Below are 245,718 nucleotides of genomic sequence, written 5' to 3' on the forward strand. Positions count from 1 at the left end.
GCGAAGGGATCCTGAATTCAGTCTGGTTGTCAGTTTCATTAAGAAGGAAGTAGTTCATCTTGGTATAAATATTCTTGAACAAGGCTCTGTGGTGCTTAACGGTAAAGCTGGCCAGGAGCACCCGGATGGGGGAACCTTTCTAACTACAGCTGGGAATATTCTAAGAATAATTAATTTAGTTTAGAATTCGTGGTGGTAGGTTTTTAAGAAAAGACGTCTTTGTGGGCTCGTGACTTTTCTTGGGTAGCAAAGTGAAATCTGCAAACCTTGGGGCTCTGTGACGGTGACAGTGCAGTGGACCCTCCCACTGCTCCCTGAATCCCCACGTCACACTCTACTTTTTCCTACATAACCTCCTGATCAGTAACACTACATTTACAGATTGAAGAAACAGGCATTTACAGTTCCTTATGGTTTAGCAGCAATTTCTTTCTCTCAGAAGTAAGATATTTTTGAAATGATGTATTGACAAGAAAGTCAGGGGTCAGGGATGTGTCTAGGACCAGGTGGTTCAGGTAAAAAGGGAGAAAGAATGTTTTGAAGATGTTAGAAACTGTCGTTGACATTCCGGGCTATCAACTTGACTAACTGGTAAAAGGAAGGCAGATAGTTTCATTCTCCAATAGAAATGTGATGTGGGCTAGAAGAATATTTAAGAATTAGGTGATCAAGACTTTGAAATGGACAGGTAAAGTGCAGCAGACGGTTGTTTGTATGAAAATCTGAATCATCAATGAATTCTAAGTGAATGGCATACTTCTTAGTTTACCAAAATTATGAAATTGATAGTAAAATGATGTGATCTGAGCATCAGGTAATGAGGCTGACTGTGGAAGGCCGGTCTGGTCATGGAACGGGGAGGGCTAGGACAGTCACACTATTTTGGGATGCTCTGTGTCAGACAGGAGTCATGGGAACTTGCCTGCCCTGTTTGTTATGTCTGAGTTTGAATTTGGCTATATGTGGGTTCTGTGTAAGATTTTAATGTCCTTCTTGGTTGGAAAGAATCTTTGTATGAGAGTGCTCTTGAGGAACATTGGTTATGAAGCTGGGAGCCATTTAGGGAGCTGGCATAGAAATTCTTGCAATTTGTATATTTAGTTTATTCTTAAAAAGAAAAGGTCAAATTTTCTTTTCCAGAAGACACATGGACAAAGGTGATCTACTACAGGAAAGGGATTAGCAAAAGGAACAGCCCAGGAAGTGGGGAAATGAATTGGTCCCACTTACCACCGTGTGGCTGGCGAGGCAAATTCCAAGTTGTACGTGCCAGGGAGCATTTTTAGGAAGAGGAGATGACCACACCACTTTCATTCCTGGCAAAGTATACGAAATGCAGATTTCCAAATCAATGCCAAGCTTCCCTCTGGATAATTAAGGCCCTAAAGATGAAGGAAGAGAGATGGTGGATAGGATAAAAGTGGAAAGATTATTGCAGTGCTTCCCAACATTTTATCCACTGTGGCACACAGAAAAAATAGTATTTTTATAGCAACTGGGCAGCTCTTGGCAGGAGATGACCAGCTTGGAAGCTCCAGCCATTCCTGGCCCTGTCCAGCCACCCAAGGGTTGGGGAGATCAGAGGCTCAGACACACACCCAAAACCCATTCTTCCATATTGACTGGGGAAATTCTGGTCTAGTGACATTCATGCTTGCAGAGTGGCAAGATGGGGGTCATGGAGCCCTTTGAGAATCTGATTAAATTTATGGGCTCTCTCCCCAGAAAGACCATTATGTACATACACATCAAGTTTTGCTCACAATTTCAAGGGATTCATGGAAATGCTCAAGTCTACTTCTGGACCTCAGGATAAGAACTCTTGCTTTAGGTAACTGATCAAAGAAAGGGTGTTGATGGAGCAATGAAGGCAAAGTCATGTGGGTTAAAAAAAAATCCATCTAAAGAAGGATAGAATCACAGACTCTATCTAAAGGGGTTTCCAAAGACCCTTCCTATAAAACTCTGGCTTTGGAAATGGTTCAAAGGCTGGGGACACCAAGCAGAAAATATCCAGGGCAGGTAATTAGATCCAAACAATTGAGCAAATTGCAATGGTTGAGCAGATTGCTGAGCTCCATGTTGTCTACTTTTTTAAAGTATTAGTGCTAACTTGGTCAGGGTAATTATTTGGTAAATGGTCAGTTTAGGGGCACAAGTTTAATTTCTGAATCCTTTTCTTCCAAACTGTTTTCCAAAGGAAGCTTCTCTAATTCCTTCAATGGGCGTGGCAGAATGGGCAGGCCCTGGTGAAGCAGGCTCTTGTAAGTTTCACAGGGGTTACTTGGGCATTTCTTGCCCCAAGGGCTCCGCTGCTTTGTTCGTAATCAGTTATTCTGATTGACTGTGCCTCACTTGCCCAACTAAGCCCATATGCATCCTCAAAGCACCTAAGAGTCCCACGATGATGGGTACTCAAAACAAGCTATTCAGGGCTAAATGCCTTACCAGTTATTTCTGAAACAAAATAAAAACCAGATCTCAAAAGACTAAGCGGTGAGGAAGGGATGGAGTGTCAGCTTTACCTTGAATAATGTATGACTTCTGTTAGTTTAATCTCAGGTCTCACATCACGTGAAAGTTGTCTCTTTGCAAAATACAGCCTGGAGGGAAATTTTGCCAATGTCGTGCTCTGGTGAGTTAATATGCATTGAAACAGTTTTATAACAGATTATTTACCAACGGGAACAGAATGCCTTGGCACGAGATGCCTTTGAGAGAGCAGTTCTACTGCAGTAGCTAATTCCATATTTCAAAATCATTCCCACATACCTCCTAGTTCTTGTAGGTTCTCTCAAACTCTTCCCTCTGCTGGTGAAATGAAAGAACTCACTAGTAGGTGAGATTATGTTGCCCTCTGGTGTCTGCCAACCCAAAAGAAAGAGCTAGAACTCAGGATGGGACAAGAAGCATAAGGACAATGAAGGGAGCTATTCCATACCAAGAGAAAGCCAGTGATGGGGAGGTAAGGGGATGGAGCCGGAAGAAGGGAGGTGAGCCTAACATGGGTCCTCTTCTTGCTGGTGAATGACAGGATTTCAACTCCCCTTCCTGGCTGAAGAAGAGTGTGATTGCCAGGGCTGTTGGCCTGATCAACCTGGAGCCTTTGTGATCTGCGATGGAAGAGTAGGTTCAGAGAGGGGAGGGGCTTGGCCTTTCTCCTTGGGGAACCAACGTGGAAGACAACTGGGTGATAGCCATCCATCAGAACTGCAGATTCGTACATGAGGACCCACCCCTTCCTCCATCCCTTTTAGGGATCTCCACCAATACCTCCAAAGGGGAACAGGGCTTCACTGTCTGGTTCTTCAGTACATGCCTCGGCATGAGGGCCTTGGTGGTGGGGATGGTGATGGCAGTACCAGTGGTCCCTGAAGCTCCTTCTTATCCCTGCTAGTCCCCTCTTGCCCCACTGTCTGGCTTTGCCCACTCTGTCCGTGCTTGCAAGGGCACACAAGCAGGGTTTGGTTGGCTCAGCCAGCCTATTGAAACTTGAATGACTTTTGGAGGCATCTGTCCTGTCACTGACTTTTGATGCCCTATACAGAGACAGGCATTATGTCTTCTGGCTGCAAACTGTGGAGAGTCACGGGAATATTGCTGATGATTTTTCTTATAAAAACAAACAACTGATGACTATTCAAAGAAATCAATGGAAGCCTGGAGCAAAAAATGTGGGCATAGTTTGGGCAGAGGCATGAGGAGGTCAAGCATTCATCAGCCAAGACTAGAGGAGATATTGGGGCCATGGAAAGGAATCCTTTGGGCAGCAGAGCCCTGTGGAGAACAGGCAGAGGACCAAGGATGCTTGGTTACTTGCAAAGAAGCAGGAAGTGAGGCAAAGGAGGGAGTGAAGCTGGGAGAAGGAGGCACCATCAGGTGCAAGTTCCTTTTGAAGAGTCTCTCAGGATCTTTAAATACTAGTTTAAAAGACAGTAAGTAGCGCTGGGATTTCTGATGTATTCCTCAGGCTGGCAGAACTCTAGTGAGAGAGGGGTAACAGGCTCGTAGCACCTAGTTAATTATTGAGTGAGTGAATGAAATATTATAATTCATTTTATTATTGGTTTTCAAATAGAGGGCATATACGGAAGGTAAGAAGAGAAAAAGTGAAAACAGATTTCCTTTTTTCCCTGTTCTGTGACCAAGTAAGAAGCTCAAGCTGGGGCTAATTAGAGTCATGGAAACTAGGAAAGACTAGAAAATACAAGAGGTTTAGAGGGAGAAAAGAAAGCCAAAGGAATACTTTTCAAAGATAGCTAATTCATAGATTTGTAAATTATTTTAATTTATTGAGTCATTATGCAATTGAAACAGAGGTAGGCATAATAATAGTAGTTTCCCCAAACTCTTACCTGTAGGCGGGGCAGTACACTGGGGACTGGGTCAGGAACCCCACTGAGCACTTCCTGTTTCTACCCGCAGGTATTTTCCCCACAGGTGGGACAGCTTAGATGAATGCATATGAATACCTAGGGCTGAATTTCGGGGCAAAGAAGCTACAAGAGGGAAACAGTGAGCCCTATGTGGGGTGTGGGGAAGAGCCCACCCATTTTACCTCGGTGCCTTCCAGGTGGTCTGTGCCTTGAACTATGGGTCTGTGAGTACCCATCCTCCTCAACCCACTTCCCCTGCATTGGATCCCACAGAGGAAGTGGCTTGGTTTATTCCACTCTGGCAATGTTTTTGCCTGTAACCTTCACGCTCTTTTCTAGAAAAAGATTTGGTGAGATTCAGAGACTAAGTTGTTTTTTAAGAAATGGGTTTTGGCATTATTTTGTCAAAATACGAGCTACACCGAGTTGGATCAATCACTTTGCTAAATCCTCCCCGCCCCTCCACCCTTTCTTCCTTTGTAAGTCAAAGCTATTTTGCATTACCCAAGCAACAAAATGATTTACAAAATGAGAGTGACAATCTATTCTAATGGTTGGAAGGCTATAAAAAATATTTATGTGCTCGCGGCCGATGTTGACTTTTGGAGAGTGTTCACTTGTGGACTGAAAGCTGGGGAAACAAAAGATGAAAATCAGCCCTGGGGGTTCTAATTCCGAGAGCACACCTTCTTAGGAAAAAAAAAGTCCTCATTTTTTTCGGTTTCAGATTCTGCATTTGTCAGACAAAGTTATTAGCCTGGACCCCTCTATCAGTGATGCTGTGCAGAATCATAGTTGCCTTCTATGAGGCTGATTCTCCGAACGGGGTCTCGGAGGTTGGCGGTGAAGGGAGAGGGAGAGGGACTGGGACTGGGGGTGGGGGTGGGGTGGGGTGGGGGCGGGGGAGAGTAAATCCTTACAAGGCAATCCTGTAGGTTTCCTGGGCTAAGGGGGGTGGGGGGGATGAGCTCTTAAATTTGAACTCTTCCCAGGCCCTTTCTTTTCCTTTATCTTCCTTCCGCTCTCAAATAATAATGCCCTTGTGAAGAAAAATATTTTTTTAATTAAAACACAGCAGACGGTTATATAGGCGCTCATCCTGCCGGCAGCTTCCCCTCGCAGAGCCCCGACTGCAGCCCGGGGCTGGATGCGCACGAGATTTAGGGCGCTTGGGGTCGGGATGTAAACCCGCTTGCACCCCGCCTGACCAACCCGCAGTAAAGCTTCGCTCTGTAATATTTGTACGGAAAATGCAATGTTTGCACAATAAAGCTCTCCAGATTTTTAAGCCGTAGGAGTGAAGCCAGTTTACAATCAATGATAACAGGTTTCCCTCGCTGCCATTACCACAAATAGTATCTTATTTCAGCAAAATGGTGGCAGCCGGCAGGAGGTCCAACAATGCAGATTTTAATCAGAAAATTTAATTTTATATACAGTTCACAGTTTGTGCACGGTGCGAAATGTTTCTCACTGCAGGAACTTTCAGGACTCGGCTCGGAGCAAAAGGAGTTTCAATTTATGTAGCGCCTTTCTCAGCGCACAATACCCCAAAGCACTTCCTGGTAATAGAGGCTCGCGCTGCTGCTGAAGTCTTTCTTAAAATTACCCAGGATATTTATTGGGAGCAATTAAAAGAAGCGGCTACATTCCACACAAATCCATGTTTGATGCGGATATTAAACTGGCCAAGATTTCAACGCCCAGTGGCTGCACTGGGCTCCGTCTGCTCGGATGTGCTCCCTCGTAAGGCACTTTCCTGCCGGGGCTCATTTTGTTTCCCAGTTGACTTGTAAACTCTGGGAAGGGAAGCCTGCATTGAAAATGTTGACAGAGCCTTTATGAGAAGGCCCTGGAGGACTCACTCGCAGGCTGGGCCCATAAAGAGTGAAGAGGACCAGGGGAGAGGCTGTCTGGTGGATGACCAAGGGATGCCAGCCTTTGACTCATTTGCTGGACTTGAGCATGGGCTGGGTCCAAAGGGTGCAAAGCCACTTTTTTGGGGCACGGGGCAGGAGCAGGACCTGTTCCTCTGTGTGATGGAGGTGGGCATATCACACACACTTACTTGGTAAGACAAGGTGGAGACAGTCAAAGGGAGGAGGCAGAGGGGAAAGGCTATGGCTAAGCTTCTCAGGGAACAACCCTCCCAGTGCAAGAGGGGACAGGAACTCATAACTGAGTTATCCATACCGAGCTTCAGTTGGGAGGCAGAAACGAGAGGGCTCTATAAAGAGTTTTAGATAAGTCAGCACCCCCCCCCCCCTTTTAAGAGTTTTTGGTTTTAAACCACAGGCTTAGGTATTTATTTGCAGGTGAACAGGAATAAATTTTATTTGAGATAGATCATCTTTTTCTTCAGGGTGGGGTAATTAGGTTTACTTATTTATTTTTGGAGGAGGTACTGGGGATTGAACCCAGGACCTCATGCATGCTAAACATGCACTCTACCACTTGTGCTATACCTTCCTCCTAGATAAGTCAGCCCTTGATTTGGAAGAGATGGAGAAGGCAAATAGGAGGGACTGTCTCTGTGGTGTCAACCCTGGTCCATGCAGAAGGCCCCCTCTCTGCATATGGGAGTAGTAGAAACCCTCCTGGGCCCCCTCCCATCATTTCCTAAGAGAGTCTGTGATGGAGCTCCTGTGTGCACCTCCGGATACCCTCACTCCCCATCCCTCACCCTTCCTCCCTCTGCTGCTCTTCACCCCTTCCCAGGCATCTCAGCCCATATGACCTTGGGTTCAGTGACAGTTATGCTGAGTGGGGGCAACAGTGGCTTAGACAGGAGCTTTCCAGCCCTGTTTTATGTTATGTTTTGCACCCTGGGGGTGAAGTCATGAAGGCGCTGTGCCTAGCTGGTTGGTGGGAAGACAGGGCTGGGCTTAGCAATAATGACACCTACCTTTTATTGAGAGCCCACTCCAGCCAGGGCCACTTACATACATGGCCACATTTAAGCCTCACAACGATCCCGAGGGAGGTTCTATTTACCCAGAAGGAATTAGTGGCTCAGAGGTTAAGAAACTTGCTTAGCTGAGGTCACAGAGTTAGCCAGTGGCTGTGGACCCACCAGGGAGGGCAAAGTAGAACTGGCTTCATTGGTGATCTCTCAGGAATGGGGGCTGGCAGGCCACACTGGGAGCGGGGCTGGTCACACTGTGGCTCTGGCAGCAGGGGGACAGGAAGGCAGCCCAGTGTGTCCAATGGGAAAAATGACCCTGAGGCTGACCCTAAGGTAGGGTTTAGGCCAGACACAGGGAGACACAGAGGCAGGCCCTGGTTAGCAGTAACTGCCTGGGGCCCTGCTTGGAAACAATTCTGAGCCTGAATCTAGACTCGGTTGGAAAGGATACTGAGGTTGTATAGCCATGTCTGCCCTGGACCAGGGAGAAGGGAAGAGTTTAGAATGAATCTGCAGTCCTGGTTTAGGTGTCATGGCTTTGAGAATTTTTTTTTTCTTTTGGCTAAATGTTCATTATATTCCCCAAACGGACAGGAGTCTTACCTTTCCTTCCCCGATTAACCCGAGTCCACAGTTTTGGAATTGCGTTCGGTCACAAGTCCTATCAGGAGAGAATCATCAGGCATGCACAAAAAGAAAGCCAAACAGAGAGTTCTTAATGAGTTTGAAATTCAGAGAACACAGGAAAGATTTATTTCACATTTATTTATATCTGGTACTTAGTATAAGCTTGGCACTATCCTGAATTTTACAGATATTAACAAATTTACTCCTCATAACAACCCTATAAGGTAGGTCCTAGTATTAACCTCATTTTATAGATGCGACAGTTGAAGCCCAGAGAGGCTAAGCAATTCATCCAAAGTCACACAGCTTTATGAACTCAAGCATCTGATGCCAGAATCTACAAGATTAAATTACACTGTGCTGCCTCTCTATCGAGTCCATTCTCTCCGTTTTGCTTTCCTTGTGGTACTGTGCCTTCCTTGCTTTGCGTTTCTTTTCTAGATTAGACTGTGAACTTTGAAGGAAGGGACTACATTTTACTGTGTATAAGTACCTGCATGATAGGAGGAGCTGAAACACGACTGATGACTATTAGTGGTATGAGTTTAGGAACCAATCATATTGTATTTGAGCCATTTTCTGTTTGAATGTATGGTTCCATCACTAGAGTGAGTGTCTGGGAGTGGGACTCTGAGTTATTTATTCCTATAGCCCTATCCTCTAACACAACAGAGAAGAGACCCTCTCTCATTCATTCATCAATTCATTAACTGATTCATTCAATGGAAATTTATTAAGAGCAAGCACCATGCTAGGTGCAAGGAATGAACAAAGTAGGTAAACTTTTTGTCTCTGTGGTTTAATTCCAACCTCACAAGAATAGATATAGAAAAATGATGCTGACATTCTTAAAATTTGACATATTTTGTCTGTTTTGCTAAAAATAATACTAGATTATTTGTCATTGCAACTTACGAGTTCCCTTCTTTCCCTACTGTGATGAAGTTGCAAACACTTATTTTATTCCTGCTTTACTTACCAAGAGCATTGGTTGCCCATGTCAGTCAGATCTAATATTTAAAGGTAAGAGAAAGCCCCTTTGGTGTAGAGCCGATGGAAGAATGATTGGGTTCCCACAATGCGAGGTAGGGCTGTTTCATCCCCTTTTGTTATATGAAAAGCTTCAAGCATTATTAAGTGATGACAGATAGTGCACTTGGCTTCTGGCATTTCTTTGAAGGCCTGCCTGTAGCATACTGCTTGGAAGCAGGAATGATTCCACAAATGGTCAGGGAGCCACCCTCCAAACCGCCCTTTGCACCAGGTCCAGGTGTGTAAACAGAGCAGACAGGCCCTCCGCCCTGGGAGAAAGAATTCTGAGGTTGGACAGCTGGAGTGGAGTATCACAGAGTTCAGGATCTCTTTTCCTACCACCGAGGCAGTATCTCAGAAATTCCCTCGACTGCTTTTCTAATTCTCTGAGGCTGCTAATTGCATCAAGACCCCTCCTTGTAGAGAAGGACCAGGCTCTTCCCCAGCACCCACAGGCAGTGAGTGGGTGGCAGAGGGGTACCAGAAATCAGGTTATGTTCCTGCCAATCCTGGATGCATTCCATGACCCAACGTAGCCGGGCCTGTCCTCCCTGTGGCAGATGAGAAGTGATTGTGGTGCCCAAGGCAGAGAAGTCCTTGGAAGCCTGGACCCTGAGTCCTGGCAGCAGGATGTTTCAGATCATATGGAAACTTCCTGCCAGGGCCTCTCTACTCTACTCAGGGCCTTCTAGGTGTAACCACAGAGCAAGCAAAAGCAGTGTTTCAACTACAGATTGTATTTGTAATTAGCTCCAACTTGGCTTTAAAAATTTGATATATATTTAATGAAAGATTTGGAAACACAAAAATATAAAAAGAAGACAAAAGAAAAATCACTGGTAGTCTCGTCATCCAAACATTGTAATTGCTAACATTTTGGTGTATTTTCTTCCGATGTGATTTATTTTTAACATTGTAATAAGAATATAATCACATTATAATAATAGCAGCTAACATTTGTTGTGGGCCTACTATGTGTCAGGTACTCTTTTTTATATGTATTAATCCATTTAAATCTCGTAACAATCTTATAAGATAGGTACTATTATTACCCCCATTTCACAGATAATAAAACTGAGGCACAGAGAGGCTAGTTCCTTGCCCAAGGTTACTCAGCAGTAAGCAGGAGAGCCCAGGCAGTCCAGCTCTAGACTCTGCATATACAACTTGGTATCTGTTTTTGGACTTCACTTTATTTTAAAAGCTTTTTCTTACTTTCTAAATACCAGCTTTAGTGGCTGCTCTAAATATTCCAGCAGGTTTCCATACCTCTGTAATTTAAATAATGCAGCTATGAATTGTGTCTGTGAATGAGGCTTTTTCTATATTTAGTATCATAGAATTTCCTAGATCCAGATGTCAAAGGAACCAGTAAATGACAATCAGTCTGTTGATACACATTGCCAAATATTTTCCAGGAGGATTGCACAAGTCACACTCCCATCAGCCTTGTGAGTGCTGGGCCTTGGAGGTTATCACTCAAAAATGATTTAGTTTGATAGTCAAGAAACATATTATTGCTTTAAATTTTCTCTGGTCCAGCTTCTGACTACTATTTCTTGTAATGGTAATGAACTTAAGCTCTCATCCAAATGCTGATCCTTGCCCAGACTTATTTTCCTCATCTTCAGTTATTCTTATTTAAAACAACAACAAAATTAAATTAAGTGGTTAACACACATTTTTCTGATTACAAAACTTACAAATGTCCATCTTAGAAAATTTGGAAAATCCAAAATCCCATAAATAGTGACATTTACTTATTTTACCGTTCATCATATTTCTTGGGTATCACAGTGATACACGCTCACTGTAGCCAATTTGGAATGTACAGAAAAGTACAAAGGAACAGAAAGTGAAAAAAACCAAGCAGGGGCAAAATTTCCAATAGTTCTCCTTGACATTAAATTTTTTTTCCTTACTACAGTCTCTTTTTTTGGCTGCATGAGAGTCTACCTCTAAGATACTTCCAGATTTCTTCCTTTTTATTCCTTTTTTATTTGGTCTCAGACCTGGAGCTATGATCTTGGTTAATCTGCATGTTTGTTGTAAAGGATAAGAAAGAGTAATTAGAACAGAATAAGGATATGGGGACCAGAATAAGAAAGGCCTTAACTGCCCACTTGCTTTTACTTCTGACGGGACTAGTGGACCCTGGGGCCTTATGGCCACCCCCGGGATTACCTTTTAGCCTAGCACAAACACAGTCATGTCACCTACCACAGGCACACAATAGAAGCTCAATTAAAGTCTGCTGGAGGAGTGAATTAATGAACACATTCTATATAGGCATGCCATATATTAATGTATCCTCTAGTAGGAACTCTATACTTTTAATCATTGCATTTCAGCATTCCTTTCATTTAAAAAAAAAGAGAAAAAGAAAAAAGGTTTGCATCTGTGATCCCAGGTCCTGGCCTTATTAGGATCCTAGAGGAGTGGTCAACCAGAGGTCTTTCAGCCCAAGGCAAATAATTGAGATCAAAGCCTCCTGGATCTCTCCTGGGAGGTCCTTGGCCCTCCAGTCAAAATGACTTGGGGGGGGGTACAGCTCAGAGTGTGTGCTTAGCATGCACAAGGTTCTGGGTTCAATCCCCAGTACCTCCACTAAAAAATAAAATTAAAAATTAATTTAAAAAATACATAAAGAAACGTAATTACCTCCACCACAAAACAAAAACAAATGACCGGAGCTCTCCCATTCCCTTCCTGACCTGCAAGCACGCCTGTCCCCAAGAAAGGGAGGTGGAGGCAGATGAGGAATGAGGAAGAGTGGGAAAGGTGAGGGAGGTGCTGTTCACGGGGGAGGCACGGTGAGGACGGCCTGCGGAGTCCCGGGCTAAGGCTTCTTACCAGAAGGAGCCCTTGAGGCCACCAGAGATGAGGGCTGAGCTCACTTCTGCCTTCGTGTGACTGTAGGGCTCACTTGGATGAGTTGTTATCTGACGTCTCTTTGCTTCTGTTTTTATAAAAACTATGCAATGTAAAATGGCTCAAAGGTTTTGAGATTGTCAGATGATACTTGGACAAATATTGCTTTTTGCCTATATGTAAGAAGAATAAATTCACAGAGTATTAGTCATGAAGCATGACTGAAGAGGGCAAACTTTTAAGTGAAATTAACAGGAAGGGCAGCCATCCACACAAGTGTGCCTTATTTTAAAAATTAAGTGTGAGACATTTCAAAGCTGTGACTACTCAAAACTCTTCTGTGATCAGTCAGGGATGTGAGTGTTTATAAAATTAGAAAGTGTATCATGAGGAAAGAATAAGTCAACTATTGTACAATTTGTGTGGCCCAAAACATAATTATGGAAACTGAAGTTTGCTTCTTAAAGTTTAGTACGGCCGTGAGTTCCCAAATCATGCTATAGGATTATACCTTAGACTTCTAATGTAAAAGCCTTATTGCATCTTTCAGAGACTTGTTTGGTTGTTTCCCTTTTTAATCTGCAAATTGGTGATTCAGACAAGAGTATTTACTAAACGTCCACCAGGTAATTCTAATATGCAGCCAGGTGCCAGATCTTTGGCCTAGATGATCTCCAAAGTCCTTCTTTGGCACCAAAATTTTGTGTTTTCTGTAATTTTAAATTTTAAATCAAAATAAGTAAGAAAATCAGATTCACCTGGCAGATAATTCTGCTCAAATACACCTTCATAAATTCAGAGGTCTCAGAAGTCCTCAAATGAAATTTACTACATAAGTGACCCAACCCTCATGAAATATTTTGGGCAGAACTTATGAATTCGCATAATTTATGTTTGTCCCACATTCCAATATTCCTAAATGAGTTTTAAGTCAATAGCAAAAAAATTTATTTTTCACCCTTGAGAGTCAAGATGTGGTCAAAGTTTTGATTTCCAGGTGGAACTCAGAAGGCTCAAATGAAAATGTTTATGGATAAAGAGAGATGAGAAATAAAGACATTGAATCTTTGCCATCAGCTTAGGATGACAACTCTGTGTGTGTGTTCACACATGAGCCTCTGCTGGGATCAGGAGGAGCAGCTGATGTTGGGGGAAGTATCTCACAGAAACTATAGGGACAGATGGTGGCAGATGAAGCCATGGGACCAGCATGCTACTGATTTCAACCTAGGAATCCTTCTTATTGAAGACTATGTCCCCAGAACCATCTAGTTTTAAATTGCGCTTCAACTGGAGATGGTTTTCATTTTCTTGTTATGAAACCTGGGCTCCCACACTCAGGACTCAAATGACTATATCCCGTGTCTACCAGCGAAGAGTATCTGTGACAAAGAGAAGGGAGGTTGAAGCCTCTCCAGGAATAAGTCAGGAAACAGAATAATCCAAGTTTGGTATTTAGATTAGAAATACAAGTGAAAGAAGTAAAGTTACCATCAGAAATGTGCATTTCAAAAGATATTCATTTGAAAGTTTTGAAAAAAGTAAAGCTCATGCCCTGGGGCTTCTGGGAGTATGTACAAAATACAATAATTAAATTAAGCCCAGCAGTTAAAATTCCTCATAAAAAGAAAAAGCTGGAGCGCTTCCCAATGGGGAATGCTTGACTTAAAAGAAAGGTTTTACTCTGTGGCCTGAAGGTCAACAAACTGTGGGAATGTATAAAATTTCTTAAAGGGGTTCTTGGGTCTTTGTTTTGCTGAAAGAAAATAAAAGAGCAAAAAGGGACAAGTTTTGAAAATTCAAAAAATGAAGGTGCAGTCCTAAAAATCATCATGATTTTTATAAATGCAGCACTGGAGGCTATGAAAACACGCTCTGAGTACTAATGTAACACATATGCTCTTTGAGAAGGAAGGAAAAAGGCCAATGGCGCCTTTTGAACAAACCGTTTTCAAATATGCTCATTTTCAGAGGCAGTGCATGCAAATTGATGACCCATTCATTTGCTACTTATTTGGAAAATATTCACCTTAAATATTCTCATAAATATATGTCACAATTTAAAATGCCTTAGATGATATTAAGACTGATCAGTTTTTTAAAAGGTGTTTATGAAGCAAAGTTGTAAAGAATGATTTTGGGGGGGTCACATCCTCAGTAATCTAAAATGGAATGTTTATCAATTTGAAAATCTCTGTTTTATAAATAATCATTTATTGTTACCTTTCTGGTAATATTTTCCCCCTAAAAGAATAAAGAACAAGATAGGAATCAAGATTTATATCCTTAAACTTTGTTATTTATAAGCATCATTCTGGGTTCCCACGTGAATTTCAAGATGCATACTCAAATAACTTGTACTAAAACATAAAGAACTAGTAACTGGTTTGCCAGATCCACATATTCTTTATTGCTTAAATAGAATCTGAATGTTGGTTCTGCATTAAGACAGCATGATCAAATGTAGGACATGAGAAATAGCAGCTTTGGCAGCAATATTTAATTTACTGATTAATTAGCAGCCTCACTGACATTTCTACTTTGATTTCCAAAGTACAATATTAGCTGTCCTCTGCACTCAGGCTCTCTGCAGTAAAATGGGCCAATAAACTTCCTGTGCCAAGTTCACAGTAAATGAAGGACTACAGAGGGTCCTGCAAGCAGCTCATGACTTAAGATGATAGATTTACTTCCAAAACATGGACATGTCATTAGAGACATAAATTTTTACCCACTTCTGTTGTTTTCTTTCCTACATTTGTTAATTTTGGTTTGGGAATTGCAAAGAGAGGAAGAAAGGTAAAATTATAAGAAAAAGGAGAAGGGAAGTGGAAAGAGGACAGTAGACCGAGTAGATGGAGGGACTAGATGGAATGAGAGATGATACACACGATGAGGGCCCCAGAGGATGGGGCCGCAGGAGTGGGGAGGGGCCAAGAGGAGGCTTGGAGAGCCAACACAACTCGGTCCTTGTGCCTACATCCTGTTCCTTCATCCCTCTTCTGGAACTCCTTTCCTAACACCACCCACGACCTTCTCCAGCCATTAGACCAGTCCCCGCAGTGGGCAATCCTACAAAATGTGTGAGGGACTGTTCAGTCTGGGAGGGGCTCAGGGACCACCAGGGTGCAGAGAGAGGGGCACGAAGGCCTACCTGGAGGTGGGACTTGCCTGGTAGCTGAGCTTTCTGGCTGCACTGGGTGCTGGTTGTCTGAGTTGTGATGAGCTCACCTACCTTTGCCAGGGTCAGGCACTGTCTGTGAGGGAGGTAGCTGTTGAAGAAGAGGCTTCAGCTGTGTTCTCATTGCTTCAGAAAACTCATCTGGAGCTTCCTTCTGGGGAACTCAAAGTGAAAGTGTAAATCTGGGGAGTTCTCAGGTATGCAACTGTGTGGTTTAGTGGTTTCATTTTGAGACTTTAGTTGAAGTCTTGGTTTTGCCAGCTGTGTGACCTTGAGCAAGTCCACTCAAAGGACCAGTATTTGCACAAATCCAGGAGGCAAGATGTCTGATGGAGGAAATGATGGCTCTGGGCCTAATTTTAATGAACACATCTTTAGCGAGCTGGTCCAGGGGAGGGGTGTGAGATGAGAGATGAGCAGGAGAGGAATCTGGAGATGCATGCCAATATCCACTGTTTAGGGCCTCCACACCATTTTGGGGAAACACACACACACATATGCACATACAAAGTACTACCACAGAAATCTGATCCAATACAATGGAAGGGCTGGGGGAGGGCCAGCAAGCTGGGGAGACCTCACAGAAGTAGCCTTCAAGTTGTGTCTTGAAGAATAATTAGGAGTTTGTTGGGTAGACAGAGAGGGAAGGGTTACAGCTTGTACAACGGCTTTGCACACGAGTGTCACGCGCTGCAGCCAGGCATAGCCCAGCGGCAGTCCACAATGGCCAGGGCCCCTTGAGGGAGACGACGTGTCGCTGGTGTGGAAATGGTGGTGGGGCTCCCTCCCCGCTACCCTGGAAGAAGCAGCACAGAGCTCCCCTGGAAGCTGCTGTGTGAATTTCAGTCCCTGGAAATCCCATGGAGGAAATAGACATACTCCTTTGCTCATTTGGGAGTTTGGGTTATTAACACAGTTTTCCCAGAGACTCTAAGCCAGAAGTTCATGTTGGTTTTTATGTTCTTCCTTCCATGGAACTCAAAAGAGCCCATTAAAAGAAAGAAAATTAAGTCAGATGCCTATAGTGGATAGGCTTCTGAAGGAATTCTCCACCACAAAGCTATCTGAAATGGAATGTTCATTTTTCTCTTGATTCTTTTACTGTGTCTGAATAACCAAGGCAATTTGATTCATTGTTTTAAAACAAAACCCAGCCAAGCCAGCTATGTGGCATTACGTAGCCCAAACCCCTCCCCACCTTCCCCAGTTTCTTTTCACTGAATTTCTCCCCTTTAGCTAGGTATTTGAACATCACAGTAAAGTCAGTTGGTGTTTGGTCTCCTTTGTTTTTCATAAGATGGAGTTTTCAGTATATCAGCTGTCTTATTTATGTAATGAAGGGAATCTGGAAAGTTCCTTCCAGGGCTTAGACCAATCTCTGGGACCATGTCCAGTTTTCTGTATGTCTACGTGCTGCACACATAGTGTGAGAGAGAAATTGATTTTGACCAACTGAGAAGTCTGACATTGTTGCAGGATCCCCCCTCCGTCAATAGGAAGGCGATTGATTCAAGAATGAGTCGTTTTCTACTCTTCCTGTCGATAGAAAGCTTTGTCTTTGATTTAGGGTTCGGCAGTTATACCCCGGGAAATGTGGTCCCCTCTGCTCTTCCTGAATGCCATCCTGATTCCTGAACAAGTGCTCATATTGGAGAAAAACACTTCGAGTTGGCCAAATTCTGTCCTAAGACTGAGCACAGCTTTCCAATTCCCTGCGTCCGGCCAAGGGCAGAATGAGGCCAGGGCCCAGTGTGTTTGATCCCTTAGCCAATATGACAGGCTATTTACAAACACGCAGAAGGGTTGACTTCGTTCCTCAGACCTCAGGCAGAACTCTGGTTTCAGGACTGCATCCTGGTGGAACTCCTAGGGACCAAAAGAAGAAGGAGATGAAATAGGTGAAAAAAGTGGCTGGTTTTCAAGGCATATGGCATGTAGTTTTTCAGAGGCTTTAAATTCTTAATTTGCACCTCTCTTGTTACTGTCGCTATAGTAGCCAGTGGCACTTCTTTTTGTTTTGACATCTGACATTATTTTACGCCTTTGCTCTTCCTTTCATTTCACACAACGGCATTTTAATTTTAAAAGAAAAGTGCATCCGGAACCAGTCCTACGGCTTTCAGACTAGCTGTCTGGCGTCCAATCGCGCTCAACAGATGTTTGTTGAATGAATAAATGAATGAGTGAAATGATTCTCTTGAAAAAGTTCCAAGAATCTTTACTTTCAGCAAAGTTTTCGGCACCCTCACCCGCCCCCACCCCGCCCAAGTATCCTTAATGGATTTCAGAGATAAACTGGCAAAGTTAGACTTTTTGGAGAAACTCCACCAAAAACCTGTCTGAAAGAGAATGTTCATTTTCCTTTTGATTCTAATATTGGGCTTGAATAACAAGTGCAATTCCACTCAAAGACTGAAAAGCAAAGGGACCCGGATCCTCCGCAGGTCCCCCGGCCAGGGATCGGCTCTGAGCTGGACAGGTTAAGGGTGCAGGGCTCGGGTCAGGGAGACCAGGACCGGGAGATGGGCCTGGCGCTTGTGTCCCGCCCTGGGTCTCGTGCCGGCGCCTGAACGCGGCGCCGACTCAGGGTGGGAGGGACACAGGGGCCGGCGGGTCCCCAGGGCGGGCGCGAGGGCCCCGCGCAGGTGTCGGGCCTCGCGCGGGGTGCGACGGGGGTGCGCGGGGCCTGGGAGACCCGAGAGAGACGTTATTGTTACACTGTAACGAGTCTGATTAACATGCTCCTGACACTTTCTCTTAGTTTCTCGGGCTCCTAGCAACAGCGCACAAAGGCGCGGGATTGTCCCGGGCTCCGCGGGGACACGGGGCAGCCTTTGATCTGCTACCATTACAGCGGGGCTGCGCGACAGGCTCGCAGGCTCCGGGCGGCCCGCGGTCCCGGCGCACTGGGCGCCCCAGCCCCGTCTGCCCGACGGCCGCAGCTCCGGGAGCGGCCAACGCGCGGGACGGGGCCGCGGGGCACAGCAGCCGGGCCCCGCGGGTCTCCGCGTGGGTGCGCCCTCGACCTCGGGCCTCGGGCAGCTCGGGCGGCCGGGCGCGGACCTGGCAGGTCCCGGCCCCGCGCGCGCACATCCTTCCGACGGGGCGCGCGGTTCCCGAGCTCGCCCGCCCTTACCGTCGCAAGAAACAAACAGTAAAACCGAGCGGGTCGCTTACAATTCCAGAAAACAAAAATTAAAAAAAAAAAAAAAACAGAAGCAAGCGATAAACAAATCCCAAAAGATTTTATAAAACACTAAAAAAATTTAAAAATTCTTCAGGCTTCAGCCCGTTTTGCTGTTAACTGGGCTCGATCAGCAGCAAACCACCAAAAGGCACTAACGATGATTTCGGTTCCTTCTTACACATCACTTTCTTTACGTTGTGGGCAATTCTTACTGAATCGGAAGGATATATGCTGCCAAATAATTGATGAAATTTAAACAAACCACCACCACCATAACCCGTCACAGAAGAGCATAAAGCCGCCGGTCCCACCGCGCAAGCTTCCAGGTACTAAGCTAGGTATTTGAAAGTAATGTATTTTCCATTTTGTTCGTTCTCTTAACCCCCTACCCTACCCCGATTTACAATAAAGCGCGGAAAGAAAGACTAAGGTTTTAACATTTAAATTTTGAGCTCTGCTAATTACTTTCGCCCTACGTAGCAATGTGAAAACCTTGCGGGGGGAGGGTCTCCGGGCCGGGAGGGCAGCGTCCCCGAGCCTGGGGCACAAGCTTTACCGTTACAGACCAGTTCGGTGACCCTCGGCAGCATTAATATGCACAAGATCCTGCTGTTAATCTCAGAACCCGTTTTGTATCATTCATTGCCCACCAAGTACTAGAGGTAAAAATAAAAATCAAAACGGAAGACATTAAGCTTTCCAAGAGAAACAGAAACCATAAAAGCAGAATGCCCTTCAAATAAAGAAGCAAATATTATCTCCTCCTCTTAAGACATCATTAGAAAATTCACCATCCCTACTGAAGGTCAGTTGCCCGACCTCCCGCAGAACTATTAGGGGCTGGGGTGTTCATGATAGTAACACGCATTATTTTAGAAGAGGGGAGAAAAAAAAAAAAAAAACAACCATATGGTTAGTTCCGTTAACCCAGCAAAATATGCCAGGCAACGAGTTACTTTCAAATTCAAATTGGAGGAACCAGGTCTTCATTCTTGAAGTTACTTTTCCCAGTCAGTCCTTGGAGGAGAGGGCAGCCAGCGGTTCAAAGGTTGTAAACCTGAAAGGAACTGCACTCAGATGCCGGGGGACTTCCCAACTTGTGCTCAGGGACAGTGCCTGACTGGAGTTCCCCCTCATCATTTCAATAAAACATGATTGTATTGATATAATCCTCTATACATTAAAATGAGGTTGTCACAGATTGTCATTAAGACCTCAGTAAAACAATGAAGACATTATTGGGCACCCCCCCTCAGGCAAGGTATTAGGGAATAAAACAATCTACACCACGCGGGTCCTATTGAGATTAATGAAAAAATTATGCAAAAAAATCTCAATTTCATTTTCCCATGACGGGGCTTTGCATACATACAGTCAGTCTTGCCTTACACCTGATGATTTATTAAACTAATCTACAGTGATCACCACTGATGTTCTCAACTCAATCTTGTCCTGCCTCATTTTCTAAGTAATTGTTTCTCATTAGTTCTGATAATGTTTTAATAGTGTTACCCATAATTTAGCCCCCAAGAATTAATAACAGGGGGGTAATATGGCAAAGCAGCTTGTGATGAGCTGCACAAAATATAAACAGGTATGGTTTTTAATTAATCAGATTACTGCAAGTTTCTCTTCTTGTAGCCAGTCCATTCCTAGCTCGGAGGAATCCCCAGGTTGGGCATTGTCACATACTAAGTGGTCTCAGCTAACCGAGCCCTCCCTCCCTCCCATCCTCCCTGTATTACCTTCAACCACCTGGGGCACCAAAGAGATGTGGGTGGGAAAACAGTGAGGAAACCTCTGACCTCCCAGTATCTCCTTGTCTTGGGGTTTTGTTCTTCAAGGAATGAGGCACAACACATTTCTGACCCTGACTAAAGCCTCTCTAGGTCCCTCATTTGGATCTGTGCTCAGAGAGCTGGACCTTGGTCTAGATTTTGGCTCCAGTGGGGCCCAGTGTCATGATCCTACCATAACTGGGACTACAGGGTTATAAGGAAGATGATAAATCTGGCACTTAGGGAGACTTAAACAGCAAGGTGGTATTGTTGGAACAAAGTGCGGTTTGAGATAAAGGGTGTGGTGACCAGTCCAACATGGTTGGGGACCTAGGAACCCAGGTCCCGCCAGCCCATTGGTGATGGGGGAGGGGGAGAAACAGCCAGGCCCGGGCTCTCAGGGCCATTTGGAGACCTTGCTGAGAGGACTGCTTTTCCCGAGACCACATGTCTTTGTCGTGGCATCTGGGGTCCCTCAGAGGGGATGCCTGGCTCTCAGTGAGCCCCAGGCTCTAGGAGGTCCACCGGTAGGGTTTGGGGGTTGCCTAGGTAATTCGGGGGAGACTAGAATGTCTCCCTTTCATGCTGTCAAAGCCTGAGGGAATTATCTGGATCGACACGTGAGGACGGGTGGGAGCGGCTGAGTTGAAGTGGGGGCTGCCTGTAGGGAAGTATGAAGAAAGGCTTTTATTACCTTCTTTTAAGACAGGCCGTGCCTACGCTAACACCCTGAGGGTGTTATATTACTGGTCAAAATGAGAGGGTGCCTCCCTCTGCCTTCTGAGTAGTCCTCCTGTGTCTGTGTTCCGAGCAGCAGGGTCCTGCTGCGTGGGCACCTGTGGTCCCGGTTTACCCTGTGCACACCGACTACCAGCCTAGGCGGGCACAGCTGCATAATGGGTTGGGGGATGGCTTTTCCTGTAACTGCTGCCCACTGCCACTGTCCGCAGTCCTGAAGCCCAGTTTGGCTGGAGGCCAGTCATCTCCCAAGTCGGTCGAGATACCATCTTCCTCCTTCCAGCCGCTGAGTGAGGATGAGGCTGGCTCCTACCTTCCTTTCCAGCTAACTCTGGAGCAGCACCGGGTGACAGTGCTCTCGAGGGGTTGGAGAGGGTTGCACCGAGGAGGGAGGTGTGCTGCCCAGGGTAGACAGGACTCCAGCCAAGTACATCCTATCTTTGGTTAAGAGCTGTCTCCTCAGATCCCATGTTTGGGAAGTTGAGTTGGTGTCTCAAGCACGTGTCTCCCAGAACCACCCAGCCTGGGTCAGGTTTCTTTGTGTGCCCCCTTCTTGCCCTGCACTGGGTGGCGGAAGCTGCATGACGGTGTGCGGGCCTCTCCCACTTTGCTTGGTTCCATGGTGCCTTTCCTTGTATATAACCTTCAGCCCTACTCCCCTCACAGACTTCCTGGAGGAACTGGAAGAAGTAGGGGAAAGCTGACCCCTGGTTGGGGCGCACGGTAGGGGCCACGTAGGAAATAAACCAAAAGGACATAGGAGGAGGTAAAAAGTGAAAATAAAAAACAACTGTTTTCTATTTACAAATTTAAATAAACAGAACAGCCTTCCCCGCGGTGTTTGTCTAAGAGCAGCAGCCTTGCTGCTGTGTAGGTCATGGAAAGGCTGGTGTAGAGTTTAAAACTTCCCATTCTGTTAATTTCTTAAAGAACAGTCATCCAGAGTCTCCACACAAAAGCTCATGATTTAATGAGGAGCAGAAACAAAATCTCTGATTGTTGGTGTTTCAAATTTCATTGGCGTCCTCTGGCAAACACAAGTTGATCCTTCGCAGCTTCAATACCCTTTAGCCTTCAATATAAGAGCACATGCTGAATAGGGAAGAATGGCTGGTTGTTATGTTTATTTACCCTTACTACAAGCTGGGTTAACCTCTTCAAAACAGCTTTACTAAGCCCGTTAACCACACCACCCATATGACCTGTAGCAGCATCTCTAATGTGATGCAAATCTCGCAGGGGACCATATGCAGCAGCTCTGAGGCATTGTGTCCTCTTAGAGGCTACACGTTTATTGCTGAGGGGGCCCTGTCCTGGCCATACATTTACAGGGGGAAATGGCCTCAATGGCAAACAGTTAAACAGGGAAATAAAGGGAGAGAATGGATGGCCTTGTGTTTCTGCACATTTATTTTTTAATTGCTGGTAACTGTTGACCCAAAGCATTCGCCTAGAATGAGGGCTTTCATAGTCATCATTTGGCAGTTCAAGGATAGAGATGACTCATTTTGAGGGGTGGAGGTTAACAGTAATCAGTTTTGAAGATTTATTTTTAGAAGATATGTATATAAAACAGTAAGGTACTTAAGTCAACTTTTCTGCCATCTCTGTTGTTTTATCAGATTACTAGTGAAATAAACACCAACACTTTATTTAGTTATTATTTTTTAAAGGGTTAGCCTTTCTTAAAGGTATTTATGCTGTCAAGTGAACAAATGAACAATGTGGGTAACATCTAACATGAATGGGGTGAAGGGAGTACACATATTCAGGAAAGATCTGTTACATCAAAGACCTAACTTCCCCTCACAGCCCATCTCTTCCCACTATTTTATATCCTTGCGAAATTAAAAGTCCATACTTATAACATTCATGAACAATAAAATCATAAGCTTGGAACCAAAAAGAAGAAAGTTCATTTTTAAAGGAATAACTGAGCAGTGAGATAACCCACCCCCGCCCCCGCCAAAAAAAATTGTGATTACCATGAACTATAAATGGAGAAAAGCTCCAATCTGGCATACTAACAAGTTGCCTTGAGTATTATGGTTTGTCTTTAACAAACCCACTGTATATGTTCGGCCCACCTGATGAGAGCTTCATTTAACAGATCATTTTTCCTTGATGGATGTGGCAAGCGTAACAATGTTCTGGGCCTGCTTCAGTAATGGCATGTCGATCATACTCCCTCGGAAAGTAAAGGCTCCCTGGAAGACAGAGAACACAAACTTCCTGAAAGAATGCTCGGAAATTACAGGCTTCCTTTCTGCACACACTTGTACAACAAGAACATTTTAGATTCCACCTGAATTGTACTGACTTTCCTACCCAACTTTCGAGAAAAGCCAAAGTAAATTACAGGGGAAAGATTTCTTTTTAGCTCCTAAGGAGGGGGAAAAAACCTTCAGCATTTTAATGGAGAGGAAAAACATCAGACACAAAGTACTGGAAACTGTTCATTTAATACTTGAAATCAAGCAGAAAACAACAGTGGAAGGAAAATGTAAATATTTCCTTATATAGCTTTTGAAATATTGCATAGAATTGTGAAAACAGTAATATGCTCTGGAAACTGACTATTGTTTGAAAAAATAATTGTATAATCCAGTTAATGGAAAAGTGCTTCCTTCTTGGTGTAACATAATTGAGGGTAACACCATCATGTGATGAGAAAATGTGAGGTAGGATTATACTGAGTAAAAAGAGATCCCTCTGTTGGTACACACTTGCAGAAGAGGATTAAAATGACAGGGAACATGACTAACAAAGAAATCATAAGTTTGTTGAATGGTGAGACTGGAAAGAACCTGAAATCTCCTGGTTTATTCCCATTTTACAGATTCACTTTTTTCTAACCTTCTGCAAATACTTACGGAATGTGTCATGTGATCTCAGTCCTGTTTTAGATGAGGAAACTGAGGCCCAGAGTGGTGAAGGGATTTTTCTAAGACCACTTCACTAGAAAAAGTTATAGCTGGGGTTAATACTTTGGTCTCAGAACCTCAAGCCTTCATTAGAGAACCCCCATTAAGATGACAAGGTAGTTTCTTTAGTGCCTCAGAAAAAGAAGAATTAAACGGACAGAGGAAGTATGCCCAGAATCTGAAGTTAATGTCTGGTTATTCATGTTCTTTTAATCACTTCTTTTTGCTGTTTGCAATCAAAGCTCTTCTTAATTCTCCTTCTTTCTACCTGTTGGTAAGGATGCTGGTGTGAGTGCAGAGCAGGTGGTCTTCTGAGACCTGCAGGTGGACTGGAGCAATCATAATCCCTGCTGACAGTCGAGCTGTACATATTGCTGCCCCTTTCTGGGTTGCACAAGTACCACCTTCTCAACAGTCAATGCTGTCTTTATTCAGGACTTCTTTCCTGGGCTCTCTGGAAACCCTCATCTCTTACAGTAATGTAGAGCTATACATAGGATAGAGGTTAAAAAACTGGCAAGGAATCCTTCACAGTGACTTTGAAATTTATTTTTTAATTAAGAGAGATTTAAAAGTCATTCGGATTAGAGTCCTCACCAGTCCCTAACCTTCTCAGCCTTAGAGTGATATCTGATTCGTGTGAATACCTGCATGGCCTAAAATCCTGTATCATTATGTCATTTTCCAACCCTCCCATTTTTACTATTTATACTCCCAGACTCGTCTTTGCCTAATTTCATTCAGCCTAGAGCTAATTTTGGTCATCTCTGTGACCATGATGAATTTTATGAATTTGGTTAGAAGTTCTAAGGATATTCTGTGGGTTAGCATGACACGTGACATCAGGGCGTGGGGCTCACGCTGTTTTACAAGGCAATAGTCTAGTTTTCTTATTGGAGTAAATGATGAAGACCAAAGGCCTCCTGGTTATCTGCTCACCAAGTGGATTACGGCCCTGTAAACCAGCACATCTGTCCTGCTAAAGCCTGAATAATAGGCTGGAGAGATGAAATTAGCATAGATGCACATGAAATCAAAACGATGCACAGAGAATCAGGATGACGGCTCTGGGTCTACTCCATGTTTCCTGAATCTGCTTTGGATTCTACACGCACATCTAAAATGCAAAATATTTTATGTAGTTTTTCAACACAGGGAGATCATTCCCTTCGTTTAAGGTGGCAGATTTTGCTTGACTGCGTGAGGCTTAAACTGGAAAACAAAAGTTTAACATTTTTGTTCTTTGTTTCCTTCATCTCTGCAGATTGAAGAGTTTAGTGTTAAACAGACTTCCTAATACGAATATCCTCCTGCTCTCACATATCAACCTAGAATACGGTTGGTTTTTTTTAACATCTGGATCTACATGTGAAATGTGAACAGTCTGCTGGTCAGGATTTGGAAAGATCCAAATTGTCAAAAGCTACTTGGATTTGCAGGGAGGGTTTGAAACATTCCGTAATGGATGATCATAGATAAGTTTCAGTTTTCACAGCTCAGTGCATTCCTGAGAAATTGGTGTACTATTTTGAAGAGGGAACTTCCATCAGCTTGAAGATTCAGACTATTATTTGGTTTAAAATGCCTTCAAACAGTGACTCATTCATGGTTAAAAACCTTAACAACCATGATTACAACAATAATAATAGCTATAATTTCTTGAGCAGTTGCTAGCCCCAGGGCTGTGCCTGGCTCTTGACATGATTTATTTCATGTAATGCTCATAACAACACTGTGAGGTAGATACTATGACCTAACCCCATTAGCAAATTGTTTTTCTTTTTCTTTTCAATTATGGTAAAAACACATAACATAAATCCACATTCTTAATCATTTTGCAGTGTATAGGTCTGTTATGTTAAGTAGATTCACACTGTTGTGCAACAGATCTCCAGAACTTTTTCATCTTGCAAAAGTGAAACTTGGTACCCATTAGACAACTGCTCCCCCTTCCCCCTCCTCCACCCCCTGGCAGCCACCCTTCTGCTTTCTGTTTCTATGGGTATGTATCCATCTCCATTTTATAACTGAGGAAACTGAGGCACAACGAAACTAGTATGAATCTGCCCTATAGCTAGTAAGTACAGAACTGGACTGACTGACTGACTGACTGACTGACTGACTGACTGAATCAATCAAACACCTGTCCCCCAACCCCACTACCCTCACCAAAAAAAAAAAAAAAAAAGAAAAAAAGAACTGGGGTTAAAACCTAGCTCTGTTTGATCCAAAGAGTGTGCTCCAGGCTTAGGCTCCAGGCTTTTTTTTGTTGTTGTTATCAATTGTTCTCTGAGTGGGCTGCTTGGCCACCTGAATCAGACTCATATGATGGGGAGGTGGCTTGTTAAAATTCACATTCTTGGGCTCCATCATATAAGGTTTCACGCAGAAGGCCTAGGGGTTGGCCAGGAACCCACTGATGTTTCTAATGCACATTCAAATTTGAGAAGCTCTGTGTTTTAGCTCTCCTGGGTAGAAACGGTTAGGCCAGCTTTGATATGGGTACTCTATCCCTGCCCTCAAGGAGCCTACAGTTTGCTGATAGAGACAGGGAAGAAAAGAAACTGGCACCATAAAAAGCAACAAGAATTAGAGGAAGAGCCAGTGTGATGAGCATGGAGATGTCCAAGGCCTGAAAAGTTTGCTCTTCTTGCCAATTAGGACCATGTTTGCCAGTTTCCACTGTTCACTCAGAAGTGATGCTGTGTACCTACTGCATGTCATACACTTCCTGCGAGAGCTGTCATGGAGCTCTGTACACATGGGCTTTTATTCAGCAATTACCTATTGAGTTATTTGTTGTAATAAATCACTAGTCAGCCACTTTGGCACATTACAATACACACCTATGGCTTCAGCCTCCTGGAAGTGAAGAGGAATATCACCTTACCATAGGTGTTATCTGCATAGGAAGGAAAACAACATTGGGCTGTAGTTTTTCTAACATCTGGGTCATTGCCAGGTGGTAAGATAGGCATTGAGATAACATGAACTTTATCAGACCGTGAAGTTCTTCGTGGGGGAGAATCTTATGATCTGATGTCGAGAGTATTGGTGATGATGACAATAATAATCACATTTATGGGAAATATTCATATATTTTGCATTTCTGGCACTTTTTTTCCCCTCTAGAGTACTAAAAGAGTAATTTCCTAGAATCCATAAATCGATCTAATTCTTTCCCTACTCATTATGTTTTCAAATAACTTCTTTGGGCGTTCAGGGAGTTCTCTCTAGCACATTCCCATGATGGCGTTGCTTTGTCAGAATTAATGATATCTGAGCACAGCTGTTATAGTCCTTCTTTTTCAGAGTGACACTCTCTTCCTTTATGATGCTGAAGTCCTATGCCCATAAGTTATTTACCTCACTACAGTTCCCAGGGAATTCCTAAAACTTTTAGTCAGTTTTGGCCACTATGAAATTTGTCTTCAAGACCTTGGTGTGCCCTCTTCTTGCTAAGATCTCTCAGGCCCAGCCATTACCTCCTGTGAAACAGCTCTTCCTTACTCACAAAGTTAGTTGCTCCTTAATGCCCCTCAAAGTGGGGGAAATGCTGCTCTCACAGAGACACTCTGATAGGCACCATTTCATTTTTCTTTCTCTCCCATTTTTCAACCTATCACACTTGGAGAATCCTTGGACAGGACCTAGGTCCCCTCACAATTCAGTTAAGGGGTAAGGATGCAAGTTTGGTTGCCAGGCATCCAAAGCCCAATGGGGAGGCTGCCCAGCTCCCAGGCTGGCTAGCAGAGAGGTCTCACTGAGAGAGTGCTGGGACACCTGCAGGGGAGTTGCATCTTCTTAATTGGGACCATGATGTTATTTTTCTAAAATACTAGATAAGATCATCCATTTGCTTAAAACTAGTCAGTTGGCCAACACTTGTTGAGCCTCCAGTAGGACACAGTGACTGACCTCAACAAATGTGATGTTGGGTTGGGGTCAGGTTAACTCATGCAAAGACTTAGTTAAATGCAAGCGAGTCTATCTGTAAGTGGTGCTTAAGGAATGAGGAGCCACAGAGAGAGCCATCAAAATGGGGTGGTTTAGCCAGGGAAGGGCTCTGAGGAACACGTACTTTTAAAGACAGCTTTAGGTCAGAGATGCCAAATGAAGGTGAAGAGAGGGGCAAGGGAAATGAAGCAGCACATTGACATGTTAGAGTGGCGTTGGCCTTCTGTGTTCTGCAAGAGCCCCCTGTGCCTCTGGTCACCAGTGACTCAGCAGGTCAAGTAAAATGAAGGACCACAGTATGAGACAGTGGGTTTGTCTATTGACAAAGGGGTTTCTCTAGCGCCTGAAGAAAGGGAACCTAATCTAACCTCAGTTAAAGCAATCTGGAAGAGAGACAACAGACTTCCCTTATGACAAAGCACACAAGACTTAGTTTCTGCTTGATGCAGCCAGCCTGGAACCCATAGGACCCTCTGTTCTTGCTGCCTGCCCTGGTGGACCTGAGACTCACTCATTCTTGGACCCTGAAGGGAGGAAGTTGAACCACCTGTTTCCTTTTCTTTATTCTGGGTAATTTTCCTCTATCCTGGGATCCAACAGTCTGATTTACAGATAAAAAAACTGTGGTTCAGTATTAATTCATCTTTTCAGAGGAACTTATGAGTAGGACAGGACTAGAATTTAAGGTTTTTCACCTCAAATCTCAAACTCTTCCCACTAATCAGTGTACCCCAAAGTATGGCTGGTAACCATGGTAACTAAGATTATAGAAAAAACTTAACATAAAAATTTTAGTATACTTTATATTTAAACTTTTTATTTTGGTATCATTTATAAAAATAACTATCATGTCTAAATTTTTATTTCAGATATAATATTACTTAAAAATAAGACTGAAAAAATTAATGATATATAGGTAAGGTCCAGATAAGCAATATGTGAAAATGCGTTTTTAATAATTGACTTGGAAACAACTGAAATATAACGTGCTTCCATCCTGAGTATCCACCTGAAAGCTCTTACTATAATTATTATTATGGCAGAAATACCAAAAGATATTTTCAGTGAGAAAAAAATTCAGTAATAATTATGTGAATGACATTTTAAGTCCTTAAAAAACCCAAAGCATTTGTAAGAAGGATTAAAGGAGGTGACATTTGATCCTTGTATGAGCTTCTGAATATCAGTAACCCTTTGTTTTACGAATAAACATTTAAAAAACTGCCATTGAGAGTAAAAGAATATTACCGAGGACTTGGGAAATAGAAACATGTTTTCCTAACACTAAATTGTAGTGATAACTTGATAGGTGTTTTAATAATACTTTGAATTAAAATTCAACAGTCATTTACTCCTCTGGCCAGAGAATTTACAGATGCTAATGTATCTCTATTTGAAATTTCTAAAAGTTCAACTGAATTCATGCAACACGGACAAAAATCTACATTGGGCTCATCTGTCGTGACTGCTAGCACTGAAATTCTGACAGGTGACATTCCACGGCTTTTGATGGGGAAGCCCTTTAAATGATTCATAAGAATTTAACAGTTGGAGTGTGTGAAAGGGGTTTGTGCCCGATTGGGGAATGCAGTGACAAGCTGGGCTGCTGCCTCAGAGGGGTGTCGGGTGCTGGGGATTCTGCATCCTAGGCAGCCTGTCATACTGATTTTCCAAGTTCTGGAAGGTGGGAAAGCCTGGAGAAGCTCCCTCTTTGCCCCTCCCATTCCCACTTTCCTCTGTAGCTTTCTGGCTTTAAACGAGAGCACAGAAGCACACACGGAGAATGCGATGGAGGGCCCGGCGTGCCCCCAGTGCAGTCACACCTGCCAGGTCCGTGCTGCTTGGCAGGATGTGGGGATCATCTGTCCAAGTGGCTCCCTGTGACTTTCCACCGAACAGAAACAGGCAACTCCCTGGGACGAGCACATTCTGAGATCAAATTCAGGCGCTTGCGGCCAAAACAAACGGTGCACAAAGATGCACAGAGAGAAAGGGGCTTGCTTCTCTGGGTTCTCCCGCTTGAGGCACTTTCATGCAGCGGTTAGGGATATGGGCTTTCGGGTCAGCTCGACTTGAATTTGAATCTAGGCTCTGCCTTTGCCTGGCTGTGTGTGATCCAGGACAAAGAGCGTTACTTTTCCAAGCCTCAGTGTCTTCATCTGTAAAATGGGGATGACAATACCACCCTTGTAGAGTTGTTTGTAAGGATTAAGTAAAATAACGTATGTCACGTAACAGGCTCTCAGTGCATGGGAGCTACAACTGCTACCAGCACTACCATTACTGTCACCACTGCTGTGACCATGTCCCCAGCGAGGCTGCTGCCACTACCATTACCAGGGTGATCACCTCTATCTGATGGCTGTTACCAGCACCACCACGACCAATGCCGCATGGCTGCTATCACAGAAAGGGCCAGTGAGAAGCAGAGCGTTTGGATTACAACAGGATTCTAGGATTCCAGAGAAGCTTTAAGGGGTCTGCGAAACATCAGCATTCGTGAAGATGTAATGAGCAGAGGCTGATTCACACCTAAAGCTGCCTGTCCCCTCTAAATAAACCCTTGTAAATCACAGACTGAATCGTCCCTTTAAGAAGTAAGTCTCAGGTGCTATGTATATATGACACAGCATCAGTATTTGAAGACAAATACATTTAAAAGAATTAAAAAACTCAGAATATCAGCTGGAGGAGATGCTAATCACATGCAGGTAGCCTGAAGTTAGGAGCATGGCTTATGCTGGAGGCAGTTGTGAAACAGGATAGTTTTTAGCAGACGGTGAGCAGGAAGAGTATAAGCAAAGACAAATGGCCAGATGAGTTAGTGAAAAGGAGGAAGTTCTTTGGAATGTGGAAAGTGAGTGGGTGTAAAATGAAGAGACATCATTAACATTCTGCTTTTTAAGAAGGAAGCATGCAGTCATTTAGCTTTAGCTCTACACAGAAAATAGAACCTGTTAGACACTAGGAGGATTAATCTGGGACCTTACCAACAGTTTTAGGAAGCCAGAGGAGCAAAGAAGGAGCAGTGGAAGGTTTGGAAGATGAATTTGGCAGGGAAGGTGGAGGTGGCTGAACAGTAGGGAGGAGAGCTGAGGTGAATGTTTGGGTCAATTATCTTAATATGTGACCAGTCCTGAGATGTCTACTTGCCCAGATGGAGGGTCTCAGTGGACCAGAGCCATCCTTACTTCACAAACGGATAGAGGAAACCAAAGGTGCCTTCTGTTTTTAAAATTCTTCTCAGAGCCCACTAAATGTAGGCAACAAGATTCACCTTTTGAAATATTCAGGCAAAATAACCAGACAGGAATAGACAAGTTTTTATTTTAACTATCTTTTGATAAGGAAATCTGGAAAAATCAGGCCAAGTATGCCAAACAGGAAGCTAGCTACCTACTGAGGTGAAACAATTGGATTGAGAAGCATATTGTAATCCAACAGAGTTTCCACATTTGCTAGCAAATTAGACATTGTGCTTAATTTTCTGTTTTTAAATAGCTTTACTGATGTATAATTTTCATACCATAACATTCACCCATTGTTAAATGTATATAATTCGTTGACTTTACTAATTACATGGAATTCTGCAACTATCACCTCACGCTCAGATTTTTTTGAGACTGGAAATCTTATTTGAAAATATTTTATTTTTAACACCGAGATAAATGTGTAAAATCTGTATCTAATTTAGAACGCTTTATGTCAAATTTAAGCTGATACTGCTTATGAGAACAGCAGAGAATGAAGGCCATTTTATAGCAGCTTAACAGCTAAGATCAATAATGGTAAACTTCTATTTTATAAGCTATCGGCTAATTCTTTCTTTGGAAAATACATCTAAATGAAGGCACTTTAAACTTTAAAACATTTACTAAGATACAACTGATGAACAACAATTGATGAAATAATTGGTGAAATTTTTTTCTTTCAACTATTCTAGAAGGGAACAAAAGGCCAGTAGCATATATATTGTTCAAAAGTAAAACGAATAATTTCTTTTTAGCACTGTCAGAAATTTAGAAACTAGGTAGTTAAATAGTATTTACTAAATGTACCCTGTGTACCTATTTCCGTCCAAGATGCTGCAGGGAGATATGTGATGGAGAGTGAGAAATTCTCCCACTTTTTTTTTTTTTTATGGAGGTCCACTAACCTAAAATGGAACGAATAAAGAATTCTAGAAACTCTTGATTTTTTTCAGTAAAGTAAAACTGAATTTGCCTGCTTTTAATATAAAAAAGAATTACAAAATTCTTTAATAAGTACCAGAGAAAAATTAGAATGTTCTGAACTTCTCCATTATAATCAGCTAAAGGACAGAAGGCAAGGGATAGTGGTGGGGTGTGGAGATGATGTGGTGAGAAAGGAAGAGAGATGTAAAGAAAAAGAGGAAACAGAAAAGAATCCATGGAAAGGAGAATGGGGAAGGAACACACATGCAGACCCACACCTCCTAAGACAGAGAAATACCGGAAGAGAAAAAGAGGGAGGAAGATGTCCAAAGAGTAAAACCATTCTTTCATGGCCCTTATTTGGCTCTTGCTATTAAAGGCACTGAAAGGCATTGTGTTTTTGTGCAACCACCGGTGTAACTGAGAACAGGACTTCAGGAAGCTTCCTTTGAGTGAGATGAAACCGAGCTCGGAGCCAGATATGGCCTCTGTGGCAAAGGCTCCCACTCCGGCTCTGAGAGTTTCCAACCTACCTTGGGAGACTGAATTACTAATAAAGCAGAATGGGGTTTGCAGTGATCAGAGCCAAGAAGTCTTTCTGGGGCAGTATGGTGGACAAGCACAGGACAGAACTGAGAAGGAGGGAGTGACATGGGGAATAATAGCTTGGAAGGTTGGGAAGGTACAAGGATACTCTGTGCTCTTTCCTTCCTTGTCAGTTTCTGCTCATGCTAAAAAAAAAAAAAAGTATATTAATAAGAAAAAGATACTAATCTGAACTAAACAAATTCACATTTTTGTTTGAATAATTTCAAGGCTCTACCTAGTTTTTTTTTTTTTTTTTTTTTTTGGTCATTAGCATGGAGATTCTTGTGACCGAAATGAAACCACATTGCAACTAACTATGTTCATATCTTTCTTTACAAAGTGAGCTCTGAATTCTGGTTGGGGTCTATCTCCATCTTGGCTGTGAGTGACCTTGAGTAACTTCCAAACTCTTGTTGGGTCTCAGTGTATTTTTTTAAGTTGTAAACTGAAGGAATGTAACTAGAACATTTCTGAGATTTCATCCAACTAACAGAATTACATTTTTTAAACTGAAATTGAGCAAAAAAAAATTGAAAAATATAAATCAGAATAGAACTTTGATTAAAATATACTTAAAATGTTATAAATTAAAGAAGCAAACAATTTTTAAAATTCTCAGATTTAACCTACATATGAAATCTCTTCTCTAATACTAAACTAGCCACTTGCCACTAAAACTATGTGAAATAAGATACCATCAACACTAAAATTATACTGCCTTGCTCTAAATGTTTAGGAATCTGCAATTTGTTATTGATCAAACCAACCTTAAAATCATCATTGGCTGACTCAACTTTTCTAAGAATTTGACTTTTTAAAGTCAAAATTAAGGCCTATAGTTCTAAAAATTTTTAATGAACAAGAACATAAAGGGAGAATGCAAGAACTAAGCATCTCAAAAGTAGATAGATGTCCCTTTATCTTTCATTTTCACTGACAATCATTCGGTTTTGATTTTAGTATTTCTGCTTACAAAAATAAAGGGGCAAGGCTGTGGGTGGTGGGATGCATGAGTGTGGGAGGGGACACTGTTGTCTATTAGTGGAATCAACCCTTTCCTGTGACAAAGACAACAACCAAATCTTTCGATGGTTTATTTGATCTGCGTGAAAGAGTGGCAGTGGGATTTCTGGCACTTGAATAAGTGGAAACAATATTTTTGGCTAGAAAGACTTCTGAGTTCTCTAGGGGAGCCTTCTAGAAGGCCATCTGGACCAAACAGTATTTCTTTTGTAAATCCCTGCATTTGGAAACACAAACGAAAATGTGTGTGAGCCACAATCACATACCTGTGAAAATAATTTGCTTTCAATATTGGAGAGGGGCTATTATTCTCTGTAGTTTTCTAGATGAAAAGACTTACATGAGTAAAAAACTTTTTACTTCCTTTTTTCTTTCTTTATTAAGATGTAAGTTCCCAATTTATATTCCTGTAGAGGACTTGCTTATTAATGTAACATGTTAATCTGCACTATTGCTCTCACTTGAGTGGCGTCAGAATGCTTTGGTTGTGTGTTGTTTACAGCTGTTACGCCAGCAGTGACTGCGTTTTTGACCTTTGTAATTACTATCTGAACCTGGATTTTAAAGGTGGACGCTTTCCCTTCCTTGGTTTTTAACCAGTTTGTGAAGCTATAATGAACAAAATATATTGAAGAAGTTAAGTAAAATCTTTCTACAACCAAATAAAGTATTTACAGATTTAATATGAATAAAATAGAGTGCCTGGAATGCTGAAAACAAAGCCAAGACATAGCTGTAGCCAGACATTGCAGAAATATGAATATTCCAGCAAAGTACCTTTAAAAATCCAGCTCATATAATGTGCATGTTGCCACTTGTAATATATTTTACTATTCTTTCATATTTTTCTGTTAGAGCCTCTATTTGAGAAAAAATGGTAAATTCTTAAATTAGTATTTCCTGGGATTATCAACCATTTTAAAAAAGCACCTATTTCCTTTAGCTGTCATTTTTGCCCAAAAGGTAATGCATCTGGCACTGAGTTTATAGTATAGACTTGAAAAAATACAGTTATCATACCTATATCAATGTATACATAGTATGTGTTATATATTTATTTATATACAAATTATAGTTTCTGTTGATATCAACTAATATTAACTAATTATTTGCTTGAGATGGTTTCATTTCAATTATCTAATTTTCATATTGTATACCCCTCTTAGTTGATTAAAAAAAGAACTGTTAAAATCATATTTTAAAATGAGCAATACTAAATTCAGTTCTAAATGGAAAATTTTCAAATATCAGAATCACCATTATTATGAAAAAAATGAAATCAAAAATGAAATTAGCTTTTAAGAAAACCCTTTACAAATTTAAAACAAATCATATGGAAGTGATTTATCCTGGCTAAAGTATCTTACCAAACAATTTAAAGCTAAAATAATTAATGACATGCAGGTTATATCTCAAAATATATTTTTCTGGAAGGATGGAAGAAGGAATCAAGTTTGATTAATATTGCAGATATATACCTAACAACTGATGTCAGTTAAATTAGAAATATATTACCTTATGGGAATTAAAATAGGAGCATAGAGAATGTAGAATGTTTAATTTTTTTCTAACAGATTTTAATGAGGCCCTAATATCAATCTGTAGCCCTAATTTCTTATTGTGGGCATTTCTGTACCAGATAAAATTCTTTAGCCTGAGAAAAACTGGTTTCTTGAAGCAAAGCAGTCACAAATATCATTGCCTGCCAAACAGTGACAGATTATATGAGCAGGTTATCATTTTAAAATGTAAAGTAATTTTCACCCAACATTAGACTAAGGGCATCAAACTTTATTTCCTTAGAACTACTAATTAATACAAGACAAAACAATTTCCTGTGATACTAAATACTGAACCCCAATAATTTATCTACTCGTGATCCGCATATTCTCATGAATTTTGTTATTTGGAGGGGACAGAAAAAAGGCAGAACTTTTATTTTTGAATAATAATAATAATTATTATTACTACTATAGAAAATACAAGTGACCCAGCATTAACTGTGAACTTCAGCTATACCTTTTTGTCTTAGGGCAGAATATAATTTAAGATGGGAGCAGGAAGTAGAGAAAAGCAAGGATACATAATTTTGCCTTCTTAGGTCATTTCTACTTAAAAGCATCACTTGCATGAAATTTTCATCAGAGGGGGAGAAAAGGTCTTTGAGAAATTTATAAGTATTATCTCACTAGGACACAAACCATCAGTTTCCCATCATTGAGAAAGTCACCTGTGCTTTGGACAAAGTATCCGAGGGTTTATGTTTTCATCAGTGATTCACATTTAAAATAAAACAGATTAGATGTTTGTTGGAGGCAATACTTTATACAACTGAGCAACCTATTTATACTAAATCTTTACAAACAGAACCTACATTATTTAAACCCCAAGACCCCTCAAGACCCAGAGTCACCTACCTGCAGACCCAATTTTTGTGACCAGCCAATTTATAGGCAGAGTGAAAGAAACATGCGAACTGGATAAAATAACCATATGTCCCCACTGGAAGCCCCATTACTTGAATCATTTAAACCTTGCTGGACAAAGCACCAGGAGAATTTGCTGTAGGAAACAAACCTACACGAACGGGGCAGGGAAGAAATGACCTAATAGTCTCCCTTCTGCTCTAATTTCTATGGTTCTGTGTTAAGAAAAGCTGTTCTTCCACATTGTTGTGAAAGCTTATGCCCAACAAGAGGGTTTTTCTTATTTAAAAAAAAAAAAAACCAGTTCAGAATTTAACATTTAAGTTGCCATCATCAAAGGCAAGGACACTTTAGAGCAATTTTCCCTGGGAATAATACTTTCGAGATACAACGGAAAAGTGCTGTTTTCCCTCATTCAAGAACTTAAATGACAGTAAAAGACTATGCTTCTAGTTCGAATTTTGTTTGCTGGCTACTGAAACTTAGGGTAACCTCTTCCATACCCCAACCTGCTTATGATGCCAGTGGCATCCTTTGATTTTATCCAATGTGAAACCCAGTGTAGACAGCTAATGGAGGCAGTACTGGCCCAGAATGGAACTCTACTCGGTCTGCTGTTCTGATGGTCCCATCCTGCTTCAGTTTAGTTCAGTAGGAAGTATTTATCACATGCGTATCCTCAGCTAGCATAACGTACACACAGAGGTATAGAACATTTAGTGAGTGTGTGCACAGGCAAGCATGTGGTACAGAGGAGTGGACAGAGTTATTTGCATGTGTAAGTGTAAAAGTACATGGCTTTCTCTCTAGATAAATGTCTGTTTATTCATGCAGGATCTGGATTTTGGGGTCAAGACATAGAAATGGACATAAAACAGAATGTCAACTGAAAAAAATTTTTATGAACTGCAGTTTTTTTTTGGATAGTCACTACTGATTTGAAATGAAAGGATGCTATTTATCCTGAAATTGGTGTAAGTCCAAAAGGGGTGTTTCCAATGTCACATATTCTGCCTTTCGATTTTAAGTTCAAGTTTGTGCAAAGATGGGCCTGCAAATGTGTGAGGGTGAGCATGCGTGCACGGTTGGAGTTGAAGGCAGGTAATGAGAGGGAGGGAGTGACCCATTTAATATTGCTACCCACTTCCAAAAGTCCTGGGATTTTTAGGTGTTTTTTACTGCCAGGGGAAAGTGTAAGCCACACTTCTCACATTGATGTCAGTGGTTCACCACTGAAAACCAGTTTTGTTCTTTTTTTTTTTTTTTTGGAGGGAGGACTGTTTAACATTTAGAAACTTAATGTTTCAACATTTTTTTCTCCCCCAAGGACTTCTGCATTACAGGTATTAAAACTTCACTCCTTATTGTAAGCAACAATGCTGAGTTTAGATATAACCTCTGGGATAGATTTATAAATGTAACTTTCCCCCCATCCTCTTAAAAAGAGGCAAACAGTATTATTGCAAATAACCTTTAAGATAATTAACTGACAATGCTGCAACTAGCATAAAATCTTCCTTCAGGCGACACCTAATTTAAGTGTTACTGGCACAAAGTGGAGACAGATTGTGCATCACCACTGCAATATTTACATAGCAGAAACCCACAGAGCAGGAAACGCGAGGCTCAATGATGCACTAAATTAGGAACAACCATACTCCAGTGTTAATTTGCTTTCCATTCTATCCAAATCTCAGGTCCAGAAATTGGTACTAACACATATACAACCTCCCACTCTTAAATGACTAAACCGGAGGAGATTTTTATACTTTTTCCTCCCAAATTAAAATAACTTGAAATTTATTTCTTCTCTCTGCAAGAACCATTTGATCAAACTGTGTTTATTTCATTACAACTTGCTCTCATTTTGATCTAAAATTATTTTCATATGAATGCTGCATCAGGGTCTACAGAGTAAAACTAAACAGACTTCTATTTTCCCAAAGGCTGCTAATATAGTTTATGAAAAGAATAAAATGAGAAACTTGAGAGCCAGTTAGTGAAATATTTAGGAATATGGAAGGGCAAATTCACCTTAAGTGAATTACTCACTGATGAATATTATTCCTCCTAACCCCACATACAAACTTCTCCCCAAAATACTATGAGTTTTTTTAAAACCACTCAAATATACATAGATATTTTTCATTCTTCCCCACAGTATTTTAAACACCAGTTTCACCCAAGGCATTAACAAAACATTTACCTTTCCTAATTGTTGACGTTCTTTAAAGGCGGCAATCAGTTCTTCAGCCCACTTAATTTTTTCAGGGGAAGGAGAAAACTGCTCCTGGACCACTGCAATTTGGTTAGGGTGGATCACCTGCTTACCTACAAGAAGATTAATAACACCGGAAACACAAAATAACAAACAGATGTTCAAACAAAATGTCTCAACCATGCCAGGCTACTGAATGCCTCACAAGACTGTATGTAAAATAACTAATTATTTTTTAGAACTTTTAAAAAAGAAAATAACAGCAATTGGGCAGGCTTTTCCAGAATACCACATAAGAACAAACCCAACAATGGGAGTAATTGTGTTTCCGATCCTATAGAAATGCCACCTTAGTGTAGATAATCTCTCATTTTTAGTTACAGGTGGATTCACCAGGCAGCCCGTTGAGTAACTGCTTTGGCTGGAACTTTAAAGGCTAATGTCTGCAAATTAGGGTGATTATTTTGAATTAAAGTAGAAAAAAATTACATGTTAATTCTTTCAAATTGTGTAAGGTCTCTCTTGCTTATTTTGTACCATTATTCCACCTTCAATAATTTCCTTTAAAAGTGGTCTGTTGGTGTCCATAAAGCTTACAGAAGCAGACATTACACCCATATTAAAATCAAATAGTGTATAACAAGAATATATTTAATTTTCTTTCTTTCAGATTAATATAGTGTATCCCTCCTAACCATTAACAGAAAGTTGGATTTCAATGAAAAAAATTTTATTTACCATAGTAAAGTGGAAGGCAGATTTGAACACTGTGGTCTCTAGATTACTCATTTAAAAATATTTAAATAAAAAAATTACAGAAAGTTTCTCTATCAAAAAAACCACCCCAAATTTTCCCTTTTTGCTTATGGAATGAAGATTAGATATTTCTCCCTATACAGATTCTTAGACACCCCAGAAGAAATCTTATTTCTGTAGTAATAACTTTAAAAAAGCTGTATTTAAGGATCTTAAGTAAAAGCATTATACAAGATAAGAGTCACAGGATTCTATGAAATCATGCAGTCATTAAAAAAATAATTTAAAAATCAAGGAAGAGTGGAATCTAATAAGGCCATTAATAAAATGCAAACATAATTTAATGTTATAATGATGATATTATATTTTATTACATGATAAAATTATGGACATACTTGGTTCTTTAAAAATGAATGTATTCTTCATGGTAATTTACTCTGCTAAGTATATTTGTTGGTATATCAGTTTGCTTTGCTTCTGAAATAGCTGTTTTAACATTTAGCCAGTACAAATTATATCTGTGATATATTATAAAAGATCCATTCCTGTTACTGTCATTATTCTGTCAAAATAGAAAAAAGAATAATGTTTCTAAAATTTTTTTAGTATTTTATGAAAAAGAGTTTAAGTGAATAAATATAATATCTTTTCTTTATAGTGGCATAATTAAAACATCCTCACATTGCTATTTTATTCTTATCTGTTAGCATACTAATAAAACATTAAAATCCTGTATAAATAAAGATGCTTTAAGTTATTTGAGGAATAATTTCTGGGAAAAAAATAACATCAGTGATGACAAATGAGAGTTTTTTTTCAATAATAGACACTGAAATTATATCTAAGTAATCTAATAGTTGTTACAGTATTATTAATAAAGGATGTCAGTTATGGTAGTCATTTTGTACTAATTGTTAGTCCTGAATTTTATAATTTATGTACATAATTTACACTGATGTGTAAAAAGCCAGGTTTCATGGGAACTTCTTGGTACAGACACTATAAATTGAGAAGCAAAACTAAACTATTTACAATGCTGTGAAATTAATGATGGCTTTCAAGTACCCATATTTTGGTAATGAGGCTAATTTTAAGATATATGTTAGGTTTTAGAAATTTATGAACCTCCATATGTGAAGTTATCTCCTTTGAATCTTATATATCCCAACAACTGAACATCAGATTTTAATGCTATGTGGGAACGAAGCAAATATTTTATACAGAAGAGTTGTTATTGACAAGTTACTGAGAGGGTGCAAAATTGAAGACATTAAAATTTATGACCATGAAATCCTTTTTACAGTACCACTTGATATATCGTGCTTTAAATCAATACCTGTCAAGTCTTTTAGGTAACTGTATGATGGTGTCATTTTTGTCTTCTACAAAAGACTGCAAAAAAGAAGAAAACCCATAGTGCTTCGTATTTATAATCTTTCTTCTCAGCATGTAGTACTGGAATAACTGTGATGACTAAGTCAGCTGTTAAAGCTTTATCCCAAGATTTATTTTGGGTTTCTTTTTATAAAAATAATTCCTAAAGTTAATAGTCACTTACACAGCCAATGCATTGGTTTAAAATCAATCTACATGAACTGTGGCTCAGTGAAACAATGACTACAGAAAAGAAACTATAACCTGCTGTTTGATGCATGGCTAACTTTCAAAAACCTACAACTTGTTAAAAAAATCTAATTTTTAAAAATACAGAAAATTCTTATAGCACAGATCCTTATCAGTGTTATGGATAACATAATACTCCATTGAATTTTAAAACTTTCAACCAAAGAACTAGGGTAGGGTATGTATCTCTCCTTTCCTTTCTCCCTTCTTTCCTTCATTACCTCCTTTCTTGTACAAAGCCAAAAATATGGCAATTAAATGACAAATAATTAGGACAAGCAGATTATGAGTGGCCTAAAATACTCATTAAAGTATTTATTGTTTAAAAATACTACAAATAATCTCATACCTTATTATCAGATTAATTACCTTTTATTGGTATGTAGAAATACAATTGGGACAACAAAGACCTACTTTCTAAAAATTGCAAAATGGCTACAAAGTTTAGCTTCCTACTTTACTGATTTGTTCACTTGAATACATAATGGGCACTGTACCCTCTGTGTTCTTCATTCTCTCTTCCTCCCTCCAGCTTCCATTTTTTTTTTTTTTTTTTTTGGTGACTTAATACTCCCTGTTGTTGAGAAACAATAGTGCCAAGTCCATAAGCTCCTCATGCTGAGTTAGGCACAGTCTAGAAATTTAAATTTGATTTGAAATAACTTGTCTTCTACGATTGCATTAGGGACCAATTTAATTCAGTCCTGTCTCTTGGAGAAACTCTCAAACTCCCTTATAAGTTCTGGAGCAAACATTTGCCCCAGAGGAGGCAGAGGACACCCAGGTTATCCTGAGTGATGGTGAGAGAGGCCCCCATCAATCCAGCGTTTTCTATTTTTTATTGTATTAGTGCCCATTTCAGAGCAACATCTGGCTGCTTGGCAGCCAGTGCCACATTTTCAGACCAACAACATCAGAGTCTATTAGATAGATTTCACGGAGTTTTTCTCCAACTTTTCCATTTGGGCCACATCCTAATGGGTCATTGGAAGGAGGCAGGTGTCACAGGCCACAGAGACAAGGACAATGCCAGGGATTCAGTAGAGGGACTTTTTCTTTCTCAGTCACTATTAAATGTAGGGAGGATTAATAGTTCAGATGATTGAGAAATAGTTCTAATAGAGATCATATTTATTTATTTATTTATTTAACAAATTTGAGGAATCACATTTTATTTTAACTCTCTATGTTAAAAACACAAACACAAAGGTCAGAGCTTTAATTCTAATATAACACTAAAATTCTTCCTTTAGTCTCTCAGTTTCACTTTGACTTCAAACATCATCTATTAAGGTATCTTTTCCATTGAAGGTCACTCTAACATCAGTAACCTCTAACAGAACACATTTCAAAAATATTTACAAAAGGAATAGCATGGATGCTTGTCTCTTTTCCTTATTTTTCAGGTGTATTTCTGATCATGACATTCTTAGGACTTGCTGGAGAAGAACAAATAAGAATAAAAGAGCTTATGGTTTGTGTGTGTGTGTGTGTGAGAAACTGCAGACATGTTTGAGTATAGAATCCTAGTGTAGTTTTTCAAAAAATAGATTTCTGTTGCAAAAATACAATTTTCGGTTGCTCCCTGGGCTGCTGGGTATCTGAGTGATCAGGCACACCAATCAACAGATATGAGCCTGTGCTCCAGGACCAGATTTCCAGGGACCCGCTGATCTTAGTGGTAGCCAATGCCCGTAGGTGTCGCCAGGTGCACAGACACTTACTGGGAGGTGGGAGAGTAAGGAGGGGCTTGAAGTGGCAGAAGAATAAAAAACTAGTTATGACTTTTAAAAAAGATATCACCAAAATTTTTTTCAGAAATAAATTAATATTTTGAGTATCTGAGGAATTTTTTATTACCCATTATATTCTTATAGTTCACGTCTTGAGTTCACTCAAAAACACTTCTATAATGGCCTCATCCCTCCCCACGTGTCAGCAAAAATTTCAACAAAATAAATACTTAAGGGGACAGAAAAAAACTGGTAAGTAATATTAGGAGAAACTAAAACAAGTGCTTTTTTAAAAAAAAATGTATATAAACTTCAGCTTTTAAAAAAAAACTTTAATTTATTTTGGGGGGGGAGATAATTAGATTTAATTTTTAGAAGAGGTGCTGGGGATTGAACCCAGGACCTTATGCATGCTAAGCATGCAGTCTACCACTTGAGCTACACCTTTCCATAAGTGCTTTGTTTTTTGACTTGTGGAGCAAAAGACAGACATGACAATTTGGTTGGCAGGTTCTTGTTATGAATAACTTTTTCATGTTTCAAACAGTGAAATAAGTGTATGAGACCTGGCTACATTAGATACACCAGTTCCTGGTTAAATTTCTATTTTTCTGGAATGTTTGCTTAATCTAAATACTAAGATTATCATCTAAGACATCATCAAGAATCATACCGGTAAATCCCATTGCAGCTCCTTCTCTCGACTGCCTGAGAAGCCCCTCTCCATCCCGGAAGTCGATGAAAACCAGATCTATGGCCTGTAGACCGAAGGCCTTGGCTACAACAATAATCTTTTGTCGGGCGTAGAGAATATCTTGGGTTTCCTTACTACTTGTTGCACCTGAAAATGGAATGTTGACAGAGAAAGGAGATGTTAACTTTGGAAACTGGACCTAAACATTTATTATAAAAACTCAGTTTGTAAAGACATCTGTCTCTTCCTGTGGACTGCTCCCCAGCGAAATGATGACTCAGATATAAATGAAGAGAGGGATATGTGGAGACAGAGTTAAATCTCATGTGTCTCTTGATCATACAAGGCATCTTTCTGTACAATTACGTGCACGTGCATTAAGAAAAGGCCCCTCCCCCATCTCAGGAGACAGATACAAATGACATGACAGGTCACAAAAGACTCCTGGTATATTTCTTCCTTCTTGCCATCGCTCAGAAAGTGTCAGTTCAAAGACAGCATCAAAAAAGGTGGTCAAACAGCTGTGCACGGAAATAGTTAACTTCCCTCACTGAGCACAGAATTCATGTGCTGTGGTTGCAATACTGTGTCATAACTGAGGTTCTGAGCCAGATACTTCAGCTTCAGTGTGGACGGAGAACATGGGGAAGCGAAACGACACTCATTTTGAGAGAAGCAGAGAGTGTCCCCTGTGCTGTTGGATACACAAGTCTCCTGGAAAGACTGGTATTAAAATATGTTCCTTTTTCCCCCGGGGGCAGGGAGGGCGAGAGTGTCACTATTTATATTTGGACCATGACACTGCTCAGGGAAAGCTCCTGTATTCAGGTCACTGGGGCTGTGGTCCTGAAAACGCTTTGTGGCCTTGGCCTCTTTTCTAGATGCACTCAGCAGCCTCTAGTTATACATGGGCCCAGACCAAAGACATAGTGCCCCAGGGATGGGGAAGATCAGTGAAAACAAGCATACTATCTCAATAAATATTTAATAATAAAGGCGGTCTGAAATACATTTTATGGGGAATTTAATACCTGTTTTAAATAATATTTACATACTACATTTACTGTAGAAAATAATTCATTAAAGCAATGTGAAATTGCCTTAAGTTTGTGTTAGAACCCTGGACAGCCCTCAGACCAATGGGCAAACAAAATATTTAAGCAACAGAGAGGCTGTTCACATAATGCAGTTATTATGAACAAAGTCTACATTGTATATACCTGAACATGTCTGGGGCTACAACAGGCTTTTTATTAGTTATTTTATACATGAACAGAAGTGATGACATAGTCTTCTGGAAGCAAGACAGTTATGAGGGGCCCTAAATTATCAGGAAGTGTTGCCCATTCAGCTGAAAAACCACTGTCCTGGTTGGCAAATATACACTGTCATGTAAACGTCCATTCTTGAAGGGGCAAAGAAGAAACATATACACAGAATGAGAAGAGAAACGTGTCTTTGACACCTATGCTGGCTCGAAAGTCTTCTCCTCCAAAAACGACTGCATCTAGAAAAAGACCCACTGGAGGCCCGGTCTTTAGTGCTTCTTCACACACTGCCTGTAAAAGAGCAGAACAGAGCCAGATCTCACAGAAACGCACGCATCAGAGAGAAGCAGCACGGTACGCTTCAGTCACAGAAAGCTGCAACTCTTAACACAGTCTGGCTGAAAGCAGTCTTAAAAATGCACCCCAATTCACCCCTTTTGATAGGTATTGAATCTTGTCCAAGATAAGTATGTTGCATCTATTTGTTTTGCTTAATGAATTACATATAGTTTCATTATTAATATAGTTACAATCTGATCACTAGAGAAACCTTCAAGTTAACTCATTCTGACTGTACTATAAGTTATTTCTATTTTTCGAAAATTTGGTTTTGCTTTCAGAGACCCTCCAATAATATACATAAAACCACAGGAGAAAATGAAAGAATTTTTAAATCAGACTAATTCAATTATTTGCACTGGGATCAAGATTTCTTAGTAACTGGTCTCAGGATTAAAGGCATACAATACAAAAATCAACTACTCCAGAGGGGAAAATAAAAATGCAACAAGTCAGCTAAGACGTATTAATAAGCACCTAGGACATTTCTATGTGAAAATAAAGATGAATAACAGCCATCTTAGACATGACTGTGACTCTACAAAGGTGGAGATTCAGCATGCTAATATATGTGGGTGGGGAAGACATGAGGAACCGGTGAGGATACTGTTGTTTAATTTCGGGGGCGGTAAGTGCTTCTAAGTATGTTACGGAATAGAATGGCGAATCAGCACTTAAAATGAAATTACTGTATGAATCTAGTTGCATCTAAGAAATATGCCTTGATTATATTCTTGGAGTTCTGGGGCAGGCTGGAAGAATTTGTGGTTAGTGGTATAAACATGCTGATCATGAGGCCTGAAGCAGCCCCCCAAACATTTGCACTCTGCCCCTCCTGCACGGTCCAGTGGGTCTTAAAGTTTCCTCTCGGAGCGTTTGCCCATGTACTCTCTCTTCAGCACAGTTCAACTATCTTTCTCTGTTTTTGTTTTAGGGATTTCTTCTCTCCTGCCCTTTGAGATGGGGCGCTACAGTGATGTTTACAGCTCAGGTAGAATATGAGGCATGCTGTTTTGGAAAACAATTTAAATGACCACTGATAAATTGGAAAAACAAGCTAGCTAAGAACTTAAGGCAAATAGTTTAATGCAACCATATAACAGTGAAAATGCTTGGCTCAGCTAATCCTCCTGAATGTATCTTAGGAAACATTTTATGTTCTAATGTGGCAAGTTGCAATAACATACTACAAATTATTGTGTATACTAACTCAAAAATAGTAACCTTATCTATTAGACATTATGTCGCTACAAAGAGGCCTGAAAATTTCCCAATAAAAGGCAATTGTTACAAGAGAATAACTGAAAGTTAATTCATAAGAGTGACAAATTTTCATGTATATTTATTCTATAAATGTAATAACTCACAGCAAGAATTTACACAATGATTATTTAATTAAAATTATTACTAGGACTATTTCATTTAAATATTTAGGACTGGGAAGTTTTTCCTTGCTATTTAGCCAATTTCTTTGTTTTCTAAGATGCTCACAACATGGTTTTGGATTATTATAGATAACAAATGGTGCCCAAGGTTTACTTTGCTTATAAATCTTTCTAGAAAAATATTTTAAGATGTTAAAATTGAAAACAAAATTTCACTTTAGGTAATAAATAAAATACTAACCTATTAGCCACATTATGGTTTTCTTACCTTAAAATTGAGCAAACCCATAGCAGTTTCCACAAAAGGGATTAAATTCATAGGTTGTTCAAGTTTTCGGCCTTTCAAGTAGAACGAAAACTTGTCTGAAAACTAAAATAAAAAGTGTCATAGGTGATTAGTGGGGGGAAGATGTACAATCACTGAACTGTAGACACAGAAGTAGTATTGAAGTCTTTGACCTGAGGAAGTAATATCCCAGACCCTTTCGTCCACACAAAAGAATTAAAAAAAAAAAAAAAAGAAAACAAGGAGGAAAGACCAAAGAAAAAAGGTAACAAAGTTCCCACCAAGCTAAATAGCAAAACACCAACCACTGTAATTTTTTTTTCCTGAGGGAGCAATTTGAGGCCTAGGACTTAGAGGTGGAAGGAGAGACTCTCCAGTTTAAACGTTTTCCTTGGAAACAGACTTCCTTAAGCCCTCTCGCCATCACTTGGTCCAGTGCCAGTGGCAGGCCTCTGAAACAACGCAGGCTTGCTCTACCTGCCATTCTGTTTTTGTTTCGGACCCAGCACGGACATCAGTGTAACTGTGCAGCAGCCCTCTACGTGGAATCCATATTATTCATTATAGCAACACTACCCTTTGTTCAGAGGTTTTTCTTCGTAATTTTTTAGCTTACCTAGGAAGACCTTAAAAAGGAAGTTTAATTCTTTGAAGACCAAAGCTCGCCAATTTTTTCCATGAGACCAGTTCACAGCTAGCTCTGTGCTGCCAGTGGGGTAGCCCAAATTCCAAAATCTATCATCTGGAAACATACAAAAGCTCTTGCACAGATCTCCCCCCACCCCTTTCAAAGGGGGAAAAAAAAACCCCACCACACTCTAAATTGTAAATCTATTATGTCTATCTAGATCTAATAAGATGTGGGGAGATAAAACACACACACACACACAGGTATGATAAAGATAATTTTGTAAATAAAGATGAAAACATATATATCCATTTTAAATTTAAGGAATATTCAGCCATTAATGGATATCAAAGGAAAAGGGAATTTTAATCATCTCTCCATTCAGTCTCAGTTGGGTAAATCATATCTAAGAGATTTGCATAAATATAAACCATCAAAGACTTTTCATCTTCAAAGGGGGTTTCAAGACCCTATAAGCTTTGTACTGTAATCATCGCAGGTCACCACCCTGCAGGAATAGGGCTGCTATGGCAACATAAAAAAACTAATGCTTAAGGCTTAGCATAATATTCTGACTAATAGAAAGGAAACTCATTTTAAAAGCTGGCAGCCTATTTACCAGAAGCAGGATTAGAGGTGTTATTTCCCCTTTTAGCTGCCCCCTCCTTGCCTGTGCAGCCCCCTCCCCACAAAAATCTAATCACTGGGATCTTTAAAAAGCTTTTGAGCAATTTGCAGTAACTTTACAATTAGGCTAAAATAAATCACAGCTTTCAGTAATGAAGAATTATTCCCAGTTGCTCCCACTGCCCCCTCCCTTACTCCGACACCATCACCATCACCTCCTTAGTAACTTTGCAAGGGAAGGAATAACTCAACCAAAATAGCAAGAATGAAGAGAAGGCTACAATTTAAGGGGACAAAATGTATAGCACTCCATGAAAATGAAAATAAAACATAATTTATGTCATATTTAAGCTAGAAAATGGGTAGTAAAATATTAGTGGTTTTGGTTAGTGTTACCTATGCAGTGGAGGAATTTTTTTTCTCATTAAAAAAAAAAAATTTGCAACATTACTTGCCCCATTCTTTGTGATAATAGTTATAACCAGAAAACCTGTAAAGTTGAAAACTAGGTAAACCCTTTACAACATCTATCCTGTTCCTAGTGAGAAAAGTCTCTGATGCCTTTTGTTTTTAAGCCAACAGGGGTATTTAAAAATTAAATATTCTAGCCCATCCTCCTTCTCCTCCTCCCCTTCTTTCTTAAAAAATTGCACTAAGTACTACACAAAAGGTAACTAGTGGAGAAGTTTCAATTAATTTTTTCAAAAGGAGACAATTAAATGTTTCCGGCCTGGTAAAGTGTTCATTTCAGCGAGGTGGAGGGGACTGGGGGGGGCGGGGGGAGGAAAAGAAGGGGGAAAATCACAAAGAGATTGGGGAGGAGATGAAGTAGCAGGGCTCAGCAATTCTTTCAATTCCAGTGCACACCCAATAGTGTGTTGGAAGAATGCACCCTGTTCGGGATTTGTGGGAGAATTGTCCCACGACAAAGGAGGCAGAGTCACGCTTGTTATAGTCCAATAAGCCGTGCCAGTCAAACAAGAACCCACACTAGCGACAAACGGCCAGCAAGAGATTCTCACACAAAAGAAAACAAGGAAGCCACTCTTTCAGTTGTGCATCAGGCCCTGGGTTTTATGCTTCACATAAATACAAACGGAGAGGAAAAAATAAACAGCCCCAAAGACTTCTGTTAACTAGAAATCCTATTTAGATTTCGGTACGTTCCTCACATCCAAGGATTTAAAACAGCGAACAGAAGCCGTAGCTGAAGGCTGGGGTGAGTCCTCCCCTCTTAAATGAGGGGTAATAACGGTGATAAATAGGCATTAGCTATGAAACCAAAAGGGAACAGTGACTTCAGATTCCAGTTCAATCAACTGAAGACACATTCGAACGGGGCAGGAACCCTTGAGGACATTAACCTACTATCACCAGGATCTCCCAGCTTCTGAGGGGCGACCTTGATGAGGAGAACTCCAGTTTAGAAAGTAAATAAGGGCCCTTGAACTCTGGTCTTTAAGAAGACGCCAACGCGGAGCTGTCCAACAGAAAAATAATGGCTGCTCCATATGTAATTCTAAACTTTCTAGTAGCTACATTAAAAGGAGTAAGATGAAACAGGTGAATTCAATTTTAATAATAGGTTTATTTAACCCAATAGATCTGAAATATTATCATTTCAGCATGTAACCAACATAAAAATTGTGGAGATAATTTACATCCTTTTTTTAGGGGTGGAGGTGCTATGAAGTCTTCGAAGCTCCATGTGTATCTTACACTTACAACACATCTCAATTTGGACTTGCCACATCTCAAGTGCTCAGTAGCCAAATGTGTTAGGAAGCCAGGCACTGGAGAGCACAGATCTAACATATCTACATGCATGAAAAAAGTGAGCAGTTTCCTTGGGTACCACAACTAGTACTCAGTGTATCACTTCAGTTGAAGCCACAGCCTTAGACATCACCCCAGATGTGGCATCAAAATCACCACCTTTCCCAGCCTTCCAGCACCTGGGTGTCCTGGGCCCCCTGCCCTGGAGTGGCACAATGGAACTGTATTTTATTCAGCCGAGATCTGCAGAATCATAGTAACCCCTAAATAAAACCTAGCCTCCCGTCGGGTCCACAACCCCCCTTTAACAATTAAAATAATCATAGTAGAATTAGGCCCATTTCAAAGTTTTCTTAAGTAATTTGACATGCCAGGGTTTTATTGGCTGAAAAGTCTGTCATGAAACAAACACACCTGTCAGCAATTTAAAAAGGACGAACTAGAAAACTGTTCAGGAAATAATACCTGCGCTAATTAAAACCACTAGTTAAAAGCTTCCTGTCTCTTCCTCTAGTTGCCCTAAGGAGTGACCTTTTCCTCTCCTCTTCTAGGTTCATTTTTCCCTTTGTGGCTAATGCGTTTTTGCTGTCTGTGATGACTTCAAATGAATCTGCTTAAGAGCCAAGCACATCGCTGCTCTTCCAGGTGGAGGGTTAGGGCCTGGCCAGTGTAGTCTCGGGTAAGCTGGTTTCCAGAGGTTGCTCTGGAGGAGGCTGTTCTGTCTAAACCACAGATCTGTTTGGGCAACAGAAGCATCATTTCAGTAAAGAGCTGTTCCACTGAACACTGAGGGCAACACCAGGTTCTCCTTGTGTGAAGGAAATGTTCTTTGGGGCCCACTTCTTTTGCTCAGTTCCCTTCCTCTCTGCTCTGTGTATGCATTTTCAAAACCTGCAGCATCCAAAGCCTTTGTTTCTGCTACTCCTTCTTAGCCATCCCCAAGTCTTTAATGAAAGCAAAGCACGAGCTACTCACCCACTGGATTTCTTCAGGACCTTCCACCTTCGGGAGCATGAGGCTGGAAGGCAGGACCCGGGACTGCAGGAGGGCCTCCAGATCTTTTTCGGCCAGACCACTGGACACTGAGTTGATTCTCACACATTTTTCAGTTGCGCCCAGATCAAAGTCTTCGAGAGTTTTTACTATTCTCAATCGAGCTTCATTCTATAAGTGTAGATAAAACATATCTCCTAAGTTTTTTTTTATCATTGATAGAAAACACAATCAAACCATCCATGAAACTGCTCTGTGGATTCAGAGTCTGAGCACCATTACTGTATCTATTATGTCCACCAAATGAGTGGCATTTGAAATGAGTCATCCAATCTGATGGGCAAGTAATTGATTTCTAGACTTGATTCAAGGTGACGACAGTGAGATGAACACCACTATAATGCATGTTGGTGAATCTCGGTCATTAGCATTACTTCCTAATTGAAAGGGTAAAATAAAGAATAGGTGACATTTACTGAGCATTTACTAAGCACCAGACATGGTGCCAAGTGCTTTACCTTTATTTTCTCATTTAATAAATACAGGAAACCAGATAACATACGGATAATGGTGGTCTTGACTGCCAGCATATTCACATTAGGGAAAAAATACAAGGATTTGTTTTTCTCTTTCCACATGCTTCTTGCTTTTTTATTCACTTAAAAAATTCTTTTTGCAACTGAGTTGAATCTTGACATTCAATTAAGAATGCGCTCACAGGAAATGACACTCCACACTACAACAAAGCTCTGACTTATTCAGATGGAAGGCAATAATACCACCAAGAAATCCCTTCATGAAGTGGTAGACAAATACATTTTTTTCTTTGATTTGACAGTCTTTGCTCCACAGTTAAGAAAAGCTGAAATGCTGAAAGTCTGCTTTAGTATTTGAATTATCCCCAGAGAAACTGTATGAAACCAAACATGTAATTTATTGGCTCTGAGCTGGGGATGAAGGTAGGGCAGGGGGTGGGGAGCGGGGAGTGCACTGAGGGGGCGGGGGGCTGGAATTGGGAGAAAGAAAGCGCTTGGGGTCATTACTTCCTGCCAATTTCAGTTTCAAAAACAAATTCCTCCAACTTGCCAATAGCCCTCAACAAATTCTCATTGTCAGAATGAACACTTATCAAAAGTAGTTTCATTTGGGAAGGGTTTTTATGATACTAATAAAACTTTAAAGCTTCTCACTGCTGATGAAGTGGTTTGGAAAAAAAAAAAAAAAGTCCTAACAATGTACAGCCATTTGAACAGCAATACTTACTTAGGAAAATAGCAAACCAAAGCAGGGAGGAAAAAGAATCATTTAAGCCAATATTGAGACTAAGTCCAATCAAGGAGACGAGCCAGGACAGTAGATTTAAACCAGACGGATGTAGGTCTATGACCGGGTGGAAGCAGGGAAGGCCTCCAAATGTGGTCTGAGTTAGACGGTGTGAGGAAACCAGCTTAGAGCTGTCAGGTCAGATGGAAGCAGAGTACCGGTGTAGGAGCAGTTTAAGACAGCTCTGCGGAATCCTAACTCACTGAGTTCTGACTGCCAATAATTAGGCCAGGCTTAGACAACAGCAAGAGAGGGCTCACACTAGCTCAACGGAGGGAGGATGCAGCAGCCAGTGGCTTGGTCCTACACCGTGCTGTGGGCCGTTCCACTGCGATAAAACGCATCCACTTGCTCTATCATGCCCTCTTGCTATGATCACTAAATAGGAAAATCCGGAAGGTGAAGAGCAGAAGCCAGCTCAATAGCATGATTCCAAGGATGCTTCCTATGTAAATTTAGATCCACGGCCTCAGAGAACCTAGGATGCGCTATGCTCCGTGTAGTGAAGCACAGCCACAAACTCGGGATGGCTCCACCTTGGAAATGTTGCGACTTCCAGGGTCGCTTTCAAGAGCAGGTCGGGCTTGTAAAGGGGTCTACTGGGACAAAGTGAATGGAAAACGGAAGGGAACTAACTAGATCGTTTAGGAGGAAGTACATTTTAAAACTTGAGTTATTTGAACCATCATTTCCACCCTGCAGTTTAATCTGCATGTGCGCTCAAGGACACAGGATCCCTGGCAACATCAACTTCCTAAACTGTTAATGTTGGTGTCAAACAAAATCTGACCTCTAAGCTGTTTTGCTGTTTCACTTGGATTTGGAGGGGACTGTTTGTTCAAAGCTCATGTTCTAAACCTGTTTGTGATTTTTATCTGAAGTCAGATTACCATGGTTTCAGCACATTCTGGTTTACTTAGTAAAATTTAGCCCTTGTGAAATTGGCTGCAAATGAAGGACCCCATTCCAACTTCAGGCATAATCTGATTAGTACTTTTAATGTTATAATAATGAGCAGTGAATACTCAGCATTTTATTAGACTTTTTTTTTTTCTCTTTCTGGCTCAGAATTAAAACCAAGCTCTTTCCACTTCATCATTCTGTACCTTTCCAAAAAAAGATGACGGCTTTGGAAGTATATTGCCATACAACACTCTTACTAACAGGCTGTTGCTTGTGGCAATTTACACAAACCAAGTGTGCATCCCTCTGCTCTGTCTCCCCAAATATCCAACAACTTCACTGAATTTACACCAACCAACAAGAATGTTGATTTTTTTTTTTCTTTTTGATATTTTAATGGTGAAATATGTTACTGTGCTAGCACACACACCCATACCATCTGTTGGGTGAGAGGAAGGCAGTTTCTAAGAACAATTAAGTTTAGTTCTGAGTGTTCAGCTAGAGAGAGCCACAGTCCACCAGTTGTGAGAAGAAAGAAATTCTGTTCATGCTGTTCTGTCTCCCTCTCTCTAACACGTACCTTATTTCTTGCTACCGTCTCTCTTACATCGCTCTCATCTCCATCACCTCACTCCCTTCACTCTTTCAATCTCTTTTTCTCTGGCTGCTGTTTGGTCCTGACCATCCCTCCAATTTCCATCTCATTAGGGGGATTAGTGAGACTCAGCCTGGCAGACACCACCTTCTCAGAAGGGCTACCCAGGTGATCTGCTGAGATTATTGGGAGGTAAGTAATCCCTGGAGAAAGAAGGAAAAGGAAATGAAAGCAAAAAGAGGCCACTGAAAAACGACTCTTTTTGGGGGGGGGGGTCTCTTACATTCTGGTCGCAAAATGGGTTGTTTAAAATGAGGTTTAGAGAAACTGCATTCTAGACGCATTAACACTACAGGATGGCCTTGGTAAGCATTTCTCAGTACAGAATGAACTTGTCCTCCTAAGATCTGACAACCTGAAAGAGGGAACAATGAAATTAAAGAGCTTCATCGACAGTTACATTAGATTTTTTGCGGAGACTAAATACCATCGTGTGTTCTAATGTTTGATTCCAGAGGCGGGTTTTGCAGAGGTCACAAAGAAAGTTGGCACGAATTGGAATCTTCCCAGGCCCTGGTTTAAATGGTGGTGTTACCAAAGTTCCCACATTCAATCGATATTTCGTGCCATGGGCGGCTCAGTGCAGTGGACCAGTGGCTAATAAACTTGTCCTTATACATAAGCCACCGTATTATGTGACTCTGTCTGGGCCAGGAACCAAGGCGTGCTATGATTTCAGAGATGGGGTTCTTATCACCTGGGGAAGGGACACGCTCTGCTGACGTAAGAAAGCGGATAAATCAACCATCACCAAGACCTGCAGACTCCGAAATTAAAGGAGAAAATATGCGTGCAGTTGGTTCAATTGGCACCCATTAAAGCTAATAACTAATCATCCTCACAAGTTTCTAGCTCAGAATGATCAAATCTGCAAAGAAAACAACATCCGTCCGCTTTTACACTCCACTGGAAGAGGTGGTCCCTCGCGGCGGGGCGGCACAGTCTCGCCATCTGGAGAATAAATCGAGTGTGAAGTACAGTATAGTTTGGGACCAAGCTCCGTGGCGGCAGCTCAGCAGTCAGTTCATTAGTTCCAAACTTCCAGGGATTAGAGCAGCATCAATTCTACTGTCGGATAGGAAGAGACAGACAGGACACGAGATTCAAGGAGGATTGTGACAACCAGGAGGAGCCCCTTGGGCTTATTTATGAAACTACAAAGTATAAACATACCCAAATAAGTGCCTTAAATAATAGCATTATTACAGTTTCATAATATCTGAATTAACACCTTTCTCTTCCTCCACCCCCGCCCCCCAAACTTTGTATGTTAATATACAGTTGTTTTCAGAGGAAATTGCAAAGACGACCCTGGATGCAACAGGAGCAGTGAGAAAGCCATGCCGCCGAAAAGAGACTTGGTAATTAAGAAATACGAAAGACTTTCTAGGCTCTAGGGAGATGCATAACTTCTGTGATTTTTAAAAGTGAGCAATTAATAGTTTCATCCTACAAAAGGCAAATCGCCATGCCACATATTCAAAAACACTAGTGAATTCTGTCATTTCTGAATCTGTCCATCTCATTTCCCTTCCATTTTATGTAATTATGTAATCATTTTATGTAAAATGTCATAGGCATGGAGTGGATCAAATCTGGGGCATAAGTCTTTGATACGAACACCTATACGAAAAGTGTTTTTTGAAAATTTTGGGATCATTTGGTTTAAGATAAAAAATTCTGATGAATTGTTCCATTTAAGGATCTCCTTTTTCATATAACTTCTCTTTATACATTTCTATTAAAAAACAGAAGTGCCTGTGTCATAAACATGTTATCACTAGTATATTAGTATATTCTTCTTACAAATGTATAAAAATGTATTCTAATCACAGAGACTGTTGTAGTGACTGCATTAGAAAAGAAGACAAATTCTCATTGATTATTACAATCTGATAGTGTTTCTTTAGGTAAGGTGATAGTGTTAAGTTTTGTATCCCATTGTTTTTCCCACATTAAAAAAGATTAAGGCTTGCCTATTTTTGAAAAAAGAAAATCTATAGCAATATTGAACATACCATGAGTTAACTGGTTTAAAATTTCATTCACTGATAATACCAAAAGCACAGGTAACAACAATAACAAAAATAAATAAATTTGATTTCATGAAAAATTTTAAATGTTGTGCATCAAAAAGCACTATCAAGAGAGTAAGAAGGCAAACCACAGGATGGGAGAGAATATTTGCAAATCATATACCTGACAAAGGAACATATATTCTGAATATATACAGAACTCCTAAACCTCAACAACAACAAAACAAACAACACAATTCAAAAATGGGCAAAGGACTTGAACAGACATTTTTCCAAAGAAGATGTACAAATGGCCAATAAGCACATGAAAAGATGCTCAATATTATTGATCACTAGAGAAATGCAAATTAAAACCTCAACGAGATAACACTTCACACCCATTAGGATGGCTACCATCAAACAAACAAACAAACAAACAAAAAAACACGCACAAAAAAAAACTTTTGTGCACTATTGGTAGAAATGTAAAATGGTATAGGCACTATAGAAAATAGTATGGTGGTTTCTCAAAAAATTAAAAATAGAATTAGCATGTGATACTGCAATTCCACTTCCGGATATGTACCCAAAAGCAGCGAAAGCAGGTCTTGAAGAGATTATTTGTACACCCATGTTTACAGCAGCACTTTTCACAATAGCTAAAACCTGGAAGCAATCCAAGTGTCCACTGACAGAAGAATGGATAAACAAGATGTGTTAAATACGTACAATGGAATATTATTCAACTTTAAAAAGGAAATCCTGACACATGCTTCAACATGGATAAACTCTGAAGACATTATGCTAAGTGAAATAAGCCAGTCACAAAAAGACAAGTACTGTTTGATTCCACTTAATACGAGGTGCTTAAGAGTAGCCAAAATCATAGAGATAGAAAGTGTAGTGGTGGTGGCCAGGGGCTGGGGGGAGGAGGGTGGGAGTTATTGTTTAATGGGTATAGGATTTCAGTTTTACAAAATGAAAAGAGTTATGGGAATAGATAATGGTTGGACAACAGTGTGAATGTATTCAATAACCACTTAATGATATACTTAAAATGGTTAAGACAGTGAATTTTCTGTTATATGTATTTGATTACAATAAACAAAGAGAAAGAAAATTCATTTATTGATTTCACTCAACAAAGGATTATATCCCCGGCACTCCGTTTGCTCTGAAACTGTAGACTCGGTAGAGCAAGTTTCTGATGTGTTAATCATGGAAGATCCTTTAAAACACAGGTTTATTAAAATGCCAAATCAACTTTCATTCAAAGGACTAAGAAGGCTCAGGATGTGCTGGTGTACAAGCAGCTCTTTGAGTTTCTGTTTTCAATTTTGGGAGGTATATACCCAGCAGAAAGAATTGCTGGGCATATAGTAACTCTATGTTCAGCTTTTTAAGGATCTGCCAAACTGTTTTCCACAATGGTTGCACCATTTTACAGTCCCATCAGCAATGTATCAGAGTTTCAAATTTCTCCACACTCTTGCCAACACATTACTTTTTCCTTCGTTTGTTTTTGACAGTAGCCATCCCAGTGGGTGTGATATGGTATGTCATTGGGATTTTGCTTTGCATTTCTCCTAGACTTACGATGGAGTCACGTCCTGATAAACGCGTCATAAGCTGAAAAATATCGTAAGTTGAGAATGCGTTTAATACACCTAACCTACTGAACATCATAACTCAGTCTAACCTACTTTAAATGTGCTCTGAACACTTAAATTAGCTTATAATCGGGCAAAATCATCTAAACATGAATATATCATGTAATTTGCTAAGTATTGTACTGAAAGTGAAAAACTTTCAGTCAGTGAATGTTTGAGCAGAGAGAGTTTGCAACTGAATCAACTGTTGACCCTTGTGATCATGTTGCTGACTGGGAACTATGGCTCACTGTCACTGCCCAGCATCATGAGAGAGGATGGGATCACATATCACTAGACCAGGAAAAAATCAAAATTCAAATTATGCAGCAATCCCACTCCTGGGCATATATCTCAAGGAAATTATAATTCAAAAAGATACATGCACCCCAGTGTTCACAGCAGCACTATTTACAATAGCCAAGACATAGAAGCAACCTAAATGTACATCAACAGATGACTGGATAAAAAAGTTGTGGTATATTTATACAACGGAATACTACTCAGCCATAAAAAAGAATAAAATACTGCCATTTGCAGCAACATGGATGGACCTAGAGATCATCATACTAAGTGAAGTAAGCCAGAAAGAGAAAGAAAAATACCATATGATATCACTTACATATGGAATCTAAAAAAAAGGACACAAATGAACTTATTTACAAAATAGAGAGACTCACAGACATAGAAAACAAATTTATGTTTACGGGGTGATAAGGAAGGATAAATTGGGAGTTCAGGATTTGCAGATACTAACTACTATATTTAAATAGATAAATAATAAGGTTCTACTGTATAGCACAGGAAACTATATTTAATATCTTGTAACAGCCTATAATGAAAAGGAATATATATATATATATGTGTGTGTGTGTGTGTGTGTGTATAACTGAATTACTATGCTATATACCAGAAATTAACAAATTGTAAATTGATACACTTCAATAGAAAAAAAAAAAAACCCAAAATTCAAAGTACAGTTTCTACTGAATGTGTATTGCTTTTGTACTGTCATAAAGTTGAACCACTATAAGTCAGGGACCATCTATACTGTCTTTGGAGAAATGTCTATTCTAGTCCTCTGCCCGTTGGAAAAAAATGGGCTGTTTGTCTTTTTGTTGTTGGATTATGAGTGTTCTTTATATATTCTACATATTAAATCCTTATCAGATATGATTCACAAGTACCTTCTATTCTGCAGGTTGTCATTTCACTTTCTTAAGAGATGTCATTTCACTTTCTATGATACACAAAAGTTATAATTTTGCTGAAGTCCAATTTATCTATTTTTTCTTTTATAGTTTGTGCTTTTGTTATCATTTTGAGATTCCTGCCTAATCCAAAGGCACGAAGATTTACACCCATGTCTTCCTCTAATAGTTCTACAGTTTTAACTCTAACATTTAGGTCCTTGATATATTTTGGGTCTACACATTTGTATACGGTGTGAAGTCAGGAGGCTTGTGATATTTTTATTTTGTGGTTTCAGTCTTCATCTCTCAACAAAATACAGTGAAAATTCCCTGGGAAGAGAAAAGTCAAGAGAAAAGAATGGGCTTACTGCCATCAGCCTCTTCACGCGGCTCTGCCCTAGCCCCCGCTGGGGAGTGGCTGGTGTTGGGCTCTCCTGTTGCCACAGTCCCATCTACCACCTTCCTCTTTCACCCGTTTCCCCACCTGCTACTGCTGGATTTTCCTCAACTGTACGTGACAGGCCTTATGTATGCTTTTGTTTGTTTGTTTGTTTTTAGGACCTTGCAAGACTTCCCCATGAGCCTCTGAGGGACCTCAAACCCAAACCTATAGGAAAACGTGGAGCTAGTCCTGAGAAGATTTCCTGTGTGGGCATAGCTACATGTGGTTTTTGCATTTCTTGTTAATTTTATGACTTCATAGTGGGGCTTTGAGGTACACTTTGCACACAACTCTTTAAAAAGACAAAGTATTTGCTTACTAAAGCTTGTGTAGCCTTTCTCAATGCCAATAGCCACCACCAGGCTCAGATTTGACTGGACCTCTGGAGTCTGCAAGTTCATGGCTCTTTCTGCTCATTATTTCCTTTGTTCTCACTCATTGCTTGTTCTCAGCCTCAGAAGGGCAAAGTTATTTCTGTTTTCTAGCAGGGTGCCAGAGGCACAGGCATGAGATTTGCTCCAAGTGAGACAATCTGAGTGAGGAATGGGGTGTTCTGGCATGCTCTCTTCTGAGGGGGCCGTTAGCCATGTCTACATAATGGGGAGGATCCAGAGGAAAACTGAACAATGTCATCACTCATTAGCTGTTCTATGTACTTGAGGCCAAACCACCAGGTACTTGAAAACATTTAGATACCTGATAGGATTTGTCCTTTAAAAAAAAAAGTGTTTGTGATTATGAAAAGAAAATTTCCTGAATACTATTCTTACATTCTGCCTGATGTCCCTGGTCTGGTGTAATTAAAATTTTTTAATGAGAAGGAGAGAGATCAATCACATGCTATCCACTGAGCTCAGTGCCAGGGACAGGTATGGGGGGTAGGGAAAGATACATAAATCACCCTGTACTGATACATGCATCAACAGAGGAAAGTATCATCTAGTTGCGGCACTGAAAGGCCCACAGAATGAGAAGTGAAATAACAGGTCCAGGCAGTGGAACAGACAATAGGGCCATGGGACTCAGAGGCAGGAGGGAGCACCTCAGGATGAGACTGGAGGCAGAAGAGGTGAGGGTTTCAATAGGTGCACTGAGGAGGGGGGAGCACCCAGCAGAGAGCGGGTAAAGGGCAGGGGCAGGAACAGTGAGTGAATGAAAAGGCAGATGATCATATGAGGTTAGGGAGGGAAGGTGCTGGCGTGAGGAGATGGAAAGAAAGACAGGAGATTCCCAAGCAAGCAGGGATGAGCCCATGGTTTAGGAATACGAGGGCTGAGGCCCTGTTCCTTTGGGGAAGGACAGGGTGATGGGGGAGGTGGGACAAGGATCACAGTTCAGATGAGGAAGTAGCTTCCACAGTGGAAGCTGCCTGGTGCTCAGGCCTGGAAAGGGGGAAGGTCCACCCCACAGCCCCTCGAGCACTAAGTGGAGAAGGTCCCTGCTTGGGCCCGTCCTGGCCACGGGCAACTTCCCCATCCCTGGAGCACAAGCTTTTATCGCAAGAGGGCCTCCAGTCTCAGAGTTACTCTTTTTGTCTTTGGAGCGGGTGTTTGTACGCAAGTGTCAGACCTGTGGGATTCATAGCACCGTACCCTGAAAGCGAAACAGAAAGTCCACGCAGAATGGGACGGCCGGCCCACCTAGGTCCCTGCGCCCTGGCCCTCTGACAGGGTGAAGGTGGCTCCCTTCCCACCTGGTGCAAAGCACAGCCCCAAGCAAAGCTGCCCTCTCCCCCTTGGCTTGCTCTATTTGTGTCTGGCGACTTCTCCGGAGTTCGAGGAGTAATTAACTGTTTTGGTTTAAAAGCCCTCCCGCTGGGTTGCAGTCTGCGTGGGAGAATAAAAGTAAACAAGCAAAAGGGAACTGTGTCATCAAAGAACTCTGCACTTACCTTTCTTCATTATAAGGATAAAAACGCTGCCATGTGCCACAGGCGTCATGGATTCACCCACGCAGGCAGGGCCACGGGCCTTTCATGCTTTTTTAACAGTAAATCAGGAGTGACTGGTTCATAATGTAATGAGGCAGCCTTGCCACGGTTCCAGATACCCATCAGGTATCAGCCGTGTCACCTGTCCTGGCCTGAGACGTTTTACTGGGAAGCTCTCAACATATTTTGGCTGATGATTTACTTCCGTTACCTCTCACACCAGTGGTGAGATATACTGCCAGAAACGGATTCAGATGGTCCCCTTACTGTATCAAGAACCAGTTTTTCTTTTTTTTAAAAAAGCCCAAAGCTTCTTTGCTTCTATGGAGGAAAACATTTGTTTCCCTGCCCATCACCAAATTTTGGAGGCAAGTCGGGTTGCTTCTCTCCGAGGCTGCGCTAAGGTAGGTTATGAAGGAGTTGGGCCGCGCCCACGGTGCTGCTGGGAAGTTCCTGTCTGTGTGCCAAGTGCTTCAACAACACTTCGTTAAGGTGATGACACAAAGAATCTTGTCTCCATAAGTAGGAGGTTATAAAAGCTTACAGACAGAGTATACATGTCTAATGATAAGGCACAAACAGCCCTGCAATTAAGCAAACCAAGCTGACAGGGACCTGAGCTAGCGGATGGCTCAAGGCCTTGACTTCTACTCTGGGCAGGAAGCTTTTACCCATGGCAGAGAGCATCCCAAACAGGATTCTTTCTATTCCTTAATGTTAATTAGTCTTCCCAGCAGCCATGAATGAAGAAATCAGGTCACTGAATAAGCTCTGGGATGGCACAAACAGAACATAAAAAAGTAGTCCTTACGGGACACTAAACTGGATCATTTTTTCGCACAAAATGCTTTTTTAAGGTAGGTGAGGCTTTCAAACTCAAAGGAATTTTAAAACTGCCCACACAACATTACCAGTTGGTTCCACTTTTGTGTATTTTGATTTATCGCTCAAATATACATTCATAGCCTCATTTTATAGGAGCTAATTTATTTTTCATGCCTTGTTTGTCTTGCTTCCTAATTATTTCTCAAAGAAAGCGGTAATTAAAAGAAGACCTCATTTCTTTTAGGTGGCAAATGTACAGGTATTTTAAAGGGTAGAACTTTCCCACCTTATTCCTTATCCATTTTTAGTGTAAAATCAACAAGGAAGAGAAAAGAAAAATATAATGTGTAAAATGGAAGAGTGGAGGATAATGATGGCCATCAGAATATTCTATTTTTAAAAAGGCAGATTCTGCGCTTTGAGAACTAAGGTTTAGGTACAGAGAAGGGCCCTTCTCAAGGACCCGGCCACCTGGAGGCTCCTCTCTGCTGACTGCCACAGCATAGGCCACAATTCCTCTGAAAACAGGTCCTGGGGAGACACTGGCAGAGCCCAGAGTCCTCTTCCCTAGCTCACGGACACAGATCTTCTGTAATTAAATGTTTTCCTCGAGAAAATGCTAGCAAAACAATGCAATGGCAGGCACCACACTCAGTCTTCATTGCGTTTTACACCTTTTCCTCTTGCCAGCTCTTCACACAGACTTTTTCCGCGGCTTCGTTCCTTCGCCCGTGCCAGGCAGGCTCACTGTGGAACCACTTGGGTTTTCTTCCCTCTTTTTGTGCCCAGTAAATTTTCATAAAGCATTTAACGTGAGAGCAAGCAGGTTAATTTGCCGTGCCGGTGAGCCAGGCTCTCGGAAGGCTCCCCGCAACACTGTCATGTTTTGGCGCCAGAGTCAGAGGCCTCAGTCCCAGTGGCGAGGATGCTTGCCAGAGCCTTCTCTGTGCAGACACCAGGTGTGATTTAACATAACAGACTGTGTGGACGCTCAGCAGCTTCTCTAATCCATGCGTCAGAACCAAATCACAGTCTTTGTGTGAGAGGAAGATGAAAAGTCTCATGGGCTAGAAGTTCTGCCAGGAAAGGCTTCTGGACAGAGAAGAAATGGAAAATCATCCTATCTTGCAACAAACACCTGGTTTCAGGAACACTGAGGTTCTTCTTCACGGTATCTGTACCTTGTTAAAATCCCCTGTCATATCATACTGCTCTTTTCCTCTAACAACAGGTAGGCAATGAAAACCAAAGCTTTTTTTTTTTCATATGTGAACAGAATATACAAAAAATAGAATTACAAGGAAATTAAAAAACTCACTGAATTCAGTCTTGGATCTATACCTCGTCAGCTGCTGAACCAGGCATGAAGCCCTGGTGGACACTGACTTTGCATGCTGATGCTGTAGGTATCAGCCTTCACAGCAATGATGAAGGTGGCGGAGGAAGGCCCAGAGGGAAGAAGCCAAGCTTGGTGGCCAGCACAGTGCAGTCCCGGGGGTGAGAACAGCAAGCTCCCCACAGACGGCAAGCTTAGTCAAAAGGACGGGCCCAAAGCAGACGTACAGATCGCCCTACAGGGAGAGGGGCTGAGGTCACATGAATATGATTTTAGGACAAGCTTAGCAAACACAACTGCTGGAATTAGCAGCCTTTTTGTCCAGATCACTACCACAGGGCAATTTAATGCTCAGTATGTAGAGTTAGTTAATAGAGAGGACCAGTGGTGTTTGAATGCCGAGCGATATAGCTTTGGAATGAAGTCTGTGTGCGCAGACATTCAAAATCACCCGAAAACGATGACGTACGTGTACACACAGTTCAAAGGGCTTATGTCTCATTTGTCCTCACAGCAGTGCTGAGGTGTAGACAGGGCAGGTATTATCCACGTTTGCCTGAAGAACATGGGGGTTATAAGACTGAACTTATCCCACAGCTAGTCAGCAGTCAAGATGAGGAAGAACTTACATGTCAGGCTCCCAGTCTTGTGCGCTGTCTGCAGAACTCCTCTTTGTATCTTATAGAGTCTATGATTTACCCAATAGCCTATAATGAACTATTTGTTTCCTGCTTACACTCAGTAGAGGAGATTCTGTGGATGGCTACCCGGAACCCTGGCTGGTAAGGGGATCATAGACATGTGCCTCATACCATCTGTCCTTTTCATACAATAGGCAGGAAACATTTTATGTAGGGGATAATCTATATAACCATTTGCAATGAATGCAGAGTATTCTATTGCATGGACATATCATAGTTTATCTAATCAATCCTCTAATGATTAAGATGTAAATTTTCCCTGATTTTTTTTGCTATTAATTAATTTTATTCAACAGATATTTACTGAATACTCGTCACGTGCCAGGTACTACTTTAGGTGATGGAGATAACAACTCCCTGCCTACACAGAACTTATGCTCCTGTCAGGAAAACAACTAATAAGCAAGTAAACCAATAAATAAATGCAGGCTGTGAAAAGATCTAGTAAGAGAACAGAACTTAGTAATGAGGGGAAGATGCTTGAGATGAGGTGGCAAAGCAGCTTCTCTGAGGATGTGACATTTGCCCTGATACCTAAAAGACTATACACAAAGCTGTAATGAATATCCCCAAACATGCAGCTTACAGCACTTGTCTGGATATTCCCTCAGGATAAATCCTAGAAGTGCAAATGCAAAGTCAAATCACATGCTCATTTAGGCACCAAAAGAATGGCTGTGAAATTCCAACTCTCAGAGCCTCCTTCTAAACCGGTTCTGAATCCAGCAAGTCTAGGTTTCAGTCCCAACTGGGCTAATGATTGGCTAAGAGACTGGACAGTCTCTGAAAAATGGGGACAATAAAAGTGCCTGACTCAGGAATTAGTGAGAATTAAAAAAGGTATAACATAAGTGGTTAATAAATGTTAGATTAAAAAAATACATGCTCATTCAAACACATATACTAAAATAAATTGCTGTTTTTAAAAGGGCTGTACAAATTTAAATCCCATATCCTGGTGCCCACCTACTTGGGGTTGGTTCTGAGCTCATACTAACTTCAGCTGTTTTCAATAACCCGGCGTCCGCACTCCAGGACTGTAGCCACGTGAGGACAGGGATGGTATCTCATGCCTCTTGTGTCCCTAGTGCCCAAATGAAAGGAAGACACAGGGGGCTCGTCTCCTTGCACTGAGGACAGTCCTCAAAGAAGCCAATACACTCACAGACAATGGGAACTAGCTTGTCCACTGAATTGTAGACCTTTCATTTGTATGAAATCAGATCTTGAGATATCTGAAGTCTACTTTCTTATGGGCGCCACGGGCTTCAGTTTGCTGGATTCTTCAGGGGGGCAGGTAAGTCTAGTGTGCTCACCATTACTTGATAAAAAAACCCCACAAATAGTAACCTGCTGAGTGTTTTGTTTCAATTTAGAAACCCCAAACCTGGAATCTTGAATCAGTGCCTTGGCAGGAATGGAAGGCCATAGGTTGCAGATGGCAAATGACTCACTGCAATCTGAAAGGATTGATACTGTTGGTATAAAAACATGACCACGTTCCCTTTCTTCCTTTGTCCATCTGCTGCTGTTGTGGTTTAGGACTGAGGATGATTTTAAAGATTTAAATTTGGACTGCACGTAAGCTGTTTCTCAAGCCACATGGAATATGTTTTGGCAACAAGCACTACTTTTGGTGCTGTCTAAGAAGGCAGTAAAGAACAAAAATTTTTTAATCTTTTTTCGGGTTATATGCATATGTCAACTTTTTGAATGGAGGTAGTTGTGAGTAAGAGTAAGGTAGTGAATTATATACAGTGAGTTAATTTCTTCTTCTTTTTTTTTTTTTTTTTTTTTTAAAAGAAGGGAGAGCAAGGGTTAGGGAGGAGAATGAAGGAATGATGACTGTAAGGAAAAGTGCCAGAATATCTCCTGGTTTCTCTGATCATCTTAGGTATGTTAGTCTTGTCTCCATAACCAGACAGATGAGATAAGCTCGTTGGGGTCAGACCGTGATTTGAAGCCCTCAGAGTTCCTAGCATAGCATGGGGCACAGAGTAGCTGTCCTAACTGGGAACTAAAACTGGTATGATTAACTTGAGAGTCAGATGGGGGGTCTAGTCTCCCCGGCTTCCTGCCCCTGCCACACATGCATGCACACACGAAGCATTGTTTCCTCCACATCTGTGAGGGTCCTGCAGCAAGAAGCGTGCCCCATCCTTAGGTCTGGTGGATTCTTTCTTATATTTTGTGAACATGATCAGTTACAGGTCCTGGAGTAAGAAACACAGAGACTCAGTCTAAGAGTTGGGAGGGGTCTTTAAAGATATCCCCAGGAAGCTCTGTCTAGGCAGGACCCCCTTTTGTCCTCTTGGTTGGTTATTATTCTGCTTCTGTGTGAACATGGCCACTGGGCAGCTCTTCAGATACCTGAGGATGGTTATTATGTTTCCTGAGTCTTGTGTCTTCAAACACTCTTAGGTCTAATAATTGTCTCTCTGGAAGCGCATGATGCAGATTCAACATCCTCTCACTTCTGAGTTGCCCTCCTCTGGACATACCCAGATTTGGGGATGACACGCCCTCCCACTGTTTTTCGTCTGGGTGTTGTGCCCAGCCTGTGACGGCATTATGTTCCAACTGGCTGGCCACACAGGAGACTCATAAGAAGGCTGATAAAAAGTTTTGGCTGATTATAATGTTAGACTAACTCTTCAGCCACTCAGTGTGCTTAACAACATGGCTTCCATTGCAGCCTTCTTAAATCCAGCCATTCTTGATACCAGTTTTTCAGTTTTTCAAAAAGGTTTTGAGAATGCTAAATGTTTAATAACACAGTAATGTGGAAGATTACTGGATTTCATAAAAGCTTAGCTTTCTTCCTAGGATAAGCAACACATGTATTAAGGATTATTATTTTTATTATTATTTTGCAACTCACTTGTCTCTGCCAGGGAAAATATGCCACAAATGGCAGCATTCCCAAGATAAAAATCTGAGGTGTCTGGGGGCCTCGGTTTCTAAACCTGCAAGATGAGCCCTGAATTTTTTTCTGGCTTTGACATTCTGTCTTCTCTGTATAGCCTGCTATGGTCAGTTGTCTCAAGAGAACCCCTTCCTTACAATAGTAGAAATATGTGCCTTTATTACTTCCTTTTTGGGTAGAAATAATAACATTCTGCTGGCCTAATATTTTAATGGTAGAAAAGTGCAAAATAGCTAATGTTTTGAGTGTTCTTTTGTTTTAAACATAAAAGCTTTCAAAATTTGTCATTTTAGATGGAATAAGGTTTTTAAAAGTTAGCTGAAACGTATTATTTAGCTTTATAAGTACACTAATACATAATTATTTATCCATAATCAAAGAACAGATAATGCCTACCAATCTTTAAACTGCGTAAAAGAAGCATTAATGGATATAAAAACACTGGGATTTTGAGAACTTAAAACTAGTTGGTTTGGAGGAGGGCAAATCAGTAAATAAACCAAAGTTTGTAGTTTTTAAGATCCATTTTTCATTTATAGTTAAGAAGCTATATGATGAACCTTTCAAAGTATTTAGCATTGTATTTCTCTGCTCCTCTTGGTATTTGGCTTCCTTGATTGGTTTGGGTGGGGCTTAGGTATTTTTCAAGGCTCCTCTGGTGATTCTGACGGACAGTCATGGTTGAGGACCCTCCCCCTAAAGGCACACGCAAATGCCTTGCCTGCTGGCAAGCAGCCCTCAAGGCACAGGTGAAGAAAAGCCTACTTGGGGAGAGGAACCCAGCAGCCTCTTAGCATTTGCCAGAAGCCTTCAAGGGCAGGCATCACATGGTGGTTGCACAGGAGTGTGGCAGAGACTGCTAATGGCCCCAGCATTCATCCTCCCCTTTTCCTTTGACTTTTAGCAGAGCACATGTTCTCCCTTTAAAAGCCTGCATTTCCCAGCCGTACTTGCAGTTAGGATGTGAATGGAACATAACTATGTGCGCAACGCAGAATCTCTTAAAAGGAAGCCACTTGCCCTCCACTCTCTCTTCTCCCATCTCACAGGCTGGAACTCAAAACATGGTATGAAGTCAGTCTCAGCCATGCATATCAGGGTGTCAGAGCAACAAGGCAGAAGCAAGATGGGTCTCTGGATGACCTCAAGGAGGAGGGCTGCTTCCCTGCTTGGACCACCCACCTGCCTCTGAACTGCTAGGTGAGAGAGAAGTAAACTTCATTCAGTTTGAGTCATGGAAGCTTTGGGGATTTTTGTTGTGGTGGTGGTAGCTGAGCCTGTGCACTAACACAGAAGGAGAGAATAATCAACCGCATGTGCAGGACGGGGTGATGGTGAGAGTAGGGTACACAGCAGGAGCAAGAAGACTGTCGGGGGAGATGTAACATATAAAGATAGGCTCTGCTACAAAGTCCTGTTTTCCAGCCTCTGAGCCCTGAGCATTGACTGGCGATCCTCTTCCTGGCCCTGGATAATTCCCCTCCTCCCGTCTCTGTGTGTCCGCTGGGAGCTGGCGGGCTGTGTTCTAACAGTGGAAGGAGAAGACGCAGGAGGAACCACAGGCGGAATTTTGGCGGGGGAGTGTGTGTGTGTAGATGATTAATTTGGTTTTGGATGTGTTTGTTTAGGGCCTCAATGAATAATACCTTTTGACCATCAAAGTTCTGAACCAACAGAATAATAAGAGAAGAGAGTCAGCAGGGGGAGGATTAAAACATCTTCTTTATTTCTCATAAAAGCTAGGTTAGGGACACAGTTTAGTGAAAGAGTCACGCTGGCTTCCGAATACTGAACCCTGGAGTTGGACTGGCCATTATACAGCTATGGCAGTAGCTCAAAGATTTTGCTATAATGTAACATTTTGGCCTTACTTAATCCTTCTGTCCCTTTAAATGATAAGAACTGATAGAATAAAGAAGTATAAACTAATTAAATATATACGACAATATTTCAAGATATGTTAAACTTTTATATTAACATATAATGCTTACATAATGCATTTTCATTTTAAAACTTCCCACCCTTCCTCCCCTATGTCCTTCCTTTCTTTTTCCTTTTCTTTGTTTTTTGCTTTAAGAGCTCTGATATGACATATCCCACATGCTGGCTGTTGGCTTCCATTGGTGGTCAAATGGAGCCATTATTGGGTGTTTTGCTCCTACTCTGTAACTACCGGAAACCAAAAGTTATCATGAAACGCACACTCCTCATTCTGATTGTGACCAGTAGTAAATGACCAGCTTGCCTGTCCATGTAGGGGATGGGTTCTTGAGCTCCCTTGAAGATAACTTCAGGACTAGAAAAATCTGTCTGACAGTAAACTTCCTTTCCAGGGTATTTCTCAGTTTTAATATAAAACTGAACAGAATGACTCAAATCCAATCTAAGTACGCATTCTCTATGCACTTGCCCCATCAGTCCTTGCCGCCATCTAGTGAAATGACCTATCTATATGTTGGTTTCCTCTACCTGGCTAGCATACCATACCTATTTAATAAATGTTTGTTGAACTGAATTGAATAATAAGAAAGAGAAGTAGAAGTAAGGTAACAGTGGGGTCAGGTCTAAGGTGAGTTCTTTCAAGAGATCATCTTAAGGTATGGAAAAGGAGAAACCAGTTGTACATCCTAGTGGTTGGCACCATGGTAATAGAGAAATGTCAGGAAGAAAAAAGACGAGAACAAGGTAAATCCTTTCATAGCTTTCCTACTGGAAATCAACCATCAAAGCTAAGTTGCTTAGATACTGAAACTGGATTATGAAAAATAAACAAGCACACAATGTACCGTCATTTAAAAATCACTTGTTTGGAAATAAATAAATCCAATATTGTCACCAACACTGTAAGCTGTTCACCCTTAATTGTGAGTTAGTAAGTTGATAAACATCATATTCTAGATTTGAAATGAAAATTGTTGGAAAAGTTATTAAAAGATGTACTGAGACAGAACTCTGAGAATAGGCCAACAAATTTGGGCCAAAAGACCAGATAGTTGACTACTTGATAAATGTACAATAAAACAGCAGAATTTTATTGATTTTGTCTCTATGAAGCTAAAATACCCTAAAACAGAGAGGTTACTAAAGAGTGTGGATCTGGTACAGAAATGAAGATACCAAAACAAAGCTGGAGATAGAGAAATGAAGTCCTTTTCTCTGATAGTGGGGTGTTTCCTTCTACCAAAAACTTAAGAAAATGATGGTTCATTCAGAAGGTGGTCTTTATAGACAGTCATGAGAGCAAAAAAAGAAAGTTTATTTCAAAAAGTTCTAATATTCCTATTTAATAATATTATTAATATGTTTTAAGTCAGCATTCTTCGATCTGTATTATTAGTAAGACTGACCATGTTGTTAATAGAAAAAGAGATATTGGAGTTCCCAATTAATTCTGTCCATCCTTTGAAACATACTCCTCTGAAGTGTATTAGTTTCTTAAGGCTGCCATAATCAATTATCACAAACTTGCTGTTTAAAACAGCAGAGATTTACTCTCTCACAGCTCTGAAGACTAGAAATGTGAAATCAAAGTGTCAACAGGGCTGCGCTCCCTCCCTGGAGAATCCCTCCTTGCCTGTCCCAGCTTCTGAGGGCTGTCAGCATCCTCTGTGGCAGCACTGCTCTAATCTCTGTCTCCACGTGGACTTCTCCTCTGTGTCTCTTATAAGGATGCCTGTCACTGGGCTCCGGACACACTCAGGTGAGCTAGGATGATCTCACCTTGACATCCTAACTATACCTACACGGACTCTTCTTCCAAATAAGGTTGCATTTACAGGTTCCAGGAATTAGGACATGGACTCATCTTTTGAGAAGCCACCAATCAATCCACTACAGGAAGGGTATTGCATGAACAGTGAAATGAAGGGTTCTTTAGAAGAGCTGCTACAAAACAGTGTGTTAATGATGGTGAGGTCTCCCTTTGCCACCTTTCCCCCTCTAGATCCTATATTAAAGATCATAGCGCTGTCCTCAGCCACATTCAGCCTCCCCGTTCGTTCTGTGCGTCAGTGCCTGTTCTTGCCACTTTAGCTTCTCTCCTCCACTGAAAGAGCACCTGTGAAAGGGGAGGGAAGGATGGTACTTCGGAATCGCTGTCTTTAGGATGTGTGTTTGGACTAATTATTTCCACCAAGGACACTGGCTTTTCCATTTAGTCCTAGCAGGTATCTTTCATCATCCAAAGAATGCATTTTTAGATAATTGGCTATGGTTTGGAATCATAAAAACATACAATTTTAGGGCTGAAGAAAGCTCAGCAATTATCTAGTCATTTTAGAAATAAGGAGAAAAGTCCCAGAGAGATCAACAAATCACTGAAAGTCATCAATGCAACGGGGACGGAGCCAGGCTGTAACTCAAGCCTCCTGATGCCTATTTAAGCACTTTTTCCCTCAGTCACACATAATACAGAATGTGGTGCAAAGCTCTCTCCTCCGTGGATTACTCAAGATGTTGGCTCACTGGTGCTACCCAATGAGACAATCAACCTTCTATGGACTGAATGTTTTGCTTCCCTAAAATTCATATGTTGAAGCCCTAACCCCCAAATGTGATGGTATTTGGAGGAGGGGGCTTTGGGAGGTAATTAGGTCATGAGGGTAGAGCCCCTGAATTGGATGAGTGCCCTTATAAGGAGAGACACCAAAGAGATGATCTTTCTCTCCACCACGTGCAGGCATGGCAAGAAGGCAGCCATCTACGAACCAGGAAGAGGGATCTCACCAGGAACCAAATCGTCCTGCACCTTGATTTTGGACTTCCCAGCCTCCAGACTGTGAGAAAGAAATGTCTGTTGTTTAAGCAACGCAGTCTACGACATTTGTTATAGCAGCTTGAACTGACAATCACAATCCAATGAATATATTTAACAATATTTACTGAGTGTGTGCTATGGGTGGACAAGGTCTCTGCTCTCACAGAGCTTCCACACTCATCTGAGTGATGGACTGATGGTACTCGAAAGGCTGCAAGGCTCTGATCCAGCTTTCACAGTAGATTGTTGTTTGGGCTAAGGTCACCTAGTTCTACTCCTGATTCTTCACTACACCCTCAGAAGAAAAGAAAAATACCTGGAGTTAATGTCCTCACTTAGAAGTGTTTCTTAACTTGTCAGATGTCATATTTGAGTCAAAAGCATCTCTTGGCCTGGAAAACAAGTCTCCTCAATTCCTCTCTAGTGCTTAACTCTAAAATGAAGCAGGAATCCAAGGTCAACAACCCAAGTTGTTTTTTTTTTTTTAAAGACTCATCATTGTCCATAAAATAAAGTATATTATCTCTTGGGAACTGTAAAGTCATCAACTAGCTACTTATAAATGAGAGGTATTTTCTGGTTGACACAGTGAGCAAAAAAGACCCAGATGGTGGATCCTTTTGGCATAGACTTATCTGCTCTAGCTGTCTAATACATTTCTTCACTGTGTTAATTCTTGCATCAGAACCATCATGGCAGTTTGCTTATTTCCAAAAAATACAAAAAAGGAAAGATTCTTGTCTGTAGGATTCTTGCCTTCCTCCTTCAACAATGGGGTGGCCTATTCTCTGCAGGGAGCAACTGAAACGACCTGGATCCTTTGATGGAAAAAAATCTCAAAAGTTCTGGCCCATGCAAGATTCAACATAATCCCTTCCTCATGAAACAGAAAAGGGGACCGAACTTTTGGCGGGCATGACCTGATGTCTGGTGAAGATTCAGAATTTATTTTAAAATGGGTTTTGGCTTGTTGGATAGAGCATGTTGCATTACTGCTGGCTGGAGAGTGAGTCCCACGGGCTTGTGGCTCTGTCTTCTTTCATGAGGAATCCCTGCCAATCCAGGATCTGTGAACTGCTTCTGCCAGCCAATCTCTAATTTAGCATATGTACAAAGCCAATTTTTGGACACCATAATGGAGCCTGGCACCTCTGCAGCCCACCATGTTTGCAATGCTCACAGTGAAATAAGTAGTTAGCAAGATAGAGAAAAATATGCCATGAAAAGGCTTTTTAAATTCACAGATAAATCGTCTATGTATTATATATGTGTATGTTTCTCTCTCCTGCTTTTCCAACATAAACTTCCCCCATGCCTTTCCTTGTGGTTATTTCATTTAGATTTTCAATCTGGATGCACTTAGCAATAGCCAACACTGACAAAGATAAAATCCTGTTGCCCACTGAGAACATCTGATTTTTAAAATGTAGAAATGCTGCTCTTTACAAAATAGGACATTTCTCTTTTAATTAGCTTCAAAATACACCCAAATAATTTGCAACTAGGAAATGATACCATTTTAGAGTACTTAAAAGTAATTTCCATGCACGCAAAACCAATTTAAGGAGAGGCACAAGCTAGTGAGACCTTCCGTTTTAAGATAAATTGAGCTGCTTCTTTGGGGACAGCTGTCATAACCATGGGAAAATTCACCTAGCCCTCTGGCTTTGATCATTGTTTTCTCTCAGAAAACCCATGTCTAAGGTGTACTAGCTGAAATATTTGGGAACAAGTGCTACTGAGGCTCGAGTACACCCATCCATCTGTGCTGAAAATGTGGGTCTTCCTGCCTTCCTCCCTTCTAGAGATTTTCGGCCAGTCATCTAGTTTTCTAACAGTTGTTCAAAAGAGACTAGGTAGCCACAAAAGCTCTATGGTGTCATGTCTATCTTTGATAAATAAATACATGTATTGTGCTCATTCACCCTGCAATGTGCTGGCCCTGAGTCCTGAGAAGGGCATCTATCAGAAGAGGCATTTTGACTTTTCCCTGTGCATGAATGAAATCAAACCTCTGAATAAAAGGGAGAGGGAAACTATGTGATTTTCTGATGTGTATTTCTTCCAATGCTTAGATTGTGACAATGGTCAACTTTCTAGCTCTTTTGGTAATAAATAAGATCCCTGCTCTCCCAGCCAGGTGAGCCATTGCTGATCGGTTTGCTAGCATGGGATGAACAAACCCTCCCAAACCATACCCAGACCTCACCTGCTATGGCTTCTGTTGGTGGAAAAAGAGTCTGAACCCTGCCTGTAAAAATATAAATATTTTAGGAGCTTGGCTGATGGCAAGCTTTGCACGGCTACGCAGAAGCCAGGCTTGATTGCCCTGGCCTGGTGTGGGGCTCCCCAGGTGGCAGGGGCTGAGAGCGGGCCATGCAGTTGGTGGGGGGTGGACGTGAGTGCCTCCAGTCATTCTGAGTAGCCCCTGGGCTCATTAGTGACGAGGGCTGACAGGCTCCTAAGGGGAGGTCCTGTCCAGTTTCTTTCTGCAGCAGGAATGATGGGCCATGCATGGGGTCCTGAGGCAGAGACTGGGGACTTTTTTGTGTAACCGTGACTACATTCCTCATCAACAAGGCCACACTCATGGTCTCTTTGGAGGCCGTTGACTCGCTAGAGGATTACCATTAAGAGACGTCTGCTCAGTGGCGCCAAGTTCTTTCCCGACCCCTCAGGGGCCAGCATGGTGCCTCCATGCGGCTTCACCCAAGCCAGACAGAAGGGCAGGGCACCAGGTCTGGGAATTAGAGAGGGCGATCGATATGTGTATACGGAACACAGTCACGGACAATTGAAAAGGCTTACACGTAACCCCACTGGGAACAGCTTAAAACTGAAGTCTGTGATAAATGACTCACGGAACCCAGGCCCTGACTGGTATGCCTGGGAATGGCCAGAAGTGAGGTTCCTAACATTTGTGATTCACAGAGTTCAAGTGACTGGAATGTAGTAAAGGATTCTAGGACTGGTCCTGCAAATATAAATAACTACTTAAACAGGGAAGAATTTTTCACTCCTGAGTGATCCTGAAACCTTGAATTATGAGATCATCACCTTTCAAATTTAGTTTCAAAAGAAAGACTACTTCAGGGAAACATAAAGCTTACACCTTCAGTCCCAGTCTCAGCGCCCAGAGACAACTGCCACCTCGTCTGTATACTGAGGTTCTTTACTGATGGGCATGCGTGCAAGTCTGGAGGCCATCTAGGGGAAAAATCAGAGACTGTACAGTTATCAGAACCAAGGCACATCTGGGATTCAAATGCAGATGTTCTGAACTTCTAACTTTTGATGAGGTAAAATCAATAAGGATTTTTTAAAAATGGAGTTCAGGTATATAAAAGTTTAGTAGATTTTAAAACCAGAGTTGGATTATAACTTGGAATTAATTTATGTGGTCTGTTGTTCCAGTAATGCGGCTGATTTTCCAAGTGAAAAGAAAACATTCTGTACTCTGGACTGCTTAGAGTTGGGTTTATAATAGAGACAAAAAAAAAAAAAAAAAAAAAAAGATAAACTCTGGATAGAAAGAAGCTGTATTAGTCAGGGCTCTCTAGAGAAACAGAACCAAAAGGACATATACATAGATAGATAGATAGATAGATAGATAGATAGATAGATAGATAGATAGATAGATTTTTTTTGATAGATTGATTTTAAAGAATTAACTTGTAAGATGGCAAGTTCAAAATCCATTAGGCAAGCTGGGGGAAACTTGGGCAGAAGTTGATGGTATAATTCTGGGGCTGAATTTCTTCTCCGAGAAACCTCAGATTTTGCTCTTAAGGCCTGCAACTGATTAGGTGAGGCCCACCCACATTATCCAGGGTAATCTAATTTATATAAAGTTACCTGATTGTAGGTGTTAACCACATCTACAAAACATCTTCCCAGCAACATCTCAATTAGTATTTAATAAATAACTGGGTACTATAGTTGACACATTAAGCAGATCAACCCAGTAGCTTTCTTCAAAACTGAAATAATAAGAAATGCTTCAGTCCATGAAGATTCAGCCTTCTCCCTTTTGGAAGGGTCCATGCCATCACATGAGGCATGACACACCAATGATCTGCAGCTCTACAGTCTTCCTCACCAGAGGCCCACTGGAAGAGGGTTGCAGATCCTGGGCCTTGTACAGGTGGTGTGCAGAAAGGGGACTGCCAAATAAGCCAAGGTGGAAGGAAGACCGAGCTATTTCATGGTTTCCATCCTGGTTCTACCTGTGTCTCTGAAGCAGTTATTCCAACTACAGCCAATACATGACCGGTTGTCTGTGCTTCCTGCCTGACCAGTTCCTGGTATGTGCCTCCATTACCATCATTCTCAATAGTCACTCAATATGCCCTTTGAGCATGAGGTGCTCCCAACATGTGGGTGAACCTCATATGAATGTCCTGTATTGGGCCAACAAGTCATGGCTATTCTCATCCCAGAGAAACATAAGCTTCCTTCCCTGCTAATTATACTCTAAGTCTTTCCTTCATAATTTTTTATATTTATAAAATACTTTAAACACAAAACAGCCTTCATCTAAAGAGGACTAAATTAAAAGGAAAAAAACACTTGGAACAAGATGCATCATTTTGATCTCTGAGGTTAGATAATAATAAGTAACATTTACATGGTTCTTTATCATTTACAAAGTGCTTCCACATACACTTATTTTATTTTTATCCTTGCAGGAACCCTGGGAGGTAGATGGTATTATCCCCATTTTACAGATGATGGCACTAAGGCTGGGAGAGGTTAACAGACTTTCCTGATATCATACGGCCATCAGGCTGCTAAGCAGGGACAGGAACTACAGTCTTCTGCCCCTAGCTCCATGTTGGGCTGGCTGCCTAGACTACTTTAGGACTTGTCGTGGGTGATTAGCTCAACTCTCAAACCTTATTTCATAGAATTACATAAATGTGGCCAGAATCTGACTGTCCAATAATCCTGAAGCAACTATCTACATATGGAAAACCTTCGCCGGAGGCAGTGTTCCCACGTATGGCCAGGTACCTTCCCTCCATGTGTCTTACTTGCAGAGAGCTCTATGGGAAATCAGTGGGAGGTCTGCACAATGAAGAGCAGGGAATGAGAAGCAACAGGATGTGAATCTATTTCATAAAGTGAAAACTTACATCCTAACAAATAATTAAGAAAAAATCTGAGGTCATTTCCTCAGCTGATCATCACGGGCAGAGCCAACTTTGGATTAAACACTTCTGCTCAGTGGTTTTGACATTCTCAGTCAGGCATATCTTGATGAAATTAGAGATGCAGAAAATATTTTTTGATGGAGTGCAGGGACAAAACAGTTAGAAGGGAAGCCAATTCTGTGTACAAACTTGTGCAGACTGAGATAAAGACGAAAAGAGGAAGCAAGAGAGTAAGAAGTGTGGGCTCCTGTGAGTGTGTATAAATGAAAAGAGATGAAAGCAAGTGACAAAGAGGGAAGGGGAAGCTGAGGTGATGCTAATTAATTAGATTTTGAGATCTTGGCAGCAAGAGGTGTGTTTATAAACGATTTTCACTAAAACATACCTTTCCAACAAGTAACTGTTTTATTTGCCAGAAATAGTCTCCATCTAATTATTCTGTACTTGTTTCAATCCAAAAGTGGAGAAAGAAATATTAATAAATGAACATAGTTATTCTTATAACATATATGTCTGCAGAGTTTAACATTTTGAATGCTCAATTAATAAAGTGTGGCTAATTCAAGCTATTTTACACAAAAGATTAAGTGGGGAGCTATTAGTCAGAAGGCTTTCAAAGCAGTGGAAAATAAAAATTAGACCAAAGATATAAGAAATAATAAAATGTTAACCATTTAGGAATCTCTTAATAACATGTTTATACTAAGCCACCAGCAAGCCAACTAGTTTTCCTCTTGGGATTTAAGTCTAGAAAAGTCTGATCCGTGAGGATAGAATAAAGACTTGCAGACATGCCAAATCTTAAAAAAAAACCAAAAACACTCCCATGTATCCTCTCTGAGGCAGTCAATAAAGGATATACTCCATTAAAATGAGAGAATAAACCAAGAAAGAAAGAGACATGAAACCCAATAAACAGAGTATCCAACCCAGAAATCAGGGCAAAGGACTTCCCAGGACGGCAGGAAGGGAAGTTCCCACATAACAATTATGGAATATTATTCAGCAATAAAAAGAAGAGCTATCAAGCCACAAAAAGACACAAACGAAACTTAAATACATATTGATAAGTGAAAGGAGCCAGTCTGATTCCAACTATATGACATTCTGGAAAAGGCAAAACTATGGAGACAGTAGAAAGATCAGTGGTTACCAGGGGTTCACTGGGAGCAGGGTGAATAAAGCAGGGGGGATTTTTAGGGTAATGAAACTATTCTGTATAATACTGTAATGGTGGATACATGACATTATGCAGTTGTCAAAACCCACAAACTGTACAACACAAAGGGTGAATCCTAGTATAACCTATGGACTTTAGTTAATAAATTTAGAAACTAAATAAATAATACCAGGGCAATCATTACTTTCACAAAAAACAAGAAAGCAAATATAATCACAGTAAATCAAATGGCTCAGTTGTGAAAATACAGACACATTAAATAAACACTGAAAATTGATATAATCCTAAAATATTTTATATTTACATTGGGAAAATGGGGATAAGGGAGAGGGATGAGGGAGCACAATCCTCATCTTACATAAAAAAGAAGTCAATAGATAATATATAAAATTGAAAATTCAAGAAATAACAGTATATACATGCTATTTAGAAAAAGGAAAAAAAAATGAGAAAAGTTGAAAGTAATTTATTCTAGGGATCAAGACTTGGGGAGGGACACGGAAGTCAGAATTTCTCTATGAGCTTTATTGCAACAAAAAGGAAATGCATAAGTCAGCTATGTTTCCCTGATTCCTCGGCATTTTGAGGCACAGTTACGTAGTAGGTAGGGCACCATATTAAATCAGAGCTATGATCTCTCTCTCCGAGCACACAGACCATATTTTACTCCTCATCTCATTGCAGATGTGTGCCATTTGTCTGAATGGAAACTGGGCTAGAGCACTTGGACAGATCAGCACAAATCCATGATCACCGCTCACTAAGGCTCTTCGGTTTGATTTGTCAGTGTGTTGCACTTGATCTTGTTGAGAATGGCTCTTTGCTCTCAGCAAAATCACCAAGTTTGCTGCTGCTAAGGCACCAACACAGACTAAGGAATTCAGCTTTCATGAGTTAGTCTCAGCCTTACTTCTGAATCATTTTTTTGACTTCTTTCATGACCCTGCTCCTGTCCCAGTTTTAAGCCTTCCAGCCACCAGTCCTGCTGTTTTGCTCTCCTGTCTACATTCTTACCTACTCATTTGGACTTGATGGTGTGGGTCCGGTATTTGGGTAATAAACCATCCCAAAACCTAACAGCTTACAACCACAACCATTTTACTTGCTCAAGATTCTGTGGGTCAGAATTTGCACTGGCCCACCAGGTGGTTCTTCTGCTGGTCCCACTGGGGGTCACTTATGTGCATCCAGTTATCTGGTGGCTTGACTGGGGATGGATGATCTAAGATGGCCCCACTCACATGTCTGATTATTAGTGCAAACTGTCATGAGGGCCATATGTCTCCAGCGGGGGAGCCAGGGACCCATCATGGGGTGGCAGAGTTGCAGAAGGGCGAGCCCCAATATGTTCCCCTGGCGAAGGCAAGCCACATGGGCCAAACCAGGATCAATGCAGGAGGGAACTACACAACAGTGAGGATATGGGAGGTATGAATCATGGAGTCTACCCCAGACACTTTCCCTAGTTGTGCTCTGGATTTCTGCTTGATCTCTGGCCAGTAGCCCTCAAATGGAAAATCTCCAGGAAATGGATGTGCCATTTTTTTCTCTCCAAGAAGAATGTAAGCTCACTGGGGATTTATTTTTTATCTTTTATCACCCACCCATGGAAGAAGACAAAAGCAGTGTGCTTTCTGTGAGGGAGTCAGGTCCCTCCGCCACTAGGCTAGGAGGAGAGTAGGGGGAGAGGAAGGGTCCCCACACATGCAGTGCCTTGGTGCTGCCTCGCAATGCACACCAAAACTCCTTGGCTATGCCCTTCATGGAACAAAACAAGCCTGATTTTTCCATAGAAGAATAACATGAATTAAACCAATTAAGAGCCAGGTACTGGGTTAAGATGCTGGGCATCCAAAGACAAATACATTATAGCTTCTGTCTTTAAAGTGCTCAGTCTAGTAAGGGATATGAATAAATACAGACATCTTTCAACATCCAAAATCTAATCCATCCCTTGAAAATGGCCGGAGAGCAAGTTTTCGGATAGCAAGAGCCTGTATTCTAACATTATGAATGGAGTTGAAAATATTATGCTCTCAGCCCACCCAAAAACCTTCAGAACACATTTTTAAAAGTTTAACTGCCCACAAAACAACCAACCAAGTATTTTCTACATAATGTAAAGGATTTAAAACTCTATTTAATTAGCTAACAATGAATGAGCACCCATGAGTGTGCTTTTTCCAGTACATTATACTATATAGTAGCAGATACAACTTATGTCTGCCTTCTATGCCACATTGAACATGCACGTAATGTATATAAACAATGTAACAACATGCTAAGGAACCTTTCTTAGAAGACAACAACATGAGATGGACTGGCTGTTAGTGATAACGCACACACATTGAGGTGACATGCAGTGCGATCCCAGCGGGGATACACTGAACACCCTCTGCTCTGAATCCATACTAAACCTAAATGTTTTTGCCTGTACACACACGCAAACCCATGTCGGAATTTTGATCCAGATAGTGAATGCTGGGTTGAAACTTTCTGCAAGTTGTTATAGTGACGTTAATCATGAGAGTTTGGATAGTGCCAGAGTTTTCTTTAACGTTGAGACTGTGAAGCAATGTGACAAAGTAGAGGGTTATATGATGGAAGAAGAAAATAAAACTGAACACAGATGAATATGATTAGGTAGACATTCTGTGTGCATATGTGCAAAGTAAACAGTATATTGAAACAGCACATCTACTGTTACTGTGATATACTTCTGAGTGATTTTTTCCATTTCTATTATTCTATTATTGTTATAGTGTTGTTTTTGCAGTTAAGACAAGATTTTTAAAATATGGGCACAGTGCAAAAATAATGGATACAAACATAAGAGTGAGCGCCCGTGAATGCAAACCCCCATTCCTCCCTATGTAGGAACTTCAGCGCCTGCTTAGACCACTGCAGGTGGAGAAGGTCGGACCCTCAGGAAAGATCACCTGGATCAGGTCTGCTTTAGGGAAGCTGGGATTCTCGGCAACCAGCAGCCACTGAACACACATGTCAAAATGTATATAGATTAAATACAAGTATCTAGCTTTGTAGAGTAGGTGGCTGAGGCTGTATTACATTTTTGTAATTTAAATTATACTAAAGATACACAAGGGGAACTCCGTATTCAAAAGTCCCTTGCAGAGAATTCTTTTGATGAGTAAAAATTCCTTTAACTGTAGTAGTCACCCCCCTGATTTAATTATTTTGATAAGTTGGATTTTCTCAAAGCAAGGTGTAACAGCAGCATCTCACACTGGTTTTAGACAATTAGGGTACATCAGCTTGATGGAATATTAAGCAGTCATTAACATTTATAATTATGAAGACTGTGGCAATGTGGGAAAGTGCTTGTGGTGTGTTAAGTGAAAAGGAGCTAAATATAAAATTATATTTAAACGATTACTGCAACTAAGTAAAAATGCACAGGGAAAGGCTGGGAAAGAACTTGGAATAATGAAAGTATTTTTACACACATCACATATCAATCTCAAAAGGATTAAGTGGAGCTTTGCACAATGCAAATCCTACCTCACAGCTAAAGGAGCTGAAGAGGGTAGACCTCATGTTTTAGCTACAGCAGTGTGAGCTGCCATAAGACATTCACAATCACAGGGACTTAACACACTGGTAGCTCCTTTCTTATTCATGTCAGCTTTAATCTGTGGTGGGGTGGAGTTGGGGGGCTATGCTTTCTGTTCCACGCAATCTTCAGGGATCCAGGCTGCCAGTGGCTCTGTCATCTTAACCCATAACGTCCAAGGTCTCTCTCTGGTTATCAACAATCAACAAGGAGAAAGAACATAGAGGGTAGCGAAAAGAAAAGGTTTTGCGGGCAATAGCTGGATGTGTACAACACTTCTACCCACATTCTGTGGGTCAACATTTAATCACATGGCAATATGTAACTGCAAAGGAGGCTGGGAAATATCATTTGTGCACCAGAAGGAAGTAGAAGCCAGTTTTCGTGAATAACGGGCTGATCTCTACCACACAAATTCCCACGTCTAACCAGAGGTAGAGCAAAAACTGGAACCTAGGTCTTCCTATCTTAGCTCAGTGCTTACAATTTCACCTCTCATTCATATTCTCTCTCTCTCTCTCTCTCTCTCACACACACACACACACACAAACACTAAAGATAAAGACTTACATGTTGAAATATAAATGAGGACAGTCAGTCCATTTAAGGACTCTCAATATACAATCTAATTCTTTTTAGGAAACACGTTACATTCTCAATGAAAATCATCCCAGGGAAGGAGATACCAAGGATAAACCCAGGTTCTTGAGTAAGAGAATCCAGGGCTAAGAGCTGACTTGACCGAGAAAGAATGAGCAGATGCCTACATAATTACATGACCCTTATATTCCCGGTGTCACTGACACCTTTGCTTAAGCATTATCTCATTATCGATGGGTGGGAGGAAAGTCAAATTCTACCCTCTTACCACTTCCCATGAAGTCCTAGCCAGAAGGCACTAGAAGAGCTGACATATTTATCTTCTTTGGGGTCTGTTTTACTTGGCTCTTGCCCACCTTTTCAGGTCTATTCCACTGCGGCTGTGATGAACACAAGGAAGGACACAGTTGCTGGGAGCTATTTCCAAGCAAAAACATCTTAAACAGCACATTGAAATATTATTTTGGGGTTGCATCCTAGAAAACAGGAAAACAGAAAACCTGTCCCGAATTTGGCTTTTTTTATGTTAAAATGTCTTCATGTAGTGAAAAATCAGTTCAAATCAGGACAAATCATCAAATCTTATCGGAACCTGGTGGGGTTTGGTGAGTGCTATTTGTGCCAAAGATCTAAGTTACGGCCAGAGCTTACATTGGACAACGAGAAAAGTAAAACTGCTATTTTACATTTTTCTGTCCCTTGCCATGACTAACCAGTGCAACGCTTTGAACATTTAGGCACTTGGTAAATACTGAGCTAATCATTATGAACATAATTATTGTGTTGTTGGACTGTAGTTCAGAAGCTACTGAAGTACGTATGGTAATTGTACCTGGAGTAAATGCTGCCAGGCTGCTCTGCTTATACGCATGCTCCGAACTTTTTAAGGTTCACCCCTTCCCTCATCCGCACACACACACACCATTCCCCCAGAGACACAACACACACATCTACATACGCCATCCACACAAACACACACACATCTATACATCCATCCACACATACAAATTGTGATCTGCTGCTTGCAGAGTTTCAGGTCTCTTCTGGAATTGTGACTTCTAACGTTTATTCTTGGGAATGCTGCTCCTCATAGTCGTCCCATGGGGTGATCCCAAGTGAGCAATTGGGTCTGAAGTGCCTCCCCAAGAGGCAGAGTGGGACGACCCCAAGGCAGCACCAGAAACTTGTGCTTCTGGAACCCTATCGTGGTCACGCTCTCCCTACTTTTTATTTCAGTGTTTGAAAGAAGAAACCTTGCCTTTGGGATACAGGAATGTCTAGGAGGCTCAATTCCTGGGCTCTGAATTTAGTCTCTTGTTTCTGACTATAAGATCTGGGTCAGTTCCTTATTTTTCCAATGAGTTTGTCAGCTCTCAAATCAGGGCTTGTAGTAACCCACAATATCTACATGATGAGGAGGGAGGAAATGGTAACCTTCTTAAGTTGTGTCAGAATTCTTCAGGGAGAAAACTGTTCTTTTAAATTCTTTTATTTTAATAATTTTAAATTTTTATTTTAATAATTACCTTTAGTAAAGTTAGTATAGAAAGGCTAAGGGTGGAAAGAACTATTTCTGTTTGGTTAAAAAAAACAAATAGGTTGGGCCATCTGCTAGTGGAGTCTTTAGGGCAAGGCTGTGATGGACAAGGAGTGAGACAAAGAAAATCAGATTTCTCTGCAAAATAAAGTAATAAGAATGGAGAGTTCTAGCAGTTTGAGAAGGAAGCGGGGAGGGAGTAGGGAAGGTGGTGGGACTTTGGTCCATGACAATGGCCTATGGATTTTCTGTTTTAGGGAGTTTTGTGCTATGATGTGACTGCCAGGGGCTAGAGGACTTGGGGACAGCAATGTGGCCATCACCTACTTTCAGGTAAGATATATTGAGCACTTACTATTTGCCAGGCATTAGATTAGAGCGTTGACATGCACATTCTGATTTAATCCTCATACCCACTCTGTGATAAGGCTGCCACTATCCCCATTTTACAGATGAGGACACAGAGGCTTGCTGAGGGGCAGGCACCCAGTAAGTCAGAGCCCAAATCTGAGTCTGATTCCAAAATGCATCCTATTAGTCACTAGAGCATATTGTCCTTATGAACACTCAAGAGTATACTACTAAGCCGTGGAGCAGAAATGATTTGTGGCTTACTAATTAAGGGTGCTAGAAGCACCCCAGAAATGCAAAGCACTAAATAAATACTAGTATTACTGTCCTTGCACTTGACCACTGACATCCGAAGGAAGTACTGTCATCTAAAATGGTAACATGACAAGCCAGCAAGAGCTTATTAATGTCACATGAAAATGATATAGTTACATACTCACTGGATATTTATATTCTGAAGACCATGCTCTCAGGCACTGGACTCCCATTAAAGTCAGGATTGCCTACAAATCCAGTAGAAAATAACAGCCATATCACTTCATTTTTTTTTTCCAAGACAATGAAAAGAAAAGTGGTTCACCATTTCGGTGCAGGACTGTAAAGCAGAAATCATGGTGTCTCCACCACTCCTGCTTCAAAAAGAAGAAATTATACCCTTTCATTCTCCTATCAGCATGTAACTAAGGTTTAGATGAGTGAACAGATGCATGCAAAAATCAGCCACGCGCATAGAAAACATTCATTTTCACAATCTGGTAAATCTGCTAGGTACGCATGTAACGGAGCCAAATTGATTTCAGCAGAATGCAATGTCACAGCCTTGGCACGACAGGGATCCTCCTCAGCCTCACACATTGCCAGACCTTTACCATCCAGGGTGCTGGGTATACTGATCACCCAGCACTGATGGTCTGTAAATAGTCCCATAAATGGTGGCATAATTTGTCCAACTCTAGTTGACTGTTATTGTTATGTTATTTCCATCCCTAGTAAAGGACTAGAACATGCAACTGTGTTCTTGCTTTTCCCACTTCAAGGCCTTCTTGCCACCCGGCCCCTTACCCTTCCCAAAGGTAGTTCATAGAATTATGGAGTATGAAAACACAAAGTGTCCTTAGGGATCATCTTGTCCAAGTCTTTCATTTTATGGATGAGATCCAGGGAGGAGGAAAGTCTTGCCCAAGGCCACATGGGTCATTAATAATGGCCCAGGCACCTTCTGACTCCAAAACCCATGCTTTTTTCACCACATGCTGTCTCCATTGAAATTTGGACTCAGACTATGTAAGAGGGAATTTCTGCAGTTCCATCAACCCCAAACATCTCTATGGCTATTAAATATTTATAGCGTAAAGGGCTCTATTTCGTCTGCTCTTGTACTTTCTGATTATCTACTAGACCACAACTCCTCAAATCCATAATAATACTAGTTTACAGTCCCTCGTTAGAAAAGCTAGGAGACAAAGGTATTTTGGAATGAAGAATTTTTTGGATTTTAGAAAGGTAAAATGTTACCCAGGGAGTCTATCTTATGTCACCTCACCTGGAAGCCTGGAGCAAAATGCAGGACTAGTCACACTGATGGGATGGAGTCTATAAATCGCCCCACGTCAGTTTAGGGCAGGTTTTGCTGCCAAGTGAGCTGAAAACTTATGATACAATTTTTGGTTTTCAGAACTCTTTGGATTTTGAAAATGTGGATAAAGGATTGTGGATTCATACCTTTCTCTCCACACAAGTGGCATGTGTAAGTGTCATAGACCAGTTGGATAGTATCATTCTGTCAATAAAAGGATGGTTTGTCACTAGAATTTTCTTGGCCAGACTTGTTTCTCTGTAGATTTCCGTGATTCCAGTTGCCTCTCAGTTATATCCCACATAGAAAATGGAATGGCCCCACACTGGCCAGACCTCAGGGAGCCTGGGTTTAGAAGCTGACTGCCCTGTTTGTTTCTTGGATCTTTTATGAAACAAATCCAGCTGGGATCACTGGAGGGGCAGGCATGTTATGAGGCAGCTGGGGAGGTCGTGGTGGGGACTGGTAGCAGCACCTGTCCTCTTGGGCTTCGGTAAAAGCAGAGCAGAGTGGGCTTGCCACCAGGTCCCCAACGGGCAACTGGTCACGCCTGCATCTCTGGGCTTTCTTGGGCTCCGACTGCTTCTCAGCTTCCTCCTTCTCATCAGATGGGCAGGTTTCCAGAGCTGTCAGATTTTCTTCTGCCCAAGTTAACAGGGACATTGATTTTGGAGGAAGGGAGGCCCTTCCTCCCCCAGCCCGTCCTTCCCTCACTCCTGGCTTAGCCACGCCAGCTCCATGGCATTGTCCGGTTTTATTAGTACTGCCTGGCTGAGGCCTCCTTCCCCAGGCGGCCCCTGTGATTTCCAGCCCCTCTCCACTTGGCATGTCAACGTGCGCTTCTGGTCTCCCATGGAGAGCCTGCTTACCTGGGTAATGGGCACTTGACCCCCTGGTTTCCAAAGTGGGCTTCTGCACCACAGCAGGACTTGCAACTGTTTTCATTGTTTCCTGGACTGTCGCCGGGAGGGAGTCCTATAAACGTGACCTTGCTTGGCTGGCTCTGGGATTGACGGAAATCAGATCACTTTGGGGGTTCTAATGGATGGAGGGCTTTCGGAGTGGCACAGGAGGGTCTACTGCGTTCGAGAGGAGGCTCCTGGCTCGCTCCTTCAGAAGTGAACATGGCTTTCCTAAAATCTTTCATTTAGCATAGAATTGTGGGCACCTGTTTTTTTGAAGAATTTCCCTACAGACACAGGAGGATGGAATTTTACTTAGAAAACTATAAAGATCTTCTAAGAAAAAGAGCCCATTTCTGTCTGTCTTTTGGAACAGAGAGGGTGAAGAAGGAAGGAAGGAAGGGAGGGCGGGAGAAAGGGAAGGAAGCAAAGGGAATTCTTCCCTCATGTCCTCTGTATCCCTCACCACCTCATTTCTTCCCACCGATCATTGTGACAGCATGCGGACACAGTCTCCCCACCCACCCTTGCCCAGCTCTGATCCATTCTGCTGCATCCAGAATAATAATTCTGTAAGACATCCATCTCTGCTGCTTAAAATCCTCAGTGGCCTTCTGCTGTCCTTGGAATACATGTCTAGTTCTGACTGTGGTCCCTGGCCCTGCATCACCCGGCCCCTGCTGCCCCTCAAGCCTCATCCTGCATGACTCTTGGGCACTGGGCACTGCAGCCACACTGGCCTCCCCACAGGCTTCTTGCTGCTCCTGGGCCTTTGCCTGTCCCTCTCCTCCTGCCCACAAGGCTTTCTGCTCCATTTCCCCCTGTATCCCACCCTTAGTCTAGTTATCTCCTTTGGATCCTAGTTCAAACATCATTATCATAAGCCTTCCTTCTCTCCAGCCTGCAGTCCTGTTTTATACTTTCATAGCACGTGTACTTTGCCTCCCCATCACTTATCACAACTCACAGCTACACATTAACTGCAGGGACCATGGGACTGATGTCTGTCTCTCTCACCAGCAGGTAAGCTCTGAGACAGGAGGGACTGCATTTTCTTTGCTCACCTTCAGCACTAGCCTTTTGTTGCCGGATAGCAGTTTCTCAGTAATTACTTGATGAGTTATTGTGCAAATTATTTTTCTAGCTGCATGTCAACTTCAACAACGCCACCCCACGTAAGAAAAAAGCGCCTATGTTACTCCCGCATACGATGGGAATTTCCACTTGTCGGCTATGGGTTATTCCTGAGAGTTCGAATGAGTGAGCCTGTGTCTCTACTCCATGGGGGGACGTCTGCTGCGGTGGTTACATTCAGCTTCACGTTTCTCTCCTGAAGCTCTGAGGGCCCTCTCTCATGGCAGACTGGCATGTCTTCCCTGAGTTTTTGTGTTGGCCAAGAGGAACATGTCACATTGGTGATAATGTCAGTGAACTCTGAAGCTGCCAAGGATAGGAGCAAGCAAAGGCCAAGAGGAAGCCAGCAGAGCCTTAAACATGCCTGCCCTGGAAATCATCTCATTACCAGAGGTGCCAGGCGTCACACCCTAGATGGAAGGGCATAATTGCTGAAAACAGCTAATCACTAACAGCACGACAGTGAAGGGCCTACAGTCATCCCTTTCTTCACTTCACGGTATGTCCCACCACAAGGGGAAAGGTGCCAAAAGAGGAAACCATGCATGAAGACCTGGTTCCTGACTCAGAGCAAGGACACTTCTTCCCCCAACTTTCACAAGATGCTTTGGGAGGCTTCTCTTAGTTTGTTACCAAGCTTGAAACCTTAATGCGTTTATCCAAACGCAGTGCCTCTGGACTCCCAGCATGGCAGAGGACGGTCTTCTGTGTGACACTGGCCATTCAAGGAAGGGAGTCTCACAAAAGTAACATCTTGCTTTCAGGAGAGTACCTGGGCAAATGTGGATTGGGTACCCATTGTGTAGACACTACTGTATAAGGTCCTTAGGGGGAGAAATAATAAATAATGATTCTTATAATTTCTTTGTTCAATTGTATTTATTATAATGTATTTATGATAATTTATTAAAATAAGTGGGTGGCTTCATCTAGCAAATGTCCACATAGATGTCAAAACAGAAATCATTGCAGTTATCTGGGAGGTATGTGTGTACAAAATTAACTAGCATAGCACCTGGATAAATTCAAGTATATCTTTTCCATGTAAGCCACCTTCCTCAACCATCTGTTGAGTGTCTTTCGTGTGCCTGGAGCTGTACTAGGTGCTTAGGACACAAACACGGTTGTTGCCTCAAGGAGTTTATGTACTAACAGAAGAAATACACAGATAAATCAGCAACTATGCTGTGGACTAGAAAGTTCTAGAATTGGACCTATCAATATGAGTTTTTTTAAATGTCTGAGGGCAGTTTTTATGCACAGAAAAGACCATGTAGATTACTTTGGTTTAAAAAATTACCAGTTCAAAATATCTATCTTCCATAGGCCTTTGTGTTCAGCCTACAATCTTGTTAGTCTATTTATAAAGAAAATGGATTAATTCAAGTTGAATAGATTTAAATAAGTTCAAATCTCAACTGGCACCATTTACAGCTTTATTAAATTCCCTTAAACTTTAATAACTGTATTTATGAATTTAATACATTCATTTTCTTTCTAAATGCTTCAAATGATTGACCTAACAAGCAAAACCTTCCCAAATACTTCAACAGTGCTCATAAATCTATAAATTACTGACACAATCAGTGGCGACTAAGGTTGCTTATAGGCCAAAGACAATCCCCAGACACACATAGGCCCAGGTGATTCTTCCTTTGCCAGGAGGATCCTGAGCCCTCTTATGGTTGTTATGACAATGGGGAAATTTCAAGTTCATACCCTTCAGACAGAGTTAATTTTCTCAAGTCTATATTACAATCCAATCTAATTGTTTCCTCTCCTTTGAGTTGTAACCTTCTCACCTAAGTTGTGGCTAACTTTTTCCACTAACCTCTTTTTATCTTCTTCATATTCTTGGTTGAGTCCCAGTTTTTTTTCTTTAAAAAAATATTTTGGGGGGGAGGATAGAGCTCAGTGGTAGAGTGCATGCTTAGCATGCATGAGGTCTGGGTTCAATCCCAACCTCCATTAAAAAATAAATAAATCTAATTACCTCACTTGCCAAAAACAAAACAAAACAATATTTTAAGTAGTAAAATAAACCTAACATAAAGTTTATCATATTAACCATTTTTAAGTGTATATTTTAGGGGTATTAAGTAAATTCATATGGTTGCGCAACTATCACCACCATCCATCTCCAGAACTTTTCTCATCTTCCCAAACTGAAACTGTGTACCCATTAAATAGTATTCTGTCCTCCCCCCAGCCCCTGGCACCCACCATTCTACTTACTGCCTCTATGAATGTGACTACTCTAGGTGTCTCATCTAAGTGGAATCATATTGTCATTTGTCCTTCTGTGACTGGCCCATTTCAGTTAGCATAGTATCTTTAAAATTCATACATGCTATAGCATGTGTCAGAATTTCCTTACTTTGTAAAGGCTGAACACTATTCCATTGTATAGATATACCACATTTTATCTATCCATCTGTCACGGACACTTGGGTTATTGCTACAATGTGGCTGTTGTGAACCATGCTGCTATCAACATGGGTGTGCTGGGTTCCAATTCTTTAATGCCACCCAATTGGATTTTGCATCAAATCAGAACTTTGTGGCTTAGTCATACTCATGCTGGGGGCAGGAGCCTGATTCTTGGGAGCCCAGAGGAGAAGCACCTAAATCAGAGTGAAGGCCTGCAGCTACTAAGAGTCAGAGTCTTTATGAAAATAATGGGTCTGGACTCAAGGTGAACATATGGAAAATTAAAAACAAAACCCAAAGGATGGGTCGGGAGGCACACATACTAAGTATGCACGAGCTCCTGGGTTAAATCCCTAGTACCTCCACTAACCAAAAAAATAAAAAGTAAGGAGACAAAAAGAAAGAATGAGAAGTATGCAAGAAAAGGAATTTCTCTCTACTATAAAAATATACTCTATCTTCAAATACATGAATAATGACTAACATGCAGATGAGTTATGTAGTGGATAGCACAGGCCTTGGGTCACTCAGTGGTCCTGGGGCATGGTGTCAAACTTTGCCAACTCCCAGTAAGACATACATAAAGTGCCTGCTGAGAACTAGGCACCAAAGAGCCAAGGACCGGACCTTCTGCCCGCCTTGCTCTCTCTGAGGAGAAACAGCGAGACCCAGTTGCAGCTGCAGCGGTGGAGCCTACACTGGCTGGAGGTGAGGAGGCTACATTTTCCCTCGAACATCCTTGCAAATGGGGTAAATCTACCTCAACAATCCCAGGCAAACGCCAGCTCTAATGGGGAGCACAGGGGCAGCTAAAATAGGGTCTCTCTACACCCTTCCAACTCTGCAATTCCACTGTCAACCATCCATCCACTTAACATAAGAATGCGGACACACTGTGAGCGAAGATGCTGGTTAGTCAGACCAAACCATGCCTGAGTGTGAACACAGTGGTAAGGCTGGTCCCACACAACCCCACCCCCTCACCTGCGACCCCCAGCAGCTTAACCATCCAAGGGTAAGAGGTAATGGAAAAAACGAAATAGAAGATAATAAAGAAGAAGAGGGAAGGAAATCAGGTAGAAGGATGACTTAAAGTAGTAACCGCTAAGACGTTTAATATTTACTGAGCATATTCCACGTGCCAAGCACTGTACTAACGTGGTTCATGTACATTATCTCATTTAATCTTTGCAATAATCTAGGCAGGTATATTATTATTATTTTTTTAAATTAGAAACCTGAGGCTTAATGAAATTAAATATAACTTGCCCAAGATTAAGAAATAACAAAGGTAAGAACTGAATCCATCTTTGCTTCTGGTACCAAAGCTCTTCATTTTAACACTAAACTGCTAAAGTTGCCCAATAGATAACTGGACAAAGAGTGTAAAGAAACAAAATATATGTGGAAATACTAAACATATGAAATCCATGCAAGTAATTTTTTAAAAAGCAACAATAAAGTATTATTTTAATGTACTAAATAGTAAAACGAAGTTAAAAGTAATAATGTGGAGACACTGGTACATACTGCTGCTGAAAATGTGCTATCGATCTTTGAAAAATAATTTTTCATATATCCTCCGGTAAAAAATTTTGACAATGTATAACGAAAGCCATAAAATATTTCTACCCATTGATCTGGTAATCCTAGTCCTACAAACATTTCTTAAAGAAGTAAGTCTATGAAGGAAAAAATTACATAGATGAAGCTCTTTATTGCTAAAATGATAAAATTTTAAGTTATATAAGAATTAAAATTATACATAAATTATATAATAACTATATTATAAAATTGCAGTGAAAAACTGGAGACAATCTAAATTTTCAGCAGGAGGGGAATGGTTAACTGAATTATGTGTGTGTGTATATATATAATCTGTTAAAATAATAAACACAAAGATTTTGTAGCAATAAAAAAGCAGAATATAAAATTATAACTACATAATCATGTAAAAATTATGGCTTCAAATGGGCAAAGCCTGAAAAAGAACACAGAAGTATTGGAGTAAATTTTGTGTGAGACTGGTGGATTCAAAATGATTTTTTCCCTTTTAAAAATATTCTTTATGGCTGTTAAAAGCAATAAAAATTAAAAATTTGAAGTAGCTAAGACTTGTCCACAAAAAGTAAGGGCACCTGCTGGGTTGTTTTGATGATTAAATAAGTTAATGAATGCAAAAGCTCCTAGAAATAGTTCCTGCAGGTACTCAACAGGGTCTCCCTCCCAGCCCTCTCTGCCTCACCCTTCCTTCCTCTCGGCTTAGCATCCTGAGGGTGCAGGATCAACAGTGGTCTCCCACTACCTCTGTGTTCTCTCTTTCTCGGTATGAGAGCTTCTTTCACTTTTTATTGTTTTCATTTCTGACTTTCAGAGCTCAAGAGGATTTGGACACTTACGCTTTCTGATTCTCTCATCAAAAAAATACGCTTTTTAAAGCGTATAGTATTAATAATTGTCTGGCAGTCCTCCAAAAAATTAAAAGAGCTACCATACGATCCAGGATATCCACTTCTGGATATATATCCAAAAAAAGTGAAAGCAGGGGGACTCAAACAGATATTTGTATACCCATGTTCATACCAGGATTATTCACAACAGCCAAAAGGTAGGACATCCCATGTCCAATGATGAATAGATAAGCAGAATGTGCTGAATACAAACAATGGGATGTCCTTCCAGCCTGAAAAAGGAAGGAAATTATGATACATGCTACAACATGGATGAACCTTGAAGATGTTACACTAAGTGAAATAAGCCAGTCACAAAAGGACAAATACTGTATGAATCCACTTATACGAGATCCCTAGAACAGACAAATTCAGAAACACAAGGCAGAACTGTGGATAGCAATGGCTGGGGGGAAAGGAGAATAGTGGGCTAGTGTTTAATGAGCAGAGTTTTAGGCTGGGCTGATGAAAAGTTCTGAAGATGGACGGTGGTGATGGTTGCACAACACTGTGAATGAACTTAATGCCACTGAATGTACACTTAAAATGGTTAAAATGGTAAATTTTATGTTATGCATATTTTACAAAAATTCTAAAAAAGCATATGATATTAATATCCCTCCTAGGTAATGTATTAATAACTTACCAAGCACTATATGCGTTGACATCTTACCAAGTACACTCTGGAGCAATGCCTTGGGTGAAAGATGAGGAAAATGGGAAATTTTCAGGTATTATGGTAGGCAGGACAGAAAGATTTACAGGGCAGGTAGGTCTTTAAGTTCCTTAAAAACTGCAGTGCAGCTGCACAAATCTCTTTACCCTGCCTGCATGTACAGAATCACTCTAGTTGTCAAGGGAGCACGAAAAAAAACCTTCAAGGTAAGAGGTGAGTTCGAAGGATGGGGGTGGGGGTGGTCATGGTGCCAGCAGAGGAGGAAATCAGAAAAAGGCTGGAGGGAAATCAGAAAAGCAACAGCAATAGCAAAACAAATAGAGAAGCTTGCTGAATTCACCTGCCAGAGTCCAAGCAAGAGTCTGATTAAATAGTTCAATGTCAAATCCAGATCTCTGCTAGAGCCCTGGGGGGCCAAGTGGCCCAAGCTCCTGCCAGGGGCTCCTGATGAGTGGGTGCTCAGGCAGGCACTCGCTCTCTCCCATTTACACACTATTCACTCCTTCACAGTTCTTCCTCCCATTGAATGAAAACCCATATCCAAGTCATTCGCTGCTGAGGCCTGTCCTCGTTCTGCCCTCTGAAGCAGTGCAGAACAATTCCATTCCCTCTGCTCTCTCTGAAGTATTTTCTGGTTTTCAGTCTTCTTTTTGTCAGAATTAACAACATCCTCAGCATTTTCGACTGTTCCTTGTCCTCTTGACTATGACTTCAAGACCTGAACTCCAGCCTTCAGATGTGGTCTGATTCGTACTTTTACCGTCCTTTAGCAGGACATGTTCTCCAATTACGGCTGCTGTCAAACCCACTGTAATTATGACTACAAATGTCTGACTCCCATGTTAGACTGTAAACTACTTAATGGTTCATGTGCAAAGGACATGGGGGATTATTCATTTCATTGCTCGTTAGTTCAACCCATTGGATCCCAAGATCAACACATGAAACATATCCTAAGTGGAAGATAAATAACATTTGTTAAGTACTTAATCTGTTTTAGGCACTTTGGGAGATGTTTTACATACATAATTTCATTTAGTCCACACATTAACCTCATGTTAGATGTATTACTTTCTCCACCACATTTATTAAGAAAGTCAGCCTGAAGTTCACACCAATAAGAGGAATCAAGTCCAATGCATCTGACACCAAAGCCTGCAGGCTTTCCACAACGGTTCCAATTCAGTTGGGATACATTAGGCTTCAGAGGAAAGAAAACCCAATTCAGACTGGCTCAAGTAAACACTAAAAACAGTTAAGTGACAACATCCAAAGGTGAAGGAGCTTCTGGGTTGGCAAGGCCAACAGCTCAACATTGTCAAGGATGCTGTTTCTTCTGTATCTCCTTTGCCACACACAATGTTGTCTCTTTTCCATTGCAGACTACCCTTAACAGTAACAGCTGTGACATGCCCCTTTGTCATGGTCAGCAAGAAAGACTGGTTCTCTTTTAAGAGGAGGGAAAACTTTACTAGAAACCTTTAGCAAGCCATTCCACATATCCCATTGGCTAAGAACAGTGGTTGCTGGCAAGGGGGGTTGAATTACCCTTCCCTGGCCTAGTCATACTTAGCCCTTGAGTTGGGATGGGTTCCACGAACTCATGTCCTGATGCTCAGTGTCCCAGGACGGGGAGTCCACCACAGTTGTGCCACTCTCACTTCCACTGAGAGCAATAAAGTGGCACGTGCAGACATAGTGTGAGTGGTGGGGATCCAGACTCAATTCCTGTCCTCGTGGGGCTTCCAGTCTAGTGCAAAAGATAAGCACTGCACAAGTATTACAGGAGCGATGCACATTACAGAAGAGAAAGTACACATAGCATAGGGAAAACACAGGGCCAGCGAAATCGCTAAGTCTCAGTGGTCCTGGGAGGCCTCTGAGGAATGATGGTTCCAGAAAGACTTGGAGGACGCTGGGCAGAGGGAAGAGCACATGTGAAAACCAGAGTGGAGAATAAATTGTACAACATTAACACTAGACCTTTAAGTCCTTGGGACACCTCCCAACCAGAGACCAATCATTTTATCAGGCATTTATTTATGCATGTATTTGTTTTACAAATATCTACCCACAGCAGATGAGAACATGTATGTATCACTGGCAGAAAGGACTTACCTAAGAGATGATTAATCTGTGAATCAACTAAGCCTTACACTTTCCCCCTCTTTCTCATTTGCCATCCAACTATTTATTTGAACTTCCACTGGAGTCTGCCCCCTGCCAAAAAAGGTGAATTTCAAACCACAGGTAGTACATTTTGCTATCTCTACTGTTTGTGGAGAGGAGGAGGGGGGAGGAGGAGAGGAGAAAGAAAGACAAAGAAAGGAAAGGAGGAAGGAAGGGAAGAAGGAAGGAAGGAAGAAAGGAAGGAAAATTTTGGAATTATTAACTTAAAATGAGGTTTTCAGACTGTAAGTAAATTTCAGTGATTTTTGTTCTTTTATTATGTGTTTCCATGGATAGGTCCAACAGCTTCTGATTTCAGTCTCAGCACACACACAAGCTGACTGCATCAGGAGGAACTCACACTGAAGGAGAAAAGGCACAAGCCGCTTGACAACAGAATTTGGGAAACAAAGCATACAAATTCCATTCAGCTTTTCTAAAAAACATTCTATCCAGGATAGCAATAAATTTTACTTCAAGGAGAATTATTTCTTTTTATTACTTTCTTTTCCAAAACTTTTGGCTCTTTTCAAATCAATCAATAATCATCAGATGGAGCATTCAGTCTGATAAAAAAAAAAAAAATCGAACTGCCTACTGAACTGTCAATAAAAGAAGGCCTGAGAACAGTACGGCTCTTGCCATCAGGACACCTATATATTTTTTCATTTATTTTGGCAGTAGAAACTCCACCTGGACAATGATGCATAACTTGCACACTGTGAGTATTTGATAAATATCAAAGCAATAAGAATAGGCAGGGGGAAAAGGGAAAGCATTCAGGCTGCACTTAAATGTTGTTAATCAGCCCTCCTCATGGCTTGAGCTCAGGTGCTTCGAGGCCAGGAGACTGGGTTGCTCCAACAGGGCCAAGTGCATGCAGCTCTAGGCCCCGGCCGAGGGTGATGGTGATTAGTCTGCAACCAAGCCCAGCCTGCCCTCTGCCCTCACTTGCTTCCTCACAGCTAGCTACTCCTTCTCCTACAGGGCCTGCTCCGATGAAGCCTTGTTCTCAGGATGGGATCTGATAAACTTATTCTATTGGTCAGGACTTTCTGAAGCAAGCGGCAAAAAAAAATGCCTCCAATACTGGCTTCTAACACCAAAAGGGACTTTAATGGCTCAGGCGGGTGCTTTCAGGTCAGGGATTTTGCTTCAGAGCTTGCTGGAATTAAGCCCAAGGAACACCCTCAAGGCAGCTTCCTCTCCACCTCTCAGTCTCGAGGACTTCACTTTTGGCCCTATGTGGTAAACCCTGGACACACTGGGCTCCCCAGGCAGGACGGCTGCAGCAGCGCTGGCCTCACCTCCACTCAAGTGAGCACAAAAGAGCCTTTCTCTCACAGAAGTCCGGAGATTCACTCTGATTGAACTGGCTAATGTCATGTGTCCTGGCCTGAGCCAATCACTGTGGCCAGCGGAATGCAACTCACTGATTGCTGGGCCTTGAACCCCAGACTCCTGGGGGCTGAAACCACACCTAGATGATGTGGGCTGGAACAGAAATCAGGAACTGACCTCTGAAGAAGAAAAAAACAGATGCTTTGTGGTAAACCACAAATGTCCTTTATACCCATTCACATTCCTCCCAGGATTATTTCCATTCTTGCAGGAGACAAAGCTGTAATACAAAAGAGGCTCAAAATGTTCTCTAATTGTGGCATTTCCAGTGCTCTGCTGAGGAAGGCCTTGGGTGGTACTGCTTCCTTCCCTTGCCAAGCCACCTGCCCTAGTGTGTACCCAGGCACACCGGGCCTCTTTCCTAACATAAGCAAACATATGACATGACTGCTTCACATGTAAACCTCTACCAGAAAACCAGCGTGTTGATGTGATTGCTATCCACACAATTATCCCCATTAGTATATGAGATGGATATGCACAGGATTATCTACCTCGATACTTAAAGTGATTGATACCCATGTGATTATCTGCCATGAAGACACGCCCTTCCCTGCTTCTAATGCAATTACCATCTTCCATATTGATGGAACTGATGCCCTCGTGATGACTTGCTTCAGATACACATGTGATTGATGCCCGGGCAATTACCTAACACAATGATATGCCAGTGATTGATGCCCATGTGATTATCTGCTAGGAAGATACCCGTGCAAATGAAAACTGGCAAGGCTTGTAAGCTCTAATAATTACCCTTACCAGCAAGCCAAAACCAATGGCTAAGACTTAAGGCTCTTCTTTAAAAATAAAAAAGCCACCCATACACTGTTAAGTGAGTATGTGTGTATGAGTGTAAATGAGAGAGATCCATCATTTTGTGGTATTTAAAGTAAACATGGAAAAGGACTATAAAAAATGAAATAAAATAAATGTCAAAGTCCTTTTCAGCTCTAAAATTCTCAGATTCTGGAGTCTAATGATAACTGAAAAAGTGTTACTGATTTCACAAAAAATAGCAAAATATTTACTCCACCACCAATTTGTGTTTTAATTCATGAACTTCAGTTCACAGTGACTTTTTTGCCCTTTGGTGACCCTATAAGGAAACCAGGAGAAGGGAATTATTGATGCAAAAAACTACGTACAACCAACGCTGGGGCGCTGACACGTAAATCAGCAAGGCCACATTTCTAATTCCAGAGCGTGTGCCGGTATTACAGACAAGGCCACACTCAGCTTTACCTCCCAGCCTCCATTACTCTTCTTAAAAAGAAACAGTGTAAGTAATAGCGTGTTTGGTCATTTATCTTGCTCCCTTTTCCCAATTCACTATTCTGACTTTTGAAAAAGCATGTAATATCCCCATAGAATTTGATGATTTTCTTTGTTATTGTCAAAAAATGCTAATCCATGAAGAGAACCTTCCTGGGTAATGTTAATTCAGCTGCCTGTTTTATAATAGGATTATGTTTTCCAGGATTTAAAAATCCCACTTGTTAGCTACCAAATAGACTTCTACAACAGCTATAAAATCTAATTTAATCCCTACTGGCATTAACGAAATAGCTGAGGTACAATTTATGTCTAACTACACTTAACACCCTACAACCTCCAATAAATATGTAACATTTCTTTTGAAGTTACAAAAAAGGAAACTGTTCAGTGGGGTTACTGGAGTCTCGTGGGTCCAATCATGCAATATCTCCAAGGCAGAACAAATGTTGTTTACATACGGTAAGGATTATGGGGAAAGTTTATTTAAACAGATTAATCCATGTTTACATGTATTAATGCTCCCTTTCCATCATGCAAATGCAAGTTAAAATGATCTTCATTTCTTTCATTTGAAAATAATTACAGGGGGTAGTCAACTACTTGGTCTCTTACCATTTAGTTTAAGAACCTAATTAGGTTAGAATAAATTTCAGAATAGAACGCTACACCAACCTCGAGGTAGAAGGCTAATACTATTTCACTTTACAAAGGGGGAGGTCATTTTTTTGGAGGGCAGGTGAAGATAAGGGAAAGGGAGGGGGCCCCAAAATGATCATGTGGGTCAGAGAGAGTGGTAAGCAGATTCCCTTTTGTCTTTGGCTGTTCATTCCTGTATCATCCTCTTTTCACAAATGGAGCTGAGTCGGCGTTAAAGGGCCTTCTGGGAATGTAAAATTTAAGCGCGGTGAAATAGAGACATATTTCTTCTCCCACCCCTACCCACCCCTCCTCCTTCAGACAGGTGACTATCAGGAAGCTTATGGTAGGCCAGATGGGAACAGAGATATGCCGGCAAATATTGTTTCAAGATGAAGGAGAGGAAAACAAGGAGGCTGACATGTAACATATCAAAGACTATCCAGGCACTGGGAAGTTGAACATGAATCTCAGGGCAGCCCAATCTCTTTAAAGATGCAAATTGCAGTCAAACACAGAAAACAGTAGGGTTCTGTTTATCCTTTCACAAAGGGTGCAAACTGCTAATCAGGCTCCATTGCTGGGCTGGCCACTTTGTTTATCAATAAACAGGAAGACACTTAGACTATAATTTTCCTGCCTAGTACTGGTAGCCAAAAGGAAATGCTGGCAGCTTGGTAGTACTGAGTTCCAGTTGCATCAAAACCCAATTATTATTGTAATAATGTATGGGTGTTTGCAAGTTGCACAGGCGTGCTACACATGTCCCAAGAATCATGTGAAATATATTGGCAGAGAACAAGCTTGGTGATACACGGACTAAGGGGAGCTGTCAAAATAGGCTGGTCCTCCAAGGGCTCAGCTGTGGAGTGTTGTTTAAAAACACACACACTGGAGTTAACATGGCAGATACAGACGTCTTCTACATGTTAATACAACACAACAAGAATATGGTTTGACTAAAATCAAACAACCCATAGGCTCTGAAATGGGAAATTTGACTGGAATATGCTGTAATGGCCACTGCAAGCTCTGTTACCCCAGAACACTGGTACACCCTTTAAAAGAGATGTTCAGAGTTATTTTCACGTCAGTGGAGCTCCCTTCCTAAGAAACTATAAGATCCCAAATCTAACATGTAATAAAAATTTAATCATACATGTGTTTAAGCATTCAAATTGTTCAAATCATGACCTTAGTTCTTTGTTTCATTTTGTCTGTACAGATGCATCATAAGAGATTAAAATACACTCCAAGCTTCAGACAGCTCCCAAGATAGGGCATGGCAAATATAAAATACAAAGGGACTATAATTTCCACAACACGGTGCTTCTACTAATGTTGAAATAATACATGGGTTAATAACAGTTTTCATTATATTGATCACATGTAACTCACTTATTCATCAAATGTTTGCTGAGCATCTACTACGTACCAGGCACTACAGTAAGCGGTGGGATACAATGGAACCCTCTTCACAAAGCTGACAGTCTAGCAGGGACGCAGACGTGGGACAAGTTATTACGCTAAGGTGTGATGACTGTTACAACAGGGTAGGTGAGCCGCTCACTTTTATGTGTACTGAAGCAGTCTTCACTGCTCTGTCTGGCTCTCCAAGGTGCCAACCCACAGCAACCTACCCTAGCAACTTGAGGTAGGGAACTGTGACTCAATTCTGCTAGAATTGAAAATTCAGCATTTGCTGAAAATGAAAGATCAGCGGCTTCTGTATGGCTCTCCTGATAATTCTCATTAGCAAGTGTGGTGACCAAAGTGCAGCATAGGGTATGAACTGCGTGGCTTTCCCACTTGTGAGTTGTGTGCCTTGAGCAAGTTGGTTAACCTCTCTGTACTCCACTCTCCATATCTGAAAATGGGGATAATAATAGAACCTCTCTTACAGAGCTGCTAAGAGTATGCAATAAATTAATCCACGCAAAGCAGTTAGAAATAGTGCTGGCACTCAGAAAGTACTACATACTCATTAAATGTTGTCTAGTTATCAGTCTTAGACCACCTTCAGCACCATGGTCAGCTCCAAGGCCTGGTCCTCTTTGGAAAGGCAGAGGCAGAAAGAACCGATTGTGAGAAAGTGCCTTCCACCCAGGAATGAGTCAAAATTCGTGGAGGCCATTGTCATCCCAACAACTCAGGAGGAGGTGTGATAATGCCCATCCCCCCATCTGACCCTCAAAGATGAAGACGTATATGTGCAGTATGTCTCCAGAGGAAATACAGAAAAACCCAGTCAGTCGTGGCTCTTGGTCCAAAGAACTATGACTGCCCCTACCACTGGGAGTTCTTAATCTGGTTCTCCCTAACTCTGCTATGTCTTGACTCCAAACTTGGGGTCTTCAGACCCACTTCAAGCTCCCTTTGCTCTCACAGCCTATTTAGAATAGGTTTTTAATTTACTGGCCATAACTGCCTACGTTGCCTTCCCCCATGCATCTATTTATCCACAGCTCTAGGAAAAACAAGCTATTGACACCCCTGTGCCCTGAAGAACTGCACCAGTTGGGCCAGACTTTCAGCCTTCCCCTGCTTCTAGGAAGGGGGATTAGATGGTGTGGGTGAAAGGCTTAGTGGAATGCCCTTTTGCTGCTCCACCTAGCTTTGTTCTTCTATGCTGGGAGGCTCCACGAATTCACCCTGCCCTGGAAAAACTTGAGGAGTCTCTGGGGAGCCCACGTTTATCTCAGTTTAGCCTCCTAGCTCATCTTTCTCTCTTGACTTTTGCTCTTCTGACAGATGCCTAGGGAGGTCTTTTTGGTCTAGTTATCCAGAGCTAATCAATATTTTGCCAAGAATATGCTACTGCTTAGACTAGACCTGGATGGGAATTCACAGCACAAGTGCTAACTTTTGAGGGCAAATTTCTGATCAGTGAATGGCTAGCACAGTTGTATCAAATGGAAGAAAAATTGCAAAAACGTTAGAAACAGAGAGCATATCTTTAGTAGAAGGCAGGCTACGCCTTGGGTTAATTCTTGACTTTACATTTGCTTTTGACTAAGCCACACTTTTCTTTTCCCTTTAAAACACCATCTTTCTCAACTTACATAACAGGTATAGAATAAGCATTAAATATTATCACCCTGAGAAGCTCTGATGTACTTGAAAATATATGGCAAAAGTAGGATATTATTTCTTAACTGTCTCTCTAAATCAGAATTTTAAATTCTGCCTTAAAATATATCCACTAACCTGTTATTGAAAACACGGGGACATTTAATACTTTGGTATGAACTGTGGCCACTAAATAAGAAAATTTGAAAAAATACTATTATTTGATATCAAGCATGTTGCACTGCAAGATTTCATGCCAGTATCCCCTTTATTTTAGAGGTGGCTACAGGTTCTTGGTTCTTTAGTCACAGAGACTGAGCACACTGAAACCTCTTAGGCTTCTTTTATGAAAATTACCTGTGGTTCTCTGATTTGAAAAGACAGATTTTAATTGGTAGCCAAACTTGGAATAAGAAAGTTTAATGGTTTTCACTATAGTCTCCAAGCTATTTCTTACTTCATTTCAGAGGAAATGGCTACAGTTCCCACTTTTATAAAGTCTCAGTTCATTTAAGCTGAGTTCCTTTCTTTCCATTTTAATTTTGAACTTGGGCTCAAAGATCTGCTTTATTTCCTAGGCCTGGGCTTTCCATAGTCAGGTGTATCATGTTATAGATAATACTGTCTTACTTAATTGGATTTCTAGAAATTGCTGGAAAAGACAGAACTGGCAATTTCAAGCTTGCATCTTTTTGTAAAGAGATTTTGCTGAGCTCATTAAATGGAAATTGCTGACTATTATGACCCTAATAGAGATATTTGAATCCTTGCTCTAAGAAGATGCCAGGTTTGAAGAAAAGAACAATGAGGGGGAAAAAAGATGGGCTTTTTGTTTTTTACCAATTACTCCACAAAAGGGAAAGGTTTATTTAAGGGTGTGAAGGGTATAAAGAGATTAATAAAAGACTAAAAGTACTTTACTACTTTGATGAAAACTTGGGTAGGTTTTTATATCAGAACCTTTAAGGATCAAAAAGACCTTGCAGAGTTCCTAAGCACAGTTCAGCTCTCCATACTGTTCCCAAAAGACTCACAGACACCCCAATTTCTATTGAAGAAATATCCTAAGCTCTCAAGTCTTTTAATAAAAGCAAGGTCCCTGGGAGAGGAGCCTTCCCATCCTAATTTCACACCTCTATTGAAGTGGAGTTAGCTCCCCATGCCCTGTATACATTTAATCATTCATTGCACGTCAGTCAGCTTTTTTCCTGTGGGGAGAATACACCTCCTAGCTACTCTACTAACTAATTTTAACCAAAGTGACAGCACTAGGGCATTTAAATTTTAACCAAGTGGATTTGCAGATGCATATGGTAAGTATAAATGGGGGTTTAATGTCTACATACTTTGTGTGTGTGTGTGCACACGCATGCACAAAAGAAAGTCAAATGAGAGAGCACATATTCAAGAGAATAAATATGCTCAGGGTAGAAAAAGAGCTTCTATCTGTGTGGCAATAAAAGGCATTATAGAGGAAGTCAAAAGTTAACTGGTTTAAAGTAACAAGTGTCAGGAAATCATATTTATATTAATCAAAGATTAATAACAAGTCAATAATCTTGATTGAAATTTGGTGTTTCTTAATGAGCAACTCACACTTGCAAATGCAGTAACTCCCAGGTTCTGCAGAGTCTGACAGGTAACTAGAGGAGTCCTGGGATGAACTGCTGTTTGTGAAGAGTGCTTAGAAAGTGGCTCACTGTGGGTGCACAGTCGCATTCCCTTCGTCTCTGCAGTGTTGCCTCCAATTGTCTCTCTATAATCACTATCCTTTAGGCCTCACATGTGTCCTGATATCCAAGATGGATGGAGGGAGCAGAAGCAGTTAAAGAACATGGCCCAGTGGGGGTTATCCTGTGGAGTTTCTGAAGCACTGACTGTTGCTCAGAAGGCAAATGGCTTCCCCTTGCTTTTCGTGGTCAAGAGCAGCTTCGACAGGACAACACTCCTGGCAGCCCTAGGTCCTCTGCATGCAAAGCAGGTGGTGGTGAAGGGAGCTGCTGCACCAACCCCCACTGACCAGAGCTCCCCTCCAGTGCCCAGGGTGGCTCTCAGACACCTCAGCTCTAGGCAGTCCTCCTTCCTCTGTTCACCATACCTGAGAACATCACTGTACATGGAGTTGCTCAGGACCCAGATCCCAGCCCAGTTCTTCCTTGCTCTGAACTGTTAGGGGGAGGGGAGTGCCTTCACAGATTTGCCCACCTTCCTCCATCCGTTTCTTACTCTTTTTCTGCCAAGTACTCAGCACAGAAATGCAAAGTATCCTTCTTTATCTTTCTTTATGGCTTTTGTTTTAAAGCCTGTTTTGTCTGATGAAATGCAAAGTAAAAATCTATTGCTTAGCTGCTTAAGAAGGATAATTTTCTCTTCAGTTTCCTGAGGGAAAAAATAAGTAAGATCTTTCTAGGATAGCTGTTTCCAGCCCCCTAGTGTTAAGAAATCTCTGAGGGAGCTTGAAAGAAAACATGGTATTTTGCTGTGTCTAGGGTCTCTTCTTTGTCTACCATAGTTGAGGAAGAAGGCTAAAAAAAAAAAAAAAAAAAAGAAGCAAAATTGGCAAACTCCATGACATTTAGAGCAAAAACCTATCTGTGTGAACATATTACCCTAGGAGAGTCAGAAATCTAAGGTTTGAATCAATATTGGTAAACCCTGGCATTCTAAGCAATCATCAGTGACTTGAATTGATACATCAGACTCCTGGCCAGGAGTACAGCTAAGACCACTGCTATTTAGACATCTGTCAAATACTCATATAGCACTTACTATGTGCCAGCAACTGTTCTAAGCACTTAACAGATACCCACCCATTTAATATAATTCTGTAGAGGTAGATACTATTATTACCATTATTACCTTTATTTGACAGAAGATGAAACTGAGTCATAGAGAGGTGGGGTAATCTGTGCAAGGTTCTACTGTTAGGACAAGATGATATCAGAATCCAGACAAAGACAGTTTGGCACCAAAATCTATGTTCTTGACCATCAAATTATGTTCCTCTGTATGAACATGCCAAATATCCATTCTCCAAAACTCTATTCCTTTAAACATGACCCCACTGCTTTCTTTTTTTAAAGAACAATATTTACGTAGCACATGCAAGTTTACAAAGTGCTTTTCTACTTGAGCCGCACATCTGGCCCTGTGGTGGGTAGTGCAGGTTTCACTATCACCAATCTCATGGGACAGATAAGGACACAGAGGCTCATGAGATCATAGGACTCAAGTTCCCTGGATAGTTAGTGTTAAAATTGGGCAATTTAAATGGATCTTCTGTTGTCAAGCCCTCTATCCCTCTCACTGAACCGGGTTCCTGGTCTCAAATCAAGTTGCCCACGAGTTACATCCCAGATTTTATTAGCTTAGGTTCGTATAGAAAAGCTTTCCTTGAATCATAATTCAGAGTTTCTCCTTTTACTTCCTGAGGATCAATGTAAAATCTTCATATATCCCTGCTCTTTACAAATCAAATTAGGAAAAAAAAAATCAGAGTATGTTTGTGTATGTTGCTTCTGTCCTTTAGAGGGGAACCTTCTCTCAGGAGCTATGAGAAGGTGTGCTCACCCAAATAAGGAAACATATCAAGATATTAAAAATCAGAGAATATGGACAACAGGACATCCAATGCAAGAGAGAGGTGAAGTGAGTTCCCCGGTGAAAGGGAGAGTCCAGGATTCCAACTGTGCTGCAGGCCTGAAGGCAAGTAATTCAGACATGAGGGGATCAGAAGAGTCAAGGAGAGGTTTCCCCAAGAAGATGAAACTGATAAAATACCAGCTGCTTCTAAACATATTAAGAGGAGACAATTAGGAAAGAGGTGGGTGTTAATTAGTGACAAATGAATAGAAAAATAAGCCATGGGGAAAAAACATAATTACGAACTCCAGGGGAAACAACAGGTTGGCAGAAAAGGAAAGGTGATCAGTTTACTAGCACATGACTCAACTCTAATCGTTTTCACACTGAACACCAATCTCATCAAAGTTACATATAATTGTACTGGGACAGCTGAAGGATGGGAAATGTCCACAGGTAATGGGGATAGAGTGGTAGTGGGAGGAGAGATAAATCCCATAGCAGGGAGGCAATATCATGCTTGAAATTGAGAAAATAATTCAAAAAGAGCATTATTTAGATATGGGAGTAAATACTATAAGAATAAGGTAGAAGAGATAGAAGGGATTATCTCTGGAGAGGGGAAGTGGAATAATGATTAAGAGCTCCATTATTTCATAACTATTTGACTCTTTATGTGTAAAAATAAATTTTAGACCAATTTTTTAAAGTTCATAAAACAAAGATTTAAAGGATGGGTACTTTACTTTTGGCAATATGGCAGACCACATTCTCTGAAGGGCCATCAACTATAAGACGGATACATTTCAACAAAAGTACTTTTTAATGCATTACTGGGCTCATAAGAATGTAAGGGAATCTTCCACAGGTCAATGTAAAGCAACAGCAACAAAAAATGAGTTGCGTTCTGATTTATGAGTGAGAAAAATAAGAAAGCTAGAAACCAAATACCTATAACAGAACTGGTATTAGGATACTAGCCTGAGACCACAGCGAAGTTGAGGAGAATAAACCAAGACTCCAGATTAGGAATGCCCCTGACTCCCAGCAGAAGCAAATACGAATTCTCTTTAGAAGAAAATCTTCCTACTCTACGCCCTTGGGATCCCCAAGAAATAATTCCAATTAATATGGGTTCATACCATGAGTTTGAGTCATTGAACAACAAGCAATTTAGATGCAAAAATACTAAAATTAACAGATTCAGAATGTCCTAAGCAGTTACGAAAAATAATCAAATAGAATTTCTAGATATGAAAAATGTAATCATTAGAATTAAAAACTCAGAGGATGGATTAAATAGATTAGACACAACTGAAGAGAGAATTTAAAAAGTGTTGATTAGTTACGAAGAACTAACCCAGGATGTGGCACAGAGAGACAAAGAGATGGAAAATATGAAAAGATAGTAAGAGACAAGGAGGATACAACGAAAACTTCCTAATACGTCTACTTGGCATCTCTGAAGGAAAGACTAGAAATAATGCACTAGAAGTGATATTTGAAGGCTAATAGTAGAAATTTTATAGAACTGATAAAAGACATGAATACACAAATACATGAAAAACAACTTACACCAAACAAAAGGAAAGAAGGGGAGAAAGGAGGGGAGGAGGCACACATCAATGCCTAGGTGGTATTTTAGTAAAACTTCAGTACACCAAAGACAAAAAGATCTTAAGAATAGCCAAAGAAGAAAAGGCAAGTCACCTTGTTTTTAGACTAACAGTGGAGTTCTCAATAGCACTAATAGCAATCAGAAGGCAATGAAATAATATCTCCAAAGTTCTGATAGCAAATAAGTATCAATCTAGATTTGTCTACCCAGCCAAACAATGAAGACATTTCAAATAAACAGAAACTATGAGTTTTCTATCAACAAACCTTTACTATAGGGAAATTCTGAAGGAAGAACATCAGCAAAAAGAGAAGACATCCCAGAAAGTCTGAGATGCAAGAAGGATAAATGACCAGTGGGAGTGAAAAAATATGTAGGTTAATCTAAATAAATACTATGTATATAAAATAATGATAGTAACAATATAAGATTCATGGGGTTAAAAAGATATAATTTGTGCTGAAATATGGGGCAAAAATAACATAAATTGCAAGGAAGATGATTGGATTTAAAGCTTTCTAAAATTCTTGTTTTGTCCAGGAAGAAGTACAGGTTAGTTTTAGGCTTTGTTAGGTACACTTGGTAAAACTTCAGAAGTAATCAATAAAAATTAGAAATACAGTCATAACTTCTAAACTAAGAAAGGAAAAAATGGACTAAGAAAATAAATTTTTTAAAAATCAATTAATTTTTAAAAGGCAAGAAAAATGAGAAAAAGACACATAAAATGGGTGAGGAAAATAGGACAAAATATAATGGTATATTTAAATCTAAATTTATCAGTAACTATATTAAAAGTGGGTGGATTAATGTTCCAGTTAAAAGACACAGAATGTCCACAGGAATATAAAAATTTTTTAAAAATTTTAATAGTACGAGATATAAGTATATGGAAAAGTTGAAAGCAAAAGGCTGAAAACAATACACTGGGCAAATACTAACCAAAAGAAAGTTAGCATATTCATATTAGACCACATAACTTTAAAGCAAAAAGCATTATAGGGGATAAAGAGGATCAGTGCATAATAATAAGTGATTCAATATACCAGGAGGATATAATAATTCTAAATTTGTATACACCTAGTAACACAGGCTCAAACTGTCAGCAGCGAAAATTGATAGAACTACAGGGAGAAATTGGCAAATCTAAAACTTGTTAAGTTCTTCCTACTCAAACTGCGGTGGGTGGACCAACTCTTAACCCACAAACTCTCACCATGACCATGCCATTAGGAGGTTAGTACAAAGTGGGGAACATGAGTTTAGAAACTTCTATAGCACTTGACATTGCTGCAACACCCAAGCAGTGTTTAATTTTTAGAGCAATTCATTTTGTATTTTATACAAGTATTGGTCCACAACAGTTTTGAAAAAATTTTTTTAAAATGGAACAAAGTAACAACAGTAAGTAAAAATAACCAAGCTCGTCTTCACCATAGAGAGTTTGAGAAGCACTCTTTTGTATCTCACGGATCAAGCAAGAGATCAAAATGGAAATTAAAAAATCCTTAGAACCAAATGATAATAAAAAGTATGTGTTCTTGTAGACTTATCTTGTTAGATTACAATTTACTTTTTTTACCTGTCTAACCACCAGCCTTTGACTCCTCTGGTTGGGAACCATGTAACCATCCTTGTTCCCCTTCTGCTTATCACAGTGTCTGGCTGAGCAGGTACCCAATATTTAGTCAAATAGTATTTACATTTACATATTTAAACTTAAACACTAAATACATTTAAATATTTACTCAACTGAAGTAGCAGCCCTGGAACATGCCTCTACCTATTCCACTCCTACCTTCTTGGCCTCACCCAGTGTCCTGGAGACTCACCAGAAATCTGTGCACTACTTGGCTTCTTTTCGCTGTGTCCCAGCAGGCAGTGGCTTAGACAGCCCTGCACCTCCTCATGCATTTTAACAGTGAAAAGGAGAAGATAAGACGGGAGTGGAAAAGGTCTTTTCATCATCCATGCTTGGGAAGGTGAGCTACTAGTGCCATCCTTGACATGAAGGAGCTACTTAAACACAAATTGGATTAACAGGACAGGATTAGAGCCTGCTGGAAGGCATTACATACTTACAAACTGCTCTGTGGAAGCGCCTCTTGTTTTCATTACAGGCCTATACTCTACAGAATCACTCAAATGAAATATGGAATTAGTTAATTACTAAAAAAAAGAAATAAAATGAAATGAGATATAAAGTGAAGTGACTAAGTTTTAATAATACCAAGGAAGTTGAATTAGGCACTAATAGTTCAGTTTAGCAAAACTATAACTATGTCATCTGAAACAAGTTTTAATATGGTAAGAAATAAAATCACTAAAATGGTCTCTATCCCCTCCCATCAAGAGGAATAATATTCAAACAAGAAATATGATTAAAAGTTGACTTCAAGAAAGAAAAAGAGAGTATGAGCTATGTGAGAAGTTTCAGAATTATCTGAATATTTCAAATGAACTAAAGTCCCTAGTTTAAATATATTAAAATCCCAAGGCACTGAAAGAATTTGTAGATGTGAACACGGAACTCCTGTTGGTAATCTTTGAGAAACCATGGAGTATACAAAGGTGACAAAAAACAAAAAGAAGCCAAGGAAGGGGGAAAAGGTGAATTATGGACTACGCCAACAGGTAAGGCTGATTCCTGGGAAAAATTCTAGGAGATTCAAACTGTGGTTCTGTCATTTGATGGCACTGTGACCTTAGATGTATTTCAAAACTTTGCTGTAAGGAGGAAATGAGATAATTAAAGCAGTTACTATAGCACCTCTTACAAAGAAAACTCTCAGTAAATGGTAGCTACTCAGTAAACGGTACCATTTTTGTATCTCCAGCACTTCAAAGCAAAGGTGGTAACAACTAGACAGAGTGCTATCAGTAGACAGGGGTTCTTCAAAATCCAGTCTCATCTACTTAACCTCATTTTTTCTGGCGAGGTAGAGATGGGGGAGAGAGAAGCTACTGCTAGAGATGTAGATCAGGAAGGTATCCTCTTTTTGAAATGGCATTAGATAAAAATCTGTTACACTATCCTTGTAAAAAGACTTGGGTTTTAGGAGAGCTGGGTGACTGAATAATCATATTCACAGAATTGACTCATGAACTTGACCTCTCCATGCTTCAGTTTCCTTATCTGTAGGAGTATAATAATAGTAATTCACTGGGCTGTTATACAAATTATAGTCCTCAGAACAGTGCCTGGCATTTAGTCACCACTACATAATGTTTGTTAAATAAACTTGAACAGAAGTTTCTAGTGGCATGCTTGTGCAGCACTTGGCTCCAACCTCTTCAGAAACTTGTTAAATTTGCATACAGTGTGCTGGTCAAATTCTCAGTTGGTATAAATTGGATGATGAAATCAAAATCCAAAAGGACCCTGACAGGCTAGGGCTATGATATGAAAAATACAAGATAAAACTAAGTCCTGGGTAGAAATTTTAAGGGAAAAAATTGTTTTACAAGTACTAGCCTGGCTTGCCAGAATTCTCTTTGAATAAGGAAGAGAAATTTAGTTGACTGCAAGTTCAGCATGCATAAAACAGTATGCCTGGCAATTAATTCAAATTTTAGCTGCATTAAGAGAACTGGAATGTCCTGACTATCTGGACAAGGGCACTGTCTGGACAGAGATGCCAAGATGGCGGGCACAACCTGCCATCATAAATTCTTTTCTCCCTTTCCCCTCGTTAGGTTCTCCCTAAGTAGTGGCTCTGGGTATAAGGATGGGCTTCAGAACACAGATACACGGTAAGGAAACATGAGGTAGGAATGGACCATGTTTCCAACTCATCTGGGTAGCAGGAAATATCCTCAGGTGGGTATGGGAAGATGGCCTCAAGATTTGTAAAGAAATATAATTAGAAGTTTATCAGGGCATGTAATGGCTCACTGTGCTACACGCTAAAATAAATTCCCCTCTAATCATGATTACTACAGGATTTATCTAATCTATTTCCTATAGGAAATCAAGCTACTACCAGGCATCTTATCAAACTTATTCCTCGCAATAATCCCAGTACCTGACAAAAGTAGATTTTGTCACCCCACAGTATAGATAAGAAATTGAAGCAAAGAAGTAAAGTGAATTGCCCAGGGCCACGTAGAGCTGGAATTACAATTCGGTATCTAATCTCAGAGTGCCGTACATGAGTTTTGGAAGGGAGCATACTGGATTCACATAATGTCCTTCAAGAAAAGCCCTATTTACCTTAATCTCTGGGAGAAAGAAGCTTAATTGTATTTAATTTAGTGCATGTCAAAGATGTTGAGTAGACGCTTTAGATTCCACATGTTTATTCTAATCCTTTTCCAAATACTTGTAAAGCCTTGGTTTGACCGTTAGAAAGATGCTGAAAATTAACTTTAAAAAAAAAATTAAGGCAAATATTTGTTTGCTAGAATCTTCAAGGAAAGCAATTAATCAAGAAAGTTGTACAGTTACAACCACACCATTTCAGATCACCTAGGAAAACTATCCAAATAGGTACAAATCCAGACGGCCAGCAGCCCCTGTCCCCTCAGCCCCACAATCCATTCCCAGCCCAACCTCATTGTCTTAGGGACTGGATAGATAAAGGTCGAGTGAAAGCATGTTTTTAACTAAAAAAGTTCCATGCAAACATCAGTTATTGCTATAATGAATTATGTGTTTCACCTAATTATTGAACAAATATGTGTTCACTATAAAAACCTAAAAAGCAAAGTTAAGCAAACCAAAATGAAACAAAAAGCACCCACTATGTCACTACCCAGTAAGAAGCCTTTGTACCTGTTTACCAATTGGGTATTTTCTAAGGCTCATTTCTCTGGTCAGCCCATGAGGAAATCAGCCAAAAGCTGCAACTTTAAGATTCTCTGTGTAGCTTCCCTTTAACTAAGGAGGGAAAAGATTTTAGTGACTCATCCATTAAAGACTATCTTTCCTTTAATTGGCACTTGTCCCCAGAAGAGATAAGGCCACTACTCAATATACCTGGCAGTAAAAAGAAGAAAAAAATTCCTAACTGCACCTTATTCATCTGAAAAATTTACACCACAAGTCTAGGATTCAGTCATTTACTCGAACCAGCAAATATCTCAGCCAAACTGGATTGACTGTCTATCTCTTTATCTACACACACAGTCACATATACTGCAGGTCATGACTTTTTAAACAGATGTTGGTTGGATTCTTCCTGTCTCTTGCAGAAAAGAGACATACACATTCAGAACACATGTGAGGTCTGGTCAATAATATATTAGTAATCAACAAAAGGTGAATATGGTATATTCTTTCCAAATAGCGAGCAATGCTACCAGGAGAGCACAAAAGTCAATTCCTTTTTTTTCCCCCATTATAAGGAAAAATCTGTCATTACCTTTTTGTTCACAGCCACGCCATCCTCACAGTCGAGCACCGCACAGTCTACATTCAGGGCGGGAATCTTCCTTATTTTCTTTTCATCATTTCCAGGCACATAGAGCACTGCCCTCCGGGGAGTGTACTTGTGACTGGGTGAGGAACTATGTCCAAGCCTGGACACATCAGCTGCCAGAGAGGCTTTCCTATAGGAGACATGATTACAGTTAGTCCAAAATAGAATTTATTTACAAATTTTTGAAACTAGCCCTGTCCTTAATAGATGAAGCTGTATGTCATGAAAACCTCAGTTAAGGAAAGGTTAAAGCCCCAGCACACAGGTAACACCCTTGTGTTTTACTCCCCCAGGGTAAACAGCATCATCCTTTCAAAAATATGCCAGCTGCACTCTTCTTGAAAGCTCTCAACATTTGGTGGTTATCCTAAGTTAATGCTATCAAATACTTCACATGGTTATAACATTTTGCCATGATTAGTGTTCCTTGGGACAATATATCTAAAGAAACATCAGTATCTCTTTGGTGGCCTCCCAGTTGTGTATGGGTCCCCTCATTCTTTTTTGCAACCAACCCTAATAAAATCTAAAACTTGAGTCTGGGTCTTATTTTTTCCACAACAGAAACATTGTGCTCTGTGAGGTATGGTGAGATACAGATGGATTTTAAAAGTGTACATGCCTTCCAAGACACCTTATTTAATATAAAATATATTATGGCCAGATAATTGAAGAATGTCTGAAGTATCTGTCATTGTTTTGTATTGATTGAAAATACGTCATTTATCTAAAAAGGGGGAGAAACTATAATGCTGTAACAGCAACAATCTCATTTTATTTATTCACACTGGATACCAGAATTTGCAATATATACATTTCCTTTAAAATGGTAAAAAAAAAAAAAATGCAATTAAAAGAGAGAAAATTTTTATTTAAATGCTTGTGGCAAAATCACTTTTCTGGAGTATTTGTTGTAACTGAATATGTAAAAGCCAGAGAACTTCATTTCATGAAAATTGAGATTTCCTCTATGTGAGAGAGCTTCTGATCACCAATTTGGATCCAGCCACTGTGGTCTCTGAGCCACACCACCTGAATCTCAAAGGCTGGGCCACTCAGACACAGCTGGCACGTCACTGACAGCGAGACAAGTCATACCACAGTCACATGCTAAGCACTAGAGCAGATCATCCCCAGGATGTTTCTATGATGTGTAATTTTTAAAACAGATGATGATTTAAAAAAAAAAATGTGCTACTGTTGAAGATGTTTCTGGTTTCCCAGATTAAACTCTCCTGTAATTATTAAAATGTTGTTTTCCTCATATCATCCACTGCTCAAAAATTGTCAATAGCTCCCCATTACCTGCAGGATTAAACTCAGTCTCAGCTGATATTCCTTTTCTCAACTGATATCCCACTATTCCCAAGTTAAAACTATTCACCCTAGGAAAACTGGATTATGACCGTCTCCACAATATGCCCTATTGTTTACACTGTATCTTTGCTTCTCCTGTGCTTCTGATGGAAAAGTATTTCCTCTCAGTTTATTTGAAACTTAATGGATCTTTCAAGCTCAGTTCCAGGCCCACCTGAGCACCAAGCTTTTTTTGACCATTCATTTGTAAACTTTCTTATCCTTAAACATAGCAGTTATCACTCATAACCAAACCAGAACCAGCAAAGGATTGGCTCTGCCATCATGGCTAACATTAATCAGGGGCACAGGCTTTCTGGAAAGTCAGTGGATGTCACAAATCAAGAGACTTAAAAAAGGTGCCTGCTTTTTGACTCAGTAATTTCAAGTAACTTGACCAAATTCCTTTTAAGAACCGCTATAGACTAAAATGTTTGTGTCCCCTCCAATTCGTATGTCGAACCATGATCTTCAGTATGATGGTCTTTGGAGGTGGGTCATTCGGGAGGTGATTAAGTCATGAAGGCAGAATCCATGGGATTACTGCCCTTATATAAGAGACACCAGAGAGTTCCCTAGCCCTTTCTGCCGTGTGAGGACATAGTGGAAAGACTGATATCTATGAACCAGATTCTCTTCAGACACTGCACCTGTCGGGGCATTGATCTCAGATTTCCCAGCCTCCAGAACCATGAGAAATAAATTTCTGTTGTTGATAAACCACCCATCTATGGTATTCTGTTATAGCTGCCCAAGAGGATTAAGACAGGACTCTATCTTAAGAAAATGATCAGAAATAAAACTAGATATATATAATATTAAGAATTGAAAACAATCTTTAGGTCAACAATAGGATGAATTATGGTACCTACAGTCAATGGAATATTATGCCTTCATTAAAAACTGTGTTTATAAAATATTTAATGTTATATGAAGACTGTTCTTTTTGAAAAGAGGATATAACATTATATATGCAATAACATACCAGCTTTCTAAAAAATGCAAAGAAAAATACCTGAAAAGAAATACATCAAAGTGTTATTAGGGAAGCCCCTGAACTGTAGAATTTGAGATTAAGATTTTTCTGCTTCTGCACACTTCTTTCCTATTTTGCACATTTATCAGAAAGAGCATCACTCTTTAAAAAAATCCTTTTATAACTGGCTTAAAACAAACCAATTAAATCATTTAAACGATCTCAAATGGCAGCACACTATAGTGGGTAAGAACCACCTATATGAAATTGCTGATATTTGACCATTTTGACCCATAAAAATGCTAGTTTTATGTGGTTCAAAGCAATATTGTGAATGGCACTCAGAAGATCACAAGCTCGCTGAGGGAGAGGTGGCCCTATGTCTCCCCCACGTTGCTTAGCACAGGGGCTTGCAAGTGTGAGGTGTGCAATTCCTGCTACCCTGTCACCCAACCAAAGCCAGTTCTCCGGAAGTGAGTGTGTAGGACTGATCTACAACCCATACTGTCCATATTTTTTTTGGGCAAGAGTCAAATTTTAGTGGTGATTACAGGTAGGAGGTCATTTTTATTCCCTCTCTCCTTTGCCACTGTGGAAGCTTTAACCCAACACGTGGCCTGTTGCTTCTTTTATGTTTATCTCCTCTTTTCTGTAAATACAGTTGACGTCCTAGTTTAGGGCTCGTTCACCTTTACCCAGATGACTGTGGAAGCCTCTTATTCTCACTGCCTCCACTTTGTTCTTTCGTTCGTACAATCAGTGAGCACTCAGGACGCACCCACTGGGTGACCTGCACCGGGCCTCCACCAGCACAGCTGGCAGGCCCCTCTGTGCAAATTAGAAAAAGGTGCCCCGTCAAGCCTGCCAGCAGGTGGAAGGGCAAAGAGGCACCTCTTGCTCCTGAAGCAGCAGCTTTGATGACTGGAGACCAGCTGAAGCTCAGCCCCACGTGTGGCCTCGGCAGGCGCCCCGACCAGGACACACCCTGCACAACCGCGTGCAGTGGCCCTGACCCGCACTGTGCTGAGCACTGTAGGGAGGCGACACAAAAGGAACGGGGCATGCCAAGAAGGCCCGGGGGGATCACCCAGAGGATGGCCTGCTAGCAGCTCAGGAAGGCTAAAGTCCTGTACAGAATGAAGCTTCAAGGAGAAAGATCAAAGGCAGCAAAAGTGATTGGAATAATAAGAAGAAAGTGTAGAGGGGGTCTGGCCTTCGGGTTCCGTTGCAGACTCTGAGGTCCCGGAGGGGGCTGTCGCTGGGCAGGTGGCAGAAGCCTGTCGTGGCTCCCCAAGCCTCCCTCTTCCCACAGTGCTGGTGTGTGTCCTCTCCTTCCCCCATCTCCGGCTGTTTCAAAATCTGTTCCCTACTTGAGTTGTGTTCAGCACTGACTACTGCATATGAATACAACTGCAGTAGGTGCAAGATCTAACTTATTTCATTTTATCTTACATATTTGGAGTTAAGGCCTCTTGACAGTCAACATGTAAATATATTCAAACAATATGCAAAATAGGGGCTTAAGATGAGTTAAAAAAATCTGGTAGCCTCATGGTGAGTGAGTTCTCTCTACAGAGGGACTTTTTTTAAGATAAGACATCCTGGAGTGGTTCTGATGGGAGGTGGGGGCGGGGGGGGGGTCCCCATCCTGGCCTTGTTTTGGTAATCTCCCTTTCCTCCTCCGCCTGATGCCATTCATTAACCATTTATATCACAGCAGGCATAGCTAGTTTTTACTGCTGCCAGCGTTCTCCACCCAGAACTCAATATAACTATCACCAGGGAGCTTTGAAAAATTGTCAAATTCTGAACCCCACCCAGTGCAATCTACCATCATACATGGGCGCTTGTTAGAAATGTAGAGTCCGGGGACCCCAGCCCAGTCCCACTGAATCAGAAGCTGCATATTAACAAACCCCCAGGGCATGTTTATCTCATGGACGGCTGAGAACGCTGTTCTAGGCTGACTCAAACTTGGAGGCATAGTGGAATCACCTGGGGAGCTTTAAAGTCGGCTCAGCTACAGAAAGTTTGGTCATTGGTCTGGGGTAAGGCCTCGGCTCTGGGACTCCTAAAAGCCTCCTGGTTGACGCAGATGTGTAGCCAAGTTGAAGGACCACTGGACTAGATGATCTCAATGTGTAGCCACTGCCCTAATGCAGGAAATTTTGCTCCAACAAAAAATTTCTCTTAAGTGAGTCATATACATCATTATACACAAGTAGATGCTGTGAAAGTAATAAGGTCATAACTGAAAATGCAGCAAACTTGGAAAAAAAACCTCATGTTTAAAGAAAAACCATTCTGACAAAATTGACAAACTGCTAACAATATTTGAAATAGCAGCAATAATCAACTAATCTAACGTCCATTTGAGGATCTACAATTTGGCATGTAACTTCTTTTTTTAAAGCATTCTTGCAAGTTTTTATTTATTCATTATAGAGGGTTTTTTAAATTGAAGTATGGTTGATTTACAGTGTTGTATTAGTTTCTGGTGCACAGCATAGTGATTCAGTTATACATATATATATTCTTTTTTCATATTCTTTTCCATTATAGGTTATTACAAACTATTGAATATAGTTATCTGCTATATAGTATGACCTAGTTGTTTATCTATTTTGTATATACAGTTTCTATCTGCCAATCCCAAACTCCTAATTTATCCCCCTCTTCCCTTTCGCCTTTGGTAGCCATCAGTTTGTTTTCTACGTCTGTGAGTCTGTTGGTGTGTAACTTCAAACCCAAGTTAGCGGTTTCTTTACTTAGCTGACAGCTGCTAGTACAGAGGTCTCTACTTTGGCTGCACACTACAATCACCTGGGGAACTTAGAAAAAGAAAAAACCCCAGGCCACACTCCAACCCAATTAAATCCGAGCCTTGCTGTGAGTCCCAGGCATCAATGTTTCTTTAAAGCTTCCAGGGAGACTCCAAGGTGCAGCCAAGGATGAGAACCTCTGCACCAGGGTCTGCAAGTACCACTAAAGCGTCGTATTGATCCTAGCAAGGATCTGGGGTTGTCGGACTTTAAAAGTTGCCAGCGTGTAATCCTACCATATTTAGGCAGGGGAGTTTCGTACCAATTACGCAACTTCCCACTAATCAAGTGACTGGGAACGATAACGTTGAGAGGAGTGGCAGTTCTCCTTGCTTGGAAACCATGATGCTCTACATTCCCACCCACTGAATCAGTAGCTGTCCCTTCAGGCTTTGAGTGGTAGGGGGTGAACACCAAGAAGTCCCTGCTGAGCTTGGAGTTCAAACTAGATTCTAAGATCAAGTCCATAGTGAACAGAAGTAAGTATGCTAATTTCCAACAGCTTAGGTCCAAACATTGAGCTCCCAGGAGACAGGGTGAGCAAGGACAGGGGACATGAAATAAAGAAGTCCTTGACGGCAGCAGGGACAAAGCCCTTCAGACGCTGAGAGAAGCTTGGTGGGGCAGAGCACAAGTGAGGAAACTGGGGAAGATTCTGCCTGGCCCCCTCCTCTTCAGGAACTGACTTCTGCAGTGAGGGATACAGCTCACAGCTTGGGAAGATGAAACATTCTGGAGATGGATGGTGGTGATGGTTACATAACAAAGGGAATACACTGAATGCTACTGAATTGTATGCTTACAAGTGGTTAAAATGATAAATTTTATGTGTATTTTATCACAATAAAAAAATAACATTTGACCAGCAGAGGTGTAAAGTGATAGAACTTTTCATCTTCCCAAACCATGAGCCCATTAAACAATCTCCCATTCCCTCTCCTCCCAGCCCCTGGAAACCACTATTCTACTTTCCATCTCCATGAATTTGACAGCTCTAGGTACCTCATGTAAGTGAAATCATACAGTATTTGTCCTTTTTTTAGTGGCTTATATCACATAGCATAATGTCTAAAAGATTCATCCATGTTGTAGTGTATGTCAGAAATGCCTTCCTTTTTAAGGTTGAGTAATACTCCACTGTATGCATACACCACATTTTGTTTATCTATTCATAAATAAATGGATGGACACTTGGGTTATTTCCACCTTTTGACTGTCGTGAATAACGCTGCTATAAACAAATATCTCTTCAAGACCCTGCTTTCAATTCTTTTGGGTATATCCCCAGAAGTGGAATTGCTGGTAATTCTATATTTAATTTTCCGAGGAAACACCATACTGCTTTTCATAGTGGCTGTATCACTTTCCATTTCCACTTAAACATTATTTTAAAATATTTTATGCTGTATTCAAGTCCAGTTACCACTACAGGGGTGTTTCTGAACCAGAAAAAAAGAATCATCTTTTGTGTGCCTGTGTCTTTTAGAAACTGCCTCCACAAAGTCTGATACATTTTGGTAAATTCCCATTTGTTCATAAACATAAGAAATAATCAGAAAACAAATAAAGCATCATTTTGAAATAATACATCAGTGAATTTCCATCTAGGATACCACACAGAAATGATATGACTCTTTAAGTTCTTTTGACCCTAAGAGCTGATAAAGGTTGAAAATAAAAGTTTCTTACAGAAAAGCATGCACAAATCCTAATTCTTAAAGGATTCCTCTACTTGGGGCTGTATCTTCGATCCTTTGAGGAGGTCGGAGGAGCATAACTACGCTCTGTCACTGCCTACTCTATATACTGCGATTATATATACTGGGGAAAATTGAGTTTTATGTCGTGAGGCTCATGGTCTGACCTTATATGACAATTCTGATGCTCATGGGAGTATCTGTGGGACTAGAGTGAAGGTAAGAGCCCACTCGTTGACCCTTTCCTACCCCACCAAACGAAAGTAAAACTCACCTACAAATTTCAGCCACACTTATGACCATTAATAACAAGGTATTTATACCGGCATCTGTAAAAACTGACATGGATGTATGTTCTCACTGCTAAGTTCCCAACTGCCCAGAGAGATTCCACCCTATTTTGAAGAACTCTGCTTTGGTTACTATGGCAACAGGGCAAGGAGAAGTGGGAAGCTTTCCATGGGCACGAGAGCAAAAGAACAGCTATCTGTCCTCCCACTGGCAGAACAGGGCCATTCGTGAGATTAGCATGTGGTGCAAATACAAACAAGTGCGTAGCCTGCTTCAGAAAAGCCAATAAGATGTTTTCAGGGCAAACTCTCTCATGAAGCAATTACATCACACCTGAATCAAGTGCTCCATTTTCTACTGAAAGGAAGAGATAGCCTTTTGTGTCCAAAACAGACACACACAGGACAGCAGTTTGTGGTCCACTGGGGGTTCGCATCTAAGGAAGGACTCGGGGCATAGGATGGGGAGACCCATGGGCTGTGGGTGGGCCTTTCGGCCCTTGTGGGGTGTCATGTATAAGGAGGGATGCTGGTGAGGGACTTCCCTCCTGGTCTGTCCTTGCTATGGAAACCCCAGGAAAAGAGGTGAGTGTCGAATAAGGGACAGATTTAGCAGAAATAGAGAAAAAAGCAGAACCCTTATTTTTGCCCAGTTTGGTAAAATTTGTGTCACCCTGTTTCAATGCATCACTCTTCCTCCTCAGACCAACAGAATTCCAAAGGGCAAAACAAATGACCCCAGTGATGGAAGTCTTTTTTCACACAGTATAAGAAAGCAAACAAATACCTATATAAAAAAACTGAAGTCACTCATTATGCTAAGTGAAATAAGCCAGACACAAAAGGATGAATACTGTGTGATTCCAGTTCTGTGAGATACCTGAAGTAGTCAATTCATAGAGACAGGAAGCAGAATGCTGAGGGGGAAGGGAAAGGAGTTATTGATTAATGGGTAGAATTTCAGTTCAGGAAGATGAAAAGGTTTTGGAGACGGATGGTGGTGACAGTTGCACAGCAATGAGAATGCACTTAAAGACACAGAATGGTACACTTTAAAATGGTAAATTGTGTGTTATGTATATTTTACCACAGTAAAAAAAAATTAAACTTAACAAATCTGCTTCACTTGTCCTCTCTAAGCCATCAGTTCATAAATACAAATGTACACATAAAATTCAGTTTCAATCATGCATTCAACAACACTGAGTCCACCACAAGCTGGTCCCTGCGCCACGGACTGAGCAAATGTGGGCAAGATGCTCTGCGTCCAGCAGACCCTTGCTGGTCACTGAATCCGCTTGCTCAGCCACAGCACTGTAGCTCTCCGGGTAGGTGTACAGGTTGGGTAAGTCCCAGGAACAGGGCAAACCCCATACAACTGGGTGATCATTAATGGGTCCCAAAGAAGAGGGCAACTTTTCTATGGAAACAGAAACATTCATGTTTATGGGTTTATATCCCAAATGGATCAGTCCTTATACATAAATGTGGCAGCGGCGCCACTCCACCCAGTGGCACTTGGGTGCTCGGTAGCCCCTCTTAGGGCAATGCTGTCATTTTTCCAAAAGGCAAATGAAGAAGAGTTCGATCCAAACTAAGCCTGAGTCAGCCCAGTGGACGATAAGGAGGGTGAAGGAGAGGAAGAGAATGAGGAAAAGGAGAGGAGGGAGGAGAAAGGATGGGCCCGGAGGAAAGTAGGGGGAAAAGAAGTGGGAGGGAAGAAGGGCAGAGGTGAGGGCCCAGAGGGAGAGTGGGGGATGGGAGGAGCAAAGAGGAGAGGAGCGGGGCTTTGTTGTGCTGCAAAGCTCCTTGATGCCTGTTGAAGAGCGGATGACAACAGAGCATGTGCCTGTTAGTGGGCATTCACCATAATCCTACTTTCTTGCTCTACTGTTGGTAAGAAGAGGAGGAGCAGAGGTTTTATCTGAACGGAAAACTGGAGGGATTTTTTTCCCCTGGAGTGACACTGAGGTCAAGAGGGAAACCTGCACTCCTTCACTGAACATGTTTAAGAACACAATGCGATTAGCATCTCTTCTGTTTCTGGGCTGCTTCAACCCGGGGCTCCTGGAAACACAAAGAAGTCCAAGGATGTTGTTCATTAATAGTTAACTGTTGATGTCGCTGAGAACTTGGTCCAGGAATGATGCTCAGGACCCTCTACCCGTAGCGATTTGATAGATGGATTTCCCAGTGTTGGGAACTATGAGAGGGAGCACCTACCAAGCACAGACGTGGGCGCTTTTAGTTAATTGCAGTTCAAACCTAAAGGACATGCCAGCCAACTTTCCTTTGCCTCTGCAGAGACGATTTGGGGTTCTGGATCGTGAAACTCAGTGTACGGAATAAAGAGCGTACCTGTTCCACTCCTGGCCAAAGCCGAACATCCAGAGCAGAGCTTTCTGTTTAGACTGTTCCTTGTTGGCATTCCTGCCTAAGAAGATCTGATTCTAAAACGAGTTGCAGAAACGACAATACTTAGTAGTTAATGTATTAAAACAGTCTGTGGAGAGTATAGGAAATATTATTACCATAGGACCACCAGAAAATTTCACAAAAAACATCATTCACAAAACTTCTCCATTTAGAGATTCCATTAGTGCTGGCTTAACCTATCTCAAAAAATAATAAATTTAAAGCTAAGATGATTATTTTCTGGCTTGGGAGTGACTTTAAAGGTTCTTTTTAAAAGTAACTGAGCAAATGTAAAATAGAAAGATCAATTTCTCCTTAACTTTTTTTAAAGGTCACGAAAGAAGACTGTCAACCTGACAGACGTAACCATGGATTCTTTTACAGAGTCCTTCAAAAGCTCAAAGGCTGCTAAATGTGTCAAATTGTGCATCTCCCCCATGACCGAGTTCTTTGATATGAAAGTAATCATGGGAGAATTTTTTTTCTCCATAAAATGGATCTGCAATTTTGAGAAAATAGTTCTCTCCACATCCTAAATTTTTTTTTTTTTGGTAGCTGTCATGAAAATTATCTGGGTTAATGGAATCTCTGTTTTCTTCCTAGATTCTCTCAAAAATTCCTTTCAAGTGCCAATCTCAATTAAATGAGGCCAAAATGTTACATAGCTTTGAATTTTGATATTTTGTTAGCTATAGTCCTTTGATTATCCTGATTTGTAGATTTGGGGGAAAATTTAATATTGCTCTCTCTTGAGTAAATAATTTTTAGGAAAAACACAGTCTGAGTCTAATTGCCAGACCCACACCACACACACGAAAGCTGTGAATACAAGCTGTGATCACAAATCACGTGTGTGTGGCTTTGATTGTGTGGGACCCACAATAAGACTAAGATTGTTTTTTTCCTTCTTAATTATTCAGAGCTAAGTGTGATGAAAATTAAAACTAAACATATGGATGTGATTATGAAGGCTTTTTCTAACATAGTTTTTTTTTTAAAGTATGTTTAATGTGCTACAGGCATTAGTTCCTTTAAATATTTAAGGCAAGACTTCCTAGAACTTCATCTAATTTTAGGGGAGCTGAAGATTTTTTTCTTAATTCAGTGCCACACTTAGCAATGCACCAGTTCAAAGTGCAAAACTGCTTCTTTTCCTTTTATTTTTAGTTCCCCCTAAATCCTCTCTTTTTGAATATGTATTGTTACTTAGTTTCCTGTGGAATGAACTGGTCAAACTCAGAGAGTAACACTTTTATTGTACATACAAAGGAAATTAAATTAAAAACTAAGAGGTGTGAATCCTTTCTACAAGCTGTATGTCCATAATAATCTATGCTATAGCTTATCTGTGACTTGATTCAAGGTTTTCTTTGATAATGGAAAGAGTGATGGAATAGGTTATCCAGAGACCAAGATACCCAATCTTTTGTATTTGTCTTTCGAATGCATTAACTAATTTTAAAAGCTAATTTAATATTATATTCTATCTAGAGTAACACTAATATTTGTCTTCCTTTGGAATGTACAAATGATATACTAAGAGTAGGTGGCTCAGAAGTCTGTTGTGTGACAAGGACAGACCACTCGAGATCAAAAATTTGTTACAGGTTATCATGGCATCATATGGACAATCTCCAAAAGGTTCTTCCTCTGACTCTGGTTTCAGAAATGCAAGCAGGGGACAGAGGAACTCAAAGCTGCAAGTTAGGAGGCTGGAAATATCCACTCTTAAATAGACTGACGTTGGAGTTCAGCTTCTGCCTGCATGGCACACTTCCCAAGTGCTCTCTGGCACCCTGGTTCCATTATTCCATCTCACGTCTCCTTTCTTTCCATTCCCATTTATGCCTCCCAAATCTCTCGCTGACTCCACATTTAGCTGAGCTCACATTTCTTTGCTAATCCCAGACTCCTTGATGCATCTCCAGGGGGAATTCAATTGCCATCCATCTCTCTAAATCGGTCCTTACCCCGATGGTCACTTCTGTCCCTCCTAGTTCTGCTCACTTAGCTAGGGTTACGCTGGAGGATGTGGCAGAATGCTGACTGTCCATATGGGGCAAACCAGCTAGTTTATGTTTGACTGGGTTACCCTTGCCAGGTCTCTGTGACTTTAGTACAAGTTTCAAATACACAATTTATTTTGGTTCAAAAACTAAATAAGAGAGCAAACTTTGTAGTAGTTCTCCATTGCATCCAGCATTTTAAGAAAACAAAACAAAGAAGCAAAACCTAAAAACTCAGTTTATCCCATTCCCAGCAAGACCAGCACACTGCAATAACAACGCAAAGGCAGGGAAAACCATAGGATATTAAATTACAAAATACCAACATTTACATAGTAATTCCCACTAATTAAGAAAGAAAGATATAAGTTGTTTGTTATAAACACCACCAGGTCTTGAGCAAACACCAAGAGCTCACCACAGAGCCAAACCAAGCATTTGTCTAATCAGAGCCACTTTCTAAAGCGTTTTATTGGTACAGCTGCAGAGCGCACATTTTATCACACATGCTAATAATCCCAGTTATGGCGCCTACATTTTAATCATTTATTCTGGGCTTGTTTCTCAAACAATTAGCACTAATGAATGGTCAGAATACCTCGGATCATATATGTCTAATTGCAGTCAAGAGTGGTTCTCGTCTGCATGTACATTTCAATTTACCTCTGGGGATAATGTTTGTTAATTGTATTTCTTTATACGCAAGCGAAGAAAAAGGCAGCTCAGGCAAAAAGGGACTAAGTGTTCTCCTCTTTCCCTTTGTTCCCACAAGAAGCTAAAGTCACTTCAAGAGGCACTTAATCCCATCATCCGCGGTTACAATTGCCTTGCAGCATCAATCAAAAAGAACCTGAAGTAAAATGATGCAGCTATATTGTGTAATTAAAAGCAATTCAGGTAGTTACTGCTTAGGGCCCTTTACGGGTCCAAATACTTCAAATGGCCCTGCAGGGATCCTAAACACTGTACTGTCTTAAATTTGGTCAGCAACAATACGTGGAGGAAAGAGAGGAATATGCCAAAAAAAAAAAAAAAAAAAAAAAGCCACCCAAAGACAAAAAGCCCACCACCCTCTCCTAGCACAAACTGTAAAGCAAAAGACGGGGGACAGCAAAAGTCTGAAGGGAAAAAAACAATTCTCAACCACAAAGTGAAATAAACAGGAAAAAAGGAAGGAGACAAAAGAAAACTGACGTTTTCCAAATTCAACAGTCCCTGTTCCAATCCAACTTTTGCAGTTAAGGGGAAAAAAAAGTCATAATGTTGGCTGGGTCTCTTCAATCCGAAATGAAATAGCCTTATATGATCGACATTATAACAGATAGAGGCTGTCTGAAATTTCAAACTCATTAAGAAAATACAAAGCAAATTTATGGTATGTCTAATTCCACAGTTACTTATAAAAGCAAGATGTGAGAAGTACTTTTTAAAAGTTTGGCACAGATATTTCAAGCAATTTACTTAAGCCATTAAAAAAAATTAAGTGCTGAGGCTTTTAAGGCTTCATACATGGCTTTTTAAGCCAACAGGAGTTTAACAATGTTTTCTGCTGTGTGCTTTTTAACAAAGAGCCATCATGGACAGAAGATTGGAAAACGCATAATTCTCTGGCTTTGATTCTTGGCTAAAATATTTTTAAGTAAAAACACAACTCCTTAACAGATGTAAGACTAGACGTTAAAATAACAATGTGTGTTTAGGTTTTATCATCATTTCTCCTTTTATAATAAAAACGGGAAAGAAGGCTTCCTGTTGATTTATGAAAGAATTTCAGGAAAAAATGTTTAAGCGTGTGCCTGAATGAGCTAGTGGCTATTAAGGAACTTTTCATGAAAGACATCAGGTTACTCCCAGGATAATGTGCATTCTGGAAGCAGATGAGTAGAAATACTCCACTCCACATCACTAGGACACAGTATTTCACAGCAGCAACGATACATACTTTGCAAAGTACAACATAGAGGCAAATGTAATTGTGGCCTAAAAACTAGTATGTGTGAGAGTGTGAGCATCATAGGACTTAACATTCAAATCACAGAATGATTGTCAAGTGAGAGATCCAACAACAGTTCATTTAAACACAGAATTGACCCCATTTTCCACAGAAATATTCTACCAATTTGAGTGCAAAAGCCTACAGGTGAAAAATGCAAAAGCACTCCCTCCAAGTTTAACCTTATTTGAACTCCTGACGCAAAAGGGCAGAATGGAACCAATCCTGCTTCCTTCTTTAGTAGAACCAACTTTTAAAAAAAGATGCCATTTAAAAAAATCTGCCGCCCATGCTTCTTCAACTATACTGACCATCGTGTTAGAGGTACCATATATGCTCCAGTGGTTTTGTGTCGTGAGTTAAGTATTTCCTATAAGTTTAAACCTATTTATTATTATTCAGTGCTCAGTCAGTCTTCAAGCATCTGTTCAAAATCCTTACCCTCAACGGGTGGGGGCAGAGAGTCTGACATCCCACCCGTATTCTTATCACCCTTATCCTCTAGCTGCCCTGGTGAGGCCACACACTCCATGGGACTAAGGAAAGCAAGTGAGTGACAGAAGTGCCCTGCGGTTTACCTGAGCTTGGTTCCCCGTCTCCCCACCACCGCTGCTGCCAGACTCCCAGGTAATTTACTTCACCATCAGGCACCAGGGCTGCCTGGCCACAACCGTGCTGCCCCACCTGAAGGCCAGGTGTCAGGCTAAAAAAAAAAAAAACCACCTTTATTTTTGATCCACCAAAGTATCTGTTTCATGTCCTATATTTTTTTACTTTTTCAGTGTTTTGTTTTTTTTTTTCACTAGCCTTTCGATTAAGATAGGCAAGTACTTAATCTTAGGAAAAGGAAGTGTAAACTTTTAACAAGGGACATTTTAGGAACACCCAAAGCTACATTAAGGAAGAGGGAGAAAAAACAAATCATCAGTAATGAATTTAGACAAAAGTCTGTACTGTGATCTGTCCCCTGTAACAATTCCCATTGACAGGTGCTTATCAATATCATATTTCTTCCCTCTCGAACCCCAGGTCTCCTCACTGCTCCCTGGTCCCTGATGCTCCCCTGGAATTCCCCAGGGATGGTGCCCACCACAGGCTGCCGGGAGCAGCCCTACAACTCTCCCCTTCGATTCCTGCCATTGATCCAGCTGTGTGCACGCTGGCTAAATGCTGCTAGGTCAAGCTGGAGAGCAGGACTTGAAAATTCAGCGCTAATTACTGTGATTACAATCTGTGTCTCAAGCAGTCAGAGCCTCTGGGAAGTTGTCTACAGGCAACCTGTCTCTGAATCAAAAATCTCAGTTTGAGAGGTGTAGCATCTATACCTCAGGACTTTCCAACTCGTTAAGTTATAATATGGGCATCAAGTTGCTCCTGATACCTTCTCTGGGAGCATATGAACTAAGGCAAGTCCAGAATATAGAACCTACAAGACAGATGCCGAGGGGAAAGGATCAAACAGAGCCCATGTGGCCACAAAAACTGCCAGTACCAGCCCTGCAACATGGTGCTCAAATGGGGATTTTCTTGAGATGACTTGAGACCCTCTGAACTCAATCAGGGAGTGACTGGGGCTTAAGGGAACATGCTCACAGGCATCCTAGGCTTGCAAAAAAAAAAGGGCAGGGGCCAACTTCTCATGAGAACCTGGAGCCTCTCGGGATCCATGCCAGTTGTGTATTTACCACTGAGCTCCCAAAGGCAAACGTACTAGAGTCAGAGAAAGTGATTTCATGATTATATTTATATGACATTAAAGAATCCAAACAAAAATTGATACGAAAGAACGCTAAGATACCAGTTCATTTTCCTGGGCTCACCAGCATTTCTTTACATAAACTTTAATCATCTGGAAACAGGCTGAAGAGCAAGGCTTTTAGTTTTGCTCTGAAGTACATGGCTCATTTTCCTTTCTTCACAGACTATGTGGAGATATGCTTGTCTCCGACCAAGTTTATATAAATAGAGTTCTTCCCGGGGCATGAAAATTAGAACAGAATTAATTGCTCTGAATCATCATGCAGAATTCTAAAGGGATTTCTATTCTCACAGTGACATCACAATGCTAGGTTTCCAGACACTGCCAAAGAATTGAGTGTGATTTCCCATCTAACCCATCACAGGGGCCCTTCTGCAGCTGGTGGGCACCACACAGGCTTTCTTATATGCCCAGAGTAGGGATTCTGGAGGAGGAGAGGCCCTTCCGGGGACACACCAGCTGGGGGGAGGGCGCAGCCCCAGATAGGAGGCAAAACCTGATCTGTCATTTTGAGCCTGGCCTGATTTGGCCAACACATGTTGAACACCACAGAGCCTTTATGAAAATATGACTTCAAATATTTTTCTTTCCTCCCCTCATTTCCTTTTTTCAAGTATGCAGTTCACACAGTGCACCTGTAAGTGTGTTTATTTGAAAATGAAACCACTTTTCAAAGGCTCAGTTGTATTATATCAAGAGCCCTGAAAAATAGAAGGTATAAAAATTTCAGTATGCACCCATTCTACAGAACACCATTATTTGATGACTTATTTAAATTATTTGCTGATTACCCAATCTAAATAAAATTTTAAAAATAGAAATGACTGTACATTTTAAGATTTTGGCAACTTTTCTCTTTTTAAGAATTAAATGAAATCACAGTGGTAGCTTAGCAAAACAAACCACTCCTGCATTTAAAAAATTTACTGAGCTCTGAGTCAGGTGCTCCTGCCAAAGTGAACAATCTCGTAAGTCAGAACTTTTGGAAACCGTAAGTTTTTATTATTTTGTTTTTGTTTTTCCTATGTATGATGAGAGAGATAGCAAATCCCCTTAGCCTGTTTCTGAATCTGGCTCTGTGGGTGTGAATCTCTGGGTCTGTTGAGTTGGCAATAAGAACTCAGCCCTTTGGCTTGTGGGCACTGATACAAGCTGATCAGCATCCAGCAAGGCCTGGCATGGGGCCACACTCACGTGTGTTGACCAACTTGCTTACCAACTGCCTTCCTGGTTAAATTGTAGGAACCATCCAAGTCATCATCACTGGGTTTCTCAATGGCCGAGAAACCCTTACATTTGTTCCTTTTCTCAGACAAATTCTTCTAATGACTGTCTGCCCTAAACCATACTAAAGCCATAAAGTATCCCCTGCAGGCTGAAAAACAGCTTATTCTACAAGACCAATAAACAGAAAATGCACCAAAAATAGGCTGTGATCAATACAATTAGGTACAATGAAGATTGCTCCAGAAATAATTTCAATCAATTTTTATATAATTGATTTGTTCTTTCAAGGAGCCCTTAATTTACTCAGTCCTTGATTGAGTTGTTACATGAATCATGAAGGATTAACTATGAAGATAAAGGCAGATATTTCAATCAGGGAATACCCGCGATGGTTTAATTAAAGAATTTTTGCATCTCACTTACGGAACATCGCTGCTTAAGTACGGCATGGCATTTATTTAAAATGTCCCAGAGGCAATTAAGCCCTTGATTAACAATAAAATTTTCTTCCTTAACTTCATTCTCAATTACCATGAAGCTCATTTCTCATTGCCTGGAACTTCCAGCACGTGGTACTCAATGGATTTAACTTGCACGTGATTCCACATAAGCCACCAAAAAAGGCTAAAAGGAACTGAGGTACACAGGAACTAGCACTTTCTAAAAGCTGGATGTCCTCCTTGTTTTGCAGTTTGCCTCACTTGTCTCTTTCAGCTTGCAGCCTAGCCACATCCGTGAATGTGTGATGACTCCACAATGAGTTTAGAGAAGAACAAGGGCATGTGGTGACCAGGACACAATTCCTAACTCTGTGAGTTCAGTTTTTGTTGAACTCAGAGCAGACCTGGATGTGGTGACCCCTTAAAGCGTGTTACTTAACTTCTCAATCTCCGATTCATATTATGAATCGGATATAATAGGACTGTTGTGAGAAGTCTAATGAAACGATGCACATAACACACCTGATAAAATGTCTCACACACAGAAAGTCCAATCAATAACAGCTACTACCATTAAGGATAAGACATCCAACTTCGTCTTCCCTGACCTCCGTGACCTAGACACGTGGGTCTGGAACAGTGTCACCTAGGGCATGCTGTTCACACACCCACAAAGACGGATGGTGGCAGGCACTCTGTCACACCTGGGAAACAAACCTACCAAGGGGACTGGGAGCCCACTTCCATGCTAAAGGTTGGCACTACAGAAAATAAAGACATTGGATTTATGTTTCCTCTCTAATACCCTCCAAGTCTTCAGAATTTAATGCCTGGATAAGCTACATATACATTCTGACTCATCTGTGAATTTGTCATCAGCTCTACAATAACGTTTCATGATTATCTATGCACATTATATCTGAGAAGAGACAAAAATCAAAAGGATTTTGCCGTTCATTTTATTTTAACGTTAGATAAATTTTTATTCACTGTTTCATTGATTCAACAAATAGATATTGGACACCTAAGCCAGGCCAGGATATCCAAATGCGCAGGAGAACATCGGCCTGCGGGAAGCTGAGGTCTAGCTAGGGAGCCCAGGGTCTCTAAGGTAAGAGGGCAAATTCTAACACTGGTTGGAAAACAGTGGGAGGAGAGGTTCTGAGAAGGCTTCTCAGAGGTAGTGACAAGAGATGGGGCCTTGGAGGTGGGAGGACAAACTCCAGAGGCAAAAAGTCCATTGAGGACAGCATAATGAGAAAGACGGAGTTCATCTCCTCACCAGTGATTTTCTTTCTTTGCAAATGCCATGCCCACCTCTATTCTTATCTCTTGCCTTCTTCCATGTAGGGGACTTCCAGGTATAAACACCAACTATTGGAAATACCAAGACAGTGTCCTTTTTCCAATTCTGTACTCCGTCACAGATGGTGATCAAAACAGTGACACGCAACATCCTAAAATATTCTGACCTAAAAAACTTCCTTTTTCACTCTCCAGTAAGATTTATTTGTACTTTAAAAATCATCTTAGAAATGTATAGGACTTCAATAATAATTCTTTTTAAACAGATAGAGTGTTCTTTAAAATCAGAATCGTGTTGAAAGGATATACAATCAGATTATATTTTGCATTATCTGATGCTTACAAGAGCATTATTTAGGGATCTCCAGTGTACAAGAGGCAGTGCACTTGTCCATACACAGATACAAAGTGTTAAAATGAAAACTACCAGAACTCATACATACTAAGGCAAACAAATTTAAGTTCTCAATGGTAGAGTTTGTTGTTGTTGTTTTTTTAAACACCTATTGAGTCCTTTGTATTATCTCACTAAATCCTTTCAAAACTCCTATGAGATAGGTACTATTATTGCCACCTATTTTATATAGGGAAACACAGGTTTATTTTATTCTGTAATCTTAAATTTTCACACAGGAAGCAGCTGATAGTATTATGCCATATTTCACAATTGATAACAGTTTTTATAGGACATTACACAAGCCGAAGAATATTAACTCATATCCACATTGGCATCACTCTTAAAAAAAAAAAGAAACAGTGATTCAGGCAAAGAATGACAGCGAAAATGCCTTTTTTTCACTTCAAAATTTTTTCTACGTGACAGTTTACAACAGGGCTCAGTAAACTTTATCTAAAGGGGCCAGACAGTAAATATTGCAGACTTGTGAGCTGAGAGACAAACTCAAGGATATTATATAGGAACTTGTATAATAAGATGGAATGGAAATTTCCACACAATTTGTAGTAACAAAACTCAAAATTAAATTGAGTACAATTTTTTGGTAATACAGTTCTACTCATGAGAAGAATGACACTCCTTTTGGAGGGGATAGCATTTTGCTTAATTAGAGTTCAAAGGTAATGTTCCCCATCCTCAAATCATTCCTCTGGAAAAAACATTCTTAGTTTGAGAGCTATACAAAAATAGGCAGCAGGCAGGATTCGGCCCATGGACCCTGGTTTAGAATACTTCTCTAAGGGTTTAGCCATAGACAAACTCATTTACCCTGGAGACCAAGTTTCACAGATGCAGGACCCAAGTTACAGAGTAGTACCCAGCTTTGAATTGCAGGCCGGTGCACCCACCAGTCCTGGTTCTTAGTGAGTGACATCACCAAGTAGGAAGCTTCCAGGGCTCCTGGCTCCTGTCCTATGGGATTCTTTTTCTTTCTCTCTCTCTCTCTTTTTTTTTTTTTTTAATATCACTTGTTAATTTGGGAGGTTTGAAGTCACTGCCACACCTACTAGTTTGTGCTGAAGTAATGAAAAGTCAGTTTGGTGTAAATCACAAAAGGCAACAGTATATTCTCCTCTACTTGCAGCATTTAAAAAAAAACACTCAATTTGGCTTATTCCTCTTATCGTGACACCAATAAATTTCTTTTAACAGCTCAGTTTTGTGTTTCTAAGTATATCTGGCATTTCATCCTCCTTTTAAATACAAAACCCAGAAAGTCAGTTTCCTGTGGGCTCCCTGCTCTTTTCGCGACCACAGAGTAGGGGTGGGGGAGGGGAGAGAGGGAGGAGGGAGGAAATTGGCTCCCAAAAGTCCAGACAGTATTTGACTAAAAAAATGCAGAGCAGGGTGGAAGAAATGAACCAGAAATCCACAGAGGAGGTTATTTTTCTTTTAAAAGATAAAAAGATTGTAGGTTTTTATGCTTACTCCGATGGAATAAGAAAATATTTTAACCTCTTTGTCTCATTCAGTTTGGGTCTGAACAAAATAAAAGTCAGGCACATTCAAATATTCCTCATCGTTTTCTTCTTTCCTTTAAGATGATGAGACAACATTGGGTGAGAGATTCGGGATTACACTCTACTCAGGAACAATCATGAGGAAGAAAAGTCAAAAGCATACCAAAAGCTCGAAGGGAGACGGAGCTGGTACAGCTTTTCCCCACCTTTCAGGGGGACAGACATCCTAGGTGCAACGGCCTCGCCACTGAGAGTTAAATTCCAGTTGTAGCATCTAGCCAGACACACTGATTCCAGCTGTTCAGAATGAGCAGGGAAGTGCACACAGCTGTCTTATAAAAGTGTCCAAAGGAGCATGAGCTGTTTCTTTTGAGGAGAGGAACCATATTTTCCAAATTAGTCCAACTTGCAGTTGATGGGCTGAACACCCATTTATCTACATCTGTAAGGAACGAGGGCTCCTGATGACTAATAATGCCTTCAGGAAGTAGTTAAACACCACCATGCTGTACACTGGTTGTGCACAAGATAAAAAGCAAGGGAAATAGGCAAATGAGGAGAAGGAGGAAGTTAAGGCAGTAATTTTGATCATAAAGTGGAAAGGGTTTCAAGCGTTCAAATTACAGCGGGGTTCGTTCAGTTCAGCTTGAGCAGCCTTCCTTGTCTACACGAACAAGTCTGTTAATTTTCCTGATAGAGTCAACTCCGCAGTGATGAAAATTTCTTAAGATTTTCTCCTCTCTAACCATCCCTACTGCACAGGACATCACTGGGACTCTAAGATCTAAAAAATCAATCTAAATTACTGGTCGCAATGATAAGGCAGAACAGGAGGTAATATTTGAGAGGGGGAAATAGAGAAGAAGAACTGGTTTTATGAACTATGATTTTAGGAAGCACTCTTTTTGCTGACCCCGGCTCTATGCCTGGCACATAACAGATGCTAATTAAATACAGAAGTGAGTAAAAAAGGAATGCAAGAGCCAAATATCTTAAACTAGCCTTAAATAAATATCTGTTCATTAATCTTGAATAGTGATAATAATTATCTGTAAAGAATTTTTAAAAATTAGAAGAGCAAGTAAAATTACACTGCTTACTAACCAATGTCCTCTGTTAATCATGAAAATGAACACAGCGATACAATCAGGAAATTTCTCAGGAAGCCAACATATTTTTAAGTATCTTTGAGTGAAGTATAAAGTTGTCCTGCAGAAACTGAAAGGCAATAAATGCCTCTTTTACTACATACTGTGTTTTCATGTTTTAGCTCTATTTTTAAGCTCTCAAGATATTTACAGCACCTAGTTTATGGTCATGCTCTCAGAGATCAAGAACTGGGGTACAGCTTTTATTTAAAACTCACTTAAAATAGCAAAATTACAAAACAGTGACTCATTATCATAGTCCTCCTTTGGATACAGCTCAAGATACAGAGGAAACTGATTTCTCTCTGAAAAGCAAAGAAAGAAAAAAACCTCTTTAAAACGCTGCCATACAAATGCTGAAATCCTTAAAACATTTTGTCTGAAAGATTCAAGAGTCTTTACATAATATACTACATCCAGAAAAGAGGAAAAAGAAAAAGAAATACCCAAAAATATACCCTCAACAAAAACAAGGCCCCAGCAGAATATACTGCAAAAATCCCAAGCTGCTCATACTATTCATGCAAGTATACCGACACTTCCTGTGTTTGATAATGTCATCCCCTTAAGCCTCCAATGGAGAAGCAAGTGACAGTTCTACTAAAGTCTGAAGTACAGGTCCTGAAATGCTCCAGCAATGTGAAGCCATTTTGGTGTGGAGTTTGTTATTCAGTTTACTTCTTAGCTAGAAAACAAAGAAGTCCGAAGTGACAGCACGGGCCTTCTTTTTACCAGGAGATTTCTAGGTTCCCCTCCCCTCATCATGCAGCATTGCCACTGTCCATGGTTTCCCACACTCTCTACATTAGACCTGTCCATCAGAACTCTCCTGCTAATGTCCCCCCACCCCCCAACCTCTGCCTTCCCACACTTCTGAAACCAGTGCATGGCCTTCTCCATGGTCCACCACATTGCAAATTGCAATGTTTCCGTTCTTTCGGTGGAATCATCAGTGATTTGATGCTTTGAGGCATGCTTCATTTTTTTAAAGCATGCTAGAGAGTCATCTATTCCGCTGCTAGGCTTTTTATTTAAGTAAAGAAATTAAAATCATTTTAGCTTTGCTAGCCTTATTCTGACTATACCAACCCTTATAACTTTTCTGTCCAGGTTTATGTCTCCTTACAGAATGCGACCTACCTATACTGCTGAAGTACAATGTCAAAACCCTCAACGCCCCTCCCTTGAAGCCCTCCTAAGGAAGTGCTTTCTGGGGCCCCGGGGAGCTGTCTCTCACAGGCTGGTCCCGTGCTGCCTCCGCCTCAGCCATGTTTCCAGGGTCCTGCTCACTGTGGCGTCTGCCCTTGGCATCCCTGAAGAATTGTCTTGGGCTGCTCTGTTGCTTCCTGGACCTCTGGGGCCCTTGTGTGGCCAGCCTCCTGTCCCTGAGTCTCACCCTGTCTCCACTCGGAGAGGGACCCACCTTGCCCCTCCTCTTGGCCTGTCCTGAGGAAAACAAAGGAGAAGCGCTTCACATGGCAGTCCTGGGTCCTCACCAGCTAAGAGGTCAGCAAGGTAGCCAAGCGTTTGTGTGCAGACCTGGCTGGTGCCAGGGCTGCCCCCAGTAAGGCCCATTTTCTGTGCCTCCTGCCTGCCACGCTGCCCATGCCCTCGTAGACCCTGGTGGTGATCGGTTCTACCACATTTGCTAGTCAAACTTTAAAAGACGAACTCAGGTGTCGAATGGAATCCATTAAGGCAGGAACGTAAGGCCTCGGCTGCCCAACCGAGAGGCTGGTTTCCTGCGCACCTGCAGGTGCACCTCTAGACCCATGGGTCCAGGGACAAGCCTTTGGAAAGATGGGGCCCAAAAGCACCTGTCACCCTCGGGCCAGTGGCTGATCTGGTAATGGTACTGATGGTGGGGGGGCCTGGGGAGTCAGAACAGTCACACATGCGAAACATTCAAGTACCAGCGGAAAGTGGCCCAGGATGTGGTGCTCCTCTTTCTCAACTTTATCCACAGGAGAAAATCATGCTTCGCTAATTGACAGAGAGAAAAAGAATCTTCCAATGACTCTTGAGGGCCTCACCAACGAGCCAACGGGCACTCACACTTCCTCTGGTCCCTTCTGGGGACAGAAGGAGTGATGGTGCATCTTCCGTGCCCCTCTTTCCTCCCCTCCCATTTATGTACTCTTCCAAAGCCCGTCACACTCTGAAAATATTCAGCCCCGAACAGACCTAGGTGTCCAAAAGTACACACCTTACCAGATGAAACGATGCCTCAGAGAGACACTGAAGGCAAGCATTACCACACTGCTGCCTGTGTCTCTTCCTTAAGCATCAAGTAGAGGCCCTTTGGGCTAAGGTCATATAAACATTATCTCCATGTAAACAGCTGAGTACATTTGCTGGTCACCAACAGTGTGTAAGGCACACTGCAGCACGCAGAAACACCCTCCCCCATTTACGGCACACACGTTTAAAAGACAAGACAAATCAGTCTGAATCATTCTTTCCAGTGCTACTTGTTTCGAGCTTATGATGAGAGAGAACCTTTAATGCTGCCCTTCATCCTAATCTACAGGAGGAAGACAACTGGATGGTCCTGCCATTATGCTTTCTCCAGCTCTCAAACAGCAAGCCCTAGAACTGCCAGAACATAATTATGCAGGAAGTTCTCCGCGTTCCAAAGCAGAAGCAACAACTGCCTTGGATGTTTCAAAAAACTTGTTTTAAGTATTAAGAGGGACTGAATTGATACTGAATGGATTTTGAGGACTACTCACCAAACACAGTAAAAGCAGTGTAATGGGCTCTGTAATATTAATTCTAACATCCTCTGTAAATAAAGACCAAAAAGTACCATATTCTGTGAGATCTATTCTAAGGGGAAAGGACAACTTTCTTCAGCTAGCACTTTGTACAGCTGGCTGTGGGAGAGGGAACTAGGGGTTTTTAAAGCCCAGATCGCTTACTTGCCTATGTTTCAAAGGAAACGGTTCACCTGCTAAGAGTAGGTGGCTTCCTCCTGCTACTTTCTGGATCCTAGATCTGACCTCAGGGGGATTTGGAGGAGACTGAAATGTGCTTCTGTTCATTCTTTCTTCCACTTGGTTTCAGAAGACAAGGTGCCCAGATGACCACAATCCTCCAATTTTATGAGAAGACCTTCCACCCTGCCTGCCCCCTATTTTTATCTGAAAAAGAACCTGCAGCTCTGGAAGAAACTTGGGCAGGTTTGGCAGGTGGTGGCAGGCTTGATTTTGTTGAGGAAATTAAGGATGTGGTCTCTTTCTTTTCAGCAATCATCACACTGTTTTTGTGAAAAAAAGCAACATTTGGAAGATTTCCGCTGTAGGGAAATATTTAAAATATCTGCAGTTACTCTTTAAATAACTAAATGAGGCAGGTATTCTCTGGGTCTAAAAAGTCTTTGAGGTATTTTCCACAAGAATGAGGTTCTAAATATACATCCCTGCTCCCTTTTTGGTGGCACAGAGAGGTAATGACCAGATAATTTCTCTGTCCCTGAGTGTGCGTGGTGGGACTTAGAATGTAAATGCTTGAGGCCCTGTGGGTACCTATTTCTTAGGAATAAGGGAGTGGGACTCCCAGGGGATTCCATGCTGGACAAACCAGGTGCTGGCCGCTTTACTACATTCAGAGAACTTAATTCACACACCAATCCCCGAGCTCTTCCCTTTCAGGTGAGGAAAAGTAAGTGACGGCCTGTGTCCTTTCCATGACACCATTCTGCCTCCAGGGCTCTCTCCAGTTTCAAATCTGGAAAAATCTATCAATCAAGCAATGTCAGTTAGCACTCCAAGAACTATGGTCAGGCCTAAGTATTCTGTTCATAAACATATTTCAAAAGAACACACTCACTCTCACAGAGACTGAAAGCTGATTATCAAAAGCTAGGATACTTAGGGGTTTCCAATATTTATAATAATCACTGTAAATATAAATTAAAAACCAATTAATTTTAATAATGGTGATACAACACTATGAGCCTGACATAAAGTAGGAGTTTCATAAATATTATCTGATGGGTGAACGGGCTTGTCTTTGGATTCTTAATCTGGGAACAGTACCAAAAAAGAATCAACGAGAAGTCTGACATCTTATTCATTTTAAAGTAACAATTTTTAAAACTCCTATGATTGGCTATTAAACTCATAGCAGGATAGCAGTAATTATCATGAAACATACTCTAGAATTCGTTCTGAAATCTTGCCTTACTTACATAAACATATCTCATATATAAATTCAATAAGATAAACCCAACTACCCCTCTTTCAAATGAAAAACAAAAAACAAGTGCTTCAACTGGAAAAGAAGCAATTCTAACTACCCAAACCCAAAACTATCTTCTTAAGTCAGGACTATGAACCTGTTGCCTTCATGCGCATGTGCAGTGGCTGAATTAACAGGACAGAGAGCAGCAGTCTTAAGAATCACCCAGTGTATCTAGTAAGTAAACCACAAAGGAAAAGGGATTCACACAATCACAACAATGTTCCCCTGGGAGCCGTTCCGGTCCATCAGAACTCAAATCTAACTTTTCAATGGCACTTAAATGCATGGACACCTAGTGGACTTTGCATTTGTAATAAAGTAAATTGTACGCCTTTCCAAAAATAGCAAATAAAATACAATAAATTTGTGATTAAGTTTTTAAGAAGTGCTTTGAGTATATCCTAACCTGTTTCTAGATCACAACAGCCAGGAGAGTTAGTATTTGCCGCTGGGTTTCTACAGCATAGTACTAAATCGTCCCTTCGTTATCTCTGACAGCATCTCAACAAAGTTGGTAAATAAAAGAAAGCAAAAGACAGTAGAATCCAGTTTCCTACCTGATCCTGACCAGCACTGATTAGCCCAGTGCTAATCTTCAACTCTCCCACAGCAGCCTCAGTGAAAGCACGCATTGGTAGCCCTCACTTGTCCCTTTCTTGCTTTTGTTTCCGTTAAGAGCTATCCCTGAAACTTCCCCAAGCTGTGAGTTTCTGAGTAAGAGGCAGATCCAGTACCTTTAAAAGCGCTCACCATGGTAAATCACCATCGTACTTACGGTTAGTTCCTTCCTTCTTTTACACCAAGATTTCTCTCTGCCACCGACCTGAGAACAGGCTCTTCCCTGAGCCAAGATCCCAGATACTGGTCATGTTTAAAGACCGGCCCTGCTCGTCAAAGATTAGAGAGCTGTCTGCAGCATGTGCTGCTCTTCACCATAACCAAGCAGGCCCGATAAACGCTAATACTCAGCATGACGCATCAAGAACTTTAAGCCTCAGCAATGGCTAAGTAGAAAGTATCACAAATTTACTGAAATTATCTGTGGCACAAAAGAAAAGAGAAGGAATTAATCAAAGTCTCTCTCTTAATGCAATGCTTGATTGAACCACCCCAATCCCTTTTTAAATAGGATACTGGTGGCAAGTGACCCTGATGGCAGGCCCTAGTGAGATACACAAGGAACATTTGTTCCATTTTTTTCTTTTATGACCTCATTAAGGAGGATTTTGAAAATTGTTCCTGAATATGAGAACAAAGTGTCTTAAGATCTCTAGCTTTTTATGTCTTTAGCCTTTTACTGCTGGGATGGCCTTTGGGTCTGTGTTTACCACTCGGTACACTCACGCTCACACTCGTCTCTCCTCCAAAACAAGAATCAAGCAAGATGACCTGGACGAAAACAGTCAGAGTTCCACACCTCTAGATGCAGAGATGTGCTAGTTTCATACACCAGAAAGTTTTGCCAAGACCAACTTGAGATCCACTCTTTTTTCATCTTCTCCGAGTTGTAGCTGCCATTAATTAGCTCTGGCGGCTGTTTCGAGGCTCTTATCAAGGGAGGGTGCAGGCTGCCAAATCTGCTAGTGTGAAAACAGTCCACCGCCAGCAACATCTTTCTGAGTGTTTGTTGACTCCATGCTTCGATTTAATATGGAAGATTATATTTTATGATCAGAAACAAACAAACAGATTTATAACCGAAGACTAGAAAGGCAAATAGGGAAAAAGCCAGCCAAGGTCTGAGCCTAAATGCTGTATTTTTATTGACTTCTTAGAAACCAAATAACCTGGCATATTAGTGTGTGCATTCTGCAACAGACATTCAGCCCCATTGTACTACTTAGAAGAGAATAAAAAGAAACCCTACTGCTTGAAACCCAGCGGAACATCCCCACAACAGGGCACAACTGCTCCCTCATGCGTGAATGGGAAGGAGATGAAAGAAAAGATGGACTTCTGAGGTACAGCAAAAAACAAAGACAACAAAAGTGCTGATCATGAGGGAATGACACAACTCACTGCAGCAAAAAGGATGAGAGAAAGGAACTCAGACAATGGTGAGGACAGCTAAGTGACACGTAGGAGAATTGAAAAATCTACAGAAGTGTCTTTTCTCTCCACCCTTGATGAAAAACAATTAAATGTTGGTACATCTGTCATAAAAAAGATTATTGAAACCTGTTACCATCATTATGTATGGTAAACTCAACTGCCCAAACTGTAACTCTCCAATGAAACGTCACCAGCTCTGTTTCTTGGCCTTGCTAAGTGAAAAGTTTTAATTTCTATGATACTTTACAACATCTGAACATGTAACAAATTATAAAGGCTGAGAAGTACTGAAAACATGTATGCACACATGCATGGGGACATAGACACAAAGGTTTAAAACACTCTCTGTAAAAGATGGGCTTCAAGAAATTTGTACATAAACTCAGCTTTTGTTTATAAAATATTTTCCTCTTGACTCACATTATAATTATAGAGATATTTGCTCTAGATTTTGGACTGGTTTTCCTCTAATAGCAGCTTCAAACGTTTTGCACTTGATCTCAGCCAAAAGGCCAAGAAGCGATTGTAGATTCAAATATTTTGGCTTTAAGTTTCTTTGCTCTCAAACCCCACTGCCAAGAAGATATTGTTTGTAAACACTTAATATGAAGGAAGGAAGCTCATGATTTAATGCTACTTTTAGGTAAATGCAGTCATTTGTATGTGACGGGAATAATTACCTTTTGATGTTTCTGTTTTTCTTAAACAGAGGCACACCTGTCCACACTTCACTAACGTTGAGCCCTGCTAATGAAGTGTTCAGTCAGAAAATCCCATCGACCAAATATATTAAAAAACCACCATATGAAATCCTCATGAGATGTTTATTGCTCCAGAAGTCCACCAGCCTGGGAAAGTCACACTGTTTTAAAGTGAGCTCCTGAGTGTCATTCCTTGCTTGATAACGTGCAGCCCCTCACAAAACCCAAAAAGCAGTTATTGACCCTGTCAGAATGCCTGATTAATGGATAAACGCTGTAATTGATTAGCAGAGAAGTGTGAATTAAAACAGGGCATGGCATCAATAACCAGCTCCTAACAAAGGTGGTTGACGTAAAATGTAAAACAAGAGCCCGCGGCTGTATCTCATCAAAGGCGTGCTTTTCTTAAAACAGGGGAGAGCAGGGGAAATAAACAGGCCTAGTGTCCTGCTCCCCGCTATTCTTTTAATCTTTTCTCTTGGTAAGGATGCTGTGTGGAGCCACCAGCAAATGATATGGGAAACTCACTGTCAGTCCACGTTCGGTCCACCTTCCGAGAGCAAGCAGTATGGGGCAGCTAAAGTGTTCCCACTGTTCTAAGACTTAAAGAAAAAGCACGTAAGAAGTCTTATTCTCCATTCATTTTGTTCACTGGGAACTCACTAATGTCCTCACAGAAAAATAAATTCTGCTTGCTCCAGTGCCCCTGGAGAGATAGGCAGCATTACTCATTAGAATATTGCTTCCATTTGATTCTGGAGATGAAAAATTCATTCATTCAGTCATTCAGTCAGTCAACCAGCACCTGACACAGACCAGTTACTCTTCTGAGCTGGGGAGTACAAAGATGAATAAGGTTTATGGCAAGCTGAATGGATGCAGACCCAACTCCTTAACACACAGAAATATTGGATAATACAAAGCAAAAGTTAAAAAAAATAAAAAAAAAACTAAAGGTTTAATGTATAGCTGAGCTTGGGGGGAAAATGAAAAAGGAAATCTTCAAGTGCTGAAACAAAGCAGGCACTCGAGGGGTGGGGCTCCTCGAGCTGGTGCTGTGTCTGCAGAGGGGTATCAATCCTGGAACAAGGACCAGGGGCTGGAGTGTCAACACTCATTTAGGACAGAAGACACCAACTTGGGTTTATGCAAGGTGAGGGAACTGGACAAAACTGGGCCCCTTAAAAAGCTATCTAACACATGACTAGGGACCTAGAAGAACTATGCCCACAAAGAAACAGCAAGACAGCCTGAGGTCTGGCGTGGGCTCTGTGAAAATAAAGCCTTTTGCATGAGTCATCAAAACCATGAGCCTGTGCTCAGGGCAAGTGTAGGCATTAAGTTTATATCACTTGGATAGGCTGGAAGTCATAGATAGAAAAATTAAAATTAAAACCTTAAGTTTAAGACCCTAAAACAATGGAGTTCTGGTTTTCAATGCAGAAAAATGCAGTTCATTTTTTTTCAATGAAAAAAAAATGCAAAGCTGTGTTGCAAAAATACATCCACAATCAAGGGCACACAGATTCCCAGGGCAAAAACAATGTCTGCTGAAGATCAGCTCACAATAAAGAATCCCAACCATGTGAGGAAATAAACCACCAAGCAAGAGGGTCACCAAGCACAACATAGGGGTGAGTGGGTACCTGGGAACTAGAAATAAGTGAAAATCTCAGAAGGAATATGAAATACGTAAGTTTGAAGTTATTAAAGTGATATAGTAAGAAATAGTAACTATTGAAAGAACAGGATAGTATGGAAAATAAAAATTAATTTGAAAGAATCAATAGCATTTTTAAAAGAAAAAAATATAGTCATGAAATTAATAAGTAAAACAGTAGATTAGACATTACTGTTAAAAGAATCAGGGAACTGTAAGATGGATAAAAGGAAACCACACAGAACATGGCACAGAGAGGTAAGTGATGGAAGTCACGAAGACAGGAAACAAGATGAGCAGGAGGAGACAATACAATAAATGGGTCTTAAGAGAGAATGGAAAGAATGAGGATCACAACTGAGTAGTTTTCAGAACTGAAAGAAATATTTAATAATCCAGAAATCCCACTCTTAGGCATACGTCTGAAGAAAACTCTAATTTGAAAACATATATGCTCCCCAATGTTCATAACAGCACTATTTACAATAGCTAAGACATGGACACAATCTAAGTGTCCATCAACAGATGACTAGATAAAGATGTTGTGGTATATATACAATAGAATACTACTCAGCCATAAAAAAGAATGAAATAATGGCATTTGCAGCAATATGGATGGACTCAGAGATTATCATACTAAGTGAAGTAAGTCAGACAAAGACAAATATCATATGATATCAGTCATATGTGGAATCTTAAAAAAATGACACAAATGAACTTACTTACAAAATGGAGACTCACAGATATAAAAAACAAACTTATGGTTATCAAAGGGGGAAGTGCCAGGGAGGGATAAACTAGGAGTTTGGGATTAGCAGATACAAACTAACATATAAAACAGATGAACAACAAGGTCCTACTGTATAGCACAGGGAACTATATTCAATAGCTTATAGCAACCTGTAATGAAAAAATTTTAATTTATTTATATTACATGAATGAATATAAATATATAAGTATAACCAAATCACTATGCTGTACACCAGAAACTAACACATTATAAATCAACTACATGGCAATAAAAATAAAACAAAATGAATATTAAAAACAATTTAAGTTCTCAGATGGAAGCACAGTCATGAGCTAGATAAATAAATAGAAAAGACTGATTACTCGTGAAGAAAGAACAATTCTGCTGCACAATATAATGTTTCTAAGCAGTGAAATAAACCCCAAAAGAATGGAGCAATATTTTCAAAGTATTGAAAGAAAATAACTTTTAGTCTCGAATTCAACTAAGTTATCATTCAAGATGGGGCAAAATAAATATGTTTTCCAAACAAAAGCTAAAGGAAGTTACTACTCTCATGACCAAAGGTATATTTCATAATAAAAGAAACGAAATCCATGGTGGGGGAGGTTCAAGTGGTAGAGCACACGCTTAGCATGTACAAGGTCCTGGGTTCAATCCCCTGTACCTCCTCTAAAAATAAACAAGTAAACCTAACTACCGCCTCCCCCACAAAAAGGAAGAAACTCAATCCCAAAGAAGGAGTAGGATCCAAGAAACAATGATGAACAAAGGGGTTTTAACAGGTAAGGAAATCTAAAGGATCATTTTATCATAAAATGAATAGCAACAGCAATAATAATGTTTCATTTAAAACAAAGTACTAAAAAAGTCAGCAAGAAAAAAATAAAGTACTACACTCTGATAACATACCAGACAAAGAATATAAAAGATTGGGAGTGGATATCAGGGTTAAAGTATTCCAGAACATTTTGTTCAGAAGGAGAATAGAGATATTCTATTATCAGTTAACTTTAGAATTTGTTAAATCAAATATGCATATTAAAATTATAAAAGTAATCACCAAAAAAAAAAGTATAACTTCCAAATCAATGTAAGGAAATAAAGCAGAAGAAATAAATAAAGCTAAGTAAATCCAATAAAAAGCAGAAAAAGAGGAAATAAACAGCATGCATGGTACATAAAAACAGTAAAATAAGGTGGTAAAAATAAATTTAATTACTTTAGTAATCCCAACAAATGTAAACAGATTAAATATCTCTGTTAAAAGACAGAGAACAAAAACAAAAACAAAAATGATTCTATTAAGTCCTGTTTATAAGAGATACCCCTAAAATATAAGGGCACAACTTCACTGATTATTAAGGAAATTGCAAATCAAAACCACAATGGGATAACACCTCACAGCCTTTAGGGTGGCTCCTATTAGAAAAACAGAAAATAATAAATGTTGGTGAGGATGTGGAGAAATTGGAACTCTGGTGCTCGGCTGGTAAAAATGTAAACTGGGATAAGCACTATAGAAAAAAGTATGGTGGTTCCTCAAGAAATTAAAAATAGAAATACCATATGATGCAGAAATTCCACCTCTGGGTATATACCATAAAGTCCTCAACGCAGGGTCTTGAAGAGGTATTTATGCACCCATACTTAGAGCAGCATTACTCACAATAGCTAAAATGTGGAAGCAACCCATGTGTACCTCATGGATGAATGGATAAGCAAAATGTGGTTATTCATACAGTGGAATGCTACTCAGATTTTAAAAGGATGGAAATTCTTACCTATGCTGCAACATGGATGAAACTTGAGGACATTATGCTAAGGAAAATAACTCAGTCACAAAAAGACAAAAACTCTATGCTTCCACTTATTTGGCATGCTCAGCTAGAGTAGTCAAAATAAGAGAGACAAAAAGTGTATAGTGGTGGCCAGGGGCTGGGAAAAGGGGAATGTGGAGTTATTGTTTAATGAGTACAGAGTTTCAGTTTTACAAGATGAAAAGAGCTATGGAGATGGATAGTGGTGATGGTTATAATGCACAAAATTATGAATGTATTTAGTACCACTAAATTGCACACTTAAAGATGGTTAAAATGGTAAATTTTACGTTATGGATACTCTACCATAATAAAACAAAATTGGGGGAAAAGGGTCAATAATACTTTATCATTTTTTAAAAAACTAAAGTTCATAAAGTTGGCTGGAAATTAGATCAAAATACTCAAATCAAAAGCAGAAACACGACAGATGAATATGTTTATCTCCACTTCCTTTCAAAAACCCACATTAAAACAGGGAGAAGTATGAATCCACAGAAACAGATGTAATGGAAGAAGAAACCCCTTTTAAGAGATGTCAACAAATTTGGAAAATGGAAATTCAATCAACAGGTGGAAAAGCTAACTGCTAGCTAACTGCTAACTAGCTGCCTGCAGCACTGAGGCCAAAGGAGTGTGGCAGGCCAAAAAGAATCAAGCTTCTTTCCACAACAGAACTCTGCAAGAGCTTAGGAACTAAGGTTCCTGGTACTTCTGAAGGCAGGGTTGTGGGTGTGAACAAAAGAAATCTTTCAAAAATCTGTATGAAGAGCAATATGACCTTCACCCTAACTAACCTGCTCATTCCAAAAGCCAAAGGAAGTAACTCTCTGGAGAAAATGAACCAGAACAGCCTCCCGCTTGTGGACGCAAAACAGCAACGGGGAGGACTTAATCAAGGAGTTGAAAACTGAAAGTGAAAATGAGCACACGCACTGGCGAGGATTCCCCAGGCCTTGTCCCCTTGGCTTCCAGAATCCTGTCAGCCAGGTTTTACCCCTGGAAGCCAGAGGTTTGAGGATTCCTCTGTGAGAAATAGAGAGCCTACAGACACTGACATTTGGCAATCCCCTGGTGAAGGTGTCAGGCCCCTATCTGATAACCCTGTAGTGAGGTCGATCAGTTAGCACACACAAAGAACTCTCCAGCAATTTTTAAGTTCTTCATTCTTAAATATGGTCTGATAACCACAGGTCACCAAACATTTGATAAAAGCCACTAACATGAAAGATAAAGACAAACAACCAGGCAGACCACTCAAGGGAAACAGAAATTCTGAATCTTGTATTATTTCATAAAATTTTTAAAATTCTTTTTAAATTTTATTTTATTTATTTATTTTTAAGGAGAGGAAGTTAGGGTTACTTACTTATTTATTTTTAGAGGAGGTACTAGGGATTGAACCCAGGACCTTGTGTATGCTAAACATGTACTCTATCCCTGGACAGGATCGTGACTTTAGGGTTCAAAGAAGGATGAAAAAATCTTTTGGGAAACTAAGACAGACCGTGGAGACAGATGAAAATCCGGGGAGATGAACAGACGTGATGTAGGGGAGAGAGCTCTGAGAAGTAAAGCATGACCTACAGCACTGAGAGCTGGAGAGAGTCAGCTAGTGTGAGGATTAAAAATGAGGCCTTTGGAGGGAGCATACAGCTCAGTGGTGGAGCACATGCTTAGCATGCATGAGGTCCCGAGTTCAGTCCCCAGTACATCCATTAAAACAAACAAACAAACAAACAAACAAACAAACAAACCTACCCCCCTCAAAAAAAATAAAAATAAAAATAAAAATGGGGCCTTGGAATTGGCAATTATGAAGGCATCTGAGACTTTAGGGGACCATTTCAGAGCTAGAGGGATGAATATGTTCCTAACAAGCTGAGAATTCAGTGTAACTTAGTGGGAAGTAAGGAGGGTGGATGTAGACCACTCCAAGAAGGTAGCATCAGGAGAAGTCGGGAGACACATCAGTGGCTTGAAGATGTGGACACGAAGGAAAGTTTATGTTTTACAGTTGGCTCTCCCATCCGTGGGTTCCACATCCAAGGATTAACCAACTTCAGCTAAGAAATATTTGGAAAAAAAATAATTCCAGAAAGTTCCAAAATCAAAACCTGAATTTGTAACGAGCCGGCGAGTATTTAAATAGAATTTACATTGTATTTACAGCTATTTACATATCATTTGCATTGTAGTAGGTATTATAAGTAAGCTAGAGATGATCTAAAATATAAGGGAGGGAGGATGTGCCTAGGTTTTATTTATATATTTACATATATATACATATGCCATTTTATATAAGGGACTTGAGTGTCCTTGGATTTTCATATCCTTGGGGGTTCTGGAACCAAAAATGAGTGTACTTCCTTTTGGATAGATGTGTGTAAAATATCTTTGCAGGCCGTGGGGAAGAACTGCGCAAAGGGGCAAGGAGGAAAAGTCCAGGAGAGAGAGGGCTGAATTTGCCCACAAGAGTCTCCAAGGAGAAGAGGAGGGGCCAACACAGGAGAGGAAGAATGACTCCTTTTCATTTGAGAAAGTAAGAGAGGCAGGAAGAAGGTTCCTTTCCAAGTGGAGGGGTATGAGGCTGAGAGGGGTGTGATCCTGTGTCGAAGCCTGCACTTTTGGAGACCAATGATTACTCTTCTTTTAAAAAAGGATATTTGAATGACAGGGAAATTAAGAGACAAACCATGGAGAAACCTGATGATCAAAGAGATGGATTTTATATATTCCATGGTAGCAAGAAAACTGGTTGGGAGCTATGGTGACAGTACAGATGAGAAGAGGCAGATCAAAGGGTATTGGTGGCAGCAGGGAGACAAGGGCCGGAGGTGCCGAGTTCAGAGGTCACTGTAAAGCACGTGAAAGGACAGTATAGGAAAAGGGCAAAGGAAGGGACTGGGAAAACTGGAGGAGCTTAGAAAGGCAACATCCCAGGAAAAATACCCCCTCCTTTACCTCCTCCCCTGCCTGGATAAAAATTCATAAATTCACTCATGTCCTGTGTTGACTTCATAAGTCTCAATGACAAAGACCACTGACAAAAATGCTGTGCAGTGTAAATAATAACAGCTTTATTACTCTCCTAGCTCCACTGGGGCAGAGAAAAGTAGCAGACGGTCCCGGGGAAGAACAAATGTTAGTGCTGCCCAGTCCAGAATGCAACCCTGCCACATCGCTCTGGGCCTCGGGAGGGGAAGGAGAAACACTGTACAATCTCAAGTTGCTTTAAAAACAAACAAAGAAAAACCCAAGCCACCAACTTAAAGATAGGTAAGAGTGAAGTCAGCTACTGAAATGCAGTAAGAGGGCTCTCTCCTCGACTAGATCTTTCATCTTGCTTCATTTCATACAGCTGCTCATCTGCATTTCCTTTTTTTGAAAGAATACACACGTAAAAGCCTACAAATAAACTCCCACCTGTTGTCAAGAGTCTGGGATTGGGGCAATCTCTAGGAGTTAATTTATAAAGGGTTGCAATCTTTCAAGGAAAGAAACATCAAGCTGAGAAGGTGAGAAGAAATGTAGTAAGAGAGAAAAGAATCTTTTCAACTACAGCTTTTAAGGAAGAGACAGGAATGAAGGGCATGGAAGTTTTCTTGAACACCTGCTCTTGCTAGGAATTTTTCTGCATGCTATTTCATGAGAAAGAAAGGAAAGGAAAAAATACCAGCTGAAAAGGAGCAAATGTATTTCCCATTGGCCAGGAAATAGACAGAGGCTGGTTCTCAGATCAATGAGAAACACAGTGGGCTGAGGACGGGGGCTGCCAAAACAAAGTATACAAACCAAGTGCCTTGAACAACAGAAATTATTATCTGGAGGCTAGAAGTCTCACATCAAGGCAGAGTTGTTTCCTTCTGAGGATGACATCATCTTAATTAATTACATCTGCAACAACCATACTTCCAAATAAGGTCACATTCTGAGTATCGGGGGTTAGGACCTCGACACACATTTTGGGAAGGTGTATAATTCAACTCATAACAAAAGCTAGTATTCAGTGGGTTTTCACTGGGTGCCAGGCACTGTGCGATGCATGTTTCATGTAATTCTCTGAAATTATTATTCCCATTTTATAAATAAGGAAGATCAAGCACAGAGAAATTAAGTAATTTGCCCAAGATCAAACAGCTGGTAATTAACAAAGTTAAGATTTCAGACCATGATCCAAGTGGGTCCAACACGCTAGGCACTATCCTTTACTCTGTGTTTAACAAGACAGTGCTCCCCACCTCAGAAAGCTTTGTGATAGGGTCAATAAATGCCCAAGTGAATGAATGAATAAAGTACATGACTGGGGAATGAACAAATGGGTGGGTGGCTGAGAACTCTGACACAGTAAAGTAGGGCTGTTGCCCAAATCGCCCAGCAGGCTTCCAATAGTAGCCTTAGGTCCAGGGTGGATGCTAAGGCACCCCGCCAAGAGCATGCAGGCTGTGGAGTCCTACAGAATGTGCTTGGTAGTGGGAGACACATGTGTTAATGATTTGTGTGTACCCAGCTCTAATGAAACAATTCTGAAATGATTTTCGAACGTAAGGGAAATGGTGAGATTTGAGGAGCTAGCCTGGGAAAAACACAATGTGGGCAAGGACACAAATAACCAGGCTTTATCAATTGCCTAATACAAAGTCAACTGTCATCTTAGCAGCAACATGATTAACTGCCATTACAGAGAGAACTTTCTTTTAGTAATTAGTGTCTCAAACTTTTAAGTGTGTCTTATTATAGATCATATCACTATAAATGATCACTCAAAATCATTAATCCAAAAATCAAGGCCAAACCTCTCTCCAGAAAAATCACCTCATTCTTGCATTCAAGTACTCAAGTTCAACTATATGTGCTTGGAAGAAAAAAAAGTTGAAAGAGAAATACTTTAAATAGTATATGCCTGGCTCCGCCAGCCACTTAACTCAGTAAAAACAAATATGTAAATCAGCCTATGAAAATCTCCCATATCCTCTGAGCCTCCTGTCCTGTCTTGGGGGCTAAGCATGATGCCTGTGTTTAAAATCAAATTTCAAAATATGCATTTTTCCAAGAGTCTGCTTCTAAATGTAGCCACTTTCCCCTTCTGGCACATAGCTGAAGGAGTGGAGATCTGCTCCGGTGCTGGAGGGAAAGTAAATCTGTGATCAATTTAATGACACGTTAGTCTAATGTAACATCACAAGAGATTTGAACTTGGCTGTATGTGACTATCCCTTTACCAACTGTCTTTATGCCGAATGCCCCAGAAAGGTGCAATTACTCCATTTCACCTTCCATACTATGATACTCTATTGATAAATTTTTGTCTCAGAAATACAGGGCACAGATAATCCCAAATTACTAAAAACCCAAAAGCCATCTCTGCCGTAGTGCAGCCCCCACGCCTCACCCACAATAGCCTCATAATATATGGAGCCATTCAACAAGGGATTTCTCAGGATGCAGACCTGGAGGGTGGTAGACTGAGTTTACACAGTTTTGAAATGGTTTTTATATTTTTCTCTTCTGGGTTTATTTGGCTCAGGGACACACTGTTTCTTTTCCAGTAGCTTTGCCTTCATTGTGTTTTTGTTCTTTTAACTGTGATAAAATATACATAATATACGATTTACCATTTAACCATTTCTAATTGCACAGTTAGGGTTAGGTGTGACATCAAGCACATTCTCATTGTTGTGCAACCATCACCGGCATTCATCTTCATAATTGTTATCATCATCCCAAACTGAAACTCTGTACCTGTTAAACACCAGCTCCTCATTCTGTATTTCCTCCAGCTCCTGGTAACCTTATTCTCTGTTCTGCCTCTGAGTTTCATTACTTTTGGTACCTCATGTAAGTGGAATTATACAGTATTTATCCTTTATCAAATCTGGCTTATTTCACTCTGCATAATGTTTTCAAGGTTCATCCATGTTGTAGCATGTGTGAGAATTTCTCTCCTTTTTAAGGCTAAATGATATTCCATTGTATGGATATACCACATTTTGTCTACCCATTTATCCATCAATGGACACTTGGGTTGCCTCTACTGTTTGATTACTGTGAAAAATGCTGCTCTGAACCTGGGTGTGCAAATATCTGTTCGAGTCCCTGCTTCCAATTCTTTTGGGTATATGCCCAGAAAAGGAATTGAGATGGAGCCAGTGGGCATCTTCTAGGGAGCATCTTAATCTTTTCCCTCTCACCTCTTCTTTAAGGTAGGAAACCTCAAGGCTCTCAGAATACTGTTTTATTCTGAACTCACAGGGAACTCTGCATGAGGCTTTGTTTTTCAATGGTGAGCCAATTTTTTAAAAGCCCCAAATAAATAAATTAAGCTAAAAAGCAAATTGAAAAGACACATATGATGAAAACAGTGCCTAACACGTAGTAGATAATAAGTAGCTGCTGAATGAATGTGAAGGCGGCTCTAACATCTAACATACTTGGTTTCAAATGTTGGCTGCCACTTACCAGGGGAGTGACTGCTCACTGATAAAATGGAGGAGAAACACAGAGCTGCTGTTCTGTTTTTGGAATTAAATGAGACAATATATGTGAAGTGGTTAGAGTTCCTGATATGCATTAAGTGTTCCATCAAAAGGCTGCCATCACTATTGCTGCCACAAGCTATCTATGACCTCCTATCTACTTTTGGTCACAGAGATCACCTGGAGATTTGGTCCCCACCAAGGGCACTCAAGGTTGTCACTGAAACACCTCTAAGCTTGCACCATGCTGGAGTGAAGTGACAATCGACAGGGGCTTGTGGCTGTCCTGCATCATCCTCTGCAGCATCACTGAAATTATATCAACTTCTTCTGTACGTAGACGGGAAAATTCACACCCTGAAACTGACATCGACAAAGAACTCTTGACAATCAGGGAGGGGAAAAAATCCAACTTTCCCATAATGAACAGTAAATCACTTGTTTTAAAGTTCTGTCGTGCTGTGCTCAGAGACAAGAAAACATGCTGACAAGGTTCCATAACTATCTTAACACTGAAAAGAAAAGCATTAAAATATTGATTCTTGAGGCATTCCGTTTATCACTGTGGCAAACATACATTTAGATTGACTGAAGCCTTGGTCTAAAGGCCATCCATAAAATGCAAAGAGCCATGACCAGCCATGTCTTCAAGCATCACAGTGTGAAAAGAAATAGTTTCCTGCACCCTCAGCTGCTGTGTAAAAGTTGTCTGTTGTGATACCTCGCAGTGCAAAGGCTGTCACAGCATTGAACTACGAAGGAGTCACAATCCCAGGCTTTACAACACCAGTACGACCGCAGGACTGGCCTCACTCTCCTACACTGTGGGTCCCCTGCCCAACAAGGGGTGTTTACAAGTAGCCATTTAGCACCTTCCTTGCAGTATTTTTACACTGTGTTCTTGCCTTTCCTGTGGAGAAGAGAAGCAAGGAGAATACTGAAAACATTTTCTCTTCTTTGCCAAAATTTAAAATAGGAAAATGTAATCACGTTAGTTCTTTTTTTAATGGCAATGTTTAAAATCTCTTCTGTGTCAACGACGAAGAAAAAAAATCTTACTCCTTAAAATGACTCCTTCATAGAACATCAGGGTTAGTTTGTGAGTGGCACGTTTTAAAAACATTTAATCAGTGATCTGAATATATGTCAACACCTTCTGGCGGTGTGCTATAAAATGTGAACCTTGTCAACAGCAACAGAAAAAGGTGACACACTTGGGACACAGAGCTTTTATGCTGACACACAGTAATAATATAATTTTAAAATTTATCATCTGTTTAGCTGCAAGCAACAACAATTAATCTTTTTGACAATTCATACAATGCTTTAAATAACACCTGGGAAGAAAAACAACGCATTCTAATTTTTACTTTTGCTGTCTTCCAAGGCTTTATAGCTACAAATGTGTATAAAACCACACACAATAAATTTTCTGATTAGGATTAAAACGTTGGCAAAAAAAATTTCCCTTGTCACCTCATGCCCCTCCTTGCCTCAGTTAATAAAATTACTTAACACGAGAACCGTAAGTGAGAGCAAGTCCCAGAGGAAGTGTGGGCCTCTGAGGGTTCATTTCTGTCACATCAAATGACATTTTATTCCCAAATCATTTAACCTACAACTTTGCATGACTACTTATAGCTTGAACGGAGTTCTGGTGAGGGCCCAGAGATGACACTAATCCCGCCACTGGAAACTCCATCAGGGCATGACAACCCCAAACCCATCTGATACTAACACTTTAAAAAATACAGTTAGTCAAGTTGTCTTCAAAATGTTCAGAAGCATGGAAATGTGTATGTGTTATATGGATTGGTGTTTTGTGTGTCCTGTGAGGCTACATGGGATTTATCCGACTATATCAATATCCTCAGTTTTACATTAAACCAAAGCATTTTACCAAATAAACCTGCTGACCCAGTCCTCTGCTGACCCTGAGATTAAAAGCCTATCGGGTAAAGCAAAGGCAACGAAAGAGGGCCCAGGTGGGAGGAAGTCACAAGCTTGTGACCTCTGCAGCAGAAATGAAATGGTAAGGTTGTTGCAAACCACCCCACTGTCCACACACGTTTTCACAACCAGCCTTGGAGACTCTGTACCCATTTGACAGATCAGGAAACCAGAATGCTGCAACTCCACCTCAGGGTTTCTCCGAGGCCCCATCCAAATCCCAAGTGTTTTCTATTGTCACAAACTCTAAACTGCAACTAAGACTCAAAAATAAGAAAGTACCTCAAAGAGTTTGGCCAAATGGATTCAGGCACTAGAGCACAAGGGCCCGTGCTCTGGGGAAGCACTGGCTCAGAGACATGTGGAGAAGCAGGAACTCTGCTGCGAAGCAGAGAGGAGGCGGGGCCGGAGAGAGACGGAGGTCACGAGACACTGGCCATGGGTGAGCACGTTGTGAAAAAAATAGGGTTGAGTATGTGTAGCTCTTTGTCTACAGGTATTTCTTTCCTTTCTGATCTTTCTTTTCTTTCTCCCCCCAACCCTTGTTTCCCAAATCTGGGTATTCTAGAAAGTGAGTAAATTGATTTTTACTATGTGCCATGTGTTTTATACATAGATTAGGACCTGAGTAGTGGATTTTAATTCCAATAATGTTTCCTAATGAATGACCAATGTTAGATGGTTTTGGTGTCAAACTTCTATATGCTCCATAACTCTGTCTACATATTTATTAGAAAAAATTACACATTTTTTATTTCAAATTCTTTTCCGGAAAAAGATTTCCAGAGGGGAGCTTCCCATTCCACGCGGAAGGTCAGACTTTCTCTAATGGCTACATTGACTTGGGGACCATTACTCTACATTTATATTTTGAGTCTCTAAGCCAAAACTTTATAAAGGTTTCCTTCATCCTTTGTTAACTACTGATGAACTGATCCCCCACGTGACATGTCCCCAGTGACGTGTCCCTCTGTGTCTAAGCTCTAACAAGCTGCCTGTGTAGTATTTGAAACTGCAGCAGGATCTTTTAAATATGAACATGTTATTTTGAAAGGTAGAATTCTGGAATGAAGTCTAGATCTGTGTGGGGACAGTGGCATACCCAAGCCACTCCGTTCTCACTGTGGGGTCCAGGAACTTGAGATGCAGAGCCTCAAGAATTTGCTGACATCTGTGCTCCTGATCTCCTGACTTCGGTCCAATTTCCTCTCAGTGACTAACCATTTTCTTAGCCCTAAAAGGCATAAAAATCACTTTTCAGCAAGGAGTCCTTTCCCTCAACTATCAAAGGGGAAAAATCCCTCATACTTAATCAACTGATATAAAAGTTTCCTTTTAATTATACCTAGTGTTAATATTTAAGTCTCAGGCCTGAAACAGACCTCTCCAGCTAGTGGGAAAGGCACTGATGTCCACAGCACACACGCAAGAGAACAACTCTTAAAATGTGTTTAATTACAGGGAGCCCCTCACAGCATGGAACCAGGGCACAGGGATCTCAGAAAGCAATTTTCCATTTAGACCGTGTTCCTCAGCTAATTAAAAAACCAAACGGGCCAGCGATCTGGACAAGGAGACAATGCACACTCCACACGTTACAACCCAGGTAAAGGTATGTGTGAGCCTAAATGGAAACGAGAGCTGCAGGAACACAAATGTGAAAAACAGCCGTTTATAGCAGTGGCCCTGACGGATGGGTGCGTGCCTGACTGGCGAATGACACGCTGCCCTCTCCCTTCGTGGCTGAAACACGGAAAGGCTCTGGCCATCTGTCGTATCTGCGGAGATCCCCAACTCAGAGAAGAGAAACACAAGCTTAGCTTGCAGCTGGAATGCACATGCTCACCACTGACGTGAGCTCTTGGCACGGACAGGATTTCAGGTCTGAGCCTCAGTGATGGATGTTCCACCACCACCACATTCCCCTCTCTGTCCCCACCGAATTGCTCTGTCAGGTTTCTCAGGTTTTTGCAGGAATGTTTGTTTAGGGGGCATGAGACCTATAAGGGAGAGAGGGAGGGCACAGAGTAGTCACTGACTTTCATTTAAATGAGCTCAGTTCTGCTCTAACCATTGAAATGCCTCACGGATGAAGGAAGGAGGTTCTAGAGATTCCGTGCAGGTTTGCGCCAACCATAAATCCTCTTAGTTTCCTTCCATTTACAGTTTATTGCATTAACATTTCTTTTGTGCTGGCTGCTGCTGGGAAGCTATTGTAAATTCGGGCAATTACAACTTTTGTTCCATCTGTCCCTCCCCTCCTCAGTACTGTAACATCAAAGGTGGCCAATTCAGCAGAGGCTGGCTCTGTCTCCTAAATCCAATCTGAAATAGATGTTACTAGAAAGACCAGACTCTCAATGAAAGGTAGCATAATAAATTGTAAAGATGCTACTCTAGCCTTCTGAGAAAGTCTTAAAATAAGCTTTCTTAAACCTCCTGCCCAATGCTCCCAAGTCAAAGCCTGGGTAGGCATTTGAGGGCCTCCTTGTCCAAATCCCCATAAAGTAGACATGTGAACCTTGTCAAACAGGGGGCGTGCCCCTGAATGTCACGGTTTCCACCAGCCCTGCCTCTGCTTGGGTTTCAGCAGTACTTAAAATAATCTCTCTCAAAGTATCTGCATAAACTGGAGCAGGTCCCAACTGCTGCCGTGGGGCTGAGGCAGCCTGGACAAATCCCCAGATCCTGGCGAGGCCCCGCAGCAGATAAGGAACCAGCTGGAAAGCTCGATGGGCAATATAGAGTTGCTTCTCTTCCTGACAAGCAGTCACTTGTTACAGGGAGGAGAGAGAGAGTGAGTGTGTGTCTCATGCGCGTTGGGGATTGCACTGGTCAGCTCCATTCTCAACAACTTTCTAAGAACCTACTATGTCCCTTGGTGGGTGCTGGACTGGGGAGAGGGGCGGGGTTCAAAGATGAACAAGGACAACCACTGTCTCAAGAAACTTAAAACCTGTTGGAAGAGACAGGCCTAATGATAACTGTAAGTAAAACTATTACTTTAAAATGCTATGGGAGGTCAGGGTTGGGAGTAATGTGACTATAAGTTGCTTCATAATGAGTTTCATAACATAGGCACAAAATGTTATGCATTTCAGTTCTCAAAATGTTAAACAGAGTTACCATATGACCCAGCAATTCTACTCCTAGAGAAATGAAAACACATGTCCACTACGTCCACTATGTCTACTAATGTTCACAGCAGCATTATCCGAAACAGCCAAAAGGTGGAAATAACCCACATGTCCGTGATGGATGTATGAAAAAATAAATGTAGTATATTCTCACAATGGGACATTATCTAGTCATAAAAAGGAATGAAATACCAATCCACGCTACAACAGAGATGAACCTTGAAAACATTATGCTAGGGTGAAAGAAGTCAGACACAAAAGGGAAAACTATGCAATTGCAATTATACGAAATGTCCAGGATAGGCAAATCTATAGATTCAGAAAGTAGATCAGGGGTTTCCAAGGGAAGGGATGAGAACATGACTGCTAATGGGTGTGGGGTTTCTTTTTGGGGTGAGGAAAATGTTCCGAACTAGATAGTAGTAATCATTGCACAATTTTGTGAATAGACTAAAAAACTTTGAATTGTACATTTTAAGAGGGTGAACTTTGTGGAATTTGAGTGATATCTCAATAAAAATATTACTTTAAAATGCTACGGGAGGTTAGGGTTGGGAGTAAGGTGACCAAAGGAATAAGCCTGTTACATATGCCACCCCTCTAGGATTAAGAATATAGTAAGGATTCTAAACACTTTCTTAGCATGAAAGAATGAAGGAAGAAAACAAAAAGTCACTGGATTCATTGCTCACTTAGATACCTCCTGGCCAGGAAGAATGGACACTCGCTTTCCACCTTCTGAATTATTATTACCTCAATACAGTCTCTAGAAATAGCATTCTAAAAACTCAGGGACTTGGAGCTCTCTGTGCAGTATGAGTTTCAGGTTTTGAGGATTCTAGAAATTCCTGTTCTGTGTTTCCACCACCCCCTGAGCTCTGTTTTCATCACATGGTACGGCTGGTATTTATCTGTCCTTTAAGAAATTTGGGAGCAGTAACCGTACCTTTTAGCTCCATATCCATAGAACCAGCAGCACCTAGAAGGGACTCAACAAGTGATGGATAGAAGGAAGGAAGGAAGGAAGGATGGACAGGAGGGAAGGAGGGATGAGTCACTAATTGCTTATAATAAGTTTACAGTCTAATTCTTCAAACTTTCTTATTTCTCCATTTTCTTATAAGGAAATGTTATTACACTAAAAATTTCTGGCATTCTAACACCATTTTTATAGGTCAAAATTGGTCAAACAGCGGCAGTTTCCTACAGTTCAATCTAATACATAGTCACAAGAAACAATATCATTTTGGTCCTATTTCATTACACAAAATGTGGTTTAAACTTGGGGCTCTGAAAGCTCCTTCCGGGAACACCAACTGAGAGGCAAGAGGGAGGGTCTCTAATCCCCAACTACCTCTTACAAAAAAATTAATTAAGAGTTTCTATATAGAGTTGGTTTGAACTAAAGATACCTTTCTAAGAATTACTTCATACAACTTATTTACAACTCTAGGTCAACCTAGATATTCATTAAGAAGATGATCCTTAGGTCGAGAAAACAAGGAGTAATGTTTAAGCTTTGTGCTTCCAGATCATCTGAAAACTGTGGTGCTTACAAACGTTCATGCTGTCAGGGCATCTAAAGAGAGACATCTGTGGAAGAGGCTATCATTCTGGAAATTGTGCATGGTTCTAGGGATATGGAGATAAAAGGTACTCCCAGATTTCTTCAAGGACAGATAAATACCAGCTGTACCACGTGATGAGGGTTAGAAACTCAAAGCAGTAATCCAAGGGTTAATCGGAGAGACACTAAGTCCAGAAAGTGCTTGTTAACCCAAGCCTTTCTGCAGTGTCTGTATCACCAAACAGGACACTGCAGGTCTCAGTACGACAGAAAGCTTTTGTTGAAGCAGGAGGTTGACAGCGATTTGTGAGGAGGGGTTTTTGTTTACTTGTTTGTTATTCAAATAACTTTTTCCCCCTGAGGAAATTCAAAAGGAAAATGTCAAAAGTATGTGATTAATGATTTTTTTTAAATAGATGGGATTTCCCCCCTGTTGAATTGAAAAGTATGTATTGAAAAGGAATCCACCTCATTAAATGGTAGATTCTCATATGTAAGTTTCATATTAATTCTTTCAAAAGAGTTGTGCTTGTGAGTCAGATAAATGACAGGAGGGTCCGTTCAAGCATCCACATTCTCCAAAGGACAGCTGTTCAGGCGCATTCTCAAACCATAATGATAAACAGAACTTGAACACTGATGATTTGATCAATGGGTGATGGGGGAGTCATCCAGCTCTCTTCTCCACCTTGCTGTGCAGTATTAAGGTGCTTCCTAAAGTACCTTCAAAATTATATATATATATATATATATATATATATATATATATATATATATATATATATATAAAAAATTATATATATTATATATATATATATATATATATATAAAAATACATGATGCTGGGGAAAGGCGGGGGAGGGGGTGATGGGGAAAGGGGGTCAGAGACAAGGGAAGATTCCAGAAAGGAAAAACCTACGCTAAAAACTACCTTCTTTTTATTTTTTTTAAGGGTTCCTTTTAATTAGCTCTTAAAGCAAAGACAGAAGCTGAAAACATTCCACGTAAATAAACAGCAAAGAACTCCAAATGCTTAGCAGACCAGAACACCGGAAAGAGTGCTTGGTACTGCCAGACACCACCGGCTTCAGTGGATTTAACAAGTAAAAAGAAGATGGTGCCAAATGACCAAACTACATGCGACCTACCCTTCTAGCAAGAAAAGTGAATAAAACTTACCAATGGGGGTGGGAGGAGGGTGCAGAGAGATAAATTCTACTTAACACAACAATGAGGATAGCATTTAGGCCACATGCAAATTTTATCCGCAGAGCTTGCAAATGGAATGCAATTTACTGCTCAGAGGATATAACCTATTTGAGTTAGAGAGCTAATTAATAAAATTATCTAAAAAAGAGTGTAGAGTTAACTGCCATCCATCTCCTGGGTTATTTCAATTCTGTTCATTATGTTTGCTGTTAAGCAAAATTCCAAATATTGTTATAGCAAATTATATTTTTGATATCTTAAGAAAAGGCAAGTTAGGTTTTGGTCAAATTTAAGTCCCTTTAAAAAACAAAACAAAGCAAAAAAGGGGAAGCTGCTTTTCTCCTCAGAGCTTTTTCTGTGACAGATAAAAATGTCAACAACTATAAAGGTTTCAAGTCAGGTCGCAGTAAATAGTAAATAAATGTAACTGTTCATTAGCTGCTAGATCTGTTTTGCAATTACTTAAGTTGAAATAATTGAGTGCAATATTCAAAAAGCATTCACTTACAGATACAGCTGGGCACATGGGATGTAAACCCTACTTCTTTCTTGCCATGAATCATGGAATTAAAGATAGCAATGATTTTTATCTCCAATTTTCCTCTTGACTTTTTCTTCCCTTAAGCATGCCTGCACTAAATAATTTTTTCACTGATAACAAGAGAAGTTTGAGTCAGATCATTCCTTTGGGACAACCTGTCAATGACTGCAAGGATGCAGTTCGAAACGTCCTGCAAATAGTGCACTCATGGCTCATTCTTGATCCTGTTTCCCCCTGAAGCTTGCTGAAGGAAAGCACAGTGCTTCTCCATTCTGTCTTGCTTTATGTGCTTCTGAATCCTGAAATAGAGAATGAACTATGTCTACTTTTCAATAACTAGACATAAAGTGGCAAAGGCTGGATAAGAAGCTGTTGAGCAGAAGATACTGTATGAATGTATTTGTATTAAGCCTTAAGGACTAGATCCTGAGACCCCTACTTTTCAGTTGAAGTGTACTTGCTAAGGATGGGAGGAGCAATGCTTGGGGTTGTGAGGCTTATTTTATGGAGAGTCCTTCAAAATCTAAGTGGGCAGACCTGGAAAATGCAGGTCTTACCTTGGCCACAGTCCCAAAGGTACATCTGTACCACTGGCTTTTGTCAGGATGAATGATTGTGTTGAGTAATTTCAGGAAAGCCACTCATCTGCCACAATATGACTGCCAAGATATTTGGAATAATGCAATTTAGCACTTCAGTATAATTTTACTTCCTGAATATACAAATAAGGAGGAAGTTGCCCCTGGCCATTATAGTTTTTGCTCTGTGCTTTAATTCCCAGAAATAGCTATTCTCCCCATCTCCATTCCACATAGAAGCTGGGAGAGCATATTTCATACATTCATATTATTGAGCATATTTCTTCTCTCTTTATGTCACTACTTCTTCATTCTCAGTTCACTTGTTATCCTTCTATTAATGCTAAGTTTGTACACTTAAAATTTTTTTTTGACTAAAGAAAAGCTTAAGGAATGGTATCATTAGCAAATGCAAATATGCTAATTCACATAAAAAGATTACACTTTAAAAGTCCAAACTGTCATATGTAAAATGACTTTAATGACATATTCAGAAGAATTTGGAGATTATGCTGCCAAGAAGGTAATACATTTAAGGCAATCTTACAAAGTATATGAAATCACAGACTGTAATATCCTGCAACTATTTTAATTTTAAAAGCTCAGTTTACAAATATATACCAGTATTTTTCTCACTTTTAATCACTCCCCCACTGTTTTAGCATAAGAGCTAAAGTAACCTAAAACAGCCCCCTAAAACACACACAGCAAGTCTGTTACACAGATCTAGAAAACAAAAAATGTACGAAGGAAAGAATGTTTTAAATAATCTGAAACAGAGTAGCCCAAAAAATGTGTGGTTCTAGGTTTTAGCTACTAATAAAGAATTTTCCTGGGAGAATTTTACTTTAAAGCAATTCTAAATGAAAATGCATATAATTAAGGGAAAGACCATTGCTTCAAACAGATTGACTGTCTTTAACAAGTTTCTCTCTTTCTAGCTACTCAGATATGCTATATTTCCTAATTATCACCTTTTAAGGGCCATCTGGGCCCATTCCTCCCCATCAGGGGGCAATTCCATTTGCATTGTTCCTGGGTTTAGTCATGATCAAGTAGTCTGGTGGTAAAGTTCATTAGAAATTAGAACAGAAGCATTCAACCCAACACAGTAAACCAAGTATCTGATACTCAGGCACCCACAGGAGAGATGATAAGCACTTCATACATATTCCCACAAAACTAACAAGTCTTCCATGTGCATTTTATCAAACTGCTTAAAGAAACATTCAGCCTAGTCCCTGAACAGGTATGTAATGAAAATTTGATTAAGTCTCTTCATACTGCAAAATATTTCTCAATTAAGGCAACATAACTATAGTCCCTTATGTCTTCTGGTTCAAAAGTCTATTAAAAACCCTTTAATGATTCCCTCATTTCGCCTACCATTCACAAGCAGTATACTACTTCCTTCCTGTAGAGAACACACAAGAATTATCCTAACTGTATTTTCTGTGAAACAAACGCACATTTCGGAGAAAGCGTATCCAACCCACAGACCGATGCTGACGGGTAAAGGTTCCAAAGAGCATTCCCTTTTGTCCTCATCAATAGATCATCGTATACATTCACACGCTCTTTACAAACATGTTTGTGTCCACGGCCCCTGGATATGCTAGATGGTTAGGCAGCTGCCCTATCGCAGGGCTGATTGGAAATGGCGTGGCTAATTCAAGGCAGCCGCATATAAGGGTTCCCGCTTCATTCCTCGTAAGGTCAGATACATAAAACCCAGGAAATAGTTACCTGCCTCATCTTGCAATTTCTGAGCCTGGCTTGCAATGACCATCTTAATCCGAAATGCCAGTCTATTGAGATTGAGAAGGAGCGCTCCCTGCTGAGACCCACAGCCTCATCGAGCTACACCTTAGTCTTGCAAATGAAGACAGCTGCAGCGGGCCCTAATCTATGCAAGGCAGGTGTAGCCCTGGGGCTCTCCGAAAGTGACCCTAGGAGCTCCTAGGGCTGTGAAGTTAAGAAGTTACCGTTATAAAAAGAACTATTTCATAGCCTCTCATTATCGAGGTTACTATGCTTGTTAAAAGAACAATGCCTTATTTCCTCCCATTTGTACCTAGATTTTCTCCTCTGCCTTTCTGAAACTCCCCTATTTAGACAGTCCCTAATTCTGACCCCATCTGGGATACTTCAAATCGGTGGCATAGCTTACCCCTAACCGATTTATTTGCTGAATGTTATGTTAAAAAATTGGTTCTATGTCAAGCTCTCCATTTTAAAAACTATCCTAAAATCTACTACCCACACGTTAGCGGAGATTTCAGGAGAAAATAATGCCTATAGGATCTTCCTGGGATTCAACAATGAATAAAAATGACAATATTGCTTCGTAAAAGAATCTGCAGCAAGAGAGCACCACTGAAACTGAGCAACAATAATTAGCTCAAGAAGTAACGACTGATTTCCCCGACTTCCTCCCCTACCCACCCTCCACGTGCTGAAACAAGTGTATCTACACCTGAGGCCAGTTCCTGGTCTTCAGCAGCCCCTCAAGGGCTGAGGAAACAGAACTCCAGAGACTTTCTGCCCTAAGAGGGACTGGGGTGCACCTAGAGTCCTTGGCGAGGTCACAGCAAGGCCACCAGCTGAGGCTGTGCCAGGCCACCGAGCCGAGCATACGTGGAGGGGTCTGGCAGAAAGGGGACTCAGCAAACCTGAAAGCTTATCCCCTGGGAAAACCGACCCACTCATCTGAAGGAGTGAAGTTTTGCTCAGATGATGTTTAAGTTGTGTAGGTTCTGACAGGAAAGGCAGTTGAAAACCCAAAGTCTTGTATGTGATTACTATACTGAAAGTTTGTCATTAAGAGCCATTTTTAATAGTATTACTTTAAGGCATACTTAAAAAATCTGGGAGCTTATATATTAATTTTGAAATCAAGATGATAAATATTTTTAAACATTAGAATTTTCTTGCAGAATTATTTTAGAATTTTTTTAAAAAATCAGTTCTACTACATTTTTCTACCCTTCACTTTTGGAATACACATAATAGGCTTTTTTTTTTTTTTTTTTTTAGTTCCTACAGAACTGTTGAGTCTTTATAAAAGTATAAAATTTGAAACAAGTGCAGAAAGCCTGTAAATGTGCCAGAAATGCCAGGCTACACTTCCACACCCATTACTTCTAACAATTTCACAAGAAGGAGCACATTTTCATGAGTTGTGTGATGTTTTAGCAACAAGACTCCTATGGGCTTTAATGGAAGTCACACAGCTAAAACTCCATGTACCACTTTGAAAATTTAAGAGTAATTGCTAAGTCCGCCTTAGAGGGTCATAGAAATATTAAAAACCAAAGTATTTCGCTAAGAACTCCAATTATGCCTGAAGGCTTACATCAGATTTTATAAAATGATTGGTCACATATATAATGTACTCTAATACTGTTTTATTGGCTGGTTGTTTTCTTTATAAAAGAGGGTCTTTGTGAAGTCCTGTCTGAAAGGGAACATACAATACAGTGAACTGCAGATCTGGTGTTCACTTAAACCCATGGCTCAATCTTACAACAGAGGTGTGCGTGAGAAATAAATGGACTTGGGAACACTTTATCTTGTTATTTGTGGACTCGGAGGGGATCATTTAGTTCACTGTTCCATCAGGCTTGTAGATTTTTCAAGAAATACATTAAACTGTTGAACAAAACCAGCCTGCCCCGGTGAAAATTCATCCTAAGAACCCATTTTGACTGGTGGAGTCGGTAGGACTGACCCTTTGCATGTGATGCAGTGGTAGCCTTTGTCTGAGAATCCTTGTCGTAAGCAGAACTATTGACTTCTTTACAGAATTATGCACAGGAAGTTTTATTAATTTGGAGGAAGATCTCATTTCCACTTTAATTTTTTTAATTTTTAAATAATTTCAAACTAATAGAAAACCTGCATGGGTAGCACAAAGAACTCCTGAATACCCCCAGCCAGATTCACCAATTGTTAACATTTTGCCACAATTGCTTGATCATGACTGCCCCTCTCCTCTGATTGACTGATGTTCATATATTATGCATATGTTTATTTTTTCTTATAAACCGTGTGTAAGTTGTATTCATTGTGCCCCTTTATCCCTAAATACTCCCCCTAACCAAGGACACCCTCCCACACAATTGCATTACAATGTTTAAAATCAAGAAATATAACATTGGTACCGTGCTGTTACCTATTCTATAGACCTTATTTAAATCTCATCAACTGTCCCAATAATGTGATTTAAGTCCATTTTCTTCTGGCCCATGATCCAATCCCATATCACTCATTGTATTTAGTTTTCATGTCTCTTTAGATTCAGTAAACTGCAACAGTACATCCTCCTTAGACTTTGTTCACAGACAAATGACTCCTCTCATCATCTTCTCACATTATGGCACTGGTCCAAACTAATCATGAGGGAAAAATTTAAATTTATAGAAAAAAATATTATCTTTAACTTCCTTTAATGGGATAAGAAAGAACATGTAAGATAGGCCACAATAAGAAAAATGTGATGCATTTTCACAACTAAGCTGTTTCTCTGGTTCAAGTCTGATGCCAGTATGACTAAAGGTTCAGGCTAGTGAGAAACACAAGTGGTCTAAACACTTATTCTCAGCAACAGCCCACATCTGTGCTGCCAGTCAGAGAGAAGGCTGGGTACGGAGCACAGGCACTCCACGAGCATGCAGCAGTAGCACCAGAGAACACCCCCCAAATTCCTATTCTACCCTGGTGGAACCATCATCTTTCAATGATGAAAGCACACTGGGTAACTCAAGATCTTACTTAGGTATTAAAAAAAATAAGTTTTTTTTATTAATAATGACAAACTCTAGGTTTTGGATTGGGGTTGAGAGATTTGGTCTGTTACTGATCAGCTCTTTTCAGTTAGTTTTGAAGGCCTCATGCAAAACTGCCTTTTATAAGACTTGGTCAACTTAGGTATCATTCTTTTATTTTAATGGGACAGGTATATTGGGCAGGCAAATAATAGCCTGTCCCTACTAATGCCATTTCATGAGGCTATGTTATTCACTTTCTAACTTGATTCATAAAACATTTCACTTGGAATCTATGAAATGGGAATGTGTATTTATGGAAGGGTGCACTGTATCCTCAGCCCTGAAGGCATGAGTGCAGAGAAGTATAATGGGTGATCTAGAAGTCAAAGTTGGTATCAGATATTCCCTTGTAAATGTGTGGAGGAAGACACTGCTTTTAAAGAACGCCTTCCATTTGTTGTTGTTGGCGTTGCCATACTGAAATTCTCCCATTAGTAGGCCAGCTTCAAGCTGCTCACCCATAAAAACACCAGCCAGTGTAAGCTACTTATACCAGTTTGCTTTCAGTCGAAGTCTTGAATGCAAAAGTTTCCAGCACAAATATTGAAAAATTTAAACTGAGCATTTTAAATTTTTATATTAAATGTTGCCCCAAGAATAACATGGTCATTTAGATATCTAAACAATATTAAATAAATATTAAATTATAAGTTTACGTGCTAGAGAGTAATATACATTGCTCTTTAAAATACTGTTTCTTATACCAGAACCTAGTGGGCCAAAATTTTCTTTGAGCAAAGTTTAACAACAGGCTCCTGGAAATCTGAGAGCAGCTGCTGAATTCTGTACATAATGAATGGCTAGAGGAATTCATAGATATAAACATTTCTTCCCATTTCTAACAGACATTTCCCTTACCATCTTGCCCTCCCAGTTTGTAAACAGTAGAATTATGGTTTATACAAGGTGGGTTGTGGTTACCCATTAAGCAACATTTGGACAGATGTGTCATTTGAAGATATAACAGGCCTGGGCTTCACTACCCCCACACAATTACTCAGATCACCATCTGAGGAGCTATAAGAGTGATTCAAAAGGTAAAAAGAAAGTCCCAGCACAGTGGATATCTGAGTAACACTCTGGTAAACAGAAACACAGATCCACCACGTGAGGAAGACAGAAGCAGAATACCTCCAAAGGCCACATTGTGAGGAGGAGTTCTGGGACATTAAAGGTTATTCCTCGCGGCCTAAAAAAAGTTCATTTCCCCCTTCATAACATGTACCCAGGGCAGAGTTTAATTAGCTGCACAATTCAGGTCACAAAGCTTTTTTCTAAAGGAGTAGTGTATCAGCAACACAGTTACAATATTCTGAATGAGAAAAACCAATTGCTGCATACATGCTCGGTTTTTCACTGTGTGGAGCAAGGATCAGCACGTAGTAGGTCCTCATTAGATTTCGGGTAAGTGAATGAATGCTTTGAGAATTATCCTGTACTTTCCATTTTTAAAGAGTTAATCTACATACAAATATCAGGAGAGTGAAATATTTCACACTAACTCTTACTGCCTACCTTTTCTTTAATTATACAAAAGATGATTGTAACAAACCTGCTCCAGAAGTCTCCTAAAACAAAAAAGATAATAATACTTTCCTAATCTTGGTTTGGTTGTAGAAAAGGCAAATTGGTGCATAATTAACAATTTGTTGGTGCAAATTTATCTGCATCTTTTAATTGGTGTTAATTAGATTAGGACTAAAATTTCTTTAATCCTCTATCTTGCCTTTTTTGATGCAAACTAATTTTCTCAGCTGGATGTCAAAGTTTCCCATTAATTACACTTTTCTAACAGGAGCTTCTTCAACCAGGAAGACTCAATCATACAGACCAATAGCAGTTTTCAGAAGGGCTAGGGACCAGCCTTCTGGGGAAAATAAGGAATGGTGAGAACTGACGCTTGGGAGATAACTAGCGAATTCACTCAAATTCACTGGTGAAGCAAGGCTTCCACAATTAGCAAATCAGGGACTGTCTGATGAGAGCTTCCAGCATTTGGTGGCTGTAAATAACATCCTGTAATGTAACTGCCACACAATGCAGATATTAGAGCAAAACAACAGTGACAAAATGTTTAGCCTTACAGTGAAGAAGATAACCTGCTTTTAAATCCCAAGAACAACAACAGGCTGCCTTTTACTCAGTTACCTAGGAGCCATTCTGAATACCAGTAGACCCATTTCCAATGGAAAACGAATGTAAATGTATACCATCTTAGGTGAATTAAGTTCCACATTTCATATGGTTTCCTCCAAATATTGTAACCTTTCTACAATGGTTAACATGTCAGGGGGAAAAGCCACAAAATACATATAATATCTTTTATGGTAAGGTGACCTGAAATAAAATTTTATGTAGTTAAGGATTTTTGATAGTTCTTTATCCATTGCTTTCCTCTCACTATGCAGCAGTGATGATTGAAACCCGATGTGTACTGCAAAAAAAGGCTATAAAACATTTTATGTACAAATAAAACAGTAGCCATTAAGTTTCGCTATGATGTCTGAGTAGATATTCAGCATGAAAACATGATAAAACAACTGTAAACTGATTGTGATCAAATGTAATTACAATGACTTGTCTCCAGTGAATGACATGAACTAAACACAGTCACAGACTTCTCTAAAATTACTTTGGGCAAAGAACCAAGAGAACACTATATTCTTTCTTCACTAAAGGCATTTTGCCAAATAAATCGCAAACACGCAAGCTTTAATAACCATGGCCAAAAAAGCACTTGGGAACTCATTATGGAAATGTTTAAAACCACACACACATGCATACACGCACACACGTGCAATCATATTTGATAAAACTCTTTCATATTAATATAATTCCACTGGAAAAGCCACATGTTTGAGATTTTTAATTGGTGTTCCCCAGAAGTAAATCCAAGGACTGATAGGCAATTACAAGTCTTTTTCTTTCTCTCCTTGAAGTCAATGTATTTGGCTACCTTTCCTGGCATCTTTATTTCGGAGACGCTGTAAGAAAATCTACCTGAAGATTTTTATGCAGCGAAAAGTAAACAATGACCTGGATTCCGAAATAACCTTCTTTTTTCAGTAAGCCAATGCATATAAATTCTTTCCCTCACTCTCTGCCCTTTTTGATGTGGCTTACTACGGTATTACAGTATTATGTTCCAAAATAGAACAAAGAAAAACATCCATCCATTTAGCACCGTAGTAACTCCACAGTGACTACGGCTGAAACAGCTCTAGGAACTTAGGGACCAAGGGAATAAAGACGACAGCATGTGTTCCAGGTTCTCCTTTTCAACTCTGTCTCATTTCTTGACCTCTATCTCTGATATGTGGCAATACTGATACAAGCTAATTGGTAATATTACGAATATACTCCAGAAAACACATGTCCACACAAAAACTTGTATTCAAACGTTCGTAGCGGTATTACTTACAATAGCTAAAAAGCAGAAACAATCCAAATACCCGTCAACTGAGCAGTAGATAAATACAATGTGGTCTAGCCATACTATGGGACATTATTCAGCCATAAGGAAATAAAGTACTGATAAACGCTAGAACACAGATGAACCTTGAAAACATGCTAAGGGAAAGAAGTCACTCACATAAGACCATATTATATGTCTCCATTTATATGAAATATCCAGAAGAGCCAACTCTATAGAAATGGTAGATTTGTGGATGCCTAGGACTGACAAGTTGCAGAGGCAATGACTACTAATAGGCATGCAGTTTCTTTGTGGGGTGATGAAAATGTTTTAAAATTGACTGTGGTGATGGTTGTACAACTTTAGAAAAGGCAGTAAAGGGGCCCTGGGTCCCTGTAACATTTGTTCCATTAGCAGCTACAGGGTCAAGCATAAAGATTGGTGAGTGTTCCAAATACAGTTCTATTTAAACTTTGTCCTCCTCTGAAGAGGAAGGGAATTAGGAAAAATCCGTATCTCCTCCAAATCTGCTCTTGTTGAGGACACCAATGACCCTCATGTTGCTAAATCTACTAGCCAATTCTCAGCTCCCAAATTACTTGACTCACCAGTAGCAACTGGTACAATCACCACCCCACCCCATCTTGATATACTGTTTTCACTTGAATTCCTAGACACACTCCCTGGTTATCATTTTATCTTAACTACTTGTTACTTCTCCATCTCCTTTGCTGGGTATTCCCTTTCACTTTCCCACACCCTGCCCTTAATGTTGGCGAGTGTCCCACAGTGGGCCCTGGGTCCGCAGCCTTGCACTCACTTCCAGAGTGACCCTATCCAGTCTTTCATGCTTTAAATACCAGCTCTATGTTCACAACTTGCACATGTAGATCTGCAGTCCAGGCCTCATTCCACTTGGGTTTCTAATAGATAATCGTAATCACATGTCCAAAACTAAACTCCTGATCCTTCCCCCTCTCCCAAACCCAAGAAAACCACGCTCCATCTTCAGCCTCTCCCATCTCATTTGAGGGCAACTCTTTTCTTCCAGTTACTCAAGCCAAAAATCTTGACAGTAATTCTTGACTCCTCTTTTATATCCGACTGAGAAACATTCAGTCCACAAAGAAATTGTGTTGGTTCTGCTTCAGAATATATCCAAACTACATCTTACCACTTCCTATTGTGGTTTGAGCCACCATCAGCTCTCACCTGGCAACCATCTTCTGACTGGTCCCCCTGCTTCTACTCTTGTTCCCTACAGTCTATTTTCAACTCTCGGTGATGGCTTCTCTTCATCTGGAGTAAAGGTCAAAATCCTCACAATGATCTGACCCCTATTACCTCTCTCATCTCATCTCCTACTGCTTTTCACCCTTCTCTCACTCCACCAGCCTCCAGGCCTCCTTGTTATCCTTGGACACACAGGGCTGTTCCCTCTGCCTAGAACCCTCTTCTCCCAGATGTCTGCATATATGTAAGATACAAGTCCCTTACTCCTTCAAGCCTTTGCTCACATTTCACCTTCTCAATGGGGCTTATCCTCACCACCCTATTTAAATTGGCAACCTGCCTCACACCCCCACCCAGTTCCTTTGCTCTGCTGCAACCTTTCTTTCACCATCTTCTAAAATTCTGCATGATCTACCTATTTACTAACTCTGTTGTTTCTTGTCAGGCTGCTAAAATGTTCAGTTCCAAGTAGGTGGATCTTTGTTCTGTTCACTGATGGATCTCAAATGCCTAGAACATGGTAGTTCCTCAATACATATTTGTTGGATAAATGAATGACTGCTGAAAACCCCACTGGACCCATCTCCTACCAATATGTTTAATGGTGACTTTATGATTTAAGGGCATAAAATTTCGTTATGTGGAATTTTAAACAATAGTGGGAAAAACTGAGGTAGAGGGTTATTACTGTTGTTTAATATTTATTATAGCCCTAAAACACACTAGGTGACATGGAAGAGATTCTCTCAAGACTCCATGAGTCTTACAACGAACTTGTGTATGTTAAGACACACTCATCTAGCAAATGAAAATTCGCAGGTAAAAAATGTCTCTTGTCCACTAAGAGTGGGGTTAATGGATGCTGTTTTTAGAGCATGTGTCTAGAAATTGCAAACAAGTTATGGTTCAGGAAATATACTACTATGGGAAATTTCATATAAAATTATTTGAATAGTGAGAGCTTTTTAAGCATCATTTATACACAGGGAAATTTCTAACAGACCTTTCACTAAAATTAAATACTGGAAAGAGAAAACATGCCTGTAAGGAAACCTAACAGATTGACTAAGACCAAATATGTCTTGCAGTTCCAGGAACTCTGTCTCTAATCTTGAGATGTGCAGAATACTGTTTATATCTCAGTTGTAACTGCTCTTTAAAAAGCTAAAATTAGGGACCTGTACGGGGAAATGAAGATGAGACTTTATGATATCTACGCAATCAAAGGCAGGCTTTCAATGAACCAGGAAATCTATCAGAGGTGAAGAAAACAAAACAATAATTTAAAAACACCACCCAACCTTCCATTTCCTATTTGGAAAACTAGGGTTCCAAGAGATACCCTACTTTTTTAAAGCCAATGATCTTTCTCCCCAGTTCCTAAAGGATACTGTGAAAAGAGCCTGGGCAAAAGGCTGGAGAAGGCTTTGGAAGGAAGGACAATCCACATGTTCTCCACAGTATCTTGGGTCCTTAATGCCTCACTCCCCATTCAAAGCTGAGGCCCTGTAAAAGCACCAGTGCTTCTGCCTGGCAGCTGAGGACTTCTGAGGGTTCCATCTCCTGCCTTCCATCCTGAACCAGTTTGCCCAGCTGCCTGGTGCTCTGAACCGGCTTTTGTCCCTCCAATTCTTCACTTAGATTAACACCTTGATTTGACTGTACCATGGCCTTTGAGTTTGGTTTTATCCCTTACTCCTATTTCCTGGATTGGCTCCGGCACTTTGGACCTGGCCAGGCCATTCTGGCCTCACCCCCCGGGAAGGAAGCCCGGCTGGGGTTGCCGTGCCAGCCTCACGTCCATGGAGGAAGTTTAGTCACAGGCAACAGAGGATGGTAGGTTTCCTCTTTCTACCCACCAAACACACCTGTCTCATCTGTGTAGTCCAAAAGGCGAAGAGTTCATTAACAATGAAGTTTTATTTTTGCTCCTCACTTTTTCATACTTATTTGACAAGCATTATTGAAAAATGATGAGCAAAAGCCTTATTTCTCAGGTGGCCACAGAATAAACAAATACACACACGCACACACACACACATATACATAAACCACACACACACATGCATAAACACGTAAGTAGATACTTTTTTGTTCTGAAACAGATCATTCGCCAACTAGAATATTAGGGAGATTTTAGTCTTTATAGGAAATCAGGTGAAAGTGGAATGAGTTATTGGCAAAATTTAAGAGAAAATGTTTGACTATTAGAAAGATCTACTTGAATCAAAAAGATAAGAAATTACTTTTTAGATAACACCAAATATACTCTATAAGTTCATAAAAATAATTTTTATTGTGGGTGTTAGTTGCTTCCACTAAAATGTTCAATTTTATTCTGTAAACACCCAAAGACTACCTAGGAGATTGAGCCCAACACACAACACACATGCACACAGAACTGTGTCTTACTGATCACCATCGAATCCTACACCTGTTACAGGATTAGATGCAGGGAGGCCTCTCCAGTCTTCCAGAGGGAGTTTACCGTCTATAAAAAGCAATATCCTTTAAGCAGGACTATACTGCAATCCTTTCCGTAATCTGGCTGTGTGTGTGTGTGTGTGTGTGTGTGTGTGTGTGTGTGAGAGAGAGAGAGAGAGAGAGAGAGAGAGGGAGAAGCTGGGAGGGGCAAGAGAAACAGTGATAGTGGCAAGCTTACAGTAGATTTAAGATGAGAACAGTGGATTATATGCTCAATGATCTTCCCACTCTGTTCAGAACTTACCTAGCTTCATGCCCATGGAATGATTACATGTGGAGGGTAGTTACAAGTGTCAGCTCTTGCATATTCTGTAAAAGCAGAGATTTCTGACAAATGCTGAGTCCTAAAGCTTCCAAAGGAACTGTCCAACACAACTTACTTCTCTGCTTGCTATTGGGTCAACATGAAGGTCATGTGATTTAGGTTGGAAACCCACCAAAGCAGAATTCTAACATGTCTTCAGTGTGCAGACACTCAGTTTGGACACAGGACATTGGGACCAAGGGTAAGACGCATCAGTGTGCCTTCCATGAGACCCCTAAGTATAGGCAGCATTATGTGACAATCAGGAAAACCACTACAGAGCAGCCTGAATACCACCAAGAACATCCTTAAAGTCAGCAGGACTTTTAAATTGTTGTTAATACAGGTGGGTCTCCCTGTCTCTGGTAGCTTTTTGGGGCAATGGAAATTTTCACATTAATGGTGTAAATTCTGCACCATATTTTGACACCTGCTACATCTGATTCAAATGCAAACAAAAACAAAAACAAAAAACAAACAAAAAAAAAACCTGTCTGCATAATGAAAAGCCATTCATTTTTCCTTTTACTGTCCCAGCAGGAATAGAAAGCAATTCCAAGCCACTCTGCAAATGTATCCAAGGTTAAAGATTTTGGAGGGAGGAGACTGCCAGCATCTCATGCCCCAAATCACTGAAGCATTTCAGTAGACTGACTGACTCAAAATAATAATTTTAGAAAGAAGAAAAAAACCTTCAGGGAAAAACTGTAAGATTTGTGAAAGTTCTGGTGCAGAACAGGTTCTTTCTAGAACCATCTCAGAGCGGCTTATCCTGTTGGACCCGACCTCTGGGGTCTGCTCCAAGTCACACCACCACAATCACTCCAATTTGGTGAGGGTTGGACTGCTCAAAGTCACCCTGGTGTGGTCACAGTCAGCATCTGGCCCCTGCTGGGGTCTCAGCCTGGCAATGCAAGAATTCCCTGGGTGACAATCTATTTATCTCCATCCCCCCCAGATCCTTCCCAAATGTCCATCCCCTCTTCCCTTAATTCTCATCTTGTGGCCTTCTCAGCCTTGCTGCCTAGAAAATGTTCCAGAGCCAAGGTCCCTCAGGCCTCCTACCCCATGTTCCTTGGAACAGGTAGCCCTGGATTGGGAGGTCTTCTCTTTCTTCTCATCCTCAGCTCCTCTAAATGAAACCCACAGTAAATCCCTCCCCAGATGTATCTTGGAAATGATTAATCTCTCAGATTAACCAAGTGGGCTCAAATATAAAAATATTTTTTAAAAACAGTAGGGTCGTTAAAGAGTAACAGATTTACGCGCCATCTGGGCTCGCTGGTCAGGGTGGCGCGAATTCCATCAAACGGCTGAACGGTGCACGATCTGGGAATCCCATCTGTTTTCTCTAACATGAATCAGTCCGACGGTTTGGCCATTTTGATGTTAGAGCTGTTTAACGAAAACCCAGACATATAATACCAATAGTTTTTTCCTTCTCTAAACTTCTAGAATGCAAATTGCATGCTTAATTATCACAGTTAAAGACAGAAATGAAGCTTGATTTGATCCTAACTGCAGACCTAGTGAAATTTTGGACTTTTTTTTTTTTCATAAAATGATTATTTCCCCAGTTTGACTTTTTTTTTAAACCTTTGGGAGCATATGTGGAGACTTCTCTTAGGATTGTCTTAATATAAAAGTTAACTTAATAATTTTTTTCACTGAAAACTATATTGATAACATTTTAGAACTTGTTGAGTAGGAAATTTGGGGGTCTTCTCATTTTAATTCCTCCTTTTCTGCTCCCCTCAACAAAAACATTTTAATAAAAATAATATAAAAGTATTATAATGAAAAGTAGTCAAGAATATCACTTAGACAACTTTAATTATTCTTAAGAAACATGTATTTCTTTTTTTTTTTTTTTTTTTTGAACAAGTAAAGCCTTTCAGTAGTTTTTACAAATTGCTTTTAACCTTAAGCACTTTGGACTGCTTCCCTGTCTTGCTGTGCTGTAACAGTTCTTAGAAACACTAATCAGATTTTCCTGTGCCCAATAACACAGTTCTGTTTCTGAACGGTAGCAGTAAATTGTCCCCAAACAAATGCTCTGGCTGCCTAGTCTTTAACAAGCTGGGGGGGGGGGGGGGAGGTAGGGAGGGTATTATTATTAAGAGTAAGTATACTTTGGCCATTATTTATTTGGCCACTATCTTCTACTACAAATCAAACTATCCTTTAATTGGAAAATACTCTTCTGCTATGATATTGTAATCATAATTTCTATCTTAAAAAATATGGGGAATAATTTTCCTATTTTTTCTATTTTATTATTATGCCATAATCATGTAGTATATTATGATATTTTACGTGTGAAACACATAAAAACAAAGCAATCATACAACCAAAATTCACATAATTGTGCATTAAAAGGGGACTGCACATTAACATGTGATTTTATTCCTGTTTTCTGTCATCTTTTATAGCTATTATAAAACCAGAATAAATTCCTCAGTCCTGTATTTGTGGGTTTCATCCATTTTATATACCAAATATATTTCCTAAAACACAGAATTCTCTGGAAATACAAAGCTGGCACTACGTGGTAGGTTAGGAATATATGCATTTATTGTCTCCTCGTCTGTAAAACCAGGATAATAATATCCTCCTGTAGAACTCTTTCAAGGATTATATGTAATAATTTTGTAAAAGTATATTAAAAATCTTAAAAATATTGTGCAAACATAAGGTATTATTAGTAATCATAATAACAATAATTTCGTATTCTTATGGAAAAAAAACTACTCAAAAATAAAACATCTTTTCCCCAGATCTCCCTTAAGATTAAAAAAGAAGCACATTTATATGAACTCTTTCTAAAGCAGCATTTCATAATTGGCCTTAAAGTATCTACTTTAAGGATTTGCAAAGATTCAGAGAAAAAAATTTTCTACAAATTGACAAATTTTTAAATGCAGAAGCAAACTATCAAATTGTCAGAAACTTTATTTGTATCCTTTACTTTCTTAAAAGTTTCTGCGGCCGATTCAGAATTCTAAGAGCATATGAAAACTTTTGTCCAAGTGGACTGGTCCTAGAGCCGAATCAGGATTTGTCTCGCTAAACATTAGTGGTCAAGAGTTATAATCCATTTAGCTCACTGACTAAGGCAAATGCTGGGAAACATTGACTTTTTTCTCTTTTTCTTTCAAGTTTATAAAATCATAAAAACAGAAAGAAAATTCTTGGAGGATAAATGCTATTTACAAAGTCTTTTAAGGAGAAAAACTCCACTGATCATTAAAATTTCATTAAATTTGCAGTCTTAACCCTCCCTGCATCACCTGAAACAAAAGAAATGGGTCCCAGTATCAGGCTCTTAGTGTATTCTTCCCCTTCCCCTGGGGTGACCAGGCCTGCACCGTGCTCCTGGGGTAGCAACAGCAAACGGAATCCATCCAAACCCAGCTTTAGTGACCCTGGAGCAGCTCAGGTTGTCCCTGTGAGATGCCAGCTGGCTTCTGCACAAAGGTGATGGATGAGCTTTCTTTGTTTGTTGTTAATCCCTTTGGCTCTCTCAGTGTCCCCAAGTCATGTGGACACACACTGGACACTTCCATCAGGTGGCCACGGTACTGATGTCCCTATGATAGCACGGCACCCACATCCCTAGGCGTATCCCCAACTCCAGGGCCCGGAGCACTCATCTAGGAGGCATACCCCAAAAGAGGTCAGTTACACTTAACTGCGAAATAGTTTTGCTACCCAGCAGAAGAATGTGAGGACACACTAGGCCATGGGATGGGGAGCTGGGCAGCAGTGCTTCAGGTAAAAATGACAAGCAGTTACAGTCCTGGGAGAACTACCACAGAGATACTCCTCTGTAGCTTGGTAAACTGACTCTAATGAAGCAGTGTGCATTCAAAGATGCCAACCGGAAAATGTTATTATTTATATCCATGCACGTTGGCTAGCATCAAACGAAGCCCTGTTTGCTCCAGTTTCATACATCCACATAACTCATTTGCTCCAGTTCAATCAAAGGATGCCTATTTCTAGGGTTTATAAAGTATAAGAAAATATTCCCCTTGGTTCACCTAAGTAACACAACATGAGCTAAGGGAACTGATAAGCTTGTACTGCCCTATTTTCATTCTAGCATATTCCTTGACAAAATAATCATTTTTTGAAACCATAATTTAACTGTATCTCACTCCCCATGTCTGGATGTATCTAAGTGTAATTTTATTTGAACTTGGTTTAAAGAAGACACTCAGTGTCCTGCATCCAGCCTGAGACATTTTTTCTTTGTACCCACGGTGACCATCTCAGATCTTAGCACTGTATTTTGAGCCACTGAACAGTGTCCCATTTAAAAGTAAATATAAATTCAAAAAAACACATTACAAGAAAAAAGTCAATAAATGAATAAGGAAAGTGCTTATGTGACCTAAAAATACTTAATTCTCAGTAATGTCTTATTACCCCTTAACAAAGCTGCTATAATGTGCCATTAGACTGGAAAATACTTCATAAATGTGCTGTACTTTGTACCTTATTAAGTCAGATGGTGGCAAAAGATAAAATGCGATGACACATTTGTCAGGTTATCCCATAAATCTGTACTTTTAAATGTGACAATCTGCCAAATTAGCAATCCTAATGAAAAAAATCATCCTTCTCCTAAAAAATCTTTATTTTCTACTCTTAAGCATTGCCTGATAATGTTTTAAAGACTTAAAAGATATAAGTCTATTTTTCAAAGAATGAATTAAACAAAATAGGACCAATGGTCTAACGTCAGTAGCCAATCTGCTATGGGGAAGAGACACTAGAAGAGATTTAGACTCTACTTTGGCTCAAGATAATTGGTGAAATTCTATTCCCTTTTGTTGTAAGAAAAAACAATTAGTAGCTGTATCAGATTTTTCTAAATGATTTTGAGTGCTAATATCTAGTCAAAGTATTAAAAATCACAGAACACAATTAAATCTGTGCTGAGATATGTCTTAAATAATCCTAAACTTCTAAACCTTCTGTGGCTTTGGTAAAAGAATCATAAAGTATGCGACAACCAGAGTAAACCTCTTAAAAGTGACAAAATAGCAAGGAAAGGTCAGGGAGCCAGGCAGGTCAACAAAGTCCTTCTTCCCCGTTTGGGGTCCTTCTTCCCTCCAGCACTGATTGGTCTCCCCATAAATTCCACATTAGCTCCTCCCTTCAGCGGCAGCAGAAACACTTGAACTGCCTTCTCTCTCCACAAAAGTTTAGTTTGCTGATTGGGCATGAAACAAAGGGAAGACAGCAGGGGTACAATTTATAAGGGGGCAGGCGAGGTTGACAGGCTATTGTGCTCTGGAGGCATCCACAAGCTGTTAATTCTATTTTAACATCGTTAATAAGACTGTTAACACATCAGACTTTGTTTAGAGACCTTGAAAACATCAACAAACTATTAAATGACCCACCTGAAATAAAATAGTATCCACTTTGGAAGTATCAAAATCATACTTGTTTTTTAATCCTTAAAATGGAAAGACTAAAGAGAGGAAAAAGGAAATGTATTACTGTAAAATGTGTGCAAAGACTCCAAATTCTTACGTTTAATACTCTGGAAACATTCTTTTTTATTTTGATATCATCTTCAATCTATGAATTTTCCAAATAAGGAAGATATATCAAAATAGAATCACTTCCATGTGCATAAGCAAAAAGGGATTAAAAACACATAAATGCAGAGATTTAATCAAAGATTTTAAAAGAATAATTAGTCTGACAGATTAACAGCAGTTAATTTTGCAACAGAACAGAAAAAATTTTGATCTCGGTCTTTAAAGAATTAAGTTTTTGTATACTCTCATGTCCACCTAAAAAACTGCTGAGTGATTTCAGTAAGAGCAAAAAGTTCCAATTAATGACTTGAAGAAAATAAAATTTTCTAAAAATTATTTTATTTTTTCCTCTTTTGCTTCACTTAGCTTAATTTTAGGAATTGGTTGACTATTCAAAATAAAAAGTATTATGCTTAAAATCAAGGAGACCAAATAACCAGTAATCAACATTCAAAAATAAATATTTGTAAAGAAGAAATTTTCATTTGAATTTTTTGGTGTAAACTTATTTTTCAGTGTCAAACTTTTTTTTTCAATTATAATAACATATTTCTTATGGGATAGTCTATCAAAGCTATTATAATTGACATTTAACTACCTTTTCATTCAAAGCAAAAAAAAGCCCCAAATATATAGCAAATAATTTGTAATAATTTTTAAACAATTTCTAGATACTGTATATATCTGAAATCTAATGACAACAAAATTTGAAGCATCTGGATGTGGCTTAAAGTACTGATTTTCCAATGCATTGTAATACAAAATATGTAGGTGTTAATTTTGAATATCCTTACTTGTGAATTAAAAGAACAATTATTTCACATCCTTGCCAGCACTGGAGAGAAAAAAGTATGAGAAATTACAATAGAATCAACTGATGTAGAAGGGATATACAGCTTCTAGAAGACAGCAGAGAATTCGGGAACATTCTAAGTACTTTTTAAGTATTAAGAGGATTCTTGGGAACAAACAAGTATTTTGACTCCTTTGAGTGCTGCTGTTTGTTGGTGGATTGGGGGGGGGAGATAGTAAATGAAAAGACGTAGAGAATATTCACAGACAAGCACATTAATGGGAGAACAGAGAAGTGTAAACTTCTACGCAAAGGCAGAGGCAAGTCTAAATGCACTCCGCACTGAACACTCGTACATACAAGAGTGTGCTCTCAACAGGTCAAAGGACCAATACGCAGAGGTTGCTGTGTACAAGGCGTGGCGACTTCGGGTGACAGTCTGGGAAAGCATCAATCACGACATGTTTTGAACAGTGAAAATCGAAGCAGTAACCCTGAATGATGACCAACAAAGTAATAATATTTGGCTGCCACTGTTCAATCGCCTTCCCAAATACAATGCCGTGCTTATTTCTCCGGGTTCCTGCAACCTTTCATGTTTCAGACACACATATTTCAATCCAAGTGTTTCAGTTGCCATAACAACTTCATAAATTTGTTCTCAGATGTCCCTCTTAATCACATCATTTATAAAAAGCTGGATGGGTCAGGACAGTGCCTCAATTTATTCCGTTCACACCTCGCTCACGAGGAGTCTCGGTATTTGTTCCTTTTCGCTAAGAAGCTCAAACACCTGAAAATAATGTCACTATTCCTCTGTCTCCACAAGAAAAGGAGATTTTTTTTAAAAATCTGTTTGCATGTGGCCTTATTATCAAGTTTTTAAAACTCAGGCGACATAATGCCCAGGAATCGTCCTCTGGTTCCTGGCAGTACGGGGCCTGCGGTCGCTGCCCAGTCGTACAGCAGGGCCCTACACACAGAGCGGCCGCTTTATTTCCAGATATCAATTATTTATACCACCAAACAGGTTCTTGATAAAATCCTAGCGATTTTAATTGGCTTCTGGTGACTATTACTACTCAGTACCTTTAAAATATTATCTACCTTATGACGGGAAAATAAAACTATGCTAATATGTAACAGTTCCAATGGCATGCGTTAATTTTTAAAATACTCTGAGATATTTGCAGATTTTGTTCCAATAAAGAATAAGGCATAGTATCCCTGGCACCCATTAAATAAATGACTTTTGCCAACATCAACATCCAAACAATAGAAAACAAGATTCCACCAACCAGCAGAGAAGGGTTTTCAAAAAATTTGGGCTGGGCTTTTTGCATATGTAGTGAAACCGAAGGCACTTCCCCGGAATGTATTGAAATGCACAGATAAGAACACAAAGGGCCCTGAAGTGGTTTGGAGGGTCACAATTTACTGTTAAACACAGCGGATGGAAACATGTGAAAGTCCACTTAAGTGAACTTCAGAATGCTCGAGTGTAAAATAAAATCGAGAGTAGCAGACAAGTTAGGGCAATTTGACAATTCTAGAGTTTTATTTTTAATTGAATTCTGTTTGTTAGAATAGAAAATTTAAGCTTAGAGGAATGAGCTGGGGTCGGGGGGGACACTGTTATAACCCTATCTGTCAAAAACTAAAATGCAGGGTGAATGGTATGCTACTAAGTACCAGCAAAAAGTAAATATCAGTTATATTTAGGAAAGGACATAAGAACAGATGTTATATAAAAAGTTAGACCTTTTACTTCAAAAAATACTACACATGACTAGTTCTTTGCCACTGAAGGGAAAAAAACTTACTTTAATTATGTAAAGAGTGGAGAGAAGGTAGGATTTTTTTACCTTTGAATACTAAATTAGGAGACATCAGCATCAAAGGCAGGCTTGATCTGTTCTGCCTGAAAAATTAATAGGCTTGACAAGTCCTTTGCAATGTCTTCTGGAGCCGCAGAAGAAGAGGCTCTAGTGACACCAACAGTCCCGAGAGCTAAGTGCAGCTGGAAGGGGGGCTGGGGTTGGGAGAGGGCTTTTTTGTTTGTTTGGGATTTTTGTTTGTTTGTTTTTCTTTCATCACAACCGATAAAGCCTTCAGCCTTAACCCTGCAGAGGGTCTGCATGGAGCTCTCACCACCTTCCTCCTGCTTCCTCTTCCTCCACCTCCTCCTCTGCACCGCCACCACCCACTGCCTGTGGGGAGCGGGGGAGGCCTGCAGCGACAACAGGGCCTGGCTGGAAGGCCGGGCCACCCCAACCCAGCAGTTTCAAAGGGCAGGGAGTTGAAAGGAGGGGAGGACCGTGAGAGGGGCAGGGATGCCGAGGAAAGACATCAATTCAGCATTCCTCAGTGGCTTCAGATCTTCACACTTGTTTTCTTTCCCCCTCTTCCCTCCTGGAAGGGTGAGGCGGGAACCAGCACTTCAAAGGGGAAACTTTCTCGGTGCGTGCGTGGAAGAACACGTTAGCTAGCTCTGGCTCTTCCCATCAGCGTGATTAACAGTAGAGGTTGTTATTATCGACAAAAATAAAATTATCTCTCTTAAAGAAAACCACCTTTCATCTTTTGAGTCCCTTGCTGATGAAGCTGTTGGTGTTGGAGAGGGTGGAGAGGGTGGAGAGGGTGGAGAGGGTGGAGAGGGTGGACTGCACAATAGCCTGGCCCTCGCTCAGCCCCCTTCAGAAAACTGCAAGGAACACCTCTGCAGAGCAGGGCACGCAGGCGGCCTTCTGCTCACACATCAAACTCTCATCCTCATCTTGTGTCCACCACCTCTCTGCACCCCATTCCTGCTGTAGGGAATAGGGAGGGCCGAGGGGGCCAGAGATTCAACGGAAAGGGGAGGGACGGAAAAAGATTGCCAATTCAATAGTAGGAAACCAACCACTGTACGGGGCAGGATAAGGCGGGCGCACAGACTTGGGCTCCGGGTCTGGGACTGAGGAAACATGGAGGTTCAAGGCAAGTGCCTCCTAATGAAACAAACTTGGCTTAGTTACTGGAAGAGACTGATTAAAAAAAAAAAAAAAAAAAAAAAAAAAAAAAAAAAAAAAAAAACACTAGCTGAAGACGACTGTTTAAAGATGAAGGAAAGCAGAGCTGCTTAAAACACTCAATAACAAATCCTAATTGCTCAAAACACAGCAGCTGAGTTTCAAAAGCGCTTAAGAGGCCTTTCAGATGTAACTTGCAGCACAAAGCCCATGCAATATTATGTAAAACAAATTTTTTTTCAAGATCAAGGATCAAGTTAGAACTTTACCTTTTTTTAAGGGTTCAATTTTTTTTCTATCCCCACCCCCGCCTTGGCAATTAAGTCAAAATTTAGATAATGTTACTACGATTTAACTACAAGCCATTATTTTACTGCTTTTTAAAAAGCTAACATAAGAGACCCATGTGACAATCCTAAAAAGCTCAAAATCTGAATTTAAAGAATAAAACATTAGTGAATAATTATATAGAAAATCAAGAAGGATTTCTGAAAGAGTTATCAAAAGACAATATTTGTATAGAATTTGAGCATTAGCAGCTAGCCTGACACAGCAAAACCATTGTATTTTCCACTAGTTTTGTTTTGCTATATACAGCTGTGTTTTCACAGATGCAAAGCCATGTGTCTCCACCAAAAGGTCTAGCCTTCCCTTCAGATGTGAATGCAGATCAAAGGTTCAGACGCAGAAATACAAGATCCTTTTCCCTTCGGAACATGTTTTTATTTTTCTGCAGTGGCTGCAAACCAGAATTTCCATCTGTTGTCCTTCTGCAGTGTACAGGTTAACCTTAGCAGTGGGGCTCAGAGCACTGTTATCTCAGCTAAGAAGTGCAGAGACGAAGCACGTTTGTGTGGACGCTCCGAATGCTCCCCAAGATGTCCACGCAGCAGAGAGAGCACTGAACCAGGCAGTAGCAGAATCCATTTTAGTTGACAGATAGAAATTAATTTTCCTAATTCTTTAAATAACAGAACAGATTATAAAATTTTGAGATGGGGTTTTGCTTTCATACAACATGCACCTTGATAAAGATAATATCAACTGTGATTTCCTGCCCATCCCTTCTCCCTACTAGCCGCATTTGGCTTTTGAATCTCAGCTTACAGAAAATTCAACAATAGAAAATAATTTGATAAAATAACTTGCAAATAAAGTGATTTTTAAATTTCATTACAAGTTACTAACTCACAATTTTTAATATAGATATCTTAAAACACCTCTTTCACCCTATTATCTTTTTTTAATAACTCCTTTTCCCTCAATTTCCATTCCTTTTATTGAACACACCCTGAGAATAACAGGAGAGAAACAATTTTCACTCTGTTACCTACTCTAAAAATGGATTTACTGCCACGTAAACATGTGCTTAGGAGAATAGTAAAAATACAGCACTGCAGCTAAAAAGGTGGGAGGTATTGAAGGTATTTTTGGCACGTTTTTAGATAAGACCAACAGACTTATTTACCTATCGGTAGAAGATCAAGAAAGGTTAGAGGGATGGATGGAGGGATGGATGGAGGGGTGGATGGATGGGTAGAGGGATGGAGAGATGGACAGATGGATGGAGATGGCAGATACAAAGCTTGGCTAGTCCCTAGAGAGATTTTTACAAAAGCCCAAAATGGAAAATGGCATGGACCACTCCTAACGCTAATGTGTGAGTGCCATCTAGTGGTCTGCCTAGAACTGCACCCTAGTCTACCGACACCTAGAAACACTCCATCCTATGTCTGAGGTTCCTTACTACCATTTCCCCAATTAACTTTGGTTCATTCCGGTACTCCCAACCCTCCTGCTGAATAATGGTAGCTTTTATGCCCTAATATAAACCAAAAAACTAAAAAGCTTCAGAAAACAAAACAGTAAGAAGGATGATCCTAAAGGCTGGGGTGGGTCTGCCAAAAGCAAAGTGTGTCGTCACAGGTGTCCCCCCTCAAAAGACACCTCCAAGTCACATGGGAAAGCATAAAGGGGCTGTTTCTACATAAGGAATTGTTGTGACCATCCCTGAAGGACTAGACTGAATAAATGGGCAGCCTTGTTGCCTACACACACATACTCTCCCGTGTCAGTATATTCCTCTTTCTAGGGGAAACAGATCTATGACTGGGCATCAATATTCCCCCATTAGACACTGAGAGGTAGAGAAAGAGAGGTAGTCTGTTACGGCTAAAAAGAACCATTCCAACTCGCACTTTCCAGCTCAAGGGACATAGACAGATGAAGACGCCTCCCCCACACTCCCCAGGTGACCCAGGGAGACAAGAAATCATTTCAACATCCCCTACTGCTCCAAGAAGGGGTCACTGAGAAGAGGGTGGACAGCTCACATAAGAATGAGGGGGACACCCACACTCCTCAAAGACAGCTGGAGTGAGGCCCCAGCCAGGGCACATGGGGACTCCCAGAGCTTAGTCACCAGGGCCCTGTGTGGTGGTAAAGTGAGACTGATTTTCCTTGGATGCCCCACCTCAGCCTCAGTCTTCTTCCCTCCCCTTTCACTTTGATAATGAAAGTAAAGGTTACATCACACTCACTACACTCATGCTCGTGCTCACAGCTCAAACGTGCTAGTAATCTTATCTCATCAAATCCTCACAAAAACTCTCTGAAACCCTCCCCATGTCACAGATGAGGAAACTAGAGAGAAGTGTTGCCAGCTCACCATCAACACTGGAAGCGCTGGGATTAACCACAGGGGCGGGGGAGGAGGGCTGGCTCCAGGCTGAACTGCCTTCACAGAGGCATCTTAACCCTCTGTACAAAAATGTGGACACTTACAGCTTTAACGCTTTCAGCAGTTAAGCTCTCAGATATGCAGTGAGGGCTGCTGTTCATGACCTTGGGCAAACCACGTGATATCAGAGCATAAGTTTATCCATCTATAAAATGGGGATAGGCTATCTGCCTGCCCACCTCAGAGTTGCTGAAAATACTGAGATCGCCTGTGTGGATGTGCTCTGTAACGGGTCAAGGCCAGTGGAACAGAAGCGGTACCGCTCTCACCACGTGAGGCCACCCCTGCTGTTTGTCCAGGGAGCGCCGTGCCACAAACTGATACCGGCACCAAGAGCAAGGCCAGCAGTTTCCATGCCTCAAATGCTTACTTTGAGTTTAAGTTCCATGCAGGACAGACCCCCTCTCCCCCATGTGTTGCTTACTGGGATGAGAGAGGACACCACTCCAGGTATGCCAGGGCCCAGTGGGCAAACCTGGAATTAGGACACTTGTCTTATGAATGACAATGGGAGGTAATAGTGCTAACATTAGTCCTACTGGGGCAAACACAGCGGTTACTCTCTCAAGCATGCCTCCTCACAGGAGGCCCAGGAGGAGTGGAGATGCCCAGAGCCAACTCTCCTGTCCCAGTCACTAGAGGCCGCTGTTCTGGCTTCATTCTGTGAGTCACACTTCATCCTGACAATAACAAAATGCCACACTGCAGCACCTGCCATACTCCCAGGGGTTCTTTTCCTTCCCAGCTTGACTGAGATACAACTGACATAAAACATTGTGTATGCCTAAGGTGTACAATGCAATGCTTTGATATAAATATATATTGTGGAATGATAACCACAATAAGGTTGGTTAACACATCCATGAACTCACATATTTACTATTTTTAGGTGTGTGGGAGAACATTTAAGATCTACTTAGGTCTGGCAGGGAAGGGAGGGTTCTCCAGACAGATTGGCTATTTCACAGAGAGAATGGGTATTAGAGAGGATCTGGGCCAGAATCCTGGTTCTGCCAAGCAGCAGTGTGCGATCCTAGTAAGATACTAAACTCTCTGGGTCTTGTGCTCATCCAGTATGAAACAGGGATCACAACATCCTATAGGGCTGGCATCAGACTTAGATGATAGATTCATCAAGCTCAGAGCCAACCTAGGAGTGGGGCTCAATGCATATTCATTCTTGACAGGAAGGAGGAGAGAGGGGACCGCCGAAGGATGAGGACGGTGTGCATCCCCAGGGGAGCTATACTATAAGGACTCAAAGCGCTGTTCACCTTCCCCCTGCCCATGCTGAGGAGAACCGCTGAGCACAGCTGAATGCTTAAGGATACAGGTTCTGAAGCTGGGCAGACCCAGGCACACACATCGGGTTCTCTCAGGAAGCTTGGCCAAGTTTCTTAACCTCAGTAACCTGCTTCCTAGCTGTAAAATGGGGCTGATAGCAGGGCCAAGTGTACAGGACTGTTCTGAGGCATAGAAGTAAGCGAAGCAAAAAAAGGAGAAGAAGGAGAAGAGGAAGAAGAGGAAAAGGAAGAGGAGGAGGAGAAGGAGAAGAAGGCAAAGCAGTGAGTACAGGTCTGGAACACATGTGGCAGTGTGAAGTTTTAGATATTAACCACTGGGTTTCACCCTCTGGGATTAGTATCAGCACTGTTATTTCTCATTATTAATAAGATCAGCTTCCTGCATTCCAGTTTTGCCTATTGGGCATTGGCAGTGAGGAACCTAGATATTTTACTTTTGTTAAAATACTAATTAATTTAAACACTGTGACTTGTTTCTGTGCAGCTCAACACTGGCTTTGAGGCTAGAGGCTCTGTGCTCTGCCCACTGGTACCCACTGCCCTGGGACTGCTTTGGAGACCTTGGCAGTGAGCAAGACTGTGGTGACATGGAAGCAGCATACTGTAAGTATGCTTACAGAAAGAGAAGACTCTGGATAAGAAGACTCTGGATAAGAAACTTTGGGTTGGACAGGCCCACCCTGCTACATGCAAGGTTTGGGGCAAGGGTACAGCCCTGGCTCAGTCCTGCACATGTGTGGATATGGCTGCCTGCATGTCCAGGCTCTATGCCTCACTCCCCAGCCCCACCCCACCCTTCAGCTACCCCTGGTGTCTGGGGTGCAAACGCTGCCATTGGCTCTATCTTCCCACCAGGATGGACCCAGGAAAGGCTTGTGGCTGTGAACTAACGATGACATTTCCCAGGCTCTCCTGTGTCTGGGTATATTCACAGGACAGTGTTTTGGTTGAGATGTAGTCAGAGTGAGCAGAAGTGTAGAGTGCCATAAAAGGAAGGAGTGTATCCTCCCATTTCCCATGTGATGGACCAGGTCTCAGCTACCTTCTTAGGTAAGATGTATGCTGTGCGCTGAGGATGCCAGAGCCACAGGATAAAGGAAGCTGGGTCCTCACTGCGCCACAGTATGAGCTGCCCACCACCTACCCATAGTTTAAGTGAGAAAGAAATTATCTTTGACAAAGGCACTGTATTTTGAGGCCTTTCTGATCACAATGCCCAAACTTGTATCCCAACTTACATATTAGTTACTAGATGCATTTGAACAAAACGGGCATCAAGCATGTCATCCCCTCAATCTAACCGTGAGTAGGAGTAAGAACAAGTAAACCAAAGCTATGCTGTTGAGCCATTCAGACACTGGACCATTATGGGATTCCAAAGTAAAAGGGAAGGTTACCAAAAACTAGCAAGGAGAAAAGGAAAGAAAAGGGAAAAAACTGGAGAACAAATGGAAAGCTAAGAAAAGGAGATAATAATCCTAGCACTTCATATGTGGTATTTTTAAGAATTTTCAAATTGATGTAGGTAATTGAGGAGATACTTTAAAATGAAACATCATTATTTCATTTGATCACTACAATTTTGGCAAATGAACACCATTACCTCCAGGTGAGTAAACTGAGGCATGGACACTTCCCCAGGAGTTACCAGTAACTTTAAGCCTAGATTCCAAACCTCCTAGGTGCTCACTTGCATAGAGGATTTTCTTTTTTCAACCATTTTTGTCCCTAGATTATCAGCCTCATGGCAGAGTCTCCTCAGTGTTCTGCTTAATCCTGTTCTTTTAAAAACAGTATGTCCATCATGATATTCGCATTCTGAAACACCTACTGGTGCTCCTAGTTGCCCACAAATCAACACCTAAAATCCTCAGCCTAGAGGTCCAGGCTCTCCAAACTTGACCCAAACATGACTTTCTGATCTCATTTCTCCCCACCATGAAACACCCCTGCCTTCAATTGGCTTATCTGTCTTTCCCCAGCACACTGCACACCCTCCTGCTTCCATGACTGTGCTCACGTAACTCCGCCTCCCCAGTGTCATCCGTCTACCACGTGCGTTCAGAACCTACTTATCATGAAAATGTTATTTTATCGATTCCTGCTCCTTATTTTTTAGGCTGTGTCTCCCTGAGAAAGGCTTGCTCAGAATCCGTACCAAGTCACCCCAGACAGGCCAGTCCCGGTGCTAAAATGCTAAGAAAGGAGGTCAGTCCCGTGTGAACACCTGTGGGTTACTGACTGCCCAAGACCCAGTCCACCTCTTGAGAATCTGCCTCATCCTGCCTGTAGCTTACAGTCTGCTGGAATTATCACCAAGGTGCCCCGCACTCCCAGAGCCAAATGGTGGACTCAGACCTATCAGACACTCCCTTCCTGGAGTTTGCGTCTTGTGCAAAGTTAATGGAACGTGCTGGTAGCACACCCATTCTCGGGGCTGAGCTGGGGCAAGATGGAGCAGGGGTGCTGATGCCAAGATGCTGATAGCTGCCTTCCCATAGATTCTGTGAGTGTGCCCATATCCTCCCAGTAAATCCCACTTTTGCCTGTAAGAGCCAGATTCAGTATCTATTGCTTAAGAATTTTTGTTGACTAAAAGAGCCAGATTCAATCTGTTGCTGAAACAAGAATCTTAACCGATAGAAAGTTACAAACCAGAATTCCATTTCATTCAAAAAAAATTACTCAATTCTTGTCTTGTGTTCAGCTCCAAGACAGGGGCCTGTTTGAAAGCACGTACAGGACTATCTCTACCCTCCAGGAATTTGAATTTGATGTGGGGGACAGGATATAGTGCCAAGAACAAAAATCACACATGAGCAAAGCCATCAGGATGCAGAGGAAGGCTGGCTGTTAGCCAGGGTGGGTGTGGGTGACTGGAAAGACTTCGTAAGAGCAGGGTGACATTTCATCAGCAGAATTTCACCAGGTGGAAAATGGGGAGGAAGGCCCTACAGGTAAAAGCAGCATGAGCAATGGCAAGGAGACAGAAAAGAGCGGGAGTGTCTTATTACAGTAGGAATTTTAACGTGACTAGAGGATCATGTACAAGGAGTGGGGAGGAGATAATACTGGAAAGGCGGTTCTGAGTCACGGTGTAACGGCATGGTATGGCCACGTAAGATCTTCATTCTGCAGTGCTGGAGCTACTGGAACTTTTAGAGAGTAATGAGCTCTGTATTCAGAACGCTCCTTCTGGAAGACAGACAGGAGGGAGGAGGGACCAGCAAGAGAAGACAGCAATGGGCCAGGACAGCAGCACGGAGGGGATGGCAGGAGCCACGACAGAGATATGAAGAATCGAAGGGGTTGGATGGAGTCGAGGATAACGCCAAAGATTTCAGCCATGAAACACGGAAATGTGGCTTCAGAGCTGTAGCCCCGAGTGGTACAATGATCAGGATAATGCACCTAACACAGTGACCTCTCCGCTTACTCCTCAGAAGAAGAGGACATTTACCTGTGGCCAAATCAAGGTTCAACCTCACCCCGGGAAAAGAATGTAGCAGTCCAGTGTCTGTCTCCCAGGCAGACAGAGGTAGTAAAAGTGGACGCATACCTGATGTTTCTAACACTGGTCTTTATTACTTTCCCTCTTGAAAAAAATTTTTTCATGAAGACTCATAGAACTTTTAGCACGTAAGTCCTTCATCACTGTTTCAAATTTTCCCCACCCTTCACCTTCTTTAACAGCAAATAAGTATGATTTGCCAAAGAAACCATGACATTGCAGAGGTACATCTCAATGAAGTCTACTTAGCTGTTACATTTCTTTACCTTTTTTACCTCCATGACAATTTGTAAGGGTGTTTATATTCTTCACAGAACTGCACCTGGACTATCATATGAAAAAACGGGTGCCAATTAGAAGTATTTTGGCTAAAGCTGGTTCCCGCACACCACTGTCTTATGCTAGAAGTGAGCTGGCACCAACAACAAAGGGTTGCTATTAATAGTACAACACAGAACGCAAGTGGAAAACTTGAGTGAAATTATGTTTTTTAAAACCCACTGTTTAGTGCCCAGAAAAGGGACAGACTGTGCAGCATCTGTGCTGGGGGGATGTGGAACTAATAAATCATTGCCATTTTTACTACGCATGGGCAGGATATCATAGTATATCCAAAGCCAAACATTTGCTGTCTGAGAAAAATGATTTACGTTCCAGAGCTTTTTTTCACTTGATTTGAAAGTGTATGCATTTAGACATTTAGACATCTGAAATGATTTTATTAATTTAACTCTCCTATAATCATTAACAGTTTCTTTTAATTTAAGAAGGGTTACATTTATGAATGAAATATTACTATAAACATGGATACATCTTTATGTTCAAACATAAAACATATTCCTTTCAAAGTCTGATTTGCAGATGTAAAGCCATGTAATACAAAAGACTGGGCTGAAAAAGATACTTTGATGCATATAAAAAAAGAATAGCTTAAAAAAAAAAACCTAGTGAAGCTAGATGGCTAACTTTCTATTATCAGTCCAAGAAAGCTGTAAGAAAAGCGTATCTTTTCACTGAATTAATTTTATCAGAATATCAGAGCAAGTTTATAAAAGACTAAACATCGATGACAGTACAATATCCTTCTTCAATAAATAACTACCCTAGGATGATTTCTTAACACTGGGCTGTCCTATCTGCTCTGGAATACATTAATGTAATAAAAAGGCCCTTCTAAATAGTAACACAGGCAGTTTCACTAATCAAATTATCATCGTAATGTATTGACAGTGAGAGAAGTCACAGAAAACAAGGACTGACAGAAAACTGTTTCAGAATTCAAAGAACAATGGACTACTTATTTTGACATTGCACAACCATTTTACCTACACACTTTAGAAAACCGGTAAAATTCAGGAAGCAGAGTCTAGAAGGGCTAATACACATTCAGAGTCCTCTGAACAGTCAATGGTGTTCAGATTTTTGTCCTAGGACTTGAAAAGTTAAAGGCACGGTCCTGCCAATTGTGAGATGCCCTCTCCAACACAGACCACCCACAACTGCGGATTTTCCATCTGGTGAACAAAACAGACAGCTCCCTAATTATTTTTAAAAAAGATTTTTTTCCCTCTAACATACTTTCTTTATTTCTCTGTGACCTGGAACTTAATGGGAAACCTGGTGTATGCCAACTTCATTTCTTGTAATGAAACATCCTATTTTACTATTTTAACTGAGGTTTTTCAAAGGCTCTAAGATAGAAATTACTACCCCCAGAGCTAACACACCAAACCACCAAAACAATTCCAAAGAACAACTGTTTTCTCTGAACAGAGAATATCTTGTTTAAATATTAACCACTCAAGTTTTCGCCCACAATCAACATGATGAAAATAGGAGAGGAATTATTTTCAGTCGTTTTCAACTGGGCACCCATACTGCTGGTGTCAAAATCTATGGCTTTTCCAACAAGATGGCCACCTCTGCCAAAAGCATGCTCAGAAATGCCAACTGTAATTAAAATCTGGCACCTGTCTTGGGCACCAAATTTGCTTCTAATATCTCCATGTTGAAATGTGTCTCAGCTTTGAGAGGATGTAAGATGCTTCTTGCCCTCTGCCCTTCGGAAAAACACTCGAGTAGAAAAATTGATGGCTGTTTTCCCCAAAATTACATTTTTTACATCTTAACCATCCTAAATCTTCTCTGCTTTCTTTCCCTGAATCTGTTTGTTTAGTTAGTCCCGAGAGAATTGGCATACATTCCCTTCACACGTTTTGTTTTTATAAACCTCAGGAAAAACAGGCAGTGAAGTAAATTCTTCCTAGTACGGAGCTGTGCTTGAAGGGTGGCAGCGTGGCATGGATAAGTTTCACAAGGGTTTAGATACAATGGAATTGGGAGGCTACAGAAGGGTTTGGGGTTCTTCCCTAAGAAGGTTTTTCAGAGATCACACCAAAGCAATTAATCTTGATTTGATGTATGATGTCCTCTCTGACTGTTGTCTGTGAACAAGCCTGTGCCCTAACTATTGTTTGGTTGAGCTGGGCCTTAAAAATCCAGAATTTTTGCTCTTTAAAGGATCCGTAGAAGGTAATCCCTTCTCTCTTACAGCCTTTCACATGCTGGACACCTGGCTCCACTTATATGAGGACAGAGTGGTTGTCAAGCCCACCTGTCACTTTGGAAGCTTAAATCTTATCACACAGCTCGGCCCTTAAAAAGCCCAGTGGACAAAAGGCCAGAATGCAAGATGGCCCAGAAGTAGGGCTGCTGGAGCAGAAGCTCTGCAGGCTCGTGCCTGCCTTGCTCAGTGCCGGAGCCCAGGGCCTAGCAGAGTGCCTCACATGGACAGGGTGCTCAATAAATGCTACTGAAAGAAGAGAAGGCAGCTTCCATGTGAGCACGTCTTATATGAAGACACCCTGGCTTCAACAGGAAAAGGAACCTGATGAGGTGGATTATAAATCCTTCAAGTTCAGGAAGATGCCCTTCTATCAAGACTTGCTAGGGGGTGCAGACATACAGACGTTCTGACTTTGGGACTTGCCGGCCACCCTCCTCTGCTGTATGCACTCCAGGCCACGCTGGGTTCCTATAACACTTCACTCTTCACCAGAAATGAAAAAGCGGTAAGGAAGTATGACAGACCACTTAAGGTAATGGATTTTACTATTAAATAAGTCAGAAAGTATAGAAAAGCAGAGCCTAATTTATGACAGGGTTATGCTCAAAGATTCACCAAATCCTTTAAAAATGATTCATCAAGAAATTGCTTCTTGGGAACTGAAAATGAATTTTTCCCAATGGAAAAGACACCACATAGGACAGTGAGGCACTCAGGAGACCTCACAAAAGCCCATTCAACCCCACAATGTCCCAGAGTGCTGGTTTAACTACAACCAACCACTCTGCAACAGCATGATCATGGGAAGAGAATGCTGAGTTTAAACCAGGGAACAACTCCACCGCAGGAAAAAAGATCCTCAGGACGTGGCTCGTTGCCTGTGAATGCGCCACATTCCCCCAAAGAAAGCCATCTCCCTAGATCAGAAATTCCCCTAAGGCAGCATTTTTCAAAAACATTTTTACTGCAACTCACAGGAAAAAAATATTCTATATGGAGAGCCCATAAACACACACACATCTCCCACATATTTAAAAAAACAGAATTTTACAAAGCAAACCTTAACCTGTGATGTACTTTGACTAGAACAGTTTCTATTTTATTACGGTTCATTTTTTCAAATGCTTGTCATGACCCAATAAATAAATTTATGGCTCTCTATGGGTTGGGATGACCAGTCTAAAACATCACTGCCGTGAATGATCCAAACTGAGGAGCAAAGGCATAGAGTGGTGGCTGCTAATGAGCGTTCCCTCAACTACATATATTGCATGGACAAATTTTAATGTGGTTATGGATAAAAAGATTAAAATGAGACGATTTCCTGCAAATGTGTCAGAAATGCATGTGTCCCTTGGTTCAGACTCCCACCTATTCAAGCAATTCCCTTCTCCGTTTCTATCTTACTGAAGATGTTATCTGAAAACCTGAGAATACAGACAATTACAGATACTAGGTAACAAAGATAGAGACTTCAAATCATGTTGCCGAAAAGCCTGAAGGTCTGTAAACATTAAAAAACAACAATGATGAGGACGACTAGTTATTCAGAATACGTGAATACCACTTAATCAACCCTTGGGCTATTGTCACCAGAGCAGTGCACAAACCGGCTGGTAGTGGGAACCAGTCCACTGGGAGCTGCCTCGGGAAGCAGACAGGAGCACGGCATGCCGAGCCTCCTGGCCCTTTAGTGCAGACCTCCTGCATTTTCTCTTCAGGGGAGAGTCAAAAGATTCTAGGAAGGAAAGACTCTGGTGACTCCAGCAACAAATATGTACCTGAGAGGAACCCCATGAGCCCGTGGGCAAAGTCCTCATGAAGGCCGTTGAGGGCCTTGAGCGAGCCCTTGAGTAGATTAGAAAGGAGCCAATACCCTGGTTTTCACCCTAGTAGTGGATTGAAGCAACCCCCCTCCCCCATGACCGCTGCCAGTCCTCCCATTCGTGGGTTTGGCGGACAGTCACTGGATATTCCCTGTGACAAGGGCCATCTTCCCAAGAGGTCCACATTAGCCACAGCTGCGGTACTGAAGGGTTAGAGTGTCCAGGACTGAGGCCCCCACCTCTCCCCAACGAGTGTGGGCTTTTCAACCAAACCTGAGCATTCTTCCCAAGAATCTCTCAGAATCACTGTGCACGGTGTCTGAGAACATGGGACCCTAACAGGCGTTCTTCTGCAGGGGAGGGGTCCTCCCTGAGACGTGTCCTGTCGGTTTCTATCATCATAGGTATGCTCTTTTTGCATTCTGTCACATTTTAAAATTCCACTCAAAAGACTGGGGAACATTATTTCAAAATTTAATTTTAAAAGGTATAATATGACTTAATGTTTCAAAAAGGGAAATGCACCAGTCTCAGAAACACCTCACTCCACTGAGTTTATCGTGGATCTTCTTTTTCTGTGTTCTCTTTCCTTCTTCTGCTGTAGGACTTTTTAAATAAATGAAGTGATTTGTTTGTGGAAGTATAATAAATAATGGAAAGATGCATACAGTGTCAATAGTACAATCTAAATGGCTTTGGTTCATCTGTGTTCCTTCCTTTATCCATTAACAACTCATTTTAACCTATGGGTTATAAATGACTAATTACTCATATTTTAAAATCAGCCCAGCATCAGTGTCATTTGGGGTTGCATCAACTGCAAACAACGCACGATTACAGGCTTACATTGGAGATTAGAGAAAAGACGCCCAGCAGGATTGAAGGCAGGAATTTTCAGAGAAAACTCCATAGAAAAAAATAATGTATTTGTTGTTTGGCAATATGGTTTATAAAACCAGGCAATAAAAATCCTGTTAGAAAGATGCTATATGTGAAACAAAGTAAAACTAGGCACTTATTCTTTTTGTTAAGTCCTCCCATAAGGGGAACATTTTTGGAAAATGGATCCGCATGAGTAGTTTGGGTTTGCACTGCCTGCCATATATTCATGAACACACATGCATATCTGCGTACACATGTCTACGTCTGGGTACGTGCATACGTGTTTCCAGAGCAGTAACAATCCTACAGTCCTGAAGACAAAATAGCAGGGGGCACTGCCCATTAAGTTATCGGTTCCAGGCCTTCACTTTCTAATTGACAACTCCAGGGCTACTTTCATCACTTGTCAACTTCAAACCCACACTCAATTTTTCCTTTTAGATGATGTTGCATCTGTAATACGGCAGTGTTTCTGACATATTGCAGCATGTCTGCTAGGGATATTTCTTCGGAAGCACAGCTTAATAAAGGGTGGAAAGGGAGGAAACCTGCTAAATGTTTTTCACATCTATCAACAACTCAAAAGAACACTGTGGGAAAAAACCACATTTTTACACTTAAAATATTTTCCATTGGCCTTAGCAATAATTCAAGCTATTTAAAGCAAGTAGAGATGTTTAAACAAAACACAAAAGAGTATTTGATACCACACACACACACAAAACCCTTCCACCTCACATGGTGAAGCTAGTGAAACACTGAATATGATATTTTATGTCAATTCACATACAAAGCCATAGTGAAATATGTTTGGCTCCAAGCTAAATGCTTTTTAAAATCCGTGAGACAAGTAAAAATATTAAATAGTTTAGTCTACAACCGCTCAGTCTATTAAACTGCCTTATTTGAAAAAATAAATAATTGTTTTAAGTTGATAGGTACTTTAAGCATTAATTTTCATTATTAAAAGAACACCAAAAATAAATGATCAAATTCAAAATTTACTTGTATAGTATCAAAAGCTAGATTAAAATTGCATCATCCTGTTTAATTAAAATAATACAATACATAGAAAATATAAATTTTCAATTAAGTATATCTCAATCACATGCCTGGAATTTTCCCTGATAATTTTATTTTTAAATATTTTGTCCAATTAGCCACTTCCATAAGTATACTCAAATCATGTGCTCAAACTGTATACACCAATTTGTGGTTCTAAAAATACAGTCACCTTGTGTAGGTGTGGAGGCTAAAAGGATAGATTTTATGTTTTATTTTGATTTTTTGTTTTGGCTTTCATTTGTCATATATAAATGCATTTGAACAATTGCTAAACAATTGGGGTGCTCCTTTAAGAATGATTCTAAATGCTGATGTTCTAGAACTGGATTTTCCCAACTATTTATTGCTATGGTTACTAATATCTATGAAACAATGTATGATGAAAGCACAGTGTAGTCATTTCTGCCTGAATTATTCAGAGGCTCAATGTTCTCTGTTGCTACTGTGACCATAATGGAATGGGTTAGGACATGGAGAGAATCCAGAACCATTCATTTTTCTTACTTGACAGCAGGAGTATCATTTTATCTATACACTAGCCAAGAAAATAAGATTCAAGGCATGTTGTACACAACAAAGTTAACCATATCTGCTGCTACCCATAAATGTCCTCTTTTAAACTTTGCCCCTTAGAATCAGACATCTCTCTCAGAAGTGTGGGGAGGCTGCGATGCCCAAACCACTCTAGCGAGAGGAATGGGCTCAGCAGGGTGTCCAGGCCCCCAGGGGCACTTCACGTTAGCCAGGCAGAGAGCGCCAGTTGACACACCATGTTTAGGACGCATCTGCAGCCCTGCCCAGGCCCAGGCATTTGCTGACGTTGCATCAGCTGAAGCTCAGCCAGATCCAGTAGGTCTTGCCTCTGTTTTCAAGCATCATGAGCTAACAGGTGATCTTTTCTTTAGACTACTCAGTATTTTCCCCACAGGACTTTAAGACTTCGGTAAATTTTAATAGTCCTATTTAGCCATACATTTAATGACCTGTAGCAAAGGTGAGCAATGGAGAATAGGTTAAGATATATCTAAAATAAAGCATGTGTCAAAGCTGGGGTTAGTGTTTTAACTGGGGAGATTAAATTGTTTCTTCGAAGATAAAATTTGAGGAGTTTTTGCTGAAAATATGCCTAAAACTCCAAATTTTATATTACATGAAATCCTGCGATGAATGATAATCACTCCTGTAACTTAGCAAGCCTACTCTCTTAACATTCAAACTTACGGTCAAGAGTTCAATTCAACAGTTATTAAGCACTGCTGGTCTCAAGGAATATACAGTCTAGTGAGAGAGAAAGACATTTAATCAGATAGATTCAATACAAGTCCAAAGTGTTAGAAGAATAACAACTCTAATAGGTACCATGCTAAGAAACTTAACGTATATTATCTTTAGTCCTTCTGTTTAAGCAAAATAAATAGTAGTACTGCCACCATACATGAGAAAACTAAGGCTGGCGGATATCAGATGATTCTCCTGAGCTCACATAGCCAGTAGACTGAAGGACTAGAGCTGAAACCAAATCCGTCCAACTCCAAACCCTGTCATCTTCCCACCAAACAGCACAACCTCTCCGAGGGTAGGACAGAAGCGTTAACAAGAATTACGGGAGCAGAGAGGCCCACTTGGTCCAGAATGGTAGGGAATAAGTAAGGGTTTCTAGGACAAGTTATTTCCGAGGCGAGAATAATTTTCTGACATATAACATTGTATTAGTTTAAGGTGTACAACATAATGATTTGATACATGCTATATAACGATTTTTGAAAGGACATTGGGCATTAAGATTAATATGCTGTAGAGACTCTCAATTCTGTATATTTCTCTGAAGACTAGTAGACAGTTAACTCAGCTGAACACAAACATCAAACTCTGTCTCCCCTACAGTGGGCAGTAGCTAAGATCTCTGCTCAGTTCTTTCAGCTTCAGGCTGCTGCTTTTTCACCAGTCCCCTTGGGATCTTCCCTACACACGTATAATTTAGTGACTAGCCAAGAATTTGTGCCATTTTGTATACAGATTGTGGGGTTTACCCCCTTGGCAGCTCCCTCCCCTCTGGGATTTCCCTCCTGACTTTCTGGCCGCTGTGCCAGTCTCCACCTCTGCCTTCTAACACCTTAATGCAGTGAGGCTGTGGCTTTTCGCCACTTACATCGGGTGGATTTGGGAGTGCCTACAGGTAAAAAGCCACAAACTTGCAAAACTTACCCATTGTATTTTGTCTTTCAAGGGTAGGTTCTGTCCCAGTTTCTGCCTGATTTAGCTTGTTCTCTAGTGCCTTAAAATAGCTAGTTTTAAAAAAAACACTTTGTGCAGGGGAAGAGGGTAGCTCAGTGGTAGAGCACCTGCTTAGCACGTGCGAGGTCCTGGGTTTAATCCTCAGAACCGCCATTAAAAAATAATAATGATAAAGTAAATTTTAAAAAATAATTTAAAAAATTTAAAAATTAAACTTAAAAAATACTTTGTGCAAATTATAAATGTTTTCTGGGGGGGATTAGAGCAATCAAGCTCCTCCATCATTCATGGAAACTACCTTATTCTTTTTAATAGCTACATCATTACTGTGGTATGACTGTATCATCATTTATTTATTTAACAAAGACCCAGTTGATGGGCATTTTATATTAGTATCTCTTTTAATAATAGTCAAAGAATTATTCTTTCCAAAGGTGTCCGGACTAGAGGACTGAAATGCAGTGGTTCAGCAAACAGGCTTCATAAACAGGTGTTGGGCTCCTGCTCCATCCTTTAGCAGGAGCGTAAATCCAGTAAGTCATCTAACTTCCCTGAATCTCACTTTCTTCACCTGTAAAATAGCCAAAAGAATACTTTCCTCATGATAATATTAATGTATAAAAGCATAATCCTTTCATATAAAAAGAGCTCAATAGAGTGTAGTCCTCCTCAAGAATAAGAATAGGATCCAGGAGAGGGCAGAGCTAGGGTCAAGATAAAGAATACAGTCCACTGGGGACAGGAGAGCTCAGTTGGGAGGAGAGGTCACAGCGGAAGGCGAAAGGAAAAAGGAGAAAAGAAAAAAGGGAGGCCAAAAATAATATGTCCAAGGTAAGAGTCCATCAAACTCTATCTTGTTCAGAATTGCTTTGGTCAACACTTGTGAAACAGGCCAAGTCCCCACCCACAACTCTTCCACTTTAAGCATTTCTTTGAATCTTCGGGTCTCCTACCATGCTGGTGCCTGAGTTATTACTAGAAATTTTTTTCAGAGACTGTACTAACCAGCAGCCCTCCTGAAGGCTCCCTCAACTGCAGGAAGACCATCCTCACAAACATTGATGCTTGTAGTACAAGGGGCTCCAGGGTAAAGAAGGGGGAGAAAAGGGGAGGAGGCATAAATGGAGTAGCTCTGAAAGAGGCACTGCATGACTTATCAGGACAACACCCCTCATTTTCCCTCTCAGAAAAGCACTGCTTAAGTAGCCCACATGACAGTTAAACAAGGAATGCCCAGAGCTGCCTCTGCAGGACAGGATGGGGGTGTATAGCCAGCATTCAAGTGTGTCTCTGCTTGTGGGAACAACCCACTTCCAGCTTGGGTCCCACCCTCACGTGGTGCGGCGCTCAGGGCAGTAAGCAAGGCGACCTAATCAGAGAATCCACACCCAAACAGCTCCGGGAACCCCTCAGGGCCACTGGGAGTGGGCAGAGCCTTTCTGCCACACCACTGGAGAAGAAATCACTGGTGATTTGCAGTAGGTGTGTTAGCAGACAGTGCCTTCAAGTGAATAAACACCAGTTCCAAGCAGAAAGGCACATACTAGAACATTCTGGGATCTTCAAGAGAGGATCAGCATAAAATCTCCTTGGGAAAGAAAGAAGCCTTAAAAAGGAACATGGCTTAAAAAGGAACCCTGTGCAACAGGGACCTGGGGCCCAGAGGGAGCAGTGGTTTCTTGCAGATAATATGACCTCATCTCACTGCGGCCCAGTCCCATCTGTATCCTCTGGAAAGAACTGGATCTTGATACGAAAGGTGGAAATATTACTGAATGCCTACAATTTCCACTGTGAGAGCCCCTCTGGGTCACCTATGGGAATCAGAAAGATGTTTCCTATTGGCCAGAGAAAGAGGACAATCCAGAGGGCTGTAGAAGGAGCCAGTGGCTCTCATCACAACAGGACCCCAGAGCAGGAGGGCCACCACTGAGCTTCAGGGACAGTTCTGACCAGATGGGGAGACATTTAGGTAACATATCTAACTCCTGGAAAAGGACATGCAGTGGGGACTTGGAACACTGAGATTTAAATAGTCACATTTGTAGTGTTCAGGAGGCAAAGCCTGGAGTATCTACCATTGGTCACACACGTTGTTACGCCCAGGTAGATTCTGCAGACCTTTCTTGATCTACAGATTGTTGAATTCTCACCTAAGCTTCTGGTTTCCTCCATGGTTTCAGTTAAAGAACTTCTCTTGGGATCGTCAGCAGAGATTCTGAAGCTGGGCTGGCCCACTCTAAGGGCCATTTGTCATTCCCATGGGCAGCCAAGAACCTGAGTCCTGTCCCCATGGTGAAACCCTCCACCTTATGAGCCAATGGAAGCTGGAAATGCTTCCCCATCACCCCAGCACCAAGGGCGATGCCTGTCACACACACCTGCCCCAGCTTGGGAACTCAGAGTCAGCCAGGCAAAGAAGCAGGAACTGTGCAAAAGCAGCTGTTTCAAGGTAAAACCTCTAAATTAGCTGTGGCACTGACACACAACTATCGTCACAGCCAACATTTTCTTTTTTTAACCAACAAAAGTATTCAATTTTACTTGTTCCTCTTGTAGCAGGGAACTTCTTCCTCTCCATCCTTATCCATAAGGGCAGAAGAAGAAAACACAGTATCACAATAACAAGTAGGAAATAACTGGTCATCGTCTTGGCCTTTTATACTCAGATGTTTCATGAGATTTGCCTGCAACACTTAAGGGCACATTTCTGATTCTGATAACCTAAGACTCTAAACTGTGTTACAAACTGATTACCGTCCAGGGCCCTAAAGCTAAGGTTTACAAGCCTGTTCTGCCTTCCTTCAGGCCCTCCATGCTTATAAATGACACCTTCTAGTATCTTAAAAGTATGAGAGGTAGCTAGCCCCAAATTCTCAGGCTGCTAATGGTTTCACATAAAATGAGCTCCTACAATTTTATTACCATCCTGGTGCAAGTTTGCAGGTGAGGAGCCACCAGGGAAAGGATGAGGATATGTCTCTCACTTCTGGCCTCCTGACTTTTCCAACTTTTCCACTCAATACTTCAAATGATTGCTGCAACTCCCAAGGCTGCTGATTAAACCAAACAGGCTCTACTGCGTTACTTAGAAAAAGCAGGAGAAAGTCATTGAGTCTCTCTGGACAGAGGGGAGATGAGAACTCATATCCCAGCCTTACACCTGCAAAGCTGACTAGGCAACTGATCCATTGTATTTTGACTTACATGTACATTTAGTGGGTATCCATTGATTTGTATGATGAGAAGTAACTACTGGAAAATGTTAACGTTCACATTCCAATCAGATAAGCCAGATATCAGTTTTGTATACACCCTATATGATACACATATCTCACAACACAAAGATTACCATACTTGGGAAAGTGATCACGTTAGCATACAAGTAAAAATGTAAACTGCACGATTCAGTACCTCTGTATTCACATGAAGTCTTAACAACACACAACATGCCACACACAGCACTGAGGAGCTGCTTTTGAAAGAACTCCTAGAAACCTTTAAAACAGGGCTGCTTACTAGAAAATATGTGAAATTCACATGTTCAGATATATCTAAATTTGCACGACTATTTCTTACCCCTAAAGTGACTTATGACACGCTAAGTGGATAAATGGATAGATGGTAGATCTAAGAATATTCACAACATTAGTTCTCCTGGTGGAATAAAAAAACCTAAAACCATACAATTAAAATAATTTCTCAATTTTCAAAAAGCAGTTGACTAATAAATAATGAATGCCTAGTGGCGGGGCAGAGCAGGGATGTTTCTCAGTATCTTTTAAAAATAGAAAAGGCAAATTAACTTTTAAATGTCAAAATGTGAAAACAGTTCAATATGGCTGGCTCTGACTACTTTTCAAACTTAAAATTTCAAATTCAAATAAAACACAATTCCATATAAATGGCTTATATAAAAAAGCCCTCAAAAAACACAGCTGAACTTAAAACTCAAACAAAAAAAGCTTTCCTTTTTAAGACCAAAGATCTTCTAAGATCGTTTGTCATAGGCTTAGAAGTGGTGAAAACTAAACCAGCTGCCAAAAATTATTTACTTTGCAGCACAAACGACTAAGGATGTAACACCCACTAAGTGACCTGCGGAGAAAATACAAGGTTAATGTATTCTGCATGCTTTCAGTTTTACTTTCTGTTAAAATAATACTCATCACCATATTCAACTCTTTTCTTCATGCATTTTATCTTAATCAAAAATAAAGGCAAAGGAAGGAACACAAGGGAAAAAACTGGGAGTAGCAAACGCCAAACGCATCAGAATTTCTTGATCAGAAATTTAAGATTAACACTCTCATTAAGAATTTATGATAAACTACACAATGGTCAGCTTTTTTTTTTTAATTTTTAAATTTGTTTTAGTTTTTTTTGAAGGGAGGGTAATTAGGTTCATTCATTTATTTGATGGAGGTACTGGGGATTGAACCCAAGACCTTGTGCATGCTAAGCACACGTTCAACCACTTGAGCTATACCCTCCCCTTTAACGTACACAATGAATACCTTTTTCCCCTCAAAAGTGTAGGGTTAAAAATGGAAATTATTATAACATCTAGTATATTCTCAACATATTTTTATATACATAGTAGCTTTTGGATTGTTTGATATTTAAAAGCACCAGCCAAAACACAGAGCCAGAGTGAGTGCGGTGAACGGAGCCCATTCCAGATAAGCCAGAACTGTAGACAGTCCTGCAACTGCAGCGACAACAGGACCTGGCTTGTTAGTCCTGAAAACATACACATTCTTTGTAACTGAAGTTCTGGAATGGCATCTGTCTTAAATTACATCCACCTGGGATTGCGTTCCAATGACTAATATAGGCAGATTACTGGAACTTGAAAACCTCACTTTTTTGGTAATTGACATTTAAACTGTTTGAAGTTTCTCATTAAGGTCTCTTAAGAAATTAACTGCAGATGTCGGAAACTAAGTGTATAGTACTCAGAGAAATGAAGTCACCTGAAGGCTCCAAATAACTAGAAGCATTTAAATATAGTAAGTGCACTGGAAGGAGAGGATAGATAGCCTGCCCCAGAGGCTGCAGTTTCATCACTTCTCTATTCCAGTTAGGTATCCCAGCACATTTTGAATGTAATTAAAAGAAAAGAGAGAGGCAAGAAGTTGAAACATGGGACTACCACCTAGACCACAGTATACAGTGAAGAATTAACATGATGGAGACTGAGAGAGATTAAACATCTCCACAGCCTCCGAGTACTAACAGGATGTATATCTGAAATCCTGGCCTGGCCTTAGAAGCCCTTCACAGCCTGATTCCAACCCACATGCTCAGCTTCATGTCTAGCCCCTCGGCCACAAGGCACCCCATACTCCACAATGACCCACTCCTAACTCCCCGGCTGTGTCTTTGCACATGCAGTTCCCTCAGCCAGGAATGCCTTTCCCTCTCCTATCATCCTTTCAAATCTGCTGAGGTCAATTTCTCTGTGAACAGACCCCATGCCCTCTGAAAGTCACTCTCCCCTCCCTGTTCCCACTTAGACTACACATTTCTTAGAACAGAGTCCGTATCTCACGTGAAATACACCAAATAAAGGACCTCCAAGTGCCTGGCACGGAAAAGACCTTTAGGAAATTTCCTCCCGTTCCCTCTTCTTAGGAGTGGCTGCGGACTTAGTAGGGGCATAGTTCTCATTCTTTTCAGGAGAATGTATAAACCAATCAGTGAATAATAAAAAGAGATGTGTTACAGGGACTTCTTACTTAAAAAGAATACCACTGACATGTTTTAGAAGTTCCCATTGAAAAAAACTGTTCTATGAAGGAAATACTTTTCCCATTTACCTGAATAATAAAAATCAATGAGTCCTGCAAGAAAGTGCTTTTATCCTTATTCAAACAAAACTCAAACTTAAAAACATTAAAAAAAAAAAAAAAGAAAGAAAAGAAAACCATATCAAGCAGTAAACCACATGGTTGTGAAGATAAAGAGATAAGTTTCTCATCCCTCATTAACAACAATCCTGGAAATGCTAACATTTTTACTAAGTCCTCAAAACCAGTATACTAATTAGTAAAAGGCACCTGTGTCAACAGTCCTATTTCCATTTTTAAAAGTTGTTTCCTCAGCTGATGCCTGGGGTCCTCATTTAGCACATTAGCGTTTGTGGAGCCTAAAAACTGCTCATCACTGTTGGTCACTGGCTAGTTGCTAACACTTAGCCGTTCCCACACACAGCAGAATGTGTAGAGCCATCCAGCTGGTTTCAGAAACTCACCAGTAAGATGCTCCACCCAGGCTCTGCACAGAGACAAAAATGCAGAGAGGTGGTGCCTTGTTCTCAAGGAGCGTACAGCTCGATGGACCTCCAATGGGCAGCAGAGTTCCTGAACAGGTGCGGGTTCCACCCCAAATCAACCCGTGGGTCCATTAATTTCCACTGGAAAAGACATAAGGCTCCTCCCCAACAGCAGCTTAGAAATTCCGATGTTGGCCAGAAGGAGTCCATAATCAAAGTGGGGGTCCACCCCCTCTATGATGCCTCACTCTAGTAACACCTGGGGTGTCTGGGGCAGGGGGCGGGGGAATGATAAGTTGGAAGGAAAAAACAAAAGCAGAAAAGAAAATTCCCAAATGAAAGTGAATATTGTTTTGGATTCTGCTAAGGTTCCTCCACTGAGTTGAAAGATCATGACTTTTTTTTTTGTAATATACCTTCCAGATACTGAATTGGTCCTGAGTTGAGGAAAAGAAATGTGTTCCACAGGTGAGAAATTCTGAAATAAACAAAATGTACCTGGGACAGAAACACTGATGGGGAGGCACTTTCAACCACACAGACGCAGACTGACCAGGTTCTCCCAGTGACACCTCTGTGCTGGCGTGAGGCCTTGTTCTGCCGTTAAGATCTCCCTCTACCACAACTCATGTTGATAAATGAATAATGTAGACAAGCACATACAGAAGACTCCCCCTTTATGCTCTGGAAAACTCTTTCCAAAAAGGAGAACATTGAGGAATCTGAAAACAGCCCTGGACTGCGTTCAAAAACTCAAGCCAAGAAAGAATCTTCAAATTTGACATCTTAAATTAGCAGGAATGTTTAGACAAATCTATAATCTAGGAAAACATACATACACCCACACTCACACCAAAAAAGCTTGCCTTTCCATCCTCTCATGTCAAGTGGATAATTAGTAATAAATTCTGTTTACTGTGACCATATGATGATTTTTCTCATCCAATAATTTTTTAATAAGTGCCTACTATGTGTCAGACACTGTGCTGGGCACAGGCACAAAGGGGTGAACGTGGAGTTTCCAGTCTCATGGGGGACACTGAAAAAAAAGAGGGAATTGTACCCCTTCACATCTTGTGGCTAAACTGTAAGTGTGATGAGGAAAGGGATGCTCTGAGGGAGGATGGGGGTGGGAGGGAGGACATGCTTTAGCTGGTGAAGCCAAGGGGGACAGAGGAGGTGACTTTATGTATCTATCTTGTTTCCTTTTTTACATCCACTGTCTGTTGGTGTTCCTATGAGCCAGGCACTATGCCCAGCATTCGGTGCATCATCTCATCTAATTCTAACCATTCTGTGGTAAGTATCATGAGCCCCTTTTACAGATGAAGGAACTAGAAGGGGCTGGCCAGTAAGTAGCAGGGCCAGGGCTCTGGCTCAGGTCCGTGTGATCTTGGGAAAATGTCTGAACCCCCTGGGCATCAAAGCTCACGGTCTTTGCCTTCCTGGCTTAAGGAAACAAGAGGAAGTCAATGATGCGGGGGAGTGGAGTGTGTGAGAAGGGTGGAAGGAGGTGAGATGCAAGAGATAGAAGGGGTGAGACTGGACACGCCCCAGGAGGGCGCTTTAAGGATGCTAAGCAGAGAGGTGAGATGAACCGATCTGTGTATTTAAAAATAGTTTGGAAGAAAACACAATGAGACACCATGTCACACCCACTAGGATGGTGACAATAAAAACAAAGGAAAATAACAAGTGTTGGTGAGGATGCAGAGAAACAGGAACCCTCCTTGTGCGTTGCTAGTGGAATGTAAATTGGCGCAGCCACTGTGAAAAACAATTTGGTGGTTATTCAGAAAATTAAACATAGAATTACCATCTGACTCAGCAATTATATTTCAGGCATATACTCAAAAGAACTGAAAACAGGTACTCAAATATTCATGCAAAACTGTTCACAATAGCACCATTCACAATTACCAGAAGGTGAAAACAACGCAAATGTCCCTCAACTGATGAACGGATAAACAGAACATAGTATATACCTAAATGGAATACTATTCAGCCATAAAGGGGAATGAAATGCGGATACATCTTACAACATGGATTAATCTTGAAAACATTATGCTAGGTGAAAAGAGCCCGTCAGAAAAGGCCACATATTGTTTGATTCCATTTATATGAAATATCCAGAAGAGGCAGAGGCAAGGCAGAAAGCAGACCAGCAGTTGACAGGGGCTGGGAGGAGGAGGGAACAGGGAGTGACTACAAAGAGGCACAGAGTGTTCCTTTGGGGTGATAAAAATGTTTTGGAACTAAACAGAGGCTACAGCTGTGCAACACTGTAAATGCACTAAATTATACATTCTAAAATGGTTAATTTTATGTTATGCAAATTTACCTCAATTATTTAAATGGCTTGGAGAGGTACAAGTGGATGTAAAAGATCCCTTTCACAGTGATCCAGGTGAGAGACAAAGAGAAAGGGACAGATCCAAGAGATGTTTTTGGAGGTAGACCCAACAAGTCTTAATGATAAAACATACATCTTACTATCTACGTAGATGGCATGTAAATGGGAGGTGATGAGGGAGGTGAGGCAGGCAGCTAATCAGAAGCTACTCCAAGAAAAACCTGAAGCTAGGAGAGTAGGTGTGGAAAGCAGAGTAATGGTCCCCAAAGGTGTCCACATCCTGACGCCTGGAATCCAGGAATATGGCAGGTTACATGACAAAGTGGAATTAAAGTTGCTAATCAGCTGACCTTGAGGTGGGGCAAGTAGCCTGGATTATCCAGGTGGGCTCAATAGAACCAACAAGCATTCCTATAAGTGGAAGAGGGAGGCAGAAGTGAGAGAACCAGAGAGAAGGCAGCATGAAAGAATTTGACTTACTGTTGCCGCTGTGAAGATGGAGGAAGGGGCCATGAGCCAAGGAATATGGGCACCTCTAGAAGTGGGAAAAGACACGGAAACAGATGCTCCCCCAGCACCCCCAGGAAGGAACGCAGCTCTGCTGACACCTTGGTTTTGGCCGATTGAGGCCCACTTCAAACTTCTGACTTCTAGAAGTGTAAGACAACAAATTTGTGTTGTTTTACACCAATAAGTTTGTGGAAATTTGTTACAACAGCATCAGGAAACTAATACAGGGGGAAGAGTGGACAAGTGAAGGAGAGAATCAGCAGGACCGGCAACAGATGGGGTACAGGTGGGAAAGGGAGAGGAGGGCGCCAAAGACGACTGGGAGCTCTGACCCTAGAGAACCTCAATGAAGGGAAAGGGAGCACGAGCCGTTAGAGGGGCTGGGGCTTCAGAGGGACAGACAGATGGCTGTTGTCTGAAAAGTCTAAAGAAGGATGGCTTCTAGGAGAAAGTGGCATCTGCGAGGGGCTGTGAGGTGAGAGGTGGGAGGAAGGGTATGAGCAGATGGGAGAGGGGAGAGGGCTGAATGGGTGTGAGGAAGGTGAGTGTTCTGGCTGAACGGCACACGGTGAGCAGTGCTGGGGGAAACGTTGGAAAGGTGGATGATGGATGAGGAGTCTGTGCATGCAACAGACAGCTGGAGGATATCAGGGAATTTACAGTGTGTGTGTCGGGGGAGAATGGGGTAAAAGGATTGGAGGCCAGATTTAGGAAGCTAAGTAAGAAGTGGGTGCATGGGTGTGAATGTTGGATGGGGGTTCCAAAGGGTGGGGGTTCCAAAGGGTAAGGCTTCTCCCTGGTCTCAGGCATGTCACCAGGTCCCTGGTAAATCCCCGAGTGTTCCACAGCACAAGCAGACACTGATGACCCAAACTCATGGCCTGGACCTTTGTCAAGAGGCTGGGGGTGGGGAAGGGGCCCCAAAAGCCTCTCTGATGTCCACAATTGCCTCCCTGGTAGAGGAGAAATTCTCTTTACTGGCCAGCTCTTTGCAGGTAAGGAATTTACAGGAAGCATTCATTAAAATGTATACTTGGGTGGGGCTTTGCACATGACATTTGCACATTCTAGTTTCCTCAGAGTCACTGGGCATCACTAGGTGGACAATTGACTATGGGACCCAAGAACACTGTGCTCTGAGCACTGGGGCATTTGTGCAGCAGCAAAAGGGCACCAGGAGAGCAGGAGAAACCTGGATGGAATGTAGGCAGAAATCACATCTCTACTTTTCTGAGTCAGTCTTTCTGAATTCACTTATTTAGGACATCTAACTCTTCTTACCCCTAAGTTCTTAAAGGTTCTGTATTCCCAGTACACCCCAATTATTTCAGAATCATAGCCCCTCAGCAGCCACTTGATTGACTGCTTGAGCAGAGCACCGGGCAGAAGTCCCTGCTGCAGAGAGAGAGGGGGAAACTGCTGAAGACCCCTCTTGACCTGAGGACCTGAAGGATGAGGATGAACAACACATGAACAAAAATCTAGCAAGTTGGCAGGAGAAGTGCAAATCAACTGAGTGCAGGCTGTACCCATAAATTTAGGGGAGGCAGAACTTTTATTATCTTCAATCTCTGATCACATTTAGCTGAAATGGACCAAAATAACCCAAAGCTAAAAAAGCCATGTATTTTATATTTCTGAATTCTCTAAAGTCTTCTTGCTTTGGGTCAATAATTCTTTCCTAGATTATAAAATGTCAGTGGACAGGAGGCATCTAGACCACCTTGTTTTAATTGTGAGAAAAATTTAAAGACTGGGTTTAGATAAGGGCCTTGAACAAGGTCAAGGGCTAACTGCAGGGTCAACACTGGACCAGAACCCCGGAGCATCTGCCCAGGATCTTCCTGCCTATAGCATGGAGTTAGTAATTTGATCTTGTGAACTCTTTTTTGACATTTGTAAGAAAAACCTGACTAGCACCAATAGGGATATTAAACCAATTCTGATTTGAAGGAGCTTGAGTAAGTTTCTACTTTAATATGAACTAAAAGCATTTTAGTGAAGGCAGAAATCAGCCAAGGGTGAACTCTGACTCACTGGTATAATTTAAAGATGTTATCATTGTTTCAAAGAAATCCACTTTAGACTCAAAGCCTTAACATCACGTTTCTGTGCTCTATAAAAACATGCAATAGCCAAAGGGTGTAAACAGCCCAAGTGTTCACTGATGGATGAGTGGATAAACCAAATGTGGCACACACATATAATGAAATATTACTGAGCCTTAAAAAGGAAGGAAATTCTGATTTTCTATAATATGGATGAAACTTGAGGACATTATACAGAATAGTCATTTATAGAGACAGAAAGGAGAGCAGTGGTTACTGGAGACCTGGGGTAGTGGTATGAGGAGTTACTGTTTAATGGGTACAGGGTTTCAGTTTGGGGCAATAAAAATGGAGATGGATGGTGGTGATGGTTGTAAAACAGCATGAATGTACTTAATGCCACTGAACTGTACACTTTAAAATAGCTGAAATGGTAAATTTATGTTATGCATATTTTACCACAATAAAAAAAAGGCACTAACTTCATTTCCTAAACCTGTTCTTTTTCATTCAGCAAATCTATATTGGGCACTTACAGTATACCAGGCACTGCTTCCATGCCAGGGTATACAGCATGGGATAAACAAACCAAGTCCATGCTCTCATGAACATAGGGGCTGGGGATGGGGTGCAGACAAACAATAAACAGATAAACATACCATACGGCAGGTGGAAATCAGTTCACTGGATAAAACATTAGGCAGAGCAAGAAGAGAGTGTGGTGTTGGGGGGGATATGCTATGTTGTACAGGGTGGTCAGAAAGACCTCTTGGATGAGTGACATTTGAGCAGAGACAAAAAGGTACAGAGTGCCACAGGCTGGGAAGACAGTCCTGCAAAGGAGGCTGGTGTAGCTAGAAGGGGTGAGAGGAGGGAGTAGGTAGTAAGGAGGGCCAGAGCACAGAGCTAACTTCTGAAATCCCTCAAAAACTTTCCAAGGGAACGTTTATAGGTCAGTGTAGAAATACTCCTCTACATTTAGGTGTCTTTCATTCCTGCTAAAATGAGCAGGAAAACCAACTCTCCTATCTTTCTCTAGGAAGTATGTTTATAAGGAGACAATTTGCATCTCCCATTGCTAGAGCTCCCTCCAGTGTCTCCATATGAAAACAGCATCTGGCACAGACTCCCCACCCCCCACCCCCACTAAATTTTGGTATTTGGCCAAAAAGTAAAGTGGGTGTATCATCCTTCTCACAAAGAATACTGTGAGATTAAGTAAGAAGACAAGTCAAGTGCAGGAGCTTCCAAATAAGCCTGCACTACTTGTAAAGCGGTACAACGTATACATGTGCACGCGATGATGTGTTTAAATGACCGTATAGACTTTAAAAGTGCTCATAGAGAGGCCCTTATTTGAAAAATTTACAAGTTTTTAGCAATTTTGAACTTTCAGTTAAACAGCAAACACAGTCAAGCACTGAAGTGTGACCCTCATTTTACTGGGGGTGGCAAGGACAATAAAGCACAAAGCCTTGTCTTTAAAAGTTTTCAATACTTTGGGGTTCTGAGTATTAGTATTTGAAGTGCTCTGCAAATACTTACAGAGCACTATGTTCACTGTGCCTTCTCAGTCAGAATACAGTATGGGAAATAGCTAAGGAAGACTTGCCCTTACCAAGCATCTTCTTACAAGAGAAGCCTTACTTTCTCGTGGAAATTGGCTTTGATTCCTTTATTATGAAATCAGGCCCTTTCTCAATGTCAAAGCCTAAGAGGAAGATGTTACATGTGGTGTAATTCTAAAGAGAACTTGCAGAAGTAAAATTTCATGGCCATTTACAAAAACAACTGTAGGCTGGGTCAGTGTGACAGCTGAGGCCACAGAGGGAAAAGCCACCAGTGGCTAACAGCCAGGGGAGGGGTTCTTTCTAGGTCTGGTGATGCCAGCTGTGCAACCAGCAAGACAGGACAGTCCATGCTTACTTTACTGTACATGGGCCAGCTGATGTCAAGGAAAATGGGCAGATAACTTCCAAAAGCCATACTGCAATACAGGTATCTAACACCATTTCTGGAGGCCAATTTGACAAGTATCAAAAGGCTTAAAATATTCACACACTTTGACCCAGCAAGTTCACATACAGAAATTACCTCCAAGGACGTAAGTAAGGCCAGCCACAGAAGTCTGGATATACGGACATTTAGCTCTGCATTTCCCAAGAAAGAAAACTTGGAAATAGACCAACTACAACTATGGTTATATACAAACAAACATATATGTGATAATTGTTGAACAATAGTGAACATCAACACTCCGAGATTAGGTGAACATCCTAAAATTTAACCAAAACATAAAATCAAAGCAACTAAATAAAAAGCCACCTAAAACCTGGCTTATGGTTGGAAAAGGAAGGAAGGAAGGGAGGAAGAAAGGAGAAAATGAGACAAAGGTAGGAAAGAAGGAAGGAAGGAATCTTAATTCTGGGGCCCACTTACTATCTACACCATTCAAGTGAGTTATTTAATTGACAAGCTATAAAATGTTCAAGTAACAACATGAAATAAATTAAACCTGTATGAATTACAATGGATTTAAATTCATACCCAAGTGACCTATATGAAAACACAAATACTGTTCCCTTGATATTTTCTTTATTGACTGATAAAATTCTAAACTTAACCTGTCAAGATCATGAGCAATGCATAGGGGAATAAATAAGAAACATGTAACAGAACACAGCAGTTGCTTTTAGAGTCAGGAAAGCATATTGTTTTTACAATTAACAGCTCTTCCAATGTTAAGAATATTCATCAAGCCCACCAATAACCACTCCTCAAGGAGCCCAGCTTTATTCTCTCTGCCTTCCTAAAATCTTAGCCACATGCACCTGTGGACTTCCCCACAGGGAGTCACACATAAAATGGCAGCTCCTACAGAGCGGCCACTGCAACGTTTAGTTAAGGAAACCGTGACCAAAGGCCGTTTTCAGAAATTACATCAATCAGAACTTGGCTGTTGCAAAGCCATCACTGGAGAAAATAACCACCTCAGGAAAGTGCCGATCCGGAGCGGTGGCGGCCACTCTAGATCCTACCTCACTGATCACATAGGATGTCTTCCGCCAGGCTCAACCACAACCAAGCATGTGTCCTCACCTTCTAAGTCTCAAGTGTAACTTCAGAGAATATTCCATCCTCAGTGCACCACTATGGAGAATTCCTAGAATAATGAAGTGCTTATGCCACTCAAACATTCTGCAAAACAGGGGCACTCAGGAGAGTTCCCTGGGAGGACAGAGACTTTGGTGGCTACAGTTATTCAGCGTAGAGAAAAGTACATGTGATGAAACTGCCCTCAACTCCCTTCTGGATCTATGGGGCCCTGGGGGTAGAGGGTGAAAGTTTTTCAGTCAAGAGTTCATCTTCAGGTCCCAGCCTTTCCTCCTGACCCTTGGCCTCCGCCTTGGGCTACCCAGTGTCCTTCCCCTCAGCCTACACCCACACAGATGGTTCTGGTCCACAGCAAAACTCTGTAACAGGTAATGGCACAGCGGGAGTAGAAGCTCTACACAGCTAGAATGGGTCCACAAGCAAAGCTTACACTATTCAGTAGGCTTGACACGGCCTTGCTGGCAAACAGCCCCTTGCGGGGAATTTCCCCACAGCTACATCTTCTCCAGGAGGCACCACCCACCTTCTAGTTCAAGCCCAGCTACCACTTTCAGTTCTTGCTCAGCAGCTTGGCTGCTGCCCACTATTTGGCTCTGGGATACCTCACTTCCCATCAGCTCCTCTGTCTAGCCCATGGGCATGTCCCCTGCCCCTAGGCTACTGATCTATATACCACCACCACCCCCTTTTTTAAACAGGTGGGAAGTAATTAGGTTTCCTTCTTCATTTTTAGGTGGGTACTGGGGATTGATCCCGGACCTCGTGCACACTAAACATGTGCTCTACCACTTGAGCTAGACCCTCCTCCCTATATACCTCTTTATGATATTTCCTATTTCCTCAGTCTCCTCTCTTTCTCTTTTCTTCAGCCCTCTCCCTAGCAGGGGCCCTTCTTTCTCCATTCAAGCATTGTGAATATTCTCTCCCACCTCATTCTTTCAGGAGGCGATTAGAAGGCTTTAGCTTTAATTCTTGAACCTCTGGTCTACCATCTTCGATCATCTTTATTCCATCCTTTAGCCCTTCACTTCTCTACCTCTAAGGTAAATAACCATCCTCATTTGCCTGGAACAGAGGGGCTTCCTGGAATGTGGGACCTTTTGACCCAAAACTGATAAAAGGAGAGATACTCCAATATTGCAAAGACCTAATTGGTGCTGTTAAAAGTAACCATGTTCTGGTACAGCAATCTTCTCGCAGTGCACTCTCAGAAGATAAAGCATCACATATTGCAACCTGGAGATTTTGTCTTTTGGAAAAGACACCTTCAGAAGAACACTCTTCAGTCTCACTGAAAAGACCCCTATCAAGTACTGTTAAGCAACCCTTGTGCCACCAAACTCCAAGGAATAGACGCCTGGATTCATGTGACACACCTAAAGAAAGCACCAAACCTTGAATGAAACTGCATGTCATCTGGTGACCTGGAAGTAAAGACTTCCTGAAATTGGAACAGACGACATCTGATGAGACAGCTTTCCCAAGAAGTCTGGACCAGGAAGTTTGTTGCCAAATCTTTGATGATGACATAACACTTCAGATGATCTCCAATGTCTACGATCCTGTTAACATATGGACTTTAGAGAAAAAGCCTGAGAGTTCCCCCTCCTGCCCCTCTTTGTTACTCAAATGTGACCTTAATTAATTTCTAATCTGTGCACTTTCCCTCTGAATGAAATGCTATACCCAGGAAAGGTCCTTCCTGACACTGAGGGACAAAAAGCCACTGAAACTAGAAAACCTGACTCTTGATCAGTGATGCTTTCAGAGAAAGATCTTGATCAAAAAGTGGAAATGTGAAAAATTAATTACACAGAAACTTCAATTAAATAAAGTTGGGAGACCAGAAGGGGGCGCTCTCATGCCCTGGCACCAAAGCAAAACCCAACAGGAAGAGAACAACTCCTCTTCTTTCCTGGCAAGGACTCAGTCAATGAAAAGCCATGGGCCCTTTGTTTCCTGCAGCCCTCCCAACTCCCTTTCCTTCTCTATAAAAGTGTTCTCCTTCCCTTGTCCTGCGGGAACTTGCGTTTGTACTGTCATGGTTGCAGACATGCAATTGCAATTCCCTGCTGATCTCAAAAAATTCCATCTTTGATGGAGAAATATCTGACACTCTATTTGTTTCAGGTCAATATCCTTCTCCTCAGTTTGGTAGTAGCCTTGAAAGCCAAAAGCCACAACCACAGGGAAAACTAGCAGCCTGGCAGCCACTGGAGGGGGCAGGGCAGGACTGGAGCTCTTTCAAAGCCCTGTTCCCAAAGGGCTATCACTATCTGACCTGTCTGGTGGTTTCCTGGAAGACCCTACTTGCAAGGCTGACCTGACTCAGCCAAACACTGGTAACAGCATTTTCCCTGAAGGCATTTGTTGAAACCCATCAGAAGCAATTATTTGACATTACAGCTACCTGAGATGATGGATAACACTTGGGGCAAACAACAGGCTAATGACAAAGCTTAAAAGGAAAAGCTGGAGAATGAGATGACTATAGGGGACTTTGAAAAGCTCTGACACATTCCTGAGCATCTAAAAGGCTATGCACACATGCAGGGCAGTTGACAGCAGACCCAACTTATAAGAAATACTAATGTAAGTTCTTCAGGCTGAAAGTAATCCCAGAATATAATTCAAAGTCACACACAAACACAAAAGAGTAATGGTAAAGGTAACTGCGTAATTATAAAACAGTTTATATTTTCTTTTATTATTTTGGGGGGGTAATTACATTTGGGGGGGTAATAGAGGTACTAGGGATTGAACCTGTAACCTCATGCATGCTAAGTATGCACTCTACCACCGAGCTACATCCCCCTACCAAAACACAGTTTAAATGCATACTTCTGCTCCTTTCTTCTCTTACCTAATTTGAAAAGCAACTATATAAAAGAATATTATATAATTGTATTGTTAGGCCTATAACATATAGAAATGTAATATATTTGCCAATAACAATACAAAGGAGGCAGGTAGGAGCAAAGATGTACTGAGCTAAAGAAATAGCACCAGACAGTAACTCAAATCCACAGGAACCAAAAGAACCGGGAATAGTAAATAAGAATGTTACTGCAACAAACACTATAAAAATAACTGTATGTGTGTTTACTTGCATCTCCTTCTCCAAGTTTCTTTAAAAGATGAAAATTATATAAATGATAACTATAACAATATATTATGGGATTTGTTACATATATAAATGTAATATGTATAACAATAAACAAGAAGAAAAGGGTGACAGGCATACACAGAATAGATAAACAAGATTATACTGTATAGCACAGGGAAATATATACAAGATCTTATGGTAGCTCACAGCGAAAAAAAATGTGACAATGAATATATGTATGTTCACGTATAATTAAAAAATTGTGCTCTACACTGGAATTTGACACAACATTGTAAAATGACTATAACTCAATAAAAAAAAGTTAAAAAAAAAAAAGAAGAAAAGGGAATAGAACTATGTAGATGTAACATTTCTCTGTCTCCTGGAATTAAGTTAGTATAAATCAAAAGTAGATTCTGATAAGTTAAGATGTATATGGTAATTATACATACAATGAAATATCATCCAGCTGCAGAAAGGAATGAAGTTCTAATACATGCTACAACATGGAAAAATCTTGAAAACATTAAGTTCTGGCTAAGTGAAAAGAGCCAGAAACAAAAGAGCACATCGCATGACTCCAATTATATGATATACCTAAAATAGGCAAATTCAGACAGACAAAAAGTAGATTACAGAATATCAGGTGCAGGGGAAGGAGGAGTTATTGCTTAATAGGTACAAAGTTTCTGTTTGGAGTAATGAAAAAAATTTAGAGATAGTGATGGTGGTTGCATAACACTGTGAACGGGATAATGCCACTAAATTGCACACTCAAAGTGGTTAAGATGGCAAAGTTTATGTTATATACAATTTACCACAATTTTTTTTAAAGATGCTTATGGTAAGCTCTAGAGCAACCACTTAAAAACAATAACAAATCTTTTTAAATAGTAAAAAAATCATTAAAGGAATAAAAATTATTACATTAGAAAATATTCACTTAATGAAAAAGAAATCAGTAGAAAAGGAATTGAGGAACAAAAAAGACATGAGACATATAGAAACCAATATCAAATAAACACATTACAAGAAAGGAAAACTACAGACCAATATTTCTCATGAACATAGATGTAAAACCCTCAACGAAATATTAGCAAATCAAATCCAACAATGTAGAAAAAGAATTATATGCCATGACCAAGTGGAATTTATTCCAGGTATACAAGGCTGATTCGACATTCAAAAATCAATTAAAATAATCTGCCACATCAACAGGCTAAGGAAGAAAAATCATATTCATATCAATTGATTACAGAAAAAGAACTTGACAAAATTCAACCCTGATTCATGTCAGGAAAAAAAAAAAAAAACCTCAGCAAATAGAGAATAAAAACATCTACCAAACACTTAACAGCTAACATCAGACTTAATGGTGGGAAACTGGATGCTTTTCCTAAGACTGGGAACAAGGCAGGAATGTCCCCTCTCATCACTTCTATTTAACATTTTGCTAAAACCACTAGCTAATGCAATAGACAAGAAAAGGAATAAAAAGTATACATACAGGGAAGGAAGACATAAAACTGTCTTTGTGAATGACACGACTACCTATGCAGAAACTCCCAAAGAATTGAAAAAAATGGAGTAAGTGATTATGACAAGGTTTTGCAATACACAATTAACATTGAAAAGTCAATTGCTTTTCAATATACCAGCAGTGAACAATTGGAATTTAAAATTTTCATTTTCCAAAAAATGAAATACTTAGGTATAAACATAACAAAACATGTACAAAGTCTATATGCAGAGAACTATTAAACTCTGATGAAGAAATCAAGAATATTTAAATAAATGGAGAGATAATTCCATGTTCATGTATTTAAGACTCAATACAGATCCTCCTCGACTTACAATGGGGTTACGTCCCAATAAACCCATCATGTGTTGAAAATATTGTAAGTCAAAAACTGCATTTAATACACCAAACCTACTGAACATCATACCTTAATCTAGTCTACCTCAAACGAGCTTAGAACACTTACATTAGCCTACAGTTGGGAAAAATCATCTAACACGAAGCGTATTTTATAATAAACTGTTGATTATCTCATGTAATTTATTGAATACTGTACTAAAAATGAAAAACAGAATGGCTGTATGGATACAGAATGGTAGTAAGTGAATCAGTTATTTATCGTTACTAGTGTGGGGCTGACTGAAAGCTGCCTAGCATCATGAGAGAGTACTATACCACAAATCATTAGCCTGGGGAAATCAAAATTCAAAATTCGAAGTACAGTGTCTAGTGAGTGCTTACCACTTTTGCACCATTATAAAGCTAAAAGACCATAGGTCAAACCATCATTAAGTTGTAGACCACCTGTATGTTAAGGTATCAGTTCTTCCCAACTTAATCTATAGATTCAAAGCAATCCCAATCAAATCTTAGCAAGCTATTCTGTGGATATCAACAAATTGATTCTAAAGTTTATAGGGAGAAAGGCAAAAGACTCAGAATAGCCAACACAATATGAAAGAAGACTGAAGTTGGTGGACTGACACTACCTGACTTCGAGACAATATAAAGCTACAGTAATAAAGACAGCATGATATTAGAGAAAACACACACAGATCAATATAACAGAATTGAGAGTCCATAAATACACCCATACAAATACAGCCAACTGATTTTGACAAGGAGTAAGGCAATTTAATGGAAAAAGGATAGTTTTTTCAACAAGTGGGATGGAACAACTGGATCAACATGCAAAAAAAAAAAAATTAGACACAGACCTCACACACATTATAAAAATTAACTCAGAATGGATCCTAGACCTAAGTATAAAATACAAAACTATAAAGTTTCTAGAGAAAACAGAGGAGAAAATCTACATGACCTTGGATTTGGCAATGAGTTTTTAAATATAACACCAAAAGCATGATCCATGAAAGAAAAAACTGATAAGCCTGACTTCATTAAAATAAAAAACTTCTGCTCTGTGCAACATACTATTAAGAGAATGAAAAAACAAGCCACAGACTGGGAGAAAAATATTTGCAAAACATATATCTGATAAAGGACTTATATCTAAAATATGCAAACAACACTTAAAACTCAACAATAAGAAAAAAACTCATATAAGAAACAGGCAAAAGATCTGAATAGACACCTCAACAAAGAAGATACACAGAGGGCAAAAAACTTATGACAAGATGCTCAACACCATTTGATTCAGGGAATTTCAACTTAAAACAAATTAACATATTAAAATAACAACATATACCACTATACACCTATTAGAATGGCTTAAAAAACTTAACTGACAATACTAAGTGCTGACAAGAATGCAAAGCAACTGAACTCTCATTCATTGATGGTGGAAATGCAAAATGGTAGTTACTTTGAAAGACAGTTTGTTACAAAGCTAAATATAGTCTTACCATACAATCATACTCCCAGGTAATTACCCAATTGATTTTAATACTTATGTCCAAAATCTGCACATAAATGTTTACAGCAGCTTTATGCATAATCAACAAAAACTAGAAGCAACCAAAATGTCCTTCAATAGGTGAATGGATAAACTGTGGTACGTCTATGCAATGAAATATTATTCAGCACTAAAAGGAAATGAATTATCAAGCCACAAACAGGCACAGAGAAACCTTAATGCATATTGCTAAGTGAAGGAACTCAGCCTAAAAAGATGAGACACTGTATGACTCTGATTACATGCCATTCTGGAGAAGGCAAGACTATAGAGATGGTAAAACGATCAGTGCTTGTCAGGAATTTGGAAGGAAAGGGGAATGGAGGAACAGGTGAAGCACAGAGGGATGTTTAGGGATGTAAAATTCTTCTGCATGATAATGCTACAGTAGATACATGACATTGTGTATTTCTCAAAACCCATAGACTTTATAACAAAACAGTGAACCTTAATATGCGCAATTGGAAAAAAAATCATCTGCCAGATAGGGGGATCCCAGGAAAAAATGCAAACTGACAAGAGAATCTAACCGTATTACAAATGTATGAAATGGCCTCACTGAAGGGAATGGGAGAACAAGGTGCTAACCTAAGTAAATCTGGAAACAAGTGGAGCCTCTAAGGCTGAAGGGACAGGAACTGCACCTAAGCACTGGGCTCCAGCTGATACGGGGTTTTCTCATGGAATATGGTCTAATATTTCAGATACTGCTACCTGTGTATGCTGAAACTGAATGACTGAGTAACTGCATGGCACATGGGTGGGCGCCTGGTTTCTCACTGTTGGAGTGAAAATTTACAAACGAGCAAGGTAAGGAGGCTAGAATGAGCCATGTAGAAATGGATTAGATTGGAGACAGTATGAACTCATGTTTAGCTTAATATAGATACAGATGGTTACATCAGAAATATTTTTTAGATGAGTATATATGCCTACGTTACTATTTACACATTTCTTTGCTCTGGCAGCTAAGAGGATTTAAAAGATATCCTTCGCGACAGCACACCTACCCATGGGGAGTTATGCTGCCCCAATTTGAAGGCAGGGTATTTACATAAATTGAGCAGTGGCCAGATTGCTGCAGGGCTGGAGACAGGATGGGCAGGGAAGCGTCAGAAACAGCACTACAACAGGGGCAAATGTTGGAGGACTGGGAAGAGGGGTCAGGAGTGGTTCGTGCCTATCCACAATGGTGCTGATACTCTATAAAAAAAAAAAAAGCCACCAGAAGCAGGTCCACTGGCCTGAGGCTGAAGTGCAACCCAACTGGGGTAGAAATTAAGGCAACTCTAGGCAGACTCTCCTAAACTGACCTTTGGCATATTTACGTCTCCCATCCCCATGTGTTCTGAAGGCACAGGATTTCACCTGGGGGATGGGCTATGGGAAATGCCCTGCCTGAAAGTCTGCTGCCATGGCCGGGTAGGGTGTGTAGGTGTGCCGAGAAAGAGCCAGTTTGCTAAGAGGTAAGGAGTACTATGAACCAAGCCTCAAGAGCCTAAGAACTTAGGTGAGTGGGTGAGGTCACTAGACCCACTACTGAACAGGCCACAGAAGCTGGCGCCTTCACAGGCTAGAAAAGGGACTTTCTGGAAGGATCAAGATACACCCCTTCAGAGGCTCCAGGACAATTACCAGGCTCAGGTTTAGGACACGGGAAGGTGGGATGCATTAAGACCAGGCGGGTGTTGGCGTGGGACACCGGTGGGTCAAGAAGCGCGGTGCAAGCCGATAAAAAAAAAAGTTCCAGACCAGGAACCAGGAACTTGGTTTCTGAACCCAATTCTGCCATTCTCTGCTTTAAGAGTCACTTAGCCTCTCTAAGCCTGTTTTTTCATCTTTAAAAACGAGTTACACAGCTTCTTCACATGGTGGTCAGGGAATAGAATGAGACAGCCTTATGTGTCTCAACCAGCAGTTCTCAAAGTGTGATCTGAGGACACCTTGGGGGTTCCCTGAGACCCTTTGAGGGAGTCTCTGAGGTCCTCCCTTTTCCAACTAGTATGTGCATGAGCCTGGAATTTCTTGGTAAGTTTCCTCCAAAACAGCTAATATAATACTTATTAAGCTGAAGAGATTTTCAAAAATATAAAAACATGCACTCATTGGGGAAAATAGTTATTTTTCATTAAAGATGCCATTTGTTTTAAATTTAAATGGGTTTGTTATTTTTAAATGAGTATTTCAAATTTTTGTTTGAAAACCCGTAAAAAAATCAGCAAATACAAGCAAAAGCTCTTTGAGGTCTTCAATAATTTCTTGGTGTGTAAGAGGGTCCTGAGATCAGACAGTCTGGGAACCGCTAGGCTGAACCACCAGGTGAAGGATGTTCTTAATCATCAGGCGAGCAGCCTCTCACGGGCTGATTCCAGGTCCCCTTTCATACAACATCCACACGTTCAGTTTCCACGTATGGGGACGCTAGTTTTGTTTTCTGGGTCTGAGAGATCCAACGTTTGTACCCATTTTCCGGGCGCAAGCAAGCGTCCTCCCACAGAGAGGCACAGACAGTGGCGGCGACCCCCGTGGAGCGTCGGCGACCTTGGCAGAGGTCGAGCCCGCGCGTGGGAGACGCACGCTGCTCCTGGCCGGAGGGGATTCCCGCCAGGGACCAGGGAGGCCGCGCCCGGCCCGAGGCGCTGAGCCGGGAACAGACTCTCGGCGAGCCTGGACGAGTGGTGGGGGACTGGGGGCCTGCACTCACAGCCTCGGCAGCGCCGCCGCTGGCACTCCGCGCGCCGCCCTCCTCAGCAGATGCAGCGCCATTTTCCCAACGTGCGGGCCCCACCCCCGCTATGTCCGTCTCCATTTCGTTCCGCCCCCATTGCCACGCCCCCACGTTACCACGCCCCGCGCACGTTCCGCCCAGGCCCCGCAAGCCACGCCCTCCCCGTTCTGCGCTCCTGCCCCTTCCCGGCGGTAACGCGAGGCAGAGCATAGTCCGAACGGATGGAGTCCTTCTTGATCGTTTTTTTGGTGACTGAATCCAACCTTTCTCGTGCTTCTGGAGTTTTTTTTGGACCCCTTTTGAGAGATTTTGCATTTTCCCAGCCAGACTAGTCAAATTTTCTAGGGATCTCTTTATTGTTTTTGTGCTTTTTTTGTTTTGTTAGAATACTACCTAACAAAGTTTGTGAGCCTTGCCATGTGCGCGCCTGGGTTAACACTTAATCTATTAAGGAATATAGATACCTGCTGGCAGCTTTCTGGGCCAGAGAAATGCTTGCTGAAGACACGGGGCAGCAAACACAACTCTTCAACACCTCCCTGCTAGTCCGTCAACAAATACAACTCCTCTGGCTTCACAATCAGGAGAATGCTCACGTGTTAAAACGGAGCTTCTGAGCTGGCTGACTTTGGGCAAGTTACTTAACCTCTCCCTGCTTCAGTTTCTTCCTATAAGATGGTAATATAAACAGTACTCACCTTAGCGTTATTATAAGTATATACTGAGTTAATGTATGTAAAGAGCGTAAAACCACACCTGGCCCAGGGCATGTGCTCAGTAGTGTTAATTACTTCTCATTGTTATTATCATCACAGCAATTCCTTTCTTAAAACTCTTTGGTAGCTTCTAACAGGAAGCTCTTGAAATAAAAAACAAACGGAGGCCAAACTTGAAAATTCCCTAAGCAGACAAAAACAGTTTCATTATACAAGCAAAGCCTAATTTAGCTTGTTTTACAAGATGACTTGACGGGGTCATTTCTTGCTTATGCCTCTGGAAATCATAAGCAAAATTTGAACGATCTTCCAAGGTCGATATGAAGTAACCACTGACTAATTATTCCCTGTCATTCAAGAAAATTTTAATATTTACAACCAATCACTGTGAAAAATAAACAGTCACTACTTTCTCACTAAATAAGCTGCCTTATCATAATGTACCCCTGAGCCTCATTCCATGTTTTGGTTTGAGCGTTCCTGGTTACTGTCTTTTCAGTGTGCACAATAAACACTAATTACAACTTCAGTGACTCATTGGTTTTATTTTTCTTATCTATGAACTTTTGACAGAAGCATTTAGAATAAAACCCAGATTCTTCACCATAACCCTGAGTCCTTACCCCTGACAGTATCTGCACCCTTATCTCAGCCCTATCCATCCTTTTTCCCTGTTTTTTGAGTTCGATAAGCCCTCTCCCACTTCAGGGCCTTTGCACGTGTTGTTCCCTATTCCCAGAAGGTGCTCATGACTGCACCTTCTTATCCTCCAGGACATTTAAACTACATCCACCTGCCCAAAGGGCCTGCACTGACAACCCAGACTAGAGCATCCTCCTCATCTATTTCACGGGCACAGCAACCTGGTCATTTCCATAACAGCCCTCATCACAATGTTTATTTATGGATTTGTGAATCTACTTTCTTAATGTTGTCTTTCCCCCTTGGGTCTCAAGATGGGAGGGAACTACTGCCCATAATGTGCTTTTGTAGTTTGTTATTGTCATTTAAGGGGCAGGGCTAGAGATGTTGGGACAATCCCACTTGTAGAAAGGCTGCTGGTGCTCTGGTTAAGAAACACTATCTAGACTGGATAAAGAAGTTGTGGTTATATATGTATAATGGAATACTACTCAGCCATAAAAAAGAATAAAATAATGCCATTTGCAGCAACATGGTTGGACCTAGAGATCATCATTCTAAGTGAAGTAAACCAAAAAGAGAAAGAAAAATATCGTATGATATCACTTATACATGGATGTTTAAAAAAAAAAAAAGACACAAATGAACTTATTCACGAAACAGAAATAGACTCACAGACGTAGAGAACAAACTTGTTACCAGGGGGAAAGGAGTAGGAAGGGATACATTGGGATTTCGAGATTTGCAGATACTAACTACTACAAATAAAACAGATAAACAACAAGTTTATACTGTATAGCACAGGGAGTTTTCATCAATATCTTGTAGTAACTTGTAATGAAAAAGAATATGAAAAGGAATATATGTATGTATATGTATGACTGAAACATTACGCTGTACACCAGAAATTGATACAACATTGTAAACCAACTATAATTCAATAAAAAAAAAAAAAAAACACAAAAAACACCATCTATAGGAACAGAATGTGAGCTCTTTGAGAGCAGGTGTATCTTATTGCCATGTATGTGCCCCCAGCACCTGGTTCAATGACTTGTAACCTGTAGGTATTTAATATAAGACAAAATGTTCCTCTAGACATTACAATTCTGAGAATTGCCATATGAGTAGTTATTCTTATTAAAAGTACCTTGTACCTTACGGCTTTGTAGGTAAAATAGAACCTCCATTGACTTATTTGCTAACTAATTCAATTTCCTTCCAATTCTGCTTGAAGAAATTTTAGCTGTGCCCATTCTCACTAGGACTGCTGTGGTTTTGTGAGTTTCTTCATGAGATTACTAACTTGTAGGTTTTAAAAACTGTTTCTAATGTTGGTAGGCTTTTAAATAAAGCTTTCTTTACTTTATCTACCTACTATGTGGATTTCTGGAGGATATATTTCCAGATACAATAGAAAATGGGATCCAGACTTCCCTTCCTAAGGCTAGTTAAATCTGTCTTTACTCAAGCCTCCAAAACGGAAAGAAAAATAAATGTATGTGTTTGCTCCAAGGGCATTAAAAAAAAATCTTTATCCACATTCACCTTTTGATGGACATTTGGGTTGCTTCCATATGTTGGCTATTGGTAAATAAATAATGCTGCTGTGAACACTGAGGTGCATATTTCTTTTCTAATTAGTGTTTTTGTTTTCTTTGGATAAATACCCAGGAGTGGAATTGCTGGATCATATGGTAGTTCTGTTTTTAATTTTTTAGAAAAAAAGATTTTTAAAAGAAACTGTGAAAGAGGCAGACAGGTAAGTAGGGGAAATGGGTAGGTTCTGAGGTCTGCTGGTGATGGGGATAGGGGATATGGAAATAGAAAGGATGTTGCAATTCTCTCTGCGTTAGAGGGGCAGGGAAACCAGGGGGTTCTGCAGGGAAGAGCCTGGGACATGGAGAGTGAGCCTGAGAGTGTTAGGGGAAGAGCAGAGCAAGCAGAGAAAACACAGAGGCTCTAGGCTGTAAAGCACAGGAACACCCAAGTCTCATCCAGTGTTGCCCTAAAACATACAGGTCTCCTGAGTGGAAACATGTTACCTTGTTACCATTTGGTCTTTTAACTATCATGAGACTCGAATAATTCTCACTGTTAATTTTAGAAATACTGAGCTTTTATATTGGCTTAACTACAGTTTTGGAAAATAGTCACACGCAAGGAGATTCGATTAAGAATCTAATCAACCGTTGGTTTATTATAACCATTTCAAGCAGTAATGATTAGGAAAATGAAGCTGCATTATTCTTTTGTTATAAACACCAAAAGTTCTTTATCATAATCCATTTTCCCCTTCCTTTTGGTGTCTGGCCAATGTAGGTTATTGTCACCAAAGTTGCATCTCAAAGGCTGGAGGGCCAGTGTCACTGATTTAAGACTTCAGAATGTTGCACTTAGAAAGAGGTATATTAGAAGTTCTGTGGAATAATTTTTCAGCAGTGGCATAGATAGAACTACACTCTGAAATCATCCATCCCTCCTGCTGCTCTGATACAAAACCCTCCCAGCCTTACCTCCTGGCAGGCGCTGCCTTTGATAACGTGATGACTATGTCTGGCTTTCTTGGAGAGAGAGGAGACTGTCTCTCAAATTTAGGCCAAATGCAAAATAACTAGAGACCACATTGTGGACCTTCTGAGCCTTAGCTTTCTTTCTCTTTATAAACTGAGGAAGTTAGACTAGCTGACCTCTAAAATTCCTTCTGGTTCCCAAATACTGCTTGTATAAGAGCCTTTTCTAATCTCAGCCTCCAAAACTATGCTGCAGCGTCCATTAGTGTCCTTAGGCAGATGGTTCCCCACCCCCACCCCACCCCCAATGCTCCCCCTCTGCCCCAACAGCTCCCCAGTCCCTTTCGGCTCTCCTGACCCTTCCCTTGAGTCACATCCTTTTCCCCAAAGCACTTATCCATCTGTAAATTACTAGATAATATGCTTATTTGTGATGTCTTTGTCAAATGTAAGCCCTATGAGAGCAGGTATTTGTGCCTGTCTTGTTCAAGCACCTGGAAAAGTGCCTGGCACATGGCAGATGTTCAGAACTTATTTGCTGATCTCAAAGTGTTGAACCTTGAGACATCCTCTGGCAAGATTATCCTTTACATAATTTTCCCTGTTATTTTAATTCACTTTGTAAGTTAATTATTATCTTCAGTTGCTATTTCTTAATTGCAGACTGGTGGGCTGAATCATGACCGCCAAGATGTCCACGTGCTAATTTCTAGAACCTGTAAATGTTTTATCTTGCAAGTGTGATCAAATTAAGGACACTGAGATGGGAAGATTATCCTGGATTATCGGGGTGGGCCCAGTGTAATCACTGGGACCATGGGAGAGGGAAGGAAGAGGGTCAGAGTCAAGGATGTAACATGGATTCAAAGTCAGCGTGATGAGGGGCCACAAGGTAAGGGAGGCAGAAAGCCTCTAGAAGCTGGAAAAGGCAAGGAAACAGCTTCTCCCTTCCAGCCTCCAGAAGATACAGCCTTGCCAACACCTGGATTGTATCCCCATGAGAGCTGTCTTGGACGTGTGACCTCCAGAACTGTAAGATAATACAGCTCTGTTGTTTTAAGCTGCCAAGGTTGTGGTCATTTATTACAGCAGCAATAAGAAACTAATACCCCTAGTAAAAAAGAAAAAGTTTCCCAAACACACATCTGCCATACAAACCGGGTCTTAAAGATTGCTTTTAATGCCATTTGTAAGTCCAAAGTGGCACTACTGGTTCAAATGACCACAAATGTCTGTCAGTGTCAGACAGAATCAGCCAGATTTGCCCTGGCCAGAACCTCTTTGACTGAGTTTCTAAAGAGAGAAGCTTCAGTAATTTTTCAAGCCAGATTTGGAATCCTTTCTCTGTATGTCATTTGAAAAGGATTTTCCACCCCTGAACTGATTATATAGAGACACGGAGCACTTAACCACTGTCTGAAATCACATTAGACACTTATTTACTTGCTAATTGCCCATCATACTGTCATTCATTTGTTTATGGTGTGTTACTTTCCATTAGAATATAAGCCCCATGAGGGTGGGAACTGAGTTTACTCTGTTAGCTACTGTATTTTCAATGCCTAAAATGATGGCTAAGACACAGTAGATGCCACAGAAGTACCTGTTGAGTGAATGACTGGGGAAGTTGACTTGCTGAGAAGATGTAACAAATCCTTCAGCACCAGTTTGTCCTACCTCTGAGAAGAAACAGATGATAGCAACCCAAACGCAGCTGAAAATAATGAGATCTAAACAAACAAACAAATAAGAATGCTTACTATAAGAATCTATTAGAACTTTTGGTTATTAACTTCTGGAGCCAAGGAGAGAGGCCCCTGACCTGGCCAGTACCAGGTAGCCCTATGAAAAGTAAACAGTAAAATCATGTGAAAGAACTAATGTGCAAGTTAATTCACTGTTTCATTGTATGTTATCACAAAATATTGGGGGAAAAAATCTAAATGTTTATCAACAGAGGACCGGTTTTTTAAAGTATGGTACATGAAACAACAGAAAAGCACGCAATTGTAAAAAGAATACGGAAATGGTCTCTACTATTACTAATACAATGTATTAACATACTAATACAGAAGCTATTTTGTTATGTATAATAGAAGATATATTGCTAAGGAAAAAAGACAAGGCACAGAACAATTGTAATATAGTCTATCATTTGTGTTAAAAAAAGGAGTAAAATAAAACTATATGTTTCATATTTTCTTATAGTCAATTATTTTAAAACTGAAAGGATAAAATAATGCTGCAGATGGCAGGAGTTACCTGTCAGAGGAGGTAGGAACAAAGCAAATGGAGAAAGAGATGGGAAAAAATTTTCACTGTATCCCTTTTGCAATTTTAAAACTTTTGAACCATGTGTATGTGTTATTTATGCAAAACACTAAATTTAAAGCAAACTAAATATCCATCGACAGATGATTGGATAAAGAAGTTGTGGTATAATTATATAATGAAATACTACTCAGCAATAAAAAAGAATAAAATAATGCCATTTGCAGCAACACGGGTGGACCTGAAGATTGTCATTCTAAGTGAAATAAGCCAGAAAGAGAAAGAAAAATACCATATGATATCACTCATATGTGGAATTTTAAAGAAAAAAAGGAAAAGAAAAGGACACTAATGAACTCATCTATAAAACAGAAACAGCCTTGAAGACATAGTAAACAATCTTATGGTTACCAGGGGAAAGGGGTTGGGAAGGGATAAATTTGGGAGTTTGAGATTTGAAAATGTTAACCACTACATATAAAAATAGATAAAAAACGAATTTCCTCTGTATAGCACAGGGAACTATATTCAATATCTTGTAATAACCTTTAATGAAAAAGAATATGAAAACAAATGTATGAATATATATGCATGACTGGGACATCAGGCTGTACACCAGAAACTGACACATTGTAACTGACCATACGTCAGTTAAAAAATAATAATAAAATAAAAAAGACGAGAAACAAAACAAAACAGTAAATTTAAACCATACGAACAATAAGGCAAAAAAAGAAGGAAAGAGAAACTGCAGTCCTGCAGTCCCATAAGTGGACCTGGGTCCCTAACTCAACCTGACGCAGAGCCCCCTGCACTGTGTACGTCAACAATAGGATACCAAATGCATTTTGGCATCTTTGTGGCCACTGAGCTCTGTGTCTATTCCATATCCCATAGGGGATTAAAAACTCCCGAAGTCCCAGCCTGTGTTTCTCAGAGTGAGGGCCAGGTGACTTGCACAATTGACAAGAGTTTTCACAGCCTCTGTGGACAGGAGACTTGATAAAATGTGTAATGTTGAACCACATAATGAAGGCTGGTTGGTTAAGACCCTCTGGCTTTTGTGGAATAATCTTTAATGCACCAGACAAGAAGATTGCTAACCAGCCTTATTACTGACAATTTCCTAATATCCCTGTAGGGCAGGCAGATGATTTGAGGATTATCCAAATGCTGACAAATCCCCTGGGCCCTGACAATCTCATTTACAAAAGAATCCAATCTGTTTATTGCTGATAATAGATGGTATGCCCTCAGGTTTGCTTGTAAGGAACATGTGCGTTGCTTTCTATTTTTTCCTTTTAGCAACAGGAACTAAACTTGGATTCATCCTGATAAACTGGGTCTGTGGGACTTTATGTGATGTAATTGCTCTGAGTTGTTCCTTAATCTCCTTTTGCTAAACCTTTTCACCCCTGTCCATGACGGCAGAAACAGCCTTAATCCAGGGGCAAAATGGTCCATCTAACAAAGGAGCCTATTCTTGCGGCCAGCATTCTCTACTCACTCTTCCTCATGTTTATTTGTTGTTCTAAGAGTTATTTAAAACAAAAGGATGGTGGGGAGGGTATAGTTCAGTGGGAGAGTGCATGCTCAGCATGCACAAGGTCCTGGGTTCAATCCTCAATAGCTCCATTAAATAAATAAATATAAATAAACCAAATTACACCCCCCCCCAAAAGCAACAACAACAACAAAAATACAACAAAAGGACAAATCAAGTCTTGAACTTACTGCTGTGATAAGCCAAACTCTGAATGCAAAGTTCATATCTTCACTTGTCTCTGTAGTTCCTGCAACAGGTGCAGTGGCTGTAACACCCTGCAGATTGTCAAAACCAGCTGTGGGGGTGGGAGTTCATCAAAGACCATCATTTCTCCAGTGAAATGGTCTCACGTATCTAGATTATAGCAGACTATATTTGGACACCCAAATAGACAGTAATTTAAATTAGCCCTATAATTCCTTTTGATTTATAAGAAGTAAAATGTCATCTGCCAAATTCTAAACCTATGCACATTGTTAGTATTTAATCTTATTCATGTGAATGTGGGGTTTTTTTTTTTAAGTGTTAACTGCAAAAGAAAAAATTTCTAAGCATAAGCTAATATCTTACCTAACAAGATCTGCCTGACCCTTGGTCTTAAGACTAGTTTCCTATGTAAGTTGCATCTGAAATTGAGACACAAGGCCAGGCTCCAGGGAACCCTGGGCACCTACACTTCTGCACTTCGCATACTAATCTAGGGATCCATGGGGACCTGCCTGTGAAGAAGGCAATTGTTGGTATCCAAACTCATGCTTTCCCATCTCTAATTTTCTTCATTCTAGTTTTCTGCCTAATGGAACAATACAGCTAGCTTATATGATTTCCAGCATTAAAACATGTCCCCTATTGAAGGTTTTGTCATTCGTTTTCTCAAAATTAGAGTTTCAGGATTCCAGAGGTTGAAAAGGCCCACTATTAAATGTCTATCTCTCGCTTTTAAAAATCCTATTTAGTATTCAATATATGTTCATTATAAACCAATTAAAACATATGGAAATAAACCAATAGGGGCATGGAGAGAAAGTTAACATTCAAAGATAATTATTAATATTCTGGTACTTTCCTTATAGATCTGTTCTTACGCATTTATGTGTGTGTATCTCATTCTCTCTCCATAGATGGATAGATAGAAGATTGACATAAATAGATACACACACTCATACATATCTTAACAAAAATCACGTTACATATACATACTGTTTTGAAACTTGCTTCTTTCCTCTGCATAAATCACTGAAACATATTTTTGGTAATACTGTAACACTCCAACACACATGGAGATATTCAAATTTCTGTGGAAAAGAAAAGGAACAAAATACATATAAAAAATACTAAAGACAAAGCCAGGGAGAGGTCCTGTGTAAATTGTGAAAATAAGCTCAGTGTTATTAGGAAATTAGTTTCTTCTAATCCAAACATTTTTACTCTCTTAACTTTGAAAACCATTTTTTCATATTTTTATAAAAAATATGACCATGAACTTTTTATAGGAACATGGCTAGGAAATTCTCCAATTGTCATGCAGTCCTGAGCTTAAAGTTTGCAAAATCTAGTTTTGGCTTCTTCTTTTTCTCGTTCTTCTTCTTCTTTTGCCTTTTAACTTATTGACCCCAGTATTTTTGCTACATCCATTGGTAGGATCAAACCATTACACTTTTCAAAAGCATTCCTTTAACCTGAGGTCACACAAATGTGAAATATGAGGAAGTTATAAATAGACTGAAATCTAGAACAACCATAACCCTGATGTATTTTATCTAAATTTTTATAACTTTGAAGTGCACCGAATACAGGAAGAATGCAGAGCTTTTCTTTTCCAGCCAGAGAAACCACACACACAAAAAGAATTCAAAACGATCTCTTTCTCATTTCTGTAGTCTCTCAATCCAAAAAAAGAAAGTGGGGGAGGATTTGAGTCAATCCAACAAAAATAAACTGTTGTCACTGTTTATTTAGAAAATAATTCCTTGAGTAATTCCTTGAGATCCCCTCCTCCCCCTGCAAAGAACTAAAAAAAAAAAAAAAAAAAAAAGTCATGAAGATCTCTGGCTTAGTTTATTTATCTCCTAGAGGAAAAATTGTTTAGTATTTGTTTATGTTACAAAAACTACCAATGACAAGTGGGCCCATAAAATTCCCCCTCTTTTTTGTGTGGTGAGAAAGCAGCAGGGAGGCTAAGTTTGGTCTGCTGTTGGAATATAGTTTGCTGTCTCGAATTGCCCAACCTTCTCTGGTTTCTATAAGATTCCCAAGGTCCATGATCTCTGTCCCAGATGAACAGCCCAAAGGGAGGGGCTTGGGTTGGACAACTGGAGTGAGACCAGACAATGGAAGACTGAAATCCAGACAGTAGATTGAGTTGATGACTCCAGCTGCATCCACACCCTTCCACAGTAGGTAGGTAACTTTCCTTGTCCCTTGACTTTGAGCTTAGCCAGTGATGGTGTGTCAGCTCCAGTTCTAGGCCTTGAGAGGCCTCTCATGTTTCCACCATCATCGTGAGAAGAGCACAACCTGGCAAAGCCCTCTAGGGTGAGGATGAGGAGAAGGAGGAGGAGGGAACCATGGAGCAGAGCTGCCGCACAGACTTGCAGTAGAAACAAAGCCACCCCAGCAGGAAGCAGAGCCTCCAGCCCAGTCCAGTCTGGCTGAACCTCAGCAGACCTACAAACGCTTGCCAGCAATAGACGTCCATTGTTTTAAGCCCCTGAATTTTGGAGGGCTCTGTGATGCTGCATCATTGCAGTAATATAAACTGAGACAATTTTAACCAAAAAGAATCATAACAAAAATTTTAAGAACCTGTACTTCAGGGAGTTTAACATATGGCTGTGTACAAGATGGATTGATGGGGAACAGACAGCATCGTCATCTGGATGTCAGGCGATGAGCCCAGAATAAGTGGAGACAGCAGGTACGGGAAGAGGGAAGAGACTGACAAAGAACTGACCACAAGGATGAAAGAAAAGGCTGAATCAATGCAAGAAGACAGCAAATTTTCACACCTGGGAGACAGGAAATGGAGATAACTTTTGAAGACTTTGAACTTTTGACGTGCTTTTAGGGAAAATTATTAACTTACTTTGTGCCACGGTGGGTTTGAAGGGACAGCAATATAATCAAATGGCCATGTGATGTAGTGGAAAGAGGCCTGTATTAACAAGGACAGACAGGGTTGTTACTCCCAGCTTGGCCTCTTGTAGATTGTGGGGGTTTTCCAAGTAATACAAATTCTCTGAGCCTTGTGTCCCCCCCATAGCAGGGTTGTGAGGATTCTAGTAACATGGTAGGTGGGAGGTGAGACAGACATCTTGGTCCACCCAGCATCTTTCCTTTTGAGAATGCCCTTCCCCTAAAATCAATGGGGCTGTCATTCATCTTCTCTGCCACCTCGATTGATCCACGGGTGGGCACGTGACCCAATCAGGCAATCAGAGTCCATTTTGGGGAGGTACATACGAATGCTTGGTGAGAAAGGAGTTTCTTCCGATAGCAGGAACAGTCAGGACACTGTAAGCCTGATAGTAGCACCATCTAGGCTGCTCTGGGGAGGAGATGACCTGAGAATGCAGGTAGCAGAGAAAAGCAGAGAAGAGAACTGGTGAGAGTAGAGAGGGCCCTAATGATATTGTTTGAATCCTAGATCAACGGAGCCATTCATTGGAATTTCCAGCTACATGAGCCAATGTGCCTACAAATTTTTAATGAATATAGTTTGAACTGGGTTTTCGACTCCTGAACCCAGGAGTCCCAATTCAGCAGGTAAAGAAATAGTAGCTGAACAATATTCAATAGGGAGTTGCCACTTAGAGCTTGCCTGACTTCATATTTCTTGCTTTTTCCTGTAAATGGCTTGAAGCCCAGTGGCAGCAAAGAAGGTATAAAGAAGTCTGCATCTTCGAAATAGGTGTGATTCATGGGTCTTTGAAAGGAGACGTGACCAAAGTCACACCGTGAGATATGAAGACAGGCTACAAAGCCATAGTAAAAACAAAGAACAAAAAAACAAAAAACGATGTGGTATTGGCAGAGGAATAGGTAAATAAACCAGTGGGACAGAATAAAAAGTTCAAAAATAGATCCATTTATATATGGAAACTAATATATGATTGTCAACACCACAAACCTGTGGGGAAAGGATAAATTATTTAACAGATGGTGGTAGAAAACCAGTTTACTATATGGAGGAAAATAACACAATACAAAGGTCAATTTTGGATAGTCTAAAATGTGAAAGGTAAAAATATAAAACCGACAGAAAAAAAATGTCAGATACCTCTGTTATCTTGAGGTTGAGAAGAGCTTTTTTAAACTGAAGTATAGTCGATTACAATGTGTCTATCTCCGGTATAGCACAATAGAGAAGAAATTCTTAAATAAATCCTAAAAGCACAAACTGAGACAAAAAACGGTGAATTTGAATCCATTAAATTAAATAGTTTTAGTCAACCAAGGTCACCACAGACAGAGCAGGAGAGGAGCACTATTACAAAAAATCCAGCAAGGAAGTAACATCTAGAACAGAGGTCAGCAAACCATGGCTCCCAGGCAAATCGAGCCCTGCCACCTGCTCATGTAAGCAAAATGTTACTGGAACAAAGTCCAGCTCATTCATTACATGTCATCTATGGCTGCTCCCTGCTATAGTGGCGGAGATGAACTGGTGCAGCAGAAAACTAGTGGCCTGCAAAGCCTAAAATACTTACTTCCTGGGTCTTTACAGTTAAATACACTGACATCTTATCTAGAATATACAAGGAAATTAACCACTCCCCTAAAAAAGTCAGGAACTCAGTAGAAGAATGGGCCAAGGACATAAAAGGGAAAATACAAAGACGTGCTCAACCTCACTGTTAGAGAAATGCAAATTACGTAAAATGAGATTCCACTTTACACCCACAACATAGGAAAAACTAGCAAGCCAGGTGATGGCAATTGTTGAGAAAGATGTAGGGAGGTGGAAATTAGCACGCAGTACAGACGGGGTGTAGCCTATGCTGTCTTCTGGAGAGCAGCTCAGCAGAACTCAGTAGAATTCCTAGGTGGACACTCCGTGACCTGGCAATCCCACACCTGGGTGCAACTCAGAAAGTTTACCCAGGTCTGTAAGAGGAGGTGGACAAGGATGATCATCCCAGCAGTTTAGGGGAGCAGGCTGCTGGAATCAGCCTAGAAATATCAAAGGGAAGGGCAGACAAACTGTGCTGGGTGCATCCTGGGGAGGGCTACGCAGCGGTTAGCATTGGGTAGATCATGCTGTGGATGACAGAAAAATAAAACAGAATGAGATCCGTAGCCCAGCAATGTATGTGTGTACATATGTATGTATGTGTACATATATGTATATATAAAATACATACACAATTCTGTGTATTTTTCAGAATGATGTACATATGTACATATTTAAGGACATCACCAAACGTATTACAGGAGGATGGAGTAACAAGTTTTGGAAATTAAGATAAAAATAAAAGAAGAGAAGAGCCTTACATATACAGATGACAGCAGCAGAATTAGCTAAATTCTGTGTATCTGAATTCTAAACATGCAGATGTGAACTTTCATCAGAGAAAGTGGCTCCCAGGCTGGAAAAGAACTTGGGTGAATGGATAGGACTAGAGACAGTTTGAGAGTTCTCCATAGAGTGTTACCACTGGAGCTCTAACATGAATGAATTTTCTTAGTATAAATATATAACTTTATTGGTACTTCCATTGCAATATATCCCATAACTGGCACCAATGCAGTATATTCCATTTGTGCCAGTTATTAGTTTATTGCCTCATGGCTCCAAATCCACCCTTCTTTGCCCTGCCCTGTGATGCTGGAGCTGAATCTTGTAAACATTTCTCCTTTGCCTCCTGTCCCAGAGGTAACTATTTTCAGTAGCAGGCACTGGAAGGACACTGCGGGTGATACTTTTCCCCATTTCCAGTGTCTTACTTCTTGTTCCTACAGCATAAAAGCCAGGGCAAGGCCCAGCGACACACACCCTCCTCCATCAGAGCTTCAGACCCATCTAGATCCAAACTGACACAGGAGACCCTTTCCTGGATGTCTGCTGAAAGAGTGCATGCACTGCACACACACATGTGCACTCACAGACACACACACGCACACACATGCAGGGGGATAAAGGAGGAACCAGCCAGGACGGATGCAGTGAAGCAGCAGCTAGAAAGGCAAGAAAGTGCCTTGAGACGACGCACTGCCGCAGATGGCAGCAGGTTCAAGCTTTGGTTCTCAGACATTGAGGGGCATCAGAATCACCTCGATGGAACTGAGGGTCAGAATTGCCTCACCTGGGCCCCACTTGCAGAGTTTCTGACGCAGGTCTGGGGCTGGGCCTGAAAATGTGCATTTCTAACAAGTCCTCAGGTGATGCTGATGCTACTGGTCTGGGAACCACACCGAGAGCCCCCAGACTTTCAGGAAGAAGTGGCTCAGAAAATCAAATCCCTCAGAGGCTTGGCATGAAGTAGCGAACAGATTGAGAACATTTCCATGTTGTCAGTCCAGATAGTAATTTCCAGAGAATAGCAGATTGGTGGCTTCCTGTCCCCTGAAAAATACAAAAAAAAAAAAAAAAAAAAAACCCCGATTCCTGTCCCCCGGGAATACCCCATTGTCAAAAGCTGCAGGCAGCCTGGACACATCCTCTTCATTAAAGCTGTTGTCGATGACACTGCCCAGCGCCCAGCTGGACTAGGACGGTCGGAATGGGTTAGCGGGTCAGTCAGCGCCTGTCACTCTCAGAGTTCTTCACTTTTAACCAAACCCTCAGGTCAGAAGCCTTCAATGCAATAAAGGCATTCATGGTCTGAATCCATAGCTCAATAGAACAGAAACTGAAAATAATCAAAACTACTTTGAAAGGTGGTTAAGAGAGACACCCCCTGAAAACAGCTATTTTGTGTCCATCATCTGGGTTAGAGTCAAAATAGAAATCAGGAAGGAAGGCTCTACAGCTCCCTCGGATGGACATTTATATTCCAACTCTGTTCCCATTTCAGAGCACATTTCATTGCTTACTGAATATGGGACATTTTTGGTTACCTACTGTTTGAGTTTCCTAGCATTGCTATAGCAAATAATCATAAAACAGGAGGCTGAAAACCACAGAAATTTGTTCTCTCAGTTTTGGAGGCTAGAGATCCAAAATCAAGGTGTCAGCTGGGCTGCACTCCCACTGAAACCTGTAGGGGAGGGCCCTTTCTTCCCTCTCCCAGCTTCTCCTGACTTGCTGGCCATCCTTGGCATCTCTGGCTGGCAGCTGTCTCTCTTAGTCACTGTCTTAGTCATCACCTGGCACCTCCCTGTATGTCTCTGTCACCAGGGACCATGTTCAGTATTTTTGCCACAATAAGACAAAATGGCAAATACTGAGGCAGAAAATTCTGGAATGTTGGCACAGGGTCTGTTTTCCCCTCAGGCACCAAGTAATAGTGGGTCCCCGGGGATGTATATACGGATCAAGTTGGGCTCAGGTGGCCTTAGAAAGCGGTCAGCTAATAGCACAAATTCTGCTGAGCCCAGGAAAGACAGGATGGACCAGACTCCCAGAGGTTTGAGTTCAGGTGCAATCAGGATTTAGTGACAGACTCCCTGACCCACAATGTTGGATGAGAACTCAAGGAGACTTTTGTGGACCCACTTACACATTGCAAAATAGATATGCTAGGAAAATTGTCAAAAATTCGGAAATGGGCAAAAGAGATTATTAGTATCCTTCCAGTGAAAGGCTGAGGTGTTGTCCCCCAGACCATCCAGGAAGACCAGATCCTGTAAGGGTCCATGCACCTCTGATTGCCTTTAATTGGACTAGTATACAATTCTGTAGAGAGAAAAGTAAACTTGTAGAAAACGGATAGTCATGCAAACATCTCCTGTCTCTAGTGATGCCAACGAGTCCTGTTCACAGCAAGGCCAAAGAACCTTGTCCAGCAGAGAATGTAAATTCCTGCAAGTCTAAATCGCATCTCACCTGGTTTTAATCTCACTTGTTCTTTCATTAATGAGTTAAATAAAATCTTTAACATGCAAGCACTTTATCTTTGCCTGGAAGTCATATTTCACCTTTCAGAATTTTATATTCTAACAGGTAAAGAGGTAAACAGGAGTAAAATGAGAGTAGTGCGGATGCCTGGAGGCTCAAAAGTTCAACTTGGAGTAGATAAGGATGGAGAAGAGCAAGTCCTGTTAGGGAGGGATGAAAAAGTAATCTGTTGGGGGAAAGAAATTTAAGAGGTGAAGCCTGTCATTGGACCTTTCCAATTCTCTTTTCTCTGACCTCCTGACACCCTAACTTTCCTGAGGCCATATAAATCTTCTCTCTTACACACCCCCAGGGTCTGAACTCACTTCCCAACCCCAAGATCCAAAATTCCATCTTCCTTTCCCAGCAAGACTCTCTGCCCAACTAAGAGGCTGAAACTGAGTACAACTCCTGAAGGGTATTTTTTTCTCCCTTTTTTGATAAATTTAAAAAAAATTTTAGGTTTATGCCAAATTGGTAAAATTGTGGTAGAATATTCCATGGTATGGCTAGGCCACATTTGGTCTAGCTATTCATCTGTTGGTGATCATTTGGGTTGTTTCCGCCTTTGGGCTATCGTGAATAGTGCTGCTATAAACTTTCTCTGTCTCTCTTTTTTTAATCAGCTGGCCAGAAGAAGTTTAAAAAAAAAAGATCTCTTACTGGGGCAGTGTGTGCATTTGGAAGAGTGGGAATTCTGCTTTGCCTTGTCCTCATCTTCTCAGAAACCAGGATGTGCAACCTGGCATCCTGCTGCTGAAAGATGGCCACCCTCTAGCACACTTTCCTGCAGAACATGCCAAGGAATTTTTGCTACCTTCCCTCTGTCCCCATTTTATTAGCTGGTATATTAGTTTTTCAGGGCTGCCATAACAAAGTATCACAGACTGGGTGGTTTAAAAAACAGAAATTGATTTCCTCACAGTTTTGAGGCCGTTAAGTCCAAGATCAAGGTGTTGGCAAGTTTGGTTTCTCCTGAGGCCTCTCTCCTTGACTTGTAAATGGCTGTCTTCCCTCTGTGTGTCTGTGTCCTAATCTCATCTTCTATAAGGACACCAGTCAGATTGGATTAGGCTCACCCTAGTGAACTCATTTAACTTAATTACCTCTTCAAAGGCTCTGTGTCTAAATATAGTCACATTCCAAGGTACTGTGGGTTAGGACTTTAGCATATGAATTTCTGGGGGGACACAGTTTAGCCCCTAACAGCTGGTAACCAGACTGATAGCATATCACTCTCACATACCCTGGAAGTTTTTTGTGGGCTGGTTTGATGAAATTGGGTTCATAGAATAGGTGCTTACTTTTACTGATATAGCCTGGAATCTGCTCAGTGGACACAAAACCACTTAAGACCAGACCAAAACTGCACAACTCTCTGGAGGAAATTGCATTAATTCATTGACTTAAATGCATCTTAGGGCAGGATTTTCTGGCTGTTTCCTGAGAAGAATGTCATTTTCCCTAAGCAGGTGGTAGGGTGTGTGGGTGCTGCCAGTGAAGGTCGTGACAGGGGTGAGAGGGGAGCTGGTTGTGGATTTTGTGATTTTGGCTAAATTGCTTAACTTACCTGGACTTCAGTTTCCTCCTCCGTGAGAGGGAGGGGCTCTTTAAGCCCCTGCTACTCAAATGTGGGACAGGAACTGGAGCATTGCATCACCTGGAGCTGGTGAGATATGCAGAATCTCTGGATCCATCCCAGGCCTGCTGAATTAGAATCCACATCTTAAGATCTCCAAGGTGATTCACATGCACATGGAAGTTTGACAAGCACTGATTTAAGACTCATGGGGTCTCGTCGCCACAGAGGGAGATCAAGGAGCCAGTCACTATGAAACTTAATTTCTCCCTTCCTTCATTCCCCCTCTCATATAGTGGGTTGGAGAAGAGATGTTCACCCCTGCTCTTAAGCCACTGTAAATATATGCAGGAAAGAAAGGCTACCTTCCTATAGGCAACGGTGGCCCCATTCAGAGCAGAAAGCTAGGATTCAAATGCAAGTGCTCCCCCTTCCCACTTGCTAATAATCTTTGGGGAAGAGATCTAGGGAATGAGCAAAGACCAACAAGATTATTGGGCTGATTTACATGCTGCTCTCCAGTTTTCCCAACACCATTTGCTGAAGAGACTGTCTTTATTCCATTGTATATTCTTGCCTCCTTTGTTGAATATTAGTTGACCAAAAGTTTGTGGGTTCATTTCTGAGCTCTCTATTCTGTTCCATTGGTCTATATGTCTGTTTTTGTACCAATACCATGCTGTCTTGATTACTGTAGCTCTATAGTATTGTCTGAAGTCTGGGAGAGTTATTCCTCCAGCCTCTTTCTTTTTCTTCAGTGAAGCTAGAACACTCCCTAACACCATACACAAAAATAAACTCAAAATGGATCAAAGACTTAAACATAAGACAAGATAAATAAACCTAGAAGAAAATATAGTCAAATCATTATCTCACATACATCTCAAAAATTTTCTCCTAGGACAGTCTACCCAAGCAATAGACATAAAAGCAAGAATAAACAAATGGGACCTAATTAAACTTACAAGCTTCTGCACAGCAAAGGAAACCATAAATAAAACAAAATGACAACCTATGGAATGGAGAAAATTTTTACAAATGAAACCGACAAAGGCTTGATCTCCAGAATATACAAGCAGCTCGTATGACTTAATAAGAAAAAAAAACCAAACAGCCCAATCCAAAAATGGGCAGAAGACCTAAACAAGCAATTCTCCAAGGAAGAAATACAAATGATCAATAGGCACATGAAAAAATCAATATCACTAGTTATCAGAGAAATGCAAATCAAAACTAAATGAGGTGTCACCTCACACCAGTCAGAATGGCCATCATTCAAAAATCCACAAATGACAAATGCTGGAGAGGCTGTGGAGAAAGGGGAACCCTCCTACACTGCTGGTGGGAATGCAGTTTGGTGCAGCCACTGTGGAAAACAGTATGGAGATTCCTCAAAAGACTAGGAATAGACTTACCATATGACCCAGGAATCCCACTCCTGGGCATATATCCAGACGGAACCCTACTTCAGGATGACACCTGCACCCCAATGTCCATAGCAGCACTATTTACAATAGCCAAGACATGGAAACAGCCTAAATGTCCATCAACAGATGACTGGATAAAGAAGATATGGTATATTTATACAATGGAATACTATTCAGCCATAAAAAATGCCATTTGCAGCAACATGGATGTTCCTGGAGAATGTCATTCTAAGTGAAGTAAGCCAGAAAGGGAAAGAAAAATACCATATGAGATCACTCATATGTGGAATCTAAAAAAAAAAAATATATACACACACACACACACACACACACACACACACACACACACACATATATATATAAATGAAAAACAGAAACAGACTCATAGACAGAGAATAAAAACTTGTGGTTGCCAAGGGGTGGAGGGTCGGGGGTGGGAAGGGACAGACTGGGATTTCAAAATGTAGAATAGATAAACAAGATTATACTGTATAGCACAGGGAAATATATATAAGATCTTGTGGTAGCTCACAGCGAAAAAAAAAGTGACAATGAATATATGTATGTTCATGTATAACTGAAAAATTGTGCTCTACACTGGAATTTGACACAACATTGTAAAATGACTATTAGTCAATAAAAAAATGTTTAAAAAAAGTGCAAAAAAAAAAAAAGATTATTGGGTTAATTTCCCTGCTGGCCTCCACCCTGCAATCTGCCATAGATTCATGTTATAAAAATGAAGAGCTGAACTCAACAGTAGAAAACAAAAAATCCAACTAGAATGTGGGCAACAGATATGAACAGACATTTCACTGAAGATGGCAAATAAGCACATGAAAGAATGTCTGACATCAGTAGCCATAAGGAAAACACCAGTTGAAACCACAATTAGATGTCACTATACACCTATCAGAACATAAAAAATAGTGACATTACCAAGCGCTGGTGAGAATGTGGAGAAACTGGATCATTCATATGCTCCCAGTGGGAATGTAAAATGGTACAGCCACTCTGTAAAACAGTTTGGCAGTTTCTTATAAAACTAAACATGTAGCTACCATTTGATTCTGTATTTCACTCCTGAGCATTTATCCCAGAGAAATGAAAACTTATGTTCACATAAAAATCTATATAAAAATGTTCAGAGAGGCTTTATTTGTAATAGCCCCAAACTGGAAACAACCCCGATGTCCTTCGATGTGGGAAACAAACTCTGAAACATCCACACCCTGGAATATTCTCAGCCATAAAGCACAGCAACCGGGATGAATCTCCAGAGACTTACACCGAGTGAGGAAAGCCAGTCCCAAAGGTCACATATTGCTTGAGTCCATTAAATGATATTCTTGAAATTACAGAATTATAGAAACGGAAAACAGATTAATAGTGGGAAGTGGGTAAGGGAGGTGGGGGTAGCTATAAAAGGGCAACCTAAGGGATCTTTGTGGTGATGGAAATGTTCTGTATCTTCACATATCAAAGTCAGTGTCCTGATTTTGATATTGTGCTATATGGTTTTGCAAGATGTTACCACTGGGGGGAACTGGCAAAGAGAATACAGGGTCCATCTGTGTTGTTTCTTACAATTGCATATAAATTTACAATTCTCTCAAAAAAAAAAAAAAGAGAGAGAGAGAGAGAAAGAAAAAAAAAAATGATTCTTGTCAGAAAAAATAGAGAGAGAGCTGTATCCTGGTCCCTGGTAGAGAAATGTGCTTCGATTCTTTGCCAGTTGAGGAGTTTTGGTGCTTCTGTGGAGAGGGAAGGGAGGACAGGGAAGGGAGAAAGGAGGATGTTTTATTTATTCCTTTGAAAGCCCAACATTTCTATAGGATCTAGACAGTTTCTTGGACCACCCTTCCTCAGGAAGTAATTGGCCACCAAAGCCCAGCAAACCTCAAAAGCTGCCGGAAATCTTAAGAAATTACAAGGTAGATCTCCTGTGCCCTAGTGAGCACTGCATGTCAGACATCTGGTTTTTCAGCAGGATGTGCTCTGCCTGGGCCGCGGGGACACTGATCTGCAGCTCCGCACATGGCAGAAGTCAGTCTGCAGAGCTGCCTCAGCCACACTCCACCAGGAGCCGCGGCCTGGCTCGGCCCTTCTTGTACCCAGGCCCTGAGCAGCTTTTAAAGCCTGCCTGTGACTGAGGGCCTCATCAGGTTCTGTTTGATGATGAGAGGGAGTTTGTGGGACAGCTCATCTTCTTGAGGAGAGTTCTGGAACTTTCCTCCCGCCACCTCCCTTGGCATCCCACCCACTTGAGTCTTGCCCCTTCAGCGCTCACAGGGTGCTCACTGATTGCTGGAGCTCCGCTTCCTGCCCCGTGCAGTGCAGGCAAGGAAGGGAAAGGCATGAACCACGGGGGACACCTTGAGCTGCCCTGCAGTCAGGAGGCCACTTGCCTTTTTCACGGAGCGATAGCAGGAGTCAGGCTCCATCAACAGACACCAACCAATTCATTGTCCTCCCTTAAACTCCCCACATTCTGTCTCAAGGACAGTTGCCGTTCAACTGCCACATCCTCCCTATATTTGCATGTTTCTATTCACCAGAAAACCAATAGATCAGGGCTCCTCCACCAGAAGGTCCCAGTCAATGAATGTTGCTTGGTCAACCTCCAGCTGGTCTCCACCACCGTCCCTGGCCTTGGCCAGAGAGGCTCGGGCTTGCCTCTACCACCCCATCAGCAACCCAAACCCCCTAAATGCACCCCAGGTCAGCTCCTTCTTGCCAGGAGCAAGATTAAGGTACAGCGTTGTCCATCTCCCAAGGTGTACCTCCTCCAGCAATTCCTCTCCTTCCTTTAGTGGTCACGCTGATTTTAACAAAATAAAGAGTGATATGCTACCCTTTATAATGCATATATACAACACCTATACATTGTGGAAAATCTAGAAAAATTAGGATAAATATTACCAATGCCAAACCACCGTGTCTATGAAACTAGAACATTGAGAGAAGCACAGGCACATGTGGCTTAATATGAAATGACATCTTTACCAACTCTCATTGAGCCTTTCATCACTTGCTGATAGAATTTCACATACATTAACTCTCACATAACTTATAGCAGCCGTAAGATTAAATATTTGAATTTTAAGTATAAGGCAGAATCAAAGTATATCTTACAGATTTTTCACAGCCTTGAAAGTAGCTATTGTAGCCCCCCAAAATAAAATGCAGGCTACATCCCCCAGTGGAAGAGGCCAACTCGTAGGCACTGCTTGGGGTCAGCCATTCCTTTCCTCTGGGAGCTGTCACCACCACCACGTTGGGGGATGCCAGGGCCTCCTGAGACTACGCTAGGTGTTCTGGGAGCAGCAGGATGTGCCTGGGGAATTGCTGGAACCCGGAGCCTGAGCTGGGTGTGTGCTCTGAGGCATCCATGCACCTGGGCTTCCGGCCACAGCCAAGGACAAGCGAGTGAGAACAAAGGGGGAGTCCCTACCCACCGGGGCAGCTCCAGAGCATGGAGTTAGCCACATCAGTGCAGCAATGACAAGGGTGCTGAGAAGAATGTGCTCCCCAGCTGCTCACACTGATCCTTGGATTTCTTCCCCCAGGAAACAAAGCTCATTCCACTGTTACTCATATGGTTAAAAACGCAACCATCCTGACAAGAGGTGTAAAAAAACCAAAACTCACATCTGAGGCAGAAATAAACCACATAGTGACTTCTCCTGAAATTATGCTTTGGTAAGACTGGGGGGGGGGTGTGCAGTTGAAAGCTGAGGTGGGGCATCCAGCTCCTGAGGCAAACTGTGTGTGTGTGTGTGTGTGTCTGTGTGTGTGTGTGTGTGTGTCTGTGTGTGTCTGCGCACGCATGCGTGCGCAAGCATCAAGACAAACTGGGAGGTGCACATTTCGGCCAGGCATCAGGTTGTTTTTAAGTTGTTTTTTAAAGATCGGAAATAAGGAGCCACATTTCTGCATAGCCATTTGTGGGATAGATAAGCTGATGCCTCCATGAGCTGGGATCTTTTATTAGAGATTCTGTCATCATGTACTGTCTTTGCGTAGTGGAGTTGGCGCAAGAGAATTTCCTCTTCAAATTTCTTTCCCAAAACAGGTCCTAAGAGGTGGTGTATACCACTTTACATATTTATTAAATAATCAGTGTGGTGTCTTTCATAACAGTGATGCTTTGTACTGATATACCAAACATACTCTGCCCAATAAAAACACAATCTCCACAGTTGCTTTCTTACAACTCTCATGCCAATTCTGAAGCCAAACACTACTAATACTGTCAGTTAAATAGGTATCAACAAAGAGGTTCCAAGTAGGTAAATTAAAAATGAAGTTTCAGTTTCTGGAAAGAAACCATTAACAATGATTGTCTCCAGGGGAGAGAAGTCAGTGACTGGAGGTTGAAAGCAGATTTACTTTTCTCTTGTATTCTTTGCACATTTTGAATTCTTTACCATGTGCGTGGATTACCTAGTCCAAAAATTTTTTGAGTTAGAATAAGTGAAAATTAAATAAATATTCAAAATCTAAACTGAAACTGTGAATACTGACTATCCCTGTTAAAGCACTTTTCCTTAAACCTTCAAAATAAAGGGAAACAAGATCTGCTATTAATAAAGCCCTCCCTCCTGCACCCCCTGCGTTTCAATAGCCGTGAATAATTTCTTTAAGGAGCGGAGTAAGCATGTGTGGGAGTTAAAAATGCATTTAATCATTTCCCCCCCAAATTTGACAGAAGTGTGGCAAGGAGGGCCATCTGTTTTGTTTGAATGAGAAATGACCCAGCATTCTGATTTCAATTAGCCTCTTTGTAGCTTTATGTTTAAGCTGGTTCCATGGGTAATAGTTCAAACTAAGTGTAGAGAGAAGCTGGCCAAGTTCTGCCAGTGCTGATTTGTTTTAACAACTGTCATCGAACATAGAACAAGTGTACAAGACAATGTTGCTGGATGTACATTAAAATGCAAAATTTTACAGAATCAAAATAGCACATTCTGGAATCTGAGCACTAAACAAAATATTGAAATGGTGTCTTTACATTATTATACCAAACAATTTAAATATTTAAAATCAATCACATATCATTTAAATTCCTCGTTTCAATCAACAAATATAAATCTATTATATGCAAAGTCCTGTTATGCCCTGGGCCTGAACCAAAAATGACGTAAGCTGTGGTTCCTACCCTTGAAAAGTCTGTGATCTATTTGGAAGGATTAGCCTGCAAAGTTAAAACAGTAATTTGAGTAATATTCAGGACAATAATAGGGGAGCTGTCAAACATCAGTATTTTAAAAATTATTATGAGTTCTGAGGATGGGAAGAGAACATTTTAGTCAAAATTTTTACATGTGGAAGGGATCTGCTCATTAGTGGTAGAGCAGGACTGAAATACACCCCATCTGACCCCAACACTTGTGGCCCTTCCACATCACCTCTGCTCACCTTTACACACACACACCATGGGCAGGAGGCTTACAGAGGTGGGGGTACACCCTCTATAGTGGTCAAAGGTAACCCAGTGACACATCCCTGCCCTGATGAAGGCCATCACTCCTGTGGCTCTAGGGAAGCCAGCCTGAATCTCAGCTATAGTTGTCACCGCCTCCCAGGGTGTGTTTGTCAAAGACACCAGATCCCTGAGCCCCGATTCTGCACAGGTTGACTGCTCAGTTCTTTGATAGATTCATGTAATGGGTCTCAAGGAAGTCATAAGAACAGGATGGGGTAGGAGGGGCGTCATTTTTGATGGCAGCTAGTTTTGTGCAATCCCCGTAACAACTGATTCACATTTTCCCAGTGCACTCAAGTCTTCTCAGTTCTCACCTTTTGCTTTCTTGATGTCCTGAAAGAAGGTTCTGTGACCTCAGTTCTGCAGCTTCATCAGTTTCTCATCATGTCCCTCCTCAAGCGATTGGCAAAGTTCTCCAAAGCCACATCTTCCAGGGCAGAGGGGTCAGAAGGTGTCCTGAGGCCTGTGGTGATGGCCCAGAAAGGGGACCCTGCATAAGGGTCCTGGCTCAGTGGCAGTATCATGGGCTGGATTCTGAGTACCCAGCTCCTTCCACACAGGCACTGCTGAAGCAAGAAACAGGCAACTCTCCAGTGTGGTGAACCCAGCCCCATCTGCTTGGTTTACCACTTA

The 245,718-nt window shown here is 40.9% G+C and overlaps 1 protein-coding gene across 3 annotated transcripts; it reads right to left on the reverse strand.

Moving 5' to 3' along the window:
- Nucleotides 1–8,065: 8,065 nt before the first annotated feature.
- CLYBL (citrate lyase beta like) lies at nt 8,066–220,957 on the reverse strand. 3 transcript variants are annotated; one of them, XM_014568175.2, is made up of 9 exons: nt 220,842–220,957; nt 111,445–111,631; nt 50,097–50,285; nt 46,073–46,174; nt 44,278–44,371; nt 42,792–42,959; nt 37,995–38,119; nt 22,783–22,902; nt 8,066–16,858 (listed from the first exon to the last, which is right to left on the reverse strand). In XM_014568175.2, the coding sequence occupies exons 1-8, from the start codon at nt 220,901–220,903 to the stop codon at nt 22,807–22,809; spliced, it is 1,023 nt and encodes a 340-aa protein (XP_014423661.1). In that variant the 5' UTR covers nt 220,904–220,957; the 3' UTR covers nt 8,066–16,858; nt 22,783–22,806. The 3 variants fall into 3 exon arrangements, with proteins under 3 accessions (XP_014423661.1, XP_032352617.1, XP_032352618.1); XM_032496726.1 differs by lacking the exon at nt 8,066–16,858 and adding an exon at nt 21,641–21,767; XM_032496727.1 differs by lacking the exon at nt 8,066–16,858 and adding an exon at nt 21,649–21,787.
- Between the last annotated feature and the right edge of the window lie 24,761 nt (nt 220,958–245,718).

The sequence above is a fragment of the Camelus ferus genome, chromosome 14, assembly GCF_009834535.1.
Source record: "Camelus ferus isolate YT-003-E chromosome 14, BCGSAC_Cfer_1.0, whole genome shotgun sequence".
Lineage (NCBI taxonomy): Eukaryota > Metazoa > Chordata > Mammalia > Artiodactyla > Camelidae > Camelus > Camelus ferus.

Excerpts from the sequence above, each read along its gene's own strand:
- CLYBL (XM_014568175.2), bottom strand. The coding sequence starts at position 220,903 with ATGGCGCTGCATCTGCTGAGGAGGGCGGCGCGCGGAGTGCCAGCGGCG. Across the intron at positions 46,175-50,096 it reads GTCCTGAAGAAATCCAGTGG|TTTTCAGACAAGTTTTCGTT; the intron begins GTGAGTAGCTCG and ends TTTTTATTTTAG. Across the intron at positions 38,120-42,791 it reads AGCTGCAATGGGATTTACCG|GTAAGCAGGTGATCCACCCT; the intron begins GTATGATTCTTG and ends ATCTTCTTGTAG.